This window comes from Pipistrellus hanaki (genome assembly GCF_964339955.1).
Source record: "Pipistrellus hanaki genome assembly, chromosome: 15".
Taxonomy (NCBI): domain Eukaryota; kingdom Metazoa; phylum Chordata; class Mammalia; order Chiroptera; family Vespertilionidae; genus Pipistrellus; species Pipistrellus hanaki.
In genome coordinates, this window is record NC_140517.1 from 45663893 (window position 1) to 45934770 (window position 270878).

Here is a 270878-nt window from a genome sequence, read left to right on the forward strand (position 1 = left end):
AGGAGGACCTGCCGAAGCCGCCTCCGGCAACTCGGTGCCCCTCAACGCGACAAACAACTCCTGGCTCACTGACCAGAGGGTGTCCCGTGTCCACGGGTGAGGGACACCTGGGATCGGCCTAACCTCGCCTCCCTGAGCCGTGGCGGCCGCAGCCGAGGATTTTGGTCTGCCTCCCGAAGGACGTGGCTGCCAGCAGGAAGACATGGCGCGCTCTCACCAAGGAAGAGGGAGGAACGGGCTGCCGAGAACAAAGCCAGGAGGCCCTCGACCATTGTGCCCACTGCTCACTGCACAAGGGCCTCGGCCAAGAAGGCAAGTGGGCCGTGGCGACAGCCCGCCAGCTGCTCTCCAAGCCGGTGTCCTGGGGACCAGCCCACCCAGGGGGCTCTTTTTCTTTTCTTTTTTTTTCCTAGTTAGTCTGCCCTGAGGGAGAACTGTCTTCCAGTTCTCACAAGAGTGACATCCTGGCTGGCAGCTGGTGTGCAGCAAGACCAGGGAGCCTAACGCCCAGGGCGATGACTGTTGAGAACTCCGAGACATGGAGGGGAGTCCATTCATCCTCTCAGTACACGTTTGTGGCGGTGAGCCTAGCAGACAGGGTCCCCCCTCTCCGGGGTGCAATAGCAAAGCCTAGTGGCTTCAATGACGACGGCCATGTTTTATTCCCCACAATCCTGTGGGCCAGCCCGGGGTCCTCGGCGCCGGGCCATGTTGGCCGAGGTCTCGCCCGCGCAGCTGCATTAGGTGGAGTTCGGCGGGAGCTCTTTGAGCTCGGCATGGCCAGTCCTGCAGGGTCGTGTGGTCTTCCTCACCGCACAGCTTTCCGCGTGTTTGCTAGAACGTTCACTGGTGGGGCCCTCGTCATCATCATCATCATCATCCTCATCGTGTGAGAAATCCAGCTGCCGGAAGCCGCCATACTGTGAGGAAGCCCAGTGTCCCTGGGAGGCTGCAGGCAGGTGTTCCGGTTCACATTATCAGCTGTGCCCAACGTCAAGTCAACGCCCCGCAGGCATCAGATATGTCCATGAAGGCGCCTGTCGATGCTTCCACCGTTGTTCCAATCAGCTCATCGCTTTTAGGGACCCAGTCAGGCTCCTGACCGTGTGTTACAGGGATAAGCCATATCTAACCCCTGACTCCCAGATTCTGGGAACATCATATGGCGGTGTTCCGCCAGTAAGTGTTGAGGCCGTCTAACAGGCCGCCGTAGATGATGGGAACAAACAGAACCATCGAGTCTCTGTTTGCAGATCCTTGATGGCTTTGACATGAATGTGGCCAACATGAACTTCCCCCTCTGGCTGCGGATTCATGTGCACGTGTCCTGTGGCAGCGGGGAGGTAGCTACACATGAGAGTGAAAGGAGGCCATTGGCTAGAGCACATGGAGCCGGATGTGGATGGGGACGTGAGCAGGGCCAGGCCCTTTGAGACCTGTGTATGCTGATGAGGACTTTGGGTTTCTTCTAGGACCAGCTGGAAATACCAGAGGGTTTTAATCATGGAAGGGACAAACACGAGTGAATGACCGACCACTAGAATCCAGACCAAATTAAAATGTAGGGAGCCTTTATTAGCCGGCCAGCAACTGCTCTGCCGTTCTCCACACAGGGAGTCCAGAGTGCAGGGAGTCCCTTTGTGCAGGACCACTTTTAAGCCCATTAACCACATGTTGTTCTTGCAGAGCAAGCAACCCAAGACAAAACAGCTTTTCCCAAGCCACGTCAGAGTCGTGCCATTGACGACCATGTTATTCACAAGGTCATCCTGTTCTTGAGAAAGCTGATAGTGTTCTGTGAAAGAAGGCCTGTGTGCTGGGAAGGGCCATGAGACCCTATCTCAAGGCCTGGCCTGGTGTCAGCACCGACAACTCTATCTGGGGCCTAGTCCCCGGCCTCCGGAATGAGGCATGCTCAAAAACCCCACTCCCCAAGGGACACGATCGGACTTCCCTGGGTGTGAACAGACCCGGCCTCTCTGTGGAGAAGAGGCCGTGGGGCGAAGGCAGGAAAAGGCAAAGAGGCCAACGAGAAGGCCGTGGCAGCTCTCCCGGCAAGTGACCGTGGCGGGCCGCGGAGAGAGCGGCGGGACAGAGACAAGCCCCGCTTCAAGGACCCGAGAGAGCTCCTGTGTCTCTGCCAGTTTCTCTTTTCCTGAAAGGGACCGTCGATCGCCTCCGCCGGGGGGTGTCCGAGTCCAGCATCGGCCGTGAGCCCTTCGCGGGCCGTGGGGAAGGCTCGCGGAACACACGTGGCGGCCACGTCTGGCCCCGGGGGAAGGAGCGGGAGGGTGTGAAGGTTGGGAAGATGCTCCCGCTTGGGGATCGGGGCGGGAGCGGGGAGGAGGGGGGGAGCTGCTCACACTGCAGTGGCTGCAGCAGGCCCGGCGGCCACCCCGGCTTCAGAGGACCAGCAAGAGGAACCCGTCCACACGCCCACAGTGTTCGGCCCCAGTGACTACCTCACAGCTCCTCCCGGGGCGCACGGCCTCTGGGAGTTCTCCTGGGGCCTCTTCCTTCCTTTCTACCTGTTCTTCCTTTTTTTTTTTTTTTTTTTAATTGACTACAGAGCCTAACTGGTTTGCCTCAGTGGATAGAGCGTCGGCCTGTGGACTTAAGGGTCCCAGGTTCGATTCCGGTCAAGGGCATGTATCTTGGTTGCGGGCACATCCCCAGTAGGAGGTGTGCAGGAGGCGGCTGATCCATGTTTCTCTCTCATCGATGTTTCTAACCGTCTATCCCTCTCTCTTCCTCTCTGTAAAAACCAGTAAAGTATATATATATTTTTAAGTTGACTAGAGAGAGAGAGGAAGGGAGAGAGAAAAAGAGAGAGAGAGAGAGAAACACTTGTTTGTTGCTCCACTTATTTGTGCCTTCATTGGTCGATTCCTGTCTGTGCCCTGACGGGGGATTGAACCCAAAACCTTGGCGAATCGGGATGATGCTCTAACCAACGGAGCTACCCTGCCAGGCCTGGGACTCCTTTCCTTGGGCTTGGTGCCCACAGAGCGGGTGCCACCTTACTTACTAGGCCAACAGGCTCTGCCTCAATTACTATTTAAGTAATCCTCTTTCACATTTCTGGTCTTATTTTACTTCTATTTTTTATAATATGTTATTTTTTTAAATATATATTTTCATTGATTTCAGAGAGGAAGGGAGAGGAAGAGGGAGATAGAAACATCAATGATGAGAGAGAGAGAAGCATTGATCGGCTGCCTCTGCATGCCCCCCGCTGGGGATGGAGCCTGAAAACCAGGTCTGTGCCCTTGACTGGAATCGAACCCAGGGACTTTTCAGTCTCTAGGCCGACCAACGCTCTATCCACTGAGCCAAACCAGCGAGGGCTTAAAATATGATTTTATTGATTCTGGAGATAAAGAGAGAGAAACATTGATTGCTACCTCTTACACGCCCCCAACTGGGGATCGAGCCTGAAACCCTGCCATGTGCCCTGGCCAGGAATCAGACTGGTGACTTCCTGGTGCAGGGACAGCGCTCAGCCTGCTGAGCCGCACAGGCCGGGTTCTAGTCTCACTTTGTACAGATCGAATGCGTGGTCGTCAGTGGACCAGGTTTTGCCATTAAAGACAATCAATCCAATGTTAACTTATTAGCTTGCATTCTCTCTCTTTTTAACGTATGTTTTTAAATGTGTTCTACATGCTTCTAAACTAAACAGTGTCATGGCTGGGTGTAGTTTCCAGAGACAGCCATGACGACATCTCGCCTGGATTCTAACCCCTCAGACCTTCCCCTGCCCACCCCCATCTCACTGCCCTTTCCCTTCCGCCAGAAACTTGAACTTCCCCGAGATGCCTTCTTGCACATTCCACCCGCCAGCAAGTTGTGTGGGCTCTGCCTGCAGCACACACCCTGACCTCGCTTCCCTGCTCTGCCATCGCTCTTCACCCCGCCTGTCTTCCTCTCTCTCCCTCTCCTCCTCTCTCCCCCTCCTCCTCTCTCTCCCTCTCTCTCCCTCTCTCCCTCTCCTCCTCTCTCCCCCTCCTCCTCTCTTCCCCTCCTCCTCTCTCTCCCTCTCCTCCTCTCTCCCCCTCCTCCTCTCTCTCCCTCTCCTCCTCTCTCCCCCTCCTCCTCTCTCTCCCTCTCTCTCCCTCTCTCTCCCTCTCTCCCTCTCTCTCCCTCTCTCCCTCTCCTCCTCTCTCCCGCTTCTCCTCTCTCCCTCTCTCTCCCTCTCTCCCCCTCCTCCTCTCTCTCCTTCTCTCTCCCTTTCTCCCTCTCCTCCTCTCTCTCCCTCTCCTCCCTCTCCCTCTCCCTCTCCTCCCTCTCAAAATCAACACAAAACCTAAAGGAAGATAAAGAAAATAGTCCTTAAATTCCTAGCCCGGTTAAGCCTGGTCCTGGGGTGGGCCCTAATCCAATATGACTGCGGCTTTATGGGAAAGGGGGGCTTGGGCTCAGAGAGACAAGAAACAGCCAGGGAAGAAGGTGGAGGTCGGGGGACTGCGGGGGGCGGGGGGGGGGGGGGCCCTCTACCTGCCAAGGAACCCAGTGATGGTCCCCAGACCATCAGGAGCTGGAGAGAGCAGGGAGGGGCCTCGGAAGGAACCAGGCCTGCGAGAACCTGGGCCTTGGACCTCTCGCCTGCAGACCTGAGGCACCCATGTCTGCGGTGAAGGCGTGCCGTGTGGGGTGCTTCCTGAGGGGCCCCAGGAAGCTGAGGCCGGGGCTAGGCGAGTGGGGGGTGAGGGCGTTCCTGCCGGCTCTGCAGTTTCTTCCGTCCTCCCAGCTGGCTGCTGCCCCCTGCTGGCTGCTGCCCCTGCTGTCCGTTTCCATGTTCATGGTCATGGGCTGTTTCTTCCAAGTCTTGGCATTCCCCCGGCTTCTATCCGGGCCGTGGTCCTCCCAGGAGGGGCCCATGGTTTCACATGCTGTGTATAAATGGCTCTCACATTTTAAATATATATATTTTTTATTGATTTCATAGCAGAAGGGAGAGGGAGAGAGACAGAAACATCAACGATGAGAGAATCATGGATCAGCTGCCTCCTGCACGCTCCCCTCCCCCACTGGGGAAAGAGCCCGCAACCCAGGTCTGTGCCCTTGACCGGAAGGACCCTTCATTCCGCAGGCCGACCGACCGACACTCTGTCCACCGAGCCACGTTTTCATTCTGGGGGCAGAAGCTGCACTTGGGGGAGAAACATACGTGAGCCAATAGAATGCGCTTTTAAAACTCCCAAAATAGAGAGCGCTGAGCCAGGCAAGCTCTACCAGATGTTAAAAAAAAGTCACGTTCAGTCTCGATAAATAAAACGGCGTGATCCCAGCGGGAGGGGGAACCGAAGAAAGGACCTGCCTGGAACAGGCAGGAGCCGATCTGAGGATGTAGCGTGTTCTGAGGGTGGCCTCTGAGCAAACACTGAGCCATGGGGGTGGGGCAGTCACCTGCCCCTGATTAAATTCATTAAAAGTTGAGTTAATGAATGTGAAAAGACCAGAAGTCGTTTTTGTGGGGTTGTTTTCCACAGGGAGTCCCCCACACGTGGGGCTGGCTTTCCCCAGCAGCGGCTCGTAGGAAGCTGCACAGGAGCCCGTCCTGCCGGCAGGCACACGCGTGCTCCAGCGGGAGGGGCCGGGGCTCGCTGCTGTGCGCCTCGGTAACCATGCCAACGAGCCCTGGCCCCGGCTCCGTTGCTGGAGCATCGTCCTCTCCACCACCAGGCAGGCCGCAGGCCTCCCTGAGGCTGGCTACTGACAGGAGGCAACCGATCATAGTTCTCCCTCGAATGGATGTCTCTCTCTCTGTCTCTCCTTTCTCCGAAATCAATAGATATATCCTTGGGTGAGGATGGAAAAACCTGATCTAATAGCTGAAACGGGTTTGGCTCAGTGGATAGAGCGTCGTCGGTCTGCGGACTGAAAGGTCCCAGGTTCGATTCCAATCAAGGGCATGTACCTTGGTTTCAGGTACATCCCCGGTGGGGGGTGTGCAGGAGGAAGCTGATGGATGTTCCTCTGTCATCAATGTGTCTAATTCTATCTCTCTCCCTTCTTCTCTGTAAAAAACCAAGAAAATATATATATTTTAAAATCCTATCTAATAAAGAGGGAATATGCTAATTGACCATCACTCCCTCACAAAGATGGCGACACCCACAGCTGAGGCCAAGTTCCCATAAGGAGCCTTAATGAGCCATCAGCAGGGACCTGAGGCTGCGCCCTCCCCACCCCCGTGGGGCTTGACAGGGGAACCCAGGCTGTGCCCTCCACCTGGCGGGCTTGATGAAGGACTTCAAGGCATGCCCCCACCCCGGACTGGTCTGGGGGACCTCAGGCCACACCCCTGGGCCTGGCACTGGGCCAGGGGGGCCTCAGGCTACACCCCTGCCTGACAGGGCTTGACAAGGGTGGGCCTGGCTGGGTCTGGATCTAGCCCAAAGAGGGGGGGGATGCGGTCAGCCAGGTCTGGGTCTCATGCGATTTTTGAGGTGCACTCGGGTGGGCAGGGACTTGACTCAGTCCTGTGCTGAGCCCCAGACATTAACAGGAGGAAGGTTTTCACATACATTTTACTAATTTTCTTTCATCTCTGACACCTCTTTTTTTTTTTTTTTTAATATATTTTATTGATTTTGTACAAAGAGGAAGGGAGAGAGATAGAGAGTTAGAAACATCGATGAGAGAGAGTCATCGATCAGCTGCCTCTTGCACACCCCCTACTGGGGATATGCCTGCAACCAAGGTACATGCCCTTGACCGGAATCGAACCCGGGACCTTTCAGTCCCCAAGCTGACGCTCTATCTATTGAGCCAAACCGGTTTCGGCCATCTCTGACACTTCTATTATAGAGAAAGGGCAAATAGCAATAGTAAATTATTTCCTCTAATTAATCCCCTTTTAATGTGCACAAATTTCGTGCACCGGGTCACTAATAATAATAATAATCCTATATAATAACAGGGTAATATGCAAATGGACCAAATGGCAGGACAACCAGAATGCCCGCAGCCCCTTGCCCAGTTGGCCTGGGCCCCCAGTGGGCACCGCCACCCTGATTGGAGGTGGAGCTGGCTGGCAAACTGCCTGGGGCCCCTGACCTGGTCGGCCCCGCCTGCGGTTGCCCCCACCCCACCCCACCCCCAGCCAGCCTGCCCCTGATGGTCCCCATCAGGGTGGGCTGGCTGGACCTTACCAGTGCACGAATTCGTGCACCAGGCCTCTAATAGTCATAATTTTAATTATAATACTGCGGAGAATGTCCTTGTCACTTATGTCTACTGGCTGAAGCGAGGGGGATCTTTACGCATGCTAACATCGCTTTGTGAGGGTCTATTGTTAGAAGTGACGGTGCTGGGTCAGGCAGCATGCATGCATTTAAGCTCAGCACTGCCGTGAGTTTTGTGACAATCCTATGTTCATGCACCCACGTCGGAGCGCTCACTCTCCCACAGCCTGTGACGCTGGCAGCGCGGTGCGGGGGGTGCGAGGGGTGCGGGGAGGGGGTCCCCTGGGGCTGCTCAAGACTCCCCGGCTGACTTCCTCTTCCCTGGTCCCCACTTTGGTTCAGCCCTCAGTTTTCCCAAGACCCCCCTCCCCCACCCACCCAGCCGGGGGCGGCTGAGCTCTCCTCTCCTGGGGGAAGGAGGGAGGGACTGACACGTCTGCAGAAAGGCTGGTGGCAGGCCTGAGTGCTGGATCAAAGCCGTTCCCCTGGCTCTGGGTTCAAACTCCCCCGCCTGTGCCTGCGCCTCCATTCCAATCTGCACCCTCGGCCGCCCACACTCTCCCGGGCGCAGCGGCTCTCAGCGCGCGGGCGCCCCCTGCTGGCCACAGGAGGGAGGGAGCCGGCGGCAGGGCCGGGACTCAGGTGGAGATGGGCAGATGGAGGTGGAGACAGATGCTGCCTTAGGGGCGCCCAAAGGGAAGGAGACACGAGGGGGGGGGGGGGCGCCACGCCCCTCCCTGGTGTCTCCAGGCCTGGCGCACCCCGTGTCCCGCCCGGGTTCAGCCGGACACGCAGGGCCCCGCAGCACCCAGCCGCCACCCCCAGGCGCGCCCTGCGCCCTCAGCGTTGCCTGTTCTGCCTCCGCGGGGTTGGGATGCGTCTTCCAGGCGATCCCTCTGCCAGCTCATCCCGGGCCTTTGGGACCCGGCAAACCCTCCCCCGGACCCTCTGCCCCTCTCCCCGCGGCTCCGGGCCTTTTCCGGGCGTCCCGGCCCCGCGGCCTCGTGTGCAACCCTCATCTCCCCGCGAGGGTGCTCTCTGTGCAGATGTCAGAGCTGCCCCAGAGCAGAGGTTGAGGCTCCTTCTTGTTGTTTTAGCTCTGAGGACTCGAGCTGTGGACTCATGAGTGTGGACTCACTCATTGCAAACCCCACTCCAGCCCCAGCCAGGGAACCAGTGGGAGGTCCCGGTTCGATTCCTGGTCACAGCGCATGCCCGAGGTGCAGGCTCCCTCACCAGCTCGGCGTGCAGGGAGCAGCTGGTCAATGATTCTCTTTCATCATTGATGTTCCTCTCTCTCTCTCCCTCCTCCCTCCCTCCCGTCTGTGAGACACCGGCCAATTCCTCCCCTTCTCTGATCTCCCATGACCTCACTGGGAAAGGGATTCTTCTTCTAAAGACCAAAGGTTGCCTTTGGCCTTAGCCGGTATGGCTCAATGGCTAGAGCGTCAGCCTACTGGATTGAAGGGTCCCGGGGTTCAATTCTGGTCAAGGGCACATGCCTGAGTTGCGGGCTCAATCTCCAGTCAGGGGTGTGCAGGAGGCAGCCCCATCGATGATTCTCTCTCATCATGGATGTTTCTCTCTCTCACTCTTCCTTCCTCTCTGAATTAATAGAAATATAGATATATATTTTAGTATTATTTTATTTTTTAAAGATTGCCTTTGCCCTGACCAGTTTGGCTCAGTGGATAGAAAGGTCCCAGTTTTGATTCAGATCAAGGGCATGTACCTTGGTTGTGGGCACATCCCCAGTAGGGGGTGTGCAGGAGGCAGCTGATGGATGTTTCTCTCTCATGGATGTTTCTCTCACTCTATCCCTCTCCCTTTCTCTCTTTAAAAATCAATAAAATATATTAAATAATAAATAAATAAAAAAGGATTTGTCCACTCCTATCCAGGAAATCCAAGCTCCCTCAGAAGACAGACTCACACATGCGGAGGCCCTAGGAGTGCGGACTGTGAGCTAATAATGGTGATTCCTGTCCGTGGGCACGCCTCCCCTGCCAGGCCCCCTTTGCAGACACTCTCAGCCACACAGGGCCACAGGGACAGGTGAGGAGACCGACAGCGAGACGAGGGGACACCACGGGCTCTCGGGCCCGTCACAGGCATTGTCCTGGTGGCTGGTCTGTTCCCACCCGTGTGGACACTGCTGGCCAGCCCAGGCCCCCAGCCGCTGCGAGCTCTGGGCATGATGACGCCTTTCTGGTCCTCGGTGTGTCTCACATCCGGGGCTTTGCTGACAATGGAGGAGCTGCCCCCACAGGGCTAGCCACCCCCCAGCGGGAACACAGAATGCGCCTGTGCACAGGCCTTTCCCATGCAAACCCGGCAACCCGCAGCCTGGACTCCCACCACCTCCCGGACGCTGTCCTCTCCTGCTTGCCCCAGGGCCGGGCTCCAGACACCTGGGGCCCAGAGCCTGCTGAAATCACTCACACTCGCCATTCTCACCTGCTCACCCTGCCTCATCGGTTTCTTTTTAAAAAATATAGCTTTAGCCCTAACCGGTGTGGCTCAGTGAATAGAGCATCAGCTTGCGGACTCAAGGGTCCCGGGTTTGATTCCGGTCAAGGGCATGTATCTTGGTTGCAGGCACATCCCCAGTAGGAGGTGTGCAGGAGGCAGCTGATTGGTGTTTCTCTCTCATCAATGTTTCTAACTCTCTCTCCCTCTCCCTTCCTCTGAAAAAAAAAAATCAATAAAATATATTTTATTATATATATTTTAGAGAGGAAGGGAGAGGGAGATAGAAACACCGATAGGAGAGAATCATTGATTGGCTGCCTTCTGCATGCCCTCTATTGGGGATCCAGCCCACAACCCAGGCATGTGCCCTTGACTGGAATTGAACCCAGGACACTTCAGTCTGAGCCAAACCAGCTAGGGCTCTGCCTCAGCTGTCCCTTCTTGAGGGAACCACAATAAATGGTTCCTCTCTCTCCCTCGGCCTTCTGCTGACCCTGGGGCTTTCCCATGTGGCCCTACATGGCTTGCAATATTCCCTTCTTTTTCAAAGAAAAACACACATATTTTTATTAATTTCAGAGAGGAAGGGAGAGGGAGAAAGAGCTGGAAACATCAATGACGAGAATCACTAATTGGCTGCCTCCTGCACGCCCCCTACTGGGGATCGAGTCCACAACTCGGGCACATGGCCTTGACCAGAATCGAACCTGGGACTCTTCAGTCCACAGGCCGATGCTCTACACTAGGCTCAGTCCCTAGTGTGGGGCGTGAAGGAGGCAGCTGACCGATGATTCTCTCTCATCATTGATGTTTCTCTCCCCCTCCCGCTCTCTTCCTCTCTGAAATCAATAAAAATTTATTTTTTTAAAAAGAAAATAGTGAAAGTTCTGCTTCTTCCCCTAGATAGCTCACTTCGGGGAGCCGCGAGCTACCTACCAGGTAAGGAGTCTATGCCTCTGTTGGGGAAGCCACCTGGAGAGGGAGAGGGTGGAGACTACGCAGAGAGGGAGAGAAATCCAGGTGCCCACAGCCCAGGCGAGGCCGGCCTAGGAGCCTTCTCTCTGCGAGCAGCATCGTGGGATTTGCAGCCAATTGGGCCCTAGCTGACATCAGATGGTGCTGAAGAACTGCCTTGCTGAGCCCAGTCCACCCACGGAATTGTGAGCCATCATACTTATTATTTTAAGATGCTACTTTTTGGGGTGGTTTGTTATTCGGTGATAAAAACCCAAACTGGGACCTCCCTTTGCCTTAAAGGTCCAGTTCCCTTTTCCTCAAGGTGGGAACGGCCCTGCACCTTTTTTATTATTTATTTATTTATTTATTTATTTATTTATTTTAATATGGCTCTATTGATTTTTTAGAGAGAGAGGAAGGGAGAGAGGTAGAAAAACGGATAAGAGAGTAATATCATCAATCGGCTGCCCCCTGCCTGCACCCCTCCTGGGGATGGAGCCCTCAAACCAGGCATGTGCCCTGACGGGGAATCGAACCCGTGACCTTTTGTTTCCTGGGCTGACACTCAACCGCTGAGCCGCACCAGCGGGGCACGACCCTGCAACCTAATTCATCCTCCGGGTTCGGGCGGAGATCAGGACTTCATCTGACAGCCTCCTCCTGGTGGTCTTCCCCCCCTCACCGCCCTGTTTCCCCCACTCCCTTCCTGTCTCCTGGGAGCCTTTCTTTAATAAATCATGTCGCCTCAGGCTCCGCTCAGAATGTGACCTGGGACACGGAGATGGTTCTGGTTTTCTCATCCCCAGCCAGAAGCCACGGGTCTGGCTCCCGAGTCTCCCTCCCCACTCCTCCCTCCTCCTCTCCGCATCCCAAGAGCACAGAGCACCTTCCAGATGCCCCAGCCACGGTGGCCACGTATTTGGTGGGATGAGAAGAAGACATCGGAGAGGTCTCTGCAGAAAGCAACAAGCAGCTTGTTTGCCCCGGGCAGCAGCCAGCGGGGCTCCAGGCCCCAGCACACAGCCCTTGGCGGAAAAGTCAGGGGGCTGGTGTGTCCGGCAGCAGGTTAGGGCCCAGGCGACAGGAGTGTGGCTTCTGATCCCGGGTCTGTGGTGGGAGGGGACTCTCCCAGTCGTTCCAACCCCTCCCTCAGGGAGCCTGTGTCTCGGTGACTTCACCCCATCCCTGCCAGTTCTCCGTCCCTTGAAACCCTAGCACCCATCACCAGGGACCCTCCAGCAGGTCCCACAGCCGGGGGCCGCCGGAGTCAGAGAAGTCAGCAGAGAAGATGCTGGGGGCTGGGGGGCCACAGCCCAGCGGAGGACCCCCGCTCAGAGCTTCCAGCCAGTCCAAGGAGTCCGTGGGGCCCCTGGGAGAGGCGGGCGGGAAGTTTGTGGGGGACGGGAGCGAGGAAGAGAAGACAGAGCAGAGGCCTTCAGAGTCTGGGGAAGGGGACAGCACGTCGAAGGAGCCAGGGAAGTCCAGGGGGATGGGGGGCAGCAGGTCTGCGGAGGGGGGGGGGGGAGAGAAATGGAGTGTGAGCTTAGGAAGGCGGGGATCCGGCCCCAAGTCCCGCAGGGGTTTCCCGTTTCCAGGAGTCCAGAACCTCAGCTCCCTTCGCCCCCAAAATCTAGGAGTTCGGCTTTTACCATCAGGCTCCTCCTGAACGTCCAGGATGTCATCGATGCCCCGGTTCGGAAGCAACTGCGGACAGGCAGAAGCGGAGTGACCCTGGGACTCTGGCCCGAGTCCCGACCGGAGCCCACTAGCCCGCTGCCTCTCACCTGCGCCCTCCGGATCGCTTCCTGCAGCTCCTGCTCCAGAGTCGGGGCTGCTGCGGCTGGTGCTGCGACTGGTGCTGCGGGAGGGGTCGGTTCTGCAGTCAGAGCCGGAGCTGGAGCCAGAACCGGAGGCGGAGCCGGAGCGGCAGCCGGAGGAGGAACGGGGGTTCCCACGGCAGGAGACGGAGGCGGTGGGGGAGATGCCGGGCTGGGCTTGGACTAAGAATCCAGAGGAGGATGGTCCTTCAAGCCACGCCCACTCACCACAAACCCCGCCCACTCCTAACTCGAGGCTCCACCCCTGGCCCTGGCCCGCCTTTCCCTCTTGACACTGGCCACGCCCCTCGTCTTCTCATTGGCTTCTCTTCCCCCCCATTTCCTCTTAACCACGCCCCGCACTCCCCCGGCAATTCTCTTTTCCACCGCCCGCCCGCCCGCCCGTTCCGCCTCGTTTTCTCATTGGCCCACACGCGCGTAGCCCCGCCCCCGCCGCCCATAGCCCCGCCCTCTACGCTCATAGCCTCGCCCTCACCGCGTATAGCCCCGCCCTCTCCTCATTGGCCCACAAGAGCATAGCCCCGCCCTCACCGAGTGTCGCCGGGCGGCGGCCAGGGCCTTGGGCCTGAGGCGCGGCCAGGACGTGGCCGCCGGACCTTCCTCGCGCCGCGACTTAGGCCGCTCGCGGGACGGGGTGCCTCCGCGCATGCGCTCCAGGAGCGTCGACTTGGTCCCGGACACCGGGAGGCCCCGCAGGCGCAGCTGCTGCCGGAGCTCCGAGACCTGGGGCGGGGCGGGGCGGGGAGAGGCCTCGCTGGGCGGGCTCCAGGGCGCGGAGCGGGCGGGCTGGGCCGAGGACACCGAGAGGAGGGACTGTGGACACGCACACACACCGCTCCTGGGTCTCTCTCTCTCTCTCACACACACACACACACACACACACACAGATCCTGGAACACACACACACACACCTGATCCTGGAACACACACACACCTGATCCTGGATCACACACACACTCACACACACACACACACACACACACACACACATCTGATCCTGGAACACACACACACACACACACACCTGATCCTGGAACACACACACACACACCTGATCCTGGATCACACACACACACACACACACACACCTGATCCTGGAACACACACACACCTGATCCTGGATTACACACACACTCACACACACACACACACACACACACATCTGATCCTGGAACACACACACACACACACACACACACCTGATCCTGGATCACACACACACACTCACACACACCTGATCCTGGATCACACACACACTCACACACACACACACACACACACACATCTTATCCTGGATCACACACACACTCACACACGCGCGCGCACACACACACACACACACCTGATCCTGGATCACACACACACACACACACCTGATCCTGGGTCACACACACACACCCCACTCTTGGGTCTCTGATGGGGCAGAAGCCGCAGGCTGAGCCTCCTGCGTCCCCCCACTGAGGGGGCGGGCAGCCTGGAGCTGCTCCCACACTCACCGTCAGCTCCTCCAGTTTCAGGGTCTGAAGCTCCAACTTGTGTGGCGGAGGCGAGGGGCTGGGGGCCCCGGGGAAGCCCGCGGGGAGGGCGGTGGCCCTCATCCTGGCGGTGGTCAAACGGGTTAGAGGGCGCACAGAGGAAAGGGACCCGTGAAGACGCAGAGGAACCCCGCCTGGTATTCGGGTCTCAGAGGAGCAAACCCAGGAGGCCAGGCCTGGGCTGGGGAAGGAGGGGCAGGGCTCGCTCGGGTGAGGGGGGCTCAGGGGCCTGCAGGGAGAGGGTCTGGGAGCCGGACTCTGGCGTCCTGGGCGAGGTGGGGTCTATGGGTCCACGCCCCTGACCTGGGACTCTGGGTGTGAAGGAGGAGGAGGATGGGACTTGAACTTCCCGAGGACAGAAATGGGGGCCATAGCCGAAACCGGTTTGGCTCAGTGGATAGAGCGTCTGCCTGTGGACTGAAAGGTCCCAGGTTCGATTCCGGTCAAGGGCCTTGGTTGCGGGCACATCCCCAGTAGGGGGTGTGCAGGAGGCAGCTGATCGACGTCTCTCTCTCATCGATGTTTCTAACTCTATGCCTCTCTCTTCCTCTCTGTCAAAAATCAATAAAAATTTTTTTTAATTTTAATTTAAATAAAAGAAACGGGGGCCATACCTAGGAGGTGGCTGCTGGGCGTTTGTCTCTGCCCAGGCAAGTGGCCGATGAGGGGCAGCCCAGGCCGCCCCTCGGGCCCGGGAGTCTGCCCTGGCCCCTTGCCTCGGCTCGGGGGGCAGGTACTGGTGGTAAGTCAAGTTCCCCTGGGACTTGGCCTCTGTCCAGCGCTGGGAGCCCTTGGGAGGCGCCTGGAAAAGCAGGGGTGATTCGTACGCCTCAGCTCTGCTCCTCCTTCCCTGCCGAGCCCCATGCGAAGCAGGGGGTCAGCTTGGAAAGAAAGAGGACCCAGGCTGGACGGTCGGGGGGCCCTCCCCTCACTCTGGGGGAGACTCACATCCTCCTGGGGCCTCCACGGGCAGCGCTGTGGCTCGGGGTGCAGGACCCCAGGACTGGAGAGGAGAGAGGCGGGGCCCGCGGGCGAGGCCGGGAGGGGGGCCAGAGCCGGGCCCGAGGCTGAGATCCACGGGTCTGGGTCGGAGACTGGAGGGGCGGTGAAGGGTCCCGAGAGGCCTTCGGGCAGCAAGCCAGGCAAGGAGGAAAAGGCTGGGTGGGAAGGAGGGTCCCCGAGGCCTCAGACACCCCCACCCCTTCTACCCCCCCACCCCACCCCCACACCCCCGTGTGGGGCAGCGGGACCAGAGAGGGAAACCCAAGTGGAGGGAGCGGGGTGTCCCGACGTCTGGATGGATCTACGGGCAGAAGCGCTCGAAGCCCGGACTCCCAGCTCAGTAAGGCAGGAATCTTGTCCGCAGTCCCCAGGGGGTGCTCAGGGCTGGGGTTTGCTGGAACGGGGTGGGCCCGGTACGCCTGGCCTCGAGGAGCGAGGGGAGCCGAACGCCACATCCTGAGACTCGTGCGTGTGCCAGAGGTGGAGCCTGGGCGTTTTCTTCTGGGTGCACCCATCTCATTGGACTGGGGACACCAGAGCTCCGAGGGGTGGGGTGCAGGGACCTCCGGGGAGGATGGGTCTCAGTGACCCCAGCGCATAGGGACCGAGGCTCTGGAACCAGCCAGGAAATCCGGCAGCTGCACTCCAGGGGCCCCCGGGGAGCGGGGGCTGGGGGTGGGGAGTGGGGGGGACCCCATCCCCTCCGCGCAGGGCCCACACTTACTCGGGTCCTGATACCGTCTGTGGATCCGGAGCTGGAGCACTGTGGAGGGAAGGAGGGGGTGGGCGGAGAGAGGCGGGAGGGAGTGTCCAGGAGCCTGGCCTGGCAGGCGGTTCGAGCTGCTGTTGTTGGCGGGATGTGCGTGCCCAGCCCCCTTACACACACACACACACACACACACACACACGCAGCCCTGCGGGCGGGTGGGCAGGCAGCCCGCTCCCTTTCCTGGGCCTCCCGCCTGCTCCCTGCCAGCAGAGCGCTGAGGGCCAGAGCCGTTCTGGGGCGAGGTGCCAGCCAGCCCAGCGTGCAGTCAGGAGGCAGCCCTGCCCCCAACTCCACCTGCCCCCTTTAGGCGTGTGTGCCCACCCGCCCCTGGCACACCCTCCGTCTCGGCAGCCTGGCCCGTGTGCACCTCGCCGCCCGCCCGCCCTCCTGGATCAGGCACTCCACTTGGCGCGCACCGCGGCCTTCTGAGCTGCCTCCGGGCCTCCCACCGTCGCCGCCTCTGCACACCCACCTTCCAACACACATCCCCCCGGGCCCTAGTTTTGCACACATGCCACCTCTGTGCCCTCGTGTGTACCTTTGACACTCACTCGTCACCCTGGTCCCCTCCCCGAGCCACATCGGCACCCATATTTGCACAGTCAGGATCTGGTCCCCGTGCACATTTCTGCTCTTGTGCGCCTGCACTCGTTGCACGGTCCTTGCCCTTTTTTTGGTGATTGTGTCTTTGCACCCATCCAACCACGGTGCACACTCAGGGGCACACTCAGGGGCCTTTTGCCTGCTCAAAAACGGACCTCTAGTGCCACACACTTGCATACTTTCCACCGACACTGGGACCTAAAACTCAGCGCTGACAGTTGCAAGGCCTCATAGCTCACTGTCCCCCCCACCGGCCGCTCTGAAGACTCCGCTCGGTGCACGTCACTTTGCACGCATGTCAGGGTAAGCCCCGGTTCCTCTGACCCTCTGCACACCCACCTCTCCCCGCCCACTCCCCACCGTTCACAGGAGCATTGGACCAGCCATTTGCACACTCACTGATCCAGCACAGCCTGCTCCCCTTGCTGAGGCCTCCTGTGGGCACGAGTGCTCTTTTGCACAGAAAGACACAGACCTCTTGGGTCCCGCCGCCCCTCTCCCGCCTCACCCCGCCCTGCACACCCCCAGAGTTAGACTGCTCCCCGGGCCCGAGAACCCCTTCCCCTACGTCTCACCGGAGCGGAACTTGGAGCGAATGATTTGGGAGCGCTGGGAGGAAGCCGCCAGGGTCATGGCCAAGGCTGGGATAGGGACCTGGACTGGGGGAAGGCAGGACCCCACAGGAGGCGGGGTCACAATGGAGGTCAGGAGGCTGCCCGGCACGTGAAGGACTCACAGCCAGGAGGGTCTTTGGGCCACAACTTCTGGATCCTGGGAAGGAGGGGCTGAGGACCCCGACCCCTGGGTCTGAGGGAGGAGGGGCTGGGGGCCTGGACTCCTGGGTGTGAGGGAGGAGGGGCTGGGGGGCTGGACTCCTGGGTCTGAGGGAGGAGGGGCTGAGGACCCGGACTCCTGGGTCTGAGGGAGGAGGGGCTGGGGGCCTGGACCCCTGGATCCGAGGGAGGAGGGGCTGGGGGCCTGGACTCCTGGGTCTGAGGGAGGAGGGGCTGGGGGCCTGGACCCCTGGATCCGAGGGAGGAGGAGCTGGGGGCCTGGACCCCTGGGTCTGAGGGAGGAGGGGCTGGGGGCCTGGACCCCTGGGTCTGAGGGAGGAGGGCTGGGGGCCTGGACCCCTGGGTCTGAGGGAGGAGGGGCTGGGGGCCTGGACCCCTGGGTCTGAGGGAGGAGGGGTTGGGGGCCTGGACCCCTGGGTGTCAGGGAGGAGGGGCTGGGGGCCTGGACTCCCGGGTCTGAGGGAGGAGGGGCCGGGGGCCTGGAACCCTGGGTCTGAGGGAGGAGGGGCTGGGGGCCTGGACCCCTGGGTCTGAGGGAGGAGGGGCTGGGGCCTGGGTGTGAGGGAGGAGGGGCTGGGGGCCTGGACCCCCGGGTCCAAGGGAGGGGCTCAGGGCCCTAATTCCTGGACCCTGGGGGAGAAAGGACTTGGGGTCTGGGACTCCTAGGTCCTAAGAAGGCGGACACTGGGGCCCTGGTCCCGAGTCTGTGAAAGGAAGGAGAAAGGGAGAAGGGCTGGAACTCACTACAGGGAGGGGACTGGAAGCCAACATCCTCGACCAGAGGGGAAGGAGACCTGGTAGGCCCGGGGCATGGAAAAGTCTCCTCCCTCTGCATTTGGGAAGGGAGCGGTGGTTGTCAGCCACCACGGTCTGTGGGGGAGGGCCTGGGTCCAGAGAGGGGACGGAAGAGTTAAGACGGGTCTGACCCCCGCACCCCCAGGGGCTTCTCACCGGCTGGCTCAGTGTCGCTGTGCTCTGCAGCAGGTTGAGTCCCGAGGTCCAGGCTGGAGGCTGCGAGCTGCACCCCAGCAGCCTGGGACCCCTCCCCCGCTTTGGGGGCGTGCTGGGAGTCCGTGAAGCGGGGCGGGGAGACGGGAGCCCCGCCTGGGACCGTGAGAAGGGGCGGGAGCGGGGGCTGAGAGGGGGGGCGGGGCGGGCGTCGGGGTTCCCCGGCTCGCTCCTCCTCCGCGTCCCGGGCGGCGGGGCGGGCGGAGCCGCGGCGGGAGGACTGACAGCCGCAGGTGCGGCGAGTGGCGCCGGGTGAGCAGCAGAGGCAGGTGGTCGCGTCCCGACCCCACGGGCAGGTGCCACCTGTCGCTTAGCTTTTCCCTGACGCAGCAGCAGGAGTCGGGTTCAGGGGAGTGAAAAGTTCAACTGGATTCCCGGACTCCCGGGCCCTGAAGGAGGGGGAAAGGGACCTGGATTCCTGGGTTTGAAGGAACGTGGGCGGGGCCTGGGCCCCTGGGTGTGAGGAGTGGGCAGGGAGCCCAGACTTCCGGATGCTGGGAATGGGGACTAGAAGTGTTGGGACTGGGCAGTGTGCCTGACCGACAGAAAGTCCCAGAATGGGCTGGGGACCGACTCCTGGGTCTGCGGGAGGAGGGGGCTCGAGTATGGACTTCGGGGATCAAAACGAGAGCATGAAAAAAACAAAAACAAACAAACAAAAAACCCTGGAGGATGGCTGGTTCCCACTGGCAGGCCCGAGGGCCTGATATTTGGCAGAGCAAGCTTACAAGCTCTGCCCCGAGATTCGTGGGAGGCCCCCGGGCTCCTGGGTTGGGTTACGTGCAAGAGGGCAAGCTGAGGCCGTGGTTATAAATACCTCCTCAGAGTGGGCAGGAGCCCAGTGCCCCAGGCCAGGGCCCTGGTGCTATATTCTGCAGAAAAACATCAAAAAACGCTTCCGGGTCTTAACAAGCGAGACGTTGTCAATACCTTTATACCACAGATACCTTTATTGCCCCTGGCACTCAAATCCCAAACCCATCTACCCACCTTCCCATCCTCTACGACCCAAAAAACTCAAACTCCCAGCATTCCAAGCGGGGAAAAGAACTACAACTCCCAGGAAGTTCTGCGCTCAGGAGGGCTCCAATGAGGAGCAATCCCAGAATTTTTCAAGGCTCGCGCGCTCGTTCGCTATTGGCTTTCAAGGAGGTGTGGCCACAGGGGGTCCGTGGCGGTGATTGGCCGGCAGTTCCTGCTGCTCAAGATCCCAGAGGAGGCGGCGGAGTCTGCGCAGTTCGCGGTGCAAGGCGTCGTCCGTCACCGGCCCGGTGAGGCGCAGGCGCGAGCTGCCCAAGGGCAGGATGAGGGGAGGATGGGAGGAGAAGCTTTCGAAGATGTCCCCTGTGAGACCGGAAACGCAGAGTTAAGTTATGAAAATGGGCGTTAGGCAGAGGACGTGACACAGAGAGAGGCCAGGCAGCGGTGTCACGTCCGAAGGAAGGAAAAACTTAAAACCCCCAGCAACACCTAGGGCGGGGTCCACTCCCAACAGCGACTCTTGGAGTTCCCAAGCATCATGGGAGTTGTAGTCCACACTCTAAAAGGACACCGTTGCCTGGGAAACGAGCGTTGTGGTTGGGTTCTTGGGTCCACGAGGAAGGAAGGGCTGGAACTTAGTTTTATGGATTCCTTCCAGTGGAGGGCCTGGAGCCGGGACTCCTGGATGACGGGGAGGGCAGTTTGTAGGGGAAAGAAGCTGGGGGTCTGAACCCCTAGGGCACATGTGTCAAACACAAGGCCCGCGGGCCAAATCCAGCCCGCCAGGCCTTGCAATGTGGCCCGCACCGCGCTGTCATCACTGCACTCCACTGTCAGTTTATGACATTGTCAGTTTATGACTGTTCAGTAAACCATTCGGCCCGCGATTTAGGCTGGATTTTAGATTTTGGCCCCTTCTCTGATTGAGTTTGACACCCCTACCCTAGGGTAAAAAAGAGGGAGCTGGGGGCTTGAAGTCCTGAATCCTGGGGAGAAGGGGACTGAGGTCCTGGGGGAGGAGAGGACTAGGGGTCCAAATCCTGAGTACGGAGGAGGAAGGGGCTGGGGCTGTGGATTCCTAGGTCCCAAGGGCAGAAGAAAGCTGGCAGCCCAGTGCCTGTCCCCATGTCTCCTCGCCTGTGTCCACCGCGTCCCGGTCTGCAGGGAGAGGGTCCCAAGCAGGTGGGGGCCCGCGGCCAGGGCCCAGCTGGTAGTGGCTGAGCAGGTGGTGGAGCTGAGCAGGGGTCAGCGTGGGGTGGTCAGTGCGTAGACTGCTCCAGGAGGCCTGGCAGGAAGAGGAGGGGAGAAGTCTGGTCATGGTGGAGCAGCTGAGAAATCCTACATAGAGAGCCCGCCGTAAAGGGCTGGAGGTAGCGGGAGGGACTGCTGTCTGCGCCGTGTCTTGGGGGCACTGTGAGGCCTGGTTGTCCCTGAAGTGATGGAAGGGTGTGCTCAGCTTTTTTTTTCTTTTTCCTTTTTTTTTAATTTTATTGATTTTTTAATGAGAGAGATAGAGAGCTAGAAACGTTGATGAATGAGAGAGATATAGATATAAACATCGATGAATGAGAGTGGGCTCCTGCCCACTCCCAGGAGGTATTTAATAAGAGAGAGATAGAGAACTAGAAACGTCGATGAATGAGAAAGAAACATCGACCATCTGCCTCTTGCACACCGCCTACCGGGGATGTGCCCGGAACCAAGGTACAGGCCCTTGACCGAAATTGAACCTGGGACCCTCAGTCCACAGACCGACGCTCTATCCACTGAGCTACACTGGCTTCGGCTGCTCTCGGCTTTTTAAAAAAATGTGATTTCCCCCTCCTTAGACATTTGTCAGTAAATGCACATCCAAACTATGACTCCAATGGCAGCCACTTTTTTTGTTTTGTTTTTTTCTGTTAATCCTTGAAATATAGTGGCAACCATACTTTGGTAAAAACTGCTGTTTGAATTTTAACCCTTCTAGTTTGGCTCTTGCACCTGACTAAATACAGGGGGAGGAAAACTATTTACCTCAGCTTTCAGGTGGAGACCTGGAGGCTAAGGCAATTTTCCCTTGCCTGGGACCAGGAGCTCAGGAGAGTAATTCCCACTGACTCAGTAACCTTCAGAGATAGAAACTGTAGATAACCTCTGAGCTCTGCTTCTGTGTTATTGCTATCGCAAGATAGGGCCACATTCCAAGGTCCAGCAGGATGTGACCCTGCGGGATGACCCCAGTCTTTAGAATGTAGTCTTTAAGATTTAGAATTTAGAACAAAGGAAAATTCCTGTGGTTTGAACCTTTAAAAGGGATTGCCTACCCCTGAAACGGTGCAGTCGTGTGGAGACCACCTGCGTGTGGTGCTCTCATGTCTGTCCTGGCCAGATATTTCAATAAATTCTTGCCGGGACCGGTTTGGCTCAGTGGATAGAGTGTCGGCCTGTGGACTGAAAGGTCCCGGGTTCGATTCCAGGCAAGGGCATTTACCTTGGTTGCGGGCACATCCCCGGTGGAGGGTGTACAACAGGCAGCTGATGGATGATTCTCTCTCATCGATGTTTCTAACTCTCTATCACTCTCTCTTTCTCTCTGTGAAAAATCAATAAAATATATTAAAAAATAAATAAATAAATAAATTCTTGCCTGCATTTTTTAATTAAAAAAATAAAAATGTGATTTTGCCGCTCAGCTGGTGTTGCTCAGAAGTTGAGCATCAACCCATGAACCAGGAGGTCATGGTCAGGGCATATGCCCAGGTTCCGGGTTCAATCCGGATGTGTAGAAAAGGCAACCTATTAATGCGTCTCTCTCACATCGATGTTTCGCTCTCTCGCCCTCTCCCTTCCTCTCTAAAAATTAACAAAAACATTTTTTTAAAGTGATTTGCTGTGGAATAAATGAAGATAGGAGTAGGCAGGGACAGAGAAAACGCGAACTTAACCATTCCTTCGTAGTATTGAAGCTGGTGATGTACCTGAGAATTCATTATTCCACTGTGGCTACTTTTTGTGTCTGTTTGAAAATCTCCACACTTAACCTAGCTGGCATCGGAATCATCGGTATGGTCAAAGCCAGAGACTGGACCCAGATTGCCTGGGGTCAGAAACTCCAGTTTGGTGACTTATCACCTTGTGGCAAGTCACGGGTGCCTTGCTCTCCTCACCTGTAAATTGGGGAGATTAGCAACTACTACGAGGGCTGTTGTAGTAGTTTCAGTATGGCAAGATTCTAAAGTACTTAGAACACTGCCTGGTGCTTATTAAATGCTCCGTACACATTTGACAAATAAAAATAAATAAATGAAGTCAAGTGACCTAGCCTACCTAATTCTCTGTTTCCTAATTCTCTGTTTCCTTGTCTGAGAAAAAAACTGTCCATTAGTAACCCACTTCATGGGGCTTAGCATTCAAACAGAAGTGCCTGGCATGTAGCTTTATGTTCAATGAGTGTTTAGTGTTTTTGTTTTGTTTTTTAATATATTTTATTGATTTTTATGGAGAGGAAGGAAGAAAGATAGAGAGAAACATCAATCGGCTGTCTCCTGCACATCCCTTACTGGGAATCAAGCCTGCAACCAAGGCACATGCCCTTGACTGGAATCGAACCTGGGACCCCTCAGTCTGCGGGCCGATGCTCTATCCACTGAGCCAAGACAGTTAGGGCCAATGAGTGTTTGAACTACCCCATTCCTTGATCTCATACCTGACTTCCTGAGTCAGTATGTCTGAGGGTGGGGGTCCTGGAAACTATTAACCAGTCCCACTGAGATCCAGATGCAGCCCCGTTTGGATACTAGTTGGATATATCCTTTGAGCTGCCAGTGCATCCTCCGTGGTGTCTGAGCTGGGACTGGGAATAACATGGAGACCCAGGGAAGACCCAAGGGCATGCTGAATTCGGAGCATGGCTGAAGAGCCAGGAGCCAGGGGTCAGGACTCACCTTGAGTAGGGAGGTGCGAGGCACACAAAGCAAGTTCACAGCCATGGAGAGTTTCCGGAAGAATTCCGTGGCAATGTCTCCCAGCCCAGCCCCCTGCAGCCAGTCCAGGACAAGGTCCAGGTTGGTCCGGATTTGGACAGCTCGAGACCACTGATAGAAAGGTCGGCCTTGGCCTGTGGGGGAAGGGATGAACAGCAGTGGGTGCATGGACCCCGCCCTTCTGCCTCAGAGCCCCTTCCCGTCCTTCAGCCTGGGGCCTGGAGCCTGCTTTCCAGAGTGCCTAAGAGCCAGGCCTTAGCCTGTGACAGGTCTGACGTGACCTGGATCTCAGGGACTCCTGTCTCTGCCTCCTCGCCCTTCCCCGTCAGACGCTCACCTCGTTCCATCAGCGAGTTGAGAAGGGATGCGTTGGAGAAGAAGAACAAGTAGCCAAAAGTCTGAGACACAAGGTCCGGGTGCAGCTCGCACTGGCTGGTCAGCTCCAGAGCTGCCTGGAACACGCCCAGGGTAGGTCTCAAACCCGGAGGCATGGCCTCCAGCTCCGTGCCAGGGCCCGGAAGCTCTGCCCCCGCAGTGAAAGGGTTACTATCCAGGAGAGCTGGCAGCGTGGAATACAGAGTCTGAGGAGATAACAGAGATGCAACCAAGATCAGACTACAACTCCCAGAAGAGTCAGGGTAGCAGCCTATGAAGATACTGGGGGAGTTCCACCAAAGGTCTCTGGGAATTGTAGTCCATTTTGCCTTCAACATCCTAAAGATCTCCATGAATCAATTCCTACTTTCCAACTGGGTGTCTAGCATGCATCCGGCCTGGGGCACCTCAGGTCTTAAGAAAGGCTTTGCAGAAGTTTCTTGGGCATTTTAAGACCACTTCTGGTGCCTTACTGGACTTGCAGTTTCTCAACAGAGACAACTTAAGGAGGACAAAGGATACTGAGCAAGGAGGCCCCCTTTAGTCAAAGAAGTATTTATCCCGAATTCCTGAAGGAAAGAAAAAGAATGGAGAGCCAGGAAGTGGGAGTGGGGTGGCAGTCAGCCAGTGGAAAGTAAGATCAGGCCAAGGACAGGAAATAAAGTCAGAGCCAGAAAAAAAGGCAAACCACACTTGGCAGGGATGTACAGGAAGTGAAGCCTTCAGGAGGAAAGGGGTTCACCAATCAAGGCTCCTCAAGGAACATAGACTATCTGCCCCGAAAGATTCCTTTTCATTTTACAGAGAGGGAATCAAGTCCGCCACCCGCCAGAAACCCTGAGAATGCCAAGAAGCAATATGAAGGTCAAGGGTGGTGGCGAGAAACTGGGGCAGCAAACAGGTCCTGTAGGATGGGCACTCCAGGGAGAAAAAGGTCTGTAACTCAGAAAAGGGAGTTGATTCAGTTACAGAAAGTGAGGTCAGCAAACGCAGGAAGCAGGAAGTCAGGGCTGGTTAAAGAGGGCCTTTCATTTAAATGCCAGTAGCTAACACTGTTTATCTATATCTATATCCTTATATATCCATCTATCAACTTATGAGTGACTCAAGAATTGACTCAGGAAAAGGGAGCTTGAGAAAGTGATAGAACCAGGTAGGGAGACTAAGCTGTTGAGAGGCGGGGATAGGTGCGTGCAGAGACAGGAAGAGAAGCCAGAAGACAGGAAGTGATGTAAGCCCAGACGGGGAGTGATGTCAGAGAAGCAGGAAACCTTGTGAGGGCAAATCGGAAGTGACGTTAGAGCGATGCGATGTAGCTCACAGGAAGTGAGGTCATGCCAACAGGAAGCAAAGGTGAAGGCCAACCTTGGTGAGGTAGTAGACGGACTGCTGGAAGGTACACATGATGACTTCGTCCAGGAGAGCCATGGCCTCGTCACATAATTCCAAGTCATTGCAGAGCTGTGGGTCTGGGGACAGGCGTGGGGTGAGAGGGAGAACCAGAGGCTGGCAGAGGGGAGCCCGGGCCCCGGGTCCAGGGAATGGCAGTGGGCTGGGGTCTGGGTCCGTGCTCACCCTCCTGGTCAGCCTCCTTCTCCATCTCCAGCACCTTCTCCTGCACAAAGCTCAGCAGCTCGGTGGTGTTTGCCATCCACAGCATGAGGGGCCGCAGCTCCACGGACACAGCCTCGGGCGTCAAGGGCTCCTCGGGGACCCCCTCAGGGTGGCTGGGAAGGAAGACGGGACTGTGATCCTCACCCAACCCCACCCTAATGCCCAAAACCCGAGATCTGCGTCTCATGGTGGACTGAATCTAACCCCCAGCTCACTGCTGGAGTAGCCGAGTAGAAGCAGGAAGAGCAGAAACGGGCTATGACCGTGGTCGGCAAACTGCGGCTCGCGAGCCACATGCGGCTCTTTGGCCCCTTGAGTGTGGCTCTTCCACAAAATACCAATACTTGCGCAAGTCTATGTTGAAGAAGTGGCGTTAGAAGAAGTTTAAGTTTAAAAAATGGGGCTCTCCAAAGAAATTTTAATCATTGTACTCTTGATGTTTAGCTCTGTTGACTGGGTTTGCCGACCACTGGGCTATGACATGCATCCAGTGAACAGAACTGACTCAAATCCTCACCCCCACGTCCCTCTAGTTCAGCGGTTCTCAACCTACAGGTCGCCTAAGGCCATCGGAAAACACAGATATTTGCATTGCGATTCATAACAGTAGCAAAATTACAGTAATGAAGTAGCCAGGAAAATAATTTTATGGTTGGGGGTCACCACAACATGAGGAGCTGCCTTAGGAAGGTTGAGAACCACTGCTCTAGTTGCTCCTCCCAGAATTTCTCTTACTTCTCTGGCTGACGGTCTCCAATTTCCTTAATCTTTTCCTGTGGAACAAGAAGGTTTAGAGTCAGAGTGAGGGGGGATCAGGGAGACAGGCCCAGAGCTAATACCCATGTTTTTCTAGAAGCACCTTTTACACAGAGACTCTTCGAACTTTTCAAATGGACTCAAGCTTCGGAATGGTCTCTCCTCTTAAAACACACCCCTCTCTCCCCCAGGTCCCCTTCTCTAACAGAGTTCCTTCTCACCCCCAAAAGACTTCCGAAACCTTCTGACAGGCCCAAGGTTTTTTGAGGGCAACCCCGCCATTGCTTCTCCCTGGCACACCCAGGTGTGTCCTCCCTCGCCTCTAGGAAAGGTCTCACGCCCTGCTTCAGACCCCATGAGCTTCCAGCCTCACTTCCCATAACAATCTCTCCGATTTTTCCATACAACGGGTTCTCTTCCTCCCTCCCCACATCTCCAGCTCCCAGAATGCTTCTTACATTCATCCCACAGCTGCAAAGGTAGGCAGGTACTGCACAGTGGGTGAATCCTACAACTCCCAGCATCCCCTGGGGCCCCTCGCTGCTTTAAAGCCCCAGCCCCCTCCCGAGGCATCACGGGAGATGTAGTTCCTCCCCGCCCAACCACAAAACTGCGGTGCCAGGTGTGGCCAGCAGGAGGCTGGACACAGGACCTGGGGCGGAAGCGGCGCCCGGCCGCGGTCGGGGTCGCTCACCCAGACGGACTCCTTGATCAGACGGGCCAGGCGGCCCAGCAGGCGCGGCAGGTGGCCCAGCTCCAGCTCCCGGGCCGAGTGCTGCACGCACAGCGCCAGCAGCGTGGCGGGCCCGAGCGGCGGCAGGTCCCCGGCGCCCGCGGCCGCGGCGCGCACGATCTCGCCGAGCAGCGCCTCCTCCTCGCGCGGCCGGAAGCGCAGCACGGGCTCGCGGCCGTCCAGGTAGGCGGCCAGCGCCTCGCCGCGCTCCTGCAGGCCGCGGCCGCACAGGCGGCAGGAGAAGGCCCAGCCCGGGCCCGGGGGCGTGACGCCGGGGCGCGCGGGCAGCCAGGGCGGCCGCGCGGGCCCCGAGCCCCCGGCGCGCGGGTCCTTGTACATGAACAGGAAGTGCTCGCCCAGCCCCAGCAGGTCGCCGGGCTGCAGCTCGGCCTCCCGCAGCAGCGGGCAGCCGTTGTGCGTGACCGGGGCCCCCCGGGCCGGGCGCACCGTGGCCGGGGCCTCGGGGTCGGCGCGCACCGTGCAGTGGCGCGGCAGGATGTCGGGGGCGTTGAGGAAGGTGTCCACGTACGGGGCCGCCGACCCGCCGCCGCGGGCCGAGGAGTTCCCGCCGCGGCCGAACACGTGCTCCACCCGCGTCATCACGTAGACCACGAAGTCCTGCGGGGAAGGGGAAGAGGCGCTAAGGACACAGGCCCCGGATGGATGGATGGGTGCTTCCAGAGAGACCTCTCTACCGTGGACCCTCCCATCAGCTCCCTCCCAGGAACACCTCCAAGGAGGTCTCCCCGGATCCCCAAGACTCACCCCACCCCCCGGGGTGCCCCCTTCAAAGGCACTTCCCATGCTGGACTCCCCCATAGCATCCAGCCTGAAGACCTGATACTTCCAAGTCTTTTTTTTTTAATGTATATTTTATTGTTTTTTTTGTTTGTTTTTTTACAGAGAGTAAGGTAAAGGGATAGAGAGTCAGAAACATCAATGAGAGGGAAACATTGATCAGCTGACTCCTGCACACCCCCCACTGGGGATGTGCCCGCAACCAAGGTACATGCCCTTGACCGGAATCGAACCTGGGACCTTTCAGTCCGCAGGCTGACAGACGCTCTATCCACTGAGCCAAACCGGTTTTGGCCCAAGTATTTTTTGTATTATTTCAGAGAGGAAGGGAGAGGGAGAGAGAGAAAAACATCAATGATGAGAGAGAATCATTAATTGGCTGCCTCCTGCGTGCCTCACACTGATCCAGCACAAAAAACGGGGAATGTGCCCTGACCAAGGAATCTAACCTTGACCTTCCAATTCATAGGTCTACACTCAACCACTGAGCCACACAGGAAACCCCTTCTTGACATGGGCTCTACCATTCATTCCCCTCCCTCAAAAAAAGTGGCTGATTCCCAGATCTTTCTCCAGGAGGTTCTCCCATCGTCTCACCTCCTCTGAATGGACTCTCTCCAACCAATCCCTACAGAGGACTCTCTCTTATCCAGCCCAAGGAATGGGTACTTCCAAGGACAGTGTGCCCCTTACTGAAATGGACGATTCCATTACCCCTACCCCCCCCCCAAGAATGGACCTTTCCAAGGAAACCTTTCTCCAAGGAGCATCCCCATATCCCTGCCCCTCACCCCACTTACCCATCCTCCCACCCCCATGGCGAGGCTTCCAAACACGTTTCCCCTCCTAAGTATAGTTTCTTTCAATATCCCTAAAGCAAGGAATGGATACTTTCCCAGAGACCACGCCCTTTTCCATTATCTCCACCCCATGAATGGACACTTCCAAGGAGACCCCCTTTCTCCAATGGACTCTCCTTTTCCCCCCACCCTTTGATGGACTCGCTTCCGAGGAGACAGAACCGTTCAATGAACTCACCTATTGCCCCCTCTCCCGTGATGGATGTTTCCAAAGGTGCTCTCCCATGGATGGATGCCCTCAATGATCCCATCCCCCAAAAGGGACATCTCCAAGGACATCTCCATGGAGGGCACTTCTAGGAGCCCCACCTCATTAACATGTTTTCAAGGACCTTCTTATGATGGAGGGTCCCATGGCACCCCCAAAGGAAGAGGTGCATTGTGGAAGACTCCTCAAAATGACTCTCCCATGTCCATCCCACAGCAATGGAAGAGCTCCGTCTGAGGCTTCTGCCGTTAGACCCTTCTGCTCTCCATGTACGGCTGAGAGAGCAGTCATTCTGATACTCGTAGATCCTCTTCCTACACTGGGCCCTCCCAGCGGGTGGACTTTCCAAAGAGACCCTTCCCACAACGGATCTGCTCATCTGCCTCTAGAAAAAAATGGACCTCTCCAGTCTGACCTCTTTCTGAAGGTAGACGCTCCCATTTTCCATCCCTGTCAAAGGAATGGAATGACCCAAACCTAGCTGGTTTGGCTCTGTGGACTGAAGGGTCCCAGGTTCAATTCCAGTCAAGGGCCCATGCCTAGGTTGCAGGTTCAATCCCCAGTAGGGGGCATGCAGGAGGGAGCCAATCAATAATTCTCATCATTGAGGTTTCTATCTCCCTCTCTGAAATATATATATATATATATATATATATATATATATATATATATGTATATATATATATCCTTTTCTAAAATGGGCTCTCCTGTTCCCTCAGATTACAGCAATCATGAACAGAGGAGCACAAATAAATTCCTTTTTATAGTAGACTCACCTCTTACTCCTTTTCCAAGGAATGGACACTTCTCATAAAGCCTCTTTCTCACAAAGGAATTCCTCATGGACTTCACCCAAAGAATGGATGTTTCTGATGCCTCCCCCTCTTCCCATAAAGACTGTCCCACACTCCCCAAATAGGTCCTCCCAATTGGACCACATCCCCAAAATAGACCCTTCTTTCTCCAACCTCGTCTGGAGGAATGAGCTGTTGTAATATATGCAAACCCCTTCCTACAATGAACGTGCCCCATCCTGTTGGTCCACAAAGGAATGACTTCTGTTCTGAGCAAGCTCTTCTCTGAAGTCTTAAACTCTCACCCGCATACGCAGCTAAGCTGGGAGCCCGTTGGCTCTCCCTCTGACAGTAAAAACAGGACTGTTCCGTTAGCTCCACACCTATAGCGGGCCTTCTCATTGATCCCAACCGTACCTGTTGAGCTTGGCTGCCCAAAGCAGATGACACTATCAGGATGATTCTCCCAGTCATCACACAGAAATATGAGTATTTTCACTACTCCATTACAGTTCTTGGAATGAAATAACTTCCCACCAACTCCCAGCTGCTAGCCCTTTCTCCCTCTCTGCTCCTTGACACTCAAACAAGTCTACTGCCACTCACATATGTCAAATAGATCAGTACCATCTGCCCCCATCAATAATGGTCAAATCCTTCCGGTGAAGCCCTAACCAGTTTGGCTCAGTGGATAGAGCATTGGCCTGCGGACTGAAAGGTCCCGGGTTCAATTCCAGTTGGGGGCGATGTTTCTAACTCTCCCTCTCCCTTCCTCTCTGTAAAAAAAAAAAAAAAAAAAAAAAAAAAAAAAATCAATAAAATGTATTTTTTTTAAATCATTCCAGTGTAAGCCACCTTTTAAAAAAAGATTCTGCCGAAACCGGTTTGGCTCAGTGGATAGAGTGTCGGCCTGTGGACTGAAAGGTCCCGGGTTCGATTCTGGTCAAGGGCATGTACCTTGATTGCGGGCACATCCCCAGTAAGAGGTGTGCAGGAGGCAGCTGATCAATATTTCTTTCTTATTGATGTTTCTAACTCTCTATCCCTCTCCCTTCCTCTCTGTAAAAAATCAATAAAATATATTTTTAAAAATAAAAATAAGTAAATAAAAAAGGATTTGTCCACTCCTCTCCAGGAAATACAGGCTGCCCCAGAAGACAGGCGCTCCCATTACTGCCCCTCGAGACACTTTCACGGAGCTCTTTCTACCACAGGCTCTTCCATCCTCCAAAAGTGCTCTCCCCCACTTTGAATGAAGGGAATATTCCCTGCTCGTCCGGGTGTCTTTCTCAGCCATCTATCCTCTCCCACTACCCTCTCCTACAGCATCTCCTACCTGGCTGGGTCCACACCGTCCAGCAGACGGTAACCCAGGGGATGCTGGGGGTTGTAGTTCTGTCGCCCCGTAGCCTAAGGGTGGGTGGGGCATAAGGCTCACTGGGCGAGAGGGGCTGAGCATACCTGGGCATCCTGGTAGCCCTGGAGCAGCAGGAAGTAGGGCCGGTTGCTGGGGGCCTGGATGAGGCACTGGGTCAGCTGGTCGAAGTCGCTGGGGTCGGTGGGCACGATCTGGGCGTCGGCCGCACCCGGGGCCATGCTGAGCGCCTGCTGCCTACGCTCCTGCTGCCGCCGCCGCCGGCCCTGCAGGCTGAGCTCGGACACGCTGCGCCGCAGAGAGAGGTTTTCCGAGCGCTCCTTGCCCGGCCCGGCCGGGGCCCCCGACCCGGACCCAGGGCCAGGGCTGGCCAGGGCCGCCCCGCCGGACGCCGCCCGGGAGCGGTTCTTCTGTGGCCTCCACAAGGCGGGGCCTGAGCCTGCGGGGAGAGAGGGGACGAGCAATGAGGCTGGAACTGGAAAAGGACTCAGAAATCGGGCGGTTATCGAGGGACAAAGAGTTGGCTCCGGAGAGATGGGGCTGTCCATGCTGGCCCCTGTGCCTGGAAATATGTATTTTTCCGCCTGACTCCTACCCATCCCCATCTTTAAGTCAGAAATTCATTCATTCAATGTATTTTGAGCCTCTAGTATGTGCTGGGCTCTGTTCTGGCCACGAGGGACTTTGCAGTGAGCAGAGTAGACCCTGCCCCGTAGAAACACAACGCCCTTCCCTGACATGCCAAGCCGAAGCAGAGAATGGCACCCCTGGGCACACCCAGCACGGCCCTGGCATACAGTAGGCGCCTAGCGGATGAGGTGAGGTGAGCCGGTGAACTGATGTGTTTCTCACTGGGCTGTGCAGTCCAGGAGGGTGGGAACGTCACCCGCCAAGGTCCCCATTGTGTTCTCCCAGGGTCCTTAGCGTGTGGCCCAGAGTAGGTGCCCAGTGAATGCTTTTTGAAGAATAATTTAAAAAAAGAAAAAAGACAATGATGGCCCAGCCTGTGTGGCTCAGCGGTTGAGCATCAACTCAGGAACCAAGAAGTCACCGGTTCGATTCCCGGGCAAGGCACATGCCCGGTTTCAGGCTCGATCCCTAGTAGGGGGCATGCAGGAGGCAGCCATGATGTTCCTATCTCTCTATCCCTCTCCTTTCCTCTCGCTCCACACTTGCTACTTCACCAATGGCACCACCTTCAGTTCCAGGCCCCATCTTCCCCGGTCTCCTACCCTCAAGCCATCAGCTCCAAGGCCCGCCCCTCTGAGGCTCCGCCCACTCTCAGGCTTTGATCGGGCCGCCCATTTCTCCTCGCTCCAGGTCCCTCCCCTTCTAGTCTCCATCCGCCAGGGCTGCCTGCCCTCAGCAACTACTGCTCTGAGAGGCCTCCTGTCTCGGGAACCCAGGCCGCTCACCCGCCCGCCCAGCACCTCCAGCTCCAGGCTCCTCTATTCTGCAGGCCCCGCCCCGGCCCAGAAGCCCCGCCCATGGGCTTTGCACTTCTCCCAGGGACTCTGGCCTAGCACCTCTGGCTGACCCGGGTCCGAACCCAACCTTTCCTCCTCTTGACCCAGTGCTCTAGGTCTCGCCCAGTCCCTTTCCAGGGGCTTCGCTTCCAGCCCTGCAGGCCGCCTATCTCTGGCCCCGCCTCCAAGCCCGGCCCATCCCTCCGCCTGGCCCCGCCCCCAAGCTCGGCCCCTCCCTCCTCATGGCCCCGCCCCTGAGTCAGCTCCAGCCCCTTCCCGCAGGCCCCGCCCCCAAGCCCGGCCCATCCCTCCGCCTGGCCCCGCCCCTGAGTCAGCTCCAGCCTGGCCCCGCCCCCAAGGCCCCGCCCTGAATCAGCTCCTGCCCTAGGCCCCGCCCCAGGCCCCGCCCCCAGGCCCCAGGGCCGCCTCACCTTCGCCGTCGGAGGCCCCGTAGGCCTCCTGCTCCAGGCGGCGAGCTTCCTCGCGGCCGCGCAGCTCGAAGCGCCGCGCCCAGCCGGGCCGCGCCCGCCACAGCTCCTGCACCAGCAGCGGCCGCTCCGCGTCGCCCAGGACGCGCAGGTGCTCCGCGCGCCACTCGCCGTTGCCCAGGCCGCCCGCCGCGGGCCGGCCCAGCGCGTCGCACAGCGCGAAGGCGTCCACGCAGCTGCTGTCGCCGGGGCCGCCGCCGGGGCTGCCGGCCAGCCCATAGCGCTCCAGCGCCTCGGCCACCAGCTCGCGGGCCGTGGAGCGCGCCGTGGCCAGCACGCTCTTGTAGTTGGCGCCCGACGCCAGTCCCGCGCCGAAGATCTTGAGGACGCCCGGGGGCGCGGCCGGGCGGGTGGCCAGCGGGGGCTCGGGCGCCACGCCCGCCGCCAGATCCGGCAGCTTCTTCTCGCTGGCCCAGCGCTGCGCGCTGCCCGGGGTCCCGGGACCCCCCGCGACGCCGGACCCCGCGACCCCGGCCCCCGAGCCCCGGAAGAGCTGGGAGATGCGCTTGGCGCGGCTCCCCGAGGCTCCGCCGGCCGCCTTCACCGCGCCCACCCGCCGCAGCTCCACGTGCGGCGGCGGCGGGGGCAGCGGCTCGCTGCTGCGGCTCCCCGTGTCTGAAGAGGAGGACCTGGGAGCCCGCCGGGGAGCGGAGAGGCGGGGGGGAGGGAGGGAGGGAGGCGGACAAAGACCCAGGTTGGGGGGGAGGGGGACAGAGACCCAGAGACGGGGGGGGGGGAGGGGGGGGGGACAGAGACCCATGGAGACGGGACAGGCACGGACAGAAAGGGGAGAAGCGTAGAGCGAATGGAGATGAGAATGCAGAAGCCAGAGAGACAAGGAAAGAGATGAAATAAATCAATAAATAAGAGATTAAATAAATCAATAAGATCCCGAAGGGGGATCTCAAAAGGCGGTCAGGGAAAGAAGGGAATCCAATCCATCTCCTCTGGGTCCCCACCCTGTGTCCACGCCCAGCACTTCCCCCGCCCGGGCCCTGGGGCCCACTGCGTCCTCCCCACCCACCGCAGCCCATTCAGAGGCCCCTGGCACTGCCCAGGGCAGGGCCGGGGTCGTGGACGAGGGTAGGCGGGAGGCCCTCGGGGCAGGGGCAGGAGTCCGGGGGAAGAGGGCACTCACTTGACGGAGGCTGCGCTGGGCCAGCGCCGCCCCAGCTTGGCCAGCTGCTTCCTGGGGTAATTGATCCAGAGGCCCACGGGGAGATGCAGCTTCCCGAAGCGGGGGCTCCCGCCCTCCTTCCGCTCACCAGAAAGCATGGCCCTGCGGGAGGGTGGGCCAGGCCGGGCTCCTGAGGCTTGGAGCCCGCGGGGAACAGGCTGCTGGAGGGGACCTGGACTTGGGTCAGACCTGAAGGGGCTGGGGCCCAGGCTCCTGAGTCTGGGCGGAGGGACGGGAAGGAAGCCTGGCCTCCTGGGTGTGGGACGGGAAGTGGCCGAGGACCGAGCCCTGGATCTGAGGGAGGAGGGATCTGGACTCCTGGGTCCCGGGCTCTTACCCTGCTTCGGGGTCCCGGCAGCACCCCGGAGGGCCCTGGCTCTGTAGGCCTGGGTCTGTTCCCGACCCCACGGCTCCCGTCCAGCCTCTCCTCTGCCCCGGCTCCCAGCACTGGGTGGGGGACAGGAAAAGGCGAGAGGAAACCGGACAGGAAGAGCGGGGAGGGGGCGTCCTGTGAGGGGACCGGGCCTGGAGGAGGAGACCTGGGCAGCCCTGGCTCTGCCCCGCGCCTTCGTCCCGGGGCACGCTGCAGCCCTGGGGCCCTGCCAGGACCCCCCGGCCCGGCTCCAGCCCCCCCTCCCTCAGATAGGAGGCTTGTCCCCAGACCTCTACTCTCTGGGGGGGAAACCAAGAGCTGAGATCGGCATGCACGAGTGCGTCAGACACTTAAAACAATCAAATAAATCTTTTATTGGCTCCTGGATTTCTTGGCCTTTTTCTCTGGGACGTCGGGGCTCGGAGCTGCCTCCCGGGCAGTGCTGAGCCATGTCTTGATGGAGTCGATGAAGTAGCCAGGACTCTTCTCAGACCAATAGCAGAGCATCCTGGGAGACAGCGGGGGTGCAAACAGCCGGACGGGGCTCAGATCCCAGCCTCCTCCGCGCAGGGATCTGATCTTATTCTATAGCAACGACCCGAGCTTCTTCTGCCTCACGGTCTGTTACATGCCCCCGCCCTCCGCCCGCCTTCGCAGCTCAGCTCCAGGGCCCCCCGGCTCCCACACCCCCCCGGCTCCCACACCCCCCGCTGCACTGGCAGTCCCTCCCCCCACTCCGTAACCCTCACTTCCTCGGCGGCTGCTCACAAGATGACGATGCTGGCTATCAGCACCACAAAGCCCCAGATCAGCAGCCCGACCAGGAGGCTCCGCAGCATGCTCTCCACCGTGGGGGCGGGCGCCGCGGAGGGCGGCGGCGGCGGCCGGGGGGTCGTGGACGACCTGTTGGGAGCCCACGTCACCTCGTCCAGGCCCACGTCCAGGTCCTCCGGTTTGGGGGCTTCGGTGGACGGCGTCTCTTCCTCTACCCTTGGGGGCAACACTGATCGAGGAGGAGAAAGGTGGATAAGGACCAGACGCCGTCCCGCTTGGGGCGGGACCGTCCCGATTTTTAAACAATGTGTCCCGCGTCCCACGGCATTTTTAAAAACATATATTTTATTGATATTTCACAGAGAGGAGGAAGGGAGAGGGATAGAGAGCCAGAAACGTCGATGAGAAAGAAACATTGACCAGCTGCCTCTTGCACACACCCCCACCGGGGTTGTGCCCGAAACCAATGTACATGCCCTTGACCGGAATCGAACCTGGGACCTTCCAGTCCGCAGACCGACGCTCTACCACTGAGCCAAACCGGCTTTGGCAGCCGTGGCGTTTTTTTTTTTAAAAAAAGTCCTGATGCGGGACACTGTTAAAAAATCAAGACTTCTGGTCACCTTAAGAAAGGAGTAATCCAGCCAAAACCGGTTTGGCTCAGTGGGTAGGGTGTCGGCCTGCGGACTGAAGGGGTCCCAGGTTCGATTCCAGTCAAGGGCAGGTGCCTTGGTTGTGGGCACATCCCCAGTAGGGGGTGTGCAAGAGGCAGCTGACCGATGATTCTCTCTCATAGATGTTTCTAACTCTCTATCCCCCTCCCTTCCTCTCTATAAAAAAAATCAATAAAATATATTTTATGTTTTTTATTTTTTAAAATATATATATTAGCCGAAACCCGTTTGGCTCAGTGGTATAGCGTCGGTCTGCGGACTGAAGGGTCCCAGGTTCGATTCCGGTCAAGGGCATGTACCTTGGTTGCGAGCACATCCCCTGTAGAAGGTGTGCAAGAGGCAGCTGGTCGATGTTTCTCTCTCATTTGATGTTTCTGGCTCTCTATCCCTCTCCCTTCCTTTCTGTAAAAAATCAATGAAATATATTTTTAAAAATAATAATAATAAATAAAAATTTAATAATAATAAAAAATATATATTATTGACTTTTTACAGAGAGGAAGGGAGAGGGATAGAGAGCTAGAAACATCGATGAGAGAGAAACATCGACCAGCTGCCTCCTGTACACCTCCCACCGGGGATGTGCCCACAACCAAGGCACATGCCCCTGACCAGAACAGAACCCGGGACCCCCCAGTCCGCAGGCTGACGCTCTATCCACTGAGCCAAACCGGTTTTGGCAATAAAATACATTTTTTTAAAAAAGAAAAAAGGAAAGGAGTAATCCTGGGAAGGCACGAAGGAGGTCCCAGCACAGTCAAGGCCAGCCCTCCCTGCCCCCTCGGCCCCGCAGGACCCAGCCCGGCAGGAGGTGATCACCGCGCCTCCCGAAGGAAACCCGCCTACGTGGCCGGCCCACACGCGGGCAGGAAGTGACCTCTCCTGGCCCAAGTCCACAGGGCGGCAGGAAGCCATTCCCCCACACGCAGCCCTGAGGCGGGCCGCTCACAGCCCCAGGCCCCAGGCCCACACGCCCGCGCTGACCTCGGACTTGGTAATGGAGGATGGTGGCCGGGAGGTCATTCACGGTGTTCAGCTGGCAGCGGTAGGCGCCCGCGTCCGAGGCCTTCACGTTGGGCTTGGTCAGGGTGGGCGCCGTCCCCTTGTACACCAAACTCTCCGTTTTGTTCTTCCAGACCTAGACCCAAGCTCAAGGGGTCACAGAGGCCTGGGGAGTCCGGTGGGGAGGGGGGAGTCCGGGGGTGAGAAGGTGACGGGTCTCAGTGGGGGGAGATGGAGTCCTGGGTTACTGGTCAGGGTCTAAGGGTCCCGAAGGACAGGACGGGGTCATTGGCAGCCAAACCTAGCAGGTGGTGGGGTCATGGGGATCGTGAGACGGGGTTCGCACGGGCCTGGTGGCCCTGGAAGTTCAAGGGTGCAGGGTTGGAGGGCCCCACCCTGAAAAAGCTGTAGTCAGTCAGGCCTTCGGAGATGTGATGCCAGTTGAGCTCACAGTCCAGGATCATGTCTTCCATTTCGTGGACCTTGACTTTGCGCTCTGGGGAGAGGGGGTCACGGTGGGGTGCTGCTCCCTTTGTGGCTCTGGGCCTTCCCCCCAACTCCCATCCGCTGGGCCAGCCCCGCCTTTTCTCCTCGGCTGCCTGTGGTCTTGGCCTTCTCTGGACTCAGTCACCGCCTCTGGCTCCGCCCCCTCGGCGCCAACCCCCCCTCTGGGGCCCGGCTCTCGCACCCCCACAGTCCGCTTTCTTCCGACAGGCGTGAAGCTTCTTCTCGCAGGTGGAGCACCAGATCATGGACTGCAACATCATGCCTGAAGGAGCCAGGGTCAAGGTCAAGGCCGTCTGCCCCCACTGAGAGGCGGGGCTCGAAGGAGAGGGCCAGGGCAGGCCACGGGCAGGGCAGGGCAGGGCAGGGCAGGGCAGGGCTGGAGCGCAGCTCGGTAGCAAGCCCAGATCTAAGCAGGCTCTGGAGAAAGTGCTCCCCAGATGGCCTTGGTGCAGAAGGAATGCTGGAGAGCCGGAACCTCGCAGGCAGGCGCGGAGAAGAGACACCGAGAGAGAGACCCAGCAGGGGTGGGAGAAAGGCTGGGCAGTCGCAGTAGGGATGAGGGGAAGAGGGCCAGCTCCCATCGTCCGCACTCACCACATTTGTTGGGACAGAGGACTGCCTCGGAAGAGAGAGAAAGACAATCGTGTTGTTAAGTTAAAGGGGACGAGAGAGGGGGCGGGGGGGGGCTCCCAGGTTTGTGGGTGCCTGAACCCCTGGGTCTGAGGGAGGAGGGTGGGGAGAGCTGAGGGAGCAGACCTGGAGGAGCAGGGGCGGGGGACAAGGACGAGGACTGTGCACGGAGGGGTGGGGCCAGGACCGCCATCTTCCCTCACCATCTTGTTGGAACACAGTGACGTGTCTGGACAAGATCTCCTTTTCGTTTTTCAGCATCCAGAACAGCTCCTTCACGAAGAGCTCGCCTGGGAAGAAGCGGGAAGAAGCAGGCGGTCCCCTCCCCGCCTCTGGGTGTGAGTGAGGTGCAGGCAGTGTGCCTGTGTCTTCTGCAGACAGAGCCGGGTGCTCTGCTTTTCGGCTTCCCCGGGGAAGAACAGTGAAACTGAGTGGCCACTTAACCTACTGGCTAAGCAACAACTGGGACGAGAGAGCACTGGTGTGGGGTCCATTTTAGGGTGACGGAAATGCAAGGCCACACAGCCTGCAAGCGGCAGAGCCAGGAACTGAACCTAGGCAGTCTGGTTCCACAGCCCAGTGCCTAACCTGGCATCGCCATCCATCACTTCCCTGGAGCCCCTCCCCTGTCTCCTCCATGCATTTACCTTTTACGTCACTGTCCATGATGCGTTTCAGTTGCTTCAGAAAACTCATGGTTCCCTTTTCCAGTGTGGGATCATCTGTGTGTGTTGCGGGGTGGAGGGGGCGGGGGGAGGGGGGGGGGGGACACAGAACCTCATATTCCAATGGCGCACCTAGTTTTAGAAACTACAATACCCATGGGGCCACTGGGCAAGGATAGGCCTGGTTAGGGGGATTATCCGTCTGTTGCTTTCTGGGAATTGTAGTTTTGTTGCATAAAATTTCTAGCCCTGGGGAAACCCTCTAAATCTGTCCCCAAGCCCAGAAGACTGTCTCCAGCCCTCTCACCCCAGCGCCCCAGCAACCCGAGTCCCAGATCCCTCCTTTCCCAGGACCCAGGAGTCCCGGCTCTGCCTGGCCCTCACCAATGACCCCCAAAAAGCTCTCATCCTCAAGCTGCAGGTTCTCGAACTCCTTCATGCCATTCGTTAGCTTTTCAATCAAGTCTTTGTGATACCGAGCGTCCAGGTGATCAGGCAGGTAATCCGTCTCCATCTTTTTTAGCTCATCCACGACCCTTTTATCACATATGAGACAACCGAGGGCAGGAAGCAGGCAGCTGCCCAGCGCGGCCACCAGGAGGGGAAACCGCGGCCCCATTGGAGGCCAGAGCTTCCAACCCACGCCGGCCTCCGGGAAAAGTCCTCTCTCTCCCCGAGAGGAGGTGAGCCCTCAACGAGACTAATGGACACACACCGCCCCCCCCCCCCCCCCAATCTGCAGGACGCACACTTCTCGTTAGGAAAAGGAGGAGTCCCGATGCACCCTCATCAGCCACGGCCCGGATCTGGACTCCAGAGTCTTGTGCTCTCAAAACACTAAGGTTCGCTGAAGAGCCGACTCCAGGTTCCGAGGGCTTTGAGAGAGGAGGACCTTCCTTCCACTCTAATATTTTCCCATTGCTACAGCTAAAGAGTTTGTTAGGGGCGAGGGTGAGGTTGGTTGCGTGGCATAGAGAGCATTTGACACGGTTCGCGCCTATCCGCAAGGTACTTCCCCGCCCCCCCCACACCCAGCCTCCGTCTTCTAACTTCCTATTTGGAGCCCCGAACTCCCAAGAGACAACACTCCGGGGGGGCTTCCCTGGCCCCGCCCAGAAGCCACACGCCGAATCTGATTGGACCGCAACAAAGGGAGTCCCCGCCCATCGCGCTTTGACGTCACAGAGGCGGCCGCCTTTGAGACCGGAACTTCCCCAGCATTTATCGAAGAAGGTACCCCTTGGGCTCTGGCGTTCCAGACACGAGGAAAGGAATCCCGGCCTCAGCTCCCTCCCCATCCAGGGCCTCAGGAAAACCCAAGCTCCCGACCAGATGCCCAAGACCCCGGCGTCGACCTGGGAGGACGCGAGAAGCGGCCCTGCCCAGCCCTAGGAATAGAACTCCCAGAAGGCCCCTGGTCTCTCCAGAACGCCACAGCCGACCCCCGTAGCATTATGGGGAATGTAGTTCAGGAATTATACGCCGCGCTCACTTCCTCCTCCACCTTCGCTGCCAGCCTCTGGGGCTTGAATGCCAAGGTCCCCGAGGAAAGTGATGTCTGGGGGCCAGTGTGGAGAGGTGAGAATGGAATTGGGGCTCAGAGACCGCAAGTCTGACAACAAGAGGCTGCCAGATCTGAGCAGGGAGGATACCCTAAGACATGAGCCATGAGAGTCCCTGGAAGGTCAGCACTTTTCCTTCTAACACACACACACACACACACACACACACACACACACACGCGATTCAAAAAAAAAAAAAATGCAGAGTCAGAGTTTGGTGATGTGGACTTTTATTTTTATTTTTTAAAATATATTTTATTGATTTTTTACAGAGAGGAAGGGAGAGAGACAAAGAGCCAGAAACGTGGATGAGAGAGAACCATCGACCAGCCGCCTCCTGCAAACCCCTCACCGGGGATGTGCCCGCAACCAGCGCACATGCCCTTGACTGGAATCGAACCCAGGACCCTGCAGTTTGCAGACCGACACTCCACCACTGAGCCAAACCAGTTTCGGCGGTGATGTGGACTTTTAATTCATACCTCCCTCTCCCACCTATGGCAGCTGAGTAGAGAATAGTCCCCCCCCAAAAAAAAAAAAAATTCCATGAGAAGACTAGAAACCAGTCTGTAATAAAAGTGTCCCCTTCAAAAAGCACCGAGGGGTCCTGAAACCTGAGTCAAGAATCCGGTCCTGCTTGGCCAGGTCCTAGCCAAGGGCACTCCTGCTTGGGTATGAGGCTAGTCCAGGGTCTGCACCCTTGGATCTTTCCATCCCGTGCTTGCCCAAGGTCAGCGTCAGAGAGTTCAGGGGCAGACAGACAGTGGCTGGCAAGGGGGACCACACCAGCGGCTTCCTGCCAGCCCAGAGGGCACGTTTATCCCATCCCATCTCCCCCAGCAGCGCAGCTGCGGAGGAAGGACCTCCCTTAGCCGGGAGACGCACCCCAGCCTGGGAGCCAACGGGGGCAGTGCCCGTCGTTGTCCGTTAAAAGTCCCATTGCGTTTCTGGAAAGCCTTGCAGCCAGAGATGCCCGCATTTCAGCAGCCACCCCCTTCCTCCACCTCCCACCTTTCAGCCTATCCGCCGGGGGGGGGGGGGGGGTGTGCCTGTCTCTGTGGTTTTCCTCACAGGGGCTGAGAGTTGACTCCCGTTTCCTTCGTCTCACAAACTGCCCCAGCTACACACAATCTGTCCGCCATCCGTCTTCCTGGAAGTTGAGCTTCTGATGGTCCCTTTACTCAGCTCTTCACCAAAGTGATCCAGGATTCCAGGACCCCCACCCCTCCCTCTGCAGGGTTCGTTGGGGGCATAGAGCGGGGCCTCTCCAGAGCAAATGGCCCTCCTGGAACCACCCCAGAAACACAAGGGGCGTCGGGGCCGGTGCTTGCCCTGGAGCCCCCGTGAGTTCCTTCAGTCCTGAGGGTGCAGGCGACGAAAAACACCTCTTCTAGAAAAGACCTGTGTCGTTCGTTAGCCCTAGAGAGGGCGGCTCCCGGCGGCTGGGGGCAGCCGTCCACAGTGCGGAGAAGGGCTGGGAACGACGGGCGATCTGGAGCCTCCCGGGCATTGCCAGCCAGGAAAACACTTCCTGCCGCTTCTAGAATATCTCCAGGCAGTTGCTGGGAGGAGCCTCTCTCTTCCTCCAAAAACCCAGCCAACTGGCATCCCTCTCGAAACGCTGCCCACCAGCTGCGGGGCCGCCGCCAGCATCTCCAGAAGCGGCGGGGCCCCTGGAGCCGCCTGGGGCCGGCCCGGGGGGGGGGGGGGGGTCAGGCGAAGCCCCTGAGCGCCCACGGCCGCGGCTGCAGCGGCGACAGGTCGGCGGCGATGCCCACCCACTCGGGCAGGAAGGCGGCCTCGGGCCGGAAGATCTTGAGGAAGGGCGAGTCCGGGAGCGTGAAGTTGGCCAGGTACACGGTGTCCCCGCCGGCCAGGTAGGCGGCCCAGAAGCCGAAGGTGCCCACGGTCATGACGGTGTGGTTGCACTGCGTGAGCAGCGCGAAGTCGCTCTCGGGCGAGGCCTCCACGCCGTCGCCCGCGAACACCACGTCCCCGCGGGAGGCGTCGATGTTCTCCCGGCACCAGGCCATGCCGTTGCTGACCACCACGAAGACCGGGGCTTCGTGCCGCGCCCGGAACCAGTCCATGGCCGCCTGCAGGTAGGCCCGGTCGGCCACCACGCCCTTCCAGCGCTGGGGCATGACCTCCAGGTAGTCCCCCCGGCGCACGTGGACCCCCACGAAGGCGCCGGGGGGCGCCCCGGTGCCCGGCAGGCGCAGCCGCGCCAGGAACCGCTGGGCCCTTTCCCGGACGTGGCCGTGCAGCGCGAACTCCCGGCGGATCTGCTCCCGCAGGTGGTGGTAGAAGGTCCAGGAGCAGGGGAAGCCCGACAGCTTGAGCAGCGGCTGCGGCAGCCGGGCGTACTCCTCCGACATCCAGTCGTGCAGCTCCAGGCCCTGCCAGGCCGTGCGGGCGTCCACCTGAGGCGCCAGCACGGGCAGCGTGATGCGGAACAGCGGGGCCAGGGTGGCGTGCATGGCGGGCAGCACGAAGGCCTGGCGGCCGTTGAGCCGGGCCAGGGCCAGCAGCGTGGCGTACTGCCCCATCTGGTTGCCGAGCCGGCCGTCCGGGACGATGGTCCAGGCTCCCGAGGGGGGCGCGGGGGGCTGGAGGCAGGAGGAGGCGTTGAGGGCCGCCCGGGCACCTGCCGGGCAGAAGACGGCCACCGGGGCCGCCGCCAGGGGGCGGTCTGCGCACAGGAAGGACAGCCCCAGGCCGCCGACTCCAAGGAGGCCCCGGTAGGTGTGCAGGAAGGAGAATCCCGCGAGGACGCACAGGACCAGGAACGTCAGGCAGAGGTGATGCCGGCCCAGGGCCCACATGGCTGCAGGTGGAAGAGGCGGGGGAGCAGGAAGGAGCTCAGAGCCGGGAAGACTGGGGGCGGGAGGCGCGGCCCCAAGGGATGAGGGGCCTGAGGCTCTGCGCCTGGGCTGAGGGCGGAGGAGCTGGAGGCCGGGGGTCTGGGGTGGGAAGGGGATTGCCAAGATCGCAGCCCCTGCCCGTCAGGCCCGCAAGCAAACAAACCCCCCGGTGGGACCGTGTCCCAGCGCCTCTCCCAGGCGAACCCGAGTGTGAGCGGCCAGACCCGTAGGGACGGCAGGAAGAGACTCGCCAAACAGCCGAGGGCTGGAGGCGCAGGATAGAGACCGGATCTGGCCCCCCGCCCCCCGCCCCCCGCCTCCAGCAGCAGGAACTGGGGTGGTGGGTGCAGGAGGCTGCGCAGGTCCAGGGCGGTTAGAGGCGGAGATGGGGGTGCCTGGGCTCGGGGTGTCTGCCCTCCCCACTCACCTGAGCTCCTGGCAGGTGGCCGGCGGATCCGCGGCTGGCTCGGTGTGTCCCCCAGAAGCACCGCAGGCCCCGGGTTCCCTCCCCTGCCGCCGCCTGCTCCCCGCACCGGCCGCGGCGGGCAGCGCCCGGAGCCAGGAGCGCGGGCGGGCGAAGTCCCAGGCTCCCGGCCTCTACCTCTCCCAGCCCGGCCCCGGCTGCCAGGTGGAGCCCCACCCCTCCCCGCCCCCCCTGCACCCCAGCGCGGCTGGAGTCCGCCCGCCCGCCCGCCTGCCCTGCCCTCCGGGCACCCACCGTCCCCACCCGCCACCCACCCCCTCTCCCCGGGCTCGCCGGGAGGAGGGCTCGGACCCTGCAGGACCTGCAAGGAGTGCCATGCTGGGCCAGGGCGATCCGGTCCGTCCCCTCTCCCCCTTCCCCTGGGGTCCTGGGCTCCGGGCGTCTGGATGCGCCTAGCGGGGCCTCGCCCCGGCCGCGCGGGGCGGGGCCCCCTGACTCGGAGCCGGCGGGGAGGGCAGTGCTGGCAGCGGCGGCCCACGGAGAACCAGTTTGCCAGGTGGGACGCGCCTCCAGCTGGCAGGGTGGGTCCCGCCTGAGGTGTCCCTGCTCCTCCCTCTCCAGCCCCACACCCCTCAGGCACGCCCGCAGCCCCCCCTCTGGGGAGATTCTGGGGTCCCCGAGGACTGCAGCTTTCCAGGCTGCCGGGTCCTGAAGGCGCCCCTCCCGAGCGTAGGTGACCAGGTGTCCCGATTTTTAACAAGTTGTCCCGCGGCGTCTTAAAAAAGTCCCGATTTTTTTAAAAAAAAATCGGGACTTTTTTAAAACGCCGCGAGACGCGGGACAAATTGTTTCAAAAAAAATCTTTCCAAGAATCCGGACTTTGCCGAAACCGGTTTGGCTCAGTGGATAGAGCGTCGGCTTGGGGACTGAGAGGTCCCGGGTTCCATTCCGGTCAAGGGCATGTACCTTGGTTGCGGGCACATCCCCAGTAGGGGGTGTGCAAGAGGCAGCTGGTTGATGACTCTCTCTCATCGATGTTTCTAACTCTCTATCTCTCTCCCTTCCTCTCCGTAAAAATCAATAAAATATATATATTTTTTAAAAAGAATCCGGACTTTAAATAATATATATATTATTTTTTACAGAGAGGAATGGAGAGGGATAAAGAGTTAGAAACATCGATGAGAGAGAAACGTCCATCAGCTGCCTCCTGCACACCCCCTACTGGGGATGTGCCCGCAACCACAGTACATGCCCTTGACCGGAATCGAACCTGGGACCCTTCAGTCTGCAGGCTGACGCTCTATCCACTGAGCCACACCGGTTTCGGCAATTGGCACTTTTTTAAAACGCTGTGGGATGAGGGACAGATGAATAAAAATCAAGACTGTCCCGCCATGCCGAGGCTGGTTTGGCTTAGTGGATAGAGTGTCGGTCTGCGGACTGAAAGGTCCCGGGTTCGATTCCGGTGAAGGGCATGTACCTGGGTTGCAGGCACATCCCCGGTAGGGGCTGTGCAGGAGTCAGCTGATCCATGTTTCTCTCTCATCGACGTTTCTAGCTCTCTATCTCTCTCCTTCCTCTCTGTAAAAAATCAATAAAATATATTAAAATTAAAAAATAATAAAAAGACTGTCCTGCCAAAAGCGGGCATCTGGTCACGTTAGTCTAACTTCCTTCTCTGGAGCCCGGCTCGCTTGCCCGCTCTGCCTGAGGGACCGCACCTCCGCCCAGGCCGCGCTGGGGCACCTGGTCAGACGGAGGCGGAGGAGGAGGCTGGGCGTCTGGGTACCAGCTGCTGGGCTGCTGCCGAGGCTGCTGGGAGGCTGGCTCCACGCAGGTGAGAGGCGTCTGGTACAGGACAGCCAGTCTCCCTCCGGGAGGACACTGGTCAGGTGGCTCTGGTTCATTTCCTGATGCCTGGAGGCCCTCAGGGTCTGACTGCCAGAGCGAGATGTCCCGGTGGAATCAGACACAGCTGCAGCCCTCATTGGGGAGGCAGGCAGTTTATAGCCCCAGCCCCTCCCCCCTCACACCCAGGCCCCCAGCCCTCCTCCCTCAGACCCAGGGGTCCAGGCCCCCAGCCCCTCCTCCCTCAGACCCAGGGGTCCAGGCCCCCAGCCCCTCCTCCCTCAGACCCAGGGGTCCAGGCCCCCAGCCCCTCCTCCCTCAGACCCAGGGGTCCAGGCCCCCAGCCCCTCCTCCCTCAGACCCAGGGGTCCAGGCCCCCAGCCCCTCCTCCCTCAGACCCAGAGGTCCAGGCCCCCAGCCCCTCCTCCCTCAGACCCAGGGGTCCAGGCCCCCAGCCCCTCCTCCCTCAGACCCAGGGGTCCAGGCCCCCAGCCCCTCCTCCCTCAGACCAAGGGTCCAGGCCCCAGCCCCTCCTCCCTCAGACCCAGGGGTCCAGGCCCCCAGCCCCTCCTCCCTCAGACCCAGGCCCCAGCCCCTCCTCCCTCAGACCCAGGGGTCCAGGCCCCCAGCCCCTCCTCCCTCAGACCCAGGAGTCCAGGCCCCCAGCCCCTCCTCCCTCAGACCCAGCGGTCCAGGCCCCCAGCCCCTCCTCCCTCAGACCAAGGGTCCAGGCCCCCAGCCCCTCCTCCCTCAGACCAAGGGTCCAGGCCCCCAGCCCCTCCTTCCTCAGACCCAGGGGTCCAGGCCCTCCTTCCTCAGACCCAGGAGTCCAGGCCCCCAGCCCCTCCTCCCTCAGACCCAGGGGTCCAGGCCCCCAGCCCCTCCTCCCTCAGACCAGGGGTCCAGGCCCCCAGCCCCTCCTCCCTCAGACCCAGGCCCCCAGCCTCCTCCCTCAGACCCAGGGGTCCAGGCCCCCAGCCACTCCTCCCTCAGACCAGGGGTTCAGGCCCCAGCCCCTCCTCCCTCAGACCAGGGGTCCAGGCCCCCAACCCCTCCTCCCTCAGACCCAGGCCCCCGGCCCTCCTCCCTCAGACCAGGGTTCCAGGCCCCCAGCCCCTCCTCCTCAGACCCAGGCCCCCAGACCCTCCTACCTCAGACCCAGGAGTCCAGGCCCCCAGCCCCTCCTCCCTCAGACCCAGGGGTCCAGGCCCCCAGCCCCTCCTCCTCCCTCAGACCCAGGCCCCCAGCCCCTCCTCCCTCAGACCAGGGTTCCAGGCCCCCAGCCCCTCCTCCTCAGACCCAGGCCCCCAGACCCTCCTATCTTAGACCCAGGAGTCCAGGCCCCCAGCCCCTCCTCCCTCAGACCAGGGTTCCAGGCCCCCAGCCCCTCCTCCTCAGACCCAGGCCCCCAGCCCCTCCTCCCTCAGACCCAGGTGTCCAGGCCCCCAGCCCCTCCTCCCTCAGACTAGGGGTCCAGGCCCCAGCCCCTCCTCCCTCAGACCAGAGGTCCAGGCCCCCAGCCCCTCCTCCCTCAGACCCAGGGGTCCAGGCCCCCAGCCCCTCCTCCCTCAGACCCAGGCCCCAGCCCCTCCTCCCTCAGACCAGGGGTCCAGGCCCCCAGCCCCTCCTCCCTCAGACCAGGGGTCCAGGCCCCCTGCTGGAAGGACCCCTGCCGATTGCATCACCCGTCCGGGCTGACCTGGCCACGGTGGAATCGGCGCGCCTGCCAAGTGGGTCAAAAATCACGGGTCAGGCATGGAGAAGGTGACTGGGCGGGTCCCTGTGGATATAAACCCGGAGCTTCTGCATCTGTCCCGAGAGGCCTGGCTGTCCCTCGGTCCGGGATCCACGTGCAGAAGGACACAGGCGTTGGGAGTGCCGCACTGCAGAGCCTGGACCGCCGTCCGGACGCCCAGGATCCCCTGCAGAACCCGGACCCTTCGGTGCCTGAGCCTGCGGCTGAGCCCCCGCAGAGGAGGGAGCCATCGATGGGCTGGGTCCCTGTGCTGGCCCTCCTGCTCGGAGCCTGCCGGGCCCTGCCCGTCCCGGACTCCAGCCCCCTGCTCCAGTTCGGGGGCCAGGTGAGGCAGCGGCACCTCTACACAGACGATGCCCAGGAGACGGAGGCCCACCTGGAGATCAGGGCTGATGGCAGCGTGGCCGGCTCTGCCCACAGGAGTCCCGAGAGTGAGCGCGGGGCAGGGCTGGTCTGAGGGAGGAGGGCCGGGGGCCTGGGTCTGAGGGAGGAGGGGCTGGGGGCCTGGACCCCTGGGTGTGAGGGAGGAGGGCCGGGGGCCTGGTCTGAGGGAGGAGGGCCAGGGGCCTGGACCCCTGGGTCTGAAGGAGGAGGGGCTGGGGGCCTGGACTCCTGGGTCTGAGGGAGGAGGAGGGGCTGGGGGCCTGGGTCTGAGGGAGGAGGAGGGGCCGGGAGCCTGGGTCTGAGGGAGGAGGGGCGGGGGACCTGGTCTGAGGGAGGAGGGGCTGGAACAGGCCAGCGGAGTCTCTGACCTCTTTCTCCCTCAGGCCTCCTGGAGCTGAAAGCCCTGAAGCCGGGGGTCATTCAGATCTTGGGAGTCAGGACGTCCAGGTTCCTGTGCCAGCGGCCGGACGGGCGGCTGTACGGCTCGGTGAGTGTCGGGTCCCCCTCCGGGACCCGGTCCTTCCTCCCCCAGTCACCGCTGGGGACCGCCTCTGGCACTGCTGCCGGGGAGGCGGGTCTCTGCTCTCTCATGGCCGGACCTTATGCCCCCCCCGCCCGCCCGCCCGCCCCCCGGAAACCATGAAGCCAGGCTGTTGGTATCCGAGCTTGCAGGAAGGGGAAACTGAGGCTCGGGCAGGGATGGATGCCATGGCCCCACGTCACGAGGCCTGTGAATGCGAGACACGGGGTCCTGTGTCCCTTCGCCCCTGCTGACCCCACGTGTCTGGCTCACGGCCCTCAGTGACCTTGACCTCAGGTGGCAGCCAGGCTCCCTGCTCGGTCCCGGGCAGCCTCCCCCGCCCCCCGGGCTGGAATGTCGGTCCTGGTGACCTGGGGGCCGGAAGTGGGGACCTTGCAGGACCCTGTAGGGGTGTCCTCCAGGCCGGGGTGGGAGGCCGGACCCCGGGAGGCGTGGCCGTGGCTCTGACCTCTGACCTCTGACCTCTGACCTCTTCGCTGTGCCCTCAGCTCCGCTTCGACCCCGAGGCCTGCAGCTTCCGGGAGCTGCTCCTGGAGGACGGCTACAACGTCTACAGGTCGGAGGCCCGCGGCCTGCCGCTCCGCCTGCCCCCCGGCCCCGGGGACCCGCCCCCCCGGGGGCCCGCCCGCTTCCTGCCGCTGCCCGGCCTGCCGCCCGCGCCCCCGGAGCCGCCGGGGGGCCCCGCCGCCGGCCCGCCCCCCGACGTGGGCTCCTCGGACCCCCTGAGCATGCTGTGGCCCTCGCCCGGCCGCAGCCCCAGCTACGCGTCCTGAGGCCGCCCGCCCCTTATTTATTGGCTTATTTATCGTATTTATGTTTTTATTTTTCTTACTTGGGACAATAAAGAGTCTGAACGAAGGACCAGAGTGAGCGTGTGTGTTGGCGGGAGGGAATGGGAGCTGCCTGCCTCCCTGTCTGCAGGGATCCCCCAAACTGAAAGGATGTGACAAGGTCCCAGCATCCCTCTGGGCCTTCTAAGGGGTCCCCTAAGGGGTCCCCAGGGACTCTGGACCATCGCTGCCCTTTGACAGCACAGAACTCACCCCCATTCACTGGACCCCAACCTCCCCTCAGTGTGGTGGAACCCTTCCTCAGAGGTCCCTCCGTAGCAGGGGGTTGTGTTGAATGACACTGCCTGCCCACAGCCTCATGGGAGTTGTAGTTTTCTGGGTCCATTTGGCACTAGAAATGGGAAGGCCTCTTGGTCCTCTCCCTCTAAAAATCAACTAAGAAAAAAGAGATTCTATTGAGTCATTCATTCTAGGATCTCTGAGGGCCCAGAACATACCAGCACCTTCCATCTTCCCGTAGTCTCTTACTAATGGAGCTTGTGAAGTCACACACGCACGCACGCACGCACACGTGTGCACACTCACAGGACATGTGACTGCTGCTGCTGTTGCCATGTTGTCACCGAGCCCTTGACCTTGAGGCCGCTTCTCCTCCAGGGCTGAGGGCTGGTGGGGGGATTCCCGCCCCCACATTCCCTGCCCCCTGTACGGTCCGGGCTTGGCCCCACCCACTTCTATTTCGGGGTTCCTGGGGCCCCACGGCCAGCTGGATTGTGGGAGATGTTCTCGGTGAACTTCCGCTCTCCTGCTTGTTCCCCGGGGGCTTGGGGGTGGGGTTCGGGGAGATTAAGAAACCGCTGCCCCTCCTGAGAATAACGGAGGAAACGCCCGGCGGATTCCATCCGGGGACTTGCTGCCAAACTGCTGGCCTGGACTCAGGAAGGGGCAAGGTCCCCCTGACCGGTGTGGCTCAGGGGATAGAGCTCCGGCCTGCGGACTGAAGGGTCCCGGGTTCGATTCCGGTCAAGGGCACGTACCTTGGTTGTGGGCACATCCCCAGTCGGGGGTGTGCAGGAGGCAGCTGATCGATGTTTCCAACTCTTTCTCCTTCTCCCTTCCTCTCTGTAAAAAATCAATAAAAATATTTTTTTTGTTTTGTTTATTTCATATATTTTATTGATTTTTTTACAGAGAGGAAGGGAGAGGGATAGAGAGCTAGAAACATCGATGAGGGAGAAACATCGACCAGCTGCCTCCTGCACACACCCCCACTGGGGGATGTGGCCGAAACCAAGGTACATGCCCTTGACCGGAATCGAACCTGGGACCCTTCAGTCCGCAGGCTGACGCTCTATCCACTGAGCCAAACAAGTTTCGGCCAATAAAAATATTTTTTTTTTAAAGTGTCAAGGTCAAGAAGGAGAAAGACAGACCTGCTCATGTGAACGGAGACCAGAGAGAAGCCCCTGGATGGCAGTTCCAGGAGGAGGGACTTCCCGCCCTGGGTGGTGTTTGAGTGGCAGATAGTAGGAGTCTGTCCACCTCACACTTTCTGGTTTTGATCGTCGTATTGTGATTCTTGAAAGGAATGCCCTTGTCCTTAGCAAACACACACGGAGGTGTTTAGGGACTAAGGGACATGGTATCACCAGTGTTTTCTCGAATGCTTCTGGAAATGTAAATACATGACAGAGAGAGAGAGAGAGAGAGAGAGAGAGAGAGAGAGAGAGAAAGAGAGAGAGAGAGAGGGGGGGGGGAGAGAGGGAGAACAATGGAGTAAATGGGGGTGGGGGGTGGGAACCTGGGGTTCTCTGCACAAGGCTTGAGACTCGTCTATTAGTTCAAAATTATACCAAGTTCAAGTTCCCCCGCCGATGAAAGCCATGCTGCAGCCCCTGGGAGAGGCATGGATACGCTGATACGAGGACAGAGAGCCGGGCTGGCCAGGTGGCTCCGTGGTGGAGCATCGATTCCCCGTCAAGGAGAAGAGGGTGGCCCTGACTGGCTGAGCTCGGCCTGCGGACTGAAGGGTCCCGGGTTCGATTCCGGCCAAGGGCACATGCCCGGGTTATCGGCTTGATCCCCAGTGGTGGTGGGGAACAGGAGGCAGCCAATCAATGATTCTCTCTCATCATTGATGTTTCTGTCTCCCTCTCTGAAATCAATAAAATAAATATATTAAAAAGAAGAAGAAAAGCCCTCACCAGTGTGGCTCAGTGGATAGAGCGCCGGCCTGCGGACTGCAGGGTCCCGGGTTCGATCCAGTCAAGGGCATGTACCCACCTCAGTTGCAGGCTGGGAGCCCAGTCCTGGTCATATGCAGGAGGCAGCCGGTGGGTGTGCCTCTCTGACATGGATGTTTCTCTGTGTCTCTCTTTCCCTCCCACTCGCTCTAAAAATCCATGTTAAGGATTAACAACAACGTCCCCAAACTGCACTCAGAACACCTCAGCGGGGCCTCCGTTTCTGTTGGGCCCCTGGATGGGGAAGGTGATTCTTGGTTAAAAAAGTAAGTAACCTGCCAAGACCGGTTCGGCTCAGTGGATAGAGCGTAGGTCTGCAGACTGAAAGGTCCTGGGTTCGATTCCTGTCAAGGGCATGTACCTTGGTTGCAGGCACATCCCCATTGGGGGGGGGGGGCGTGCAGGAGGCAGCTGATGGATGTTTCTCTCTCATCGATGTTTCTAGCTCTCTATCCCTCTCCCTTCCTCTCTGTAAAAAGTCAATAAGATATCTATATTTTAAAAAGTATGTAACCTGCAGGCGACCAGTCACGTGGGCTGGGTCTGCAGCCGCCCCGGGTCGGGTGGGGGAAGCGGGGAGGAGCGGTCGGACGGGTGACAGACCCAGCGCTGCCGGCCAAAGCAAAGGTCTCCGGGGACACGCCACTCCGCTCAGCTGTCACAGAGGAAGTCGTGAATGAGCCCAAAGTCCAAAGTGACAGAACTCACCCCGGCTCCAGGCACGTGGCATCTGCCAACAGAAACACGGCGGGCGGCCCCCGGCCCCGCCCGCAGGCCCTGCCGCACCAAGCTGTCATCGCACAGGTCCGTTTGATGCCCTAACCGGCTGGCTCCGTGGGTAGAGCGTCGGCCGAGGGCTGAAGGGTCCCAGGTTCGATTTCGGCCGAGGGCACACGCCTGGGTTTCGGGCACATCCCCAGTGGCGGGGGGTGGGGGGTGGGGGTGGGAAGCAGCTGATCAATGATTCTGTCTCATCATTGATGTGTCTATCTCTCTCTCCTTTTCCCTTCCTCTCTGAAATCAAGAAATATATTTTTAAAAAGAAAAATGACAGTTGATTTGTTTGTGTGTTTACTTATTTTGTTAATCCTCACCCAAGAATATCTTTTCTATGGATTGTTTAGAGAGAGAGTAGGAGGGAGGGAGGGAGAGAGAGAGAAACGTCGATGTGAGAGAGACACATCGATGGGTTACCTCCCATGCTTCCCCCCACGGGAGCTGGGGCTCAAGCCTGCAACCCAGATACGTGCTCTTGACTGGGAATCGAACCTGTGGCCTTGCTTTCCATGCATGGGCTGGCGCTCTAACCACGGAGCCACACTGGCCAGAGCTCAAGATCTTAAAAAAAAAAATTGTGATCAAATACACACAGCATAAAATGTGCCATCTTAGCCGAAACCGGTTTGGCTCAGTGGATAGAGTGTCAGTCTGAGGACTGAAAGGTCCCAGGTTCGATTCCGGACAAGGGCATGAACCTTGGTTGCGGGCACATCCTGGTAGTGGGTGTGCAAGAGGCAGCTAATCGATGATTCTCTCTCATCGATGTTTCTAACTCTCTATCCCTCTCTCTTCCTCTCTGTAAAAAAATCAATAAAAAAAATATATTTTTTAAAAAAATGTGCCATCTTAGCCCTGGCCAGTGTGACGGAGTTGGTTGGAGCATCAGCCGGTACACTGAGAGGTCATGGGTTCAACTCCCAGTCAAGGCGTATATTTTTAAATAAGCAGATTTTTTTAGAAAGGGTGGAAGGGAGGAGGAGGAGAGGCAGAAAGAGAAACACTGATGTGAGAGAGACACACATTGCTGCCTCCTGCACTTGCCCAGACCATGGCCTGGACTGGAGCCTGCAACCGAGGTACGTGCCCGGGGCCTGAATCGAACCCGAGGCCCCTTCCCTCCGCAGGCCGGCGCTCTGCCCCCTGAGCCACACCGGCCAGGGCCCCCTCCTTCTTCTGCGGCTGGGTACCCGGCTTTCCCAGCACCGTGTGTGCGAACGATCCTGATGAAACGTTTGCGTGTGGGAAAAGAGCGTGTGTGTGTGTGTGTGTGTGTGTGTGTGCACACCGCCATTCACAGCTGTTTGTCTTTTTGGTAATGATTAATTCACCTTTAAGCCGTCAACTTTCCTCTAATCGCTCCCCGGCTCACTCCATCTCTAAAAATAGCAAGCCATGCGTTTCATCATCCATTTCCCCAAGCACTCGGCCGCACGGCGGTTGTAGATTCAGTCAATGAGCTTGTGACAGGGCAGCGATTAGGAAGCACAGATTGCCGGTCGTAAAGGCAGTCACGGGAGGGGAGGCTCAGCGCGGGGCACACGGTCACTCCGGCTGTGAGGACCGCGTGTGGCGTCAGAGTGGCCTGCTCCGATCAGGAGATCGCCTCATACGTTATGTAAATGTCTAATCACCGTGGCATTTATCCGAATATAACCTTGCGGGTCAATTGTAATTGGGGGAAAAAAAAAAAAACAACTTGAAAACAAAACCGGTACATGGAGAGAAAATGCCTTGAAGAGAAGAAAACCAGTAATACAATCTTTTTTAAAACTTTTAAATTTATTTTTCATTTTTTTAAATATGTTTTTTAATTGATTTTTTTTTTTTTTACACAGAGGAGGGGAGAGGGAGAGAGAGTTAGAAACATCGATGAGAGAGAAACATCAGTCAGCTGCCTTTTGCACACCCCCTACTGGGGATGTGCCCGCAACCAAGGTACATGCCCCTGACCGGAATCGAACCTGGGACCCTTGAGTCCCCAGGCCGGTGCCCTATCCACTGAGCAAAACTGGCCAGGGCTAATTTTTTTTTTTTTTAATTGATTTCAGAGAGGAAGGAAGAGGGAAGAGAGAATCAGCTGCCTCCTGCAATCCCCCTATTGGGGATGGAGCCCTCTACCCAGACATGTGGCCTTAACAGGAACTGACCCTGGGACCCTTCCCTCCCCAGGCCGATGCTCTATCCACTGAGCCAAACTAGCTAGGGTTAATCTTTTTTTAAAACATATTTTTGTTGATTTCAGAGAGGAAGGGAGAGGGAGGGAGAGATAGAAACATCAAATGATGAGTGAGAATCATGGATCGGCTGCCCCCTGCACGCCCCACACTGGGGATGGAGGCTGCAACCTATAGGAGAATTGAACCGGGACCTCCTGGTTCATAGGTCAACACCCAACCTACTGAGCCACACCGGCCGGAGCCTGTTCTTCCTCTCCCCTGGGGTGTGTCTCCCCGAGGACAGAGGCCTTTTAGGTAAGATTTTCTGAGGAGTGAGGCTTTGCTCACCCACCAGGCCAGGGCAGGTTCACAGTTGGATGGTTGAGGGTTCGGTCCCTGGGTCCCTCCCGAGTGGAGTCTCAGCCGCCACCCAGCGGGAATTCTAGGAGGAGCCCCCTTTTCGTGGTTGTTGTTTTGTAGTTTTTTTCTCTCTCTCTCATCAAACACTCTCATGATCACATGGCTTAGGAAGTTGATTCTGGCGACCCTGAGTTACCTCACATGTTCTCGGCGTCAGATCTTTTTTTTTCAGTGCCATATCTTTATAGCCCGGGGAGCGTGTTCTGCGCGTCATGTTTTTATTGCCTTCGGTTAATGAAACTCCACAGGTTACACTTCAGAGAGGAAGGGAGAGGGAGAGAGACAGTCATTAATGAGAGAGGGCCACGGGTCAGCCGCCTCCTGCACGCCTCTCACCGGGGACCGAGCCCACAGCCCCGGCATGTGCCCTGACCAGATTCAAACTTGGGACCCTTCAGTCCAGAGGCCGACACTCTATCCACTGAGCCACACCGGCCTGGGCTCCCAGCTGCAATTCTTTTCTTCTTTTTTTAATATATTTTATCGATTTTTTACAGAGAGGAAGGGAGAGGGATAGAGAGAAACATCGATCAGCTGCCTCCGGCACACCCCCCCACCAGGGATGTGCCCGCAACCAAGGCGCATGCCCTTGACCGGAATCGAACCCGGGACCCCTGAGTCCGCAGGCCTGTGCTCTATCCACTGAGCGACACCGGCCAGGGCTCCCGGCTGCCATCCTCTCCTCCTTCACCTGCCCAGAGGCCGAGCGCGGGCAGCTGTCCGGCCGGCCTTCTCTGCGGACGTGACGCGCACCCAGTTTGGGTGGGGGGGGCTGCTGCTCTCTCAGCACAAGGCTCACCTTGGCTCTCAGGAGGCCCGGGGGCCGGCGGGGGACAAAGGGACTTCTTCCCCCCCGCCCCCCAGCTGCGCCTGGCCGGCAGCCCCCGCTCCGCCCTGCACCAAGCCCCGGGGAGCCAGCTGCCTGAGCTCTGCCCTGCAGGGCCTGCCCTCCCAGACCCCCCCGGCCACAGGCTCTGAGCTCTGCCCTGCGGAGCCGGCCTCCCAGGCCCCCCGGGCACAGGGTCTGAGCCGGTCTGGTGGCTGCGACCCCCAAGCTCAGGAACCGCCCTCTTCGCCATGGGCGCGCGGCTCCGTTGGTGGGATTCTCACCCAGCACACCAAAAGGTTCCGGGTTCGATTCCCTGTCAGGGCACTTACCTAGGTCCTTGGTCAGGGCACATACAGGAGGAAACCAATCAGTCTCTCTCTCTCTCTCTCTCTCTCTCTCTTTCTCTCTCTCTCTCTCAAAATCAATAAAAACATATGTTCAGCCCTGGCCGGTTTGGCTCAGTGGATAGAGGATCGGCCTGCAAACTGAAAGGTCCCAGGTTCGATTCCGGTCAAGGGCATGTACCTTGGTTGCAGGCACATCCCCAGTGTGGGGTGTGCAGGAGGCAGCTGATCTATGATTCTCTCTCATCGATGTTTCTAACTCTCTGTCCTTCTCTCTTCCTCTCTGTGAAAAATCAACAAAATATATTTAAAAATAAATAAATAAAATAAAATAAAACGAACACACTCAAATGTCTAAGGACATTTCTTTAAAGGATCAGAAATGAGAGAAACCGAGGCGTTATTGAAAGGCCACGCAGGTCTTGAAAAGAACAAAACGGGACTTCTAGCAGGAATGAAGCGCGCATGGAAATGAAACCGCCCCTGAAATGACACCGTCATCCAAAGAGCGAACAGCAGGTGAGAAACGGCCGCAGGGAGAGCTCCCGAACCGGAAGACAGGTCTCAGTGTCTCACCCGGGAGGCCACCCAGAGAGACACGCTGCTGAAACACCGAAGAGGAAATTCAGAGGCAGGAAATTCAGAGGCAGGAAAAAATTCCCACTGACTCAGTAACCTTCAGAAATTCATAGACGTCCAGAAGGAAACAGAGAGCTGCGGGGAGAGCTAAGCTTCAGGAGAATAATGGCTGGGGCTGGCCTGGCCGGTTTGGCTCAGTGGGTAGTGCATCAGCCTACAGACTGAAAGGTCCCGGGTTCGATTCTAGCCAAGGGCACATGCCTGGATTGCGGGCTCAATCACCGGTAGGGGGTGTGTGCAGGAGGCAGCCGATCAATGATTCTCCTCATGGATGTTTCTATCTCTCTCTCCCTCTCCCTTCTTCTCTGAAATCAATAAATATCCTACATAACAAAGGCATAATTGTGGGAACCCCTTTCTCGTCCCGTGTGGTTCAGGGTTTCGGTTCAGGGTTCGGGTTCTGGAGAAGGCCACACACAAGTGAAGGAGACTAGAAAAGTCTTAATTTGGGAATCCTGGGGGCCAGGCCGGAGCCCACCTCCAGGGGGAGGACTAGGGTCTTGCTTCGGCCTCACCACCCCTTTTAGTCAGGTGTGGGGCACACCCTTTGTCCTTGGGCAGGCAATTCCAGGAACAGGCAGATTATCTTATCAATAAGGATTTACATTATGATTTGGTAGGGAAGTTGCCTCAGTTACCATCCTTTTTTTTTTTTTTAATATACTTTATTGATTTTTTTATGAAATACAGTGGCAACCATACTTTGGTAAAAAGTGCTGTTTGAATTTTAACCATTCTAGTTTGGCTCTCGCACCTGATTAAACACAGGGGAGAAAAGAAAAAAAAAGCTATTTACCTTAGCTTTCAGGTGAGACTTGGAGGCTAAGGCAATTTTCCCTTGCCTGGGACCAGGAGCACAGGAGAGTAATTCCCACTGACTCAGTAACCTTCAGAGATAGAAACTGAGCTCTGCTTCTGTGTTATTGGCTATCGCAAGATAGGGCCACCAGCAGGATGTGACTAGCTGACCCCAGTCTTTAGAATGTAGCCTTTAAGATTTAGAATTTAGAACAAAGGAAAATTCCTGTGGTTTGAACCTTTAAAAGGGGCTGCCTACCCCTGAAACGGTGCAGTCGTGTGGAGACCACCTGAGTGTGGTGCTCTCGCGGCTGTCCTGGCCAGATATTTCAATAAATTCTTGCCTGCTTTTTTAATTAATCATCAGCCTCCGGTGGTCTTATTCTGAACCCAGGGTTCGACTCCACAACATTTTACAGAGAGGGAGGGAGAGGGAGCTAGAAACATCGATTAGCTGCCTCCTGCACACCCCACACCGGGGATGCGCCCGCAATCCAACCTGGGACCTGTGAGTCCCCAGGCCAACGCTCCATCCGCCGAGCCAAACCGGTTTCGGAAGTTACCATTATTCTTAATTAGCTAGGGAGGGGTTGGCTCTGACCTTTCAGAGCTTCAACCGTTGACTAGCCTTCCAAGTTCCTTGTCCATATCTTTCTGTTAGCGAGACAAGGATCGACTTCCGGCATCCAGATCACCACGCCAGGACACCCACTGGCACCAGGCCAGCCAGGGTGGTTCGATGCCTGGCCATCACCCCATGATCACCCCACAGAGGGAGGCCCAGGTCAGCAACTGGGGGGGCCATCAATAGGGGAGCTCCCTGGACCCTTCCTGCAAGGATTGCTGGGAGAGACTTCTGACTGGAAAATGGTAGTTGGCACACTAACCGGTGTGGCTCAGGGGATAGAGCATCGGCCTGCAGACTGAAAGGTCCCAGGTTCGATTCCGGTCAAGGGCACGTACCTTGGTTGCGGGCACATCCCCAGTGGGGGGTGTGCAGGAGGCAGCTGATGGATGTCTCTCTCTCATTGATGTTTCTAACTCTCTCTCTCCCTTCCTCTCTAAAAAATCAATAAAAATACTTAAAAAGAAGAAAGAAAAAGAAAACGGGGGTTGGGGGAAAAAACCACCACCATTTTCTTGCTCCCTTCCACTCACAAAACACCCCGAAATACGAAAAAGAACGCCTCTGCGCCCTGATGTTCCTCACCGGGGCTGTCACTTGGAGCCCTTTCCCAAGAACTCCCGAGGCCGGCACTGTTTCCCGGCGCACAGTGTCCCCTGGCCCGCGGCGCTGTCCTGGTCAAGCCTGTTCCTCTCAGCCCAGAGCTTCCCAAACTTCTGACAGACGTGTGCCCCTTCTACAATTCCCGTAACGCTGAGTGCCCCTCGTACTCATGAGGACGTAGAATCAGGCGCAGCTAAGCACGGTGCAGTGCATATCCCCACCAAACTCCGGTGCAACGCGTACCCCCACCCAACTCTTCCCGTGCCCCTGGGGGTAACATTTTGTGTATATATGTATATATATATATATGTGTGTGTGTGTGTGTGTGTGTGTGTATGTATATATATATATATATATATATATATATATATATATTATTGATTTTTCTTACAGAGAGGAAGGGAGAGAGATAGAGAGCTAGAAACGTCGATGAGAGAGAAACATCGACCAGCTGCCTCTTGCACACCCCCTACTGGGGATGTGCCCGCAACCAATGTACATGCCCTTGACCAGAATCGAACCTGGGACCTTTCAGTCTGCAGACTGACGCTCTGTTGCTGAGCCAAACCGGTTTCGGCATGTACTACACTTTGGGAAACACTGTAATTTTAGTCTCTTCCCGCATCAGAGAAGGCTGCGATGCCTAAGCTGCAGCTGCTTTATCCGGCGGGCACCGGTGTCACAGCACTTGTGAGCACTCTGGGCGGCAGTCTGGCAGCATCTGTAACACTGGGAATGTGCCCTTTGGCCCAGCCATCCTAATTTGTAGGACTTAGTGTATATATGCACACATCTATATATTAGGTCTACACACACACACATTAGGTATATGTACCTTTATATATTTCCATATCTATTTATGTATATGTTTTTTTAATATATTTTATTGATTTTTTTTTATATTTTATTGATTTTATACAGAGAGGAAGGGAGAGAGATAGAAAGCTAGAAACATCGATGAGAGAGAGTCATCGATCAGCTGCCTCTTGCACACCCCCTACTGGGGATATGCCCGCAACCAAGGTACATGCCCTTGACCGGAATCGAACCCGGGTCCTTCAGTCCCCAAGCCGACGCTCTATCCATTGAGCCAAACCGGTCTCGGCTATTTTATTGATTTTTTACAGAGTAGAAGAGAGAGGGATAGAGAGTTAGAAATATTGATGAGAGAATCATCGATCAGCTGCCTCCTGCACACCCCCCACTGGGGATGTGCCGTAACCAAGGTATATGCCTTTGACCGGAATCGAACCTGGGACCTTTCAGTCCACAGGCCAATGCTCTATATGCACTGAGTTAAACTGGTTTCGGCTATGTATATGTTTTTATGTATTGATTTGAGAGAGAGAGAGAGAGAGAGAGAGAGAGAGAGAGAGAGAGAGAGGGAGACATCAGTTTGTTGTTCCACTTATTTTAAAAAATATATATTTTATTGACTTTTTTTTTTTAGAGTGAGGAAGGGACAGGGATAGAGAGTTAGAAATATTGATGAGAGAGAAACATTGATCAGCTGCCTCCTGCACACATCCCACTGGGAATGTGCCCACAACCAAGGTAGATGCCCTTGACCGGAATTGAACCTGGGAACCTTCAGTCTGTGCAGGCCGACGCTCTATCCACTGAGCCAAACCAGTTAGGGTTTGGCTCAGTGGATAGAGCCAATTAGCTGTTGTTCCACTTATTGATGAGTTCATTGATCTTTTCCTGTATGTGCCCTGACTGGGGATCGAACCTCCAACCTTGATGTATTGGGATGACGCTCTAAACAACTGAGCTACCGAGCCAGGGCAAAGTATATCCTTGGGAGTCTGACCTGGAGTTTGGTCCCTCACTATGACATGTGCTGACCACCAGGGGGCAGTGCAGAACGAACGAAGGCCCTGATCGTCCCTGGTCACAGGCCAGGCCTCGGGACCCTACCCGTGCATGGATTTCGTGCACCAGGCCTCTAGTTTGTGTCTATTGAAAACTGTGAATTTGGCCGAAACTGGTTTGGCTCAGCGGTAGAGCTTCAGTCTGCGGACTGAAAGGTCCCGGGTTCGATTCTGGTCAGGGGCATGTATGTTGGTTGCTGGCACATACCTGGTAGGGGGTGTGCAAGAGGCAGCTGGTCGATGTTTCTCTCTCATCGACGTTTCTAGCTCTCTCTCTCTCTTTCCCTTCCTCTCTGTAAAAAATCAATAAAATATATTTTAAAAAAAAAAAGAAAAAAGAAAGAAAACTGTGAGTTTGTAATGCTGTACCCAATTCAAGTCCAACACCTCTAACTTGCTCCCTTTCCATACTTATACCCCCTTCTCCAGACGTCCATTTCCCCTAAATTGCTTCTTTGATTCATTCCCTGTGTGTTCCCCATCCTCTCCTCCGCCCTGTCCCAAACCCTCCTCCCCCAGCTTTGGCTTCCACTCCCCTCTCCCACCGGGTGCTTCGCTCTGTGCTCAGCTGCCCTGTGAGTGGGTGCCCTCCGCACCCTCTGCGGCCCTGACCCCCGTTCTGCTCCCACCCCACCCCCAGCGGGCCTGGCCTCCTCCGCCCGGGGCCTTTGGACTATCTTGTTCAGGAAGGAAAGGAAAGGGAAGGAAAGAGAGGAGAAAGAACGTGTGATCCTATTTGTGCATTTAAACGTTTCAGTGTTTCTGTGTGTTTTTCTCTGTCTTTCTTTTTTATTTTTTTTTTTTAATATCTTATTGATTTTTTACAGAGAGGAAGAGAGAGGGATAGAAAGTTAGAAACATCGATGAGGGAGAAACATCCATCAGCTGCCTCCTGCACACCCCCCTCTGGGGATGTGCCCGCAACCAAGGTGCGTGCCCCTGACCGGGATCGAACCCGGGACCCTCCAGTCTGCAGGCCGACGCTCTATCCACTGAGCCAAACCGGTTTCGGCTCTCTGTTTTGTTTGTTTGTTTGTTTGTGTGTGTGTGTGTGTGTGTGTGTGTGTTAATGGCTTTTTGATTCTGAATTCAAAAGCTTCTCTCCACACCCAGGTTGTAAAGGAACTTTCTAGTGTTTCCTTCTCCTTCTTTTATGGTGTCACCTGCTCCAGGGAAATCTTTTTTATTTCCCTCTGAAATCTTTGATCCGTGTGGAGTTCAAAGAGCGTATTATTCCCCTCCCCCCCTGCCTTCCTTCTATTGAGCTGATGGGGTTGTTTCCCTTTATCGGTATTTATTCTTTTTATCAGCGTTACCTACACACCCAGTCCAGTCACAAAGTGCTACCTGCTCAGTTCAACCGTCTACATCCTGGCCCTCGGGCCACGGGTCCCGGTACGAGATAACACCGAGGTGACCTGAAACACCCACAGCGCCCCTACGGACGCTCATCAGAAACTTCCTGTGCAGTCCCCGCGGCGGAGGGGCCGAGGGCAGGAGCCCAGGCTGACGGGAGCTGTGTTGCCTTCACACACGACTCCCAAATTCAGCCAGACTCCAAGGTGAACCCTAACAATCCCCACCTCCTAATAGCCACTTGCTGCGCCGGCCTCTGTCCTCTCCCAGAGTGCACTCAGGCTGGCAGGTGTGGCCCGTGGCATAGAAGAGGGGATGGGTGTCACCTCTCGGTAAGTTATAAAGACTGCTGGAGGCCCCGTGCACGAATTCCTGCAGGGGTTGGGTCCTGCTGGCCAGACCTGATTGGGAACCATCAGGCCCCCGGGCTGGGGGGAGGGGCCGCAGATGGTTGGTGGGCTGGCCCCGCCCCCAATCAGAGTAGGGAGGGCGGAGGGGGTGGGGCCGGCTGGGAGGAGGGGCTGCAGGCAGTTGGCCGGCCAGCCCCGCCCCCTGGTGGAACTCGTGTTTGAACTCCGGGTGGAGGGGACAATTTGCATATTACATTTTATTATATAGGCTGGCTGGTCCTAGCTGCTTCGGCTCAAAGGATAGAGACTGAGGAGTCCCAGGTTCGATTCCAGTCGCGGGCACATGCCCGGGTTGTGGGTGTGATTCACAGCAGGGGGCGTGCAGGAAGCAGCCAATCAATGATTCTCTCTCATCATTGGTGCTTCTGTCTCTGTCTTCTCCCTTCCTCTCTCTGAAATCAATAAAAATATATTTTTAAGAGACTATGACTGCTCTTCTCTCTCTCTCTCTCTCTCTCTCTCTGAGAGAGACTGGCTGGTGTGCCATGATGATGCCCAAACCGCCCATGGAGAGGCCACCTGGCAGCAAGGAACTGAGGCCTCCAGCCAGCAGCCAGCTGAGTGAGCCTGGAAAGGAACTGTTTAGCCCAGTGGTCGGCAAACCGTGGCTCTCAAGCCACATGTGGCTCTTTGGCCCCTTGAATGTGGCTCAGCGTTAAGAACCACTTCTTCAAAATAGACTCGCCCAGGCCGAAAACTGACTTCTGCGCATGGGCCATGACGTTTCAATCGCACTGTACATGTGCGCCCGCATGTGGTGTTTTGTGGGAGAGCCACACTCAAGGGGCCAGAGAGCCACGTGTGGCTCTCGAGCCGCGGTTTGCCGACCACTGGTTTAGCCCGTTGAGCCTCCCGGTGGTTGGGGTTCTGGTCACACAGCTCGGCCCGAGCCCCATGAGACAGCCGGAGGCAGAACCCCCTGGTGACCCCGCTCTGCACTCAGGCCCTCAGAAGCCCTGGGACACAGGCAGGACGTGCGTGTTAGGTTCAGCTGTGAGGGTTTGGGGGTGACTTGTTACGCGGCAGCAGTCCATAACCAATGCACTGGCAGCGCGTCCCATCAGCAGGGGGAGAAGGGAGAAGGAGACGGAAGGTCGGGGTGGTGGCTGGCCCCCCCGTGTGGGTTCAGGCCAGTTCCTCTGCTCCCCGCCTCAGGCGCACACATCCAGGGCCCGGGGTGTTGGCAGCCCCGGTGGTCCGGTGCAGTGGTCGGCAAACTGTGGCTTGTGAGTCACACGCGGCTCTTTGGCCCACACAATACCACGACCCGGGCGAGTCTATTTTGAAGAAGTGGCGTTAGAAGAGGTTTAAAATATTTGGTTCTCCAAAGAACTGAAATTTCAATCGTTGTGTTGATATTTGTCTGTGTTGACAAATGAGTTTGCTGACCTGTGGCCCAGAGCCTCCTGGGGCCAGCTGTCCCGGACAGCGCTCCAGGCATGGCCGTCCGGTTTAATCCTCCCAACGGGCCCTGTGGGAGGTGCTGTTCACACCTCCGTCTTACAGATAACAGAGGAGATGATCCTTATCAGATATTTGATTTGCAAATTTTTTTTTCTTCTTTAAGAAGTCCGTGGAGTAGTTCTTGTCATACTGGTTTGGGGGTGATGAATCCCTTCAGCTTTCTCCTTTTCTGGAAGCCTCAATGCAATCGTGCTTTCCTTTTTTAAATATATTTGATTGATTTGAGAGGAAGGGAGAGGAATAGTTAGAAACACTGATGAGAAACATTCACCAGCTGCCTCTTGCATGCCCCCTACTGGGGATCAAGCCTACAATCAAAGCCTACATGCCTTTGACCAGAATAGAACCCAGGACCCTTCAGACCGCCAGCTGACGCTCTACCCACTGAGCAAAACCAGCTAGGGCTTGATTTAATCTTACTGTTCATTGTTTTTTCTTATAACAAGGAGGATATGTACATAAGTGAGTACTTTTCATCACCACTATTTTTATATAATAAAATACTAGGTGTTCCTGGATAGAACAGAATTTATTTTATTAATATTCTTGACTTAGTCATTCATTGACTTAGAATTGGTACATATCATTCACAAATTAGACTAATCTCATTTTTGGGGAGTCATTATGGATAAGTTTTTGTTGTTGTTGTTTTTTGTTAGAAACCAATAAAAATGTTCACATAGTTGAAACTGGCTTGGCTCAGTGGATAGAGCGTCAGCCTGCGGACTGAAAGGTCCCAGGTTCGATTCCGATCATGGGCATGTACCTTGGTTGTGGGCATATCCCTGGTGGGGGGTGTGCAGGAGGCAGCTGATCGATGTTTCTCTCTCATCAATGTTTCTAACTCTCTATCCCTCTCCCTTCCTCTTTGTAAAAAAAATCAATAATATATTGTATATATATTTTTTATTATTATTTTTTTTAATGAGAAAACGGAGGCTCAGGGAGGTGAACTCACTTTCCCGTCAGTTACTGGGGATTCTTTCTATAAGAGTTTATCTCTAGGCAGTGTAAGAGGGTTATCTGAAATGAGTATGGACACCCCCAAATTCTCTTCTTCACCCTAAGTGTGGCCCAGTGACCACCATGGGGGTGGGGGTGGGGGGAGAAGCTAAGTTCAGTTTGTGATGAAGGAACTTTCCCACGTCAGAGGAGCCGCCAGGGCATGGGGGCGCGGATGGAAAACGAATCCTGGTTAAGAGACCCCGGAGGCCTGAGTGGTGGTAACACTGAAGATGACAGCCCGAGTCTTGTATTTGGCATTTTTATTTCAAAACTCCAGCAAGAAGAAGAAATCAACGGCAGCACTAGGGAGGTCCGGCCTGAGAACGGAGGAGAGGTGCAGAGTCGGGCCAAGGAGTATCCCTGACCCTCGGCCCAGAGCAGCGGGAACCGAGTCCCCAGGCCTGAGAGGCAGAGGCGGAGCTGGGCCCAGGCGGCTGGGCCCGGCCCTTATGGCTTTGGGAGTGTAGCGGCCACGAGGGGGCGCCCGAGACACAGGCGTCCGGGCCCCCGGCCTTGCCTTTCATATTGCACTTGAGGTGGAGTCATTGGTAGGGAGGTGAGCATCCGGCTGCGGCTGGAGGCTCCGCGCCGGCGGGTCCGCGCGGCGGACGGGCAGCCTGCGGCGTCACACCTGCAGCGCCCACTCGTGGGCCTTGGCTCCGTACTGCGGGCGACAGAGGCCGAGCGTGAGGGGAGGGAGCCGGGCCGGGGCGTCCCCGGTGGCTCCTAGGAAACGCCTCCAAGTACGGGGAGGGGGAAGGGCCAATCGCTGCAAAGGTGGCGCAGAGGCTCACGGGAGATGTAGTTCTGCAGAGGAGTTACTGTCAGGCCCTGAGGGCTGGCGGGGTGGCGGGGAAATAACGGGGAGAAGTGCAGCTCCATGCTAAGTGACCAGACGTCCCGATTTTTAACACTTTGTCCCGCGGCGTTTAAAAACAGTCCCGATTTTTTTGGGGGAAATCGGGACTTATTTTTAAAACACCGCGGGGGCCGAAACCGGTGGATAGAGCATAGGCCTGTGGGCCGAAAGGTCCCGGGTTCGATTCCCGTCAAGGGCATGTACCCTGGTTGCGGACACATCCCCAGTAGGGAGTGTGCAGGAGGCAGCTGATCAATGATTCTCTCCCATCGATGTTTCTAGCTCTCTATCCCTCTCCCTTCCTCTCTGTAAAAAAATCAATAAAATATATTTAAAAAATAAATAAAACGCCGCAGGACTCGGAACGAATTGTTGAAAATCGGGGCTGTCCCGCCAAAAGCGGGACGCCTGGTCCCCTCACTCTATGCAGCCCATGCACCGGCCACAGCTCGCGGGCCAGGCAGCTCCGGGAGGTTCGCAGGAAGATGCCGTGTGGCCCCGCGAAGGGACACGCTTCCAGGGGTTATGGCCCCGCGCCTGGGGGAGAGACTCCTCCGGCCACAGGGACAGCCCGGGCTCCAGGGCATCCGTGGGGGGTGGCCTCCCGTGGCTCCAGGTCCCAGAGGCTCATGGGAAGGACGCCCGGGGCCGCAGAGGCTCAGGGAGAGGGTCACCGAGCCCCAGGAGGAGTCCTGGGCCACAGGCTGCAGGGCCCAGGCCAGTGGGGGGGGGGGGCCAGGTCACCCCCTGGGATTACTGGGGTGAAGGTGGGGGGTGGGGTGGGGGATGGGCTCCTGGGCGGGACACTGGGGGAACCGGCCATCGGCCTCACCTGGATGGCCTTCAGCTCCTTCTGGAAGCGGAGGATGAGGTCGGGCCCGTGGTCCATGGTGGGGATGTGGAGGTCCTGGGAAGAGGCGCCGTGAGGACCGCCCCCCCCCCCCCCCCGCCGGCTCCCGCCCCCGGGCCGCCGCTCACCTGGCCCTGGTACAGCACCCGGTGCACCGGGCACACCTGGCAGGCGGTGCCCGAGCCGAAGACTTCCCGCACGCGGCCCTCCTGCAGGGCTCGCTGGAGCTCCTTCATGGTGATGTTCCGCTCCTCCACGCGGAACTCGCCCTGCGGCCGAGCGCACGTGAGGACAGGGAGGGCGGGGGGGGGGGGGGGGGGGGGGGGGGGGACAGAGACCCGAGGGCGAGACGGACAGCGGAGGCCCAGAGGAGGGGGACAGCGACCAACCAGTGTGCCCCCCACCCCCGGCCCCCGCCTCACCCAGGAGCGGGCCAGGTCCAGCAGGCTCTGTCTCACCACTCCGGGCAGGATGACCCCCTCCAGCGGCGGGGTCACCAGTTCCAGCGCTGGGTCAGGGCGAGGAAGGGGGGTCACCTCACACCCTCACACCCCTCCGTCCTCTCAGGAGCCAGCCCCCCACCCCCCGGGATCCGCCCTCTGCCGGGACTGCACCACCGCTTCCAGCAGGGCCCTGGGGGGTGGGGGTGGGGGGTGGGGGGTGGGGCTGGGGGGTGGCGGGGGGGCTCACCCCCGTCCTCGTGGGTCCAGTAGATGAAGATGTTCATGGTGCCCGCCTCGGTGAGCTGGTGGTCGGGCCCGTACAGCCAGAGCACCTGCTCGCAGCCCTTCTTCTTCGCCTCCCGCTGCACAAACACCGTGGGCCCGTAGTTCCTGGCGGGGACAGCGTGATCGCGGGGGCGGGGGACCCAGCGTGGCCCTCGGGGGCCTTCCCACTCAGGGCCCACCCTGCTCCGCCCCAACGCTCAGCCCCCCCGTCCCCCCACTCCCCCCCCGCCCCCCCCCCTCCTAGGCCCCGGGACGGCTGCTGGGGCCCAGGCTCTCCGTAGTCCGTCCTCCCATCTCCAGGTCACGTCTTCCTTTCATTTTTTCGCTTTTTAAAAAAACACTTTTTTCTTGACTTCGGAGAGGATTGTGGGTTTGGTCCCCAGTGGGGGGCAGCGGATCAATGTGGATGTTTCTCTCTCTCCCTCTCCCTCCTCTGAAATCAGTAAAGACATATTTTGAGAAAGAAGAAGGAAAGAAGACCACAGCCCTCAGTGGGTGGCGAGGCCGGCCTGCTCTGACCGGGACTGCTTCCTGCCGGACAGCTCCGGTGGCCGCCCTCCGCCCGCCGGTCCCCGCTGGGCGGGGGGTCCCCGCCGTCTGCACCCGGGACGCCTCCTCCCACCGCGGGCTCCCCGAGACCGCCCCCCCTCTGTGAGGACCGACAGCGCCCCTCGCACCCCAGAGCCCATGCCCCCGGACAGGGGGCTCCCCGAGGCCGCCCCCTCTCTGTGAGGACCGACAGCGCCCCTCGCACCCCAGAGCCCACGCCCCCGGACAGGGGGCTCCCTGAGGCCGCCCCCTCTCTGTGAGGACCGACAGCGCCCCTCGCACCCCCAGAGCCCGGACAGGGGGCTCCCCGAGGCCGCTCCTCGCACCCCAAAGCCCGCGCCCCCGGACAGGGGGCTCCCACAGCGGCCGAGCCCCGGCTCCACTCCAGTCCGCCTCAGAGGGCGGGTTTGGGAGGACTGAGCGAACCCCGGCTCTGGCCACACTCGCTGTCCCTACACCCTGGCACCCCTCCTCTGCCTCCACCGTCCCCCGGAGGCCCTCCCTGCGGCCCCCGGCAGAGGTCCGGGTGACGGTGGGACCAGGAGTCCCGCGCAGGTGAGGGGCGCTGCGGGCCGGGGCCGGGGAGCTGGGTGGGGAGGGGGCGGGCCTGGGGGCCGGGGAGGTAACGGGTGACACCAATGGACTGAGTGCAAACTTGATTACTGGGGCATCCCAAGGCCACCCTGGTCTCCTCTCTGACCCCCCAACCCCCACCCCGCCCTCACCGCCAGGTGCCAATGACGTCACACCCCGTGTGTGGGCACAGCTGCCCCAGCCATGTGCAGCGGGACGGGGAGGGCCATGGCCACCAGGGACACCCCAAAGCATGGCCGCCACATCCACTTCCAGGGGACCAGGGGTGCAGGAGGGGGCGGGGAGGGAGGGGGGGAGCAGAGGGGAGAAGGGGGGGCCACTCACCCGCCCAGCTTGCAGTCGCCGACGCCGCCCACCCAGGCGCGGATGTAGGCGGGGTCGGCCAGGAGGGACACGGGGCTCAGGGCGCCGCCGGGGAAGTAGGAGCCCACGGGGCACAGGATGACGAACAGGAGCGCGCGGCTGGCGCTGGTCACCCCCAGGGAGGGCTGCGGGGGGGAGGGGGGGGTCAGGACCCGGAGGGGGAGCCAGCCGGCAGCCGCCCCGCCGGGCCCTCCCCGCCCCGCCCGCAGCGGGAGGCCCGGCCCACCTCGTTGCCCATCAGCAACGGCCGGATGTACAGGCTGCCGCCCGCGCTGTCGGGGACCCAGTCCTTGTCCACGGCCACCAGCCGGCGGATGCACTCCAGCAGCTCGGCCTTGTCGAAGCTCTGCAGGGACCCCGCGATCAGGGCCCGGAGCCCCCGCACCGCCGCCCCCACCTCCCCCTGCCTGGCCTCGGCCTCACCGGCAGGCAGAGGCGCAGCGCCGAGCGCAGCATGCGGTCCATGTTGAGCCAGGGCCGGAAGAGCCGCACCTGCCGGTCGCTGCCCTTGAACGCCTTCATGCCCTCAAAGAGCTGCGGGGACAGGGGGCGCCCAGAGATCAGGGGCGGCACACACACACACACACACACACACACACACCACACACACACACACACACCACACACACCACACACACACACATATATACACCACAGATACATACACACACCACACACACATATACACCACACACACATACATACACACCACACACACACACATACACCACACACACACACACACACACACACCACACACACACACACATATACACCACACACACACACACACACACACACACACACACTCGCGCACACACGAATGCACCAGCAAACAGGGCCAGAGGCAGAGCTGGGGTGAGACCGGCCGCTGAGCACACAGAGGAGGCGGGGGAGAGCCGGAGACACTGGAGAAAGCCAGAGAGAGCAGATTCAGGGGTGCAGGGCCCAGGGCAGGGGTGCAGGGCCCAGGGCGGGGGGTGCAGGGCCCAGGGCGGGGGGTGCAGGGGCCCAGGGCGGGGGGTGCAGGGGCCCAGAGTGAGGGGTGCAGGGGCCCAGGGCGGGGGGTGCAGGGACCCAGGGCGGGGGGTGCAGGGGCCCAGAGTGAGGGGTGCAGGGGCCCAGGGCGGGGGGTGCAGGGGCCCAGGGCGGGGATGCAGGGGCCCAGGGCGGGGGGTGCAGGGGCCCAGGGCGGGGGTGCAGGGGCCCAGGGCGGGGGGTGCAGGGCCCAGGGCGGGGGGTGCAGGGGCCCAGGGCGGGGGTGCAGGGGCCCAGGGCGGGGGGTGCAGGGCCCAGGGCGGGGGGTGCAGGGGCCCAGGGCGGGGGGTGCAGGGGCCCAGGGCGGGGGTGCAGGGCCCAGGCGGGGGTGCAGGGCCCAGAGTGAGGGGAGCAGCGGAGCTGCCGGGCTGCTGGCAGAGCTGACGATCGGGTGGGAGTCACGTTTCCAGAGCCCTTACGCGGCCTGGCCGCCAGGTAGCGCAGCTGGTTAGAGCACCGTCCCCACCTGCCAAGGTTGCAGGTTCAGTCCCCGATGGAGGCACATACAAGAACCAGCCAAAGAGGGCAGAAATAAGCAGAATAAGCAGGGCGTGCTGGGTCCCAGCCGGAAGGCAGAGAGATAAATAAATGCTAGTTTCCAGAAAGCACCTCCTTGTGGTCAAAATCCCCACTGTCCACCCTGAGCCCCTAACTGCCACCCCGGCCGTCTCCCTGCACAGAGTTGGCTGGTTCTAGTCAAACGTCCAGAGGGGAGGGGGTGGGGGTGGGGGGAAGCCCTCAAAATTCCTAAGAGAAAAGCCTGCCTCAGGCCACAGAACCAGCTCCAAAGGAACAAAAACTACTCAAACCGCAAACCAGCTACTAGAGCTGGGACAGGTTCATGCAAGTCCCGTCCCAACTAAAGTCTCTGCAGGGAGACCGAGCTCAGCCAGAGCTTTAAGCCGCAAGCTCTCTGGCTCTCTCCCCACAGGCCCCCAGGGCCTCCCAGTCCCTATATGCTCACAATCCACCGGCCTCCTGGTCACCCAGCCAAGCCTCTGGGCACCATCCACGCCCTCCCCTCCCCTCCTGCAGCCTGCCGACCCCTCAGGCCCCCTCCCCTCCTGCAGCCTGCCGACCCCTCAGGCCCCCTCCCCTCCTGCAGCCTGCCGACCCCTCAGGCCCCCTCCCCTCCTGCAGCCTGCCGACCCCTCAGGCCCCCTTCCCTCCTGCAGCCTGCCGACCCCTCAGGCCCCCTCCCTCCTGCAGCCTGCCGACCCCTCAGGCCCCCTTCCCTCCTGCAGCCTGCCGACCCCTCAGGCCCCCTTCCCTCCTGCAGCCTGCCGACCCCTCAGGCCCCCTTCCCTCCTGCAGCCTGCCGACCCCTCAGGCCCCCCTTCCCTCCTGCAGCCTGCCGACCCCTCAGGCCCCCTTCCCTCCTGCAGCCTGCCGACCCCACCCCTCAGGCCCCTCTCCCCTCCTGCAGCCTGCCGACCCCTCAGGCCCCCTTCCCTCCTGCAGCCTGCCGACCCCTCAGGCCCCCCTTCCCTCCTGCAGCCTGCCGACCCCTCAGGCCCCCCTTCCCTCCTGCAGCCTGCCGACCCCTCAGGCCCCTCTCCCTCCTGCAGCCTGCCGACCCCTCAGGCCCCCTCCCCTCCTGCAGCCTGCCGACCCCTCAGGCCCCCTTCCCTCCTGCAGCCTGCCGACCCCTCAGGCCCCCTTCCCTCCTGCAGCCTGCCGACCCCTCAGGCCCCCCTTCCCTCCTGCAGCCTGCCGACCCCTCAGGCCCCCTTCCCTCCTGCAGCCTGCCGACCCCTCAGGCCCCCCTTCCCTCCTGCAGCCTGCCGACCCCTCAGGCCCCCTTCCCTCCTGCAGCCTGCCGACCCCACCCCTCAGGCCCCCTTCCCTCCTGCAGCCTGCCGACCCCTCAGGCCCCCTTCCCTCCTGCAGCCTGCCGACCCCACCCCTCAGGCCCCCTTCCCTCCTGCAGCCTGCCGACCCCACCCCTCAGGCCCCTCTCCCTCCTGCAGCCTGCCAACCCCTCAGGCCCCTCTCCCCTCCTGCAGCCTGCCGACCCCTCAGGCCCCCTCCCCTCCTGCAGCCTGCCGACCCCTCGGCCCCTCTCCCCTCCTGCAGCCTGCCAACCCCTCAGGCCCCCTCCCCTCCTGCAGCCTGCCAACCCCTCGGGCCCCCCTCCCCTCCTGCAGCCTGCCGACCCCTCGGGCCCCGATGCCTTCGCCCCGTCGCTTCCTGTCCAGCTCCCAGCGCCGGCCCCAGCGCGGCCTCCCCACCTGCCTGTTTACTCCCACCCGGGCCTCCGCCCCAGCCCGGCCCCGGGCCTCCGTCTCCCGCTCCACCTGGCCCTCCACAGGCCCCGAGAGGGTCCTCCGGTGCCCAGCGCCGGCCCTGCTCCGCGCCTGCCTGCTCGGAGCCTCCGTGGCTCCCGAGGCCGGCGAGGTCCAGCCACTCAGTCTCCCGTGGCCCTGATGGCACCCTCGGCCTCTGCCCCCGCGCTCCGTCCACAGTTCCCCCAGGTGAGCCGGCTCTGCTCTGTGCCATGCCTCTGCGCTGGCTGTCCCCCCTCCCTCTACCACCCTCCCTTCTCCTCTTTGCCCAGGCGGACCCCGCTTCCTTTCAAGTTCGAGGTCAAATTGGGTCCCTCCTCTGGCTTCCCACAGTGCCCTGGCCGCCTCCGTCAGGGCTCAGGTCACACTAGCTGGTAACCAAATTACGGGCTTTCTTTTTTTTTTTTCTTTCGTTCTTTCTTTTCTTCTTCTTCTTCTTTTTTTTTTTAGTCCTCACTCGAGGATAATTTTCCATTGTTTTTTTTTTTTTAGCAAGAGTGGAAGGGAGGGCCAAGACCGATTTGGCTCAGTGGATAGAGCGTCGGCTTGGGGACTGAAAGGTCCCAGGTTCGATTTCGGTCAAGGGCATGTACTTTGGTTTCGGGCACATCCCCAGTGGGGGGGAGGGGGAGGCAGAAGGCAGCTGGTCAATGTTTCTAACTCTCTATCCCTCCCCCTTCCTCTCTGTAAAAAAATCAATAAAATATATATATTTTTAAAAGAGTGGAAGGGAGAGACAGAGAGAGAGACATCAGTGTGAGAGAGACACATTGGTTGGTTGCTTCCCACATGCACCCCGACTGGGGCTGAGGGTCGAGCCTGCAACCGAGGTCCATGCCCTTGACCGGAATCATACCCACCGATGCCCTATCCACGGAGCCAAACTGGCCAGGCAGGTGGTGGGGTTTTCAAGTGAAGGAACTGGATCTCTCCTCTTGGGGACCTCGGCGTCAGCCAGCCCAGGGCCGGGGACACGGGGAGCCTCAGGGAACAGATGAGGAAGACGCGGAAGGAGGATAGCGGAAGCAGACCCAGCGAGGTGGCCCCAGCAACAGACACAGCAGGAGGGAAGATATGGGGGGACGAGGGACGGAGCTCGGCCGCCATGCCACCTGCAGCGAGTAGTGGAGGGCGGAGCAGGCCGGGTGCAGCGAGAGGTTCTGGAAGGGCTGGATTCTGGGCTGGCTCCAGCCCGTCTGCTCGGCCCACTCCACCATCAGCATGTGGTCGGTGAACGTCTTCCCGAACACCAGGTTCTCGTTGGGGCCAGGCTTCTGGCGAGGCTTCTGTGTCATCTCCAGCTGCAGGTCTGCAGCCTGAGAAAAGAGAGGGGACCCGGGGACCCTGAAATCTGCCACAACCGCCAGACTGGGGGGGGGACTACAACTCCCATGAATCCCTGCGTCTAAGACCCAGCCAGAAGAGGGTCCTGTGGCTCCAGAGGCTTCTGGGACGTGCAGTTTCAACTCTTTCCCACAGCCTGGTGGCAGGCAATCAGGCTAGCCCCGTGGTGGGCAAACTGGGGCTCGAGAGCCACAGGCGGCTCTATGGCCCCTTGAGTGTGGCTCTTCCACAAGATACCACGGCCTGGGCGAGTCTATGTTGAAGAAGTGGAGTTAGAAGTTTACGTTTAAAAAATGTGGCTCTCGCCGGGACCGGTTTGGCTCAGTGAATAGAGTGTCAGCCTGCGGACTGAAGGGTCCCGGGTTCGATTCCGGTCAAGGGCATGTGCCTTGGTTGTGGGCACATCCCCGGTGGGGGGTGTGCAGGAGGCAGCTGGTCGATGTTTCTCTCTCATCGACGATACTAACTCCCTGTCCCTCTCAATTCCTCTCTGTGTAAAATCAATAAAATATATTAAAAAAATAAATAAAAAATAAAAAATAAAAAATAAAAAATGTGGCTCTCCAAAGAAATTTCAATCGTCGTGCTGTTGATATTCGGCTCTGTTGACGGATGAGTTTGCCGACCACTGGTGCTGCCCACCTTGACCTTTGAACCCTGGGTCTTTTGGAGATTCCCAAATGCCACCTTCAGCCCCCTCCTCCCTCAGACCCCCAGCCCAGGCCCCAGCCCGTCTCCCTTGGGGTCCTTCCTTCTACCTTGAAGCTGGATGAGGCATATCTTCTGGGGCCACACAGAAGCCAGGGCACAGGGAGAAGTTTCCGGGCCCAGATCTGGGGGTGGGGACAGAGGAAAGGTGGTGAGGCAGGGAGGGGGGGGTCCTCGGCTGCCTCCTTCACGTGGGAGGCCCCCCCCCCCATCTTTCTTTCCAGGCCCGGGGCCGCTGAGGGGCCATGGGGCGTGGCCAGGTCTCCCCCTGCCCCGACCAGAGGTGGCAGGAGGGGCTCCCGAGGGGGCCGCGTCCCTCCCTGGCCCCGCGAGGGCCACCCCGGAAAGCGCTGAGTCAGCCCCCGCCCGCCTCCATGCCGGGCAAAGTCAGACGCAGGCGCCTCCCACCAGGGGACTTTGGCCCCAGCCCCGGCCCCGGCCCAGCTCAGACGGACGACAGCAGGGAAAGTGCTCGGTAAGTGAGGGCCTCGCGGGGGACTCAAACCCCGATAAGAGTGGGGGACCTAAGGGCAGGCTCCCCCAGAACCCAGGATCTATACCCCCTCCTCCCTCCGCCCTCAGACCCAGGAGTCCCGGCCCCTGGACCCCTCTTCCTTCAGACCCAGGGTCAGACCCCGAGCCCTAGGCCTCACACCCTCCTCCCTCAGACCCAGGGGTCCAGGCCCCCAGCCCCTCCTCCCTCAGACCCAGGGGTCCAGGCCCCCAGCCCCTCCTCCCTCAGACCTGGGACTCTTCAGTCAGCAGGCTGACACTGAGCCAAGCCCTCACACCCTCCTCCCTCAGACCCAGGACCAGACCCCCAGCCCCAGGCACTCAACACCATCCTCCCTCAGACTCAGTAGCCCAGGCCCCCAGACCCTCCTCCCTCTGACCCAGGAGTCTAGGCCCTCCTCCCTCAGACCCAGGAGCCCAGGCCCCCAGCCCCTCCTCCCTCAGACCCAGGAGTCCAGGCCCCCAGCCCCTCCTCCCTCAGACCCAGGAGTCCAGGCCCCCAGCCCCTCCTCCCTCTGACCCAGCAGTCTAGGCCCTCCTCCCTCAGACCCAGAAGTCCTGGTCCATATTCGTTCAGGGTATTAGATCCACTGAAGTCAGATGACTTGAAGCCCCCAGCCCCATGCTTGCTTTGGTCCCCAGGGATCCAGCTCCCTTCCGGTCCCAGCGCTGAGGGGTAGCCGTGCGGACCTGGCGGCCGGCCACTCCAGCCGGCCGTGGACACTGCCAGATGGACACCGCCCAGGTCTGGCTGTGCACAGCAGGGCGGCCTCTGCCCGCGAGCTTGGGCCTCACAGCGCCTCTCTCCAGCCCAGGGGGAAGGCGGCTGGGCCTGCGCCCGCTCCTGGGAGCTGGGGGAGCTGACACCACGCGGGGAGAACGGATGTGAACGGCAGCCGCGGCTGGTCCGCAGGTGAGTCATGGGCAGAGGGGCCCCGGGGCTTCCATGACCGTTAGTCTGGGCCATGAAGCCTGAGGAGCAGCCCTGAGAGCGTGGGCACCGGCTTCGGGCCGGCTCAGGGTGTGCTCCCACGCATGGCCTCTAGGTGGCGGTGTGCGGCCTCCGTCCAGGAGGGAACAGGACACCCACAGCCTGGAGTCTGCACGCAGGGCAGAGGCAGCTCAGAGGGAGCAGAGATGGGAAAGAATGAAGGAGAGCAAGAGAGGGAAGCTCAAGGAGAGAAAGAGACAGAGGGGAACCAAAATGGAAAAGAATAAGAGAGTAAGAGGAGCCAACACCGGTTTGGCTCAGTGGATAGAGTGTCGGCCTGCGGACTAAAAGGTCCCAGGTTCGATTCCAGTCAAGGGCATGTACCTTGATTGCGGGCACATCGCCAGTAGGGGGTGTACAGGAGGCAGCTGATCAATGTTTCTCTCTCATTGATGTTTCTAACTCTCTTTCCCTCTTCCTTCCTCTCCGTAAAAAATCAATACAATATATATTTTAAAGATATATTTTATTGATTTTTTACAGAGAGGAAGGGAGAGTTAGAGAAACAGAGAGTTAGAAACACCAATCAGCTGCCTCCTGCACCCCCCCCCCACCGGATGTGCCCGCAACCAAGGTACATGCCCTTGACTGGAATCGAACCTGGGACTCTTCAGTCAGCAGGCTGACACTGAGACAAACCGTTTTCGGCAAAAAAAAAAATTAATTAATTAAATATATATATATATATATATATATATATATATATATATATATCAAGAATGAGAATAAGAGACAGTGAAATAGAAAACACTCACTTGAAAGAACAGAAAACAAGGCCAAGAGATGCCAAAACAGACTGGGGAGAGAGAGGATGAGACAAGAGACAAGAGGGAGAGAAACTCAGGGAGAGCAGAGCCTGAGAAACCTGGAAGCATTCGGAGTGGGATACAGAGAGGTCCGGAGAGCGAGGACGAGGAAAAGGATCCAGGAAGCCCGCACTTCAGCCTCAGCGGAAGGGAGACCACAGAGACGAGGAAGGAGGAAGGGCTGCGAGGGACGGGATGATGCCAGGGGGAGGGACGCGTCTCCATGATGCTCAGAGACAGGCATGGAGGAGAGAGAGATGCCTGGGGCAGAAAGACACACCGCAGGGCCGGGCAGGCGCGGGGCGCGGCTCCAGAGCCCCGGGCACCCTGGGGAAGCTGCCGTCACCCTCCCAGGACATCCCTCGGGGCTGAGAGAAGGGGCCCCCCCATCGGACACCCCAAGCTGTAGGGGTTGGCCCAAAGGAGGCTCTCGGGTGGTGGGTGGGCATCTGGGACCAAAAGTGTGAAAGCATGGGGCTACTTAAGAAGCGAGGAAGGCCCTATCCAGTTTGGCTCAGTGGATGGAGCATCGGCCTTCAGACTGAAGGGTCCCGGGTTCGATTCCGGTCAGGGGCATGTGCCTTGGTTGTGGGCACATCCCCGGTGGGGGGTGTGCAGGAGGCAGCTGGTCGATGTTGCTCTCTCATTGATGCTTCTAGCTGTCTATCCCTCTCTTTTCCTCTCTGTAAAAAAATCAATAAAAATATGTTTATTTTTTAAAATATATTTTATTGATTTTTTTTTTTTTTACAAAGAAGAAAGGGGAGAGATACTAGTAAGAAACTAGTATCAATGAGAGAGTAACATCGATGAGAGAGTAACACCCATCAGCTGCCTCCTGCACACCTCCTACTGGGGATGTGCCCGCAACCAAGGTACATGCCCTTGACCGGAATCGAACCCGGGACCCTTCAGTCCACAGGCCGATGCTCTATCCACTGAGCAACACCGGCCAGGGCTTATATATATATATATATATATATATAAAAGAAAAAGAAGTGAGGAAGGTCGGGGGCAGCACGCACAGGGCAGGCTCTGTAACATCATATGCAGCCTTCACCGTGTCTCAGTACGGCCGGGACTGGCCCCACTGGGTCCGGGGCTGCCTCCTCACATGGCCCAGGTGTGTCACCATCACCACGGCTGTCTCTGTCCTGGTCCAGCCCTGTCTTCCACACGCAGGCCTGCCCCCCGCCCCCCACATCACACACACACACACACACACGCACACACACAGAAGGGGGTCCCCACACTAGAGCACAGGACTCCCATCCCGGACCAGAACGGTCCCCACAGCCTGAGAGCCCGGGCGGTCCCTGCCCGTCCCACCAGGATCCCCGGGCGCCCCGGCCCCAGCCCGGCCCGTCCCCATCAGCCCCGAGGCGCCACGGGAGGACACGCCGCCCGGCCCGCCGCCCATCGGCTGGGCTCGGGGGCCGGGGCCGGGCCAGGCGAGCAGCACACACTCCTCCCAAGGTTATTAGCTGCGGCGGCGGGTGGCAATGACCTCCCCTCCCTCCTAGACTGGTAACTGTTTCCTTTCCCCCTGAGAAGCCCCGATCTCCCAAACCCGCAGGCTTTTCGGAAACGCTGCTGGCTAGCCCCGCGGCCAGAGGGGACTGACTGTCTCAGCCTGGCCCCGAGCAGCCCGGTCACCGACCCGCTGCCTCGGTGTCCACGCCGGATGCGGGGCTCAGATGAGGGGTTCGGGGGACACCCCTGCCCACATCTCCCTCCACCTTCAGTGCCAACAGGAGAGGGGCTTGACCCCGATCCCCAGGCCAGACCCGAGGGTGCATTCCGCGCCTTCATCCTCCCCGCTTCCCCTATAGACGCCGGAGCCCCGCTCCCGCTCCCCGCGCCCGCCGGCGGGTCCCTTCCCAGGCCCCCCGGCCCCGGCCTCAACCGTTACGGTCCCCTCCTCCCTCCCGGACCCGGGCCCGGTCTCCAGCCCCCCAATCAGGTCCCCGCTCCGCATCGCCCCTAAAGCCCCGCATCCTTCCCGATCATCCCCCAGCCCCCCGGCCCCCCACTCCTCCTCCTCCTCCTCCTCCTCCTCCTCAGCGGCCCAGGAGCCGGCGGGCGGGCTCGCAGGCGGGAGGTCCCCGGGGAAGCGCGCCCCCCGCACCCACCTGGCCCAGCGCGGCCGCCGCCATGGTCGTTGCGGCGGGTGGCAGCGCCCGCCCCGCGGAGGACGTCGCGGCCCCGCCCGGGGCACGCCCCCTCCCCGGCTCCCGCCCCCCGGGTTCCTCCCCCCGGGTTCCTCCCGCCCCTCCCCTCCCGCCCGCTACCCGCCGCCCGCGCCCGCGCCCGCGCCCGCGCCGGCCCGCCCAGTGCGCCTGCGCCGGGCCGGGCCCCCCGGGGGGGAAGGAAGGGGGGGTCGGTCCTCCCCGCCCCCACCCGGCTCGGTTCCACCCGCATCCAGGCTGCTCGCGGGCAAAACGGCATTTCGGTCGGCTTCGGCCTCCGGGCGCGAGCGGGAAAAGCTGCCCGAAGTGAGGCGGGGAGGCCGGGCCCCGCGGGTCTCCAGCCCCCGCTCAGACCCGGCGGCGGCGCCCCGGGAACGGGAAGGGAAAGGCCCCCCGAGAGGGCGGCGGGGAGGCCGGAGGGGCTGCAGTCCCGGCCCCGTGCACACAGATTTTCTCTCCAGCGAGAACGTGTGTATCTTTTCTGTAACTTTTTTTTTTAACAACCGATGGGTCCTTTATTCACAAATAGAAGCCTCGGGAGGTGCGATCTGCACGCTTGTTTTTGTAACTTTTCTGAGAGGTAAAAGCGCACGCGGCTCCTTCAGCATCAGGGGGGCCGGGAAGTTTCCGATCCCCGACTGATCCCTGAGCCGCTCAGGTGGACGGGCCCCGGGCAGCACTTCCTGGTCACGCCCCTTCCCGAGCCGCCCCGAGTTCGGGGTCTGGAGGCGGAGGCGGCCCGTTGGTGGCTCTGGCGTCACGGCGCCGCCCCAGCCTCCCGGGTCAGAGCGCCCCAACTCGCGCGCCAGGTGACCGTGACCTCCGGCTCCGCCCTGAGCCGCTCTGCCCCCGTGGTTCTGCTCGGGGTCATCATCTGCCCTCATCTGCCCCCCCAAATCCTGGGCCCCAACAGCCACGGACCCGCGCCCATTCCGAGCTGCCTCCGCCTCGCCTCCCGCCCGGGGCCGCGGGGGTGTGGCGCCCGCCGGGCTGCGCGGCCGCCCCAGCCAATCAGAGCCCGCCGCTCCCCCCACACCCCCCGCGGCGGCCAATCCGCGGCGGCCCTGCGGCCCCACCCCCACCCACGGGGTGCCACCCCCGCCCGGGCCCGCGCCCCACCGGGCCAGTCCGGGGTCAGCCCTCCTAGGCGGAGGGGGCCGCGGCCCCCCAGTTTCCTACCCGCCCGTTTTCTCTCCTCCCAAATCAGGCATCCCCCTGCCCTCATTTCTCTCAGCGCCCGCCACCCTCCTGCTCCGCGGGCGGCGTGGCCCAAACCCCTTTCCCCTGCTGGCCTTTGGCTCGCCTCCCGCATTATCTCCTAATTAGGCCTTAATTTCCTCCCCCTGCGGACCTGTCACTGGGGCTCTGGTGAAACCGACCTGCAACATCTCCCTGGAGCCCCCGGCCAGAGGCTCCCGCTGCAAGGCCTGCTGGGAGCTGCAGTCCCTTGGGTCCAGACTGCTCAGGGCTGGGTAGGGGGACGGCGAGGGGCATGCGGGGGTGGGGGGTGGGACGGGCGGCAGTGTGGCCAGACTCACAAAGGACTGAAAATAAATGGAACGATGCCCTCCTCCTTCTGGCTGCCAATTGCTTTTTTTTTTTTTTTTTAAATATATATTTTATTGATTTTTTTACAGAGAGGAAGAGAGAGGGATAGAGAGTTAGAAACATCGATGAGAGAGAAACATCGATCAGCTGCCTCTTGCATAACCCCCTAGTGGGGATGTGCCCGCAACCAAGGTACATGCCCTTGACCGGAATCGAACCTGCGACCTTTCAGTCCGCAGGCCGACGCTCTAGCCACTGAGCCACACCGGTTTCAGCTGCCAGTTACTTTTGTGGGAGCCTGTGGGGTGGGTTGGCTCGCTGGTAAGTGGGCACAGCGTCTGGGGTTGGGAGACCGAGTTTGGAGAGGGAGAGACCTAGTCAGGGAAGCCCACGCGGAAATGAGGCAAAGCAGGGAGGGATGGAGGGGCCTCCACGGGGCCTCGCACCCGCACCCCAGCGCTGCACCCGGTCACCAGGTCCTGCGCAGAAGCGGCCTTCCCAGCAGGCCAGGGACCCCGCAGCAGCCTCCGCCCTGGCCGCCAGGGGCTGGGAGAGATGGGGGGAAAGGAGGGCAGGGGGAGCCCTCCCCTGGTGCCCGCACACCTGGCCCTGTGCCCTCTCCGGCTGTGGCCTCCGGGCAGGCCTGGAGGCGGCCAGCTCCTCCCGCAGTGGGTCCAGATGTTCCCGGAGACATTGGGGAAGGGAGGGCAGAATCGGTGGGTCTGCTGCAGACACTGCTGCTGGGGCTCACTGCGTCTTCTCAGCCTCCTCACACACACACACACACACCCACTCTCAGTCCATGGAGCTGCTCATCCGTTGACTCCGATGCCACATGGACACCCACCTTGGTCACGCTATCAGGGCCCCGGAAGAAGGCAGGGCCCCGGGAAGCTCAGTCCGGACACATGAGCTCCTCCCCCCCCCCCTCCCAGCCACGGGGGTCCAGCAGGGGCGTCAGAGGGGGAAGTCCCGCCCTCCCTGAAGTTGGCAAGCACCAGGCTCTGTTTCTTGGCTAGCAACACGTCCCAGGTTTTTCTTTGTGTGTGTTTTGAAGATGTTTTCATTGATTTTTAGAGAAAGGAGGAGGGAGAGGGAGAGAGAGAGAGACATCAATATGTGAGTGAAACATGGATCGGCTGCCTCCTGCACACACACACACACACACACACCCACCGGGGATCCAGCCAGAAACCCAGGCATTTGTCCTGACCGGGAATCAAATCGGCAACCTTCTCTCCCTCTCCCTCCTTCTCCCTCTCTCCCTCTCCCCTCCCCCTCTCCCTCTCCCTCCTCCTCCCTCTCTCCCTCTCCCCTCCCCCTCTCCCTCTCCCTCCTCCTCTCCCTACCTTTCTCTTTCATCAGCCATGACCTTGAAGAAACTCAACTTCTGTTCTACCCTGTTTGCTTTGGGCAGTGGAACAGAGAGGAAGAGAGAGGGATAGAGAGTTAGAAACATCGATGAGAGAGAAACATCGATCAGCTGCCTCTTGCATCATCCCCTAGTGGGGATGTGCCCGCAACCAAGGTACATGCCCAGTGGAACTGGCCAGGCAAGCCTGTTCCTGCCCCCCCCCCAGGGGTTCTCCAGGCGGGGATCCCCACTGTCTCCCTCGCGGGGTCCCCCCCCTAACTCTTTCAGACCTCCTTCACTCATCAGAAACTTGCCCACCGCGTTCCCAGGGCCGTGTCCTCACCGGGGTCCGGAGCGACCCACCCCAGGGCCTTTGCACCTGCTGCCCCCTCTGCCAGGAATGCTTCTCCTCGGAGAGCCACGCCACTCCCTCCCGGGGGACAGCCATGCCCGTGTGGCCGGGCCAGAGGGATTCTGGGGGACCTGGGACCCTCAGCCCACAGTGGGGGACCGTCCTGGGCAAACCTGCTCCCCCAGCAACACCAAGTCCTGGTCCAATGCCACCTTCTCCGTGGGGCCGTCCGTCCCGGGCCTGGCCATCCCACTTACGCACAGGGCAGCCTGCCTGCCCCGGGTCCCCGTCCGCTTCCCGGCTCCCGTCCTCCAGGGCACGCACGCCCGCCTGGCGCTCCGTCTGTATTTTACTTTCCTGTTTGCTCCGCTGAGGTTCTTCTCTCGTTTCCTCCCCCAGTTCTAAGGGGTCTGGCACGCAGTCGGCGCTCCATTCATTCGGTTTGACTATGTGAGTGAATTCATTGAGGGTCTACTGTGTGCCCGGCCCTGGTTTCGGCAGTGTATGCAGGTCAGGAACGGAAGAAGGGTGAGAGATACACAGAGGGCCACGTGACACCCCGCAGACCCGGTCTTTGTAGCTCAGCAGCCAGAAACCAAAGCCGTAACCAAATAGTAAGAATTTCTGACAACTCGCCCTGGCCGGTGTGGCTCAGTGGATAGAGCGTCGGCCTGCGGACTGAAGGGTCCTGGGTTTGATTCCGGTCAAGGGCACGTGCCTTGGTTGCGGGCACATCCCCAGTGGAGAGTGTGCAGGAGGCAGCTGATGGATGTTTCTCTCTCATCGATGTTTCTAACTCTGTATCCCTCTTCCTCTCTGTAAAAAAAAATTAATAAAAGAGCTGAAGCTGGTTTGGCTCAGTGGATCGGGCATCAGCCTGCAGCCTGCAGGGTCCCGGGTTCGATTCTGATCAAGGGCATGTACCTTGGTTGTGGGCACATCCCCGGGGGGGGGGGGGTGGAGGCAGCTGATAGATGTTTTTCTCTCATCAATGTTTCTGTCTCTATATCCCTCTCTCTTCCTCTCTGTAAAAATCAAAATATATTTAAAAAATAATAATTTCTGACAACTCTAAGATAAGAACCATAGGATGCAGCATGCATATGTGGGCCTTGGGGTGGGTGGAATTCTAATCCTCCAGCCCCTTCCCCAGGGCCCCCTCCCCGCCCACACACACACACACACACATTCATCTCCCCCCCCCTCACTCATTGGCCTTGAAGCCCTCCCTCCCTCAGGCCGGGGCTCGCCCAGCCCCCACCCCTGGCCCTGCTCGAGCCCTATTTCTCTCCTCCATCCAGCTACCAAGCCCCGCCTTCTACTCCCCCTACCCCGCCCCCCTCGAACCTGAGGCGGAGGAGGGCTGAGACACGGTCCGTTTGCCGCCCTCGCCCCAGCCCTGGGAACACAGCTGCCACCAAACACGGTTGGCCTCACATTCCCTTCCCAGACCTCTCACATTCCTCGGCCACGTCCCTGCCCGCTCCCCCAAGGTCACTGGTAACTATGTGACCCATTGGCCTGACCACCCCCTCTCCCGTCAACAACCATTGGGGCGCTGGCTTTCCTGGATGCCCTGTAGCCTCGTCTGGCCTGACTCTTCTAATGTTGGGGGGCCCTAGATCCTTCTCCCTCTCCCCACTCTGCCTGGGGAGCCCCGACACTGTGTTCTCATCAGCGTCTCCGGGATCTCCCTCAGAGCCCCCCACCCTTGGGCCTCTCCATCTCTGTGCCTCCAGTGCAGGGATCACCCCATTTTCCCTTAAAACGTGCCTCTCTTCTTGGTCCCCAGCCTGGGGCATGGGGTCCACTGCCACCTGCTTCTCAAGCCGCAGACGGAGCCCCGGGTCTCCCTGAGCCTCCCTCTCCCTCGGTTCCTCCTCTGAGCTGTCACTTTATTTTTTTAAATATTATTTTATTTTATTTTTTTACAGAGAGGAAGGGAGAGGGATAGAGAGCCAGAAACATCGACCAGCTGCCTCCTGCACACCCCCTACTGGGGATGTGCCCGCAACCAAGGTACATGCCCTTGACCGGAATCGAACCTGGGACCCTTCAGTCCGCAGACCGACACTCTATCCACTGAGCCAAACCAGTTAGGGCTGAGCCATCACTTTTTCTTTTTTTTAAAATATATTTTATTGATTTTTTTTTTTACAGAGAGGAAGGGAGAGAGATATAGAGCTAGAAACGTCGATGAGAGAGAAACATCAACCAGCTGCCTCTTGCACACCCCCTACCAGGGATGTGCCCGCAACCAATGTACATGCCCTTGACCGGAATCGAACCTGGGACCTTTCAGTCCGCAGACCTACGCTCTACCGCTGAGCCACACCGGCCTCGGCTGAGCCATCACTTCTTGCTCACATCCCTTCCATGGCTCCCTATTGCTCTTGAGATAAAGACCAGACGCCTGCATGGCCCTCAAGTCCCCATGTGACCTGCCCCTCAACCCCTTCCTCCCTCCGCTCAGCCCCTCAACAGCACCGAACCCTCTCGCAGGGGCAGGCCTCTGCACAGGTGCTGGGGCCAGATCTCTCTTTTCCGAGTCCAGCACAGAAAGAGAGATGAATGAACCGGTTCTAAGTCGAGGCGGCCAGGGATTGAGAAAATAAAAGAAAAAAATATATAGAAAGAAGACGCAGAAGTAGATTTATAAAGCTGGGAGCCGCGTGGGACGCTGCCACTCTGATGGAGGGACTGGACCCTGAGCCCACGCAGCGCATTTATTTTATGCCCCAAATAAATGCACCAGGAGGTGTCCCCAAAACTTAGGATCAAAGGAGCTGATTTGCATTCTTGAGTGGGCCCTAGCATTCCTGGTGCTTGACTGGATTTACATATCTAGACCCGCCCCTGCGGACTGGATTTACATATCTAGACCCGCCCCTGCGGACTGGATTTACATATCTAGACCCGCCCCTGCGGACACCTGGACAAAGGTAAAGGCCAGTATGTGTATCAAGGCTTGACTCTGCCAGTCACCTTGGACTCCGCTGACAACAATTGAAAGAATGTCCATATGTTTAATAAAAATAAATAAATAAATAAATAAAAAGAATGTCCATATGTTTAATTTTAAAAAAATAGGTCTTTGGGGAGCCGGCCGCCAGCCAGAGAACCCAGCTCAGCAAGTCCGCGCCGAGGCCGCTCCGAGGACCGGGACCGCTCTCCCTCTGGGCTGCAGAAACTCCGCTGATCACAACTTGCCGCCAAAATGCTCCTCCTGCCACTGGGTATTTTTGTCCTGCACGCCGCAGTGCTTGTGCTGCTGTTCGTCTCCACAGTCGTCAGTCGATGGATCGAGGGCCACGGACACACGATGGACCTCTGGCAGAGCTGCAGCACGCCCTCCGCGGGCAGCGCCCCCCCCACTGTTCGCTATCCTCAGCAGATGAGTGGCTGCAGTCTGTCCAGGCCACCATGATCCTGTCCGTCATCTTCAGTGTGCTGTCCCTCTTCCTGTTCTTCTACCAGCTCTGCACCATCACCAGCGGGGGCAGGTTTTACCTCACTGGGATCCTCCAGATTCTTGCTGGTCTGTGTGTGATGAGTGCAGCATCCATCTACACAGTGAGACACACCGAATGGCACGCCAACAGCACTGGCTACACCTACGGGTTCGCCTACACCCTGGCCTGGGCGGCCTTCCCCCTGGCTCTGCTCAGCGGGTTCCTCTATGTGATCCTACGGAAACGCTACTGAGGTGCCCAGTTCATCAGGCTCTGGGCAGACACAGGGGAGGGAGGGAGGAAACCTAAAAGAAGAAAAGGAAAAAGAAAATAAAACGAACAGAAAAACCCGAAAAGCTAGCCAAAAACCCAAACTCAAGCCATACCGAGTGCAGTTGGGGAGTGGGGTTAGTGTTGATTGAAGATGTATACAATATCTACGGTTTATATGCCGAAACCGGTCTGGCTCAGTGGTAGAGCGTCGGCCTGCGGGCTGAAAGGTCCCGGGTTCGATTCCGGTCAAGGGCATGTACCTTGGTTGCGGGCACATCCCCAGTGGGCGGTGTGCAAAAGGCAGCTGATCGATGATTCTCTCTCATCGATGTTTCTAACTCTCTATCCCTCTCTCTTCCTCTCTGTAAAAAATCAATAAAATATATTAAAAAAATATCTACGGTTTATAAAACCTATTTATAACACTTTTTACATATATGTACATAGTATTGTTTGTTTGCTTTATATGTTGACCATCAGCCTTGTGTTGAAACCTTTACATCCTAACCGTATAATCAAGTTCAGTATTATTGTTTTGTTTTTTTGTTTTGTTGTTTTGTTTTACCCAGAAATAAAATAACTCCATCTCGCCCCTTCCCTTTCATTTGAAAGACGATACCTCCCTCCCACTCCACCTCACTTAGAAAACCAAAGTGTGGGTAGAGCCCAAACCGGTTTGGCTCAGTGGATAGAGCGTCGGTCTGCGGACTGAAGGGTCCCGGGTTCGATTCCGGTCAAGGGCAATGTACCTTGGTTGCGGTCACATCCACAGTAGGGAGTGTGCAGCTGTTTCTCTCTCATCGATGTTTCTAGCTCTCTATCTCTCTCCCTTCCTCTCTGTAAAAAATCAATAAAATATATTTTTTAAAAAACCAAAGTGTGGGTAGAAAGCCCCGATGGCCAGAAGCCCTCTCACACTGGTGACCTGTGTTCTCACAGAGGCACACACTGCCCACGCCCACACCCGGCCTTACGCATGTGGACGAAACCCTCAAACTGGAGCCCTTTGCCAAATCACGGCCGTGGCTTCGGAATGCTTGCCCCTGAGGTGGGTGTCCTGGTCACATGTCTAGATGAGAAATCAGTGACAAAAAAACACCTGTGAAATGGTGCTGTGTAATTACCGTTCCTTATTATCACTAATCTTCAGCTACTCACTGGAAATTCAATGAACAATTCTACACTATAAAGTAGAATGGAGACTGAATAATTCTGTGTAATATAAATGGTTTATAACTGCCTTTGTACCTGGCTGGGCTGCTATCATTACTCTGATAATAAGTCATAAACACAGCTTTATCACGCCCTGCGGTCAGAGGGTCAGGACCAGTCTCTAGAGTCTAGACACTTGCCTCCATGGGTCTAGGCTGTTCTCTGTCTCCAAGGACTGTCTGGCAATGACTTGTATTGGCCACCAACTGTAGATGTATATATGGTGCCCTTCTGATGCTAAGACTCCAGACCTCTTTGTTTTGGCTTCGCTTTTTCTGATCTTATATCAATTGTGTGGACTGAGATGCATTAAAATAAACATCAGAGTAACTTAAACAAACAAACAAACAAACAAATAACAACAACAACAACAAAAAGAATGTCCACATGCCTTCCCAGGGGCCCTCGGCACACAGGCTGTGCCCTCTGCCCGGAACACTCGCACCTGCACCTCCGTGCTGCGACACCCAGGACCCGCTGCACTGGTGGCCTGACTCTCCCTCCCCGCCCCTCCCTGTGGACCCCGGCTCTGGAGCATCCCCTTCACCGCCCCTCTGGCTAATGCTGCTTCCTCCAGGAAGCCCACCCTGGCCTCCAGAACGGGCCGGCCTCCCTGTCACACATCTCCCAGAGCCACACCTGTCGAGCACAAAACACACCCCCTAAGCTCCCGTCTGCGTTGATTTAATGACCTTGGCTGCCCCGCGGCTCTGAATGCCACAAGGGCAAAGGCCACATGGTGGACCCCGGGCACCTAGGATACTGCCTGATGCCCGCCCAGGTCTATTTATCTATCTATATCCATATAAAAGAGCCTACGTGACCGGCTGAGCAGCCAACCGGACGGCAGCTAGGATGCACAGTGACCACTGGGGAGCAGACGCTCAGCACAAAGCCATGGGAACATGGAACAGACTGATACACCTCAGAGGGAAGGGGGAGGAGGAGACTGGGAAGAAATTAACCCAAATATCTCATATGCATTCTGGTCCCTCACCCTGACCTGCGGGGGATCAGGCCAAACCGGCTCTCAGACATCCCCCCACGGGGTCCTGGATTGCGAGAGGGCGCAGGCCAGGCTGAGGGACCCCACCCGTGCACGAATCCATGCACCGGGCCTCTAGTTGATAAACAGATGAAGGAATGGACAGTTCTCTAAGAACTAACCCAGCTCTGAGAGTCTACAGGGGACACTCCTTTCTTCAAACACCTCCTGCACCCCCCCCCCCACTGGGGATGTGCCCACAACCAAGGAACACGCCCTGGACCAGAATCGAACCCGGGACCTTTCAGTCCGCAGGCTGATGCTCTATCCACTGAGCCAAACCGGTTTCGGTTTATTTATGAAATTCTTACTGATGAAATTATATGATGCGTGGGTAGAAGGTTATAAGAGGCAATGGGTAGCACACGTTTAACCTAATGCCCTAATCGCTAAGCTGGAGATGGAGGCAGGGTTCTCTGGTTCCTAGAAGGCACTTGGGCGTTGCTGCCCCAGGGCCTTTGCACATCCTCCTCTCAGTCAGTGGAACGCTCTGTGCCCTATTTCTCCACGCCCTCTCCTCCCACTGCAGGTCCAGCTCCAATCTCGCCTTTCCCCTTTTCCTTTTCCCAGGCTTCATTTGCCCAATATGCTAGGGCCTCAGAGATCTCAAACGGAGGCCCACGCCAGTTCTGCTCAGTGGTTACAGCGTCAGCCCACGAACTGAAGGGTCTCAGGTTCAATTCCAGTTAAGGGCACGTACCTCAGCTGCAGGCTCAATCCCCAGCCTCAGGTCAGCGGGGCAGGTGAGAGAGGCAACCCATCGATGCGTGTCTCTCACATCGATGTTTCTCTCTCTCTCTGTCTCACCCAATCCCTTTGACTCTCTCCAAAACAAAAAAAAATCAATGGGGAAAATATTCTCTAGTGAAGGTTAACAAAACGACTGAGGGAGGTAGATTAGCCACAGAGGCAGAATGGGGCAAGGTTCAGGATAAGCAGCAATAACTTGCAGGCAGCATGCTCTGTGCCAGGCACGTTCTGCAGGCTCAGCGGGTGTTTCATTGAATCTCTCAGTTCCCAGAAGAGCCTGGGAGTGAGGTCCCGGCATCAGCCCTGCTTTACAGGTAACAGAGGTGAAGCCTGAGAGCTGAACGTGCCCACAGCTGCCAGAGGGACATGGCAGAGAACGCAGGAGGGCGGCCCCTGATCTAGACCCTCACAGGGATCAGTCAGGCAGCCAATCAGGGAGCAGGGACTGGGTCACCAGAGCCAGGCCACACTAAGCACAATGTCACCTGTCCCCGTGGTCCAGTTTATCAGCTTTTCACGAGAAACCAGAGATCCAAGTGTTATCTAAAATCTAAAATCACTCTCCTTTTAAATATTTGGCTAAGTGGATAGAGTGTCAGCCAGTGGACTGAAGTCCCAGGTTTGATTCCGGTCAAGGCCACAAGCCCAGGTTGCAGTCTCAATCCCCATTGGGGGGTGGGGTGTGTGTGTGCAGGAGGCAGCCTATCAATGATTCTCTCTCATCATTGATGTTTCTATCTCTCTCCCTTTCCTTTCCTCTCTGAAAGCAATGAAAACATCTATTTATTTATTTATTTTTATTGATTTTCTTACAGAGAGAAAGGGAGAGAGATAGAGAGCTAGAAACATCGATGACAGAGAAACATGGACCAGCTGCCTCCTGCACACCCCCTACCGGGGATGTGCCCGCAACCAAGGTACATGCCCTTGGCCGGAATCGAACCTGGGACCTTTCAGTCCGCAGACCGACACTCTATCCACTGAGCCAAACCAGTTTCGGCTGAAAACATCTATTTAAAAAATATATATATTTTTTAGCCGAAACTGGTTTGGCTCAGTGGATGGAGTGTCAGCCTGCGGACTGAAAGGTCCCGGGTTCGATTCCGGTCAAGGGCATGTACCTTGGTTGCGGGCACATCCGCAGAAGGGGGTGTGCAGGAGGCAGCTGATGGATGTTTCTCTCTCATCGTGTTTCTCACTCTCTATCCCTCTCCCTTCCTCTCTGTAAAAAATCAATAAAATATTTTTTAAAAATTTTAAATAAATTGATGGTGTTTGGAGGTGAGAGCTCTGGAAGGTGATTTGGCCGTGAGGGTGGAGCCTTCGTGGGGGGACACAGCCAGCAGCTGGCCCTCCGCACGCAGGGGATCTGCCCGCTCCTTGGTCTGGGACTTGCCAGCTTCCAGAACTCTGAGAGAGAAATGCTTGCCCCGTGAGTCACCCAGACTGTGGTATTTCCGTTTTAGCGGCCAGAACAGGCTAAGACGACGCCTATACACGTAAGCATGTGTGTATGTACACATATTGAGATACATGGATATCTAACATAGATCGTTATCTTTTTTTAATGTGTTTATTCTTTTATTTTTATTTTTCAAATATATTTTATTGATTTTTTTTACAGAGAGGATGGGAGAGAGAGAGCTAGAAACGTCGATGAGAGAGAAACATCGACCAGCTGCCTCCTGCACACCCCCAACAGGGGATGTGCCCCAACCAACGTACATGCCCCTGACTGGAATCCAACCTGGGACCTTTCAGTCCGCAGACCGACGCTCTACCACTGAGCCAAACCGGTTTCGGCATCTTTTTTTTTTTTTTTTTTTTTTTTTAATGATTTTTTACAGAGAGGAAGGGAGAGATAGAAACATCGATGAGAGAGAATCATCGATCAGCTGCCTCTTGCACACCCCCTACTGGGGATGTGCCCACAACCAAGGTACATACCCTTGATCGGAATCGAACCTGGACCCTTCAGTCCACTGAGCCAAACCGGTTTCTGCTAGATTGTTATCTTAAATCCTAGAACCAACTCCTACTGGTAAACTCTTATTTGGTTGATTTTGCAAATAAATAAATTGCCTGAAGCTGCCCTCCCACCCACCCTCGGGCGCCCGCCTGGAGACTCCAACCCCCTTCCAGGGCCCCGGAGCCTGAGGCTGTCCTCCGGGCACCGCTCTGCCGGGACCTGAAACCGGGGCAGAGCGTCCTCTTGTGCAACCTCCGCCGGGAGCACGCGCTACAGACGGCTCCAGGCCTGCCGCTCTGCGCATGTCCGCGGAATGAACAGCACCGTGTGCGCCGCTGACTCTGGGCTTTGGCTCAGCGGATAGAGCTTGGGCCTGCGGACTGAAGGGTCCTGGGTTCGATTCCGGTCAAGGGCATGTACCTTGGTTGCGGGCACATCCCCAGGAGGAGGTGTGCAGGAGGCAACTGGTGGATGTTTCTCTCTCATCGATGTTTCTAACTCTATCCCTCTCCCTTCCTCACTGTAAAAACCAGAGATGGGGCCTGGGGCTGAGGGAGGAGGGGCTGAGGCCTGACTCCACGGTGAGAGGGAGGAGGGGCTGGGGCTGAGGCCGGAGAGAGACCCTCGCTCCCTGTCTGTGTCGCACGTGGGCCCCGCTTTCCCCTGAGGGCGGGAAGAGAAAGGTTACCCCAGCGCAGACCTCGGTGAGGCCTCTGCTGCCCCCTTGTGGCCACCTGTAATGGCCTATCACCCAACTCGGTTCCCCTGGTGACGGGTCTCACGGTGACCCCCAGGACAAAAGGCAGAGGCCTTGCTACTCCAAGTCCCTGCTGGGGTTCCTGAGGCCGCCACCCCCGCCCCCACCCCCGTCTCTGGCTTCCGGGGGAAACCCTAAATCTGCCATAGACATGTCCCCCAGACCACCCGTTTTGCTCCAATAACCGAGACCCAGAGAAAGGGAGTGAGGGTTTGGGGCCCGCCCCTCCCACGCATTCATCTCTTGGCTTTGCAAATGGGATTCTATAAGAAAAGAATCAGGACTCCTTCTTCCCACCTGGTCGCTCCTCTCCCAGAGGAACCCCCCCCCCCCCCCAAGGCTAGCGCGACCCGGGCTCCAATGCCGCCCCCCCCCCCCCAGCCAGGACCACCTTCCGGGCAGAGCGCCATCCCGTGGGCATCCCGCGGCGCTCAGTCTGTCTGTCTCTCTCGGTTACACGCTGAGCCTCTCCCCACCTCCAGAGTCCGGGCTGGCTGTGGGCTGGATGCTGGAAGTTCGGCCCCAGCCCCATGGACCCCCAAACCCCGTCATCCAGACCCCCAAACCCCATCACCCAGACCCTCAAACCCCGTCATCCAGTCCCCCAAAACCCGTCATCCAGACCCTCAAACCCCGCCACCCAGACCCCCAAACCCCATCATCCAGACCCCCAAACCCCGTCATCCAGATCCCCAAACCCCGTCATCCAGACCCTCAAACCCCGCCACCCAGACCCCCAAACCCCGTCATCCAGACCCTCAAACCCCGCCACCCAGACCCCCAAACCCCGTCATCCAGATCCCCAAACCCCGTCATCCAGACCCTCAAACCCCGCCACCCAGACCTCCAAACCCCGTCATCCAGACCCTCAAACCCCGCCACCCAGACCCCCAAACCCCGTCATCCAGATCCCCAAACCCCGTCACCCAGACCCCCAAACCCCGTCATCCAGACCCCCAAACCCCGTCATCCAGTCCCCCAAACCCCGTCACCCAGACCCTCAAACCCCATCATCCAGTCCCCCAAACTCCATCATCCAGACCTCCAAACCCCGTCATCCAGACCCTCAAACCCCGTCACCCAGACCTTCAAACCCCGCCATCCAGACCCCCAAACCCCATCACCCAGACCCTAAAACCCCGTCATCCAGTCCCCCAAACTCCATCATCCAGACCCTCAAACCCCGCCACCCAGACCCCCAAACCCCGTCATCCAGATCCCCAAACCCCGTCACCCAGACCCTCAAACCCCGCCACCCAGACCCCCAAACCCCGTCATCCAGATCCCCAAACCCCGTCACCCAGACCCCCAAACCCCATCATCCAGACCCCCAAACCTCATCATCCAGACCCCCAAACCCCATCATCCAGACCCTCAAACCCCATCACCCAGACCCTAAACCCCACCATCCAGACCCCCAACCCCGTCACCCAGACCCTCAAACCCCGTCACCCAGACCCCCAAACCCCGCCATCCAGACCCCAAACCCCGCCATCCAGATCCCCGTTCCCTCCTCGCGTAGCCCTGCCAGTCCCAGGTCTCTGCCCCTTGCTCCCCGGGGACCCAGGATTCCCGGCCCTTCAGAGTCCCCCGGAGGGTCACAACCCCAAACAGACAGACAGACAGACAGACAGACAGAGAGAAAGCTATTCGCCAACAGTTCCAAACGTTTTAATCCGGATTCGGACCAGTGCCGGGAAAACCCCCAGCCCCCGCCCTGCAGGCCCCCCGGGAGGACCAGACCACGCCCGGGAGCCCGGGGTGGCTCCAGGAGGGGGCGTGGCCGGTACAGACCACGCCCCCCTCTTGCTCCTATTGGCTGCCGCCCTGGGTCAGAAGCTGGACTGCAGCAGAGGCCACGCCCTCCTCGTGCTCCCATTGGTTCAGAAGCTGGACTGCAGCAGAGTGACGCGCAGGGGCCACGCCCCCTCGTCCGGGGCCAGGGCGGGCGGCACCGCCCCCGGGTCCCACGTGGGCCCCGCCCAGGAGGCGGGGCCGGCGCCGCGCCCGCCGCCCCCGCGGGAGAGCCCGGGGGAGCGGGGACCGGCCGCCGGGGGCGAGCGAGGGGGCGAGGCCATCGCGGGCTTGGGGCTGGACGGCGGCGGCGGCACCGGGGGAGGAGGTTCTCCTCCCGAGTCCAAACTCCCGCCTGGAGAGGACGGGGAAGGGCTGAGAATGGCAAAAAGGGCGCCCCCCCGCCCCCCGACTCCAGACCCCCCACTTCTCTTGTCTCAGACCCAGGAGTCCAACCCCCTGCGGCCTGGGGGCTGGAACTCCCGAACCCTGTCCAGCTGTTCTTCATTGGAACGAAGGATTTCCAGGAATTCCCGGACCCCTCCCCTCCAGCCCTCAGGCGGCCTCTTCCCTAAAACCCTACACCCGGGGCCCCAGGTCCCCGGCCCCTCCCACCTGTCATCATTCGGTGCCACTGCGCGGCCTCAGCGGCCAGAGCTTGGGAGAGGCTGAGGACTCGCTCCCGATGGCCTTCGGACATGGGAATGTAAGGGGTGGTGTTCCTCGAACTAGAAAAAAGATTTTTTTTGGGGGGGGGGGGGAAGAGGGAAGGGGGAGGGACTTGCAGTTAGCCAGCCCAGGGGGTGCCCCCACGGGTCCTTCTGGGAGTTGTAGTCCTTAGCACGTGTCTTCCAGGACTCTAAACCTGGCCAGGCCCGCGTCAAAACTCTGTGCACTACGGAATTTCCCCTCGGGTCACCGGTAACTGTCACCCCATTTCCAGATGGTGGGGCGGGGGAGGTATATCCACCCAGGGCTGCAGTCTGAGGGACTGCTGTTCTCTCTGGGGATCTAGGGCTTTCTGATGCCCCACGAACTCTAGAAGGTTCTGCAACCATCCTGGTCGGGTGGTTCAGTGGGTTGGAGAGTTATCCCGCAGACCGACTGGTGACGGGTTCAATTCTAGGTCAGGGCACAGGCCCAGGTTGCAGGCTCGATCCTCAGTCAGGGCATATGCAGTGACCAACAGATGTTTCTCTCTCCCTCATTAATGAAAAAAAAAATTAAAACAGCAATAGCCCTGGCTGGTTTGGCTCAGGGGACGGAGTGTTGGCCTGCGAACTGAAGGGCCCCGGGTTTGATTCCGGTCAAGAGGGGCATGTACCTTGGTTGCGGGCACACTCCCAGTGGGCGGTGTGCAGGGGGCAGCTGATCGATGTTTCTAACTCTCTATCCCTCTCCCTTCCTCTCTGTGGAAAAACAATAAAATTTTTTTTAAAAAGTAATAAAAGGCTGCAATCTGCACTTCAGAACTCAGGAGACATAAATAACAATGCTGCCCTGGCTGGTCTGGCTCAGTGGATAGAGCATCAGCCTGTGGACTGAAAGGTCCTGGGTTCGATTCTGGCCAAGGACACGTGCCTGGGTTGCAGGCTCGATCCCCAGTAGGGGGCGTGCAGGAGGCAGCTGATCAGTGATTCTCTCATCATTGATGTTTCCAATTCTCTCTCCCTCTCCCTTCCTCTCTGAAATCAATAAAGGAGATATATTTTTAAAATATAACAATGCTATCGCCGCCCCTCGGGGCTGGGTTTGCCTCGCGGGCACCCAGCGGCTTACCTGCTACAGGACCCGGAGCTCCGGAGCCATTTCTGGGCCCCTGCGTGTCCCAGGCCAGGCTGCAGAGGAAGCGGACACAGTCTCCTCACCGGGAGCCCCCATCGGGAGGGTGAGATGGAGGAGGCTCAGAGAGGGGAGGAGACGGTCTCAGGACAGGGGCAAGGACGACCTTCACCAGAGAGCCTGCCGCGCCCTGGACCTCACTCAGGGAGACCGGAGGCCGCACCTCGATTACCGGCCACAGAGCCAGACGGCCCAGCTTCCCTCTGCACCGGCACCCGCCGCTGGACTGCCCGTCCCCCAACACTGGCTACACAGAGGCACACATCTGGGTTCGTCAGACTGAGACGCCCCCTGACTGACAAAAGCAATCCTGCCCGTAAAATCACTCCCCCTACGACCTGTCTAATTCCTCCCTCAAACAATAAAGTGGTGGGCCGCTCCATCAGGTCTGCAGCTCCTCACTGCAATGGAATACATAAAATAGACTTATTTCCTCCTTCCTTCCTTCCTTCCTTCCTCTCTCTCTCTCTCTCTCTCTCTCTCTCTCTCTCTCTCTCTTCTTTTCCTCCTTCCTTTCCTCCCTCCTTCCCTCCCTTCTTCCTTCCTTCCTTCCTTCCTTCCTTCCTTTCTCTCTCTCTCTCTCTTTCTCTCTCTCTCTCTCCTTTTTCTCCTTCCTTTCCTCCTTCCTTCCCTCCCTTCTTCCTTCCTTCTTTCTTCCTTCCTTCCCCCCTTTCTTCCTTCCTTCCTTCCTTTCTCCCTTCCTTCCTTCCTTCCTCCCTCCCTGGGAGCTGGGGATGTTGTACCTGCTCCACCTCTGGCCCCCACGGAGACGGGCCAGTCGCTACCTTGGGCACAGGTAGGGGTTGAACTGGGTTGACCTGGGAAGCCCGTTCTGGGAGGAAGGTGGGGAGCACCCCATTGTCCGGAGGGGGAGAGGGAGAGGGAGGCTCCCGCTGGGGCAGAGGACCCCACCCCGCCGCCCTCCGCCCTCCTGCCCCTCACCCTTTGCCCCGGGCCAGGCTGGCCGCGGGCCGGGGACAGGGCCCGCCCCAGGGTGAGGAGCCGCGGGACGCGGGGCGGGGGAGGGGCCGGCCGCGCTCCTGGTTCCTGCGGATCCGCTCCAGCTGCTCCTGGGCGCTCATCCGGGGCCGGGCCTGGGCCTGGGCGGGCTGGGGGACCAGACAGGCCTCAGCACCCCAGCCCGGGCTTCCGTTTCCTCTCAGCCCCCTGCCCTGCCCTTCCCAGCGAGCTCCCCCAGAGCAGAGGCCCCTTCTGCCGGAGCTGAGCTGTCCCTCCGCTGCCCACTCCCCCCAGGGTGCCCAAGCTCAGCCCGATCCCCACCGCCTCTCTGCCTCCACACACACCACACACACACATACATACCACACACACACACACCACACACACACACCACACACACACACACACACCACACACACACCACACACACACCACACACACACACCACATACCACACACACTCACACACACACAAACACACACACACACTCACACACATATACCACACACACACACACCACACACACCACACACACTCACACACACAAACACACACACACACACACATATACCACACACACACCACACACACACCACACACACCATACATATACACCACATGCACTCACACACACACTCACATACACATACACCACACATATACCACACACATACACAGACACACATACACACACACACACACTCAAACAAAAGCCTCTGAAAGGGCCTAGAAAACAGCAGGAGGCCTGGGCTGGCTCACTGAATGGTCAGGAGGATCCGCTCAGTCAGCCTGAGAGGACCGATGGCTCTGTCCGCCCTCAGAACCAGGGGGATGCCCTGTGCCAGGTGGGATTGGGTGGCCACAGGCCGAGGGACCGGCTCGGAGCCGATCCCTCCTCAGAGGGTTTGGGCCCTGCGGACACCTTGATGGTGAACGCCAGCCTTCAGGACGTAAAATGCAAGAGCACAGCGACAAAACGCCAAAGAAATTGTTCAGCGAGGGCTGGTGTGGCTCAGTGGATAGAGCGCCGGCCTGCGGACTGAGGGGTCCCAGGTTCGATTCCGGCCAAGGGCACATGCCTGGGTTGTGGGCTGGATCCCCAGTGGGTGGTGTGCTGGAGGCAGCCGATCAATGACTCTCTCATCATTGATGTTTCGCTCTCTCTCCCTCTCCCTTCCTCTCTGAAATCAATAAAGAAATATATTTATAATAAAATAAAAGAAAAGAAAGAAATCGTTCATCGAAAGGAAACGGGAGCTTGAAGGCTGGGGCGATTCTCAGCCCAGTCAGGTTGCAAAAGGAGAAGGCGTGTTCCGGACAGCACGCCCAGGGCGTGGCCCTTAGCAGAGCGATCAGGCATGTGACGGGCGGGTCCAGCACACGATCACGGGGGACACGGGGCCAGCTGGAACGGAAGGGACGGGGATGGGACCGGAGAAGGGCGGGATGTGCGGGTGGAGAGCATGTGATCCCGCAGGAGAGGGGCAGTTTGGACACAGACAGGCACGGGGGGCGGGGGGGGGGGGGGGAGCCACGTGACCTCGCAATTCTGCGGCCACAGCGAAGGGGGGGACCCGGGGCGATCCTTCCCCAGGCCAGAGCACGGCCCTGAGGGCACCCTGCCTCCGGCCTCGAGCCTGCGGAACGCCGAGTCCATGAATGTGTCGGTTAAAGGGAAAAGCACACTAAACAAAACAAGAAACAAGGGGAAGAGAACCCCTCGCTGCAGCTGCAACGAGAAAATTCTAAACACTAGAGACAGCTCTGACGGGTTTGGATCAGCCTGCGGACTGAAGGGTCCCGGGTTCGATTCCGGTCAAAGGGGATGTACCTTGGTTGCAGGCACATCCCCAGTGGGGGGTGTGCAAGAGGCAGCTGATGGATGATTCTCTCTCATCGATGTTTCTAGCTCTCTACCCTTCTCCCTTTCTCTCTGTATAAAAATCAATAAAATATATTTAAAATAAAATAAATAAAAATAGAGACGGCGCCTGGATCCATCTGTGGCTCACGGTGGGGCCAGCCCGTTTTACTCTGATTCGGCCAATCCTGACCGCACACCCGCCTGCTGCACACAGTGCCCCCGCATATGGCCCTGTGCCGTCTGTTTCTCCACAGCGGCCAGGCCACGGCCCCGGGGCCTGCCAGGCCCGAGCCCACACTTTGACACACTCACCTGTTTCAAACATAGCAGCCCACACAGTCAGGTATTTTTAGCCAGTTAAAGCCTGCCTGCTGTGACTACTCCACGCAGCTGTGCCCAGCATCGGCCGGCCAGAGGCAAGGGGAACCTGCAGCTATAAAGGACCAAGCGGCCCGGCCAGTGTGGCTCAGTTGGTTGGGCGCCAGCCCGTGCACCAAAGGGTTGCCAGTTCTATTCCTGGTCAGGGCACCTGCCCGGATTCCCTTGGGCCTTGAGGCCTGGTAGGGGGAGTGCAGAAGGCAGCCAATCGATGTTGTGCTCTCACATCGATGCTTCTCTCTCTCTCTCTCTCTCTCTCTCTCTCTCTCTCTCCCTTCCTTGCTCTCTAATATATTTTTTTCACTTTTAATTGGATTATATTATATTTTTATTTTTTAACATGTTGATATTTATTTTTAGACAGAAAGGGAGAGAGAGATAGAAACATCCATGATGAGAATCATCGATCGGCCGCCTCCTGCACACATCCCACTGGGGGTCGAGCCTACAACCTGGGCATGGGCCCTGACTGGGTTCTGAACTGTGACCTCCTGGTTCATAGGTTGATGCTCAACCACTGAGCCATGCCAGCTGGGCTATATATACACTGAGTGACCAGATTATGGTGATCTCTGAACGCATAATAATCTGGCCACTCAGTGTCTATCCTATAGAATAAAAGGCTAATATGCAAATTGTCCCCTCGACCAGGAGCTCAACCAGCAGGCAGACGGGCCAACTGCCCATGTCCCTTCCCTCTGGCCAGGCTGGCCGGACCCCACCTATGCACGAATTCATGCACCAGGCCTTTAATATATATATACTAGAGGCCCGTTGCACAATATTCAAGCAAGAATATTGGCTTCCCTCCCAGCCGCCCAGGAGCCAGCAAGTCCCCGCTTCTGTCTGAAGCACCACTCCTGTAGCTCCCTCCACCGCCCTGCTTCCCCTCCCAGCCCTCCCATATGCAAACCAACCTCCATCTTTGCTGGGTTAATTTGCATACTCATTCTGATTGGTTGTGGGTATAGCAGAGTGATGGTTAGTTTGCATGTTTCTATTTTATTAGGTAAGATATACTGAGTGACCAGATTATTATGCATTCAGAGATCATAATAATCTGGCCATTTGGTGTATATTATAAGAAAGAGAGCTGAAACCGGTTTGGCTCAGTGGTAGAGCATCGGACTGTGGACTGAAAGGTCCCAGGTTTGATTCCGGTCAAGGGCATGTACATTGGTTGCGGGCACATCCCTGGTAGGGGGTGTGCAAGAGGCAGCTGGTCAATGTTTCTCTCTCATCAATGTTTCTAGCTCTCTTTCTCTCTCCCTTCCTTTCTGTAAAAAATCAATAAAATATATTTTTAAAAAAAGAAGAAGAAGAAAGAGAGAGGAAGGAAGGAAGGAAGGAAGGAAGGAAGGAAGGAAGGAAGGAAGGAAGGAAGGAAGAAAGGAAGGAAGGAAGGAAGGAAGGAGAGAGAGAAAGTATACCCCAAGTGGCTGCCACCTAAGGCGTCTCCCAGAGACACCCGCTGTGCGCAGAGTGCTGTCTCCCTACCCTGAACCCCCTTCTCAGACCTCCCCGCCCCTCCCCTTGGGCATGGCTCCCACAATAACCTCGGGGTCTCAGTCCTGGCTTCTCCCGGGGCAAACCTGTCCAAAGGGTCAATAAAGCTCAGTGCGCGCTACCGCCCCCTCGTGGCCATCTTGCTCCTTGCTCAGCTCTGGAATGCCTCCCCAGCGGGGCAGGCGCGGAACTGCATGGCTGAGAGGGAAAGAGCAATTCCTGCCCCTTCTGCACACCACGCCCTTCCTAGGAAAGACAGTGGTTTTGTATCCATGACAACAGGAAGCACCAGAAGCGCCCTCCAATCCGCTGGATCAGGTCATCATCCCCAGCCAGCCAGCCAATCAGTGCCGGCCCCGCGTCTCTGAAAACCAGCCAATCAGCAGCAGACACAAAGCTTCCCCCGCTTAAGGGCGGCCAGTCCCCGGACCCTCCAGGTCTACCTTGTTTAAGCAAAGTAACAGCTTCAGCATGGTTTCTGCATCTCCATCCCCTCCACGCTGTTCCCTCTGTTGGACTTTCCCACATGGCCACGCCTTTTCTCATGCACCCGGACTCAGTTTACCTATCCGTTAAAAGGCTTCCTAGCCCTGACTGGTGTGGCTCAGGGGATAGAGCGTCAGCCTGCGGACTGAAAGGTCCCAAGTTCAATTCAGGTTGCAGGCTCACTCCCCAGTAGGAGGCTCTCTCATCATCGATGTTTTTATCTCTCTCTCTCCCTCTTCCTTGCTCTCTGAAATCAATAAAAAAAATATGTATATATTACAAAGAAGACTTCCTGCCCTAACCGGTTTGGCTCAGTGGATAGAGACTGAAGGGTCCCAGGTTTGATTCTGGTCAAGGGCATGTACCTTGGTTACGGGCACATCCCCAGTGGGAGGTGTGCAGGAGGCAGCTGATCAATGTTTCTCTCTCATCAATGTTTCTAATTCTCTATCTCTCTCCCTTCCTCTCTGTAAAAAAATCAATAAAATATATATTTTTAAAAATCAATAAAATATATTTTTAAATAAATAAATAAATTTAAACAGCCACAAGTGGTTACTGGCTACCTTATCCGACAGTGAAGAGGATATTGAATCAATATTTGTCGAGTCAACAGATGAATGAATGAATGAATGAGTGAGTGAGTGAGTGAAGTACTTACTATATCCAGGCACTATTTCCAACCCTCCCTGGGCATTCATCTCGTCTGAATCCCCACATCAGCTCTAGGTGGCAGGCACTCATTTTGCAGACGAGAAAATGGAGGCAGAGAGAGGCTTAGTAACTGGCCCGAAGTCACACAGCTTAGCGGTGGCAGGGACAGAATTTAACCCCGATGTTCTCACATCACGTTCTCTGTGGTCTGGGCTGTCGCCTTAGAGCCCCTCCCCCAGATGTTCCCCCGAGAGTGGGTGATGGGTGCTGATCAGAGGAAGGGTTACGAGAGGGCCCGAGGGGGCCAGGCAGACTGCATACCTTGGTGCCTGGCTGCGGGGAGGGAGGGCAGTGACCCTCGGGGCTCGAAGCCTGGGGGGTCCTGGGAGACCCCACACCTGGAAGGGCAGGAGGGGATGTGGTGAGGGTGGGGGGTGCCATGCAGGTGACCCCCCGCCCCGCCCCCGGCCAAGGTTCTCACCTGAGCGAGGGCTGGCAAGGCCTTGGTCCCCCCCGGGAGGCCGCCCCCAGTCGGCCTCTGGGGACCGGGGTGCGCTCAGTTCCAAGGATTCAGGCAGACTCTGGAGGGGTTGGGGAAGAGGAATCATGATTATCATCATCGTTATTATGACCACTGATTAAGCCCCTAGCAACTGGGACGCAGCACCATAGGACTGAGCTGGAAAACCAGCAGCCAGGCCCTAACCGGTGTGGCTCAGTGGATAGAGCGTCGGCCTGGGGACTGAAAGGTCCCAGGTTCCATTCCGATCAAAGGCATGTACCTTAGTTGTGGGCGCATCCCCAGTAGGGGGTGTACAGGAGGCAGCTGATTGATGTTTCTAATTCTCTATCCCTCTCCCTTCCTCTCTGTAAAAAAATCAATAAAATATAGAAGAAGAAGAAGAAGAAGAAGAAGAAGAAGAAGAAGAAGGAGGAGGAGGAGGAGGAGGAGGAGGAGGAGGAGGAGGAGGAGGAGGAGGAGGAGGAGGAGAGGAAGAAGAAGAAGAAGAAGAAGAAGAAGAAGAAGAAGAAGAGGAAGAAAGAAGAAGAAGAAGAAGAAGAAGAAGAAGAAGAAGAAGAAGAAGAAGAAGAAGAAGAAGGAGAGGAGGAGGAGGAGGAGGAGGAGGAGGAGGAGGAGGAGGAGGAAGAAGAGGAAGAAGAAGAGGAAGAAGAAGAAGAAGAAGAAGAGGAGGAGGAGGAGGAGGAGGAGGAGGAGGAGGAGGAGGAGGAAGTCTGATAAGTGTTTAAGCAATGACTCTGGGGGGAACAGCCCTGGTTTGTGTGGTTGCCAGTTGCCGTGGTGTAAATATCCCACTCCCGTCCATTTCCTCAGGACTCACTGACTGTGGAGTTGGGAAGTGATGCCCGCAGTTGGCCCCTGGGGGGTGGGGCTGAGCTAGGTCCAGCACCCCGCTGGCTTACGCTCACATGTAACAAGGGAACTACGGCTTCCACGGCTTAGGATGCTCGTCTGAGGCTGGTTAGTCGGTCGAAGGAGCGGGAGAGAGGTGAGTGGGCGAGAGTTCGGCCAGGGGCAGAGGGGACAGGAAGCTGGGAACGGGAAGAGGCGTGTGTAAGCCCCACCTCTCTCTCCGAAGACTCCTCGCCTTGGAGAGCAGGAGATGGGGAGTCAGGCTCCGTGCCTTGGGGCGGTTTCTGGGGGCCCCCCAGACCTGCCAGGGTGTCTTCCATCATCCACAGCTGCTGCTGAGCAGACGCTCTGTCCTGGGGGAAAGGGGCAGGGAGGAAAGGAATGAGGTGGGACAATGTAGGAGGGTTAAAGCTGATGGGCCCCAGGCAGGATCTGAAACCAGCGGGGCTGTGTTTGTGGAGTCATAAATGGACTATGGCCCGAGCTGGTTTGGCTCAGTGGGTAGAGCATTGGCCTGCAGACTGAAGGGTCCTGGGTTCAATTCCGGTCAAGGGCACATACCTAGGTTGGGGGCTATGTTCCCTCCTGCATGCAGGAGGCAGCCAATAAATGAGTCTCTTAACATTGATGTTTCTCTCTCTCTCCCTCTCCCTTCCTCTCTGAAATTAATAAAATATATATGAGAGAATTATATATATATATATATATATATATATATATATATATATATAATAAATAAATGGACTACGTGCACATATCACGGCTGTATTTGTGGCTACCCACTTCCATATGGATATCCTGTCAGCTCACCCCCTCTTATCAGAAACACTGTCTTTTTAAAAAAATATATATATATTTTATTGATTTTTTTTTACAGAGAGGAAGAGAGAGGAATAGAATCAGAAACATCGATGAGAGAGAATCATCGATTAGCTGCCTCCTGCACACCCCCCACTGGGGATGTGCCCACAACCAAGGTACATGCCCCTGGTCGGAATCGAACTGGGGACCTTTCCGTCCACAGGCCGACGCTCTATCCACTGAGCCACACTGGTATTGGCTACACTGTTTTTTGCACAGTTCTGCAGCGTTACCTCTGGCATAAATAAGGGGCCATATACACGTACGTGAGTCTGCTTCTGAGTGCCCTATTCAGTTTCTTTGTTTGTCTAACCTGTGTCAACATTACCCTGTGTTATTAACAGTAGCTTTCCAAATGCAACTAGGGTCAGTGTGTCAATCTCCATGCAAAAACCTTCTGGATCTGCATTGGGGAAATTCACTTGGGGAGACTACATCTTTGCATTAGTGTATCTTTCCTATCCGTGAGCTTGGTATGTCTCCCCATTTATGTAGGTCTCTACCTTCTCTGTGGTTTTTCTTTATTTTTTAAATATATTCTATTTATTTTTTACAGAGAGAGAGAGGGATAGAGAGCTAAAAACATCGAGACAGAAACATCGACCAGCTGCCTCCTGCACACCCCCTATGGGGATGTGCCCGCAACCAAGGTACATGCCCTTGACCGGAATCGAACCTGGGACCCTTCAGTCCCCAAGCCGACGCTCTATCCATTGAGCCAAACCGGTTTTGGCAAGTAATAAACAACTTTTATCAGATGAAGGAACTTCCATTTCTGCTTTGCTGAGAGCTTTTATCAGGAATGGGTGTGGGATCTTGTCTTTCTCCGCCCTGCATGTACTGAGACGGCCATGTGGTTTTCCTCTATTATGTTGTCAAACGTGGTGAAATGCATGGACTGATTTTCAAGTGTTAAAACTAACCTTGCATTCCCATAGCAAACCCAATTTGGTTGTAATGCATTTCTATTCTCTTCCTCTATTGCTGGTTGTAAGTAATATTTAACACCACTAGGGGACGCTAGTGTTAAATGGTGGATTTTAAGTTTAGTATGAAGTCAGGGCTTAAATCTGTAAGTACACATGTAATACTAGAAGTCAATGTTTTTAACTAAAAATATGTAATTTTGGCCCCAGCCAGCGTGGCTCAGTGGTTGAGCATCGATCTATGAACCAGGAGGTCACGGTTTGACTCCAGGTCTGGGCACAGGCCCGCCATATCTATCCCCAATGTGGGGCTTGTGGGAGGCAGCTGATGAATGATTCTCTCTTTCTAATCATTGATGTTTCTATCTCTCTTTCCCTCTCCCTTCCTCTTTGAAACCAATAAAAAATAAATAAAATAAAATAAAATAAAAAAGATACATGATTTTGGCCCTGGACAATGTGGCTCAGTTGGTTGGAGCATCATCCTCTATACCTAACTGCCCTGGGTTCGATTTCTGAACAAGGTACATACCTAGGCTGGGGGTTCGATCCCTGGTTGGGGCACATAAGAGAAATAACTGATCAATGTTTCTCTCTCACATTGATGTTTCTCTCTCTCTCTCCTTTCCTCTCTAAAATCAATAGATAAATCCTCTGGTGAGGATTGGAAAAACGAAGAAAAGGAAGAAAATAAAGGAAGGGGAGGAGCTTGTGAGAAGGACTTCAAACCTGTGGGAGGGGCCTCAGTGCCCACAGGGTTTCCAGATGCGGACGGTGGGGCTTGGGGCTGGGGACAGGGATGTACCTGCGGGGACCCGAGGTGCAGCAGGCACTCCAGGGTCTCTCTCACGGTGCCCAGCTCCTGCTCCAGGCCGCTGTACGCATCCCAAACCCGCTCACGCTCCTCAGGTCCAGAAAGGGGAGACACGGGGTTAGCATGCCCACCCCCTAGATCTTCCCCTAGAGCTTCCTACTCCCAGTGTTTCCAGAGGAGGAGGAGGAAGGCCAGCCTGGGCCCTGGTGTCCTGAGGGAGTAGGTGGACTACAACTCCCAGAGGCCTCTTTACGTGGACTACAATTCCCAGAGGCCAGCAAAGAGGCCTCTGGGAATTGTAGTCCACATAAAGAGGCCTCTGGGAATTGTAGTCCACATACTCCCTTGGGAACCGCAGTGTCTGTAAGGAACCTGGCATTCCAAAGAGCTCCTAGTGCAGAGAAATGACAGCTCTCTCTGAGCCCTCGCCTCTGAGCTGCCCTGGGGCACATCTGGTGAGTTCTCCGGCTAGTCAGGACCACACCCTTCTGCCCTCCTGGACAGCAGAAACCCCCTCACCAATAGTAATAATGATAGCCGCTAGTATTTATTAGGCACTTCATGTGTGTCAGGCACTGTTCTTAGCACTCATTTAAGTCTGTGCTATAGGTTCTATGGATGTTTCCATTTCACAGATAATAATACCCATAGCTAACACAAATACTGCCGATCAAATGCCAGGTACCTACGTGTTAACTAGTCATTTATTCAGTGGCTAGGACAGTGGTAGGCAAGCTGCGGTTCTGTTCACTCATGAGTTTGCTGCCCGCTGTGTAAGGCATTATTACCCTTACCCAGAAGTTTTGACGTCAGGTTAAAGACATCAGTACATTATTCAAATGTTTTCTTAAGAGTTTTTTCCCTAAGGCAGTGGTCGGCAAACTCATGCGTCGACAGAGCGGCAATCGGCAGCTTGCGAGCCGCGGTTTGCGGGTCACTGTGCTCGTACATATATGTATGAGATCTTCACAATGAGCCCGTGACGTAAATACTGTATTTTCCATCTCGTGATAACAGAAGATGCGTCTTATGGGAGCTAAGGCCCAGAGGGGTTGGGTAACTTTTCTAAGCTCACACAGCCACCGGGAGTGCGAGCTGAGACTCAAAGCCAGGAATCCACATCCAACCACCCCTTCAATCGCGACATGAAGTTCTGCGCTTCCTGGCTGCTCACCCTCTGGGACAGACAAGAGCATGGGACTAAAATTTGGGGAGAGGGCAATTCTCAAAAACTACCTTCCCATGAGCTCCTGCGGTGAGGTCCCCTTCAGGAACAGCCTGCTGAGTCCTGGCGCGCCCCCCCTCCCCACCCCCCGGAGGGTATGTCCCTTCCCAGATGCTCACCTGAGTCAAGTGACAAAGAGTGGCCCTCACACTGACCAGCCGGTCCTGCAGGAGGCGCTGGCGCCCCCAGGCCCTCGGGGGAGCCGCAGCCTCCCTGGCTGCCTGGCCCAGCTGCTGCCTGGTCAACTCCAGGGCTGCTTCCAGCTGCTCCTGCGCCGAGAGGGGAATGGTGACCTTCGCCCGGCAGCATGGCTCAGTGGTTGAGCATCAGCCCATGAACCAGGAGGTCACAGGGACGGGGCGCATGCCCCGGTTGTGTGCTCCATCCCCAGTAGGGGGCGCGCAGGAGGCAGCCGATCCGTGGTTCTCTCATCATTGATGTTTCTATCTCTCCCTCTCCTTCCCTCTCTCTCAATTCAATTTTAAAAAATTAAAAAAGCCAAACCCAGTTTGGCTCAGTGGATAGAGCGTCCGCCTGCGGACTGAAGGGTCCCAGGTTCGATTCCGGTCAAGGGCATGTACCTCGGTTGTGGGCACATCCCCGGTGGGGGGTATGCAGGAGGCAGCTGATCAATGATTCTCTCTCATCGATGTTTCTCTATTCCCTCTCTCTTCCTCTGTAAAAAAATCAATAAAATATATTTTCTAAAAAAAAAATTTAAAGAAAAGATTAACTTTCTGAAGTCACACCCAGCCCCAGGGAGAGAGAACAGTGTCCTCCCTCCCACATCCACTTCAGCCCGAATGCTGAGGATCGGGTCGGCTAAGGGCGGGGGAGGGACCAGGTGTCTCTGCCCATCCCACCTTCTCCTCCTGCCTCTGGTCTATCTCCTCCTGCAGCCTCTTCAGCAGCCGGTCCTGCCCGCACAGCTTGGTCAACAGGGTCTGAAAAAGGAGGACGGGCCAGATCTGGCTCTTACCCCAGCCCCCCCCCCCGGCCCCCCACACTCACGCACCTAGAACATTCTCTCCCCAACCCTGGAACTCGGCAGAGGTTGGATCCGGGAGGACTTACATCTGTCTCCAAGCTCTGGTGGAAGGAGGAGTCCAGGGGAGGGCCTGGCTGAGGAGGAGAGAAGCCGGGTCACCTGGGCAGCCAGGGCCCAGCGCTGAGCCTCCCTCCGTCTGTACTGACACACCCCCCGCACCCCCAATCTGCTCTGTGAACTACCAGCCGTAACAAATGTTATCATTCATGGGGGAATCCAGACATGTCCTTCACTGCGAGAATAAACCAGGGATGGCCACTACCTCTGTTACCGTGTAACACCGTGTTAGAGATCCTAACCGATGCTGTGAGACAAAGAAAACAGCCCAGCCGGGTGGCTCAGTGGTTGAGCATCAACCTATGAAGCAGGAGGTCATGATTCGATTCCCGGTCAGGGCACATGTCCGGGTTGCGGGCTTGATCCCCAGTGTGGGGCGTACAGGAGGCAGCCGATCAATGATTTTCTCTTATCTTTGATGTTTCTATCTCTCTCTCCCTTCCTCTCTGAAATATGTGTGTGTGTGTGTGTGTGTGTGTGTGTGCAAATATACACTGAGTGGCCAGATTACTGTGATCTCTGGACGCTTAATAATCTGGCCACTCAGTTGTATTCGTATCTCAAACAGGTACCAAAAGTATCCTAGACTTTGGCTGGAGATCAACCACCTATTTGCCCTGAGCTTTCTATCAGCCAGTGCAAAGGGGGGAACTGATCAGGTGCATGACTTATACTATCTTTGATATCAAATAAATGAGGTGCTCAAAAGTACACTGAGTGGCCAGATTACTATGCGTTCAGAGATTATAATAGATATCCTTCTTATATAATAAAAGCCTAATATGCTGGGTCCGACCAGTAGCTATGATGCGAACTGACCACCAGGGGCAGATGCTCCCACCGGTAGGTTAGCTTGCTGCTGGGGTCCAGCTGATAGGGACTGGGTGAGTCCGGGGGCAGACACGCCCTGGAGCCCTCCCACGTGCACCGGTGGGCCCCTCAGCCCGGCCTGCGGGGGTCAGCGGAAACCGGCTCCTCTACATCCCCCTGTGGTCCTGGGTGCAGAGGGCGCAGGCCAGTAGCGCACCAGGCCTCCAGTATATATAACTAGGTTGCCAGTTTGATTCTTGGTCAGGGCACACACAAGAATCAACCAATGAATGGAATGAGTGAGTGGAACAACAAATTAATCTCCCTCTCAAAAAAAAAAAAAAGCAAAAACAAACAAATGTTTTAAAAATAGCATATCTCTACACCATCAATAACTAGAAAACATAATTTAAAAGATGGTGCCAGCCCTAACCGGTGTGGCTCAGTGGATAGAGCACCCGCCTGTGGACGAAGGGTCTCAGGTTCAATTCCGGTCAAGGGCGTGTACCTTGATTGCAGGCACATCCCCAGTAGGAGATGTGCAGGAGGCAGCTGATGGATGTTTCTCTCTCATCGATGTTTCTAACTCTCTATCCCTCTCCCTTCCTCTCTCTAAAAAAAAAAAAATCAATTAAAATATATTTTAGCCAAAACCGGTTTGGCTCAGTGGATAGAGCGTCGGTCTGCGGACTGAAAGGTCCCAGATTCGATTTCAGTCAAGGGCATGTACCTTGGTTGCGGGCACATCCCCGGTGGGGGGGGGGTGTGTGTGCAGAAGGCAGCTGGTTGATGATTTTTCTCTCATCGATGTTTCTGGCTAACGATCTCTTTCCCTTCCTCTCTGTGAAAAATCAATAACATATATATATATATATATATATATATATATATATATATATATGATGATGCCATTCAAATAGCTATAAAAACTGACAGGTATTTAGGAGTTATCTTAACTAAGAACACCTAAGATCTCTATGGAAAAGCTTTAAAACTCAAGTAAAAGATTAGAAGATGACATGACCGAATGGAGAGAGTCTATATATATGCTGCCCAGTTCGCGGCAGCCTGAGGAACGTAACTGGAGCCCCTGCCTAAGGACCTTGTAACAGCCCACCTGGTCCAGGCGCTAGTCCGGATGAGGTCAGCGTAGCCAGGAAAACAGGGGAGCGAGGGGAGGAGTGGGGCTACGGCAGTTTCCAGGGGCCCCAGGATATTTACCAGTAAAACCAGGGAAGCCCGGGTCCCAGGAGATCTTGGGGGAAGCTGGATGTAAGTGGAGGAGCCAGAAGGGGCCTGGGGGGAATGTTGAAAAAGAGACGTTTAGAAACGGGTGTGCCTTAGCAACAAATATTGAAGTGGGTGTGCCCAGCCCTAGCTGGTCTGGCTCAGTGGATAGAGCGTCAGCCTGCATACTGAAGGGTCCCAGGTTCGATTCCGGCCAAGGGCACATGACAAGGTTGCTGGCTCCATTCCCAGTAGGGGGCGTGCAGGAGGCAGCCGGTCAATGATTCTCTCTTATCATTGGTGTTTCTATCTCTCCCTCTCCCTTCCTCTCTGAAATCAATTAAAAAATATATATATTTTTTTAAAAGTGCGTGTGCCCAAAACTGAAGTGCTATAGGAGGCTCTTTGAGATTCAAAACTGGGCCCCCAGCCAAAACCGGTTTGGCTCAGTGGATAGAGCGTCGGCCTGCAGACTGAAAGGCCCCGGGTTCGATTCCGGTCAAGGGCATGTACCTTGGTTGCGGGCACATTCCCAGTAGGGGGTGTGCAAGAGGCAACCAATCAATGATTCTCTCTAATCAATGTTTCTAACTTTCTATCCCTCTCTTTTCCTCTCTATAAAAAGTCAATAAAATATATATTAAAAAACAAACAAACAAAAACTGGGCCCCCAAACTGCCTCCACTACCTGCTCTCCGGCAGGGGCAGGCCCTGTGTCACTGGAGGGACAGGTAGGAAGGCAATAAAGAGACCGGCCTGGCCACACAGCCCCGGGCGGTGGGAGGTGCCCCCTGCCCTCCCTCTCACCCCTGTGGTCAGCTGCGGATATTCTGGGCTACCCTCCCATGATGCTCAGAGAAAATCACAGGCGACCGACTTGGAAAGACGAACTGCAGGAGACACGAGGCAGCTGCAACCCCCACCCCTTCCCGTGTCCTAGTCTCATGCGGACGGTGCCCGGGCCCGAGGCCAGCCTGAAGCTACACCCCCACCCTCCTCCTCACCTGGGTCCTGGCCTCCAGGGTCCAGTGCTGGGGGCTCCTGGGCGGCCTCCCTCCCCCGGCCTCGGAGGAGGGCGCTCGGCGGGGAGTGGGGGGCCGGGACAGGGCCTGGCGCTGGGGGCCCCATTCCGAGGGGGGGCGCACGTCGATGCGGCTCAGCGGGGTGTGGGGCCTGGCGGGGAGCGCGGGGTCCCCGGAGGAGGAGGAGGAGGAGGGCGGGAGCCTGCGTGCGGGCGCAGACCGGGGCCGCGGGAGGCTCAGCGGGGAGGGCGGGCGGGAGAGGGGCGTGAACAGGCTGCGGGGGAGAGAACCGGGGAACCGGCTCAACAGAGCCCCTCGCCCGCCACCCACCAGGTCAGCCCCCAGACGGTCTCCCTCTGCTGTGCCTCACTGACCCGCTAAGAGCAGAGCCTCCTCTTGGCCAGATCCTGAACGATTTCTCCCTTTTTGGCCGCTCCTCGAGGCTTTTCCCCACCGGCTCTGACCCCACAGAACCCCAGCAAGTCCTAGTCCAGACAGCAAGCGCCAAGCCACGCCCCCAACCAGCCACAGTCCCGCCCTTCTCTCAGGCCACGCCCCAGGTAGCCGCAGTCCCGCCCTTTTCTTAGGCCACGCCCCAACTAGTCGCAGCCCCGCCTTTCATTTGGCCACGCCCCCAATCAGCCACAGTCCCCGCCCTTCTCTTAGGCCATGCCTCAAACAGCCGCAGTCCCGTCCTTAGGCCACGCCCCAACCAATCCCAGTCCCCGTCCTCCTCTTAGGCCACGCCCCAACCAGCCGCGGTCCCCGCCCTCCTCTTAGGCCACGCCCCCAACCCAGTTTTCCTCCCTGAAGCTCCATAGAACTTTCTCCTCCCAGACTCCCGGGTCCTACTCACTCGGGGCTCCTGGTCCTCCGAATCCCGGATCCAGACTGGAGGTCGGCTGTGGAGGCGGGAGTGAGCGGCCCGGGGCGGCCACGCTCTCTGGACAGCCGAGCCACTTGCGGCGATTCTAAGCTGGGCCCCTCGTCCCCCTGGCTCACCTCCGGAGGACCGCCGGGGCCGCCGGGGCCCTCCCCAGGCTGGGGACGTGCGGGGGACCTGGGCCGCCCACTAGCGAGTGAGCACAGAAAAAGACAACACTCCTTTGCACCTCATAACAGCCCTATTCTCAATGCCCAGACAAAGGCACAGGGGCCTACACAGGAGAAAGGCGGGGAGGTGGTGCCCTATAAATCGTTGTCTCCATATTGCAGATGGGGAAACGAAGGCCCTAGTGTGGGAGACTTGTAGAGGGCCACACAGTCCATTCAAGTCACTGAGCCCAATGCCCCAGACTGAGTCTACAGCCTGAAGATTCAGCCAGATCCAGAGAGAGACAGTCTGAAGCCTTTAATACAACAACAACAACAACTGAACCCTGATCGGTGTGGCTCAATGAATAGAGCGTTGGCCTGCGGACTGAAAGGTCCCAGGTTGGATTCTGTTCAAGGGCATGTACATTGGTTGTGGGCACATTCCCAATAGGAGGTTTGCAGGAGGCAGCTGATCGATGTTTCTCTCTCATTGATGTTTCTAACTCCCTATCCTTTTCCCTTCCTCTCTGTAAAGTCAGTAATATATATATATTTTAAAAATCTCACATTGCAGAGAAAGACAAGTATCACATGATCTCACTCATGTGGAATCTAATTGACAAAATAAACTGATGAATGGATTGAATGTAGAGACATGGAAGCATGGAACAAAGTGCAGAATCTCAGAGGGAAGCAGGTGGGAGGTTACCAACCAAAGACCCTGTAAGCATATATGCATGGCACGTGGACACAGACAGTAGGGTGCTGAAGACCAATGGGGGTGGGTGGGTGGGGGCAGGGGCGGGGCAGATTGGAGGGAGTCAGTGAGGGGGGAAAGCAGACATATGTAATACTTTCAACAGTAAAGATTTTATTTTATTTTTTTAAAATATATTTTATTGATTTTTTACAGAGAGGAGGAGAGAGGGATCTCCTAGAAACGTCGAGCTAGAAACGTCGATGAGAGAGAAACATCGACCAGCTGCCTCTTGCACACCCCCCACAGGGGATGTGCCCGCAACCAATGTACATGCCCTTGACCGGAATAGAACCTGGGACCTCTCAGTCCGCAGACCGAAGCTCTACCACTGAGCCAAACCGGTTTCGGCAACAGTAAAGATTTTAAAATAAATAAATAATTAATTAATTAAAAATCTGACATTGTGGCCCGGCCAGGGTGGCTCAGTGGTTGAGCGCTGACCTATGACCCGGGAGGTTGAGGTTCCATTCTGGTCAAGGCACATGCCCGGGCTGTGGGATCAATCCCCAGTAGAGGGCGTGCAGGAGGCAGCTGACGAATGATTCTCTCTCATCATTGATGTTTCTCTCTCTCTTCCCCTTTCCCTTCCTCTCTCTGAAATCAATATATTTTAATCAAAATATTGTGGGGGTTTTTTTTGTTTTTTTTTAAAAAACTGACATGTGTAGGGGGCAAGGGCTGGGTATAGACTTCTGAGAGAGCCAATCAGAGTGCGGAATATTGATAAGGGGCCTGGATAGAGTGGTGGGCGGAGCTTAGAGGAAAAGACTTCACTTCTTCCAAGGCTGGGGCCTGAAGGGCGGAGTCTCTCTCTCTCTTTTTTAATTAGTTTCTTTATTGATTAGGGTATCACATATTTGTCCTGGAGTCTCTTTAGCCAGAGGACGTTGATGGAGTGTTGAGGGCCTCAGGGGGGGAGTTGGGGAGGAGTAGACAGCCCGGGTTTGAGCAGCGGGGTCCGGTGCGGGGCCGGTAACTCACCCATCATCTCCCTCCGCGCGGGACGCCCTGCCGAGCGCACGCACCCAGCCCCGCAGGTCCTCCAGCGTGTCCGCCGCCAGCACGTAGGTCCGCATGCCCGGGTGCTCCGCCTGCGGGAGACAAAGCTGGCCGCCAGGGCCCTCCGCAAGGGAGGGTGGCACCCATCCTAGCCAGGATCTTCCATCCACATACAATAAAGGGGGCCGATGCCTCCCGCACCGCCTAGGGCAGTGGTTGGCAAACTCATTAGTCAACAGAGCCAAACAGCAACAGTACCACGATGGAAATTTCTTCTGAGAGCCAAAAAAATTTTTTTATATATATTTTTATTGAATTTAGAGAGGAAGGAAAAGGAATAGAGAGAGAGAAACATCAATGATGAGAATCATGGATCAGCTGCCTCCTGCTCGCCCCCTGCTGGGGATGGAGCCTGAACCCAGGCATGTTCCTTTGGCTGGAATCGAACCTGGGACCCTTCAGTCCCCAGGCCGATGCTCTATCCACTGAGCCAAACCAGCCAGGAGGAGCCAAATTTTTTAAACTTAAACTTCTTTTTTTTTTTTTTTTAATATATTTTTATTGATTTTTCACAGAGAGGAAAGGAGAGGGATAGACAGAAACATCCATGAGAGAGAGACATCGATCAGCTGCCTCCTGCACACCCCCACTGGGGATGTGCCCGCAACCAAGGTACATGCCCTTGACCGGAATCAAACCTGGGACCCTTCAGTCCGCAGGCCGACGTTCTATCCACTGAGCCAAACTGGCTTTGGCATAAACTTAAACTTCTTTTAACGCCACTTCTTCAACATAGACTGGCCCAGGCCGTGGTATTTTGTGGCTCGCGAGCCGCAGTTTGCCCACCACGGGCCCTGGTGCGTAGTGCACAGAGGAATGGGGGGATGGAGGGACTCACGGTGAAGGTGAAGCGCCGCCCGCGGGGGGCTCCTGGCCCGTCTGGCCGGACACTGTAGCTGGGGAGCAGAACGCTGCCCAGGACGCTCTCCTCGCGGCTGTCTGCAAAAGGAGGGTCCGGGTCCGAGGTCAGGGGTCACAGAGAGATCGGAGGGCCCAGAGGCTGGAGGAAAGGGGCGTGGGAGGGGCGCCCCGTCACCCCGGGCGGGCTGCAGCACTGACCCTTGTAGTAGAAGAGGCAGTGGCCAGAGAGGACGAACCAGCGGCGCTTCCAGAGCCGGAGCCCCGAGCTGTCCTGGGGAGAGAGGGGAGGAGAGGGTGAGTACAGGGGAGGGGGAGAGGAGATGGGGACAGGGACCCTTGGGGACAGAGACTCAGAGAGATGGGAGGACAGAAGCACGCTTGATGCAATAGATCCGGGTGGAAGGCCGGAGGCGGAGAGGAGGTAAGACTCTGGACAGTCAGACCTGAGTTCGACTCCCAGCCCCCCCACTTTCAGACTACGCCCTCACACACTCCTTTTCCCACGCGGACCCTCAGGTGTTCTCATCCGTCCACTGGGGGTTGAGAAGTTATGGGAGCCATAGCCGGTGTGGCTCAGTGGACAGAGCATGAGCCCACAGACTGAAGGGTCTCCAGTTCGATTCTGGTCAAGGGCATGGACCTGGGTTGCAGGCTCAATCCCCAGCCTCAGGTCAGGGAGGCAAGCAATTGATGGGTCTCGCTCACATCTATGTTTCTCTCTCTCTCTCTCTCTCTCTCTCCTTCTCCCTCACTCCCTTCCACTATTTCTAGAAATCAATGGAAATATCCTCCAGTGTGAATTAACAAAAAATAGCCAAAACCAGTTTGGCTCAGTGGATAGAGCGTCAGGCTGCGGACTGAAAGGTCCTGGGTTCGATTCCGGTCAAGAGCATGTACCTTGGTTGCGGGCATATCCCCAGTAGGGGGTGTGCAAGAGGCAGCTGAATGATGACATCGATGTTTCTAACTCTCTAGCCCTCTCTCTTCCTCTTGTAAAAAAATCAATAAAATATATTTCTTTTAAAAAAAGAGAATTAACAAAAATAGAGAAGTTGGAACACATACATGCCACTGGTGGGCAGGGGTTGAATATCACTCTTTTAAAAATTTTTAAATATTTTATTGATTTTTTACAGAGAGGAAAGGAGAGGGATAGAGAGTTAGAAACATCAATGAGAGAGAAACATCGATCAGCTGCCTCCTGCACACCCCCTACTGGGGATGTGCCCGCAACCAAGGTACATGCCCTTGACCGGAATCGAACCTGGGACCTTTCAGTCCGCAGGCCGACGCTCTATCCACTGAGCCAAACCGGTTTCGGCTGGATATATCTCTTTTTTCTGGAGCCTGAGACACAGAGAAGCTGTCAGTCAGACATCCTTAGGACTGCCATGAGCCAGGCTTCTGGCTGAGAGGCGCTCCCCCTGTGGGAGTGCACTGACCACCAAGGGGCAGCTCCCACATTGAGCATCTGCCCCCTGCAGCTCAGTGTGCATCATAGCGACCAGTCATTCTGCTGTTTGGTTGATTTGCATATTAGCCTTTTATTACATAGGGTTATATATTATTTCACTCCTTCCATTTATTTGTGTACTAATTTGTTACCCACCCCTACCCCACCCCACCTTGAATGGACTACGGATGCTAGACCTATTTGCTTGGTATGTGATCCTGGGCTTGGCACACTGTCACGTCAAAGAAGTGGTCATTGAACGAAGGAATGGATGGAGGAAACCCTGACAGAGTAAGGGGAGAAGACGTGAGAGCAAAAGCAAAACAAATGCGGAGACGTGGAAGGAGAGGAAGAGCAGGCAGCCGCGGACACAGCCTCTGGCGTCACTCGGAGCGGCCCGCCCCCTCCCCCACCCCCCCCCCACCTGCTTATGCAGCCAGCCTCTGATGTGCACCGGGAGGTTGGGGTCCCTTCTGAGCGCATTGCCTCTCTTCCCGAAGGCGTGCACCTTGCTCACGGCCCGCGGGGGCTTCTGAGGAGAGAGGAGACAAGTGAACAGGGCTTTGGGGGGGGGGGGGTGTTGAGGGGGGCAACCCCCTCATCTGGTGCCATGGAAACCAGGTCCAGGAGGGAGCTGAGTTCGAGGTCAGAATGGGTGTGCACAGGGCAGAGCTGAGAGAGAGGTGCTCAGAGGCAGGGAAGACGCTGGCCCGCGGGGAAGGAGTCTCGGAGGGAAGGGTCCGCTGCCAAGGAGAGGATGGCTTTGGCCACCAGAGCCAGGGACATTGCCTGGGCAGCCCCATAGTCAGGAGGCCTCCATGCCAAGACCCTGGCGATGGGTCAGAATCCAAGGCCATCAGTGCCAGGGAGGGACATCCCTTAGCGACCACGTCTGGGGGTGGAGGGCTCCTCGGAATCCCTCCATCCCAACGGGCAGAGAGAGCCCCTCGCCCCCGCACGCGGGGTCTCAGGCATCCACCGCCACATCCCCACAGATGCCCGCAGGGACGGTGCCGAGCAAGGTCAGGGGCCAGTCTCTGGACTCCCAACTTGTGGAAGTGGGAACGAGGGAGGGGAATAGCCGGGAGGACAAGGAAGCCAGTGTCCCTGAACGCAGGGCTGGGCGACCAGGTGGGATGCAGGTATCGTGGGCCCCATGGGGCCTCCTTGTCAGAGAAAGGTCTGTCCTCGTCGGATTCCAGACCTGGGGGCATTGCATGGCTAGAGATGCGGCAGGGAGTCCAGGAGACACTGAGCAGCCGCTGCATCTGAGCGCCTAGGGGGCGTGGCCCAGGCAGGGGCGTGGCTCGCGATGGGGGCGTGGTCAACGGGCGCGGCTCGTTGAAGGGCGTGGCCCGGGGCGGGGGCGTGGCCTATCTCAGCAGCCAGACCCGTTGGGGTTGTGCCTCTGGCCCTGAATCAGGGAACTGCACGGGGTGGGGACGGCTGGGAGCGCCTTGGAATTCCTAGCTGCAGCTCGGGGTCAGCTGGGGCCCTAACGAGGTCTGGCAGACCCCGTGGCTGAGGCTCTTTCCTCTTAACCGCCGGAGTCCCTGGGGTGGCCTCCACCCCGGGCTCGGAGCCGGGAGGACCGGGCAGCCTCAGCCCCGCCCTTCTCCCCCCCCCCTCCCCCCCCCCCCGCTCCCGGCGGCCCCGCCGGGAAGCTCGCTCCCACCTTGGCGCCCAGGCTGCTGAGCGAGGAGATGGTGGAGGCGCTGCTGGCCAGGCTGAGGCTGCTCCGGGGCCGGCCCTCCTCCATGGACGGCGGCCGGAGGCGAGGAAGAAAGGGGGCTGTGTGCGCTGCCCCTGCAGCTGACCCGGCTGGGGACAGAGCCGCCGAGGTCAGCGGCTCGCAGGTCGGAGGAGGAGGCTGCGGAGAAAGAGCCCGTTGTTCGGGGGCCTGGGGGGCTGGGCGAGGCCGGCCTGGGCCCGCATACCACGGGCGATGCCAAGAGAGGTGGGCGGCACTGGCAGCTGCGGGGAGGGGGCAGCTGCCGTGGTCCAGGGCAGAGAATAGGGGCCCCTTTTATTCTTGCCTCTCCCCCACCCCAGCCCCCCACAATGGCCAGGAATTTGACCCTCTCTGTGCTTAGGGACCCCACATTCCCTGTCTCTTTCCCGCTTCCTGCAGTTACTGTCTCCTGCACCCCCCTCACCCCTTCCGCATGCACCCCAAACCATCCTGCCAAGCCCTGGGGCACCGGGCATGGCACCCCTCTCAGCCCAACCAGGGAACTTACCAGCTCCGGGCCCTGCCCGTCAGGTGCTGCCTCCACAGGCCTGTGTCCCTGCTCTGCTCTCTCCCCGGCTCTGCGTCTCTTAGGGTCTCTCTTCCTCTTGATCTCCCTGCCTTTCAGACCGTCTCTGTCTCCTCCGGCCTCACCTTCTGTCTCTCTCCCTCTCTAATCTCTGTCCCTTCCCGTCTCTTACTCATGCCTGCCTCCCTCCCTCACCCACTCACACACCCATATCACTTTCTCTCCCAATCTTTGTTTCTGTTTCTGTCTAAATCCTTTCCTCTCGGACTCCCAGAGTCTCTTCCTTACGTCTCTGTCTCGTTCTTTCCCCCTCTCCCTCTCTGTCTAGCCGAGTCTCCTCTCTCTCTCTCTCCCCACACACACTCACATTCAATCTCTCCCTCTTCCTCCCTCTTTCTCTCTCTAGCCCTCCACTTCTGCTGTTTCCTTCTCTCCCTGCTTCTCCTTTCCACTTTCTCTTCTTCCCTAACTCCCAGTTTCTTTCCCTCTGCTGGTGTCTCCCTCCCTCCAGCCGCCCACGCTGCTGTCTCCCCTCCCAGTCGCCGCTGACCCCGCCCCTCCTGGCCTCCCCACCGCAGCCTGACCCCTGGCTCAGCTGCCCCCACAGCTGAGGGGAGGAGCTGGGTCCCCCCCGCCCCCCCTCCTGGGTTCCTGCTGAGCTGGAGCCTGGAGAGCCGGGATCCCCTAAGGGCTGAGGCTGGTAGCCCTCCATGTTTGGGGACTAGGAGCTGAGCTCAGTGCCCGGCTCCCCATGGGCTGGTTGGGTCAGGAGATCTGAGATGCTGGTGCCCAGGATGGAGATGGCTTGGCTCTGGGGAGGAAGGGCTGGTGTGTCAGTGCCCTGGGTGTCTGGGAAGGTGTGCACCAGGACTCGGGACTCCTGTGTTGTGAGTGGAGCCGGGGCCAGGCAGTGTGGCTCTGTGGGTGGTCCAGGTCCTCCTGGGAGGAGGGAGTGGCCTTGAAGTCCTGGATTCTGGCTACAGCGGGGTCAAGTTGACAGGCCAGATATCCACCTCAGATCAATATGAGAATTCTGTCCGAAACCGGTTTGGCTCTGATAGAGTGGTCCCAGATTTGATTCCGGTCAAGGGCATGAACCTTGGTTGCGTTGCGGGCACGTCCCCAGTAGGGGGCGTGCAAGAGGCAGCTGATTGATGTTTTTCTCTCATTGATGTTTCTAACGCTGTATCCCTCTCCCTCTCTGTGAAAAATCAATAAAAATGTATATATATATATTTAAAAAGATGAGGATTCTGCTCCAGGCTAAGACGGACCATGCCCCTCAGGAGGGAGACATGGTTCAGGGCATATTTTGAGGAGCAAAATGATGGGCCCGGTAGGGGTGCTCCCGGGAAGGGGTCCTGGCTCTGAGAGGGTCTGCCCAGGGCCGGCAGTCGTGCGTGCGTGGGTTTTTGACTTCCTGCAGGAAAAAGTTCACACCAGGAATCCAGGTGAGCTGAGAGGATGTTTATTGAAGCTGGGGACAGAGGAACACAGCTGGGGAAGTGAGCTGGGCTGGGCTGCTCGGGCTCACTAACAAGTCAGAGAAAGGGGTTCGGGGGACAGGGTCAGCGGGTTTGCCCGGGATGAGCCGCCACTGCCCACTGCTGCTCCGGTTGTAAGCCTCACGGGGTCCCTTAGCGTTTAGGAGGTGCAGGCCTGAGGGGGGAGAACCTTATGTTGTGGACACCAGGACAGATACCACAAATCCCTTCATTATCATGCTAATTGTTCCTGCACCCACCTAAGCATGTGTCCCTCATTTTACTTTTTATCCAACCCCAGGGGTTCTCCTGCACCCCCCACCCCCACTTTGCTTTATCCCACCTCCTTAATCTATCAACTATGAATTTCATGTAACCCACCTCTGTCCCTCCTTGGATTGCAAAGTGGATTATAAAATGGATTGTAATTGCAAAATGGATTATAAAAATACAAATGTAACCCACCTTTCTCCGGAGCATTCTCTCAATTCGTTAAGGTTCTGCTTCCCACCATCTGTGGACAGTTTGGCTCAAATAAACTCATAACAATTCTTTACAGGTTTCAGTGTTTGTTTGTTTTTACATTAACAAAGATTTGGGGTATTCCTCCTAACCAGAAGACACCTCCTGCCGCTGTTCAGACCGGGGGGGGGGGGGGGGGGGGGCGGGGGAAGCCTGCACAGGATACATGTATGCTCTGGCACTCAGCCTGCTGCCAGTGGCAATTCCCCTGAACTCCGGAAACGGTGCCTGACCTTTAACGTAAGTTCTGCTTTGGGTCGTGAGAGATAGAGCGAAGGAAACGCAGTTTGCAGGTGGGGTTAAACGTTCTAACTGGAACAGATGTGCCAGTGAAATGTTTACACCACGGATGGAGCGGACTGCCGGGTGCACAAGCTGAGCTGGGGAAAACAGGGTCGGTCAGAATCACATGCAGCTCTCCACGCTGACTTTTCAGCCACGTGTTGGCTCTGGCAGAATCGGGACCTTTGTTCCAAGGAGGTTTTTGTTTGTTTGTTTGTTTTTAATTAATTTTTTATTTTTAAAAATATATATTTTATTGATTTTGTACAGAGAGGAAGGGAGAGAGATAGAGAGTTAGAAACATTGATGAGAGAGAATCATCGATCAGCTGCCTCTTGCATGCCCCCTACTGGGGATGTGCCCACAAATAAGGTACATGCCCTCGACCAGAATCGAACCCAGGACCTTTCAGTCCTCAAGCTGACGCTCTATCCACTGAGCAGAACCGGCTTCAGCTGTTCCGAGGAGTTTTAAAGGCTGGGTGTTTAGAGGAGGACTAAGGGGAGGATTTCAATAGAATAGTCATCAGCTTTATGCTGATGTACCAAAATGAGATTTGTTATATTTTAAAATATATTTTATTGATTTTTAGAGAGGAAGGGAGAGGGAGAGAGAGAGATAGAAACATCAATGATGAGGGAGAATCACCCACCAGCTGCCTCCTTTACGCCCCCACAGGGGATCGGGCCCACACCCAGGCATGTGCCCCTGGCCAGAATCGAACCGGGACCTTTCAGTCTGCAGGCCGAGGCTCCATTCTTTGAGCCAAACCTGCCAGGGGGAGGTTTGTTATCTTAATTTCATCTGTCCTTGGGTGTGATTGACAAATGGCACTGATTGGATTTCTGCCTGTCCCATTTACTCTTTTTTATTTGTTTGTTTGTGTTTTTTTAATAATATATTTCATTGATTTTGTACAGAGAGGAAGGGAATGGATGTTTCTGACTATCCCTCTCTCTTCCTCTCTGTAAAAAATATATTTAAAAATAAAATATAGCCGAAACCGGTTTGGCTCAGTGGATAGAGCATCGGTCTGCAGACTGAAAGGTCCCAGGTTCGATTCTGGTTGAGGGCATGTACCTCGGTTGCGGGCACATCCCCAGTAGGGGGTGTGCAAGAGGCAGCTGATTGATGACTCTCTCTCATCGGTGTTTCTAACTCTCTATCCCTCTCTCTTCCTCTCTGTGAAAAATCAATAAAATATATTTAAAAATAAAAATAAAATATAGCCGAAACCGGTTTGGCTCAGTGGATAGAGCATCGGTCTGCGGACTGAAAGGTCCCAGGTTCGATTCCGGTCAAGGGCATGTACCTTGGTTGCGGGCACATCCCCGGTAGGGGGTGTGCAAGAGGCAGCTGGTCGATGTTTCTCTCTCATCGACATTTCTAACTCTCTATCCTTCTCAATTCCTCTCTGTGTAAAATCAATAAAATATATTAAAAAATAATAATAAAATAAAATATATTAAGAAAGAAGAAAGAGAGAAAGAGGAATGAAAGAAAGAAAGAAAGAAAGAAAGAAAGAAAGAAAGAAAGAAAGAAAGAAAGAAAGAAAGAAAGAAAGAAAGAAAGAAAGAAAGAAAGAAAGAAAGAAAGAAAGAAAGAAAGAAAGAAAGAAAGAAAGAAAGAAAGAAAGAAGGTGTTTGCCCTAGGGCCTAGAGCCTATGACGCATTTGATTGACAGCTGGCTTGTTCCGGGGCGGGATCACGCCTAAAAATGCCGCGGTGACGTTACGAAGCCTGGAATCTCCGCGAGAATTCCCACCTTATTTCCCTTCCTGCTTTCCGTTTCGAAGCTCCGCCCCTTCTCAAACGTCAGCACGTCCGGCCGCGTAAGGCTATAAAAACGCCGCGGGCGGTGCGCACGGCACGCCATTTGGATCCTGCCCAGCTGAGTTGTTGTTTCCGTTGCCGCCGCCGGACCCCGCCGCTCCTCCGGACCCTGCCGCTCCTCCAGGCCCTGCCGCTCCTCCAGGCCCTGCCGCTCCTCCAGACCCTGCCGCTCCTCCAGGCCCTGCCGCTCCTCCAGACCCCGCGCCCGTTCGTCGCTGCCGCGTTTGCAGCCACCGGAGGTGGTGTGAGCCCCGACCCCGACGCAGCAGGGCGACATGAGAGCGCCGGCCTCCCGAACCGTCCGGATCCGCGAGTGCTCCTGGCCGCCCCAGCCGGCGCTGCTGCCCCCGAGGTGACGCGCTGCCCGCCGCCGGTGAGTGCGGGCGGGGCCGCGAGGGGCTCGGGGTGCCGGGGCGAGGGATGGGACATTTGGTCGCTAATGAGGAGGGAGCTTGGGCCTCTGGGTAAAGAGACAGGCATGTCCGGGGCCGGGGCTCCTGGGGCCGGAGGAGGGGGCCTGGGAGCCGGAATTCCTGTCTGGGGGCCGGCGGGGCGGGGACGGCTCCAGGGCTCCGACGGGAGCAGAGGGATTGGGAGCGCGGAGTGCTGAGCCTGGCCGAGGAGGGTCTGGGAGCCAGACTCGGGTCCCCAGAGAGGAACCGAGGGGGTTGAGGAGGCTGGATTTTTTAAAAATTTTTATTTTTTCTTAAATTTATTCTCTCACCGTTCTGGAGGCTAGAAGTCTGCAGTAAAGATGGCAGCAGCGTCACGCTCCCTCTGAAGGCCCTAATTCAGAAATTTTCCTTGCTTCTTATTTTCCGGTGTTTGTTGTCAATTCTTGGAATTCCTTGGCCTCTAGGGTCACCGCCATAAGCTCTGCCTCCCGTTGTCACATGGCCATCTTCCCTCTGTGTGTGCCTCTGTGCCTCCAGTGGCCTTTTATTATTTTTAAATGTGTATATGGTTAAGAGTATTACAGATGGCAGGGGTGGGGGGGGTGGGGGGGGTGAATGAGGACCCCAACTCCTGAAAGGAAAAAGGCAGGAACCTACGGACAGAGATGGGAGTGGCTGGTCACGGGAAAGGAATGTTGGCAGGGACTGTCGCGTTGCTATCTGTGTTAGTAATGTTTCCTTGGTGACTCAAGGTCATCCCCCATGCTGTCTCCTAAATGGCTTCTCACTCCCTTCTCCCCAGCCCAGACAGATGGCTCCCGGCCAGGTGCCCCAGCCGCCCCCCTGGAGGGATGCCCACCCCTTCGACCTCCTGTCCCCGCTGGTGGGCCTCCTCAGCAGGGCCTGGAGCCGGCTGAGGGGCCCGGGACCGCTGAAGCCCTGGCTGGAGGAAGCAGTGACCGGCGCAGACCAGGGAGAAGCCTGCCTGGAGGAAGCGACCAAGGCTGCTCTGGCCACTCACTATGCCCCGTGGGGTGGGCGCCCTCAGTGGGAGCCCGGAGACCGTGGAAGAGCCGCGGAGGACGCCAGGTTATTCTGGGGGGCCTGCCCCGCCCTGAAGGCCAACAGTTCTCTTCTTGAAGCCTGGGAACTTTCAGATGATGATGATGAAGAAGAATATGGTGAGGAAGAAGCAACCAGCATCCCTAAAGAGCAAGGAAGTGACTCTGTAAGTGGCCAGCCAGCTCCCAGGTCCCTGAGCCTTCTGAGGACCCTGCTGGACCCTCGTGTGGAAGGGGAAACTGAGGAAGGAGTCACGGCCGAGGATAAAGTGATCACGCTCTCTCCCCCTCCATCACACGGGGAGGGCTGTCCAGGGATGGAGGAGGAAGAAGAAGAAGCTGTAAATAAAGTTCCCAGAACACCTACCTCATCTCCAGGTTCCAAGCCCCGTGCTTGGGCGTGTGCTGCAGGGGAAGAGGCTGCAGCTGAGGAGGAAGGAAGGACCGAGAAGAAAGAAACCAGGAAGACCTCCATGAGCTCCTCATCTGCAGACCCCCGCCCCAGCGCCTGGGAGTGTCCTTCAGGAGAGGAATCTGAGGAAGAAGCTGACCCAGAGCCGCACTCCTCACTTCTAAGCCCCAGGCCCCTGCTCAGGCCCTGCCACCATCAACCCAAAGAGGAGGAGGAGGAGGAGGACAGTGCTTCAGGGGAAACCGAGGGCCTGTCTGCCAACCCCACCACGAGTGCTTTCACGGAGGCCTGGGTGTGTTGGCCAGGAGAGGACACAGAGGAAGAGGAAGAAGACAGTGATTCAGAAGCAGCTGAGGAGGAGGGAGAAGCTGAGAGTCCCTCTTCTATTCCCCCTACAAGTACCTTCTTGAGGGCCTGGGTGTACCAACCAGGAGAGGACACAGAGGAGGAAGACAGTGATTGGGGAGAAGCAGAGGAAGAGGGAGAAGCTGAGGGTCCCTCTTCCATCTCACTCACAAGTACCTTCTTGAGGGCCTGGGTGTACCAACCAGGGGAAGACACAGAGGAGGAAGATGAAGACAGTGATTCAGGAGCAGCTGAGGAGGAGGGAGAAGCTGAGGGTCCCCCATCCACTCCCTCAGCAAGTGCCTTGTTGAGGGCCTGGGTGTACCAACCAGGAGAGGACTCAGAGGAGGAGGAGGAAGACAGTGATTCAGGAGCAGCTGAGGAGGAAGGAGAAGCTGAGGGTCCCCCAGCAAGTGCCTTGTTGAGGGCCTGGGTGTACCAACCAGGAGAGGACTCAGAGGAGGAAGAGGAAGACAGTGATTCAGGAGCAGCTGAGGAGGAGGGAGAAGCTGAGGGTCCCCCATCCACTCCCCCAGCAAGTGCCTTGTTGAGGGCCTGGGTGTACCGACCAGGAGAGGACACAGAGGAGGAGGAGGAGGATGAGGAAGATGATTCAGAAACAGCTGGCTCGGGCCCAGGTCCTTCCCTTCAGGCCCAGAGCGCCCTCCTCAGGGACTGGACATACCCACCTGGGACGGAGACAGAGGGAATGGAAGCCGCTGAGGAGGCTGAGCCCTTCCGAGTGGCCATCTATCTCCCGGGAGGGAAGCCACCGCCCCCCTGGCCGCTTCCTCGGCTGCCCCTCCGACTGCGCAGGCGGCTCAGGTCTGCAGGAGCCCCCACCCAGCATCCGGACCCCGAGACTCCCCAGGCCAGAAAGGTTGGTGCTGAGGGCTCAGTGCCCTTATTTTTTTTAAGCCGGGGACAGTAAAGGGCTCAGGATAGAAGAAGGCTGCTTGGCTCACTGGAAAGTGAGAAAGGGGGGCTTTAGAGACAGGCGCAGGGGCCCAGCCCCAGACGGCTGAAAGGCGGGGGTCTGCCCGGGAGGGAGAGCACGGGATGCCTGAGTGTGAGGGCGGAGGGAGCTGGGACTGTCCCCTGTGTTACAGCGGGTTGCATGTGAACCCCCCTGGGAGGGCTGTGCTCATTGTCATGCAATCCTCTGCAAGAGGCTGGGCCCGGCAGCAGCTGGGGGACTTGCCAGCCCAGAGAACACTGCTGCCCTCAGTGACAGTGAGTGGAGAATGTGGGGGCAGGCAGGTGATGAGTCAGATAGTAAGCATTTTGTGTAATTTTTGTCTGGTTCTCTCTTCCCTCTCCCACTGTGACCGTGTGTATCCTGTGTCTATGTCTCCAGGTGCACTTCTCTGAGAAGGTCTCCGTCCATTTCCTGGTTGTCTGGGCTGGACCCGCCCAGGCTGCCCGAAGGGGCCCCTGGGAGCAGTTTGCCCGGGATCGAAGCCGCTTTGCCCGCCGCGTTGCCCAGGCTCAGGAGAAGCTGAGCCCCTGCCTCACCCCGGAAGCCCGGGCCCGGGCCTGGGCGCGCCTCGGGAGCGCCCCCTCTCCTCTGGCTGCCACACCTGCCACGACCCAGCCGGCGCCCGCGCCCACCTCCTCGGTGCAGGCCACGCCTCTTCACGTGTCCCTGTCCCCCGCCTTAGACCTCAGTGGGAGGCGTGGCTAGGATCCTGTGGTGTTTGTGTTATTCACTATTTATTTTTTTACCAGTTGGTTTAATAAATAAAGTCTGTGTATCTGAACTGACAGTACCTTCCTCTCCTGGTCCTGGAAGTAGTTGAGGGGGATAGGAAAGAGGCAGTGCCTTAATAGAGGATAAACTACATGTCCCATCATCCCTCAAATCTGCCTCTCCTCCTGAGGCTGCTTTTGAACAAAAGGCTGATGGGTCTTGTAGTTTTTCTTTGGCTTCCACCTAAATTTTATTAGACTTGGGACAGTTATCTCCCCAAAGGGGGCTGGGAGCTAGACTCAGAGCTCTAACCAAGGGTTAAGCTCCAGTTTTCTGAGTCTCCCTGGAATATACAAACCACCTACTGGTCTGTACATGGTGAATTCCTCGGTCTTTCCACTGCCCGGATTTAAACATTTACAAGCCCTGTGTCATTGCCTCAGTTTCCTTTTCTGTAAAACGTGGCTAACAACTGCATATTCCTTATGGGATTACAAAGGCCCCGAAGGAGTTCATGTTTAAAGTAATGCTTGTGGCCAGCCAGATCAGTGGTTGTGTCGTCCTATAAACCAGGAGGTCACTGTTCGATTCCCCATCAGGGCACATGCCCAGGTTGCAGGCTTGATCCCCAGCGGAGGGCATGTAGGAGGCAGCCTATCAATGATTGATGTATCTCTCCCTCTCCGTTCCTCTTCTGAAATCAAAGGTATTTTAAAGAAATAATAAAATAATGTTTGTCAGTTAAATGTGTTAGCAGGTATTGTGGTTATTCTCCCTCACCCATGCACGTCTTCAATTACCCATCCAAGTTCATGTCTCCAGCTTTTCTAGAACATTCCCTGACCTGGTAAGATCTGTCCAGCCTCACACCTTCCCCCTCCTCCATTGGTTCCCAGGCTCCTACCACACCAGCCTTCATTTTCCCACAACCCAGTCCCTTTCCACCTTGTGATCTTTGCATGAACTCTGCCTACTGTCTCATGTTCCCATTCCTAGCCCTGGTGAATCAGCTAGTTCCTTGTGCTTCTTCAGGTGTAGTATGAAAACATTTTAGAGCTCCCTTGCCTTGACCCAGCTGACTTTGTGCCTCCATGTGCTTTTCTCCTTAGCGGATGAGCCCTTTGATTTTTTGTTATTTAAAAGAGCCATCTCCCGCTGAAGCTGGTTTGGCTCAATGGATAGAGCGTTGGTCTGCAGATTGAAAGGTTCCAGGTTCAGTTCGGGTCAAGGGCATGGACCTTGGATGCGGGCACAACCCCATTGGAGGTTGTGCAGGAGGCAGCTGGTGGATGTTTCTCACTGATGTTTTAGCTCTCTATCCCTCTCCCCTCTCTGTAAAAAATTTATATATATATAAATACCCATCTCCCATGATGCACTGAGTGCCACCAGAGCAGGTGCCATTCAGCAGCCCACTCCCCCGAACACGTCTAATAAGTGTGTAAGTAAGGCGGTGCAGAGGCATGCTGGAGCCCTTCTCCAAATGTGCAGGCTCGGAGCTGTGGACAGGGTTGTATTTTATTGGGTTACTCACACGCCAGTTTTCCATCGAAACTGGACAAGCAGATAGCAAAGGCTTGAAGTGGGCAAAGCGGGAAGCAGAAGTCCATGGTGAACAGGTCTGGGGCCACGCGGCCGAACTGAAGCACCAAGTAGTGGGCTGAGGAGGAGGAAGTTAGAAACCCAGTCACTTTCCCTGCCCAGACCCCTAAGAGCTCAGAAGACTAGGGCTGTGCGGCCTCGCCCTTACTTTGCCAGGAAGCCCTAGGAGTGCCGTATAAACTACAATTCCCAAGAGGCTTTGCAGCAGCGAGGAGTAGGCCTCGCTGAGAGAAAACCTTGAGTGTTGATGGGAGGAGGAGTTCTTGTCCGTTGGTGTCCCCGTTCCCTCCGCCCCCGGGCCCCAGCCCAGTTCCTAGGAGCTCACGGTCATTGGGATACACAATCTGGAAGTTCTTGACGGAGGCCTGAGTGACTCGGCCGTGAAAATTGAGCACGTAGGCGCCAGCGTTGTAGCTCCACGATGGGACTTTGTTTTGCAGGAGGATCAGCCCCTCGTTGGCCCCCCGTTGGATCCGATTCATAATGCAGTCCCGTTCCTAGAGGGCAGAGTAGGGGCGTGGAGAACCTACCACAAACTAGTAGGGTTTTCTTTTCTTTTTTCTTTTTTTTTAAAATATATTTCATTGATTTTTCACAGAGAGGAAGAGAGAGAGATAGAGAGAAACATCAATGAGAGAGAATCATGGATCAGCTGCCTCCTGCACACCCCCCACTGGGGATGTGCCCGCACCCAAGGTACATGCCCTTGCCCGGAATCGAACCCGGGACCTTTCAGTCCGCAGGCCGACGCTCTATCCCCTGAGCCAAACCGGTCCAGGCGGGTTTTCTTTTTCTCTCCGGACACACAATTTTGAGTCCCTAGCCTCCCCTCCCTGTGACACATAAATCTGATAAAATCCTCCGGGCTGCCCATGTGACCTGCAACCATGGTCCCCCTCCCCCTCCCCGCTTAGGACTTAGGACCCGTAACCTAGCCCTCTCCCCCCTATGCACCCAGAGATTCTCAACCTCAGCCAACTCACACTTTGTGGCTGGAATCTGATTCTGTTGTTCTGGTCATCGATTCCTGGGATGATCACAGACATTCTCCGGGGCCCTTGGAATCCAAAGACGTTGGTCTCCTAGGGGTATGAGGCTCTAGTTGGCCTGGCTCCGTCTCCCTCCCCACCATTCTGCGCCACCCAGTCTCTAGTCCCCAGGATACTTACGTAACACACAACGCCCAGCTCCTCCCTGATCCGATCATTGTCCGGGATGAAATACCTTTTTTCAGGATTCATGCCACCGTCGAAAATGGTAAATTTGGTGCCCAAGACATTTGATCTACTCCGAGAAGGCCGTGGCCAGAATAAAAATAACCACCGTTACCGTTGTGCTGTACGTTAACTGCTTTCCCACGCCATCTTATCTGTTCTTCCCACCCAATCCTCTACCCAAGACTCATTTCCGTGTGTGAGTCCCAGCCCTGTGATTCATGATTTTTCATCTTTAGGAACGCTTGTCCCTCTAATACCTGTTGGTTATTATTAGAGGGAACTCCTACTCAGGAACGTAGGAGTCCCAGCCCCTTGCCTTTCAAGAGGTCAAATGTCTTAAATGTCATCCTATGCTCCAAAACCTTCCATTCTATTCCTAACCACCCTGGGGTTACAACCTGAAGAACGTCAGAGCCCACCAGTCCCTGAGAGAAACCATCCTACAGCCGGTAGGACTTGCGCCCTATGGCCTGTTGGGAAATGTAGTTCAGTTCTCCCCTTCATTTCCCCCCCCCCCCCCCCCAGGTGCCCTATCACCTGCCATCTGTTTCTCACCCACACCAGGGCTGTGCCTACCTGACTTTGCCCACAAAGCTGCTCCCTTCCCGAGACAGGTCTGTGGGGTCCAGGGAAATGAGATAGTTAGAGGTTGTGCTCATTTTTCTCTTGCGCCCAGCCAGAAGGAAGTGCTGTGGATGTGAGAACAGCCCATCAGATTCCATTTCGGGTACAGGATAGGGCTAGGGGTCCAAAGACAAGGAAACGTTATGTCCGTGGGGGGGACAGAGGAAAGGGTAACGGGGCGATAAGCGTCCCATGGCTTGCTGGGAGATGTAGTTCTCACTGCAGGAAGTCATCAGCTGGGTCCTGAAGGAGAACTAACTACGTGTCTCCCCTTCAGGCAGAGCCCAGGCAGGCCTGACTCCGGACAACAGGAAAGAGCCTCCCTTTGAACATTACAACAGGCCTTCAGTAGGTGTTCCATCTTGGAAAAGTGGATCTGGCTCTGAGTCGGAAAAAGCCCCTTTCTGGGAGAGAGAGTGCCTTAAGAGGCAGCCACAAAGAGAGGGGAATGGCCCTGACCGGTTTGGCTCAGGGGATAGAGTGTCGGCCTGTGGAGTGAAGGGTCCCAGGTTCCATTCCGGTCAAGGGCATGTATCTTGGTTGCAGGCACATCCCCAGTGGGGAGTGTGCAGGAGGCAGCTGATCCATGTTTCTAACTCTCTATCCCTCTCCCTTTCTCTCTGTAAAAAAATCAATAAAATATACTTTAAAAAGGGGGTGGGGGGGATGGCTAGGCTGAGAGGGGCGTGGTTGACTCTGGATAGGCAATCCACCAAGGGCAGGGCTTGGTTCCTGAGGGGGCAGGGTTTATCCCAGGATTGGATGGGGCCTTATAGCAGAGAAGGCTCTTTTTGGACCTACAAAGATGGGTTGTGGAGGTGTGTAAGGGTGAGGGTTTGGATCCCGACAGGGCGTGGCCTGAGTTTGAGAAAGCCGTGCCCATCTGCTCAGTGGGCGGGCCTTGGCTGTGGGATGGGGCAGGGCCTTGGCCGCTGGGCTCTAAGGAGCTCAGTTCTGGGAAGCTTTGGAGCTGGAGTTGACAGGTGATGGGCAAGGCCTTGGATTCGCGAAAGTCAAGCCCCTGAGAGGTGGGGGCTTGCCCCCGCAGCCAGACAGCACCTTCCGGATGTGGCCATTGATCGACTCCAAGTAGAGGTAGTAGAAGGGGAACAAGCCCTTGTTTACGCCGCGCTTGTCGCGGCTGATGCAACACTGCAACTTGCAGCCGCGCGGCGCCGGCCGCAGCACAAATTCTTCCATGTCCTCGCCGAGCCCAGGGCCTGGGACGAGGAGAGACGAGGGGGACGAGCTCCCCGCCTTGCAGAAGCCCCCGCCGCCCTCGCTGTCCAGGGCCGCGGACATCTCGTCAGCCATCCCTGGGACAGTCCTCACTGCAGACTCCGATTCCGCCTTCTTCTCTTCCAGGTCTTCTCCCTGGCCCACATGCCAAATTCAAGTTGGGGTGCAGCCCAGCCCAGGCCACGCCCCCTGCCTCCGCTAGTAAAACACAGGCCAGCCCAGGCCAGGCCACGCCCCCTGTTCCCGTTAGTAAAACCCTGATTGGCCAGACCAGGCCACGCCCCTTGCCCCATCCCAGCTCAGGGTTACACCCACTCTCGACCATGTATCCTGCCTATTGGTCAAACTCGTTGGCCACTTGCTGATTGGTCAAGGATTCCACCCAGCCAAGCCCCACTGGCTTCCCTCCTTCCCTCTGCCGCCCAGCTCACTCCAAATTCCTTTGCACGGCCCATTCAGCTAAAACAAGTGCTGAGATTCAATCTAGATAACTTAATATGGCCCGGATCTATCCAACTGAAACTATTTTGTTGTTGTTCTTACTCCTCAGCGGAGGATATATATATATATATATATATATATATATATATATATATATATATATTTCTCAATATATGTTTTTCCCCCCGTTGATCTTTTTATAAAAAAAAGGGAGAGAGAGAGAAGGGGAGAGAAGAAGAACCATCTATGGGAGAGAGACACATCTACTTGTTGCTTCCTGCACGCATCCTGGCAGGACAGGGGATCAAACTTGCAACCCACGATGCTCTGACCACTCAACACACTGGCCAGAGCCCAGCTGAAACTATGCATCTCACGTTCATCAATACCAACTGGCCCTTCCCTATGGCTGGGTCACCCTCCCCCCAAGTTCCCAGCCTTTGGGTTTTGATGTGCTCACATCTCTTCAAATCCTCTCGACCAGTGGTCGGCAAACTCATTAGTCAACAGAGCCAAATATCAACGATTGAAATTTCTTTGGAGAGCCAATTTTAAAAAAGTTAATCTATATAGGTAGGAACATTGTTATTAATTTAATTAGGGTACTCCTAAGCTGGCCTTTGCTAAGAACTCAAGGGGCCAAAGAGCCGCGTGTGGCTCGCGAGTCCCAGTCCGCCGACCACTGCTCTAGATGGTAAATGGGGCACTCACAGAGCCTCTGGGAGCTCAGTCAGCACAGGCTCTACCCACCAGGAAAGGGGGCCTCTGATTGGCTGCAGGATTTTAGCACCACCCTCCTCTGCCTCCATCTGGATGGGCTGTGCCACCTCTCACCCTGTTGGAGCCAGAGTCTCCACTTCCCCCATCACCATCCCTTCCAGGAGACTCGACTTCATCTCCACCATCCTGGGATTCGTTCTCGTCCTCTGCACTGGACCCTAAGGGATGGAAGAGCCGGAAGAAGACTGAGCTGGGGACACGTGGGTCCCAGGAGCCTGGGGCGCTCACCTCCCCCATATGCAGGGGGTCTACTCAGGCCCAGAGCCTCTGCCTGCCCTGGGCCTAAGGACAGCGTGGGATTTGAGCTCCCCCTTCCCTTTGTGCCAGAGAGAGCAGAGGAGAGACTAGGGATCTAGGATGGGGGTGGAGGAAGAGTGGAGTTTTGGGGTGATCATTATGATTCCTGTTTTGGAAGCGTGAAATAGTCATGTCATGAGAATAAAATGTCATTGCAATGAAATATTAAAGAACAAAAGGGAAGCTCTAGCTGGGTTGGCTCAGCGGATAGAGCGTCGGCCTGTGGACTGAAGGGTCCCAAGTTCAATTCTGGTCAAGGGCACAAGCCCAGGTTACCGGCTCCACCTCCAGTAGGGGGCGTTCAGGAGGCAACCAATCAAGGATTCTCTCTCATTGGTGTTTCTATCTCCCTCTCCTTTCTTCTCTGAATATATATATATATATATATATATATATATATATATGTAAAATAAAAGGGAGGCCAAACTCCATTTGGCTCAGAGGATAGAGCGTCAGTCTGCGGACTGAAAGGTCGCGGGTTCGATTCCAGTCAAGGGCATGTACTTGGTTGCGGGCACATCCCCAATAGAGGGTGTGCAAGAGGCAGCTGATTGATGATTCTCTCTCATTGGTGTTTCTAGCTCTCTATCTCCCTTCCTCTGTGTAAAAAAGAATAAAAGGGAATGAAGTACTGATAATACCACAACATAGATGAACCTTAAAAACATGCAAACATGAGAAGCCTGTCATGACAAATCATGTTCTGTTCATCTGAAACATTGAGAATAGGCAAATCAGAGGAGCCAGAAAGCAGGTTGGTGGTTGCCTAGGGCAGGGAGAGGGGGGGAGGGCGGTGACTGGTAAGAGGTACAGTTTTCCTCTGGGGGTGGTGAAAAAGCAGGGAAATTGATTGTGGCGACAGGTGCGCATCTCTGTAAACATACTAAAGACCGTGGAATTGTACACGTCAAATGAGTGAATTGTATGGCATGCGCACCATACCTCAAAAAGGCTGTTACCGTGGGGGGAGGGGGGGTTTGCCACTGGGAGCAGAGGGCCTGAAGATGCCCCCCAAATTACCATGTCGTCGTTGGGGTATCCAACCCCCCATGCGTCTTATCCTTGGGGGCTCTCTGAAGGGAGGGCGGAAGGCGGGCACATCTTCCACGAAGACCTCCTCCAGCTCCGGGTACAAGTCGTCTGTCAGGCAGGAGAGAGAAGGCACCTGGAGACCGGGTCCTCGGGGAGGGGAGCGCTGGAGACTCAGATGACTGGGTGTTGAAGGAGAAGGTTCGAGACCCGGACTTGGTGTGGGTTCCAGGGTCCCTGGGCGGGTGTGTGTGTGTGTGTGCAGACCCTGGGAAGGGGGTGGGGGGAGTGAGGAGGGGAAGGGTCGGCACTCCAGGCTCATTTGCAGATCAAGGACCGAGGTTCCAGACGCCTGGGTTCTAGCGGGAGCGGAGTTCTAGAACACAGGCGGCCCAAGGGCTTGCGAGTACCTGCTTCCGTCGGGGACGCCAAGGGGCTGGGCTCGGGGCGGCCATCGCCGTCACAGCTCATGACGCCCTGGGCGCTGTGGGTACCCGCGTGCAGATGTGCTTCCGGCACGTTCTCGCGGAGGAAAGGGTTCCGGAGGCCTGGGAGACAGGGCAGAGGCCTCTAAACTGCGAAGACCTGCCTCCTCGCTGGGCTCCCAGACACAGCCCCTGACGGGATGGCCCCCCCACACCGCCGCCGAGGCCCATTCAGAACGCAACCTTCACTCCAAGGCTCAGGCGGGGACAGCCCGACCCCTCAATTGGTTGTTTGTTTGATTTTTTCCCCGATCCCTCAATTGTCGTAAACCTGGTACCCCAGCCGGGTTCTCGGTCGGTAGAACCTGGTTTCTAAGTTACCCAGGTGCCCGCTTGGCTTTGCCAGTTCCAGCTCTGGTCCTGCTTTTCCAGGCCGCGCCCCCAAACTCTGCCAGGCCCCGCCCCAGCCCTCCACAGACCCCGCCCCACGCTTTTGGTTGGTCCCGGACTCGCAGGCCCCGCCCCATGACTCTAACAAGCCCCGCCCCTCGTGGCCTTAAGGGGCCCGCCCCCGCACTCTCCCCGGGGTCCCCCCAGGCTGCTGTGACTCGGCTTTTGCGGGCTCTGCTCGGGTGCTCCTGGCCTCCGAGGGGGGTCCCCTCACCGCTGTTCCCCGCGAGGCGCTCGGACCTCAGGCGCGGCCGGCAGGACCGCAGGGAGGCATCAGGATTGGCCTTAACCATGAGGAAATCTTGGCGTTTCCGCCGTTGCTTCTTCTCAAAGAGCCGCCGCTGCGGGAGCGGGAAAGGGGTGTGTGGGGGCCGGGAGTCCTGCGGAAGACTCGGGTGAAAATGGGCCTGAGGAAGGGGAGCCCCGGGGAAGGGGAGCCCCGGGGGAGGGGAGCCCTGGGGGAGGGGAGCCCTGGGGGAGGGGAGCCCCGGGGGAGGGGAGCCCCGGGGGAGGAGGGCCCCGGGGGAGGGGAGCCCTGGGGGAGGGGAGCCCTGGGGGGAGGAGGGCCCCGGGGGAGGGCAGCCCGGAGGAAGGGGAGCCCCGGGGGAGGGGAGCCCTGGGGGAGGGGAGCCCCGGGGGAGAGGAGCCCTGGGGGAGGGGAGCCCTGGGGGAGGGGAGCCCCGGGGGAGGGGAGCCCCGGGGGAGGAGGGCCCCGGGGGAGGGGAGCCCTGGGGGAGGGGAGCCCTGGGGGGAGGAGGGCCCCGGGGGAGGGGAGCCGGAGCCCCGGGGGAGGGCAGCCCGGAGGAAGGGGAGCCCCTGGGGAGGGGGGCCCCGAGGGAGGGGAGCCCTGGGGGAGGGGAGCCCCGGGGGAGGGGAGCTCCGGGGGAGGGGAGCCCCGGGGGAGGGGAGCCCTGGGGGAGGGGAGCCCTGGGGGAGGGGAGCCCCGGGGGAGGGGAGCTCCGGGGGAGGGGAGCCCCGGGGGAGGGGAGCTCTGGGGGAGGGGAGCCCTGGGGGAGGGGAGCCCCGGGGGAGGGGAGCCCCGGGGGAGGGGAGTCCCGGGGGAGGGGAGCCCTGGGGGAGGGGACCCCCGGGGGAGGGGAGCCCTGGGGGAGGGGAGCCCTGGGGAAGGGGAGCCCCGGGGGAAGGAGAGCCCCCGGGGAGGGGAACCCAGGGGAAGGGGAGCCCTGGGGGAGGGGAGCCCTGGGGGAGGGGAGCTCTGGGGGAGGGGAGCCCTGGGGGAGGGGAGCCCCGGGGGAGGGGAGCCCCGGGAAAGGGGAGCCCTGGGGGAGGGGAACCCTGGGGAAGGGGAGCCCTGAGGTGGGGAGGGGGGGAGCGGCCTGCATCCGTGGGAGGATTTTTGGAATCCAAGCCCTCAGTCCCTCCTTTCCTCCTTCCTCAGCATCTGGTCCCCTCCGCCCCCAGGACCTGGGCCTCCTGCCCCCAGAGCCCTTGATCCTTAGAAGTTTTGGGGTCTCGTCCCCAAGGTCTGCTTCTCTAGGACCCTGAATTCCTATTGTCTCATCTCCCAATCGCAGAACCTGAAGCTCCGGAGGGCCCGCCCCGCCCAGGGCAGTCCCTGGGGATGGGCTCCCGGGGAGCTGTGAGGGGCCCCGGGGTGTGTGTGTGTGTGTGAGGGTTCTCAGCACAGTACCTGCTGTTCCAGCTTCTGCAGCCTTATGGCAGCGAGCTCGTCCCACAGGACCCTGAGACAGAGGCAGGCTTGAGGCAAGAGTAAGCAAGCAAGGCAGCCTGGTTGCCCCAGAGGGCAGCCCAAGTCAGGATTCTGAGCACTTGTGAGGTCACAGAGGAGATAGACTCTGAGCCTGTCCCTCAGTTCTAAAGCTCTTCCCAGCACCGGTCGGCTAGAATCCAGGAGTCCGAGACCCCAGGGCCCTCGGGTCTCAGAACCCAGGAGTCCAAGCCCGACCCCTCTTGACCCATTGGTCTTCATCCTAGGATGCTCCCTTTAGGCAGGACTCAGAAGTCCAGGCTCCCAGCCCCTCCCAGCAAGGCTGATGGTGCTGAGCCTGCGAAGGCGGGGATGAGGCCAGAGCTGAAAGTGTGGGGGCATAAATCAAACTCTCGGTTCCCCGGGCACCCCTTTGTCCACTCCTGCCCATCCTGCTGCCTTACTCACTCTTTTTTCCACGGGTCATTCTCCTGAGACATTCTGGAGAAACAAGGAGGAGAAGTCAGGACTCAGGCCCCACATCCCAATGGGCTCTGTCCCCCCCCCCCCCCCAACATCTGATCTTTTTTTTTTTTTTTTAATATATTTTATTGATTTTGTACAGAGAGGAAGGGAGAGAGATAGAGTTAGAAACATCGATGAGAGAGAGTCATCGATCAGTTGCCTCTTGCACACCCCCTACTGGGGATATGCCTGCAACCAAGGTACATGCCCTTGACCGGAATCGAACCTGGGACCCCTCAGTCCCCAAGCCGATGCTCTATCCACTGAGCCAAACCGGTCCCGGCCCAACATCTGATCTTAAGCTCTACATTTTATCCAGGAATCAGGAAGCCTGGATGCCAGCACCTGTTACTGTTCAGGGAAATAGTTTTTGGCCCAGGAGTCCAATTCTCTCTCCCCCAAATACCTCTCTCCTACACCCAGGCCTGGGAATTCAGAAATCTGGGCCCCAAACACCAGACCACCAGCACCCATGTATCCCCATCTATCCCTCCCCCAACCCTCCCCGCCCGCCCCGTGCTCTGCCTCTCTGGCCAATTTCTGTAAACATACATGACTAATTTGGGGGGGAGCTGGGGACCTACTCTCTGGGTCTCCGCGAAAATAAAGCAGGGGAATAAAGAGGGCTCCGAGCGAGGAGCGATCCCCTTCTCGGATCTCCCGGAATCCCCTCCCTCCGATTCCCTCGCGCTCAGCTTCCAACAAAGCAATGACCCCCGGCTTCGGCCGCAGCCAGGCTACCCTGCTCAGGGGGTTCTAAATTGGAAGGGGGTGCGAGTGTTCCTTAAAGAGACCGCGGAGAGGTCGCCGCGCAGGCTCGCTCCATCCCTCTCACTTATACAAGGAACTTATCAGGCGACCCGGACCATTGCTATGGACCGGTAACTTGCCGCCAATTCTTAGGGAGAAAAAACACACATGGGAAAACTACAACTCCCATGAGGCAAAGGGACCAAGATGGTGCGGAAGTTGCGTCATTGCACCCCGGGGCCTGCAGGGGGTTGTAGTTCGCTGTGAAAGTCTACGTACGCCGCTTTCGCCTAAGGCGCAGGAAATAATGTCAAGAACTTGAGCTTCCGAGAAAGGAGGCGGGCGAGTCTTTCGAGAAAAGGCGAGCGGCTTCGACAGAAAGGGGCGGGGCCTCTAGGCAAGAACCGCCGAGCGTGAGCCAATCAGATAGCCGGAGGCGGGTCTTTGGCGGGAAAGTGGGCGTGGCCTGGGGGGAAATCGCAGCGGAGGTCCCAGCCCGGGAAAACGCCCTCTGCGGGAAGGAGAGGTGAGGGGCTGCGATCTCTAGGCTCCTGGGTCCCGGGAAGGAGGGGAGATGGAGGGCTAGAGGGCTGGGGGCTGGGTTCCGGAGGAAGACGAGCTGGGCACCAGCTTTCCTAGATCCTAGGATTAAAAAAGGGGGGGTAGGGGGGGGCTGGGGCACCCAGACCTGAAACCCTGGACTCCTGAGTCAGGGAGCCCAGAGGCTGCAGGGAGCCCGCACTCTGGGGTTTGAGGAAGGACAGGCCGGAGGCTCGGGATGTCGGGTCCCGGAAAACGAGCCGCTTTGATGCTTGACTCTTGGAGGGGAGGAGAGCATGCGGTGCTGGGAGGAGGGAGCGGGGGGTGACTTGTGGGTCCAGGGAAGGAGGAGGCTTGGGACAGACGTCCTCCACGCTCCGCCCGCACAGGTCAGGCCGCCATGCCTCCCTCCGCGCCCCGCGCCGCCCTGCTCCTGCTGCCGCCGCTGCTGCTGCTGCTCCGCGCCGCCCTGGCCGTGCCCCTGGAGCGGGGGGCGCCCCAGGAGCAGAGCCCCGCCACCGAGAGCCCCGTGAGTGCCCGTCCTGCCCCCCAGCCCGGTGTCTGCAGCGGTGCGGCGTCCGGCGGACCCGTGGCCCCGGATGGACACTCCCCCCTTCCCCTTCCCCCCTTCCCCCACCCCACACACGGCGTGGAGTTTGCCGGCCATGCTCTGTAGTCGCCGGGCTTTGACGTGGGGAAACTGGGGCGGGGGGGGGGGGGGTGGCAGAGAGAGGAGCTGATGTCCAAGTCCCTGACTCTGAATGTGGGAAATCAGACCAGATATTGAGTGAAAAGTCGCCATCACCTTCCCCTCTCCCCTGCCTCACACACACACCTAAACCTCTCTGTTTGGGGGGGAGTGTTGGTTTTTTGGGGTTTTTTAGAATCCCCTCTCCTCAAGCAGGAATTTGAACAAAAGAACTACATTTCCCAGTAGCACCTTGAACAGGTGTTGTGTTGTCAGCTCGCCGGGCAGCACTCACTTCCTGGAGCTCCTGGCAGTTGTAGTCCCAGTGACAAAGGGGCTTAGGAACGGCTCGGTTGAGTAATCCAATAGGTTTGTATCCATCGCTGGGAAACCTTTGCCCTTAGGGCGTTTGGTACTTGGAACTTGAACGATTTCCTCAAAGCCAGGGCCCTGATTTATGACCGGAATCCTCCCTCTAGGAACCGGCCTATCACTATCTCTGGGACAGACTGTGCCAGGCTCCTGTGTGGCCGGTCCCCACCCAGTGACTGAGGCCTCTGCCCAGGGAAATCTTGGCAGAGAGAAGGGCACCAGTGCCGGGCCAGCACAGCCAAGGGTTCCGGGAGCCTACGGGAGGGCAGCCAAGGATGTAGAAAAGACAGACAAAGAGAATAAGCTGGGTCTGGCTGAGGCCACAGAGAGAAGATCCAGACAATAGGCTGAGTCTTTATTTTACTTTATTTTTAAAATGTTTAAAATATATTGATTTCAGAGAGAGGAAGGGAGAGAGAGAGAGAGATAGAAACATCAATGATGAGAGAATCATGGATCAGCTGCCTCCTGCACACCCCCCACTGGGATTGAGCCTGACGGAAAATCGAATCCGGGACCCTTCAGTCCACAGGTCTATGCTCTGTCCACTCAGCCAAACCAGCCAGGCTGAGCCTTTATTTTATAGCCAGAGGTAAACAAGGTAGGGGTCACCATAGTTACTATGTTCCTGTAAGTTTCACTTGTTTTGGCAGCACTTGCTGCACCTCCCTCAGCCCTTTAGCTGCCCAGGAAGGATCTAGGGAGAGCCATACGGACAAGCTTAATTAGCTAAGCGGGCTGTGCCCTCTAAGCTGGGACTTGTCTATGGCTTTGCCAGCAGCTCAGTCCGAAGCTTAACCCCATAGCCGCTCCCTACAGGCACCTTTTCCTCATTCACTCCACACATTTCTTGAGCATCTCCTACGAGCCAAGCTCAGGGCTAATACAAGCCCAGTCCCGTCCCAGGCCAGCCTAGCTCACTGGGCTCCTGCGAACAGACAGGAGGAGTGATGGCCGTTGAGGGGAGATCCGAAGTTCAGGGAGGGACCTCGGATTCCGGGCGGAGGGAGTAGGCTGGGCAAAGGCTGTGAGGGGGAAAGGCCAGTGTGGCTGGCGCTGAGGGAGCCGGAGAGGGGCCCAGGCAGGTCACGTGGGGCCTGTGGCCATGGTACAGAAGGTCTTTGCACTGAGACTTGTGGAAAGCACAGGATGTTATAGACATCACCAGGTGGGTGGGGAAACTGAGGCACCGAGGAACTGAGTTACTTGTTCGAGGACTAAGGTTGCCAGTCTCAGCAAGTAAACACAGGACGCTGAGGCAACCTGGCAGTCCTGACAAGACTTCAGCCCACTGTGTTTGGCTGAAAAATGGTCCCCAGAGATGTCCCCCCCTCATCCCTTGAGCCTGCGAATATATTACCTCCGTGGAGAGAGCGTGTTTGGGGTGTGACTGAGTTGGCATCTTTTCTCTGCCCCCCCCCCCCAAATATATTTTATTGACTTTTTACAGAAAGGAAGGCAGAGGGCTAGAGAGTTAGAAACATCGATGAGAGAGAAACAGCAATCAGCTGCCTCCTGCACACTCCACCTGGGGATATGCCTGCAACCAAGGTACATGCCCTTGACCGGAATCGAATCTGGAACCTTTCAGTCCGCAGGCCGACGTTCTATCCACTGAGCCACACCGGTTAGGGGTGGAAAAAAAAATTTTTTTTTTATTGATTTCAGAGAGGAAGGGGGAGAGAGAGAGAGAGAGAAATATCAATGATGAGAAAGAATCCCACTGGGGATTAAGCCCACACCTGGGGCATGTGCCCTTGACCAGAATCGAAGCCGGGACCCCTCAGTTCTCAGGCTGATGATGCTCCATCCAATGAGCCAAACCAGCCAGGGCGAGTTGGCATCTTTAAGTGGCATCGTGAGGGTGAGCCCAGTGGAATCACAAGGGTCCCTCTAAGAGGAAGGCAGGAAGGCCCGGGTCAGAGGTGGGTCAGAGGCAATGTGATGATGTGAGATGTCGGCGTGAGGCAGGGCCACGAGCCAAGGAGTGCGGGCGGCCCAGGGGAGCCGGAAAAGACAGGGCGAGCGCCCCCTGGAGCCGGGGGCATGAGCCCCGCCATCCCATGCTGCACTTCTGCCTCCAGAACCCTGAGAGAATCAACGTGCGCTGCTCTAAGCCACTTACACTGTGACACTCGGTTTTAGCAACAATAGGAAAGGCTGCACCCACAGTGGCATAGCTGGGTGATTCGCTTACCTTGTAGCAAGCACCTACTGTGTGCTCCTCAGCTGATGCAGTGAGAGCTTACCTTGTAGTAAGCACCTACTGTGTGCTCCTCAGCTGATGTAGTGAGAGCTTACCTTGTAGCAAGCACCTACTGTGTGCTCCTCAGCTGATGCAGTGAGAGCTTACCTTGCAGCAAGCACCTACTGTGTGCTCCTCAGCTGATGCAGTGAGAGATTACCTTGTAGTAAGCACCTACTGTGTGCTCCTCAGCTGATGTAGTGAGAGCTTACCTTGTAGTAAGCACCTACTGTGTGCTCCTCAGCTGATGTAGTGAGAGCTTACCTTGTAGTAAGCACCTACTGTGTGCTCCTCAGCTGATGTAGTAAGAGCTAGCGGAGACGGAGTGTCTAGTGCAGGGGTCCTCAAACTTTTTAAAGTGGGGGCCAGATCACGGTCCCTCAGAGAGCTGGAGGGCCGGACTATATGAACTACTAATTCCTACTGTAACACCTCGGCTGCGCTCACTGCCCAAAAAACCTGGCGGGCCGGATCAGACTCCCCTGGGGGCTGCATGTGGCCCGCGGGCCGTAGTTTGAAGACCCCTGGTGCATCCTTATCCTCATGCCAGGCTGGCATCGCATTGTCTGTTCGGCGCAGTTCTGAGAAGTGGGGCCAGGAGCCCAGACCTTCCTGTCTTTTTTGTCTTTTTTTTTTTTTTACATATTGTATTGATTTTTTTCAGAGAGGAAGGGAGAGAGATAGAGAGTGAGAAACATCGATGAGAGAGAAATATTGATCAGCTGCCTCCTGCACACCCCTTACTGGGGATGTGTCCGCAACCAAGGTACATACCCTTGGCCGGAATCGAACCTGGGACCTTTCAATCTGCAGGTCGAGGCTCTATTCACTGAGCCAAACCGGTTTCGGCACTTCATGTCTGTCTGGTTCACTTGCCGTATCCCCTGTAGCAGCACCTGCCACGTAGCAGGGGCTCAGGGGATGCTGAATGAATGAATGAATGAATGAACGCGTGCATGTTCTCTGCTCGCCAGTAAGTACCCGTGTGTCTGCTCGGGAAGCCCCACGCGGTGAGCGGTGACACACGTTTTGTCTCCACTGCAGACCTGGGCCGAGGTGGGAGCCGGGCCCGGGGGTCAGCAGGTCCCCGGGGTCACAGAGCGGCTGCTGGCTGCAGATGCAGAGGCTTTATCGGGGGCCGGCCTCCTGCTCCCAGTGGGGGCGCTGTGGAGCAGGGTGCAGGGACTGAGCCCCTCGGCCCCCTCCCCTCCAGGACACGGGCCTGTACTACCACCGCTACCTGCAGGAGGTGATCAACGTGCTGGAGACGGACGGGCACTTCCGCGAGAAGCTGCAGGCCGCCAACGCCGAGGACATCAAGGTGGGCCCGGGGCAGGGTGTCGGGGGGCCCGGGCTTCTTAAAGGGCCCCGGGGCTCCGGCCCTCACACACCGGGAAGGGACTTGGGTGAGATGACCAGACATCCCGCTTTTGGCGGGACAGTCCCAATTCCTAACAATTTGTCCCGTGTCCCGCGGCGTTTTTAAAAAGTCCCGATTTGCCCTAGCCGGTTTGGTTCAACGGATAGAGCATCGGCCTGCGGACTAAGGGGTCCAGGGTTCGATTCCGGTCAAGGGCATGTACCTTGGTTGCGGGCACATCCCCAGTAAAGGGTGTGCAGGAGGCAGCTGATCGATGTTTCTCTCTCATCAATGTTTCTAGCTCTCTATCTCTCTCCCTTCCTCTCTGTAAAAAAAAAAAAAAAAAAATCAATAAAATATATTTTAAATAGATAAATTAATTAATTAAAAATAAATTAAAAAGTCCCAATTTTTTTGTCCCGCGGCGATTTTTAAAACGCCGCGGGACAAATTGTTAGAGATCGGGACTGTCCCGCCAAAATCGGTCGCCTGGTCACCTTGACTTGGGGAACAGAGTGTGGGCGGAGGTCCCGGGCTCCCAGCCTCAGCTCCGCCACCTACCAGCTCTGTGACCTCCCCTTGCGGTGCCTCAGTTTCCCCGCTGTGAATCGGGTCCGGGTTTGGTGAGTCGCAGGCCAGACTCGCACAGGGTTTCGGCAGCCGCGGTCGGCGTCCTGGGTGAGTGGCTGAGGCTCAGCACTGAGCACAGAGCTTTCCGCACGGAGGGTCCGCCTGGTCATTCCCGGCCCAGAGGAGGGTCCCGGCGGGACAGGAGGGGGGCCGGGCCTGGGAGGCCGGGTGGGAGGCGCCCCGCAGAGGCCCCGCTGTGAGAGGCCGGGGTGGCCCTGCCCGCAGGGACAGTCGCTGGAGCCGGTGGTGGATGAGTGGCGGGAGGCGGGGGACAGGGACGGGCAGGCCCGAACGCCGGGCTGAGGGCCGGGGCCGTGTCTGGGGCCCTCGGGGGCACGAGGGAGCTGGTGGGAGGTTCCAGGAGGCCGGAGCCCGTGCCTGCCCCGCTCCGCCTGCCCCTGCCCATCTCCCCCTCCCCTGACCGGGCCCCCCCCCTCCCCCTCCCCCTCTCTCCCCCCTCCCCTGACCGGGCCCCCCCCCTCCCCCTCCCCCTCTCTCCCCCCTCCCCTGACCGGGCCCCCCCCCTCCCCCTCCCCCTCTCTCCCCCCTCCCCTGACCGGGCCCCCCCCCCCTCCCCCTCTCTCCCCCCTCCCCTGACCGGGCCCCCCTCTCCCCCCTCCCCCTCCCCTGACCGGGCCCCCCCCTCCCCCTCTCTCCCCCCTCCCCTGACCGGGCCCCCCTCCCCCTCTCTCCCCCCTCCCCTGACCGGGCCCCCCTCTCCCCCCTCCCCCTCCCCTGACCGGGCCCCCTTCTCCCCCCTCCCCTGACCGGGCCCCTCTCTCCCCTCCCCTGACCGGGCCCCTCTCTCCCTCTCCCCCCTCCCCTGACCGGGCCCCTCTCCCCCCTCCCCTGACCGGGCCCCTCTCTCCCCTCCCCTGACCGGGCCCCTCTCCCCTCCCCTGACCGGGCCCCTCTCTCCCCCCTCCCCTGACCGTGCCCCTCTCTCCCTCTCCCCCCTCCCCTGACCGGGCCCCTCTCTCCAGAGCGGGAAGCTGAGCCGGGAGCTGGACTTTGTCAGCCATCACGTCCGCACCAAGCTGGACGAGCTCAAGCGGCAGGAGGTGTCCCGGCTTCGGATGCTGCTCAAGGCCAAGATGGACGCGGAGCAGGAGCCCAGTGAGCAGGGGTGGGGCTGGGGGGCAGGCCCAGGGAGCAGGGGTGGGGCTGGGGGGCAGGCCCAGGGAGCAGGGGTGGGGCTGGGGGGCAGGAGCCCAGTGAGCAGGGGTGGGGCTGGGGGGCAGGAGCTCAGTGAGCAGGGGTGGGGCTGGGGGGCAGGCCCAGTGAGCAGGGGTGGGGCTGGGGGCAGGCCCAAGGAGCAGGGGTGGGGCTGGGGGGCAGGAGCCCAGTGAGCAGGGGTGGGGCTGGGGGGCAGGCCCAGTGAGCAGGGGTGGGGCTGGGGGGCAGGCCCAGGGAGCAGGGGTGGGGCTGGGGGCAGGCCCAGGGAGCAGGGGTGGGGCTGGGGGGCAGGCCCAGGGAGCAGGGGTGGGGCTGGGGGGCAGGAGCTCAGTGAGCAGGGGTGGGGCTGGGGGGCAGGAGCCCAGGGAGCAGGGGTGGGGCTGGGGGCAGGCCCAGGGAGCAGGGGTGGGGCTGGGGGGCAGGAGCCCAGTGAGGAAGGGGAGGGCTGGGGGGCAGGCCCAGGGAGCAGGGGTGGGGCTGGGGGGCAGGCCCAGGGAGCAGGGGTGGGGCTGGGGGCGGGGCCAGCAAACAGAGTGGGGGTCCAGCCCCTCCACCCTCAGACCCAGGTCCCCAGCCCTCCTCCCTCAGACGTTTCTAGCTCTCTATCTCTCTCCCTTCCTCTCTGTAAAATATCAATAAAATATATTTTTGAAAAAAAAAAAAAGAAAGAAACATCGATGAGAGAAAAACATTGATCAGCTGCCTCCTGCACACCCCCCACTGGGGATGTGCCCGCAACCAAGGTACATGCCCTTGACCGGAATCGAACCCGGGACCCTTGAGTCCGCAGGCCGACGCTCTATCCGCTGAGCCACACCGGCCAGGGCCAGGGCAGGGATTTTGAAGGAACATCCTGTGAGCTGAGTCTCCCCTCCTTCCCCTCCTCCAGACGCACAGCTGGATCACCTGGGCCTCCTGAAGCAGTTCGAGCACCTGGATCCTCAGAACCAGCACACGTTCGAGGCCCGGGACCTGGAGCTGCTGATCCAGACGGTAGCGTGAGGGGGGCACAGGCGGAGGACGGGAGCTCTGTGGGGGGGGGTGAGGGGGGACAGGCGGAGGACGGGAGCTCTGTGGAGGGGGTGAGGGGGACACAGAGCCTGGGACGCAGGCCGCTCACCTCTGCCTGGCATCCCCGAGGCCGGCGCTGGAGAGGGCCTGGGGCAGGGGTCTTCAAACTACGGCCCGCGGGCCACATGCGGCCCCCAGGGGAGTCTGATCCGGCCCGCCAGGTTTTTTGGGCAGTGAGCGCAGCCGAGGTGTTACAGTAGGGATTAGTAGTTCATATAGTCCGGCCCTCCAGCTCTCTGAGGGACCGTGATCTGGCCCGCACTTTAAAAAGTTTGAGGACCCCTGGGGCCCTGGGGCAATCTACCCTGTTTCCCCGAAAATGAGACAGTGTCTCATATTCATTTTTGCTCCCAAAGATGCGCTAGGTCTTATTTTCAGGGGATGTCTTATTTTCGGGGAAACACGGTAAAACCCCTTCCCAGAGTGAAGGCAGCAGCAGGGCTCGGTTCCACCAGACCTGGTCTCACATCCCTCCTGGGCTCTGGCTTTCCCGCGTGGCTGGGGGGGCTGTGCCCGGTGGGAGGCAGAGTAATGGCCCTCACCAGACACCTGCCAGCCGGCCTGGCCGGTGTGGCTCAGCTGGCTGGCGCCGTCCTGCACCCCGAAGGGCTGCCAGTTTGATTCCTGGTCAGGGCCCATGCCCGCTTCCAGTTTTGATCCCTGGTGGGGGACAGGCAGACGAAAGATGTTTCTCTCTCTCTCTCTCTCTCTGTCTCTCTCCCTCTCCCTTCCTCTCTCTTCAAAAAAATCAATGCAAAAATCTTTAAAGACCGGCCGAGGTGGCTCAGTGGTTGAGCTTTGACCTATGAACCAGGAGGGGTCCCCGGTTCAGTTCCTGGTCCGGGCACATGCGCCGGTTGCAGGCTCGATCCCAGTGTGGGCCTGCAAGAGGCAGCTGATCAGTGAGTCTCTCTCCTCATCGATGTTTCTCTCTCTCCTTCTCCCTTCTCTCTGAAATCATTTTATATATCTATATCTATATCTATCTATCTATCTATAGATGGATATAGATATATAGATATATAAAATCTTAAAAAAAAAAAAAGCCCAGCTAGTGTGGCTCGGTGACACCTATGAACTGGGAGTTCATGGTTCAATTTCCAGTCAAGGGCACAGGCCCGGGTTGTGGGTTCAATCCCCAGGGGGGGGCTGCAAGAGGTAGTCGATTAATGATTCTCTCTCATAATTGATGTTTCTATCTCTCTCTTCCTCTCCCTTTCTCTCTGAAATCAATAATATATATATATTTATATTTTCTTTATTAAAAAATATATTTTATTGATTTTTTTACAGAGAGGAAGAGAGAGGGATAGAGAGTTAGAAACATCAGATGAGAGAGAAACACCGGTCAGCCGCCTCCTGCACGCCCCCCACTGGGGAGGTGCCTGCAACCAAGGTACATGCCCTTGACCGGAATCAACCCGGGACCCTTCAGTCCGCAGGCTGACACTCTATCCACTGAGCCAAATCGGTTAGGGCAAAAAAATATATATTTTTCAATCTTAAAAAAAAGGCAGGGATTGCCGAAGCCAGTGTTGCTCAGTGGATAGAGCGTCGATCTGCGGACTGAAAGGTCCCAGGTTGGATTCCGGTCAAGGGCATGTACCTTGGTTTCGGGCACATCCCCAGTGGGGGGCGTGCAGGAGGCAGCTGATCGATGTTTCTAACTCTCTATCCCTCTCCCTTCCTCAGTAATAAATCAATAAAATTAAATTTAAAAAAAGGAGTCCCACCCTCTTCCACGGAGCGTGTGGGCAGGGACCTTTCAGGGAAAGGGGATTTGCAGCCATGACTGTGCTGAGGGTCCTGAGCCGGTGGCTGGTCCTGGTCACCCAGCGGCCCCCGATCTCATCACTAAGGGCTTGAAAGAGGGCGCTGTGAGGACAGGTGTCGGCCCCTGAGGCCAGACGCTCCCGGAATCCGCTCTAGAAGCTGGAAAGGCCGAGGAGCAGATTCTCCTCCCGGAGGGCGCACAGCCCGCCAGCACCTTCGGTCAGCGGAGCTCACTCCAGGCCGCCGGCCTCCGCCTGCGGGTGACAAAGGCGTCCTAAGCCACCCAGCCGATGGCACTGTCACAGCCGCCCCGGGGCACATCCCTGCTGCCCTGAGGATGGTCTGCAGCCCTCCCGCCGCAAAGGCCACGGGTGGGAGCGGCGCCCCTGCCGCTGCCTGCGCGCTGCCCGTCTGGGGACAGAGTCCACCCCTCCGCCTGGCCGCCTGGAGCTCCATCTAGTGGCCGCGAAGATAATAGCAGCGGCTAGTGGAGTCCCGCCCAGCCCTGGGCTGTTTCTGCCACTTGTTTCCAGAGCATTCGAGAACTGTCCGCTTTGCTCCAGCCCTTCCCCGGGTCTCAGTTCCCGTCAGCTGCTTCCTCACTGGGCACCTTGCTTCTGCCTTCCACGCTCGCCAGCAGGGTTTCCCAACTCGGCCCTCTTGACATTTGGGGCTGGATGATCCTTTTAAAAAAATATTTTATTGATTTTTCACAGAGAGGAAGGGAGAGGGATTATCGGAGTCTCTTTCACGGCCCGCGTAGAAAGAGTTCCAATTCAGGGTTCAGGTCCTGGAGAAGGGCCGCACGCAAATGAAACGAGACTTGAAGAAATTTAATTTGGCGATTTGGGGGGCCAGGCGGTATAGTCCAACTCTAGTGGGAGAACTACGACTGCTCTGGCCCTGCCATCCCCTTTTATTGAGGCTTAACAGCTGCTTCAACTTAACATAATCTCAACTAAAGGTTAAAGCAATTGAGGTTGTTGACCAGCCTTCCTGGCTTCCTGGCAACATCTCTTTCCCAGCTGAAACTGATTTGGTTTCCAGCATCTCCTCCGTTTTCTTTCCCTAAAAAATTTTACATATGCAGACTAGAAATAAACAAACAAAAAATGAAATAAGCAACAATGGCTATGCTGAGAGTCAAATGAAATCAGTCTGCAGTACATTTCTTTCTGGGCCAACAGTTTTTGAATCCCAGATTCAGTGTCACACAGTTTGAGTCCAAATTTTAATGTCCAGCAGTTCTGAGTCCATGTCAGCAATGGTATCTGGATGGTGGAAAAATGGTGTCAGTGCAGGTCCGACCTCTGGTTTGGTCCTGGACAACCTGCGGCGACGCACATCTGCTGACTGCCAGTATGGCAAGGCGTCGTCAGCATCTTCCACCTCTGGTCTGTTTTTCCTCCTGTCTTTATGGCTGGAGTATTCCTGTCAATTCTTCTCTGTTGCAGGAATCCACATGGTCTTGGAGTTGTTTTCTGAAAATATACAAACATATCTCGACCAAAATTAATAAAGGAATCTTTTCTATAAATTTTACTTGGGATACTTTTAATTTTTTGCCCAAACAATTTTTCTTTGACTTATTTTGGTACTATGTGTGTTTTTCATGGCTGTCTTACTGTTATCATTACAAATGAAAACTGGTTTTCAAAAGAAGGAAAATTTTTCTAAATGTAATTTACTTACAGGACTTTTTTTTTTTTTTTTTTTTTTTTTTTTACATGGTATTTTCCACTATCCCCCTTTTTTCTATTTAATTATTAGGAGGCTTTTGGAAAAATTTTATAATGCTGTTTTGATAACTTTTAACTTTTAATTTTTTGTACAAAAACTATGACTGCTTTAGGGTTTATTGTATGTTAAACAATTTTACCATGAAATGGACTACCAATAGAAATTTTGGTTAATACTTTAGGAACAGTCTGTTGTACAATTAAATTTTCTTGAATATTAACTCATTTCATTTAGCCAATTTAAATTAATTTGAAAACTTGACTATTTTACTGTCAAATTTAATACTTTAACAACATTTTTAGTTTACTCTGTAAATATTAATGGAAAAGATTATATGCATCCTTGAGAAAGCCCTGAGCACTCCTAGATTTAGGCTGGATTTAGATGTAGGACAGTCGCCATCAGCCACTTCTCTGTTGCCTGGGTCTCAATAAGAGCCGTGCCAAGTCTCTTGTTTGTAGCTGGGTCTCAATCTGAGCTGGACCAAATCTGTTTGTTGCCTGGGTCGGTCCCAATCTGAGCTGGGCATGGGAAGCGTGAAGCAGCCATGGGGCAGGAGACATCCCTCAAAAGGGCGAGTGTTCAAGCCTCTGCAGCGTTGGGGGGGTGAGGATCTGTGCCCCACCTCTGTTGGCCCCCAGGTCCTCTCCTGATGGCCCTCTGCGGCTGTGCCTGTCTTAGGTTGTCCCTCCCTTGAGGAATCTTACCCGTCATTGGCTAACCAGCCATCCTCTGGGGCCAAGCAGGGTGATGTGAGGTTCAGTTCTGTCTCCTTGGTAGCCTATGCCCCTATGGCCTCCATGCCCAGTACCTGCCTTGGGATCCCCTCGCCTGCTGGCGGGGCCCCGGCATTGATCACAGATCTTAGGGAACCCAGGTTTCTTCTCCAGGGAGGATCCAGCTCACCCCATTGTGTGAGAGACGGATCCATGGTACCAGCCACCATGAGGTTTTAACCTCAGCATGAACTGAAAACTCAAGCAACAGCTGTGGGCAATTATTGTGACGAGAGGGTCCCTCTTCTCAAATAAGGCAAGAAAGGCCAATATAGAATGCTCAAGTGCCTTCCCAGTGAGGCTTTCCACAAGGTGGAAGGGATTAAATCCTTTCGTGTCCTTTTAAATTGCTGCCAAACATTCGAAAATTAGATTTTTAATTTTGTTTGGAATAATTGTACAATATGCTGTTGTAAAATATCAAAAATTATAAATGACATTGTAGAATAATACCATGCAAGGATATTCTTTGTTCTAAGCCAATGGCAATTCAAATTTAAACTGGCTGTCAATTTCTTTTTGTATAGACAAGGTCTTAGTTACATTCTCTGCACCTCTCCCAGGAGCAAGTAGTGATATTCCTCTACTTTGGTGCAAGCCAGAAACCTCTCTTTAATTTTATACACAAAGAAGCATTGGTTTGATTTTGTGTCATACAAAAAGGGAAGCTGGGTGGCAACACCTGTGTAATTATACTTCCTTGCCCCACCCATTTTCCTCCTGGATGACCAAGGTGCTTAGTATTATTGGTGACTACATTAGCAAGGGATCAGCCCACATAAGGGCTTTTACCCATGAACGGTCAGGAACATAAGTCCTAAACACTTCCACATTTGTCCCAGGTAATATTACCGTACAGATGATTACTGCTAACATGGCAAGAAAGATTCTCAGGTGTCAGGCGTCTATTCTGTCTTCTTCACCATGCGCCAAATAAGTTAACTGTTTTCCTTTGCCATTAACAATACATGCCTATAAACCTTCTAAAATATTTATACTTATTAATTTTTATTTGATAAGGCTTTCCATGCAATTTCAAGTTTATTAAATCTGTTTTAAATCATTTAGGAAGAGAATAAATTTCTTGTATGTCTCCGGGCCCTTGGAGCTTTCCAAGAATCATCTCTGTTAAGGCCTTGAAATTTTAACATGGAAAAACCATCAAACAAATATCTATATCCATATGTGATTTAAATATTATAATATCTTTTATTATCTTAAGATATCAATTAAATTTAGATTAGTTTTTGCATAGAAAATATTTGGTTGAGATCACAGAATTAATCCTCTTTTTTAATTAGACCAATAATAAGCAACTTATTTTGAATTCCTAATTATTAGAGAAAACATACTTTTTATTTTCTCAAAAACAAGTTATACTTTAGGTATTTTAATTACAACTATATAATTTCTCCCAATTTAATTTGCACTTTGAACTTTTAAAGCTGGCAAGTCAAATATATTTTGCTTTATATTTCTGAGAAAAATACAAGACAATCAATTAAAAGCTTCAATTCTGTCCTCTAGATTTTTTATGAGGCAAATTTAAACTTTTACTTTTTTATTTTTATAATTAAGCAAACTTCCACAAAAATTTTTGCCAAAGGAGTTTGGAGGAAGTTTGTAGCCATTCAAATGCAAGTTACCACATTCCTTAGCTTACTGGGAGAGTGGTCTTCCTTATAGGATTGCCTGGTCTCTCCCTTCCCCCACATCAAGCTTACTTTGGGAGAAGTTTCAACAGATCTGGCCACACATTTTTTCATGCTTAAAAGATAAAGACAGATCTCAAAAATTTTTTTCTTTCTCTTTTGCTTTCTGAAGTAATAACTATCACCCAATTTGGCCAAGATAACACCCAACTTGCAAGTTCTTTTATAACTTTTAAACAAAGCATTAAGTAATCTCATTTTCAGAGAGCAGATGGTTCTGCCCTCTCCTGCCACCTTTGAATTTCTCCTCACCAGAGGAGGTTTCAACAGTGGAGTCTCATTTCTTATTACAGATTTTAAATTCCAAATACAAACTAAGATTTTAATTTGAACAAGAAACCACATTCTTTAAGCTTACAAACCAAAATTCTATAATAAAATTTACTTTATATTTATAACCTAATTCTTCCCCATTAGCCTGGCTGAAAAGAGACGTTCCCACCCTGCTTACAGTTCGCGACTCTGTAGCTGGCCGTGGGCTTTGAGTGCGGTGAATTTCCCTCACCTTTTTTCTGGTGAATCTTCCCTCACCTTTTTCTGGTGAATTTTCCACACCTTTTCTCGGTGTATTTTTCCTCCTTCGCTCTAGGCGAAAAATACCTTCTCCTCCAGGAGCCCCACGTTGGGCTCCAGATATCGGAGTCTCTTTCACGGCCCGCGTAGAAAGAGTTCCAATTCAGGGTTCAGGTCCTGGAGAAGGGCCGCACGCAAATGAAATGAGACTTGAAGAAATTTAATTTGGCGATTTGGGGGGCCAGGCGGTAGTCCAACTCTAGTGGGAGAACTACTACTGCTCTGGCCCTGCCATCCCCTTTTATTGAGGCTTAACAGCTGCTTCAACTTAACATAATCTCAACTAAAGGTTAAAGTAATTGAGGTTGTTGACCAGCCTTCCTGGCTTCCTGTCAACATCTCTTTCCCAGCTGAAACTGATTTGGTTTCCAGCAAGGGATAGAGAGTTAGAAACATCGACCAGCTGCCTCCTGCACACCCCCAACCGGGGATGTGCCCACAAACAAGGTACATGCCCTTGACCGGTTGGTTTCTCTCTCATCGATGTTTCTGGCTCTCTATCCCTCTCCCTTCCTCTCTGTGAAAAATCAATAAAATATATTTTAAAAAAAAAGACTTATTGATTGATTTCAGAGAGGAAGGGAGAATGAGAGAGAGAGAGAGAGAGAAACACCAAGGATGAGAGAGAATCATTGATCGGCTGCTTCCTGTACGACCCCTACTTGGGATGAATCTCACAACCCTGGCACGTACCCTTGACCGGAATCTAACCTGAGACCCTTCAGTCCGCAGGCCGATGCTCTATCCACTGAGTCAAACCAGCTTGGGCTGGACATGAACTTTTGTGTGTAGGGGGGAGACACTATTCATCTCTGTGTAGTATTACCCTCTCCATGTTCACAGAGGTAGACATGGAGGCACAGAGCGGCTGAGTTAACTGCCCAGGAGCACACAGGTAGTGGGATTTGTTCACACAGCACAGCCTGGCTTTGAATTCTGAGCAAAATAATTAGAGACCTCATCTTCTTTACCCCCAAGCTGTGCTGCTCTTCATACTAAATACACCGTGTGTGGGTGTGTTTTTTTAAATTACTTATTCCAGCTGAAACCGGTTTGGCTCAGTGGATAGAGCGTTGGTCTGCGGACTCAAGGGTTTCAGGTTCGATTCCGGTCAAGGGCATGTACCTTGGTTGCGGGCACATCCCCGGTGGGGGGGTGTGCAGGAGGCAGCTGTTCAATGTTTCTTTACATTGATGATTCTAGCTCTCTATCCCTCTCCCTTCCTCTCTGTAAAGAATCAATAAAATATTTTTTAAAAAATAAAATAAATAAATTATTTATTCCTCCAAGATCTTGACATTGTGGGGGGACTTGAAAGAGGTGAGTTAAAGGCACCCTCCTAATCTCTTTTGAACAAAGGCGCTGTGTTATGGGGCAAGAGTGAGCCAGAGACCAAGTGTCGTGAGATCAGGACAGGCGACCCAGGACAAGGGCGGAGGTTGGGCCAGGTTCTGAGTCAACAGCCTGGCATTTGAAGGTGGGACATTTGACCCGGACGTAGAGGTGAGACGAGAGTGACTGTCTGCCTTTCCCCAGGCCACCCGTGACCTCGCCCAGTACGATGCGGCCCATCATGAAGAGTTCAAACGCTACGAGATGCTCAAGGAACACGAGAGGCGCCGTTACCTGGAGTCGCTGGGGGAGGAGCAGCGGAAGGAGGCAGAGAGGAAGCTGGAAGAGCAACAGCGCCGGCACCGAGAGCACCCCAAAGTCAACGTGCCTGTGAGGAACATCATTCGCACCCACCTTCTCCGTCCCCGCCCCCCCCAACCCCACGTCTAATTCCTTAAGTTCCACAAAGCAAGGATGTAGCTGAAAAACTACAACTCCCAGCAGACCCTGTGGCAAGAGTCCCTTTTAATGTGCCTACTTCTAGGCCCAGGGGCTTCTGGGAGTTGTAGTTTTCTTGATTGAGGGGCAATGACTTTGAGAGATGGGGGCATCTAGGGTTCTCTAGCTTCATCCCTTCTTACTCATGAGCCCCTCGCTCTTACCTCCACAGGGCAGCCAAGCCCAGTTGAAGGAGGTGTGGGAGGAGCTGGATGGATTGGACCCCAACAGGTTTAACCCCAAGACCTTCTTCATACTGCATGGTAAGGTGGGGAGGGTGTCCTGAGACCCAGGCTGGATTCTGAGGCTCTGGCCTCTGGAAGTGAGGACCACAGGGTTAAGAGCCCAGAATGGCCATTTTTGGTAGCCTGGTCAGGAAAGGTGTTCTGGACCAGCATTGTCCAGGACAGTGGTCGGCAAACTCATTAGTCATCAGAGCAGCACACCGCGGCCCAAGAGCCTCATGTGGCTCTCGAGAGCCACGGTCTGCCGACCGCTGGTCCAGTAGACCCTTCCACGCCGATGGAAATGCTCTGTGTTCCAATGGCCTTTGTACAGCAGCCACCACCCCCACGTGACCATGCAGCACTTGAAATGTGGCTCTTCCCGCTAAGAAATTGGAAACCCCAGGATCCTGAGCAGAGGGGTTGATCCCTAACTCCTTCGGGATCCAGTCATCCTGCATGACAGCGGTCCCAAGAACGGTCCCACCTTCCCCTCCTCCATTCCTGGGACCCTGGTTAGAAGGGAATGGACTGTCCTAGCAGGAGGCCTGGGGGGGGGACACACACACTGAAGCTGGAGGCCACCGTTCTACCATCGGAGACTTGTTACCTGTCCTCTACAACAGATCCCGTCTCAGCCCAGATTCCTGCTCCAGCTGGTCCCTCAGGGGCCTGACCCGCCCCGTCCTCAGCCCCCCAAGATCTGTGTGGTCTTCCCTCAGATATCAACAGTGACGGTGTCCTGGATGAGCAGGAGCTGGAGGCTCTCTTCACCAAGGAGGTGAGTGTCGGGGGAGCCCTGGCCGCAGGGGATGCCCACATCACCCACGTGGTCCTTCCTTAGCGCCCCCTGGAGGTGAGTTCAGGAAAAACTACAACTCCCAGCAGCCCCAGGGGCGAAGAGTGAAAAAAAAGGCTCACCTAGAATGTCAGGGTGCCCCAAGGACTCATGGACATCAGCGTGGGTAGGGAGGTGGCGTAGCTTGGGAAAGAGGTTGCCCTGGACCCTTCCACATGTCCTCTCTCCCGCTGGACTCTGCAGCTGGAGAAGGTGTACGACCCCAAGAATGAGGAGGACGACATGCGGGAGATGGAGGAGGAGCGGCTGCGCATGCGGGAGCACGTGATGAAGAACGTGAGGGTGGAGCCGGGTCTGGCGGGAGGCGGGTGGGGACGGGGGGAGGGGGGGCAGCTCCGTGGCTCACCCTCCGCTGGCTCCCCAGGTGGACACGAACCAGGACCGCCTGGTGACCCTGGAGGAGTTCCTCGCGTCCACCCAGAGGAAGGACTTCGGGGACAACGGGGAGGGCTGGGAGGTAAGGACGTGTCTCTCCCAGCCAAGGCCGCTGCTCTTAGGCACTGGACCCCACCCCCTGCCCCTCCCGCCCCCCCAGTTCCACACACAGCCCCTCTGTCCTCCGCTCTCCCTGGTCTCCATGCCCCTCCCGGTCCCACTTGTCCCTGCCGGCCCCCAGGGCGGGCCTCCAGCTCCCAGCCCTCCAGGCAGAGCCCTCCACAGGGGCGGCCGGCGCTGGGGTCCCTGCTAACAGCCCCTCCCCTCACCCCGTCCCAGACGGTGGAGATGCACCCTGCCTACACGGAGGAGGAGCTGAGGCGCTTCGAGGAGGAGCTGGCGGCCCGGGAGGCCGAGCTGAACGCCCAGGCCCAGCGCCTCAGCCAGGAGACGGAGGCCCTGGGCCGCTCCCAGGGCCGCCTGGAGGCCCAGAAGAGGGAGCTGCAGCAGGTGACGCCCTGGGGCCCTGGGCCCTGTGTCCAGATGCTGTGGTCACTGTTTAATCACTGCTCGGTCTTCCCATCCAAGTCCCGCCCTGACAGCTCCACAGCTGCCATCCTATCTAATAACAGAGCAATATGCAAATTGACCGTACCTCCGCTATACCCACAAGCCAATCAGGAGCAAATATGCAAATAAACCCAATGAATATGGCTGCAGCCATAGAGAGCATGAGGGAGGCTTGGGTTTCCCCGGCCCAGGCCTCCACTCTAGGCTACAAAGTTCCAATTATAGAAGGTAAACAAATCCAAACAGAAATGGCGGCCGCCATGGAACCGGAAGAGCAGGAGGCTAGGGTTGCCGCCAGCGATGGAGGAAGCCAAGTTTCTGCAGCTCTGGCTGGTCTAGGCCTCCAATCCAGACTAGAAAGTTTCAATTATGGAAGATAAATAAGTTTCAACAGCAGCCACGGAGCAAGCAAAAGGCTGGGCTCCACTCTAGGCTGCAAAGCTTCAATTGTAGAAGTTACATAAATCCCACATACCACGGTCTTCACATGGGTCACCAGGGGGCGTGGCCAGCCTCTAAACCACCACAGGCCCCTCACCCAGGCCACTCCACACCCCAAGGGAACACCTACCCTGATCCGGGGCACCCTTCAGGGCACACCTGGCCTCCACCCATGCACCAGGCCTCTATCCTATCTAATAAAAGAGTAATATGCAAATTGACCATCACTCCAACACACAAGATGGTCAAAGATCCTGCCCCTATGTGGACAAAAGATGGTCAGCAGAGGAGGGCAGTTGGGAGGGACCAGGCCTGCAAGAGAGGGCAGTTGGGGGCAATCAAGCCTGCAGGGGTGAGCAGTTAGGGACCAGGCTGGCAGAGGAGAGAAGTTGGGGGTAACCAGGCCTGCAGGGAAAGGCAGTTGGGTGGGACCCGGGCCTGCAGGGGGAGAGCAGTTGGGGGCAATCAAGCCTGCAGGGGAGGGCAGTTGGGCAGGACGCAGGCCTGCAGGGTTGGGCAGTTAGAGGCAAACAGGCTGGCAGGGGAGTGGTTAGACATCAATCAGGCTGTCAGGGGAGTGGTTAGGGGCGATCAGAAAGGCAGGCAGGTGAGCAGTTGGGCCAGCAGTTCTAGATTGTGAGAGGGATGTCCGACTGCCCGTTTAGGCCTGATCCTACTGGGACATGCCTCGAGGGGTCCCAGATTAGAAAGGGTGCAGGCCGGCCTGAGGGACATGAATTCCCTACACCAGGCCTCTAGTGTTGGATAACAGCAGGGGTTGTAAGACGGAGAAAGTGGGAAAAGCAGGGACAAAGATAGATTCCAGTAGGAGTTCAAGGAGGGCTTTTCTGCCCAAAGTGCAACCTGGGCCATGACAAGGGAGGTTGAACGGGGTCTTATGATGATGATGATGATGATGATGATGATAATTTATTATTGATTTTTCACAGAGAGGAAGGGAGAGGGATAGAGTTAGAAACATCGACCAGCTGCCTCCTGCACACCTCCCAGGGGATGTGCCCTCAACCAATGTACATGCCCTTGACTGGAATCGAACCTGGGACCCTTCAGTCCGCAGGTCGACACTACCCATTGAGCCAAACCGGCCATGGCTTGAACGGGGTCTTTATTTTTAAACCCGACTGCCAATGAGGAAGAACTGAGCCCCACAGAGAAAGGACCAGGAGCCCTTGGCAGGATGGGGGACTCACCCTCTTGCTGTGTGACCCTCACCCCCCACAGGCGGTTCTGCAAATGGAGCAGAGGAAGCAGCAGCAGCAGCAGCAAGACCACAATGCCCCAGCCCCCGGCCCCGAGGGACAGCTCAAGTTCCAGCCCCACCACACAGGTGCCGGCCTGCCCCCAGGCGGGGAGGAGCTGGGGGCTGGACCCCTGGTCTGAGGGAGGAGGGGCTGGGGGCCTGGACTCCTGGGTCTGAGGGAGGAGGGGCTGGGGGCCTGGGTCTGAGGGAGGAGGGGCTGGGGGCCTGGACCCCTGGGTCTGAGGGAGGAGGGGCTGGGGGCCCGGACCCCTGGGTCTGAGGGAGGAGGGGCTGGGGGCCTGGACCCCTGGGTCTGAGGGAGGAGGGGCTGGGGGCCTGGGTCTGAGGGAGGAGGGGCTGGGAGCCTGGACCCCTGGGTCTGAGGGAGGAGGGGCTGGGGGCCTGGGCCCCTGGGTCTGAGGGAGGAGGGGCTGGGGGCCTGGGTCTGAGGGAGGAGGGGCTGGGGCCTGGACTCCTGGGTCTGAGGGAGGAGGGTGGGATGTCTAGTGCCACCGTTTCCTCCCTTCATCTCCAGATGACGCTCCTGTGCCAGCTCCCGCCAGTGACCAGAAGGACGCAGTTGCTTCGGAGAAGAAGGTTCTGGAACAGCCCCCGGAGCTGCCCCCGCTGGACCCCCAGCACCTGTGATCTCGGGGAGCGCGGCCTCTGGGCGGACGGAGCCGGGACTGTCACCGGGAAGCGGATGAGGCGGCTCCTCCCGTCACCACCGGCCCCACCTGCTGCTCGGCCTCCGGCTCCACCCCCTCGGGGCCCGCTCCTGTGCTCAGCCTCGCCGCTCCGGGTCCGGCCACTCCAGGATCCTGCCCCCCGCGGCTGCCGCTGTGGCCCGTGTCTGCTGCTTTCGGAGGCCTGGGGGTCCCCGAGACGGTCCTCCGCCTTGTGTGGGACCAGCGAGGCCCGGAGGACAGCGGGTGGCCCCGCGGGGCCCGGGCGGCGGAGTCCTCAGCGGATCCGCCGTCACCTGGAGGGCCGACCCCCTGCCCCGGCTTTCGGCCTCCTCGGCCTCGGCCCCTCCCTGGTGGCCGGCCCCCGCCCCCCGCCCGCGCAGCCACAGGAGGGTCCCAGAGCTGAACCCCCGCCCCCAGGATCAGGCCCCCCTGAGCCTCGGAGGGAGGCCCAGGCCCTCCCGGCCTCACCTCACTGCTGTGTGTCCTGCTGTGTGTCCAGCGCCATCAAATACACCTCCCGGACCGGACCAGCCTCTGTGTTTGCAGCTGCCGTTCCCTCTGAGAACCCAAGTCCTGCTCGTTCTTTTAGGTTCAGCCCAAGCTTTTCCGAGAGGCTGCCTCCGGGCATCTTTCTGTTTTCTCCCGATGAGCCCATTGCACACGTGAGCGTGTGCACACACACAGACACACACATGCACACACACGCGCACACATGTGCACATACACACTTCAGTGGGATCCTTTCAGCCACAGGACAGGAAATCCAAACCTAGACTTCACAGGGAGGAAAAGTTAAGGGAGAGGGAGAGAAGCCACACCCCAAACAAGAAGGCCGATGGTGGGGTGGCCCCAGAGCCTCAGGGACGGGGTCTCCCCTCGGGCTCCGCCCTGGTCGGCGGGGTGCTGCGCTCCTCTCATCCCAAAGTGGCTGCAGCTGCTCCGGATGTCACACCCGCCTCCCCGGCGGCTGACAGAGGAAATGGACAGAGGCTCCCTGCGAGCCCCGCCCATCCCCACACCCCCCTCTGAGGCTGGCGTGCCAGCACAGCGCCAGGCCTGGGGGCGGGGGGGGGGGGAAGATAAAGGAGCCTAGACATTCCCTGGGAGGCCCATGGCCATGGAATGACTGGTTCTGGGAAGTCACAGGTGCCACCCCACCCTCCTCAGCTGAACTCGAATGACTGCCTGCTTCTCTTGGGAAAATGGGAGCTGGACTATTGCAGTTGGGGAGACAGGCCCCCAGGGGTAGCGGGTCCCAGCTCTTTAAAGGACGGGATGTGGCTCCCTCCGGAAATCGGAGGTCTCCTGGCTCCCATCCCTGAGGAGACCCGTCCGGCCCCCGCCATCTGCGATTCTTTGTTGGCAAGTGTCTCCCCCAAAGGGCGCCCAGGGAACAGGTAAGGGCGGCTCGGGGTCACCCGGGGCGCCCTGCAGGCACAGCGAGAAGGGAGCGCTGCCTGGAGCGGCTCCCGCCCGGCCTTTCGTTCCAGGCTTAAAGGGGTCATACCTGACGGGCCCCTTCTTCCTCTGAAAAGGATTCCCTTTTGATCTGTGTGCAAAGGGTTTACCCTGGTGGCTCTCTCCCCCTGGCCGGTGTGGCTCATCACGTGCACAAAAGGGTTGCGGGTTCCATCCTCGAACTCTGGACCCTTCAGTCTGCAGGCTGATGCTCTGTCCACTGAGCCAAAGCGGTCAGGGCGAGAGCCAAATTTTTTTAACTCAAACTTCTAACGCCACTTCTTCCAAATAGACTGGCCCAGGCCGTGGTATTTTGTGGAAGAGCCACACTCAAGGGGCCAAAGAGCCGCATGTGGCTCTCGAAACCCGAGGGCTTTCCCGCCTCTGAGCCCTCGCTCCTGCTGTTCCCTCCGCCGCTGTTCCACACGCCACCTCCACTGGCCTGACGCCGGCGGCCTGAGGGCGGACACGGAAAGCCTGGTGTCCCAGGCCCCGCACGGGAAATATGTGTGTCCATTGGCTCTTTCTGGAATTCCTGGCCGATCAGGGTCTGGGGCAGGGCCTTCGCCTCTCACCGTGATTCCTCCTCCCCTCCCTTCCTCCCCCCGACCCCACCCCCCAGGCCTCTGGAGGGGATTGCCAGCGAGTCCTGCAATGTGCTGCACCCGCTCACGCGAGACTGTGTCCAAGCTCAGACGGGGCACCTCCTGGCATCAACCTTTTGCTTTTTTTTTTTTTTTTTTTTTTTTTTTTTTTTTTTAATATTTTAGGATTCCATTTCAATATTTCCGGTGTATTTATTTTTTTATATTTTTATTGATTTTTTTACAGAGAGGGTTAGAGAGTTAGAAACACCAATGAGAGAGAAACATCAATCAGCTGCCTCTTGCACACCCCCTACTGGGGATGTGCCCACAACCAACGTACATGCCCTTGACCGGAATCGAACCTGGGACCTTTCAGTCCGAAGGCTGACGCTCTATCCACTGAGCCATGCCGGTGGTTTCAGCCCTTCTGCTTGTTTCGGAAAGAGAGCAAGGGGCTCAGAGCAGCCATCTTCCTTGGACTCTAGCCCACAGCGCGGCTGGCTGAGGCCAGCAGTCCCCCGGGAGGTGTTCTCGGACCCTCTGCCTCTGAGGCCCGAGGCCTGTGCCCTCTGTCAGTCCCGGCCTCTCACCCTGGGTCCCAGACACGCTGTCCCTCGAGTAATCCCGTGGTCTGCCTCCCAGGGAGAGGAGGCGCTGAGCAAGGGATTCCGGCCTCGGGTCAGTGGTTTCCGTACTTAATTACAAAGTAAACCAGACAGGGCGGGCGCGGCTCCGTGTGTGGGCGCTGGGCCTCACGGGCTGGGTTTCAATCCGGACCCTCCCGTTTGTTTATGTGTGACATTGGGCAATTCCTTTTTAAAAATATATCTTTTTTAGCCAAAACTAGTTTGGCTCAGTGGATAGAGCATCGGTCTGTGGACTGAAAGATCCCAGGTTCAATTCCGGTTAAGGGCATGTACCTTGGTTGCGGGTACATCCCTAGTAGGGGGTGTGCAGGAGGCAGCTGGTCGATGTTTCTCTCTCATCGATGTTTCTAGCTCTCTCTCTCCTCTCCCTTCCTCTCTGTAAAAAATCAACAAAATAGCCGAAACCGGTTTGGCTCAGTGGATAGAGTGTCTGCCTGCGGACTGAAGGGTCCCTGGTTCGATTCCAGTCAAGGGCATGTACCTTGGTTGTGGGCACATCCCCAGTGGGGAGTGTGCAAGAGGCAGCTGATCGATGATTCTCTCATGGATGTTTCTAACTCTCTATCTCTCTCTCTTCCTCTGTAAAAAATCAATAATATATATATATATATATATATATATATATATATATATTAATTTATTTCAGAGAGGAAGGGAGAGGAAGAGAGAGATAGAAATATCAATGATGACAGGGAATCATTGATCGGCTGCCTCCTGCACAGCCCACACCGGGGATCCAGCCAGCAACCTGGGCATGAGCCCTTGACTGGAATCTTAACCGGGACCCTTCAAGGGTTGGGCAAGATTCTTGACCAGCCTGTGCCTCAGTTTCTTCCTCTGAGAAATGAGCCTAAGCACAGGACGGAGGGCGGCAGTGAAGATGGACTGGAAGCCTTTAGCACTGAGGGGGCTGAGACGACCTGGCTGGGAGCCTGCGGAACAACAGATCCACAGACGTGAGAGTGTCCGGACCAGCACAGAGAGGCAGCCAATCGATGCTGTGCCTGTGCCTGTCTCTATCGCTCTATCCCAGTGGCCGTCAAACTGCGGCTTGTGAGCCACAGGCGGCTCTTTGGCCCCTTGAGTGCGGCTCTTCCACAAAACACCAGGTGCGGGCGCGCACTTAGAGTGTGATTGAAACTTCGCGGCCCATGTGCAGAAGTCGGTTTTCGGCTCTCCGAAGGAATTTCAATCGTTGTCCTGTTGATATTTGGCTCTGTTGACTCATGAGTTTGGCGACCCCTGCTCTATCCCCCTCCCTTCCTCTCTCTCTCAATGTGGTCGCGGCTACAGTGTGTGGACAGGTCCAAGCCTCGGACTGAGGAGAGGGCACAGGCCTCATGGCCACGTGCGAGTCCCAGCGTGGAGGGCAGGGCCCTCAGCACAATGACAGCCAGCAGCTGGACCGCCAGCGTGAGCCTCTGGTCCGAACACGTGGCCCCCTCGCGCTGCAGTGACGTGGGCTTGGCAGAGGTCAGGGGCACGTGGCTGAGGAGGATGGAAACCACGAGAACGCGGTGAACATGGTGGCCACGCCCTTCTTTGCTGCGTGGCACCTGCTGTGAAACACAGACACAGCGTGTGGGCGCTGGCGCCGTCTCTCAGGAAGCAGTGGCCTACGGAGACCCAGCTTTCACTCCCTCGTCCGTCTTTCCTAAGCCTTCCGGCCCCCCTCTCAGAGCCTGGCTGAGCTGGTGCGCACATAAGGTGCCCCGGGGCTGAGCCTGCCACGGCCACATCTAAAAGTCAATTTAAAATATTTAAAATTCTGCCAAAACCGGTTTGGCTCAGTGGATAGAGCCTCAGCCTGCGGACTGAAAGGTCCCAGGTTCGATTCTAGTCAAGGGCATGTACCTTGGTTGTGGGCACATCCCCAGTAGGGGGGGTACAAGAGGCAGCTGATCCATGATTCTCTCAACGATGTTTCTAACTCTCTGTCCCTCTCTCTTCCTCTCTGTAAAAAAATCAATAAAATATATATATATATATATATATATATATATATATATATATATATATTTAAAATTATTTTTTCCTCTTCCCTTTCTCAATCCCCCAGGATTGATATTGTGTACTCAGTGCAACCCATTCATATTTTTAAATTATGTTTTATTGATTTTTTTTTTTGATTTTTTTTTTTACAGAGAGGAAGGGAGAGGGAGAGAGAGTTAGAAACATCGATGAGAGAGAAACATCGATCAGCTGCCACCTGCACACCCCCCACTGGGGATGTGCCTGCAACCAACGTCCATGCCCTTGACCGGAATCAAATGTGACCCTTGAGTCCACAGGCCGACGCTCTGTCCACTGAGCCAAGCCAGCCAGGCCCCATTCCTATTTTTATTCAGCGGTTTGTGTGAGCTTGGAACCTGTGAGTCCCCGTGGGAGACTCAGGTCTTAATTAAACTTCTACAAGGGAAGGGGAAGGGATTAATTCTCTGGGGGTGACGTTGGCCAGCTTAGAGGATAATCATTTGTTATAGTTCGCCTGCTGGACTCCAGAGCTGTTAATCCTCTTAGCTCTCTATGGTGACCTCTGTTTTTCAAAATAGGAAAGCGAGACTCAGTCCCAACTGTGGAGGCTCAGTGGATGGAGCACCGTCCCATGGAGGTCCCGGGTTCGATTCCCAGTCAGGCACATGCCCGAGTTCTGGGCTCGATCCCCAGTAGGTGGCGTGCAGGAGGCAGCCGATCCATGATTCTCTCTCATCGTTGATGTTTCTCTCTTTCCCTCTCCCTTCCTCTCTGAAATCAATACAAATATAATTTTGTAAAAAGGGAAAGGAAAGAGAGAGCCAGAAAGGGAAACCCCTCTGCACAGCAGCAGAGCCAGGAAGTGGCGAGGAGGGTTGGGGCATGCCCGCCTGGCTCGGGTTCAGAGGCACTGCAGCCCGGCTTCTGAAACCGTGGTCTGGGGAGGCAGCCAGTTTGCAGGTCTTCGTATCTCAGAGGAGGCACTCTGAGTCTGCTCCTCTCTGTAAATGGGGGGCGACAGAAGCCAGTGCGCAGGTCCGTGGTAAAAAATTAGGGACGAGGAAAGTAAACAGGGGCCCTGGACTACAGCATGGGCTCTATAAATATTAGTAATTATTATTATCTTTGCTATTACCGTCCTCTCTGTGTGTTTTTAAAAAATATATTTTATTGCCGAAACCGGTTTGGCTCAGTGCGGACTGAAAGGTCCCAGGTTCGATTCCGGTCAAGGGCACGTATATTGGTTGCGGGCACATCCCCGGTAGGGGGTATGCAAGAGGCAGCTGGTCGATGTTTCTCTCTCATTGGCATTTCTAGCTCTCTATCTCTCTCCCTTTCTCTCTGTAAAAAAGAAATAAAATATATTTTAAAAAATATATATATATATTATTGATTTTAGAGAGGAAGGGAGAAGAAGAGAGGAATAGAAACATCAATGATGAGAGAGAACCGTTGATTAGCTGCCTTCTGCACGCCCGCTACCGGGGATCGAGCCCACAGCCCCAGCAGGTGCCCTCGCCTGGAATCAAACCTGGGCCCCTCAGGCCAATGCTCTATCTATTGAGCCAAACCAACCAGGGCTCTGTGGGTGTTTTGTAAAGAATCTTTTTTCATTTCATTTCATTTATTTCATTTCATTTCGTTTCATTTATTTATTTATCTTCACTTAAGGATATTTCTTTTACTGATTTTTAGAGAGAGTGGGAGGTAGACGGGGGAGAGAGAGACATCAATGTGAGAGAGAGACATGGATTGGTTGCCTCCTGCACGCGCCTGACCGGGGTCAGGATGGAGCCTGCACCCGAGGTACCTGCCCTTGACCCGAATGGAACCCGGGACCCTTCAGACTGCAGGCTGAGGTTCTATCCACTGAGCCACACCGGCTAGAGCTATCCTCTCTCTCTCTGGACAATGCCTAAGGGTGCGCGACTTTCTCAGCAAAAGAGGGGGAGGGTGGGGAGCAGGAAAGGATCAGGCCCCAAGGATAAGGTGAGCAGACGTCCTGTCCCGCTTTGGGCGGGACAGTCCCGCTTTCGAACAATTTGTCCCGCGTCCCGCGGCGTTTTAAAAAAGTCCCGATTTTTTGGAGAGAATCTTTTTTGAAAAGAATCGGGACTTTTTTAAAACCCCGCGGGACGCGGGACAAATTTTAAAAAGCGGGACGTCTGGTCACCTTCCCCAAGGACCAAACTGACGAGAAAAGCCCTCTGCACTTGTCCTGCGGTTACAAGTCCAGAGGCGGCCGCGAGCTGTCTCTGGTCCCACCCCCAAGGCGGAGCCAAAGGTACGCTCTCCCAATGGGGACGCTAAGATTAAACGCCCTTTGGGCATTGGGCGGGACGCGCAGGCTGGATGGCCAATCAGAAGCGGCGTAGGGCCAATGGGGGCGGAGAAAGGGGTCACGCCCCCGGTGGGCGCGGCGTCGGGGCCTAATTCATTCCGGCGGGGGGAGCAGCGGGCCTGGGGACCGCGGACTCGGCGGCGATGGCGCTTCGCTGGGGCATCGTGTCCGCCGGCCTGATCTCCAGCGACTTCACGGCGGTGCTGCGGACGCTGCCTCGCTCCGAGCACCAGGTGCGGCGCCCCCCGCCCCCCTCCGGGGTCCTGGGTTCGGGCCTCCTGGGTCCGAGGGACTTAGGGTTCGGACTTCCGAGTCCTCAAGGCGGTGAAACAACTGATTCCCTCCCCTCTCCTCCCCGCTGCTGTTATAAACGCGGCTCTGGCCCCAGGCGGCTTGGCTTAGTGGATAGAGCGTCGGCCTGCGGACGGAAGGGTCCCGGGTTCGATTCCGGGTTGTGGGCTCCATCCCCAGTGGGGGGCGTGCAGGAGGCAGCTGATCAATAATTCTCTTTGATCATTGATGTTTTCTATCTCTCCTTCCTTCCTCTCTGAAATCAATCAATCAATATATACATTTTAAAAAATACACTCGAGCTCCGGGAGGCTTGGGGGGGGGGGTCCAATGAAGAGAAGGCATTTTGGGGGCTTGACCATCGCTTGCCCCATCGCTCTCCCAGGACCCCAGTGTCCAGCCTCCGGTCACCGCCCCCCCCCCGGACCAAACCCCCCTCCCCGTCTTGGGGGTGTAGTTCCCGCCTCCCTTGGGGCCCCTCCATCACCTCCCCCCTCCATCACCTCCCTCCTCCATCACCTCCCGCCCATGTCTCAGGTGGTGGCCGTGGCGGCCCGCGACCTGAGCCGCGCCAAGGAGTTTGCACGGAAGCACGACATCCCCAAGGCCTACGGGTCCTACGAGGAGCTGGCCAAGGACCCAGACGTGGGTGAGTGACCTGCGCCCGGGTGGGGTGGGGTGGTGGTGGGGCGGAGGGGGGGTGCTGGAGCTCCGCAGCCGCTGCAAGGCCCGCGGGATGGGCCGGGCCTTTGGATTTGGGAAGGGACCTGGCTGGGAGGCGGGGTTTGGTCTGGGGTGAGCCGTCTCGGATGAATTGTGTGTAGGAACCAGGCCTCCGCCGCGAAAGCGGGTCTTGAATTTCTTTTCTTTTAAAAAAATATATTGTATTGATATTTTACAGAGGTTGGGGGAGGGATAGAGAGTTAGAAACATCGATGAGAGAGAAACATCGATCAGCTGCCTTCTGCACACCTCCCACTGGGGATGTGCCCTCAACCAAGGTCCATGCCCTTGACCGGAATTGAACCCCGGACCTTTCAGTCCGCAGGCCGGCGCTCTATCCCCTGAGCCACACCGGTGAGGGCGGGTCTTGAATGTCTTAAGGGAGCCAGTTCAGGCTCCAACCATGTCCCGTGGCCGCTGCTCTGTTCCCGCAGGGCCTGGATCGGGAGGAGGGACAGCCTGTGTGGCCTGGCCCTGGCGCCAGCCTGCCTGGTTTTCCTCCTCTGCTTGCCCCTCTCAGTTTCCTTATTTTTATTTTATTATTTTTAAATATATATATTTTTTATCGATTTCAGAGAGAAAGGGAGAGGAAGAGAGAGGAGCATCAATGATGACAGAGAGTCACTGACTGGCTGCCTCCTGCACGCTCCCTGCTGGGAATGGAGCCCGCACCGGCCTGTGCCCTTGGCTGGGAACGGAGCGTGACTTCCTGGTTCACATGTGGCCCCCCACCACTGAGCCACACCATGGGCTCCGTGTCCTCATTTTTAAACAGACAAATGGCCTGGCCGGTGTGGCTCAATGGTTGAGCATCGACCTAACGAACTAGGACGTCAGGGTCAGGTGGGCTCAGATAGCCAGTAGGGCGTGCAGGAGGCAGCGGGTCAGTGATTGTCTCATCATTGCTATTTCTAGCTCTCTCTCTCTCCCCCTCCCTTCCCCTCTGAAATTATTAAAAATATATGTAAAGCCCTGACTGGTTTGGCTCAGTGGATAGAGCGTCAGTCTGCGGACTGAAGGGTCCCAGGTTCCATTCCGGTCAAGGGCATGTGTGTTGGTTGCGGGCACATCCCCAGGAGGAGATGTGCAGGAGGCAGCTGATCGATGTTTCTCTCTCACTGATGATTCTAACTCTCTCTCCCTCTCCCTTTCTCTCTGTAAAAGATCAATAAAATATTTTTTTTTGAAAAATATATATACATATTTTTTAAAAAAACAGCAACTCCAACGGGCAGAATAATAGTATTTCCCGGTTGGTGTTGGCGGATAAGTGACGTCACGTCACCGCAGAGGCCTGCACTGACCTGAGAGGAGGGGTGGCAGCCAGGGGCTACCCCCTTCCTCCAGGGAGACTAGGGTTTGGCCGAGGCGGCGGGACCTGGTCCCAGGTTGGGGGGGACCCCGATTCCTTGGATGCTGGAGGCGAGCCTTGGGGGCTGGTGGGGCGTCCGGTCTCTGACCCCCTCCCTCTCGCCCAGAGGTGGCCTACGTGGGCACCCAGCACCCGCAGCACAAGGCGGCCGTGCTGCTGTGCCTGCGGGCGGGCAAAGCCGTGCTGTGCGAGAAGCCGCTGGGCGTCACCGCGGCCGAAGTGCGGGAGATGGCGGCGGAGGCCCGCTCCCGGGGCCTCTTCCTCATGGAGGTGAGCGGAGGGGCCCTCACGTCCCCACGCGTCCGCCTCCCCGGCCGCGGGCCCCTGGGCACTGGGAGGGACACCCGGGGGGGTCATCACGAGTGAAGATGGCCTGGCCCGTGTGGCTCAGTGGTGAGCGTGGACCTGTGACCCAGGAGGCCCCGGTTTGATTCCTGGTTCAGGGCACATGACGGGGCTGCAGGCTTGATCCCTGGTATGGGGTGTGCAGGAGGCAGCTGATCCATGATTCCCTCTCATCATTGATGTTTCTCTCTCTCCCACTCCTCCCTTCCTCTCTGAAGTCAATAAAAATATATTTCAGGCCACGCCGTTCCCGGGCGGGAGAGTGGCTGTGGGCCCTGAGCCGCCCCGGCTGCCTGAGGGGCCTCTGTCAGACGCTCTGGAAGTGATGCCAGCAGTGAAGGGCACAGAGTGGCCGAGGGCTCCGTTGGGGTGGGTTTCCGGGGATGGGAGGGACCGAAGAGCAGACAGCCCTCAGCCACAGGCACTCTGTGTGTGTGTGTGTGTGTGTTTAATAATTTTATTGACTTTTTACAGAGAGGAAGGGAGAGGGATAGAGAGTCAGAAACATCAATGAGAGAGAAACTTCCATCAGCTGCTTCCTGCACACCCCCCACTGGGGACGTGCCTGCAACCAAGTTACGTGCCCTTGACTTGAATCGAACCTGGGACCTTTTAGTCCCCAGGCTGACGCTCTATCCACTGAGCCACACCGATTTCGGCTGTGTGTGTGTGTGTGTGTGTGTGTGTGTTTGTTTTAATATATCTTTATTGATTTCAGAAAAGGAGAGGGAGAGATAGAAACATCACTGATGAGAATCATTGATCAGCTGTCTCCTGCACACCCCTTACTGGGGATCAAGCCCGCAACCCAGGTAGGTGCCCTTGACCAGAATTGAACCCGGGACCCTTCAGTCCGCAGGCCGACGCTCTATCCACGGAGCTGAACCAGCTAGGGTGGCATTCTTTGTGCTTGCCCTTATCAGACTTGGACATGCGCAGGGGACTTTGACATCTTGCAGATTGCTAGTAATCCAAGTGGCTGCCAGGGGCAGTGAGAACCGGCGGAGTTAACATGGCCACCACCTGGTCCCTGGAAGCTATTTTAGTGTTAAGGAATATTATGGAGTTTTTTATTTTTTTATTTTTTTAATATATTTTATTGATTTTTTACCGAGAGGAAAGGAGAGGGACAGAGAGTTAGAAACGTTGATGAGAGAGAATCATCCATTAGCCGCCTCCCGCACACCCCCCACCGGGGATGTGCCCGCAATCTAGGCACATGCCCCTGACCGGAATCGAACCCGGAACCCTTCAGTCTGCAGACGGACACTCTATCCACTGAGCCAAACCGGTTTCGGCTATGGAGTTTTTTTGTTTTTTTTTAATTTATTATGTTTTAAAATATATTTTTTATTGATTTCAGAGAGGGAGGGAGAGGGCAAGAGAGATAGAAACATCAACAATGAGAGAATCCTTGATCAGTTGCTTCCTGCACGCCCCACACTGAGGATGGAGCCGGTGACACAGGCCTGTGCCCTGACCAGGAATCGAACTGTGACCTTCTGGAAGGTTCATAGGTTGACACTCAACCACTGAGCCACACCGGCCAGGCTGTTATGGCTTTCAGACCTTGAAGGTTCTGGCAGTAGTAGCAACAGCTGCCTCTTACTTCCTCGTGTCCCACGCAGCTGTCATACGCCTGCTGTTACGGAGCCTCCAGCCTGTAAAACCCCATATGCCCTACGAGTAGTGGAGATTTATCACTTTATGACTCGGTGCCTCTGGTTCTCCCTGTGCCTGCCAGCGCCAACGTCCTGTGAGTTTATTGCTTCCGCATTTTTTTATTGGCCCCTAACGTGTGCCACCTCCAACCCCTGGGCACTCAGAATGTGTAAGACGAAGGCTCGGTTTTCAAGTTCAAGGTCACGGAAATGGGCACCCCCAGTGCTCAGCTGCGTGGACTTTGGTGGACCTCATACTGGGTGCGCAGTCCACAGAGCCCCGCCTGGGGCTTGGTCAAGGAGGTTTCCTGCCGGTAGGGACTGAACTGAGCCTTAAAGAAACAGTAAGCTGAAACCGGTTTGGCTCAGTGGATAGAGCGTCGGTCTGCGGACTGAAAGGTCCCAGGTTCGATTCCGGTCAAGGGCATGTACATAGGTTGCGGGCACCCCCAATAGGGGGTGTGCAAGAGGCAGCTGGTCGATGTTTCTCATCGATGTTTCTAACTCTCTATCCCCCTGCCTTCCTCTCTGTAAAATTAATAAAATATATTTTAAAAAATAATAATCAAAATAAAAGGAACAGTAAATTGCATAGGTGCATAGGCCAGACGGGGAAAGCGGAAGCAAGATTTAAAGAGAACCAGCACGGGCAGAGTTCATGTATTTAGTGTGAACTCGATCCTGGATTAGTCACGATTGCTGGCTTTCGAGTGAGAGGATCCTAGGCTCCAGTCTCCCAGCTCCTAGCTCTGTGACCTTGGGGAGTGATACGACTCAGTCAGCTTCAGCTTTCTCACGTGTGGGACGGACAGGAGGACAGCCACCTGGCGGGCGTGTGGGGAGGATGTAAAAGCTGTGCACAGACACACACACTCACACACACAGCCAACAAATGGAGCTGATGTTAGTGATGGGGAACCACGGGAGGGGGCAGGGAGGGGTGAGGCTGGATCGGCTCCAGGAGAAGCTCAGACCCCTCTGGGGCCACGTGGGACCGGACTGGAGGGGAGCGGCGGAGTAAAGCTCGCCAGAGCTGCCGTAACGAGTGCCAGACCGGGCGGCTTACACAGCAGAGAGATATCCTCTCGCACATCTGGAGGCTGGAGGTTTGAGATAAAGGTGTCAGCAGGGCTGGTTTCTCCTGAGGCCTCTCTCCTCAGCTTGGAGATGGCCATCTTCTCCCTTTGTCTTTACACAGTCTGCCTCTGTGCATGTGTGCGTCCTCATCTCTCTTTTTTTAAAATATATTTTTATTGATTTCAGAGAGGAAGGGAGAGAGAGAGAGAGAGAGAGAGAGAGAGAGAGAGAGAAACATCAATGAGGAGAGACAATCATTGATCAGCTGCCTTCTGCACGCCCCCTATTGGGGATTGAGCCCACAAGGGCATGTGCCCTTGACCAGAATCGAACCTGGGACCTTCAGTCCCCAGGCCGAAGCTCCATCCACTGAGCCAAACTGGCGAGGGCTTCATCTCTTCTTAATAAGGACACAAGTCCTACTGGATTTGGGCCAACCCTAAAGAACTCATTGTAACTTCATTGATGCTTTATAATTACCTCTTTAAAACCCTGTCACCGAATACACTCATATTGGGAGGTACTGAATTTGGTGGGGACAGAATTCAGCCCGTAACATTGGGAGACTGGGGTAATGATATGGAAAAGAAAGGACAAGGCTGGAGTTGGGGACATGGGTGTCAAGAGCAGGGGAGAAGGTAGAGTCGGGCAGGACATACTTGGGGACTGATGGGCTATGGAGGGAAGGGGGAGTGTATAGTTTAGAGACTGAATCCCATGGGGGGGAAAGGAGGTATATGTAATACTTTAAACAATAAAGAATCTACACTAATAAAAGATTAATATGCAAATTGACCATACCTTCCCAATTCCCACCAGCCAATCAGGAGTGAGCATGCAAATTAAACAATGAAGATAGTGGGTTGATTTGCATACGCAGACCCTGACATATATGTGGTGATGACACAGGCCTTCCACACTGCTCCAGCTGCTGGGGGCTCTGGGCAGCATGGGAAGGCGGAAAGGCAGTCCAGACAGGGGAAGGAGAGCCCGTTCTTGCACAAATCTTCGTGCATTGGGCCTCTATTTATTTTTATTTTTTTATTTTTTTATTTTTTAAATATATTTTATTGATTTTTTACAGAGAGGAAGGGAGAGAGATAGAGAGCCAGAAATGTCAATGAAAGAGAAACATCGGCCGGGACCGGTTTGGCTCAATGGATAGAGCGTCGGCTTGGGGACTGAAGGGTCCCGGGTTCGATTCCGGTCAAGGGCATGTACCTTGGTTGCGGGCATATCCCCAGTAGGGGGTGTGCAAGAGGCAGCTGATCGATGACTCTCTCTCATCGATGTTTCTAGCTCTCTATCTCTCTCCCTTCCTCTGTACAAAATCAATAAAATATATTAAAAAAAAAAAAAAAAAAAAGAAAGAGAAACATCGACCAGCTGCCTCCTGCACATCCCCCACCGGGGATGTGCCCACAGCCAACGTACATGCTCTTGACCGGAATCGAACCCGGGACCTTTCAGTCCGCAGACCAACGCTCTACCACTGAGCCAAACTGGTTTCAGCTGGGCCTCTAGTTTAAATAATAATAATAATAATAAAGATTGAACCGCAGAAGGGAGAACTGCTTGGTTAACTTCTGACACCTTTCCTTCCCTCTCCCGTCCTGCTTTCTCCCCTCCGGGGGCTTCAGGCCATCTGGACCCGCTTCTTTCCTGCCGTAGAGGCCCTGAGGGCTGCTCTGGCCCAGGGAGCGCTGGGGGACCTTCGCGTGGCTCGGGCAGAATTCGGGATAAACCTCACTCACGTACCACGGGCCACAGACTGGGCCCAGGCTGGCGGTGGGCTGCTGGACATCGGTATCTACTGCGTCCAGTTCATCTCCATGGTCTTCGGTGGGCAGAAGCCGGAGAAGATTTCCGCCATGGGAAGGCGCTATGAAACAGGTACGGTCTATTCCGAGCTGCATGATGGTGATAAGAGTGATCCTCTCTTACTGGGTGCACTGACCTGGGAATAAGTCTCCTGGCCCATGAAAATCAGGTGAGCCTGCTGAAGAAATTTCTTGTAAGGAGTCAAAGAGGATCAAGTATGGTCAGGCTCTGTATTAGCATTTTGCTATGTGATCTTAGTCAAGGCACTCAGTCTCTCTGAGTCTTAATAGTTACTGAACCTGAGGGGGCCAGTGCAGAGTTAAAGAAAACGGACAAGAGAATCTAGCTGGGGCCAGGCAGATCACTGCGCCTGGATGAGGAAACAGTGACACAGCCTGTAAGCGGAGTCTTTATTTTATAGACAGAGCAAAACAAGGGAGTGGTCAAGATGTTTACGATGTTCTTGAGTTTCAATCTCCTTAGTTACAAGCACCTGAGAACTCTATCAAGTTTTGTTTTGACAGCACTTGCTGCACCTCCCACAGCCCACATCCCTCAGCCACCTAGGATCACAGAGTCGGACCATAAGGCCAAGCTTACAGCCTTAGCCTTTGGCTATATTTGTGCCGGGAGGGCTTTGCCCTCCAAGCTGGGACTTGTATGTGGCTTTGCCACAGGAGGACCGTGCCCTCTCATCATTCCCAGACTTGAACCTATCCAAAGGCTGTAGCCACTCTCCACAACTTACTGGTAAAATGTCAATAATAGGGTTGTGATGAAAAGTTAATAAAGTAACTGTGGAGGCAAATTAAGCAGTTCATGAATACAAAGGATTATTACTTTTAAAGTTGTCTCAGTTAGCCTTTGCTGCAAAACAAACTACCCCAAAATGTGGTGCCTCAGATAACAATCACTTATTCACTTGTGATTCTTGTGGGTTGGCCGCTTGGGCTGGGCTCAGCTGGAGTGGTTCTTCTGCTGGTCTTACGCAGGGCCAATCCGCCAGCTGTGCCACTGGAGCTGGAGGGTCTGGGTGGCTTCTCTGCAAGTATTTATGAGGAAGAAACTAAAGTTCACAGAGGCAAAGCCTTTTTTTTTTTTTAGCATTTATTTGTTTATGTATTTTGGTAACAGCCTACTGAAATCATCCACATACCATACAGTTTATTCATTTAAAGTGTATCATTCCAGCCCAGCTGGTGTGGCTCAGTGGTTGAGCATCAACCTAAAAACGTGGTCGGCAAACTGCGGCTCACGAGCCACATGCTGCTCTTTGGCTCCTTGAGCGTGGCTCTTCCACAAAACACCACGGCCTGGGCGAGTCTATGTTGAAGAAGTGGCGTTAGAAGAAGTTTAAGTTTAAAAAATGCGGCTCTCCAAAGAAATTTCAGTTGTTGTTCTGTGGGTATTTGGCTCTGCTGACTAATGAGTTTGCCGACCACTGGACTCGAAGGTCACGGTTCCATTCCTGGTCAAGGCACATTCTATCTCTTTCCCCCTCTCCCTTCCTCTTTGAAATCGTGTGGGTGTGTGTGTGTGTGTGTGTGTGTGTAATTCCATGGCTTTAGTGTATTCACCAAGTTATATACTTACCATTATAACCAATTTTAGAATATTTTTATTACTAAAATACAAAAAAAACCCACAAAAACACAAATTACCCAATTCTCCCAAACCGCTGAGCCCTAAGCAACCATTTAATCTACTTTCTGGCTCCGTGGGGTTTGCCAAATGTTGGACATTTCACACCAATGGAGTCCTACCACATGTGGGCTTGCGGGTGTGGCCTCAGTCCTGGGTCACACATGCTCCATCCCCTTTCGCCGCTGCTGCGTGAGAGACGGGGCCTCCCGCCCGAGGCTGCACGGGCAGGTTTGCGCCAGACTCGCCCCTGTGCTGTCCTCTCCCCAGGTGTGGACGACACGGTGTCCGTGCTGCTGCAGTACCCAGGCGGGGCCCACGGCAGCTTCACCTGCAGCATCACGGCCCAGCTCCCCAACGCGGCCTACGTGAGCGGCACCGGGGGCTCCGCCCAGGTGAGGCGCTGCGGCCGCGCGGGGCGGGCCCTTCGCCCGGGACCGGCCCCCCGCGGCTGCTGGACCAGCCTATCCCCATCATGGCTAAGAAATCCACCCCGCACCCCCAGGCCGGGTGATGGGCTCTGGGCCTCGGGCTCCTTCCGGAGCCGGACCTGTGGGCCTGTTAGGAACCCTCGGTCCTGATAAGAAACCAGCTCTTATCATCGGCCCCGCTCAGAGGGCAGTGGTGACCTTTGGAACTGACCCAGGGGTCACCGCAGAGCGGCTTCATGGGCTGCCTCGGCCAAGTTGCTGGAAAGAAACCCTGTTCTTAGCAGAAGAGTTTGACCTCATCCCAGCTGCATCTCTGCGTGCCCATGTTGGCCTAGTGCTGGGTACGGGCATGAGCTAGGCCCCAGGGCTCTGGAGTTATAAACCGTCTCCTGGGGGATGCGAAGGTGCTGGATGGGGTCAAAGTGGAGATGGGCCGATGAGCATCTCCCCGAGGCTCCAGCATCCCTTCAGATCGGGAACTGCCCCTGGGGACAGGGACCTACAAACTCCCAGCAACCGGGTTTGGGGGCTCCAGCCTCCCTAAGGATGGATAAGGGGCCGCCAGCCCTTCACCAGCAGGTGAGGGAGAGAGGCCCTGAGCATCACCAGGCGGGGGCCCCAGCAGCCCCTTGGTGAGGGCAGAGGCCACCTGTTTTCTCCCCCCCCAGATCTCCGCCCCCTGCTGGTGTCCCACGGAACTGGTGGTGAAGGGGGAGCGTAGGGAGTTCCCGCTGCCTCCCTCCCCCGGCCAGGAGTTCAATTTTACCAACGGAGCGGGCATGATCTACGAGGCCCGGCATGTCCGGGAGTGCCTGCGCCAGGGTAAGGCTGTGGAGGGCAGTGGGGTGGAGGGGTACGGGGTGGGAGGGCAAGCCTGGTGAGGGAGGAGGGACCCTCCCCACACCTAGGTACTCAAGCAGATGTTTAGAACTACGTCTCCCAGGTTCCCATGGGACATCATTTGCCTGAACCATGCATTAAGGTGGTGCCTCGTGGGATTCTGGGAATTGTAGTTCTTTTGGGTCTTTGGAGCGTGGGAAGGGGTTTTCTAACTGCGCTCTCCCCCAGGCCTGAAGGAAAGTCCGGTGATGCCCCTGGCGGAAAGCGAGCTCCTGGCGGACATCCTGGAGGAGGTGAGGAAGGCTATCGGAGTCACCTTCCCCCAGGACAAGCCCTGACGTCAGCCCCCAGTAAATAAAGACATGGTTTCCACAGAGACGCTGGTGGTGATGGTTTGGTGGGCGCAGGGAGGGCATTATGTTAAGCAAAATAAGCCAGGCAATGAAAGAAAAATACCACAGGAGCCGAAACCGTTTTGACTCCGTGGATAGAGTGTGGGCCTGCGGACTGAAGGGTCCCAGGTTCGATTCCTGTGGGGCTGTGTGTGTGCAGGAGGCAGCTGATCAATGTTTCTCTCATTGATGTTTCCAACTCTCTATCCCTCTCCCTTCCTCTCTGTAAAAAAATCAATAAAATATATTTTAATAAAATAAAATGTTTTTTATTGATTTTGGAGACAGAGGAAGGGATAGAGGGAGAGATAGAGTGAGAGAGAATCATGGGTGTGAGAAGGAAACGTCAATCCATTGCCTCCCAAATGCATCCCGACCAGGAATCAAACCTGCAACCTGAGCATGTACCTTGACCGGGAATCGAACATGCTACCCTTTGGTGCTTAGGACGGTGCTTCAACCAACAGAGCCACAGTGGCCAGGGCTTAGTTTCCATCTTGTAATTGTGTGGCAGAGACGCTGGGTGCCCCTGAGTAGCCAATGCCCTCTGACAGGAAGGTACAGCGGACACGTGGCGGCACAGCTCACGCCTGCATCTCCCTGGCTCCCTCACAACCAGTTACTCGCCATGTGACCGACCAGCTTCTGGCCTTAAAAGCAAGGAGCGTGGCCTCCCTCTTACCCTCTCCCTGCCTCCGGCCGCAGTGGGGTGGGGAGCTGGCATTGGCTTGACCCTCTTACCCTGTGCGATGGAAGCCTGTGCTGTGGATGGTGGAGCCAAAAGCTCGAAGGACAGAAGAAAGCCATCCCTGTGGAGGTGGCCCTGCCCCAGGAGCTGCTGCTGAACTGGCAACTGGAGATCCAGGAGAGCTGTTTAGCTCAAGTCCAAGTCCGAAGGCCAGAATACCATATCAGGAGAGCTGGCAGTATAGTTCTTTATCTTTCCTTCCTTCCTTCCTTCCTTCCTTCCTTCCTTCCTTCCTTCAGTACTACTTCTTCTTCTTCTTCTTCTTCTTCTTCTTCTTCTTCTTCTCTCTCTCTCTCTCTCTCTATCTCTATCTCTATCTCTATCTCTATCTCTATCTCTATCTCTATCTCCTTTTTCATTGATGTAAGAGAGGAAAGGAGAGAGAGAGATAGAAACATCAACCATGAGCCCTAACCAGTTTGACTCAGTGGATAGAGCGTCGGCGTGCAGACTGAAAGGTCCCAGGTTCAATTCTGATCAAGGGCATGTACCTTGGTTGCAGGCACATCCCCAGTGGGGGGCGTGCAGGAGGCAGCTGATCAATGATTCTCATCATTGATGTTTCTTTTTTTTTTTTTTTTTTTTCATCATTGATGTTTCTAACTCTCTATCCTACTCCCTTCCTCTCTGTAAAAAAAAAAAATCAATAAAGTATATATATATATATTTTAAAATAGAACTGAGTGTTTCTTTGTACCCGGCACCCAGCTTCCCCCAAGTGACATGTGAGGTCACTGTGGTACTTCCTGGAGGCCGGGGATGGATATTCCTGCTATGTAACCAGTTTCAGACCTGAGTCAGAGGTCCTCAGCACCAGAGCTCTAAGAAATGTTATTGAATGTGAGGATTTGAGTATTCCCCACCACGACCTGCACATAGGCTAGTTTATCCTGGGTGTATTAGTTCTCTATTGCTGTGTAACAAATTGCCCCCAAACTTAGGAGCTTAAAACAGTAAGTGCTTATTATCTCACACCATCTCTGAGAGTCAGAAATCCATGAGTGGCTTAGCTGGGTGGCTCTGGTTTAAGATCTCATGAGCTGGCAGTCAGGGTGTTGGTGTGGGCAGGTGTCATCTGAAGGCTGGACTGGGGCCGTAGCATGTGCTTCCAAAGTGGCTCACTCACACAGCTGGGGACTTGGTTCTGAGACACATGCTTCTCCAGAGGATGACGGCTAACGTGTCTTCACAACATGGAGCTGTCTCCTCTGATGCTAATGATTTAAGAGAGAGCAAGGCCGAGCTGCAGTGACTTTTATCATCTAATCTTGGAAGTTATCCTCTGACATTTTCTTTTTTCTTTTTTTTTCTTTTTTTAAATATACTTTATTGATTTTTTTTACAGAGAGGAAGAGAGAGAGATAGAGAGCTAGAAACATTGATGAGAGAGAAACATCAACCAGTTGCCTCTTGCATACCCCCTACCGGGGATGTGCCCGCAACCAAGGTACATGCCCTTGACCGGAATCGAACCCGGGACCTTTCAGTCCGCAGACCGACGCTCTACCACTGAGCCAAACCGGTTTCGGCTCCTCTGTCATTTTCACAGCGCCCTCTCAGTCAGTCTTATGGGTGTGGAAGGGGTATGAAAACCTGGAAGTGAGACTCCCTGTGTTGGAGATGGAGTAAACGGTTTCAATATAGCATCTTAGGTGTTATAAACCATTTTGACTTCAGAATTATCTAAAAAGTCTTCCCCCCTCCACTCACCAGCTGCGCTGTTTAGAGGTCCGTGGCTGCAATGGAACCCTCTCTTCCCTTTCTGTGACTGAGGTAGAGGGAGAACTGAGTTCAAATAACAGTCCCAGAAAATCCCAGCTTAAAAGTTAATAGGAAACATCATTTCTTCCAAAGACATCTTTTCTTAACTCACAGAGAAACTTTCTCTAAAATCATCCAGGGTCTGGCCAGTGTGGCTCCGTGGTTGAACATCAACCCAGGAACCAAGAGGTCAGGGTTCAATTCCTGGGCTCGATCCCCAGTACGGGCCTGCAGGAGGCAGCCGATCAATGATGTCGCTCTCTCATTGATGTTTCCATCTCTTTATTCCTCCCCCTTCCTCTCTCTCTAAAAATCAATGAAAACATAAAAACAAAATAAAATCACGAAGTGTTGGAAATTCCATCAGTAAACATGGAACATCCCATTCTCGCCTGTTGGATCTAAGCCATTTGACACAGCGTAGCAGCCTTGATTTTTTCAACCCAGGTGCAGAGCTGCCAAGGGATTCTGGACCCAGCCACCCTGTCGTTTCCAAGGATACTGGACCCTGGAGGGATGCAGGACCCTGGTCCTTCACAGTCCACACCTGATGCTGCCCCGACTTTGCTTGGAGCCCATCACGGAGTTGTCACCTAAATCCCACCCTTCCTGCAAACTCTGTAACTCTGCCTTCTGCTTGTTCGTCAACACGCTCCATGGCCTCTGCTGCACGGCTCCATTGCTGCAATGGTTCCAATAACCTTGACTTTGTCAGGCGATGTTCCTGGTGATGTTAGGCTGATGGACTGGAACACCGATAACCGCCTATTGCCGTGGCTCCCAGCCTCCTTCCAGACATAGATTCCTTCTCTTTTTTGCCCAAACCCTTCATCATCTGACCCCAGCCTATTTTTCAAATCTGAGTTCTTTCTTCTTATTATTTCTTTGTAAAGAAGATGTAATAACTTCCATATGGTAAAGTACATGTTTTATGTGTACGGTCCAGTGAATGTTTATTTTACCGTATTTCTTTTTTAAAAATATATCTTTTTATTGATTTCAGAGAGGAAGAGAGAGAGAAACATCAATGATGAGAATGGATGCCTCATGCACGCCCCCTAATGGGGATCAGGCCTACAGCTTGGACACGTGCCCTTGACCATAATCGAACCCAGGACTCTTCAGTCAGCAGGCTGACACTCTATCCACTGAGCCAAGCCAGCTAGGGCGTGAATTTTTTAAAAAATATGTGTATAGCAAGCAATCACCACCCAGATCCACACATGGCACATTTTGGGCACCTCGGGAGTCTGTTACCCATCCAATCTTCACCAGAGATCAGTGTTGCCACTTTAGAAGTTAAGATTTCTTTTATTTTCACATAAACATTCATTGGCTTTAGTCATCCGAGACGTCCTACCTCCAATGAATGTTATTTCTGGCCTCTGCTGTTCCTCGCTGTTGTGCACTTTGCACTTGACGTTTCTTCTGCCCTGGAGGGTTCAAGCCACGCCCCGAACTCCTGAAAATATTGCAGTCATGAATGAACGAATGAATGAACGAATGAATGAATGGCAGATACACTGTGATTGAAGGGGCGGCGGGTGCCAGGGCGCCAGGACAAGTTCCTAAGGGCAGGGCCGATGGCACAGTCACGTGACGAGCGAGGCAGGTGCGGCGGCGGGGGCGCCGGCCCTGCGGGGCAGAGGACCATGGCGGCCGCCATTTTGCGGGGCGGTCACGTGGACCGACGCACGCCCCGCGGCCGTCACGTGACCGGGGGCGTGCTGCAGCCGCCGGGGCAGACCCGGCGAGAGGCGGCGGCGAGAGCGGCGGTGATGGACGGGTCCGGGGAGCAGCCCAGAGACGGGGGTGAGGCGGGAGGCGGGCGGGCGGGCGGAGGGCGAGCCCCGCGCCGGCCGGGCCCCCGGTCCCGCCTGCGGGTCCCGGGTGTGCGATCTCCAGGCGCCCCGGGTCCCATATTCCCGGATCGGGTGCTGCCAGCCTCCAGCCCCCTCCCTCCTCCCTCCCCAGGCTCCTGGCTCTCTGGCCTCCGCGCCCCGATCCCTTCCCGCCCGGCGCCCCGGGACCCCCGATACGCTAGGGACCCCAGAATTCAAGCCCCCGGACAAGCCCGGGCTTGTCGCCGGCACCACTTCCTGGTGGGAGGGGCGGGTCTCCCCTGGGTCCCCTCAGGCCGGGATGCTTTCAGGGTTCCCCGAGTCTCCGCTCCCGGAAGAATGTGGGATCCAGGCCCGGGCTCCCCGCCTGGACTTTCCCCATCAGGGGCGCAGTTGTCTGGGCCACCATCACTTCATCTACCAGGGACCCCGAGGTCCAGGGCCCCCCTCGCCTTGGCCCCCCTCAGGGTCCATGAAGCACCCCAGTTCCCCCAGGACCCAGGAGTCCAGGCACCTCTTCCCTCCTCTCTCCTCTAGGGCCCACCAGCTCTGAGCAGATCATGAAGACAGGGGCCCTTTTGCTAAAGGGGTGAGTGTGAGGCCTGATTATGGTGGAGCGGATGTGAAGGGTGACCCCACCCCATGCTGATGGTGCACCCTCCTCCATTCCCACTCCAGTTTCATCCAGGATCAAGCGGAGCACATGGGGGGAGAGACCTCGCGGCTGCCCCTGGGGCCCAGGGTGCCCCAGGACGCATCCACCAAGAAGCTCAGCGAGTGTCTCAAGCGCATAGGGGACGAGCTGGACAGTAACATGGAGCTGCAGAGGTGAGGCCCCGGACCCCAGAGTCCCTGCCCCCAGCCCCCCTTCCCTGAGGGGCACTGAGTCCAGGTCCGCAGCCCCCATTTCCCGCCAACCCGGGATCCAGGGCCCCACCACTCAGCTCAGCTCGCTGGCTCCCGGCCCTCCCCTCCCGAAGGGTCTTTTTTTTTTTTTTTTTTTTTTTAAAGATTCTTATTGGTTTCCGAGAGGAAGGAAGAGGGAGAGAGACATAGCAGTGATGAGCAGAATCATTGATGGGCTGCCCCCTGCATGTGCCTGGACGGGGAACGGAACCGTGACCTCCAGGTTCAGATGCCAACGCTCAACCCCTGAGCTATGCCAGCTGGGCCCATAGGATGGAGATATATATTTATTTATTTTATTTATTTATTTATTTTTTAATATGTTTTATTGATTTTATACAGAGAGGAAGGGAGAGAGATAGAAAGTTAGAAACATCGATGAGAGAGTCATCGATCAGCTGCCTCTTACACACCCCCTACCGGGGATATGCCCGCAACCAAGGTACATGCCCTTGACCGGAATTGAACCCGGGACCCTTCAGTCCCCAAGCCGACACTCTATCCATTGAGCCAAACCGGTCCCGGCTTGAGCCAAACCGGTCCCGGCAATATATATATATTTAATATATTTTATTGATTATTTTACAGAGAGGAAGGGAGAGGGATAAAGAATTAGAAACATCAAAAAAAAAAAAAAAAGAATTAGAAACATCAATGAGAGAGAAACATCCATCAGCTGCCTCCTGCTCACCTCCTCCTGGGGATGTGCCCGCAAGCAAGGTACATGCCGTTGACCAGAATCGAACCTGGGACCTTCCAGTCTGAAGGCCGATGCTCTATCCACTGAGCCACACCGGTGCGGGCTGGGCCCAGCGGATCTTGAAACCCTCTTTGAGGAGGCATTGTCCCCACTTTCCTAAATGCCCATCGGGTCCCTGTCCCCTGCGTTGGCATCTTGCTTTTCATTTCGGTGGGGCTCGGGCCTCTGTTTTCTTGGTGTGGGCCTCTGTGTCTCTGGTGTGGGGTGGACACCACCGTTCCCATGCCCTGCCTGACCCCCCCTCCGTCCCCGGCGCCCCTCCTTCCTGCAGGATGATCGCGGCTGTGGACACAGACTCCCCCCGAGAGGTCTTTTTCCGAGTGGCGGCCGAGATGTTCTCTGACGGCAACTTCAACTGGGGCCGGGTGGTGGCCCTCTTCTACTTTGCCAGCAAACTGGTGCTCAAGGTGGGTGGCTCAGGGTCAGGAGCCGGGAGGGCTCCCCTCACACCTGGGGGGGGGGGCCCTGGGAGGGGTGGCGTCCACCCCCGGGGCAGCCCAGAGGGACCGCAAGGAGTGGGCTGGGAGCCAGTCCTCTGCTCCTTCCTTCGTGCGTTCATCCAGCAGGTGTTTATCGGGCCTACTGTGCGCCATGCCGGGCTCTGCATCCAGGATGCAGCCCCAAACAAAGCGGGCTGGGTCCCTGCTCTCCAGGATCGAGCTTCGAGCCACGCGTGCTGGGAGGAGTAAGCTGGGGGGGTGTGGTTTTGGGCAAATGGATCGGGAAAGACTTCTCCAAGGAGGTGACAGGAAAGCCAGCGTTGGAAGGACGAGAAAGACGCAGGGATGTGTAAGGATCGGGGGAAAGGCATCTGGAGCGGGCACAGCACGTGCAAAGGCCCTGGGGTAAGGGCAGACCTTGTGGGTTGAGGAGGCCCTTGTGGTTAGAACAGAGTGAGGAGGGCGAAAGGGGAGGAGATGAAGGCCGATTTCCTTTCTTTATAAATGTCCACACTCCATACACATTTACCATGGAGTCTTGTTTTTGTTTTTTTAATTTATCGATTTTTTAAAAAATATATATATTTTATTGATTTTTCACAGAGAGTAAGGGAGAGAGATAGAGAGCTAGAAATGTCGATGAGAGAGAAACATCGACCAGCTGCCTCCTGCACACCCTCTACCGGGGATGTGCCCGCAACCAATGTACATGCCCTTGACTGGAATCGAACCTGGGACCCTTCAGTCTGCAGACCGACGCTCTACCACTGAGCCAAACCAGCTTCAGCTAATTTATCGATTTTTTTTTTTGAGAGGAAGGGAGAGGGATAGAGAGCTAGAAACATCTATGAGAGAGAAACATCGACCAGCCGCCTCCTGCACAGCCCCCACTGGGAATATGCCCACAACCAATGTACATGCCCTTGACAGGAATCGAACCCGAACCTTCCAGTCCGCAGGCCGATGCTCTATCCACTGAGCCAAACCGGTTTCGGCGGAAGGCTGGTTTTTGAAGGGTCTTATGGGGTACTCTGAAGACTTCAACTTCACTCAGAGTGAGATAGAGCGATTAGCTGGTTTTGTTTTATTATTGTTGTTTTAAATATGTTTTCATTGATTTTAGAGAAAAAAGAAAGGAGAGAGAGTGAGAGAGAAACATCGATTGGCTGCCTCCTGCACGCACCCGAGGGCGGAGAGCCCGCAACCTGGGCATGTGCCCTGACGGGGGATGGAACCCGCGACCTTTCAGTGCACAGAGGACGCTCACACAACCGAGGCACCCCGCCAGGGCGACTGGCTGATTGTAAACAGGACAGTGAGGTGACCTGATTCATACACTTAAGATATTATTCTAGCAAGTGCAGCAAAATGTTCATTGTAGAACCTAGGTTGCAGGTGTATGGTTGTTGACTGTGAAATTCCTTTAACTTTTCTCTGAAGATTCTCATGATAAAATATTGGGGGAGGCCTTGGCTGGTGTGGTTCAGTGGATAGAGCATTAGCCTGTGGACTGATGGGTCCTGGGTTCGATTCCGGGTTGCAGGCTCGATCCCGTGTTGGGCATGTGCAGGGGGCTGCTGATCAATGATTCTCTCATCTTTGATGTTTCTATCTCAATCTCCTTCTCCCTTCCCCTCTGAAATCAATTTAAAAAAAGAAAATATATACACATATACATATACATATATACATATACATATATATGTATATATATGTATATATGTATATGTATATGTATATAGAGGGGGAAGGGAAGCCCAACAAATTGTTCTGGCCTTTGTGAGTAGAAAAAGGGATTATGGGACAGAAGGGCAAAAGCTGAGGAGCTGGGGAGGGGGCACGTATAATAATTAGTCCCTGCAGCCGAAACCGGTTTGGCTCAGTGGTAGAGCGTCGGTCTGCGGACTGAAAAGTCCCGGGTTCGATTCTGGTCAAGGGCATGTACCTTGGTTGCGGGCACATCCCCAGTAGGGGGTGTGCAAGAGGCAGCTGGTCGATGTTTCTTTCTCATCGACGTTTCTAGCTCTCTATCTCTTTCCCTTCCTCTCTGTAAAAAATCAATAAAATATATTTTAAAAAATAAAATAATAATTAGTCCCTGCAAACAATGATTGACTTGGACTCAGGTAATAGTATTGGAGGTGTGGAATATATATATATATATATATATATATATATATATATATATATATATATATATATTTTTTATTGATTTCAGAAAGGGAGAGGGAGAGATAGAAACATGAATGATGAGAGAATCATTGATCGGCTGCCTCCCGCACACCCCCTACTGGGGATTGAGCAACCCAGGCATGTGCCCTAGATTGGGATCAAACCTGGGACCTTCAGTCTGCAGGCCGACACTCTCCATTGAGCCAAACTGGCCAGAGCTGGAAATAGATGTTTTAAAAAAAAATAATTTTATTGATTTTAGAGAAGAAGGGAGAGGGACAGAGAGAGAGAAACATCAATAATGAGAGAGAATCGCTGATTGGCTGCCTCCTGCACGCCCCACCCTGGGGATGGAGCCTGCAACCCGGGCCTGTGCCCTGACCGGGAATCGAACCGTGACCTCCCGGTTCATAGGTTGATGCTCACCCACTGAGCCGGGCGAAATAGACTTGTGTTTGTGTTTGGGATGGTGGGCTAATGGGGTTGCGTGTTGGGGTGAGGGGGACAGCAGTGATGGTGACGGTGGGGCGGGGGCCCGGGGCGGGGGGCGGGGGGAGAAGCAGCGGACAGAGGGAAGGTCACGTGTGGAGTCACCTGGTCTGAAGGTCAGAGGCGCCCAGAGGTGGCCTCAGACCTGAGCTTTGCGGGATGCGTGGACGTTGGTTTGGTGGAGGCCCGTTTAGGCCCAGTGCCGGCATGTGCGAGGGTCCTCCGGGCAGGAAGCTCTGGTGGGAGTGAGGACGGGAGGGCACTGGGTGCAGAAGAGGAGCCACAGGTCGGATTGCTGTTCCGTCAGAGCCTTCGCACAGGGCCCCGTGGGCGAGCTGTGCCTTCCGCTCCCTCCCACGGGCACGGGAGCCACGGGAGCCACGGGGGTGCGGCAGGGCTGCTGTGGAGCACGGTCCAGGCGGCAGTGTCTGAGGCCCACTGGGACCCAGGGGAAGGAGGCTGGGGCTGCAGGAGGAGGCAGAGCCGGGAAGGGCTGGAGGCCACTCCGGAGGCGCCGGGGACAAGCCCGCTCCTGAGGCCCGTCCCCCCCCAGGCCCTGTTCACCAAAGTGCCCGAGCTGATCAAGACCATCGTGGGCTGGACCATGGACTTCCTTCGAGAGCGGCTGCTGGGCTGGATCCAGGACCAGGGCGGCTGGGTGAGGCCCCGAACCCCCTTCGCCCTGGACCCCCGTCCCCCTGCCCACCACGGTGGTGCCCCCGCCCCCTGCATGTTCACCTCATCAGATGTGGTCTGTGGTGCATTTTGTCACGTATCTGATCAACCCTGGGTTCCTTGGGGACCTGCTGGCCCTTTGATCCGATGACCTGTGACCTCCCGGTGACCCCTGGCCTGACTCCTACTTTCTGCCCTCCCTGGTGCCTCCCCTTCTGGAATCCTCAAGTTCTGTGATAACCCTTTGGCCCCAGCTCTTTTTTTTTTTTTTTTTTTTTTTTTTTAATATATTTTATTGATTTTGTACAGAGAGGGAGAGAGTTAGAGAGCCAGAAACATCGATGAGAGAGAGTCATTGATCAGCCGCCTCCTGCACACCCCCTACTGGGGATATGCCCGCAACCAAGGTACATGCCCTTGACCGGAATCGAACCCGGGACCCTTCAGTCCCCAAGCCGACGTTCTATCCATTGAGCCAAACCGGTCTTGGCTGGCCCCAGCTCTTAAGACCTGTCAGTCTTAGGCCCTTGCCCACCTCCTGCCCTCTGACCTCGTCCTGCCCGAGGCTGCCTCAGACGTGACCGTGCCCCTGTCCCCAGGATGGCCTCCTCTCCTACTTCGGGACCCCCACGTGGCAGACGGTGACCATCTTCGTGGCCGGCGTGCTCACCGCCTCCCTCACCATCTGGAAGACGATGGGCTGAGGCCGGCCGCCCTGGACTGTGACTTTTCCGAATAAATTATGGCATTTTTCTGGGGGAGGGTGGGGAGTGGGGTCGGGGGCCTTTTTCTTACTTTTGTAATTATTGGGGGTTGGGCGGGGGGAGTGGTTTCGGGGGGGCAATAAACCTCTTTCGGGCCACACTCCTGCCTCTGAGTCACTGGGCCCCTCCCTGGCTGTCGCCGGAGGCCCGGCTCCCCGCGGCTGACACGGGGACCGGGGACCGGGGACCGACACACTTTCTGAGGGAGCCAGTGCCCCCTGGGGGGCAGTGGAGCCACAGGCCCTGGCCCCGCCCTCCAGGAACCTGCAGTCTTGAGGGGCATGGAGGCGGCTTAATGATCACTGTGCCACGGCTTAGGGTGTCGCCCCAGACAGGAGCCCAGGGCCGAAGTGGGGTGCGGTGGGGTGGAGGGTACAAAGCCGGCCCCCACTCTATGGCAAGTTCCACACTGACTGAGGTGGAGCCTGGGGGAGGGAAGGGGGGGTGCTGATCGGAACTTGGGGAGCAGGGGAAGCTCCTGGAGGTAGGAGAGCCGATGGGGGGTTAGGATAGGAGGGCACAGGGGGCAGACCAGGCCCAGACCGGGGGGCCACACCTGGAGCGCGCTCTGGAGTGCGGCCTGGTAACGGGGGGCCTCCCGAGGGGACCAGGCCCCAGGGAAGGCCTAGCCCACTGGTCGGCAAACAATCCACAGAGCCAGATATCAACAGCACGGCGATGGAGATTTCTTTGGAGAGCTGCATTTTTTTACAAACTTCTTGGAGAGCTGCATTTTTTTACACGTAAACTTCCAACGCCACTTCTTCAACATAGTCTCGCCCAGGCCGTGGTGTTTTGTGGAAGAGCCACACTCAAGGGGCCAAAGAGCCGCATGTGGCTCTCCAGCCGCAGTTTGCCGACCAGGGGCCTAGTCCATGTAGACACCAAGAGAACGGGATCAGAGAGAGAGAGGGAGGTCACTCAGGCACAGGGTCTTGTCTGTCCCTTCTTGCTCTCTGCCGGTCTCTGTCCCCCGCTCTGTAGCTCTGTCTTCCTCCCTATTCCAGGATCTCCACACCCCCAGATGTCTGTCTGTCCGTCCTCCGATCCTCCGGTCTCACCCCTTCCTCTGCTCCCTGTGAGCACCCGGAGGCTAAAGGTCTGTGGGCCGCGCCTGCAGCCTGGTGAATGTGTAACCCAGGCCGCGCCAGGGTGGCGGCAGCAGGCAGCGTGCCTGGCGCTACTCCCCTCCCCTCCGGGCTGTTCCCGGAGCTTCCCAGTCCGGGGAGATCTGCCTGGCAGATAAGATAGCGGGAGGGGAGACTGAGGCACTGCACAGAGCGGGGCCCTGTGGCCACCGCAGCAGCACGAAGGGAGGGGACGAAAAAGGCACTGGAGTAAGACAAAGCGCCCTGCAGGCTGCATTCTGGGGGAGGGGGCCAGGCTTGGGTCCGAGCCAGCCGGCCTCGTTCCCAAGGTCCCCGCGGCCGGGCCGCCCGCTGGGAGATGAGGTCAGCGGGCCCCCGCCCTCCCCTCCCGCGCCCCTTCCTGCGCTGAGCTCAGCGTGACTCAGCACCGCCGCTCCGGCCGCGGCGGCACCCCGGCGGAACCCCGGGCTCCGGCCGGCACCCCCGCGGGACCCCGGGCTCCGGCCGGCACCCCCGCGGGACCCCAGCTCCGGCCGGCACCCCCGCGGGACCCCGGGCTCCGGCCGGCACCCCGGCGGGACCCCAGCTCCGGCCGGCACCCCGGCGGGACCCCAGCTCCGGCCGGCACCCCCGCGGGACCCCGGGCTCCGACCGGCACCCCAGCTCCGGCGGACCCTCCCCGGCCAGGGGCGCCCTGCCCGGGCTGCTCCGTGCGGCCGGTGCCGCTGCAAACGGCCCCGACGTGGGGGTAGCGGGCGTGGCCGCCGCCCCAGGGCACGGGCTCGGGGTCCAGGCCTGCCCTTTCCCCCACAACAGGGCTCTCCCTGGAGGCCCGTCCCGGTGTGCGGCCGCCCGCCTCCCAGACCCCCGCCTGGCCCGGCACCGTGTAAGCAGGCACTCTGGTCGGAGACGGACACCCCATCCGCAGGCCCCCGGATCCGGGCTCCCCTTTGGGACTGGGGAGGAGCACGTGGCAGGCGAGGCAGGGGCGCCCTCAGAGACGGCGTCAGGGCCAGAGGGCACCCCGGCGGGCCCTCCTCCGGGGCACCCCGCCCCATCTCAGCTCCCCAAAACAGTGGACCTCTGACAGAGGCCCGAGGCTCCAGGGGTCCCTGGCTCACTCCCAAGGGCTCTCCAAGACCCCTTCAAAACAAAACAAAAAAACAACCCTACGCACTAGGCTCCCACAAGCACCCCTCTCCCCCAACCCACGAGGCACACCAAGGCTCTAGAACCCCTGCTCTTTGAAGTTTGCAGCTCGCCTCAAGGGCCTAACGACCCCAGGACGTTTCCAGAAAAATAGGTCTTCCATTGTGAACATTAAGGCAAAAAATTAACCCCACCTTCGAGCGAACCCCAGGGCTTCCCTCCAACCCATCTTCCAGAGAGATCCCCGAGGTTCCAGAAACACCATCTCACCGCCTTCCAAACGTCCCAGCGATCTGGGGAACCCTCAGCTCCCAAAGCAAGACCCCAAGTCATTCGGGGGCCTCTGCACCCCCAGGCTTCCAGAAAACCCCAGAATTCAACCTACTTTCCTGGGGCACCCCCAGGACCACAGGACCATGCTTCAGGGTTCCCAGGTTCCCCGAATCTCCTGAGACCCCAGAACCCATACCAGAGACCCCAGAATCCCGTGACTACCCCGAATCAGCCCCAGACGCTGCATCCCCCTTCCCAGCCCCACCCCTCCCAGTGCCCATTTCACAACAGCCTCGAGCAACAGGCGCGTGACTGACCGCCCCAGGCGGCGTCTGGGACTCCTCTCTGCTCCGGATTGGCCACTCGGGGGCTCCAGGCCCCGCCCCCCGCTACCGCGGATTGGCCCATAGCTCGCCCCTGGAAGCCCCCCTCCGGGGCCCCCGGGCCTATAAAAGGAGCTGCGCGGCGGCCGAGCCTCTCGCAGCAGCGCTCGGAGGTCCCGGATCTGTCTCTTGCTTCAACAGTGTTTGGACGGAACAGACCCAGGGACGCCGTTCTTCCAGCCTCCGGCCACTCTCCTGCGTCTCATCCAGTCACCACCGCCAGCGCCACCTCCGGGACCAGCCGACACACCGGTTTTTTTGTTTTTTTTTCTACCTGAAAGCCTCATTACTGAACAACCATGAGCTCCCAAATTCGTCAGAATTATTCCGCCGACGTGGAGGCTTCGGTCAACCGCCTCATCAACCTGTACCTGAAGGCCTCCTACAACTACCTCGGGCTGGTACGGGTCCCGGGGCACGCCTGGCCCAGGTTCCCCCCCCAAACTGCGCACTCCTGGCGCTCCGCCCGCCCGCGGGGGCCTCTTTGTTCTGCTGGGCGGAGGGCGGAGTCAGCAGCGGTGCCCGGCCTCGCTCCCGCTAACCAACCACCGTTCCCGCCATCTCTCCCCGCAGGGCTACTATTTCGACCGCGACGATGTGGCCCTGGAGGGCGTGGGCCACTTCTTCCGCGAGTTGGCGGAGAAGAAGCGGGAGGGCGCGGAGCGTTTGCTCAAGTTGCAGAACCAGCGAGGCGGCCGCGTTCTCTACCAGGACGTGCAGGTAAAACAGTGTGCGGGCCTGTGGACTACATCTCCCAGCAGTCCTTGCGCGTGGCGTGCCTTCGCCCCCCACCGTTAGGGGCTGTGTGGGCTCCTGGGATGTGTAGTTGTAGGTGGGGGTGGGGGCTAGACGTCTCTTAGGCTAGGCCCTTTACCACCGTTGTCTCCCCCGCCAAATGTTGAGGGATATAACTTTTAGTCCTTTGCGGAGTTATGGGGCAATTTCTGAGCCTCTGAGCCTTTTGTCTTGTGTAGAAACCGCCCCAGGATGACTGGTCCAAAACTCTGGACGCCATGGAATCCGCCCTGGCCTTGGAGAAGAGCCTGAACCAGGCCCTTCTGGAGCTTCACGCTCTGGCTTCTTCCCGCGCGGACCCTCACGTAAGCACCCCTTTATCCGGATCTGCCCTTCCGCAGGCCTTCCCTGCAGTGAAGCTTCTCTCCCAAGCCTCGGCCTCCTCTCCTTGGGCAAATTTCCCTGTGACTTGTTTTCCGACCCTCCACTGTTTTATCAACAAGTGGCAACATTGTCTCTCCTCCTCCTACCACTTAGGTCTGCGACTTCCTGGAGAACCACTTCCTGGACGAGGAGGTGAAACTGATCAAGAAGATGGGCGACCACCTGACCAACATCCGCAGGCTGGCCGGCCCCCAGGCCGGGCTGGGCGAGTACCTCTTCGAAAGGCTCACCCTCAAGCACGACGACTAGGAGCCTTTGGCGCCCAGAAGCCTTTCAGCGGTCCCCCGCCCCCCCAGTCTCTGGCTTTTGCCTGAGCCTCTTCCCGAAACTACTAGTCATTCCTTTATCCACCCTGGAACCTTCTCCCCCGCACCGGACCAAATGGAACAATAAAGCTTTTTGCAGCAGTTGGTGGTGGTGGTGTGTGCGTGCTGTGGGGAAGGAGGCGGGTCTGTTTTCGCCCAGCTAACGGTGCTGGGCCGGCGGCGGAGGGAGGACCGGTTCTCACCTGCCACCTGCAGGTGTTGCTGTAGCGGTTCTGTTCTGTCAGACTCACCGCCCCACCTCCAGGGTGGAGCCCAGACTGCAGGGAGGGGCTGGTGGTGGGAACGGACACTCAGGAATGTCAGAAACCGTCGCCTTTGAGTAGCCAAGTGCTGGCTCTATGGGGGGGGGGGAGGTCTAGAATTGCCAGCCCCTTTATACGGGTGAATGGAGGATATTAGTGTGTAACTAGCCCATGGCAACCGGGAGGCACACCCAGACCTGACCTGCTGGAGGCTGCTGGTGGTGGGAGACAGGTGAGTCAGGGCTGGGGCACATGATAAGCACGAGCTGCTGGCTCAGGAATGGGGGTCAGGGGCGTCGGCACAGAAACTGAGAAGTGAGACGGGCCCAAGTCATCCGAACAGGAACTGAAGAAGCTGAGTCCCAGTTGCACAGTGACCCCTGCCCTTCCCTGTTTTGGGTTAGAAGGAACCTAAGAGGAAGTGGCTGCTGGACACCTGCTTTTTTGTCCACTCAGCACCCCGTTCCTGCTTTGTCACCCCACTTCGACCATGACTGGCGATCCTGGTGGAGAAGGAGGGAGGAAAGGAGGGAGGGAGGGGCTTGTGTGTGTGTCAGACACTGCGGCTAACCGAAGGATGAGCACACATCCAAACCCAAACATCGTAGCTACTGACTCCCCTGGAGAGCAGCGGGTGCCAGGTGTACTGTGACCCGGGGAAGACTGCCGCCGAAAGAACAAATATTTTTCCTGAAAATAGAACTCTGTGGGGCACAGCCCGGTCCAAGGCCAAAGGCCACAGCACCCTGGCCACGTGCCCTCAGCAAGCACTGTCCGGCCGTCGTGAAGAGAAATCCTAAAGCTGCACCCACCGCCCAACAGGGTCGCCCCACGAGCCACACGTGGCCACCTGTGGCTGCGGAGCCCTTACTGCTGGTGCAGAGGGATTTCAAGAGCCACACACGGCTCCTGGCTTCCACGTGGACCCATTTCCAGTGACAAAGCCCCTTTCTGTCAGAGAGCTTGACCCAGCTGAAACCGGTTTGGCTCAGTGGATAGGGCATCGGCCTGCGGACTGAAAGGTCCCGGGTTCGATTCCGATCAAGGGCATGTATCTCGGTTGCGGGCACATCCTCAGTAGGGGGTGTGCAAGAGGCAGCTGGTTGATGTTTCTAACTCTCTATCCCTCTCTCTTCCTCTCTGCAAAAAATCAATAAAAATATTAAGAAACAAACAAACAAACAAAAAAAAACCAGAGAGAGCGAGCTTGACCCCAGGTTTTTGCTACTGGCAAGTTAGGTCCCAACTGAACAAGACAGAGAGTGCCTTCTCTTGAAAGAACACTGGAACCCACAACAGCAATCCAAGTCTCTGCCAGAGCAGAATGACAAGGAATTGGGGACCTGGGTTTGAGCGGGGGGAGAAGGGAGGATAGAGGAGGGAGGGAAGAGAGAGAGGGTAGAGGCCAGGGGACAGACCCACCAAATCCTGTGTCGGACCAGACCTGGGGTTCTTAAATATAGTTGTATTTTTCTTTTTTTCATCGCCACACACACTCAGTCATTCCCCTCTGCCCCCACTCCCGAGGGCAAGCAGGTGCATCGGGCACAGCGCAGCACAGGCGAGGGGCACCCCCCTCACCGAAGCTGGGGGCCGGGCACAGCCTGGGGACAGCAGAGCCTTGAGGTAAACAAAAACAAAAAAAGGGAAGTTCTAGAACCGCAGTGAGCTCGGTTCCAGGCCGGGCGCAGCACAGTGGTGAGGGTCTAGGCTCAGCCGGGACCTAGAACCCAGTGGTTTCATGTGGGCCTGGCGGTGGGGGGTTGTAAGACAGCCAGTTCTGCCCTCAGCTGGGGGGAGGGGGGGCCTCCCTGGCGGGCCCAGAGTATTGAAATACTCGGGGGAGGGGGTGGCAGAGAGAACCCAGACTCAGACACGGAGCAGGGTCTGGTCTAGAAAAGGCCAGCAAGGCAGCCAGACCAACACTGCACGCGCTCGAGTGGCAGAGAAGCCAAGTGGTTCTGCCTCCCCCCCCCCACCCCCCTTTGCTCGGCTGGGGAGGGGTTCCTCCAGGCAGAACCCCGCCCCACAGGGAGGGCCAGAGCCCAGGAGACGCGTGGTGTCCTGTCTGGAGCCCGCGCTCTGGAGCTGAAACGGAAGACCTTCTGCGTTGGGAGAACTCGGTCCTTGGAAGCGCTCCGCCTCGGCGGCCGGTCCCTGTGGCGGGGCGCTGCGGGCTCTGCTGGGCCGCAGGGTTTGCGGGCCACGGAGTGTGCTGGGAGCCGCGGCCCGGAGGCGAGAGGCCAGGTTCCCTAAAAGCCCTGGCGCCGCGCCGGGCATCGGAGGTTCCTGGAACCCTGTGGCCCAGGCCGGACCGCGAGCGGCGAGGGCACAGATTTCACATTGCGGAACCGGGAAAGGCACGGCGTTGTAGATTCTGGAGTGTGGGGAGGGGGTCCAGGGCAGGCTGGGGGGGCTGGAGTGTGGGGAGGGGGTCCGGGGCAGGCTGGGGGGGCTGGAGTGGGGAAGGGGGGGTCCAGGGTAGGCTGGGAGGCTGGAGTGTGGGGAGGGGGTCCAGGGTAGGCTGGGAGGCTGGAGTGTGGGGAGGGGGTCCAGGGCAGGCTGGGGGGGCTGGAGTGGGGAAGGGGGGGTCCAGGGTAGGCTGGGAGGCTGGAGTGTGGGGAGGGGGTCCAGGGCAGGCTGAGGGGGCTGGAGTGTGGGGAGGGGGGTCCAGGGCAGAGCTGGGGGGCTGGAGAGGACGGTGGAGGGGGGCAGGGGGCTGTGGGCCCCCCGGCAGGTCCGGGTCTGGAGTGGGTTTGGGAGCAGCGCCCTGGGGACGGGGAGGGGCGCGCAGGCGGGCATGGGGCTCAGCTGCGCTCCTCGCCCAGGGAGCTGGCCGGGCTGAGCGGCTCGCTGGGGCTGCTGGCCGAGCTGGACGGCGCCGTGTCCACCGAGTTGCGCTTGTTGCCGCCGCCGCCGCCCGAGGCGCAGTTGGCGCGGCGCGGCCACTCGGGCGCGCGGATGTTGCGCCGGTCCTTGGCGGCCTCCTTCTCCTCGTCGTAGCGCTCGCAGTCGCCGTCCTCGTTGGGCAGCTGGTCCTGCGGGTCCTCCTCGTCCTCGCTCAGGTGCGGGCTCGAGTGCCGGGACAGCGAGGGGGACGGCGGCACGGAGGCGGGCCGCGGGTAGCGGTAGCCCTGGGTCTGCGCGCGGGGGTGAGCCAAAGGGCAGGTGAGGGGGGCGCCTGTGCAGCCGGGCCCCCAATCCCCAACCCCCAGCCCCCAACCCCCAGGCCTTGGGTCCAGGAGAGAGCTCTCCGCCCCCAGCTCCGGGGGGACCCCGGCCCACTAGAGGGGCCCCGCCAACTCACCGTGTCCGCCTCGTGGGGCTCGTAGGTGAAGTGCTCCGGGAAGGCCTTGGCCAGCGCCATGTGGCGCGCAGACATGTAGTACTTCCGGGAAAGAAGGAGGGGGCATCAGGGGGCGGAAGCCCCGGGCAGGTGTGGGAGAGGGTGACCCCCCCCCCCCGCCCCACCTTTTATGCAGGTGAGCGCACTGCAGCCTCCACTGGACCGCTAAGCCAGCCACTTGTAACAGGTGTGCAGTTTTTAAAACATGCAATGCCGGCCCTGGCCGGTTTGGCTCAGTGGATAGAGCATCGGCCTGCAGACTGAGGGGTCCCAGGTTCGATTCCCGTCAAGGGCATGTACCTTGGTTGTGGGTACATTCCCAGTGCGGGGGAGTGCAGGAGGCAACTGATTGATGTTTCTCTCTCCTCGATGTTTCTAACTCTCTATCCCTCTCCCTTCTTCTCTGAAGAAAATCAATAAAATATATTTAAATATATATATCTTTAAAACAAACATGCAATTCCAGACTGTAAAAGAGATTGGCCAGGGGCATTGACCTCTTTGATTGTCAAATTAAAAAAAAAAAAAAAATGACAGCACAAACACAATAGCCATCAGGTGTGAATGAATCTAAATTATATCTGTGTTTGTCAGATCAGCAAGAATATGTATATTTTTTGATGGGCCGCAGAATTTGCTAATTAGTTTATGTGTGCCATGAGCGGAGACAGGTTGAAAATACAATAGTTGGCCTGAGCCAATTATTATCCATTTTTCAGGCTCCGCCCCTCATGTAGATAGCAGAGCTGTGATTGGACAGCCTGGCCGCAGTTATGCAAATAACAGAACTTTGGGCCCATGTGGTCCCCCCCCCAGGAGTGGACTAATTTCTTAAAGGGGCAGCAACCTTTACAAGGAGGAGGAGCCATCTGCCCCGTTGAGACTGAAGAGCCGGAGACCCAGAGCGGGGAGCCCAGGGGGGCAGGAGAGGGAGTCAGGCCATACCCGGCCCAAGTATTTCCAGTCCAGCAGGTCGGAGAGGCGCTCGGTGCGGTTCCGCTGGATGATGCGCTGCCGCCGGCTCTGCTGGCAGAAGCTGTAGAGGAAGGAGGTGAGCTGCGAGCAGGAGTCGTCCAGGCTGCGGAACCGCCGGTCCAGAATGTAGATGCCTGGGTGGGAGGGGGGTACAGAATGGGGGACTCAGAAAACAGGCCGACACCAGGACCCCTCCTCCCCGGGGCCCCGGGGCCCCGGTCCTCAGCCTGGGCGCTGACCGTACGCCGAGGGGTCCGCGATGTGCTCCTCCATGAAGCAGCCGAAGCCGGAGAGGTTGGTGGAGATGCTGGGGATGCCCATCACCGTGCACTCGGCTGCGGAAGGCGGGGAGAAAAGGTCCACTTAGCTTTCCCCTCGGAACCGGCTGAAATCTCCATAAAAGCCTCAACAGCGCCCTCTACTGGCGCCTGGACCACAGGCCGGGCACTGAACTGAGCAAGTCAGGAGCCGGAAAATGCAAGCTGAGCGTGACTTAATATTATTACATCAGTTTATTATGTTCATGAGATTCCACGTATAAGTAAGATCACGTGATATTTGTCTTTCTCTGACTGGCTTATTTCACGGGGCACAACCCTCTCAGCATATAATACTTACTGTCCCTATTTCTTTTTTTAAAATATTGTTTTTATTGATTTCAGAGAGGAAGGGAGAGAGAGACAGAAACATCAATGATGTGAGAGAATCATGGATCGGCTGCCTCCTGCATGCCCTCCGCTGGGGATCGAGCTTGCAACCCGGGCATGTGCCCTTGATTAGAATCGAGACCTGGACCCTTCAGTCCGCAGGCCGACACTCTATCCACTGAGCCAAACCAGCCAGGGCTGTCCCTATTTCTTAGAGGGGAGGCTGAGAGGCTCAGAGAAAGGAATTCAGAATAAGGAAAAGTCTAGAGCAGTGTTTCCCAAACTTCTCTCACAATGAGAATCACCTGGTGGAGTTGTTAAAACACAGATTCCTGAATCCCAACTAAGAAGTGCTAAACTAGAATTTTTGAGAACATATAGGTAAAATTGCATACCTAACTTAGTGCTCTGTATATAAAATCTGTCTTAGAGCACTAGTTAAGTATACAATTTTACCTATATGTTCCCAAAAATTCTAGTTTAGCACTTCTTAGTTGGGATTCAGGAATCTGTGTTTTAACAACTCCACCAGGTGATTCTCATCATGAGAGAAGGTTGGGAAACACTGGTCTAGAGGTGGGCCGAAAGGATGCTAATTTATTGAGTTCTGGGCCAAACGTCCGCCATTCTCCCCAATCCTCACCACCAGGAAGGAACTTTCTTACGCCAGCCCACACTGTTTCCGTCATCACTGCGTCATGGTCTGTTTACACAGGAGATAAGACAAGGTCTCTCCTTATCACTATGGCTGTGTATTAGGCTTTGTTTACCACCTTAAAGAGCGCTGAGAGGCGGATCGAGGAGTTTACTAATTCTTTTTGTTTTAATATATATTTTTATTGATTTTTCACAGAGAGGAAGGGAGAGGGATAGAGAGCTAGAAACATCGATGAGAGAGATACATCCATCAGCTGCCTCCTGCACGCCCCCCACTGGGGATGTGCCGGCAACCAATGTACATGCCCTTGACCGGAATCGAACCTGGGACCTTTCAGTCGACGCTCTACCCACTGAGCCAAACCGGTTTCGGCAGTTTATTAATTCTTATGTAATGTCTCTAAAAGCTTTTGTAAGCTGCAGAAAGCAGACACTACATATAACAGGACTTATAGAGGAAACGGGGTAGGGGCTGACCACACAAAACCTATGCACTGTTTTCACCATGGATGAAAAAAACAAACAAAAAAAAAGGGCAAAATTCCTCATTCTCATGCAAGCACAGTTCAAAAGACCTACGGCATTCCTCACAAATCGCCCCAGCCTGTGTTGCTCAGTGGGTTGGAGCATCTTCCCTTACACCAAAAGGTGGCAGGTTCGATTCCCAGTCAGGACACATACTCAGGTTGTGGGTCCGATCCTCAATTGGGATTCATATGAGAGGCAACCATCGATGTTTCTCTCAGTCTTCCTCTCTTTCTCCCACATCAATAAAAACATATCCTCGAGTAGGATATAAAACATGTTTTTAATTACTCAAAATGAAGAAGGACTACAGCAAACGTGGTATTTATTTAGCCTTAAAAACATATGAAAGTAGTTGGGTTGCAAAGGGTGTGGGGAGGGTTGAACTTGGGGAGATCACAGCAGAATAGCCCAAAATGAAAGAGAATTGCAAAGAAGCTGTTCCAACTTGGAGCCCGTATTTTTAAAAGGAGCTGGTTTGGCTCAATGGATAGAGCTATCCGCCTGTGGACTGAAAGGTTCCATGTTTGATTCTGGCCAAGGGCACATGCCTGGGTTGCGGGCTCGATCCCCAGTAAGGGTCATGCAAGAGGCAGCCAATCAAGGATTCTCTCTCATCATTGATGTTTCTGTCTCTCTCTCTCCCTCTCCCTTCCTCTCTAAAATCAATAAAATATACTTTTTTAAAAGGAGCCAACAGGAGGAAGGTGGAGGGGACGGGTGCTGGGGACCGTACCACATACAGCTGTGTTAGTGGACTGTGCATTAAGCAGCTGTTATTAGGGGACTGGGCGGGGGCTAATGTCAGCAAACTGGGGGAGTCACGTGTGCCCTGTGGACATCAGTCCTCCAGTTCCCCATCACATGAGCCCCAGTGTCCCAGACACATGCTGTAGCAGAACAGGCTGTTCCCATTGCCCTGGTTTTGCAAAGGAGGAACTTGGGGCTCAGGGAGGGCGTGTGCCCTGTCCCAGGACCACGCCAGACCCCCAACGCCATGCTGACTCACCCGGCGTGTAGCCCCAAGGCTCGTAGTAGGAGGGGAAGACGCCGAGGTGGCAGCCACGGACAAACTCCTCGTAGTCCACGGGCAGCAGGGGGCTCGTGGAGGACAGGAACTCCGGGTGGAAGATAACCTGGCAGCGAGAAAATGAGCAGGACTCAGCCGAGGCCCCCGCTTGGTCGGGGGTTCCAGCGTGGCCCACAGGGAGTGAACGTTTGGTCCGGGGTCCCCTACGTCAGGGGCAGGACAAAGATCTGAATCCCAGTCTGCCTGCTCCAAAGCTAAGATTCTTTCTAGACACAGAAGTCCTTTGGTAGGTTTGCATATTTTCAGAAAAACAACTGCAGGACCATGTGGATTCCTGCAGCAGAGGAACTGACAGGACTGCTCCAACCATGAGCACAGAAGAGAATCAGTCCAGAGATGGAAGACGCTATGCTAGCAGTCAGCAGTTGTGCATCGCTGCAGGTTGCCAAAGACCAAACCAGAAAGGGTCGGACCTGCATTACCACCATTTGTCCACCATCCAGAACTGAAATATCATGGCTGACATGTACGCATAAGGAACCGTTTGACATAGACATTGGGACTCGAAACTCACTACAGACAGATTCATTTGCCTCTCAGCCTAACCATTATTGCCTGTCTCATTTTCAGTTCTTTTTTTTTTTTTTTTTTTTTTTTAAATCAATCTTTATTGTTCATATTATTACAAAGGTTCCTCATTTCTTCCCCCCTCCACCAGGTTCCCACCCCACCCTCTGCCCCCTCCCCATCCCCCATTGCCCTCATCCATAGGTGCACAGTTTATGTTCAGTCTCTTCCTCCCTCCCTTTCCCTGATAGTAAATCCCTTTTCAGATAGTAAATCTGTTACTTAGCATTTTCTCATATCAATAATACCTCCACATGCCCAATGATACACTTCACACAAAAGACATTTTCAAATAGGTCAACCAGCCTCATCCAGGCCCCACCCAAGGCACTCACAGATCAACACCCCAGCGCTATACTAACTCAACACATCCAGATCTAAGCCTTCATCACTTGATTCAGCAGACCCTCAAGTTCCCACAAAAGTTTCCAGCCACGTCTGAGAGGCAGCCGTGGGCAGCTACAGGCGAGGAGCGAGCTGTTTCGGGCCTGGCTGCTCCGGACCTGGCCTCTGTTGCTCTGGTTCGTTCCACAACCAGCTGCTCCGGGTCTGGTCACTGCCGCTCCCGACCTAGTTGCTCTGGACTTGGCTGTTGCTGCTACAGGCCTGGCCGCACCCGACCCGGCTGCTCTGGGCCCGGTTGCTCCGGTCCCGGCCGCTCCGGGCCTGGCCGCTCCCAGCCTGTCAGCCGCTGCTCCGGGCCTGGCCGCACCAGACCCGGCTGCTCCGGGCCTGGCCGCTCCCAGCCTGGCAGCCGCTTCTCCGGGCCTGGCCGCTCCCAGCCTGGCAGCCGCTGCTCCTGGCCTGGCCGCACAGTTCTTTTTTTTTTTAAAATATATTTTATTGATTTTTTACAGAGAGGAAGGGAGAGAGATAGAGAGCTAGAAACGTCGATGAGAGAGAAACATCGACCAGCTGCCTCTTGCACACCCCCTACCGGGGATGTGCCCGCAACCAATGTACATGCCCTTGACCGGAATCGAACCCGGGACCTTTCAGTCCGCAGACCGACGCTCCACCACTGAGCCAAACCGGCTTCGGCTCATATTCAGTTCTTATAAGTGTATTTATTGTATCACATGAGCTCACTCATCCATAGGAAATGATGAACAATATAAACTGATGAACAAAAACAAACCCGGAGACAGGGAAGCATCAATCAAACTGTCAAATGTCAGAGGGAACAGGGTGGGGGGGCAAGGGGGAGAGATCAATCAAAGGGCTTGTGTGCATGCATATGAGCCTAACCAGTGGTCACGACAACAGGGGGGTGGGGGCATGCGTGGGGAGGGGTTTGGGATGGGCATGGGGGTGGGGGGATGAGGACAAATATGTGATACCTTAATCAATAAAGAAATTTTTAAAAAATAATAAGTTTGATAAATTAGGTGAGATGGGGAATGTGAGGCCCCCACTCCCCCCACCCTCCTGCCATACCCAACCCACCCTGACCCGTGACCTCACCTTGACCCTGTGACCTCACCTTGACCCTGTCCGCGCTGCTGTTGAAGAGGCCAATCCGGCGAATGGTGGTCAGGATGGGGTCTGAGGAGTCGTCCAGCATATTGTGGGTGCACACAGGGGGGAAAGATTGCCGCTGTAGGGGGTCACACGTGGGGTGGGGGTCAGGGAAGGGACATGCTGAACTTGGGAATCCAAAGAGACTACAACTCCCATCAGGCTGTGGGGCAACAAGCCCAAGAGATCACCAGGAGTTATACAGACTTCCTACTTGGCTCCATCTGTAAAGGTTCTTTTTTCCTTTTAACCATCATAAGCTAAAAATAAACTACATTTCCCAGCTGTCCTGGAGGCAGAGCCAGCGTTAACAAGCCCCAGGGGCCACAGGGAGTTTAGCGATCTGTTCTGTATCCTTGGCTCTATCGTCAAAAGAATTCAAAGAAAGCAATGCCCCCCAGTGGACTCTGGGAGGGGGGCAGACTGCCAAGCTCCGGGGCTGCTGGAAGTAGCAGTTTTCTTATGAAAATCCTAGATTTCTTTCCCTCCAAGTCCCTTTACCCTCCATCCTGTAATTCCCTCCACTTCCACCCCCCACAGAAGTCCAAAGAAACCACAATTCACGCCCTAGCTGGTGTGGCTCAGTGGATAGAGCATTGGCCTGCGGACTAAAGAGTCCCGGGTTCGAGTCCAGTCACGGGCACATGCCTAGGCTGGGGCTCTCGATCCACAGTGGGGGGCGTGCAGGAGGCAGCCGATCAATGATTGCTTCTCATCATTGATGTTTCTCTCTCTCTCCCCCTCTCCCTCCCTTCCTGAAATCAATTAAAAAGAAAAAAAGGAAGAAAGAAACCACAATTCCCAAGAGAGGTATTCCCCCTGAATTCTTCAGTTCCCCACTGGAGGAGGACATATAGAGCCAGGGTGACCAAGGTGCTGCTGGGATAGTCCGTTTTTTGCAAATATTCCATCATTCCTCTCATTAAGTGTTCTACACACCTTCAGTCTACGGACGCCAGCAAACCAAGAAACTACAACTCCCAGCAGCCCCCAGGAAGAAACAGGCTCACCGAGGCAGACCGGCCGACCGCCTTAGGGACTATTGCAGATTAGTTTGGCCAAAAACAATTCTTTCCTTGTTTGTGTTGCTTGACTGCTTAGGTTTCCATTCCCCAGGAAAGGATGCGCCAACCCCGACCACAAGCGCCAGAGACCCCTGACGCCAGAGAATATTATAAGAACTCTGACACGCAGAAGTCTCCGGGGCCAGGGAAGCATCTATGTGGCAGAACGACCCACGGGCTGCTGGGAATCGTAGTTTTCACTTGGCGTCTGGCAGTTTCGGTAGTCTTCAGAGAACTGTAGGTGCTTTCGCTGGCCTCCTGACCATCCCTCAAGAGGCCAACAAAGCTACTGCTCCTAGCGGTCTCTGGGGACAGAGGTGGAGCTGCCAGCAGCAAGGCTTTAGGACATGTGGGAGTGGGGGTCCCCCTTTTGTACAATAGCTCTCTTGGCTTAAATTCCCGCCTTCACCTCCTGTCCATTGACCATGGGGATGCAAAGGAACTACAACTCCCAACAGCCTCCCGTGGCAGAATACATTAGGGCCGTGGTCGGCAAACTCATTAATCAACAGTACAACGATTGAGATTTCTTTTGAGAGCCACATTTTTTTTTTAACGGTATTCACATTTTTTAAAATATATATTGTATTGATTTTTCACAGAGAGGAAGAGAGAGGGATAGACAGTCAGAAACATGGATGAAAGAGAATCATCAATCAGCTGCCTCTTGCACACTCCCTATTGGGGATGTGCCCGCAACCAAGGCACATGGCCTTGACCGGAATCGAACCTGGAACCTTTCAGTCTGCAGGCCATCGCTCTATCCACTGAGCCGAACTGGTTTCGGCCAGAGAGCCAAATTTTTTTAAACTTAAAACTATATAGGTAGGTCCATTGCTATTAACGTAATTAGGGTACTCCTAATTTTGTGGAAGAGCCACACTCAAGGGGCCAAAGAGCCGCATGGGGCTCAGGAGCTGCAGTTTGCCGACCACTGCTGTCAGGGGAAAGCAGGCTGCCTTAAGGGCTTCTGGGAAATGAAGTTCTGCCAGTCGGCTCACACCCATTTCCGAACCTCAGAACTCTCAGCCTTCTCTGGGGTCAGAACTAACGTGGCCGGCGAGCTGCCTCAGGGGCTGACGGGGCCTGCCATGCCTCTGCTCGGGGGTCCCGGTACCTGCGTGGCGAAGATGGCTCTCTTCATCATGGTGAAGTCCTCCTTGTCCAGCATCTTGTTCATGTCCGGGAGGCTCCCCCTGCAGGGCGAACGGGGATGTGCATCTGAGGAGGGCTGCCGAGAGGGGCGAGGACCCAGGGCCTTGCAGGGCTGAGGGGTGGGGGGCACTCACACCAGCAGGGATTCGTAAAGCTTCCTGCCGAATTTCTCCTTCACCGTGTTGGCCGTATCCCTGGAAAGAGCAGAACAAGATCACGTGTACGCCGAAACCGGTGTGGCTCAGTGGATAGAGCGTCAGCTTGCGGATTGAAAGGTCCTGGGTTCGATTCTGGTCAAGGGCATGTACCTGGGTTGCAGGCACATCCCCAATACAGGGTGTGCAAGAGGCAGCTGATAGATGATTCTCTCTCATCGATGTTTCTAACTCTCTATCTCTCTCCTTTCCTCTCTGTAAAAAGTCAATAAAATATATTTAAGCCGAATCCGGTGTGGCTCAGTGGATAGAGTGTCGGCCTGCGGACTGAAAGGTTCCAGGTTCGATTCCGGACAAGGGCATGTACCTTGGTTGCTGGCACATCCCCAGTGGGGGGTGTGCAAGAGGCAGCTGATTGGTGTTTCTCTCTCATCGATGTTTCTGACTCTCTATCCCTCTCCTTTCCTCTCTGTAAAAAATCAATGATATATTTTTTTAAATGTTTAAAAATCAATTATATATATATATATATATATATATATATATATATTTCTTTTTTTAATTAAAAAAAAAGATCACGTGCACACCAGCCATTGATCGCGAGGTTTCTGGGGCAGCCATGAAACTGAGGCCTGAGCAGAGCTGCCCCGGGGACTCGGGCTGGAGGGCAGGGACCCAGCGCACAGGTCCCCGGAGGCTCGGATCCCTGGCGCCTGCCATCAGCTGTGTGTCCAGGGATGGGGGGCCTTCCCTCTCTGGCTCCCGTGGCTCGTCTGGTCCGGGGGAGATAAAAATAGAGCCAACCTTAGAGGTTTGCAGGGAGGCCTCGATGAGGTCACGGCTAAAAGTACACAGTGCCCAGCACACGGTGCGCCCGCCAGAAATGTCAGCTATTCTTAGCGCCTGCCCTGGCCCCGGGGTAGCCGGGCCGAGCCCCGTTTTATAAAAAGGGAAGGTTATGGGGGCCGGATAAAATGTGTGTACACAAACAAGGCTGGCATCGAGGGCCGCCTCCAGCCCTCGGACCCCCCAAGGCTCCTGGTCTTCCCCTGGCTCTGGCCTCATGGCTGTGCTCTGGGCCTCGGCGCTCTGCCCCAGCCCCAGGCCCGCTGGCCTCCTCGCTGCTTCTCCACGGACCCCAGGGCCTTTGCACTGGCTGTTCCCGTTGCTGGTCCCCAGACACACACAGGGCTTCCTCCCTCATCTCCCCTCTGGGTCTCCACCCCATGGCTCTCTCGCCGAGTGGCCTGTCCTGACAGCCCTGTCTCATATTCCTGTGCTGCTTCTCACTCCCGCCCCTCCCCCCAAGAGTGCTTTCTATAGAATTTTCTAGAAAGAGAGCTCAGGGAGAGCAGGGATTTTATCTTTTCTGTCCACAGCCGTGTCCCCAGGACCTGGAACAGTGCTCACTGAACAGGCTCATGCGTGGGTTTTGCAAATGAGGAAACTGTCCTGGACGGTGTGGCTCAGTGGATAGAGCCTCGGCCTGCAGACGGAAGGGTCCCAGGTTCGATTCCGGCCAAGGGCACATGCCCGGGTTGAGGGCTCGATCCCCAGTGGGGGGCGTGCAGAAGGCAGCCTATCAATGATCCCCTCTCATCGTTGATGTTTCTACCTCTCTATCCCTCTCCCTTCCTCTCTGAAATCAAGAAAGAAATGTTTAGCCAGCACCGGTTTGGCTCGGTGGTGGAGCATCGGTCTGCGGACTGAGGGGTCCCGGGTTCGATTCTGGTCAGGGGCATGTGCGTTGGTTGCGGGCGCGTCCCCAGTGGGGGGTGTGCAGGAGGCGGCTGGTCGATGATTCTCTCTCATCGACGTTTCTAACTCTGTCCCTCTCTCTTCCTCTCTGTGAAAAATTAATAAAAATATATTTTAAAAAAAAGAAAAAGAAAAAGAAAGAAATGTTTAAAAAAAAAAATTGAGGAAACTGAGGCTCAGAGAGGGGTCGTGGTTTTTGCCTGAAGCCAGCAAGCGGCGTCTGCTAGACCTCCCAGGTTTGATATCGGACCCTGGCCCCTCTGCCACGCTTGTCCCGCCTGTGACTTCCCACCGGCCCCGAGCGGAGCGTCTGAAGCAGGCGGCCCCGCTGGGGAAGCCGGTGGGGCGGGTGGGACCGTGTGATGGGGACAAGAGCGAGGTGCCAGGAGGAACCCCGGGCCCCAAGCTCCCAGCCGGGGGCCGGGCGGGGGCTGCTGACCAGAGCTGCTTCCGCACGGCCTGGCCCTTGAGGGTCTCCACGTTGAAGTTGTTGGTCCGCGCCGGCATGATGAAGAAGGCGACCACCGTCTGCTCGCTGTTGTTGACCTGCGGCCCAGGAAGGGGGGAGGGAAGGGGATCAATGGGAGGAGGCTGAGGCCACGCCCCCTTTCCCACCCACTGAGACGGCTCGGACCCTGCCATGCCCCTGCCTGTGGAGAAGATGTACAGGACAGCCTGGCCGGTGTGGCTCAATGGTTAGGCACTGACCTAGGAACCAGGAGGCCACGGTTCGATTCCCGCTCAGGGCACATGCCCAGGTTGCGGGCTCCATCCCCAGCGGGAGGCAGCCAATCGATGATTCTCTCTCATCATGGATGTCTCTCTCTCTCTCCCCCTCTCCCTTCCTCTCTGAAATCAATAAAAAGTATTTAAAAAGAAAAGAAGTATAGGACGAGCCCTGGCTGCTGTGGCTCAGTGGATAGAGTGTAGGCCTGAGGACTGGAGGGCCCCAGGTTCGATTCCAGCCCAGAGCACATGCCCAGTGGCAAGCTTGATCCCTAGTAGGGGGGGTGCAAGAGGCAGCCGATCAATGATTCTCTCTCATCATGGATGTTTCTATCTCTTTCTCCTCTCCCTTCCTCTCTGAAATCAATAAAAAAAAATTTTTAATTTATTGATTTTTTTACAGAGAGGAAGAGAGAGGGATAGAGAATTAGAAACATCAATCAGCTGCCTCTTGCACACCTCCTGCTGGGGATGTGCCCGTAACCAAGGCACATGCCCTTGACCGGAATCGAACCTGGGACCCTTGAGTCCGCAGGCCGACGCTCTATCCACTGAGCCAAACCGGCTTTGGCTCAATAAATTTATATTTTAAAAAAAGTATCGGAAGAGTCACCACGCCCCCTGCGACCCCACCCTCTCTCTGGGTTTCTATGCTTCCCCCAGAGGGTCCCCCCCCAACCCCCCGGGTCTCTGTTCCTGGCGGGATGTCCTGGCTCTCTGTCCTCCCTCTGCCCCTCGCCGCCCAGGCCTCACCCTGAGCAGGTAGTTGAGCCGGGCCAAGGCCTCCAGGAAGATGTCGGCCCCCTTGTTGGAGAACTCGTAGCGGCCGGCGATGAAGAAGTACAGCGTCTTGTCCAAGTTGAAGTCCAGGTGCCTGAAAAGCCAGAAGGCGGGGTGACGCCGAGACCCCCGCCCCCTCCCTCTCGTCCTGCCCTCGGACGACAAGCCCAGCAGGAGGCAGGGCAAGGAGCATCCTAGGCGGCGCGGAGGCACCCTGGGGCTCCCGGGATCCGTGGTCTTTCCTCCTGGAGGGGATCTAAGACCCTCGGATGCTCGGCCCCGTCCTCTGCGCTCAGGCACGCCAGCGGCCGAGCTCCCGGCCCCCCCTCGCCCCGGACCGGGCGTCTGGCCCGCGCACCCGTAGAAGTGGCCCCGCACGAACTCCTGGATGCGCGCCTTGCTCTGCGCGTGCAGGTTCTGGAACTCGTGCATGGCGGAGAACTTCTTCACGTTGAGCCCGTTGGGCGTCACGATATCTGGGGGGGAGGGGGAGAAGGGCCCAAATTTCATTTCTTCCTTCAGACCCACGTGGCCGAATGAACGACCGAAGGAAAGACCCCTTCCTTCTGTGCTGTCTTCCTGTCAATAGTTCCTCCTCGGTGACCCCGCTGCCCTGCCCCTCGGATGCCTTCTTGCCCAGTAACTACAACTCCCATCAGCCTCTGCGAACGGCTAGTCAGGCAGGGAACCAGTCTGCATTGGGGTCCCTGGGCGTTGCGGTTCCTTTGTTTGCCCTCTACTACCCTGAGCTGGAAGTGATCTCACATCTCCAACCTGCTTCTCCCACAATTTACCTTCCTCTTTTAGGGTCCCAGCCTCTTTTTTAAAAAAAAATATATATTTTATTTATTTTTCACAGAGAGGAAGGGAGAGGGATAGAGAGTTAGAAACATCGATGAGAGAGAATCATCAATCAGCTGCCTTCTGGCACACCCCCCTCTGGGGGATGTGCCCGCAACCAAGGTACATGCCCTTGACAGAAATCGAACCTGGGACCTTTCAGTCCGCAGGCTGACGCTCTATCCGCTGAGCCACACCGGTCTCGGCCCAAGCCTCTTTTAAGGTCCCAACCATTTTCTATTCTCACAAAAATTAAAGCACATCATTGAAAAACCACAACCCCCATCAGCTCCCTCGAAGAAATTCTAGGAACATAAGGAGCTGAGCAGCCACAGACCTTCTGGACACTGTGGTTCTCACCTCACATCCACTGAGAACTGATGCTATAGATGGGAGAAAGAAGTGGTTCTAACCCAGCTTTTCTCAAAAACAAACCCCAAAGAGCCTCCCTCCCCTTCCAGAAGACCAAGGCCTATGTCGGCCGCTAGAAGAATGTTAACGATTTCTGAAATTAGCATCAAAGGAACTACACTTTCCGTTAGCCTCCGGAGTATACAGGCCACCTCCTAGGGCCTTCTGGGAGTTGTAGTTCTCTGCTCTTTACAGTAAACAAACAAAAATGGGTGCGGGCCGAAACTGGGTTGGCTCAGTGGATAGAGCGTTGGTCTGAGGACTGAAAGGTCCCGGGTTCGATTCTGGCCAAGGGCATATACGTTGGTTGTGGGCACATCCCCGGTAAGGGGGCGTGCAAGAGGCAGCTGATCGATGATTCTCTTGCATCGATGTTTCTAACTCTCTATCCCTCTCTCTTCCTCTCTGTAAAAAAGCAATAAAATATACTTTAAAAAATAAACAAATAAATAAATAAAATGGGTGTGGGCCTTGGCCTAGGTCACCGACTGCCTCATTCACGGTAGGGACCGCAGCCCATCACCCACCCGGTTTCCTCTTGAGGAGGTGCTGGGCCTCGATGGCGGTGATCTGGGACACGGTGGCGAAGACGTGGGCGCAGTGGGCGGCCGCCCGCTCCATGCAGTAGCGGTGATAGATCTGCCTGTCACCTGCTTCCTTGTCCACGTTGAACTGGGCGGGAAGAGAGGGCACTCCGGTTAGGAGAATTGGGTGGAAGACTCTGGAGGCCTCGGGGGAGACTGGAGGCTGGGCGCCTGGGTCTCCGGGGATGCGGGAGGAGGGAGCCCACTGCCCGGGGCTCTGCAGGCAGCGCCGGGCTGGCTGTCCCGCCGCGCGGGCCGCCCCCGCGCACACTCCGAGCTCACGTTCTCCAGGTTGTTGTAGAAGTCCACGGCCCCCGCACACAGGTAGCGGCCCAGCAGCGTGGCGTGCGTGGTGAAGATGGTCGCCACGGGCAGCCGCCGGGCCCGGCACAGGCAGAGCCCCACGCCGGCCAGCCACTCGTGGAAGTGGGCGACCACGTGCGGCTTCTCCTCACTCTGCGCCAGGAACTGCGGGGTTAACGGGGACAGGGACGCTGTGTCTCCACGTGTCCTGGAGACAATCAGCAATCCACGAGGTGGAGGAGGCAGAGGGAATGGCCGCCCACTGCAATCCCCAGAAGACCAGAAACTACACATTTTTGAGGCTGATGGGAGCTGGGGTGACTTGGGCCAGCCTTCTAAGCCCCAGCAAGGCTGGATTGGAAAGACTCAAGTCTTAGTGTCCCCCCAGTGCTGGACACAATTCCTAGAACACCCTTGATCTCCATCAGGAATAGACCCTGCCTTCCCTAGCGGCGAAAGGACTACAACTCCCAGAATGCCCCGGAAGCAGCCCGTTCATAAATAGTTCCCGGCAGGGCATGGGATATGAAGTTTCTTGAGCCCTTTTAAAACCTAAAAGGGGGGTCAGAACCAAGGTCCCTGGTTCAGACATAGGCTGGCATTTCCCCAAACATCCAGGGCCCCATCATCTGAGAGCCAAGTCCAACCTCTATCAGACTAGAGAACTACAACTCCCAGAATTCCCTGGGCGAGCCCTCCAGCCAGGCCACTCTCTCCAAGAACAAATGGCTCAGAATTCCCAGACGTGGGAGGTCAGAGTGAATAAGGCTGAGGTTGGGAGTTTGGGTTCTGGAGGGAAGAGAGTCTGAGTCCTTGGACATCCATGTGTCCAAAGATCCTTTGGCTGGAGGACCCACAATTCTTTATAATTTTTAAAAAATATATTGTGTTGATTTCTTACAGAGGGGAAGGGAGAGGGATAGAGAGCTAGAAGCGTCGATGAGAGAAAAACATCAACCAGCTGCCTCTTGCACACCCCCTACGGGGATGTGCCCGCAACCGACGTACATGCCCTTGACCGGAATCGAACCTGGGACCTTTCAGTTCGCAGACCGACGCTCTATCCACTGAGCCAAACCGGTTTCGGCAGGACCCACAGCTCTTAGAATGCCCTGGAAGAAACCAGTTCCCTTCTGTCCCCACCCAGACCCTTCTGTCCGGGGGCTGATGGTCACAGTAGTTCCGGGCTGGGGCCCAAAGGAGTGCCATGGGGACCGGCGGAGGGACCTACCTCACCCAGGAACCAGGTGGTGAGGAAGCCGAAGAGCACGGCGTCGTTGGCCTCCCGGTCGTACCAGGGCACCCCGATGTTGCAGGTGTCCCAGAGCTCCCCCTTCCAGCGCTCCAGGGCCCAGGCCGAGGCGCCCACGTCCAGGAGTACCACCAGGGGGCCCCCTTCGATCAGCCAGCGCCCGAAATACACCTGGCGAGACCCACAGGGAGGGTTAGGAGCCTGGACCACAGTCTCTGGGCACAGCATCGGCGCCTCTCCCACCAGCAGGCGGGGTGTCTGGGCTTCCTGCCTCAGTTTCCCCACCCTGTGTCTGCATCTGCTGCTAACTTCTCATCTGCTGCCTTCCTTCTCTATTCGCTGCCTGTTATTCCCACCACAATCTTTTTTTTTTTAAAGAATGTTTTAAATTGATTTCAGAGAGGAAGGGGGAGGGGCAGAGAGACAGAAGCGTCAATGATGAGGGGGAATCATGGATAGGTTGCCCCCTCACGCCCCACACTGGGGATCGAGCCCACAACTGGGACGGAGCCCCAGCCAGGAATCAAACCATGGTTCACAGGTGACGCTCAAACCGTTGAGCCACACCAGCTCATTTTAGAGAGGGAGAAGGGGCGAGAGAGAGCACGAGCAAAACATCGAGGTGAGAGTTACATTGATAGGTTGCCTCCCCTACGTGTACCGACCAGGTTGAACCCACAACCTAACCATGTGCCCTGACCTGGAATCGAACCAGTGAACTTTCAGTACGGGGGCTGATGCTCCAACCGACTGAGCCAAACCAGCCAGGCCCACCACAATCTTTTCTTTAAAATATATTTTTATTGATTTTGTACAGAGAAGAAGGGAGAGAGCTAGAGAGCTAGAAACATCGATGAGAGAGAGTCATCGATTAGCTGCCTCTTGCACACCCCCTACTGGGGATGTGCCCGCAACCAAGGTACATGCCCTTGACCGGAATCGAACCCGGGACCCTTCAGTCCCCAAGCCGACGCTCTATCCATTGAGCCAAACCGATCTCGGCAACACAATCTTTTCTTTATATATATATATATATATATATATATATATATATATATATATATATTTTTTTTTTTTTTTTACTGATTTCAGAGAGAGAAACATCAGTGAGGAGAGAATCATTGATCAGCCACCTTCTGCACGCCCCACACTGGGGATGGGAACCTAGGACCCTCTAGTCCGCAGGCAGATGCTCTATCCACTGAGCCAAATCAGCCAGGGCTATTTCTTTTTTTTAAAATATATTTTACAGAGAGCAAGAGAGAGGGATAGAGAGTTAGAAACATCGATGAGAGAGAATCATTGATCAGCTGCCTCCTGCACACCCCCGCAACCAACGTACATGCCCCTGACTGGAATCGAACCTGGGACCTTTCAGTCCGCAGGCCGACGCTCTATCCACTGAGCCACACCGGTTTCGGCAGGGCTTTCTATTTCTAATTCGCAGTCCAGTCCCTGAGCCCGCTGCCCGTTTTCCCACCTGCTAACCATCCCTCGGACCTGCGGGCGGGCTTGTTTGCGGCCACATCTCTCTCCTCGGCCACCATGACGCCAGCACCTTCTCTTCCTGCTGCGAGCGCCTCCCTGGGGATGCTTCTTCTGCTGTTCTCGCTGCCACACTTCTCCGGCCTGCCGCCTTGTTTCTGACTGTCACCCTGTCTGCCACCTGCTGCCTCTTTCCTCTGCTCTTAGACTCCAGCCACCTTTCTACCCTCGCCAGCTCTTCCCCCGTCACCGGGCTGCGTTTTTCTACCCACCGCCACGTTTCTAAGCCTCCCCGTCTCGTTTCTGCCCCTGCCACCTGCTCCTTGTCCGGTCCTTCCCCTCCCGGGACCGCGGCCTGGTCCCCGGCCCCTGCCCCAGCGCCATCCAGCTGACCCTCCGCACCCCGGCCTTTCCCAGCCCGGGAGCCTGACCACGCCCCTCCCCCTCCCAGCTGCTGTCTGCCCTTTGGCTGGGGGGCTATTCTTAGGCCCCGGCACCGGGGAGCAGCTGCCGCAGGGGGAGGGCTGGGTGGCTCTGGGGTTCCTTAGGCACACCTCTGGCCTGAATGGGCTCCAGAAACCCACCCCAACCCAGAAGCTGTGAATGAATGAAGAAACCACTGGACTTCTCCCTCCCCATCTGTCCGTCCTTCCGCCCTTGGCCTCACAGCCCTCCCCGTGGGCGGTGGCCACCTCTCTGTGCTCATCCTCCAGCTCTTACTGGAGCCCTGGGTCTCCCCTCCTCTCTCTTAAAAAAAAAAAAAAAAATATATATATATATATATATATATATATATATATATATATATATACACGCACATATATATGGTATGTATACACACACATATATATGTGTGTGTGTGTGTATACATACCATATATATATATATATGTATATATGTGTGTGTGTGTGTGTGTGTGTATACATTGATGTGAGCCGAAACCAATTTGGCTCAGTGGATAGAGCATCAGCCTGGGGACTGAAGGGTCCCAGGTTCGATTCCAGTCAAGGGCATGTATCCTGGTTGCGGGCACATCCCCAGTGGGAGGTGTGCAGGAGGCAGCTGGTGGATGTTTCTCTCTCAACGATGTTTCTATACCTCTCTAGTCCTCTCCCTTCTTCTCTGTAAAAAAAAAAAAATCAATAAAATATATATTTTTAAAAATAAAAAAGTAAATTGATTGATTTCAGAGAGGATTTGAAAGGGAGAGAGAGATGGAAACATCAATGATGATAGAGAATCGTGGATCGGCTGCCTCCTGCACAGCCCCTACTGGCGATCAAGCCCATAATGCCAGGCGTGTGCCAAGACAGAGAACTGAACCGGGACCTCCTGGTTCATAGGTCGACATTCAACCAGTGAGCCACGTCGGCCGGGGTCCCCTCTTCTCTTTAACCCCTGGCTCTGCTCACCAAAACTCCTCCCTTCATCAGTCTTCCGTTTTCCTCTCTCCTTCTGGGTCTCTAGGGGTGTCGAACTCAATCAGAGAAGGGGCCAAAATCTAAAATCCAGCCTAAATCGTGGGCCGAATGGTTTACTGAACAGTCATAAACTGACAGCGGAGTGTCTCCTCCCCTCTTGGTCTGGTCCCGGGAGGGCTGGGGGGCAGGCGGGGAGCCACCATCACCTTTTGGGGACACTCAGTCTCTCCATCCATCTCTCTCTCCCCCTGGCCTGCCTGTCCGCCCCCCTCTGCGAGCCCGGCTGTTTATAGAGATAATGATGACGATGATAATAATAACCACACGATAATAGCTCACCCACGGAGCTGACTGCACGCCAGGAACGGGCTGAGGGATCCATTCACCCTGTCACCCGCCCACAGCCCCGTCAGGCCGAGGCCGTGGGCCAAGGTCACACGGACAGGAAGTGGAGGAGCCAAATGTGAACGTCAGGCTGCCTGCTGCCCAGCACCTAACTCCGGCCACCTGCCTCCTCCGAGCCCGCCTCTCTGCCTGTCCTCTGCGCCCAGCTCTTCCCCTCTCTCTCTCTGGGCCTGAGGAACCAAAACCTAACATTGTCACTGGAGATAAAATGTAAAAAGAGCTAGCCGACCTTGATGGCTCTGAAGGGTCAGATCCACTAACTCAGGGATCCTCAAACTTTTTAAAGTGGGGGCCAGATCACGGTCCCTCAGAGAGCTGGAGGGCCGGACTATATGAACTACTAATTCCTACTGTAACACCTCGGCTGTGCTCACTGCCCAAAAAACCTGGCGGGCCGGATCAGACTCCTCTGGGGGCTGCATGTGGCCCGCGGGCCGTAGTTTGAAGACCCCTGCAACTCATTGTCTAGTTGAGATAGTGGTGCCTGAGGCAACCTTAATTTGTTAATCATATGTAAATGTAAGTTGATTTTCTGCTGTTGGAACTTCCTCCTTAAGAGATGTCTTTGTTTCAGAATCTCAATAAAAGGAATGGTAAAAGGCCAAAGGGCGGTTAGTCTCCCCACTAGAGGTAGACTTCCCGCCTGGCCCCCATTTTCCCAAATTAACTCTTTTCCAGTCTCTCTCTTCATTTTAGTGTGCGGCCTTCTCCAGAAACCGGACCCTGAGTGGGCCCTGAACCACGCGGGTCGTGTTAAGGGTTCCCACAGATAGAGAGCCAGAAACATCGATGAGAGAGAAACATCCATCAGCTGCCTCCTGCACAGCCCCCTCCGGGGATGTGCCCACAACCAAGGTGCATGCCCTTGACCGGCATCGAACCCGGGACCTTTCAGTCCGCAGGCCGACGCTCTATCCACTGAGCCAAACTGGTCCCGGCCTTCCGTCTGTCCTGTACCTGCTGTCTGTCTGCCCATTTACCAACGTCTCGGAGCATGGGGTTCACCCACCCACTTCCTGCATCTAAGTGTCCATCACTCCACCCCTGGGAGTGCCTGGGGGAGTCCCGGGCCATCCGCGCTTCTGTCCCAGCCTCTCTCTCTGCCTGAGGCGGTGCCCCCGCCCCACCCCCTTCCCGTCCGCCTGCTCCCCCCCCCCCCACGGCAGGCACCCGCCTACCTGCCCCGGCGGCGCCCCTTCCCACCTTGCAGCCCTTGCTGTTCATGGAGTCCAGCGTCCGCTTCAGAGCCGGCGTCGGGGGCTCCAGCAGCTCCACCTGGGTCCTCACGCCCTGCTCCGTGTACGGCCCCACCAGGTAGTAGTTGTCGCCCCACTCGTCTCCCGTCACCTTCGCCTTCGTCTGCAGCACCGTGTAGATGCCGCCCACTGGGGGCCCGGCCCCGTGAGCACAGGCCCGGCTGAGCCCACCGGTCTGAGCCCCGGGCCAGCGTCGGGCGTGGGGGGGGGGGGGGGTCATGGGAGGCGCTGGGGCCCCGCCTTCTGGCTTAGAGGGAAGAGGGGACCGGGAACCCACACATCAGAGGCAGAGAGGAGGATATGGGAGCTGGAGGACAAGCCCTCCTGGGTGGAAGGGAGGAAGGGGGTGGGGGGGGGAGCTCTGAGGGAGGAGGGGGCTCAGCCTGGGCTTCTGAGTCTGGGCGGAGGGGGCTGGGGGTCTGAGCTCCTGGGTCTGGAGGAATTAGGGGCTGGGGTCCCGAGGCTCAGCGGGACGGGGCTCCCCAGTTCTCAGAGTCCGGGAGCTGGGTTTAAATTCTCCGTCAGCCTCGGCACCGCAGGGCCCCAGTCAGCTCCCTTCCAATTGCCCAAGAAAAGCTGGGATTGTCATGTCTTAGCCCCAGAGACGCGGCTGACCTCTCCCCCAGTCCCCTGTGCCCAGCGGAGGGCGCGGGCAGAGGGGACCCTGCCCCTCCCCGGACTCCAGTCCGGACCCAGGAGCCTGGGCCCCCGGCCTCCTCACCTCCGGACACACGGCTCTGTGTTCACAGGCCCCTCCCATGGAGTGAGACCCAGTCCCTTTCTCTCAGCTAAGCAAAAAAAAACCCCAAAACCCACTGCCCTCTCTTCTGAGATTGCCCAGCTCCTGGGTTTACAGCCCCACCGGGCTCTCCACAGGCAGGATCTCAGACCCTCTGAAGCCCGGGACACAGAAACCCAGGGCCCCAGCCACTCCCACCCCAGGGCCCAGCCCCTGACCAACTTAGGACTTGCCAGCCTTCCCTCATTCCAATCTCCAAGAATCTGCGGCCACAGGCCCCTCTGCGCCCAGGGACCCAGAGCTCAGGCCTTCAGCTCATTCGCAGCCCAGGCGTCAGGGTGCCCAACCCTCCCCCACGCTGGGATTAAGGATCAGGGCCTCCGGTCCTTTCCTGGGTTGACCCTCGAGTGACCAGTTCACCTATTCCCCCACCACGACGCAGGCCTTCTCTTTCCCAGTCAGCTCTCTCTCCAATCCAGAGGGGCCACAGGTCTGAGACTCAGCCATTTCCCAGGTTTGCGCTAAGAATGTCCCACCCCCGCATCTCTTTCCCTGTTCAGGACCCCAAGCCTCTCAGAAACCTCCCTCTGGGGGGACCTAGGAAGCGTTCCGGTTAGCCCCTCTGCCCTAGGACCCAGGACCGGACTTCCGTCTATCTCCACAGTCAGGAGACCCATCCCCATCCCTCCAGGGCGCAGGAGACACACCCCAGACCCTCCCCAAGGACACAGGAGTCACAGGCTCCTTGCCCAGAGCCCAAAAGCCATGCTATGGAGTCCCCGTCCCCCTCTCACTCAGCAGCCCCCGGCCCCATCCCCATCCCCATCCCTGGCTGCTCTTCTCGCCGGGGCCCCGCCGCCCGGTACGCGCTCACCTTTGTTGGCCACCTCCCAGGCCACTTCGAAGAGCACCGTGTTCTCCAGGTCGAATTCATCCTCCCACTCCTCCAGCCCCGGCAGCGAGGACATGGACAAAGTGCGGCTGAGCGGCATGGCGGGCGCGGGCAGGGAGCTCTAAGGGGCCACAGGTGGAGGATCCGGGGGTGTCTGTGGAATGCACCCGACGGGACGTGGAGCCAGGTAGCTGGCGCCCGGAGGGAAGCTTGCAACGCCCTCGGCTTCCTATTGCACGACCGCACCCCCCCGGACCTGAGCGGGAGGCGACCGCGGCAGCACTGAGCCCTGCGGGGCCCCTGCAGTAAAAGCTCGCGGCCGCCAGGAGGCGGGGCCCGCCCCCCGGCCAGCGCCATTGGCCAGCGCCTGGGGGGCGGGGTTCCCACGTCTCTCATTGGCGGAGAGCGCAGGGCTCGCTCCGCCCCTTGGCGATGACTGCGCTCGGTGATTGGTGGGGAGCGCTGTCAATCCGAAGCTTGGCGCGGGGGAGGCAGGGGGCGGGGCGGGGAGGCAGGGAGCGTGGGGGACGTGTGGCTGCTCACAGAAGTGGCAGGAATTTTGCAATCGGCCTCCCCGGCGGCGAGGAGGCTTCGGTGAAAGGAGGAGGAGCCAGAGGGAGCTGGGAGCCGGCCCAGGAGCTTCGGCCTAAAAAGGGAACGGCTCGCCCTACAAGGAGCGTTTGCATATTTATGAGGAACCACCGAGATCTCTGGAGGATCTGGCAGTCTAGAGGGGCCACAGCGCTCGTTCTCAGCACCGTTTCCGTTTCCGTTAGGGCAGTAGCGGTTGGTGAGCATCATGGCAACCGTGGTGAGTGGCGGCATGCGGAGGGCTGAGGAGGGAACCTGCTGTCCTGGGTCCGAGGGAGGAGGGAACTGGGGGGCCTGGACCCCTGGGTCTGAGGGAGGAGGGAACTGGGGGGCCTGGACCCCTGGGTCTGAGGGAGGAGGGCTGGGGGCCTGGTTCTGAGGGAGGAGGGGCTGGGGCCTGGGTCTGAGGGAGGAGGGGCTGGGGGCCTGGACTCCCGGGTCTGAGGGAGGAGGGGCTGGGGGCCTGGGTCTGAGGGAGGAGGGCTGGGGGCCTGGGTCTGAGGGAGGAGGGCTTGGGCCTGGACCCCTGGTCTTAGGGAGGAGGGCTGGGGGCCTGGACTCCCGGGTCTGAGGGAGGAGGGCTGGGGGCCTGGGTCTGAGGGAGGAGGGTTGGGCTCCCGGGTCTGAGGGAGGAGGGCTGGGGGCCTGGACTCCTGGATCTGAGGGAGGAGGGCTGGGGGCCTGGGTCTGAGGGAGGAGGGCTGGGGCCTGGACTCCTGGATCTGAGGGAGGAGGGCTGGGGGCCTGGGTCTGAGGGAGGAGGGCTGGGGCCTGGACTCCCGGGTCCGAGGGAGGAGGAAAGAAAAGGTTGGATCCCGGAATGGTGGGTTCCGGTGGATTTTAGGGTCTCGGTGGTCAGCTCTGATAGCAGCTCAAACTCCCAGCTCTCGGGGCACAGCAGTGGCCGGTTCTGCCGTCCTTTGCCCTAAAGCCTGCTGAGGGTTTGAGTGTCTCGGCCCCGAGCCATCCAGGAACCTGTTAGCTCGGCGGGGGTGGCAGCCGATCCCAGGAGAAGCGCAGGTGGGACCCGGCCTGTGTGCGTGGGAGCCTGCGGTCGGTCGCTCAGTGAATCTTGAGCCAAACAAGGGAGAGTGTGGGGAACTCAGAGGCTGTCCGAGGAGAAGGGACAGGGCCCCGGGCCCCCACATATTTCCAACACCCGGTGAGGGGCATGCTCAGTGGGGGTGCGTAATGAATTACCACTTGAATCTTGAATGAATGAGTGAATGTGAACTCCATAAAAGACAGACCCAGTACACTGGGGCTGGCACCAAGTACTTGCTCAGTAAACATGTGAGTGGCCCTGGCCGGTTTGGCTCAGTGGATAGAGCGTCAGCCTGGGGACTGAAGGGTCCCGGGTTCGATTCCGGTCAAAGGCATGTACCTTGGTTGCAGGCACATCCCCAGTAGGGAGTGTGCAGGAGGCAGCTGATCGATGTTTCTAACTCTCTATCCCTCTCTCTTCCTCTCTGTAAAAATCGATAAAATATATATATTTTTAAAAACAGACTTATTGAGATATAACTCACAGCCCATACAGTTTACCCCGTAACGTACGTAGTTTATTCGCAGAGCTGCGCATTCTGTTGTTCAATTTTAGAGCATTTTCCTCACCCCCGAAAGAAACCCCATTCCTCTTCCCCAGGGCCCTTCAGTCCTCCCATCCCCCCAGCCCCAGGCACCACTAATCGCCCTTTTTTAAAATTATTGTTTTATTAAATATATTTTATGATTTTTTACAGAGAGGAAGGGAGAGGGATAGAGAGCTAGAAACATCGATGAGAAAGAACATTAATCAGCTGCCTCCTGTACACCCCCTACCGGGCATGTGCCCGCAACCAACGTACATGCCCTTGACCGGAACCGAACCTGGGACCCCTCGGTCTGCAGGCTGACGCTGTATCCACTGAGCCACACCGGTTCCGGCAGTACCTGCCTTTTGAATGAGCTCAGCACCTTAGTGCATCATTCATTCAAACTCAAGCATTGGCCCTGAGGTGAACAGTGAGGGTGGGCTGGGCCCCTCACTGGTCACACATCCCTTGGAGCCAAGAACGTTGATTTTCTCGTCTGCCTCGTGACTGTGAGGCTTCGTGGAGATCGGGTTCCCTGGGAGGCCCCTCCTTCTGTCTGGACTCCCGGGGACCCCAGAACGAGCCTGGCAGGGCGGGGGTCAGGGGTCAGGGAGGGCTTCAGTGAGGGGGCAGGGCGATGGGCTGGACTTGGGACTCGCATGAGCAAAAGCTGTGACAGCTGGGGCAGCGCAGCGCAGCGCAAGGGCGGCTGGGACATCGGGGCCACCCCATGCCCGCTGGATGCCCGCTCTGCGTTCCTGCCTGTCCTTACGGGTACAGGTGACGGGAGGACTTCCTCCCACCAGCCATGTGCTGGGCCGTCGGGGAGGGGCTGGGGGTGAGGCACACCCAGTCTGCATCCTCCTGGGGCTCGGGAGGGGTGGCAGGAGGGACCGAGGAGGAGGAGGAGGAGTTGGTGGAAAGTGGGATGACAAGGGCTCTGACGCGCCTTCTCCCCCCCAGACGGCCACAACCAAAGTGCCAGAGGTCCGAGATGTGACGAGAATTGAGCGTATTGGTGAGCGAACCCGGATCCGGGGCAGGACCAGGCCCCGCCTGCCCTGGGCGCCCCCGGAGAGCCGGCCGCCAGGGCCCCGGGAAGCATGCAGCCTGCGCCCCATCCCCCTAGCTGATGGGGGGGGGGCTGGGTTCCAGAGAGCGGTCAGATGGCACAGGGGGCACCGGGCAGACCCGACCCCAGGCTGCAGGCTCTGCTCCCCCGCGGGCTCCTGGGTGCCCCGCCATCCTGCTGGGAGTCACAGGAGTGGTGTTGGCTTATGTTTGGCTGTGTGCTGACTGCCCCACCCCCGGCACACCTGGCACCAGCCCCTTCGGGCCAGGACCAGGCCTGGCTCGTTCCCAGCCGCGTCCCCAGCACAGGCCGCGGCAGAGCAGATGCCAGCAGGTGGCCATCGAATGCACGCGTTCGATCCCGCTGAACCCCTGCCGGTGCCCGCGAGGGGCACATGGTGTCTGTCCTTCTAGCTGAGGCTCAGACTGGCGCCCCTGCTGCCAGCTCACAGCGCGGGAGCCGTGCGGTCCCGCTGGGATGTCTTAAGCAGAGCCTCTCGCTTACGGAGCATTAGCGTCCCGCCCTCCTTCCAGGGGGTGGGAGACAGGCCCTGTTTGGACAAGGAGGGAAGCAGGGCCCAGGGGAGCCCCTCACTCAGCCACGAGCTGGCCTGTAACCCCCCTGGTCCTCTCGCCCACAGGCGCCCACTCCCACATCCGGGGGCTGGGGCTGGACGACGCCTTGGAGCCGCGGCAGGTAGAGCGACGGGCGGGCGGGAGGCTGGTCCCGGGAGGATGGAGACTCCTTCTCCCAGACCTTTACCTCATGTTTATAAAATCAGCCCGTGCACACTTATCTTAGAAAAACTGGGTGGAAAGGCTTTTCCCCACGCCCCAGCCAGCACCACTTCCATCTCCCGGGGCCGGAGCGGGAGGGACGCGGGGGGCCGGTGGGAGTCACCCTGCGCTCTCCCTGCCCGCAGGCCTCCCAGGGCATGGTGGGCCAGCTGGCGGCGCGGCGGGCGGCGGGCGTGGTGCTGGAGATGATCCGGGAAGGGAAGATCGCCGGCCGGGCGGTGCTCATCGCCGGGCAGCCGGGCACCGGGAAGACGGCCATCGCCATGGGTAAGGCCCCGGGCACAGAGCCCTCTGGTCTCTGCCAGACACCCCTCCCGCGGCGTCAGCATCCGATCAGGCGCCGTTAACGGAAGCCACACTGGCTGTGGCCGGGCGGACCCACGCAGCGCGCACTGTCAGGGAGAAGAAATGAATGGATGGAGGCGTTGCGGCAGCTCCGTGAAGCCTCCGCGTTCCCGCCTCGCCCGTCTCTGCCCTGTTCCCCGAGGGGTCACCCCAGGGTTTGCCTGAGCGCCAGCCTCCCCCCAACTCCGTGTGGCAGGCAGGAGAGGAGCTGCCGTGAGGTTCTGCTCCCTGTGGCACTGTCTTGGGGGTTCCACACACTTTTGCTCATATTTTATGGACTAGAATTTTTTATAACATTTTTATTGATTTCAGAGAGGAAGGGAGCGGGAGAAAGAGAGATGAAGCATCAATGATGAGAGTGAATCATTGATCGGCTGCCTCCTGCACGCCCCACCCTGGAGATTGAGCCCCACAACTGGGCCTGTGCCCTGACCGGGAATCACCCGTGACCTCCTGGCTCATAGGTAGGTGCTCAACCCCTGAGTGCGGCTGGCTGGCTGGGCATATTTTTTAAAAAATATATATATTTTATTGATTTTTTACAGAGAGGAAGGGAGAGGGATAGAGAGTTAGAAACATCGATGAGAGTCATCGATCAGCTGCCTCTTGCACGCCCCCTACTGCGGATGTGCCTGCAACCAAGGCACATGTCCTTGACTGGAATCGAACCCTGGATCAGTCCGCAGGCCGATGCTCTATCCACTGAGCCAAACCGGTTTTGGCCGGCTGGGCATATTGACTGTAATTTAATCATATGGTGACTTTGCTGCAAGGGAGAGTGAGACATTAGAATAAATTTCCTGTTTTAATTTGGAGCGTTGCTACCTTAATGAAAGGGGTTCTGGAACTAAGGTGAAGATGGGCATTGGTTAGACAGCCAGCACTCCCTTTTGCAATTCAAATTTATACTCATAACTGCCCCTTATCTCCTTGTTATATAAACTCTCCATCCTTCCAAACCCGCTGAGCAGTCTTGCTCGTTGAAGCCTTCCTCGGCCTCCTGTCTTCCCACTCCCCCTTGGTGCTCAGGCGAGGCCAGGCCGGGAGGATCGGTGACAGCCAGGCTTGCGGTTAAGATGGAGCAGCACTTGTCCTGCCGATGGGCTCGGCTGGGTGTCGCCCTCTGCACCAAAGGGCTGCAGGTTCGATTCCCGGTCAGGGCACATGCTTGAGTTGCAGGCTTAACCCCCAATAGGGGACGTGCAGGAGGCAGCTGATTAATCTCTCACATCGATGTTTTTCTTTCCCTCTTTCTCTAAAAGAAAAGATACACACACACACACACACACACACTGGTGCACAGCATTCATCATTCACGCACTGGGGGAGGGGAGTCCCTCAGCCTGGCCTGTATCTGGACCCCTTGGGGGATGTCCGCCTGCGGGCTTAGGCCCGGGCCGGACTAAGCGGGCCTGAGCCAGCAGGCGGACAGCCCCCAGGGTCCTCAGTGCTGCCGGAGGCGGGAGAAGCTCCTGCCACCACCATTGTGCTTGCTCGCTCACAGCGAGCCCACCCTCTGTGGGAGCACACTGGCCACCAGGGGGCAGCTCCTGCATTAAGCGTCTTCCCCCTGGAAGTGCGCATCAGAGCAATCAGTCATTCCACCTTTCAGTCGCTTTGCATATTAGCCTTTTATTATATAGGATTATTACATAGGAAATGAAGCAGCACTCATCCAAGGAGCCCGCTGTGCCGAGCCCTGGCCCTGACCCTGGGAACACGAGATGAGGAAGACCCGAGCCCGGACTGGAAGGAGCCTCCTGCCAGGGAGGAGGCTGTGGACACGGTGCCCAGCGTGACGTGTGCCATGATGGACAGGGGGCTCCTGGCCTGCCGGGCCGGGACATAGCGGGGTCGTCAGAAGAGGCTTCCGGAGTCTGAGGGTGTGGGAGTGTCCGGACGGACAGCAGGGAGCACTCTCCGGGGCAGAGTGGGACGAGGGAGAGTTCCCACCCACACTGGACAGGAGGAGAGTGACTGAGATGTGGCTCGGAGCTGGCAGGGCCCTCGGGGGGGCTGCTGGGAGGGGGGCTCAGTGCTTGCCGTCCCTGGAGCGACAGCCCTGCTGTCACCTGCCGAGCCCAGGCCTCACGCCGTGGAGAAGCCTGGCCGGTGTTGTAAGATGTTCGGGTTTGACTATAGTTTGTCCTCAGACGGTGTGGTTTCTAACCAGGGGCCCGTGCAGGCCTCAGCCCGGCTTTTTCTGCCCGCAGCACCGGGAGCTGGTGTTGCCACAGAGTGAATTTGGGGGGACATGGTGTCAGGGCCGCCCCACCCACCCAGACCCCCTCTCCCCAGGCATGGCGCAGGCCCTGGGCCCGGACACCCCGTTCACCGCCATAGCGGGCAGCGAGATCTTCTCCCTGGAGATGAGCAAGACGGAGGCGCTGACGCAGGCCTTCCGCAGGTCCATCGGCGTCCGCATCAAGTGAGCACGGGCCCGGGGACCACCCCCGTCCCAGCCGTCGCGGCCTGTGCCCAAGGGCTGGTGGGAGTTAGCGGTTCCCGGGGGCTGATGGGAGTTAGCGGTTCCGGGGGCTGATGGGAGTTAGCGGTTCCCCGGGGGCTGATGGGAGTTGGCGGTTCCCGGGGGCTGATGGGAGTTGGCGGTGCCCCGGGGCCGGTGTCAGGCTCTCCGCTCAGCTCTGCTCTCTGGTCAGGGAGGAGACGGAGATCATCGAAGGGGAGGTGGTGGAGATCCAGATCGACCGGCCGGCCACGGGGACGGTGAGTCTGCCCGAGGCCAGCCTCCTCCGGGCGGGAGGGTTGCCCTGAGGTGGGAGCCCACGGAACGTTCCAGCCGTCGATGGGAGCACCTGCGCCTGCAGGAGGGTTATTTGCATTGACAGCAGCTCGTTGATTGGTGAGGGGCCCGAGAGCCGTTAAAACCAAGTGGTGGGATGAGAGGAGTTCTGGAAGTTTCTTTGGGGAATTCCTAACCGGCAGGTTAACGCCCGCTCCCTGGGGTTTACACAGCTCAGCTTCTCTCCCTTTTTGTCACCTAAGACTTTTTTTTTTTTTTTACCTTTGTTATAAGTAAAAGACACAAGGAAACATCTTAAAGAAGCATGTAGTCTAATAAGTGGTTATAAAGCAAATGCCTTTATAACCACCCCCAAGAGCAAAACGAGAACTTTGCCAACCCCCAGCCCCCCCTCCTTCCTCTTTACACCCCACGTCTCCCCGCAGGAGTGGCCACGTCTGCCTTTCCGTGGTTTGTTTCCCCTTTATCTCCTGTTTACCTAATGATTTATCTGTCGGTCTCTCTTTTATTTTTTTAACTCATTGATTTAGAGAGAGAGAAACATTGATCTGTTGTTCCACTTATGTATGCATTCATCGGTTGATTCTGGCATGTGCCCTGACCAGGGATCGAACCTGCCACCTTGGTGCATTAGGACTACTCTCTGAGTACCTGGCCAGGGTGACACCCTCTTTTTTTAATTTGCCACCCCAGTAAGAATTTTAAAAATAAAACTACAGTAGAATATTTAAATATAAGGAAAGCTATTCCCAAGCTAATTCTCCTGTACACCTACACTGGGGACCCAGCCCTCAACCCGGGCGTGTGCCCAGACCGGGAATCAAACTGTGACCTACTTCATAGGTTGATGCCCAACCACTGAGCCATGCTGGCCGGGCCAGCTTACCTTTGTGTTTTGTTTATATAATTGATTTCAGAGAGGAAGGGTGAGGGAGAGAGAGAAACATCAATGATGAGAGATAATCATTGACTCACTGCCTCCTGTATCCCCCCACTGAGGATCAAGCCTGTAATCCAAGCACGTGCTCTTGATCGGAATCGAACCCTGGACCTTTCAGTCCGCAGGCAGATGCTCTATCCATTGAGCCAAACCAGCCGGGGCTTTTTTTTTTTTAATCTTTTAGCATTTCGTTTGTTTGCTGGTTTTTTTATAATAACTTTGTTGAGGAGCAAATGCACTAAGCGGCCCACATTGACAGTTTCCGGGTGTTAAGTTTTGACATACGTGTGCACACATGAAGCCACCCCAGTCATGGCAGCAGCCACGCCCACACCCCAAGCTTCCCCGCGGGAGCCTGTCTCCACGTGCTGGGAGCCGTTGGGTCTCTGAGCCTGGCCGGCCTGTCCCCCTCAGGGCTCCAAGGTGGGCAAGCTGACCCTCAAGACCACCGAGATGGAGACCATCTACGACCTGGGCACCAAGATGATCGAGTCCCTGACCAAGGACAAGGTCCAGGCCGGGTGAGCAGCGGCGGCCGCCCCCCATCGGGAGGGGGCGGGGGGTCCCGGGCACCTTCCGTCCTCACTCCGCCGCCTCCTGCAGGGACGTGATCACCATCGACAAGGCCACCGGCAAGATCTCCAAGCTGGGCCGCTCCTTCACGCGCGCCCGCGACTACGACGCCATGGGCTCCCAGGTGCTCCGGGCACGTCCATGTTCCCCCGGGCCCCGTCACCGCCCCGTCCCTGGTCCCCGGTCCTCCCGGCGCCCCTAGGCGGGCCCTGTGCTCTGGGCTCCCGCGTCCCGGAGACCCTGTGCCCCAGGCTCGGGCTGCTCCTGGGCCCGGGGTTTCCAGGGACCCCGATCTCCCCCACACAGAGCCCCTGTGGCCCCTTCACGCTCCTCTCTGCCTTGTCGTCCCTCCCCCGACCCCACCCCGTCCTGCCCGCAGACCAAGTTCGTGCAGTGCCCGGACGGGGAGCTGCAGAAGCGCAAGGAGGTGGTGCACACCGTGTCCCTGCACGAGATCGACGTCATCAACTCCCGCACCCAGGGCTTCCTGGCCCTCTTCTCAGGTGCCCCGCCCGACCATCCCCCATCCCCCCTGCACCCGCTCCCCCCTCCCCCCGCCACTCCCCTCCCGCACCCAGGGCTTCCTGGCCCTCTTCTCAGGTGCCCCGCCCGACCACCCATCCATCCCCCCCTGCACCCTAAACCCCCCCCCGCCCTGCACCCTAAACCCCCTCCCTCCACCACTCCCCTCCCGCACCCAGGGCTTCCTGGCCCTCTTCTCAGGTGCGGCCCAACCATCCACCCATCCTGCCCCGCCCACTCACCCTTCACACCCGCTTCCCCCCATAGGGCCCGCCCCTGCCCGGCTGTCCTCCGTCCCTTGCTGTCTTCTGTTCTCCCTCTGTGTGCGGTCCGTCCCTCTCCCTCTGTGTGCGGTCTGTCCCTCTCCCTCTGTGTGCGGTCCGTCCCTCTGTGTGCGGTCCGTCCCTCTGTGTGCGGTCCGTCCCTTTCCCTCTGTGTGCGGTCTGTCCCTCTGTGTGCTGTCTGTCCCTCTCCCTCTGTGCGCGGTCTGTCCCTCTGTGTGCGGTCCGTCCCTCTCCCTCTGTGTGCGGTCTGTCCCTCTCCCTCTGTGTGTGGTCTGTCCCTCTGTGTGCGGTCTGTCCCTCTCCCTCTGTGCCAAGCCCCTCTCGGTGGTTTGATGGGGCACGGCCTCCTGTTCTCCCCCGGAGTTCTCTCCTGCTCTCCTGTCGCTCGTCCCCGCCAGGCTGGGTCTCCCTTCCCTCTGCCCCCGCCCTGTCCTCCTCCGCCTTCGCCCACGTCCGCCCCAGACCCTGTCTCCTCTGACCGCCCGTCACCCCGGCCTCCACAGGGGACACAGGCGAGATCAAGTCAGAGGTCCGCGAGCAGATCAACGCCAAGGTGGCCGAGTGGCGCGAGGAGGGCAAGGCGGAGATCATCCCCGGGGTGGGTACCGGCACGGCGCTGGGGGGGCAGGGGGGGCAAAGGGACCGGAGGCCCCGTGCGGAGCCTGACGCCCGGCGGCTCCCAGGAGATCATCCCCGGGGTGGGTGCCGGCGCGGGGGGTGGGGGGGCAGGGGGACCAGAGGCCCCGGGGTGTGTGCCGCGTGTGGCTGGGGGGGAAAGGGGGGGGCAGAGGGACCGGAGGCCCCGTGCGGAGTCTGACGCCCGCGGCTCCAGGTGCTGTTCATCGATGAGGTCCACATGCTGGACATCGAGAGCTTCTCCTTCCTCAACCGGGCGCTGGAGAGCGACATGGCGCCCGTGCTCATCATGGCCACCAACCGCGGCATCACCCGGTGAGCGGCCCGGGGCGGGGGAGGGGAGGGGCTCCTGGGGGAGGGGAGGGGAGGGGAGAGGCGCTCCGGGCGGGAAGGAGAGGGGAGGGGAGAGGCACTCCGGGCAGGCGGGTGGCACAGCGGGGGCCGGGAGGGCTGAGCTGCTGTGACGGTTCCCCGCCCGCCGGCAAGGGGGCCCAGGCCAGAGGGTGGGCCTTTCCCTTAAACAAGGTGCGGGTGGCCTGGCCGGTGTGGCTCAGGGGTTGAGCATCAACCTATGAACCAGGAGGTGAGGGTTCGATTCCTGGTCAGGGCACAGGCCCAGGTTGCGGGCTCGATCCACAGTGTGGGGTGTGCAGGAGGCAGCTAATCAGTGGTTCTTTCTCCCTCTCCCTTCCTCTCTGAAATGAATAAAAACATTTAAATTAAAGAACAAACGAGTGGGCAGGTGGGCTGGCGGCTCCGCTCCACAGGGAAGCCCGGGTCCGGGTTTTCTGTTGCTCCTTATCCCTAAGGCTATCGTTTCTCAGTCTGTGTGCCGGGGCACCCCGGGCTCTGCATCAGACACAGGATCCTGTGGGGCAGCTTCACTCCTGAGGATGCGCAGTAGCGGGTGCTGGACACTGCGGGGCGCTGCAGGAGCTCAGCCAGACCCAGTGCTCAGTCAGTGAAGCGTGTCTGTCGGCCTGGGAGCTGGGGAGATGTCACGGAGCCGGGGTGAAGCTTGGGAGCCTCCGTCCCAGGGGGCCAGCGCCCCGGGCCCTCTCGTCCTCCGGGCCGGCTCCCTCCACCCCTCGTCTGTGGTTTGGCCAGAGGAGGAGAAGGAAGTGGGGGCAGTCAGCCCCCCGGGGCTGGAGCCCGGAGGCTGCACGCTCAGGGCGGCTGTGCCTGGTGCCCGGGCGGCGGGCAGTGCCAGCTCTGCCCGAGGGCTGGGTGTCACAGGGAGGGAGGGGCAGGGCTCCGGGCAGCGCGGACTCTCCCCTGGCTCCGCTGGCTGCCCAGGGCGGCGGGAGGCTGAGGCCAGCAGCGGGCCAGACCGGGTGTGGCGGGTGCAGCTCGGAACGGCTCCCGGCCCCTCCGGGGAGGCGGGTCCGGTCGCTCCTCGCTGTGGGCAGATTTGGGGTTTGCGAATCTGCTGCTACAATGTAACCCCAACTCGGCATACCTGCTGCTTACTTGGTCTCGATCTATTTAGTGCCGCCTTTGTCACATCAGTGCTTGTAGGTGGTGCTTTTTCTTTGTTTTTAAAAAAATATATTTTATTGATTTTTTTTTTTTTTTACAGAGAGGAAGGGAGAGGGATAGAGTTAGAAACATTGATGAGAGAGAAACATCGATCACCTGCCTCCTGCACACCCCCTATTGGGGATGTGCCCGCAACCACGGTACATGCCCTTGACAGGAATCGAACCTGGGACCCTTCAGTCCGCAGGCCGACGCTCTATCCACTGAGCCATGTTGGGGGTGGTTTTGCTGCTGCAGAGGCTGGGGGCTCAGTCCCAGAGGAGACGCACGTCACGTGAAGGGATTACGGCCCGAGTGACGGTGCGGCCACACGAGTTCAGTACACAGTACGCTGTCTTCAAACAGCACAGGAAGCCAGGCGATGCGTTGGCTGGTGGGCAAATGGCCACCAGAGGCTCACAGGAGCCTGGCCGGTGTCTCCCCAGGAGCCGGGTTCAGTGTGGTGGCTGAGTGTTGGCCCCGTTGCACAGAGCGTAGCTCTCACCACGGTGAACCTCCCGTCCTCCCTGCCCGCATGCCGCCGGCTGGGCCGGTGCACGGGGACCGGACCCGCGGCCTCCCCGGCACAGGGAGGGGCCCTCGGTCAGGGACCCGGCAGAGCCGTCCGCTGAGACAGTCCAGCGGGAGTGGCGCCGTCGTGTGTGGCCCAGAGGGTGGGCTGTGCGGGGGGAGGGGAGTCCGAGTGGAAGGAATGGAGAGCCAGGCTCGGGGGGGCATCACCCTGACAGCCTCCTCCCCCTCAGGATCCGGGGCACCAGCTACCAGAGCCCCCACGGCATCCCCATCGACCTGCTGGACCGGCTGCTCATCGTCTCCACCTCCCCCTACAGCGAGAAGGACACGAAGCAGATCCTCCGCATCCGGTGGGGGGCCACTGACACCGGGGACCCTGAGATGGGGGTGGGCACTGACACCGGGGACCCTGAGATGGGGGTGGGCCTGACACCGGGGACCCTGAGATCCGGGGGGGGGCCTGACACCGGGGACCCTGAGATCGGGGGGTGGGGGGCCACTGACACCGGGGACCCTGAGATGGGGGGGGGGGGCCTGACACCGGGGACCCTGAGATCCGGGGGGGGGCCTGACACCGGGGACCCTGAGATGGGGGGGGGGCCTGACACCGGGGACCCTGAGATCCGGGGGGGGGCCTGACACCGGGGACCCTGAGATCGGGGGGTGGGGGGCCACTGACACCGGGGACCCTGAGATGGGGGGGGGGCCTGACACCGGGGACCCTGAGATCCGGGGGGGGGGGGCCTGACACCGGGGACCCTGAGATCGGGGGGGGGCCTGACACCGGGGACCCTGAGATCGGGGGGGGGGGGGCCTGACACCGGGGACCCTGAGATCGGGGGGGGGGGGGCCTGACACCGGGGACCCTGAGATCGGGGGGGGGGGGGCCTGACACCGGGGACCCTGAGATCGGGGGGGGGGGGGGGCCTGACACCGGGGACCCTGAGATGGGGGGGGGGGGCCTGACACCGAGGACCCTGAGATGGGGGGGGGGGGCCTGACACCGGGGACCCTGAGATCTGGGGGGGGGGCCTGACACCGGGGACCCTGAGATGGGGGGGGGGGGGGCCTGACACCGGGGACCCTGAGATCGGGGGGGGGGGGCCTGACACCGGGGACCCTGAGATGGGGGGGGGGGGCCTGACACCGGGGACCCTGAGATGGGGGGGGGGGGGCCTGACACCGGGGACCCTGAGATGGGGGGGGGGCCTCCGCTGCAGGTGGGGGCCCTGTGGGGGGGGGTAACTGACGGGAGGAAAGAGCCTGTAACGGGGGGGGGGGGGGGGGGGCCCAGCCTGTGCCTCAGTGGCCCTTGCCCGGCGCTCTGCGGTTCTGAAGGTGCAGAGTCCACATTTTCTCAGGGAGGTATGGGGGGCTGGGGGGCTGCCGTCCCAGGTCTGACCGTGTCCGCCCCCCCCCCCGCAGGTGTGAGGAGGAGGATGTGGAGATGAGCGAGGACGCCTACACGGTGCTGACGCGCATCGGGCTGGAGACCTCCCTGCGCTACGCCATCCAGCTCATCACGGCCGCCAGCCTGGTGTGCCGCAAGCGCAAAGGTCAGCGCGGGCCGGGGCCAGCGAGACCCGCCCTCCAAGGTCCTAGAACATAGTCCTCAGAGGCAGGGAGCTCTGTCCGGGCTTGTTTCTGTGCCCCCGGGCCGGACACACAGTGGGCACTCAAGAAACACCTTTAGACTGCGAGCTGACCCTGTGAAGCCCGTCTCACGGATGAAGGAATGGAGATGGGGCTCAGCCAGGAGCTGGCCCAGGCGGTGTTTGAACCCAGGCGATGTGGCCTGAGCCCCACCTGGGAGGCCCCTGAGCTCTCCCTGCCCCCCTCAGGGCACAGCCCCACCTGGGAGGCCCCTGAGCTCTCCCTGCCCCCCTCAGGGCACAGCCCCACCTGGGAGGCCCCTGAGCTCTCCCTGCCCCCCTCAGGGCACGGAGGTGCAGGTGGACGACATCAAGCGGGTCTACTCGCTCTTCCTGGACGAGTCGCGCTCCACGCAGTACATGAAGGAGTACCAGGACGCCTTCCTCTTCAATGAGCTCAGTGCGTGGCTTCCCCTCTCCCTCCCCCCTGTCCCAGCCCGCACCCCCCCCAGGCCCGCCCGGAGAGCTGGGGGGAGCCGGCCTGGCTCTGGGCCGCACTGACCACGTGACCTTCTCCTCCTACAGAAGGCGAGACGATGGACACCTCCTGAGCTGACGTTCCCCGGCCGTGTCCGTCTCCCCCTCCCCCCCCCCCCCCCCCCCCCGTTTTCTAGCAGGTTCTGACACTGTGACTTTGTATAAAATGCTCTGAAACTGGACCTGTGTGTGTGCTGTGTGCGCTCCCGTGCATTGCCCCGGACCCCCGAGAAAGGCAGCCCAGGGCGGTGTGGGAGCCTTTATTGGGGAGCAGCGCCGGCTCCGGGGGTGGGGGGGGGGTTCTGGGGGCATCCTCAGAGGAAGAGGAGGTCTGGGAAGGTGGGCCGGTCACAGCCCAAGGGCTGGGCCCTGGGCCCCCGCAGTCGGAGCTGCTGAGGCGGCAGGGCCCACAGCGGCAGCTGAGGGCCACGGGGAAGGAGACCACCGGGTCCACGCCAGGCGGGCAGCCGGGGAGCCGGACGGAGGCGAAGCTCAGCTCGCGGTAGGTGCACACCGGCTGGGGCACCGGCGGCAGCGGGGCCGGCAGCACCCGCACCTGGAGGCAGTGCGGACGGGGTGGCCTGGCGTCTGCCCAGGGCCAAGCCCTCCCCTGGTCTCCCCTCTGCCCCCCACAAACCCAGGGCACCCTCTGCGCTACCCCTCCCACACGCCCGGCCCTGACCCCAGCTCCCCAGCCCCCACCAGCCGCAACCCCTCCCCCCCGCCCCCCCCCCCACCCGCCCCGCCACCTGCCTCCGGGGCCAGGCTGAGCCGGCCCTGCTCACCATGCTGGGGCAGTAGCCGGCGCAGATGCTGGTGGTGAAGGCGATGCAGACCGGACAGGCCTCCTTCTCGGCAGCCAGCGTGGCATTGACGGGCCGGCACAGTGGCCGCAGCGGCCCCCTGGATGCCCGCACCCCCCCCACGCTCAGCAGCAGCCACAGCAGCAGCCCCTGGGATCAGGCCATTTCCTCAGGGCCAGCCCGAGACCCCTGCCCGGGCCCCTGCCCTCCGTTCCCCGCGTGCACACGATCAGGGCCAGCCCCTCCGTCCTGACCCCCACCCCATACCCAGGGACCCCCGGGCCCACCTCAGACCCCGCCCCACTGCTGCCAGCAGGAAGCCCTGGCTGTCCACACCCTTCTGGAAAGAGGCTGCCTTCACCCAGTCCCAGGCCTCCCAGCCTTACCTGGAGCATCTCCATCCTGGGTGCCTCCCTACCGTGTTTACCTGGTCTTATACCCGCAGGCTGTGGGGGCGGCAAGGCCATGGCGGCGGCATGGCTGGGTAACCTGGACACTAATCTCCTCGGGGGCGAGAGGCAGATAAGGTCAGGGATGTGCGGGAGTGGCTGAGTGAGCACCCCTCCCCCTTCCCTGCGTGGCTTGGCACCAAGAAGCAGGAGACACTCAAGATGACTTGCCGAAACCAGTTTGGCTCAATGGATAGAGCGTCGGCTTGGGGACTGAAGGGACCTGGGTTCGATTCCGGTCAAGGGCATGTACCTTGGTTGCGGGCATATCCCCAGTAGGGGGTGTGCAAGAGGCAGCTGATTGATGACTCTCATCGAGGTTTCTAGCTCTCTATCCTCTCCCTTTCTCTCTGTACAAAAATCAATAAAATATATTAAAAAAAAAAAAAAGATGACGGCAGACTTTACAGACTCCATCCTTAGGTGCTAGAGGCGTGCTGGGGCAGGGAGGAGGGGTAGGGAGCCCGTGGTTGTGCAGCCCTGTCTGCCCATTATAGCGGAGTGGGAGGAGGGGTCTGGAGCTCGCCCCTCCAGCGCCCCTGCAATGGTGATGGCAGGGGCCTCAGCCCTGCTCCCCCTGCCATGGACTGAAAGCCAGAACCCAAACTTAGGAGGGGCTTGGCTCCGTGTTGCCTTCTGTGCTCAGGAAGCGGGTCCGCCTGCTCCCCGATACCCGCCCCCAGGATTCAGGGGGAGCGCCTTCCCCCCACACACCGGCCCCCAGAAATCAGGATGCAGAGCCCAACCCAACAAAGAGCGAGGTGTAGACTATTTCACCGTCATTGATTCAGAGGAGCTCACAGCCCCAAGTTCATGCTCCAGGCCCGCCCCCGCCCCCACGGTCCAGCGGGTGAAGGTGGGCTTCGCCCAGCCCACGGCCAGACTCGGTCCTGCCCCCAAGTGGTGAGCGGGTTCCCGAGCTCAGCCCCGCCCACAGGGCGCCCGGGGGCGGGGTTCCAGCGGTCCCGCCCACGGGGCGTGTCCTGTCGGGGCGGGGGGCTCTCCTGGGTGGGGCGCTCAGACCAGCGCGGGCCGCGCGCTGCCGTAGCGGGCGTTCTCCGTGCTGTAGGCCAGCGGCACGCTGTGGATGCGGGCACGGGGCTCCGGTGCGGGGCACGGCAGGCCAGCCCCGGCGGGAGGAAGGGGTCCAGCCGGCGCAGCGGGTGCAGCGGGAGGCCGTAGGACTCCCGCGCCAGGGACAGCGCCCCGCGGTGCGGCACCGCCGGCGCCACCGGGAGCGCGCGCGGCACGCGGGTCTGCGGCGGCGGCGGCGGCCGCCAGGAGCGCGGGCAGCACTGCTTCTGGGGGTCACGGCCAAGGGTGGCAGCTCCTTCCTGTCGGGGGGAGCAGGGTGGGGACGAGGCTCAGGGCTCAGAGCCGCCTCAGGTTTTGGGGAGAGGAAATGGGGTCGGGGACTCCTAGCCTGGATTCCTGGGTCCTCCGGGTACTTTGGCGCCTGCAGTCCGGGGTTTTCCCGCCCTGGGGCAGTATCTGGGGACTCAACTGTCAAGTGACCCGCCCGGGTCCTCAGGGCCTGGCTCTCCCTCCGCAGGCTGCGTGTTCCTGAGCGCCAGGGCCGCGGCTGAGGTCTGAGCGCCCGGGTCTAAGTCAGGGAGGAGGGCCATACCCGGGGTCCGGGCGGCCCAGCAGCCGGGATGGGAGGGCGCTGGGTCTAAGTCGGGGGGGGGGCATACCCGGGTCCGGGCGGCCCAGCTGCCGGGATGGGGGCGGGTGCAGGGGCGGCGCCAGGGCGGATCGCTCACCTGGAGAAGGCGCGGAAGTCGGCGGCGGCGGTGGGCAGGTAGAGCTGGAAGTGGTCCACGATGCCCTGGTTGGAGACCGCCAGCGGCCGGCCGGCCAGCTCCGGGCTCTGCCTCCAGGGAATGAGGGTCTGAGGAGGCACAGGCGGGAGGAGTGGCCAAGGGAGCGGCTTGACGTCCCTCCTGAAGCCTCGGGTCCCAGACTGAGCACTCCTCTTCCTCCGGACTCAGCAGCTTCTCTTCTCCGGCCCCGGCCCCACACCCGCCCCCAGAGTCAGAGCCCTCCCTTCCTGGCCCGTCGCACGCCAGCGCTCCTTAGCTCCGCTCCCCAAACCAGAAACTGCAAGACCCAACCGCTCTTTGCTCACCGGCCAACAGGAAGGCGGGTCCCAGCCTCAAACCTCCCTGTCCCGCCGCTGGAGTTAAGCCGGAGCTCAGCCAGCAATTCCTCCCAACCTCGGCCCCCGCGGACAGCCTAGCCCCGGCCCCCGGTCTCCGGCTCCGGCTCCGGCTCCGGCTCCGGCTCCAGCTCCGGCTCCGGCTCCCACCTATTCAGACCCGCCCCCTAGCACAGACCTCTTCCTGGCTCTTTTCTAAGCCTCAAAACCACCTCCTACCCCAACGGCGTGGCTCAGGGGTGGAGCATCCACCTGTGAACCGGGAGGCCACGGTTCGATTCCCGGGTCAGGCCTGGTTGAGGGCTCCATCCCCCGTGGGGGCGGGGGGTGTGCAGGAGGCAGCCAGTCAATGATTCTCATCATTGATGTTTCTACTCTCTCTCCCTTCCTCTCTGAAATCAATCAAAACAGCCGAAACCGGTGTGGCTCAGTGGATAGAGCGTCGGTCTCTGAACTGAAAGGCCCCAGGTTCAATTCCAGACAAGGGCATGTACATTGGTTGCGGGCACATCCCTGGTGGAGGGTGTGCAGGAGGTCGATGTATCTCTTGCATCAATGTTTCTACTATTTCTAGCTCTTTATCTCCCTCCCTTCCTCTCTGTGAAAAATAAATAAAATATATATATATATATTTTTTTAAATAATAAAACCATATTTTTAAAAAACCCTCCTAACCCACTTCAACATTCATTCCTTGCGCCCCAGAGCTTATTACCCCCAGAGAGCTGGGATTGCGGGTCTCCAGTCCCCTCCTCCTCCTGGCCCCACCTCAAAATGGCCAAGCCCCGCCAAAACCGGTTTGGCTCAGTGGATAGAGCATCAGCCTGTGGACTGAAAGGTCGCAGGTTCGATTCCGGTCAAGGGCATGTACCTTGGTTGCGGGCACATCCCCAGTAGGGGGTGTGCAGGAGGCAGCTGATGGATGTTTCTAACTCTCTATCCCTCTCCTTTCCTCTCTGTAAAAAGTCAATAAACTATATATTTTTTTTAAAAAGTCCAAGCCCCTTCCCTAGTCTTTGTACTCTTCTCAGGCCTCCCTTTTAGCCACGCCCCCTGATTAAAAAATCCCTGCTGGCCCCGCCCAGGGCCCCATCCGCTACCTGGGAGACGCCCGCGAGGTGGTGGTCGGCGAAGCGCAGGGGCCGCGCGCGCAGGCGCAGGTCGGGCCACGCGAAGTGCGCCTGGGCCTCGCTGCGCTGGTGCCGGGTGGTCAGCGGGAGGCACCAGCCCTGGCGGCTGAGCTGCGGGAAGACGATCGGGGGCCCAGCCTGAGGGTGGGCGGGACGGCACTGCAGCCCTCGACCCCGCGGACCTCGGCACCCTGCAACCTTACCTTTTCCCCCAGATCCTTCATCCCCACGCTCCGCTCCAGGGCCTTGGGCTTCGGCACCTTGGGCTGCGAGTAGGGCCCGCCGTGGGTCTTGAGCACCCCGTGGGCCGAGCCGGAGGTGGTCTCCCAGCGGCTGATGACCTCGTCGAAATCCCAGATGTGCAAGTCCGGCTTCGCGAGCGGGGCCAGGGGATCCGCCGCCGTGGACTGGGTGCAAGGCGCGGGGCGTCAGCTTGAAAAACACTCAGGAGTCCGGCCCGGGCGGTCCCCCGCCCTTCCCGCCCTCCGGTTCCAGGCACCCGGGCTCCCTGGCCCTTCATCGGCCAGACCCAGGCCTCCGAGACCCTCCTCCTTCAGTCAGGAGGAGTCCAGGCCTCCATTCATTCCCCTTCGCTTCCTGCAGGTGTCTGGGTCCCCGCAGGGAGTGGGGGCTGGACGTCCAGGCCCCTCACCTGCCGCGTGGGCGGGCGGAAGGGCACGGACGGGATGATGTGGTGGGCGATCCCGCTGCTGGTGAGATGCCAGTCGGGCCAGGACCCTGGGTCCTCGGTCCCAGAGATGGGGGGCCAGAGCGGGCCATAGCGCAGAGCTAGGAGCTGACCGGCCATGGTCCCTCCCTCCTCCCGCGCCCCGCGTCCGGGCCGGAGGCTTGTTGTGGCTGTTGCCATAGGGACAGAACCCTCCCTCGCTGAATCCAGCCAATGGGGGGCCTGCGGGCTGGGGATGGGGAGCGGGAAGAAGGGGTCTGGGCACTGAGGGGCGTGGACTTGGACAGAGCGGGGCAGAGACCCCAAGAGGGGCACAGAGCCTCAGACAGGAGGGCAGAAGGGAAGGTAGAAGTTCAGTGTCAGAGTTTTACAGACTGAGACCCCCTGGGCAGGGGGAGACAAACTCACAGAGGGGACAGCAGCGAGGGGGGCAGAAACCTGGGGGCAGGGGTCAGAGTTTCCGGAAAGGGGTGACAGAGACTCTGTAGGGGAGGAGGATAGACTACCCAGCCCATCAGGAAATCCATGGGGAACACCCCCATTCCTATAGGGATCCGGCCCTGCAGACTGCCTGCTCCCTCAGCCGGGCCTGGTGGGGGGAGGGGAAGGGAATTGATGCCGGCTGTCCCCCCTTCCCTGTGTGTGTGAAGTCAGCCTCTGTCCCCTGCCTTTGGGGGGGCAGAGGGAGGGACCCGCAGAGAAACGCACAGGAAAAGACTCCCCCAAAAAGGGGGTTGGCAGTGGTGCAGGAAGGGCTTTGATGAATGAGAAAGACGCGAAAGAATGAGTGAGAGACGGTGACTAAGAAACAGAGGCAGAGCCGAATCTGGTTTGGCTCAGTGGATAGAGCGTCAGCCTGTGGACTGAAAGGTCCCAGGTTCGATTCCGGTCAAGGGCATGTACCTTGGTGGCGGGCACATCGGGGATGTGCAGGAGGCAACTGATCAATGTTTCTCTCTCATCGATGTTTCTGACTCTCTATACCCTCTCTCTTCCTCTCTGTAAAAAATCAATAACATATATTTTTTTAAAAAAGAAAAAGAAAAAAGAAGCAGAGACAGAAAGGGAGCTACTGATGCAGAGAAAGACCGGAGTTAGAAGAAGAGACAGGGAGGTGGCAAAAAAGAGAAGTACAGACAGAGAAGAGATGTAGCCACCGAGTCAGCCAGACCCTACCCTGCCCTGCCACCCACACTTCCCGGGGCCCCAGCCTGTGATGGTGGGGGGTGAGGGTTTCTATGTCCTTCGACAAAAGCTGGCCCTAAAACGTGGTTAAAGGGTTTGGCGCTGAAACCGGTGTGGCTCACTGGATAGACTGTAGACTCAAGGGTCCCGGGTTAAGGGCATGAACCTTGGTTGCGGGCACATCCCCAGTGGGGGGTGTGCAGGAGGCAGCTGGTTGGTGTTTCTCTCTCATCGATGTTTCTAGCTCTCTATCCCTCTCCCTTCCTCTCTGTAAAAAATCAATAAAAATTAAAAAAAATGGAGAGGGAAGGTAGGGGAAGGTGGGGGCAAAGGGGAGAGATCAACCAAAGGACTTGTGTGCATGCATGTAAGCCTAACCAGAGGTCATGGACAACAGGGGGTGGGCATCCATGGGGAGGGGTGTGGAGTGGGAATGGGGGATGAAGACAATTATGTGACACCATAATCAATAAATAAAATTAAAAATAAATAGATAGATAAAGAAAGAAATGGTTTGGGCTGTAGCTAAAAGGGAGGCCTGAGGAGAGGACAGACTGGGGAAGGGGCTTAGACATTTTGAGGTGGGGCCAGGAGGAGGAGGGGACTGAAGAGCAGCAATCCCAGCTCTCGGAGTTGGTAACAGGAGTGGAGTGCTAATTCGTGAAGGATGTGGGGTCTGCCCCTGACTTCCTTGTCACCACCTCACTTTAATTCTCAGTGGAGGATATATATATTTTTTCCCATTGATTTTCAGAGAGGAAAAGACAGAGAGAAACACGTGGATGGATTGCCTCCTGCAAAAGCCCTGACCAGGGCCCGGGGCCGGGGAGGAGCCTGCAACCGAGGTCCGTGCCCTTGGCTGGAATGGAACCCAGGACCCTTCGTTCGCAGGCCGATGCTCTATCCACTGAGCTACATTGGCTAGGGCATCACTGCCTCACTTTAAAGCTCTATCAATGTCCATGCCGAAACCAATTTGGCTCAGTGGTAGAGCATCGGCCTGCGGACTGAAAGGTCCCAGGTTCGATTCCGGTTAAGGGCATGTACATTGGTTGCAGGCACATCCCCGGTGGGCGGTGTGCAAGAGGCAGCTGGTCGATGTTTCTCTCTCATTGATGCTCTAGCTCTCTATCTCTCTCCCTTCCGCTCAGTAAAAAATCAATAAAATATATTTTTTTAAATAATTAAAAAAAAATAAATAAAGGTCTATCAGTGTCCAAATGACCCCTGACCCCCCACAGCGGTCAGGCCAACAGTCAGAACCCCATGCTTTACTCAAACTGGACAGTCTTAGAGTTTATTCCTTTCTCAGCGGGAGTAAAAGCTGAGAGGGAGAAAGGTGGTAGAAACCTGATGCCAAGTCCCCCCCAGGGCTGAATTCTCTCGCATCCTGACCTCCTATCACTCATCCTTGCTTGTGTTCTGACTGTGATGGGTAGGTCAAAACGGGACATTCTTGCCCTAGCCAGCTTAGCTCAGTGGCTAGAGCATTGGCCCATGGACTGAAGGGTCCCGGGTTCGATTCTGGAACAATTAGTGACACCATAATTCTAGGACAATTAGTGAACTGTGTCACTAATCCCCATGCGGGAGGTGACCAATATATGTGTCTCTCTCAGATGTTTTCTCTGTGTCTCTCCCTCTCCACTTGCTCTGAAAACGAATGGGGAAAATGTCCTCGAGTGAGGATTAACAAAAAACAAACAAAACACAGAGCCTTCTTGCCCCATCTGACCTAGCAAACGGTCCATTCGAGTCCTCGCTCCCAGCTAGTTGCTTACATGTTCCAGTTTTCATGCTCTGCCACCCACTTTTTTTTTTTTTAAGTATTTTTTTAAAATATATTTTATTGATTTTTTTACAGAGAGGAGGAGAGAGGAGTAGAGAGCTAGAAACGTTGATGAGAGAGAAACATCGACCAGCTGCCTCTTGCACACCCCCATCGGGGATGTGCCTGCAACCAATGTACATGCCCTTGTCTGGAATTGAACCTGGGACCTTTCAGTCCACAGACCGATGCTCTACCACTGAGCCAAACCGATTTTGGCGCTGCCACCCGAAATCTTGATATATTTCCCCCTTTTCACTCTCCCCATAAAGAGCAAGGTAATGTCCTCTGAGAGCATACAGCAGCAACTTAGAGTTGATCTGACAAGTTGTGTATTAGAGCTCTTAAACAGTAGACACTCAGAAAATATAGGCTATCATCATCATCATCATCCGCCGCCGTGGCGTTCACGGGAGAACTCCTATTCATCCTTCAAAACCCCACCCATTTTCCCCACCTGTCTTGTACCGATTGAGCTGACTTTGTGACGACTTCACAAATTCCCACAACGGAGGCCCAGAGCAGCCAGGTCCCCCCTGAGGTCCCTCTCGGCCTCCAGCTCTTCTCTCCTCTGCTTGCCCAGGTCCTTCCCACGCAGAGCAGGCCTCAGGCCCGGCCGGTCCGGCTGAGGAGCGTGCAGACGCAGGCAGTGTCGATGCGAATCCAGCGCCAGCCCACGCGGCCCTGGGCGTCCGTGGTCAGCGCCCGCACGTAGGACTGCTTGGCCTTGCACTCGGACACCCAGTGCCTCCGGTCCACGCCCCGGCAGCCCCCGCCGCCTGCGCCCGGGCCCTCTTCCCCGGCGCTGTCGGCCTTGCAGCGGGTCTCAAAGAAGTACTGGCGCAGGGGGCTGCCGCCGGCCGCCGGCACCTCGCCCAGCACCTCCACCTCCCGCCCGCGCAGGTCCACGGCCGTCCGCCGGTCCGTCACCCAGCTGCTGACCGCGTCGCACACGGCCAGCTCCCCGCGGCGGCTGGCCGGCGCCGTCTCGCTCACGCCTCGCCGGCTGCGGTTAGCCGGGCCGCCCGCCGGCTCCCCGAAGGCCCCGGTCTCCAGCAGGAAGAGCAGCGGGGGGCCCGCGGGGGCGCCCCGGGACAGCACCACGCGCGGGGACAGGAGGTCCCACTCGGGGCCTGGAAACGGGGGCAGCGGAGAGGGCGGGGGGTGGGGTCCCACGGGGACGCTGGGGAGGAGGCAGAGGAGGAGGAGGATGGGGAGGCACCGTGCAGGGTGGGGCAGCATCTCGCAGAGCACCTGAGGAGGGAGGAGGAGAGCTGGGGTTAGAGAAGAGGGGAGTCCTGTAGGGGGGACCTGCAAGCCTCAGGACCATAGGGAGGCCCTTGTTCTAGATTCTAGAACCTTGGGGAACCCATATTCTAGGATTGAATAATGCCCAACTTCCAGATTATCCGACTATTATCTATCTATCTATATAAAGGTAAGCATCCCTTCCATCATTCAACCAGTAGATATGATGTGCACTGACCACCAGGGGGCAGACAGTCAACACACAGGCATGGAAACATGGGACAGACTGATGAATCTCAGAGGGAAGGGGGAAGGGGAGGACAGGGAGAGATTGACCAAGCTGTGGTCTGAAAAGCCCCAGGTTCGATTCCGGTTAAGGGCATGTACCTTGGTTGCAGGCACATCCCCAGTAGGGGGTGTGCAAGAGGCAGCTGGTTGATGATTCTCTTATTGCTGTTTCTAACTCTCTATCGCTCTGTGAAAAATCAATAAAATATATATATTTTTTTTTAAAAGAAGGAAGAGATTAACCAAAGATCTTATATGCATGCTAGAGGCCGGGTGCATGAATTCGTGCACTGGTGGGGTCCCTCAACCTGGCCTGCGGGGACCAGGCTGTAACTGGCTCTCCCACATCCCCAAGGGGTCCTGGGTTGCAAGAGGGCGCAGGCTAAGCCGAGGGACCCCCCCCCCCCCCGATGCACGAATCCGTGCATGGGGCCTCTAGTGACTAATAACGGCCAACAATTGGGGAGATACCGGCTCAGAGAGGTTAGTAACTTGGACCAGGTCACACAGCCAGCAAATGCCAGAGTTGGAACGGGAACCCTGTCTGAGCACCCCCTACTCAGCCATACTGCCTCTGCAACCCCCAGGAACCCTAATTCCTACAGCCTGGAGGAGGTTTGAGGTCCCAAACTTTGAGAAAGGCCAGCTCTGGAATCCTGGGGGGATCCAACTTCAGCTCGAAGCTCCACGAAGAAGGCAAGAAAGTCACTTGGGCCTCAGTTTCCCTGCCTGCGACCCTGATCTGGGGCTGGGAGCGGCCGGCGAAGCTGTGGCCTCCGCCTTTCCTGCACATCATCCTGGAGACCTGTGATTGGGGGAGGGAGGGGAAGGTGGGGAGGACCAGGGTGGTACCGGACCTGTCAGCACCTCCTCCGCCTCCGAGCTCCCGGGCTGGGGGCCCCCAGGCTCCAGGGGGCCCCTGTGGGGGACGCAGGGCGCCCCCTCCTTCCTGACATCTCAGGAGCGGGAAGGGGGCAACCACCTAGAGGAAGAGGGGAACAGGCATGTCAGACAGGCAGGGGGGGAGGGCGGCTGAACCCCTGGGCCCTCCCCTTGCCCGGGTCCCTCTGAAAGGGCAGGGTTTGGGGTGGGGGTGGGGGATTGGAATGGGGGGGTAAGGACAAATCTGTGATACCTTAATTAATAAAGATTTTTTTTTTTTTAAAGTGTAGGGTGCCGAAACCGGTTTGGCTCAGTGGATAGAGCGTCGGCCTGCGAACTGAGAAGTCCCGGGTTCGATTCCGGTCAAGGGCATGCACCTTGGTTGCAGGCACATCCCCAGTAGGGGGTGTGCAGGAGGCATCTGATCGATGATTCTCTCTCATCGATGTTTCTAACTTTCTCTCCCTCTCCCTTCCTCTCTGTACAAAACCAATAAAACATATTTTTTTAAAAAGTGTAGGGTACCCCACAGCCAAGCCACGCCCCCCGTGCCAGAGGCCCCTGGCCTGCCCAGGTGACGGCTCCCGGCGGGGATGGGAAGCAGATGGGGGGCGGGGGCGGGGGAGCGGGCACCGCAGAGGCTGGAAAAGATTACATCCTCCTCGGCCCATCCATCTCCCGGACAGACAGGCAGGCTGGGGGCGGGGCCGGGCCGGACCCCGGGGCACCGGGGCGCTCGCTCAGAGCCCGGGTCCCCCAGGCCGCCGCCTGGAATGTTCCCCGCGCGCACGGGACAGGCCGGGGCCCGCCCGCGCCTCCGCCGCGCATACCTGGGCGGCTGCCGCCCGGCTGCGGGGAGCCGGGGGGGGCGGAGCTGGGGGGACCCGGGGGGAGAGGGGCGCATGCTGACCGGCCGGGACCCGCCGTCCAGGCCCCCCAGTCCCTCCTCCCCCGGGACCCAGGGGTCCAGGCCCCCAGCCCCTCCTCCCCGGACCCTGAAGTTCTGGGGTTCGAGCCCCGCCCCCCAGGTTCTCCGCAGAAGCTGCAGGCTGGGGGTCCGGGCTCCGGAGACCCCCCTGGGGGCGCCCCCACGGGGAGGGGGTCACCGGTTGCTCATGGGGACTCTGCTCCTGCCTCAGTTTCCTCCGCCGGCCCCGCCCCCGGCCCCGCCCCGCCCCTCCCTCCCCGGGGGCAGGGCGCCGGGCGCGGGATCGGAGGAGGCGCGGAGCTCTTACCTGGGCGCCCTGGCTCCGGCTGCGGGCGCGGCTCCCCCTCCGCCGCCGCCGGCTCCGCGCCGCGCACCGAGGCTCCGAGGGCCCGGGTCGGGGCGGGGGCGGGGCGGCGCCGACGGCGGAGGAGGGGCCGGGGGAGCCCGCCTTCCGCGCGGGCCGGGACCTCGGAGCCCAGCCTGGCGGGCTCAGCCCTCCGCCCGCCTGGGTCTCAGGAGGCCAGGCGCCAGCCCCCGCCTCCTCCCGCAGACCCAGGGGTCCAGGCCCCCAGCCCCTCCTCCCTCAGACCCAGGGGTCCAGGCCCCCAGCCCCTCCTCCCTCAGACCCAGGGGTCCAGGCCCCCAGCCCCTCCTCCCTCAGACCCAGGAGTGGGGACCCCAGCCCCTCCTCCCTCAGACCCAGGAGTGGGGACCCCAGCCCCTCCTCCCTCAGACCCAGGGGTGGGGACCCCAGCCCCTCCTCCCGCAGACCCAGGGGTGGGGGACCCCAGCCCTCCTCCCTCAGACCCAGGAGTGGGGACCCCAGCCCCTCCTCCCGCAGACCCAGGGGTCCAGGCCCCCAGCCCCTCCTCCCTCAGACCCAGGGGTGGCGGACCCCAGCCCCTCCTCCCTCAGACCCAGGAATGGGGGACCCCCAGCCCTACTCCCGCAGACCCAGGGGTGGGGGACCCCCAGCCCCTCCTCCCTCAGACCCAGGAGTGGGGACCCCAGCCCCTCCTCCCGCAGACCCAGGAGTGGGGGACCCCAGCCCTCCTCCCTCAGACCCAGGAATGGGGACCCCAGCCCCTCCTCCCTCTGACCCAGGGGTCCAGGCCCCCAGCCCCTACTCCCGCAGACCCAGGGGTGGGGGACCCCAGCCCCTCCTCCCTCAGACCCAGGAGTGGGGACCCCCAGCCCCTCCTCCCGCAGACCCAGGAATGGGGACCCCAGCCCCTCCTCCCGCAGGCCAGGAGTCTGGGCCCGAGATTCCTTCGCATTCTTCAGCCAGCCAAGTGTCAATCCCCGGGCAGATTCCCACCCTCTGCTCCCATCCCCAGGCTCCCCGGAGCTCCCGGCCAGACATTAACCAGCTGGGCCCGGGCAGCGATAAGGCCCCGGGCCAGGGGGGGACAGTGGATGTGGGGGGCTCTCCCACAGAGTCCTCCTCTCCCCTGGAATTTCCTGGCTGGGGACTGGGGAGCGGTCTTGTCCTGAGCTCAGAGGAGAGAAGTTCAAGGTGCTACAGGCCTGGGAGAGAGGTTTGGTTTGGGGGCACAATGACCTTAGAGAAAGGAGGAAAGTGAAGGGAGACTGCGGGGGAGGGGGGGAGGCATGGAAAAGGGGACAGAGACCCAGAGAAAGAGGGGGGACAGAGGCCCAGAGAGGGAGAGAGCCCCTGAGCGGGGGAAGACGGGCGTTGGAGTCCAGGACAGCCCCGCGGCCGGGCCCTCACCCCTCCGCAGGGTTGTTTTCAGGGGAAAGCTGACACTTGTCTGGGGGGGGGGGGGTATCCCATACCCCTCCCTCGGCCTAAATATAGCATGGCAAGGTGGCAGGAGGGTGTCCCCGCACTGGGGTGTTCCCCTGCCTCTGCCCCATCGCTCAGAGCCAGGGGCATGGCAGGCGGCGGAGGCACAGTTGTTTATGGGGTGGGGGAGGGGCGCTCCCAGGCTCTGAGTGTCCCCTGGAGTCACCTCCCGGACTCACCGCACCCTTCCCCAGCCCCGCACCCAGCACGGGCCAGGCCTGTCAGAGGGCCCCTCGGAACCCCGGGCCTCGGGTTGGGTAGCTCAGGAGAGCAACTGAGGAACTAGCAGAGGAGGAACTGGCAAACGTCTCTGTCCGTGTCTCAGTTGCCCCCTCTCTCTGGCTCCTGTCCCCCTCTCTCTGGGTCTCTGTCCTCCCCCTGGCCTCGCACCCCCCCACCACCCAGGCCACTGCCTTCCTCTCCCCAGCGGCCGCTCCCCGTGGGGGCCACTCTCAGCCTCCGTCCCCCTCTGCAGGTCTCGGTTCCTCTGAGCCTGTGCCTCCTCCTCCTCTTCGGGTCTCTGTGCTAACTCTGCGCCTGCCCCCGCGATGCCGTCCGTGTCTGCCACCGCGAGGGGGCCTGTTTTTTCTGTCTCCAGGAGTGCCTCTCTCTCCATCGCAGAGAGAAGTGACAGCCTAAGGGTTATGTCATTTCCGACCTTTATCAAACTCTTCCCACCCTCTGTACCCGCTTCCATCTCTCTGTATAAGGAGGTAGGTGGGTCGCCCTGGCTGGTTTGGCTCAGTGGATAGAGCCTTGGCCCCCTGGCCTGTGGTCTGAAGGGTCTCGGCTTCGAGTCTGATCAAGCACATACCTCGGTTGCAGGCTTGATCCCTGGCCCTGGTCGGAACTTGTACGGGGGGGCAAGCAATGGATGTGTCTCTCTCACATCGATGTTTCTTTCTCTCTCTGTCTCTCTCCCTTCCTTCCACTCTCTCTGAAATTCAATGGGGTAAAAAAATAAAAAATGAACAAAAAATAAATAAAAACCAAGGGAAAAATATGGTGATGATTAACAACAAAAAGGTAGTGGGGTTCAGTCAGGGGTTCCAAACGGAGTCTCTCAGCTGCATTCTGAGCTGTCAAAGGGGCTTCATAAGAGCTGTGTTGCTTGCCCTGGCTGGTGTGGCTCAGTAGATGGAGGGCAGGCCTGCGGACTGAGGGGTCCCAGGTTCGAGTCCGGTCAGGGCACATGCCCGGGTTTCAGGCTCCATCCCCAGTGGAGGGCGTGCAGGAGGCAGCCGGTCAATGATGGTTCTCTCTCATCATTTATGTTTCTATCTCTCTCTTTCTCCCTTCCTCTCTGAAATCAATAAAACTTTAATTTAAGAAAAAGAAAAAAGAGGTGCAACGAAACTGGTTTGGCTCGGTGGATAGAGCATCAGTCTGAGGACTGAAGGGTCCCAGGTTTGACTCCGGTCAAGGGCATGTACCTTGGTTGCGGGCACATCCCCAGTAGGTGTGCAAGAGGCAGCTGTTCGATGTGTCTCTCTGATCGATGTTTCTAACTCTCTAACCCTCTCCCTTCCTCTCTGTAAAAAACCAATAATATATATATATATATTTTTTTTTTTTTTTTAATATATTTTATTGATTTTGTACAGAGAGGAAGGGAGAGAGATACAGAGTTAGAAACATCAATGAGAGAGAGTCATCGATCAGCTGCCTCCTGCACACCCCCTACTGGGGATATGCCCGCAACCAAGGTACATGCCCTTGACTGGAATCGAACCCGTGACCCTTCAGTCCCCAAGCCGACGCTCTATCCATTGAGCCAAACCGGTTTCGGCAAAAAATATATATTTTTTTTAAAAAGAGGTGTGTTCCCCTCAAACCAGTTCCCTTCTGATGCATCACTCTGCTGCCTCTAAGGTTTCATTTGACAAAAAAAAAAAGGGGGGGGTGTTATAGTTAAAAATAACAATAACAACAACCACACTCTGCAAACCACTGGATGGGTTTTAATAAGTTAATATGGGTTAAGTGCTTTGAATGACACCTGGTGCATAGGAAGCCCTGTATGTGTTAGTGATTCAACCCTCCTCCTCCCCTCCTCTTCTCCTCCTCCTCCTTCTCCCCCTCCTCCTCCCCCTCCTCTCCTCCTCCTCCTCCCCCTCCTCCTCCCCTTCCCGCTCCTCCTCCTCCTCCATCTCAAAGTGCCCTTTAAGACGGGAAGACCTCTAAACGCGTATGGCCTTGTGACCTTGAGTGACACCCTCCGCTCTGAGCCTCAGTTTCCCTGTCTGTGAGGCTGCCCGGGCTCGGAGGTCCGGGGCGCCCCGGCGGGCTGACAGGACACGTGGGGTCAGGCAGCTGCCAGGGCGCTGGCCCCGGGCGGGGACGGTGCCTGACCTTGGGGCGCTCTCAGGCCCTGAGCCGCTGGCCGCTCCCTGCTTTGCCTGCCGGCCTTCCTGGGCCGCGGGGAGATGGGATGGGCGCCCCACGTGGGATTCTCTCTCCTTCAGCTCAGGGGCCCTGCCTTGGCCCTCTTTGGTCTCTCTCTGGGGTACTCTGGTCTGTCCCTCTCTCTCTCTCTGGGTGCCTGACACCCCGCCGTGGTTCTCCACCCCCCACTCTTGGCCTCTGTCTCCCTCTCCTGTGGATCCTGTCCTCCCTCCCCCTTCCCTGGGTCCCGGTCTCTGAATGTCTGCTCCTCTCTCTCTGTGTCTTCATCTCCTCTTCTCTGGTTTCTCTTTCTATCCTTCCCCAGGTCTCTGTGCCCCCTGCCCCCGGTTTCTGTCCCCACCGTGTAGGGACAGAGTATAGTGACCCCCCGCCCCTCGCTCCTTTCCTTGGTGGTTCTGATGTCCATGTCCGGAAGCAGCTCTGCGGGCGAGGACAGACAGAAAGGGGCTTTCGGTGAAGTCGGTGTGGGGTGGACGGAGGGAGTGTCAGGCCGGCTCAGTGTGTCTCCCTGAGTCCACAGCGCATGTTCGCTCCCTGAGGCAGGGTCCCTCCTCGGTGCCGGGGTCCTCCGTGTCACCACGGAACCCTGACCCACCCCACAGGGCCCCGCGGAGTCCACCCACACGGCCCAGCTCAGCCCACAGTCCTGCCGCACCCACAGCGACAGTCAGTGTGACGCAGCTCGGCGTGTGCTGAGACTTGGTCCCGGAGGCTCCTGTGACCACAGGCTCCATGTGGCCCAGCTCCCGTGGAGCCCCGGCCGCTCCGGCCACACACACACCCCCCTCCACACGGTCCGACCCAACAGAACCCGGAAGGCTCCCACCGTCCCCGTCCCAGCCCGGCGTCACCTCGCATGACCTAGAAAGCTCACATTCCATCACTTGACTCTTCTCCATGACTCACAAGTTCGCAGGCCCTAAAATAACATCCACCCAGCAGGACCACAAAGCCGGCCCGCGTCCGACGCGTCTCAGCGCCGCCCCGCCGCTCGGGGACACGCCGCCGGTCCCGAGCCTGCCACGGGGGACAACATGGCCCTGGGGGGGGGGGGCTCCTGAAACCACAGGGTCCCCCACAATGCCGTTGGGCAAGACTCACCCGAACTCACCGCCCAACCCAACCCAACCCAGAACCAAGGCACTCACACAGCGATGTGGCCGGATCTATCTCAGCACCAGCCCAAGGGGCTGGCTCCACGGCCTGGTGGGAACCAGTGCAGGTCAAACCGATGCACCCCGCGCCCCAGCTCAGCTCAGGGTCACCCCTTCCCACGCACTGCCGCCTAAGGAGGCACCTACAGGAGTACCGGCCCACAGCGCGAGAGCCAAGAAGGCTCAGTGTCCTTCAACTCCTTACCACTCAGCCTAGTTCTTCCCAGACCCAACCCTCCCTCCCTCCTCCTCCCTCCTCCTCTCCCTCCCCCCTCCCTCCCTCCCTCCCTCCCTCGGAGGAGATGTGAGGTCCTTCCTGCGGGCGCCCACGGTCCCTCACACTTCGGTGACCATGTGCTTTCCCGGGGGCGGCCAGAGGGGCGGCGACAGCTCGGGCACCTCCCCGTCCACCAAGCCCCCGTTGGCCTTGCCCTCCAGTGGGCCGCAGGGCTGCGTGTCCACGTGGCTGTACATGCCCGCCTCCTCGCCCTCCGTCTCCCGGTGGTAAAAGTAGCTGAAGTTGGAGACGATGACGGGCACGGGCAGGGAGATGGTGAGCACGCCGGCGATGGCGCAGAGCGAGCCCACGATCTTGCCGCCCACGGTGACGGGCGCCATGTCGCCATAGCCCACGGTGGTCATGGTGACCACGGCCCACCAGAAGGACTCGGGGATGCTGGTGAAGTAGGAGTCCTCCCGGTCGACCTCGGCGAAGTAGACGGCGCTGGAGAAGAGGACCACGCCGATGAAGAGGAAGAAGATGAGCAGGCCCAGCTCGCGCATGGAGGCCCGCAGCGTCTGGCCCAGGATCTGCAGGCCCTTGGAGTGGCGGGACAGCTTGAAGATGCGGAAGACGCGTACCAGCCGGATGACGCGCAGGATGGCCAGCGACATGGCGGGCTGGCCCACGCCCCGCTGCTGGGCCAGCTCGGTGCCCAGCGCCACGAAGTAGGGCACGATGGCCACGAAATCAATGAGGTTCATCACGTTCTTGAAGAAGGCGGGCTTGCTGGGGCAGGCCAGCAGGCGCACCAGCAGCTCGAAGGAGAACCAGCAGATGCACAGCGTTTCCACCACGAAGAACGGATCGTCGAAGGGCGAGCGGGGCGGGGGGCCGGGCGCCGGGCTGGAGCCGTTCAGCCGGGAGGCAAACTGCAAGGGGGAAGGGGTTCAGGGGTGCTTCTGGTTCTTCCTCGGAGCCTCTGTCCTTCCCCAGGCTCTGCCCCCCCGCCCCCTCCTCTGGGTCTCTGCCCGCCCCCTCCTCTGGGTTTCTGTCTTCACCCCCCGCCCCCCCAATGTAGGGACAGAGTGACTCCCTCTCGCTCCTTTCCCTGGTGGTTCTGATGTCCATGTCTGGAAGCAAAACTTCCTGTCCAGACAAAAGCGGTTTGGCTAAGCGGAGAGAGCATCGGCCTGCGGACTGAAAGGTCCCAGGTTCGATTCCGGTCAAGGGCATGTACCTTGGTTGCGGGCACATCCCCAGTGGGAGGTGTGCAAGAGGCAGCTGGTCGATGATTCTCTCTCATTGATGTTTCTAACTCTCTATCCCTCTCCCTTCCTCTCTGTAAAAAATCAATAAAAAATAAAATAAAATAAAAAAATTTTCCTGTCTGGGGCCAGGACACACCGGAATGGCTGTATTCGCTGTGTAAGTAGCCAAGGACGTGTCTATACATCGGTCAACAGCCGTGGCTCCGAGGCCAGCAGTGACTTGCTGTCATAGGCCCTCCCAGGCCCCCGGGTTCATCCCTGCTTGGCTGGCTCTCTGGTTCCTCATCCACTACTGGTCTCTCCTGACATGGCGCGGGGCGGGGGCTCCAATCCTGCCCCCAGCGTGAATTCTCCAGCCGGGGAGGGTCCCTAAGCTGCCCCCGCGCCTGCCCTCCTACAGCCAGCCCAGACTACAATGCTATGATGGTCAAAGACCTTTCTGTCTGCCAGACCCTGGCCCCTACTCTTACAGCTCCCGGCTTTGTTTGTGATGGATTCCTCCTACCCTAGCCCTCAGGAGCCACCACTCTGTCTCCAGCCACCTCAGCGTCTCTCTGTCTCTGTCTCTCTCTCTCTCCTTCCTTCCTTCCTTCCTTCCTTCCTTCCTTCCTTCCTTCCTTCCTTCCTTCCATTTTGGTTTGTTAATCCTCACCAGAGGTTTGTGCCCTTGACTGGGAATCGGGAAACGAACCCATGACCCTTCAGTCCGCAGGCCACGCTCTAACCACTGAGCAGACGGGCCAGGGCCCCAGCTGCTTTCTTCAGGTCCGACTGTCATCACCTCCACCCCATCCTTCCCTTTGCTTACCATGAGCCGCACAGGCCCCGGATTTTTCCATGCTCTCTCCTACCCCCAGCTTTGATTTCTTTTTTTCTTTTTTTAAAAATATATTTTATTGATTTTTTCCAGCTTTGATTTCTTAAGGTGCCTGTACTCAGGTCTTCCTGCCCTCCTCCTCAAGCCAGGTTTCTCGCCTACCTGAACCCTGCCTTCAACAGGACGGGTCCCTCTACTCCGATCCTCAGGCCCCGCTCCTCTTCAGCACCCCTGCGCCCCTAGCTTTTGATGGGGGAGTCCCCTGACAGGCCGGTCCCTAGATTGCTCATCCCCTTAAAGCCCCTTGCCCCACCTGAAGTTGGCCAGGTCGTCCTCCCAGAACCCCGCGCCCCGCCCACCTTCCCGAGAGGCTCCGCCTCCCACGGCCCTGAACCCGCTTTCTGATAGGCCAGGGGGCCCGCGGGGCACGCCCACCTACAGCCAGAACCCACCTTCCCGAGAGGCCCCCCTCCCATGGCCCTGAACCCGCTTTCTGATAGGCCAGAGACCCCGCACCACGCCCACCTACAGCCAGAGCCCACCTTCCCGAGAGGCCCCGCCTCCCACGGCCCTGAACCCGCTTTCTGATAGGCCAGGGGACCTGCGGGGCCCGCCCACCTCCCCGTAAACCACGCCCCTCCCCCGCCCAGCCCCCGCCCCCTCTCACCGGTCCCGCCGCGGCCACCGCCGCCAGCCCCGGCCGGTCGCGGTCGTCGCGGAACTCGGGCAGCGTCTCGAGGCAGAAGACGACGATGGAGACGAGGATGACGAGCACGGAGACGACGGCGAGCACGCGCGCGGCCTGCGAGCTCTCGGGGAACTCGAAGAGCAGCCAGAGCTGGCGCGCGAAGGCGCGGCGGGGCAGCGGGCGCTCGGGCGGCAGCGGGCAGCCCTCGTCCTCGCGCAGGCGCGCCATGGCCGCGGCGCCCAGCCCGTAGAAGGCCACCTCCTCCAGGAAGACGTCGAGCGGCACGTGCGCCGGCCGCCGCAGCCGCCCGCCCGACTGGTAGTAGTAGAGCACGGCGTCGAAGCTCGGCCGGTGCCGGTCGAAGAAGTACTCGCGGCGCGCGCCGTCGTAGAAGCGGCCGCGGCGCGCCGGGTCCCCGAGCAGCGTGTCCGGGAAGCGGCCCAGCGTGCGCGCCCGCGTCTCGAACCGCAGCCCCGCCACGTTGAGCACCAGCCGCTCGCAGCAGCCGCACGGCGGCGAGCACCGCGGCTCCATGGCGTGCGCGCAGCCCCGCTGGTGACCCGCGGCGGGCGGACGTGTGGCCCCGACGCCCGACCCGGCCCGGCCCCACCTCGGCCTCTGCCGCCGCCGCCGCCGCCGCCCCAGCCTGGTGTCCGGTGTCCACGCGTAAAAATAGCCCGGCCCTCCGGCCAGGGCGCGGGGGAGGGGGCGCCGTGACCCCGGCGGGGCAGAGGGGACCCGCGCGCCCTCTGCCGGGGCGCCCGCCCTTGCCCCCGCCCCAGCCACCTCCCAGCTGCGCCGTCTCCGCGCCCGCCCCGCTCCCCGACCCCCTTTCCATGGCCCAGGGCCTCTGTCTTCTGACCTGCATCTTCCCAGGGGTGCCCTTCGTGTCTGTCTGTCTGTCTGGCTGTCTCTCAAGTGAGTACCCGAGTCCCTCTGTCGGAGACACAGATGCCCACCCCTTTTCCTCCTTCTCTGGTGTGTCTGCGTCTGGCCAGGCCTAGGACTTGGGTCTGTCTGTCGGGATGTGTGTCTGTGTGTCTTTATGGGGCCATTCTCTCTGAGTTTTGCCGCCCTGTGGGATTCTGTGTCTTGGTTTCTCTGATCTATGTCTTTGACTCTTTTTCTCTCTCTAGAGAGAGTCTGTCTCTGTTTATCTGTTGTCTCCCCTGGCCTCTGTTTCTCCCCTCTGTCCAGGCCTCTCTGCTTCTCTTGCTGGGTCTCCTCTCTCAGTATCTCTCAGCCCGCCGTGTCTCTGTCCGTGGGTTTCTCTGGGGCGAACCCAAACTTTGTTCTTTCTTTCCCTGAAGTATACTGCAAGCCTCTGTCTCAGCCAGGGCCTCTGGAGGACTCCGTCTCCGTCTCCGGAGCATCAGCTGCCTCCTGCACACCCCCCACTGGGGATGTGCCCGCAAGCAAGGTGCATGCCCTTGGCCAGAATCGAACCTGGGATCCTTGAGTCTGTAGGTCAACCCTCTATCCACTGAGCCAAACCAGTTAGGGCTCTGGAGTCACCTCTCGGAGTCTCTCTCTGACCATCACTCTTGGGTCCGCCACTGTCCCTGGGGCCGCCCGGCCCTGGGGCGCTCCAGCAGGTGCGCCCCTCAGCCGGTCCCCTCGCAGGTCTCTCCACTGGGGTTCCCGCCAGGTACGCTGAGGCCCAGCCAGACCCGAGCTGCAGCAGCCCTCCAGGGCCGGAGAGGCAGGGCCTGCTCGGCGCGGGTGGGGGTGGGCTGGGGAGATGCCGCAGGGTCACTCCGAGGGACCGAAGGACAGACGGACGGTGGCCTTCCAGCCGCGGGTGTCCTATGACATCGCATAAAAATAGCCCCGTCCAGCTGGGCTTTCAGGGACAGGGAGTGGTGGGTCGGTCACCTGGACACCTGCGGGCGCGGTCTCCGGCGCCCTCTGCTGGGCGAGAGGAGAGGCTGAAGGTTTTACTCCCTGCGAATTCCCGCCTTCTTCCCGTCTACAGTGTTCCTGTCACCACCTTCCCTCTGGATGTGTGTCCTGCTCTTTGGGTCTCTCTGTATTGGTCTCTCTCTCTTTCATGATCTTAAAAAAAAATTATATATATATATGATTTTTTACAGGGAGGGAGAGAGATAGAGAGTCAGAAACATCGATGAGAGAGAAACATCAATCAGCTGCTGCCTGCACACCCCCTACTGGGGATGTGCCCGCAACCAGGGTACATGCCCTTGACCGGAATCGAACCCGGGACCTTTCAGTCCACAGGCTGATGCTCTATCCACTGAGCCAAACCGGTTTTGGCTCTTTCATGATCTTTGATACTCATTGTCTCTGGGTTTCTGCCCCCCATCCCTCTGGTCTTTTCTCTTCTCTCTGGTCTCTGTCTCCTCATCTCTTGTCTCCTGTGCCTCACCCGCACGGCCAAGGGTGAGCCTGAGCGGGGGTGGTGAAGGATGGAGAAAAGACAGACAAGAGAATGAAAGCGGGGTCTGGGTGGGACGCAGTCCCCTCTGAGGGAGAGCTAGCGGCAGCACCACGGACTACAAGCCGTGTCTATTTTACAGGCGATTCCATGAGGCAAGGGAAGGGTGTGGTCAAGATGTTTACAACATTCTCGTGGGTTTCCATCCTACTCAATCGCATGCACCTGAACTCTATCAGGCCCACATCTCTCAGGCATGTAGGACCACATGCTCGGACCATAGGTTCAAGTGCACAACTATAGCATCTGTTGGCTGTCACTGTGCTGGAGGCTCTGCCCTCCGAGCTGGAACTTACACGTGGCCATGAGAGGACTGTGCCCTCTCGTCAGTCTGAGGCTTGAAACTGTCCAAACACTGTGGCCGCTCTGCACAGTCTCCCCTTGCCTGTCATTCCCCAGGACCCCAAAGAGACCCCTCTTGGTGGGTCTCAACTCTCTGTGGACCTGACCCCCACCTTCCCTCTCAGCCCTGTCTCTTACACCCGCACCAACACTGAGCCTGGCGGCGGGTGCTCCTCCTTGCCCCTTCCAGACGATTCTCCCTCCCTCCCTCCCTCTGAAGCTCAGGCCGTCCATGGACACCTCTGCCCACACCTCCCTGATGACTCCCCTCTCCCTCTGGCCCCTCCCGCTGCCATGGAAGATTCCAGACGTCATCACGCTTAGAAATGTCAGTGTCCTCCTAGCTGATCCTCCTGGAAGCTGGCCCGTACCGGATCGTCTTTTCCCCAAAAGGATCGTATTTCTTGTTCTACCAAGAAGTCCTGAGCCTTGCCACACCCTCACGAGAGGAGTCCATGCCCCTGGCTTCTGGTCATTCCCTCAACCCACAGGCTGTCTCGTGGGAAGCCGTGTGGTTTCCCAGGTTGGGATATAAAAGGCAACTTTCTGCTGAAGCTGGTTTGGCCCAGTGCATAGAGCGTCGGTCTGCAGACTGAAGGGTCCCGGGTTTGATTCCGATCAGGGGCATGCACCTTGGTTGCGGGCACATCCCCAGTGGGGGGTGTGCAGGAGGCAGCTGATCGATGTTTCCCTCTCATCGATGTTTCTAACTCTATCCCTCTCCCTTCCTCTCTGTAAAAAATCAATAAAATATATATTTTTTAAAAAGGCAACTTTCCATCTCACTGTTTCCTTGGGACACTTCTTCATCTTCTCTCTCTCTCTCTCTCTCTCTCTCTCTCTTTTGTTGTTGTTGATCTTCACCTGAGGATATTTTCCCATTGATTTTTAGAGAGAGTGGAAGGGAGGGGGGAGGGAGAAAGAGAGAGAGGTGTGAGAGAGACACATCAATTGGTTGCCTCCCACACCTGCCCCAACTGGGGCCAGGGATCGGACATGCAACTCAGGTACGTAGCTGTGAGCAGGAATCGAACCCGAGAGCCTTTAATGCAGGCTGATGTTCTAACCACTGAGCTTCACAGACCGGGCCTCCTTGGGACACTCCTGCAGGCCAGATGGCCAGGCCCCTGTGAAGAGGACTTGAGGCTGCTGGCCCTTGGCCCTGGCTAACCTCGGCTGGTGACCAGTACCAACCTGTTGCCATTTAAGCAAGTCACCCTGCTGGAAGCACCTCCTCTTGCCCTAGCCAGGCTCCCCCCCGCCCCCCCAATGCTTCTGGAGCCAGACAAGCCCCTCCCCAGCTCTGCCCAGCTAGAAGATTTGTGAGGTTATAGAGTTCTTTTTGGGGGAAAGGTGAGAAACCTCAGAGACAGACGTCCCTCCTCATTAGGCCCGGTGCACGATATTTGTGAACAGACTGGGTTCCTGGGCCTGGCTGGCGATCAGAGCCCACCAGGCTCCCCGCCTGCCGCCTCTTCCTCCCCACACCTCCTCAGCGCCCTGCCGCCAGGCCGCCTTTGGTTGCCTGCCATAGTCTGTGCTGCCCCCTGGTGGTCAGCGCATGTCATAGCTAGTGATTGAACTCCCAAGAGGGCACTTTGTATATTATCCTTATAGATAGATAGATGATAGATAGATAGATATAGATATAGATATAGGGTGCAAGAGGTTGATATGTCTTATCACAGGTGACTTCAGTTTGACGACTTGCTTAGAAACCCAGCTAATGTCTGCTAGGTTTCTCCACTGTAGTTATTATTTTCCACTGTAGTTTCTCCACTGTAGTTATTATAATTCCACTTGGAATTAATGAATGATTGAGAGAGCCATCTTTTTGTGCTCAGTCAAGCTTATGGAGGTTAACTTACATGCAGTAAATCTAACCTTTCTAGCCCACACTTCGTGAGTCTTGGCAAATGAATAGACTCGTGTGACTGTGCCACAATCAAAACAGACAACCATTTTACCACTCCCCAAACTTTCCTCCTTTGCAGCCAATGCCCCCTCCTCCAGCTCTAGGAAACTACTCTGTTTTCTCCCCCTCTGTCCCTGTCCGGTGTGTGTGTGTGTTTCAGAATGTCAAATAAATGAAATCACAAGTATGTAGCCCTTGATTGGGCTTCTTTCCCTGAGGACTCACTCCTGTGGTATGCATCAGTAGCTCTTTCTTAACTCTCATTCCCAGGCATGGCTGTATGCCCATCAATGTACCCATTCACTGTATGAAGGACGTTAAGTTACATTTCATTTGTGGTTGTTATGAATAAAGCTGGTGTAGAAACCTGTTTACATTTTGTTGTTTTTTTTAAAACATATTTTATTGATTTTCCACAAAGAGGAAGGGAGAGGGATAGTCAGAAACATCAATGAGAGAGAAACATCGATCAGCTGTCTCCTGCACCCCCCCCCCCCACACTGGGGATGTGCCCATAACCAAGGTACATGCCCTTGACCGGAATCAAACCTGGGACCCTTCAGTCCGCAGGCCGGCGCTCTATCCACTGAGCCAAACCGGTTTCAGCAATAAAATATACTTTTTTAAAAAGTAAATTAGGTATGTCCCTTGTCTGGTCAAAACATGTTACTTCCTACTTCATTAAAAAAAAATAAATCTTGCCGAAACCGGTTTGGCTCAGTGGTAGAGCGTCGGTCTGCGGACTGAAGGGTCCCAGGTTCGATTCTGGTCAAGGGCATGTACATGGGTTGCGGGCACATCCCTGGTAGGGGGTGTGCAAGAGGCAGCTGGTCGATGTTTCTCTCTCATCGACATTTCTAGCTCTCTATCCTTCTCTGCTCCTCTCTGTAAAAAAAAAAAAAAAAACCTTCCTTCACCGCTTGTAACACCTGATCCAGGCAAGGATCAGCAGTGACTGCTACAATAATAGTTGCGGAACAGAAGGTGTGCAAGGTGGCAAGGTCTCACTTCTGAGATGGCCACGGGGAAAAGGCTCCTTCACAAGGAGGGATCTGCCCTCCGGTCCCTGACCAGGTCACCACGCTCAGCGTCCTCACGGGGGGACCATCTGACATTGTGCACCTCCAGATGCGATTCAATATGAATTTCATGGTATCGTCCCAAATTCTTAACTTCAGCCTCTCCAAACCTCCAGACTCAATGACCAGCCTCTCCAAACCTCCAGACTCAATGACCAGCCTCTCCAAACCTCCAGACTCAATGACCAGCCTCTCCAAACCTCCATTCTCAATGACCAGCCTCTCCAAACCTCCAGACTCAATGACCAGCCTCTCCAAACCTCCAGACTCAATGACCAGCCTCTCCAAACCTCCAGACTCAATGACCAGCCTCTCCAAACCTCCAGACTCAATGACCAGCCTCTCCAAACCTCCAGACTCAATGACCAGCCTCTCCAAACCTCCATTCTCAATGACCAGCCTCTCCAAACCTCCAGACTCAATGACCAGCCTCTCCAAACCTCCAGACTCAATGACCAGCCTCTCCAAACCTCCAGACTCAATGACCAGCCTCTCCAAACCTCCAGACTCAATGACCAGCCTCTCCAAACCTTCAGACTCAATGACCGTTTTACAGACAGCATAGGAGTCATGGAACAAACTCTAACAGAGGAACATCCATCATCTGCCTCCTGCACACCCCCTACTGGGGATGTGCCCACAACCAAGGGACATGCCCTTGACCTGAATCGAACCCGGGACCCTTCAGTCCGCAGGCTGAGCCAAATCGGTTTCGGCGGGTTTGGATATTTTTGCATTGCGGCTATTGTAACAGTTTCCCATGGGTGGTCAAAGACGCGCTTCGAAGTCCAAATCTTCATGGTGCCGGTGGCCCGCGCGGTGTCCCCAAGGCACAGAGGCCAAGAGGCCGCCCAGAACCCCCCCCCCCCCCCCCCCCCGCCTCTCCTCCGGCCGCGCAGCGCGCATGCGCCCTGTGCTCTTAGAGTACGTTTCCTGAAATATGAAATTAGTCATTTAAATTAAAAAAATTTTCAATTCAATCTATCCAATAAAGTGTCAATACATTATTTAAATACAATATTTAACAGGTCTCCAGTGTTCTAAGAGACATGGCTGCCAGCTCTCTGACCTCACGGTCAACAGCGGGATTCCAGGGCCCCCACCCCCTCCCCTAAATCGGGGCCTTTGCACCTGCTGTTAACCCCTCGCAGACCTCCCTTCCCCAGGGCCTTGGCTCAAATGTCACTTCTTCAGAAAACCTCCCATGAACGCCCTTTCTAAAACAGATCCGCTTTCACTGCCAAGCCCCTTACTCTGTTCTATTTCTCTTTATCGCGCATGCCACTATCAGAAATTATGTTTATTCTTTTTAACACTTTTATGGTCCCTCCCTCATACAATGTCAGCTCCAACAGTTTCCTTTAGTCGCGTGCCATATTCCTAGAGGCCAAACAGCGCCTAGCACGCAGGAGGCGCTCAGTGAGCAGTGACTGATTTCATAGACGAGACGCCCCAATGGCCACACTAGTCGCATAGGGACTCTTTGTCAGCAGGCGGAGGGGTACTTTCAAGTACACCGACGACTGCCGCATGCGCGCAAGATCCGGGAAGTGTGTTAGGGAAAGGGGCGGGGCATCGAGAAGAGTCTCGCGGAGAGAAGCGGTTGGAGTCCAAATCTCCAGGCGCCGGAGCGAGGGCTCGGTGCGGCCGCGCGTGCGCACTGCGAGCTCCAGCCGGCCGCGGCGAGGGAGCGTGAGGCGCCCGGAGGCGGGGCCGAGGCCTCGCGCTTGCGCAGACCCGCGGCGGAGCCGGATCCCGACGCGTGTGGGCGGCTCGCGCCTGGAGCGGCGCGTGCGCAGCGCGGCGGCGGAGGGATTCGGGGCCGGCCCCACATCCTGCGCCGCCGCGAGCCGAGGCCGCGCGGGCTCCTCAGCAGCGGTCTGGTGCGCGCGCTTGGCGGGCGACGGAGGCAGCCGGACGCGGACGCCGCTGGGGTCGAAGCCGGAGCCATAGTCCCTATTGCTGAGGGGCCGCCGCAGCCGCCGCGAGCCCCCGGACCGTCGCCGGGTCGAGGAGGGCGCCGCGCGGCGGGTGAGTGTGCCTGAGGGGCCTTCCCCGGGTGCGGGGCTGCTACCCCAAAAGCCCCTGCGGGTGGGGTCTGGGTCCTTTCCCCGCGGCCGGGCCTCCTCCCCCGCCGCCGCCACAGCCACCTTTCTGCACCCCTTACCCAGCGTCCTCTGGGCGCTCAGGCCCTCTCCCCGCAGCCCTCCCGCGGCCCCTTACCCACAGGCCCTTGCGGTGTGTTGCCTTTTTTTTTTTTTCCTTCTCTGTCTCCGCGGTGTCCCGGACCCTTACCCACAATCCCGTTCGCCTGTGGGGGGCTTGGGCCCATTACCCACAAGCCCCGGCTCGAGGGCTTCGCTAAGGACGGACCCTCTCCGGTTACCGGAGGTTTCCCGCGACCCCTGCACGTCCGCTGAGGTACGGGACCCCGGCCGCCCTGCCCAGCCTCCCTCCTCCGGTCCCTGGCTTCCTCCATAGCCTCCAGGAAACCCCACAGCTCCCTACTCGGGGACTCGGAGACTCACTGCTTAGAAAAACCCTTTTTCGGTTTTTGTTTCCCTCCCGGGCTTGCTGTGCCCTCACACAGCCCTCTTCCAAGAACTTGCCTTCTCCTTTCCATTTATTTTCTCTTCTCTGTGGCATAGGGTCGCTCAGTGCCCTGACAGAAGCGATTTTCGTGCCGAGATCTTGCCCCCACTTCCCTCTGTTCTCGGGGGTGAGGCCTGGGAGGGGTTCGCTTCAGCCCCCGGGGCCCACCCTAACCCGGAGGCCGGTCCGCTTTCGCCGGCAGACTTGGCAAGATGACTCAGTTCCTGCCGCCCAACCTCCTGGCCCTCTTTGCCCCCCGGGACCCCATCCCGTACCTGCCGCCCCTGGAGAAGCTGCCACATGAAAAGCACCACAATCAGCCTTACTGTGGCATTGCGCCCTACATCCGAGAATTTGAGGTGAGTTTTGGGTTCTGGGGGTTGGGGTGGGGGGTCTGGGATGTGGGAGCCCAGTCTCTGGCCATTTGCTACCCATGTGGATTTATTCTGATACTCAATTTTTTATTGATTGCGGAGAGGAAGGGAGAGAGAGAGGGACATCAGTGATGAGAGAATCATTGATCGGCTGTCTCCTCATGCCCCCTCCTTAACGACTGAGCCACAGCCTGGGCATGTGCCCTGACCAGGAATTGAATTGCGCCCTCCTGGTTCAAAGGTCAGTGCTCAACCACTGAGCCACACTGGCTGGGCCAACTTCCTTGTCTCAATGGGGTTGGTAATATACCCCTTGGGGTTTTGTGAAAATGCAGTCACTGGCAGTTGGATGTCCAGGCTTTGGAGTCGGTGGTCCTTGGCAGCTGAGTGACATTGGGCAGGTGATGCATCCTCGTAGTGTGTTTTCATTTTCAGCAAAGGGTTATTGTTACTTTTTTTGGAATATTGATGGGCAGTTAACTGCAAAATGTGTGCTACAAGGCTTGGCAGTCAGCAAGTGTCCGTGTTTGTTTTTACCGTTTTTGACAGGCGCGAAGGGTTGGCGCCGTGTGGTGGAGAGCTTAAGACCGTGGGCTTGAAACTTACTGCTCTGCACCTTCAGGATAAACACAAACACAGCCTAGATTCCTGGTCTCTTTCTTTTGTAAAATTGGGGTAATAGCATCCGCTCTTCAGGTGCATCAGAGCACACCTGAGCAATGTGGCAGGAAGCCAGAAGTTGGAGAGGAAGATTCTGGCAGGGAGGGGGAGAGGGCGGCGGGAGGCGGAGAAAGTGGCAGAGCTTGTTAGCGGAGAGAGAACAGAAGATTGGCTCTATCGTGGGGTTTGCCGCCCTCGGTGAACCGGACACGGGGAATGTTATTAGCCAGTTAAGCTACTTTAATGGCTGCAGTCCAGCGGCACCCTCTGGTGATGCGGTTACGCGCCAGTTATATTTAATGAGGGGGTGAGACCTGCTGGCCCCAGGGGTGTGCAGTTGTCTGCTTCTGAGCACTGTACTGGCGGGGCCTTTGGCTTCGGGCCTGGTCCCAGTTTCAGTCTGGATGCTTTTGGTCCATGCAGAAACATTGTTTCTTAGTGTTTCCTAGCATTTTATTTTATTATTTTTATTATTTTTTAAAATATATTTTATTGGTTTTTATAGAGAGGAAGGGAGAGAGATAGAGAGTCAGAAACATCGATGAGAGAGAGTCATCGATCAGCTGCCTCTTGCACACCCCCTACTGGGAATATGCCCGCAACCAAGGTACATGCCCTTGACCGGAATCGAACCCGGGGCCCTTTAATCCCCAAGCCAACGCTCTATCCACTGAGCCAAACCGGTCCCGGCTGTTTCCTAGCATTTCAAAAGAAGGCATATGGCCCTGGCTGGGGAGCTTCGTTGGAGCATCTTCCTGATGTGCCAGGGTTTCGGGTTCCATCCCCTGTCAGGGCACTTACAGAAATCAGCCAATGGATGTGGAATGGGTGGAACAGCAAATCGATGCCCTCCCTCTCCCCCAAAATAAGTAAACAAAATAAAAGACTACGAAATAGAAGAAGAGAATTTTTTATTATTGTATAGGTAAAAAAAAACGCTCCCCTGTCAGATTGCTGTAGACCTGTGAACACTACTTCTGATTTCTGTGCTTCTCTCTCTTTTTAAAAAAAAATATATATATTTTATTGATTTTTCACAGAGAGAAAGAGAGAGGGATAGAGAGTTAGAAACATCAATGAGAATGAGAGAGAATCATCGATCGGCTGCCTCTTGCACATCCCCCACTGGGGATGTGCCCGAAACCAAGGTACATGCCCTTGCCCGGATCGAACCCGGGACCTTTCTGTCCGCAGGCTGACGCTCTATCCACTGAGCCAAACCGGTCCCCGCTGATTTCTGTGCTTCTCTTAACACAGACCGGGAACAGTTTGCCAATGGCAGTGGTGCCACTCCCCTGCCTCCACTGGCCTGCCAACTGTCCCTGTTTGCTTGCTTGTATGTGTGGCCGAGATGCTCTTACTGCTTTGCCATTTCCCGCAGTCCCTCCCACCTGTCACCTCTCTTCTCGTCCCCAGGACCCTCGCGATGCCCCTCCGCCGACACGCGCAGAAACGCGGGAGGAGCGCATGGAGAGGAAGGTATGTAACCGCCTCCTGGCCCTGCCTTTTGTGTCCCTTTCTCCGGGCAGTCCTTGACACGAGGGCACTTTTGTCTGCATTTAATTTCCACCTTTCTCCTGGCAGAGACGAGAAAAGATTGAGCGGCGACAGCAGGAAGTGGAGACAGAGCTAAAAATGTGTAAGCCTCTTTCCTTCTCCCACATCTCCTCTTCAAAGGTCAACCCTGAGAACCTGTTTGGGGAAAGTAGGGCTGTTGGTTCACGTCTTAGCCCCCCGCTGTCAGGCACTATGCTCACTGTGGTCCCTAAGCGGGAGAGGGGAGGAGGGCTGGCAGGAAGGGAGAGCGGGTGCCTCGGCTGCGCATTGGAGGGGCTGCCACAGTCCAGCTGGGTCTCGGGCTGAGGAGTGAGGGCCTGGCTGGTGACATAGTCCTGGCTCCACCTGAGCGCCCTGACCCTTGGGCTGGATGTTCCATCCCTTCCAGGTACTGGAATGGGAGCTTTGGGGGAGAAGAGCCGTTTACCAGATTTCACAACTTGGGATGGCCCTTTGTGACAGCGAGTGCCGCCTCCTAGTGAGGCTTTGGGGGACCACTTCACCCCAGCCTTCTTCCTGGGAGGGTCCTCAGGGAGCTTCTGCACATGTCTGACCTTCAAAGACTTGGGTCTACCTGACTCAGCCCTGACTCCCTGCGGCTGCCTTCTCTCTGCCCAAAGGCATCCTGGGCACAGGGTCCGGGATCCCCCTCTCACCAACCTGGCCGTTTTGGGGTGTTTTCTTTCCTGGGACACGGCCATCCAATTTTGCAGGACAACAGTTGTTGCTGTCCAGTTTTTTGTTTAAAAATATACTTTTATTTCCTGGATCACATGATCTCACACATCTTGAGGAAATAATGAACAACGTAAACTGATGAACAAAAACAGACCCAAAGAAAGAGAAGCAGCGATCAGACTGTCAAACCTCAGAGGGAAGGGAGGGGAGGGTGGGGGTAAGGGGGAGAGATCAGCCAAAGGACTTGTGTGCATGCAGATGGGCCTAGCCAATGGCCATGGACAACAAGGGGGTGGGGGCGTATGTGGGGAGGGGTTTGGGGTGGGAATGGGAGGATGAGGACAATTATGTGATACCAAAATAAAAAAATAAAAAGTATCCTTATAACCCGGCCAGTGTGGCTCAGGGGTTGAGCATCAACCTATGAACCAGGAGGTCACGGTTCTATTCCTGGTCAGGGCACATGCCTGCAGTTCAGGCTCAACCCTTTCTTGCATGGGAGACATGCAAGAGGCAGCTGATCGATGATTCTCTCTCATCATCGATGTTTCTCTCTCTCTCTCCCTTCCTCTCTGAAATGAATAAAAACATAATTAAAATAAAAGTATATATATATACTTTTATTGATTTCAGAGAGGAAGGGAGAGGGAGATAGAAACATCAGTGATGAGAGAGAATCATCGATCTGCTGCCTCCTGCACTCCCCACACTGGGGATCGACCCTGCAACCCAGACATGTGCCCTGACCAGAATCAAACCTCAGAACCTTCAGTCCACAGGCCTATAACCAGCTAGGGTTGGTTATAGTTTTTAAAAGGTCCTTATTAGAAACTAAAGTGGTATATCTGTGGACTTGAACCCCAGTGGAGGGTGTGCAAGAGGCAGCCATCAATGTTTCTCCCTTTCCCTCTCTTTCTAAAAACATCAATAAAAAAAGAAATTTTCTAAAGTCACCTGGAACTTAGTTTGTGTTCCCCTCTCACAGGACACGGATCTTTGACTGTTCTGGCTTCTTGTAACACAAACTGCCTTCCTGAGAAGCCAGTGCCTGGGGTTCAATGGGGGCCTGCTGGTCAGGACATCTGGCTGTGCAATCAGGTTAGGGTGTAGAGTCAGGCGTGGTCTCTGCTGCTCCTGCTCTGACATGCCTCAGGGCTTATCAGCTGTCTAGCACAGTATCCCATATTATGCATTTAGTATGAGTATTCCTTTTCTCATTTTCTCCCAGAATGTGGAAGTCCCGTTAGTAGCACTGTGTGTAGAAGAACCGCTGTCTGTGCAATGGGCAGGGTGCTGTGGGGCCTTGGCAGGAGTCCGTGGCCATTGTGTGTGCCGAGGCTGCCGTACCTGGTGGAAGGACTTCTTCCCAGGCTTGGCCCGTCAGAGTGGCCTGTGCCAGTGGTTGGCAAACTGGCTCGTGAGCCACCGTTTGCCACTCTGTTGACTAATGAGTTTGCCAACCACTGCTAGGAAAAAACACAAAACATTTAAAAGAATATATTTCATTGATTTTTTACAGAGAGGAAGGGAGAGGGATAGAGAGTTAGAAACATTAATGAGAGAGAAACATCGACCAGCCACCTCCTGCAAACTCCCACTGGGGATGTGCCTGCAACCAGTGCACATGCCCTTGATCGGATCGAACCTGGGACCCTTCAATCCGCAGACCAACGCTCTATCCACTGAGCCAAACCGGTTTCGTTTAAAAAACATTTTAATAATGTACTGAAACCGGTTTGGCTCAGTGGATAGAACGTTGGCCTGCGTACTGAAAGGTCCCAGGTTCGATTTCGGTCAAGGGCATGTTTGATGTTTTTTTGATCTCTTTGATGTTTCTAGCTCTCTATTTCTCTCCCTTCCTCTTTGTAAAAAATCAATTATATATATATATATATATATATATATATATATATATATATATGTATTTTAAAAAGCTTTAAAAATAAAACAGTAATGTACTAACGTATTTAACCTGAAGTCAGAACTTCTGGGTAAGGCTAATGCCTTACACAGTGGTCAGCAAATTCATTAGTCAACAGAGCGGCAAACTGGTCTATGCCATTGATTTTGTAATAGTCTGGCTCTTGTCTGTGGAGATAGTTGTTCCTCAGCGGCCTTGCGGTAGTAAGGCAGGGAGAAAGAATCAGATTAACCTCCTGTGAGCTCTGATTGCAGCCCTCGGTTCTTCCCTGGTTCTTCCCCGAGGCTTGCATGTTCCTAAACGCCCACTCTCGGCCAAAGAGGGTTGCTTGATCTCCGGTCTCCCTTCGGGCTGCAGTTTCGGGCTGTGCCAGAGGAGGGCAGTGTGGCCCTATTGGTGAGGGAACACGGCTCCTCCAGGGCTCTCAGGCTGCCTCCTCAGAGATAGATGCCCAATCAAGTTGAGGTACAGCTGAGAGGGACAGGGCCTTAGGGTTTGTAGAAGTGGCAGGCTGGCCCCATCTGTTAGGAGAAGCTTGGAGTCCCTCTTTTCCCTCCCACATCAGCTTACACCAGCCACCTTGTGAAGGCTGCTGTGCCTCCGGGGAACCAGGTCTCCAGGTCACCAGCTGTCTTCCGTAATGGCCTCTGTCCGTCTGTCTGTCTCTGTCTTCCACTGACACCTCATCTTCTCGTGCAGGGGACCCTCACAACGATCCCAATGCTCAGGGTGACGCCTTCAAGACGCTCTTTGTGGCCAGAGTGGTGAGTCTGAGGCCTGGCGCCCAGAGGAGTCTGGAGTCCGGCTGCTGGGAGCTGGGCTGGGACAGAGGCAGAGGCCAGTCCCAGGGATGCTCTAAGGCAGGGGTCTTCAAACTACGGCCCGCGGGCCACATGCAGCCCCCAGGGGAGTCTGATCCGGCCCGCCAGGTTTTTTGGGCAGTGAGCGCAGCCAAGGTGTTACAGTAGGAATTAGTAGTTCATATAGTCCGGCCCTCCAGCTCTCTGAGGGACCGTGATCTGGCCCCCACTTTAAAAAGTTTGAGGACCCCTGCTCTAAGGGCTCAGCTTTGAGATGGCTCACTCCTCCCACTTAACCCTGCACCTCTCTCCCTGTAGAACTATGACACGACGGAATCCAAGCTCCGGAGGGAATTTGAAGTATATGGACCCATCAAAAGAGTGAGTGGACTGGGGCTGGGCATTTAACCCTTTGCACTCCGCTGTCCCCTCTCAGGGGACATTGCAGTTTATTAGTGATTACGGGGAATTGAGTTAATTCAACGCACGTTTCGCAAAGTAGCGTCGAGTAGCTGGTAGCCAATGTCCAGAATGGTTCGGAGTGCAAAGGGTTAAGTGGGGAGTGTGGAGGGAGGGGAAGGCTGGCTCCCAATCCACACACTGACTTTGTAGCGGAAGCACCTTTTAAGAAATGGTGACTCCTTGTTGGTTTCGAGCAGGGGCGGGTGAACTGCCAGCTCACTATCTGTAAATAACGTTTGTTGGTGTCCAGTCAACCCCATTACTGTGGTCGGTCGCTGCTGCTGCTGCTGCTGCTGAAATGCAGAGTTGGGTCATTGTAACACAGACTGTGTGGCCCTCGGGGCCAGAAATACCTGCTGTCTGGCTCTTCATAGAAACATATGCCGACTCCTGTTTCAGAGCAAGACTTTCTGTTTCCCTGAAATTTCCTCATTTAATTTCAACATCACTTAAACATTCTGGGAAGTAGTGAGGGTTTGAGGTCATCCTGCACATAAACTGCTTAGCCCATTACCGTTAGAGGGTCAGACCCTCTGGGATCTTGAAAGACAGACGGTCTGAGGCATCTGTCTTGGGCATCACCCAACCCAGGGCCTGACACGCGGGCTGTGTGGTTGATGGGCTGAGGTTTTCCTTTTCCTGAGATAACCTGCCCGCCCGGCCCTCCAGATACACATGGTGTACAGCAAGCGGTCAGGAAAGCCCCGAGGCTACGCCTTCATCGAGTACGAACATGAGCGAGACATGCACTGTGAGTACCTCCCTCGAGCCCGGCCCTCTGACCCTCTCTCTGCTGCCCCAGCCCCTTCCGGTGTCTGTTCCCCACTCCCATCCTGCCAAACCTGACATTAGCAATGTCCTTTCTCCTCCTCCCTCTGTTCTCTAATATATCTTTTTTTTTATACATGTATGTGTTTAAAAAAGAAATCCCCCACAGTGTGTGTGTATGTGTGTGTGTGTGTGTGTGTGTGTGTGTGTGAGGACCTGGGGAGGTAAGTGTCACACGTTGAACCTCGGGCAAGGAGGGACCTGGGTGGGGGTTGGAGCCAGCTGACGGTGGGTGGAGGGGCCGGATTTCCGGGAAGCCTCTCCCCGTCCCCCCACTGGATGGGGCAGCCGGGTTGGAATGAGGACTGGCCTTTGAACCAGCCTTTCTTCCCTCCAGCAGAGCTGGGGCGAGGCTGCCCGGCCCTCCGCCTCCCCACCCTGGCCCCCACCCTGTTTCTCAGCGGGCAGCGGGCCGGTAGGCATGCTCAGCGCCTGCCCCCACAAGTCCAAAGCCCCCCTGAGGCTACAGCAGCGTCCACAGGGGCAGGGATGGGCGGGTGGGGGCGGGCGTGGCTGCGGCGTGTCCAGGGGCCGCCATATTAATTGACTGTTCTTATTGTCACTGCAGCCACCACGCAGCTGGCTTGCAGCTGATGCTTACGCTCCCCTTACAACACCTCAGTGTATGGTTGGTATAAGGGTTTGTATATGGGTAAGATCACTCAGCACCGCACACCAGCCCAGCGTAGCCAGGCAGCTTAGGAGCAGCGAGGCATCCCTCCTCCCATCCCCAGCCACCCCCTCAGGCTCCCTGCACCCACAACCTTCTCCTTGACGGGTGCCCTTTGGTCCCTCCTGACCCCGATCCACACGCTCTCGATCTTGCTGATCCAGGAGGGGAGGAGGAACCCTGACGGGAAAGGCAGCGGCCTCTCGGTCTGGGTTCCATCCCACCACTGGCTGACCTGCTTCGTGATGTCAGCGGCTAGGCGGCGAGAACAGCGACGAGGGGCTGCTTGGGGACAGGGCTCCGTCGGAACCCTTCCCCCCTCCGCGCCCTGCCCTGTGCCTTCTGCGGGGCCTCCCTGTGGCCCTGCAGAAACTTTTTGGTCGTTAGACTTGGGGTGCTCTGCCCCGTTCCTGTCTGCCTTCTCATGGTGAGGCCTCGAGGGGCTGTGTGCCCCATTGTTCTCCAGAGTGCATGGAATTAGGGACTGGGGTGTGGGAGGGATCGAGTGACAGGCTGCAAACAGCTGATGGTGGTGTAGACTTCACTTCAGACCCTCACTGCCTAGAGACCTAAGAGAGGGAGAGAGAGAAGCCTAGAAGCACACACGTCACACGTTTCCTTGCTGTTATTTGGGGTTGGGCCTCTTCTGGGGTTGGGGACACTGAACTAGAACAGGGTTCCTTTGCTCGACTGTTCCTGGTCCTTAAATCCCTTCCCTGACTACCCTCCTCCCCAGGGGTCACGTTGGCCCTCCTCAGGTCATGGGCAGCGCTCCATCTCCTGGACCCGAGGCTGCCCCTGTGCCAGCCGTCGGGCTGAAGCAGGTTGGGGGAGTGTTGAGTTCCAGATGGGAAATGGCTCCCTGTGCTGCGGGGGAGGGCCGTGTGCCTAGGCTAGTAGCATGGACTACGGGAAGGTGAGGGTGGGCGGGTCTGCCACGCCTCCAGCCTTCTTCGTAAATGTGAGCGAGATACAGGCCCAGGCTCCCAGCTCCCCGACTTGATGTAAATTCTGGTGTCCCTCTTTCGAGGCCTCCCTAAGGTTTTTTGGGGTCCACCACTTCTCTGCCTGTTGCCAGGTGGTGCAGGAGATGTGGTTCTCCCTCTCCGTGGTTCCCCCGAACCCCCATTTCCCCGCCCTGTAGCTTTAGCTGGCCCTGTGGGGGTGGGGTGGGTCGGTGCGCTTGCTCAGGTAAGCTTGGGGGCTCCAGGTAAGCGGTCCCGTGTCCCCCCCCGGGAAGCCCGCCTCCACGCCAGGCCCCCAGGAGTTGCCGGGCCCCCCCCATCCCGCTCGGTTTGGACACCCGCAAGGCCGGCATCGGTAAATGGCACCTTTTTCTCTTCCTCTGGTTGTTATTGGGGGGGAGCGGGCTGGGGCGGGGCAGGGTATTGTGGTTGGTTGAGGTGACCCGGTAGGCCAGGGCTGGGGGTGGAAAGGGACTTTTTTGGCCTTCCCTACAGCCTGTGTGAGACAGGCCGGGGGCCAGGCCTGCCCTTTGCTGTGCCCTGCCCAGGAGCGGGATCAGCCTGCCTGCATCTCCCCCTCCACTCCCATCCTTCCTGAGGCCCAGGCTGGGTTGCCTACAGCGTGTGTGGCCCTGGGTGTGGAGGGAGAGATGGGGGGGCCTGGGGTTGGGGGCAGATCAGTCGTCTCAGGTAAGGCAGGAATGTTCGGCAGCACCGCACGTCTCCCATGCCTCCTCCACTCCCCCCTGCCTGCTGTACGGGGCCCCCCAGGCCCCCAGGCCCCGTGGGAGCACCGTAACCTGCGCTCTGCTCCCTGCCATCTAAAGGTCTCTCCATCCCTCTGGTTCATTTCTGTTCTGATGTCGTTCCCTCCACACTCACCACCCCTCCACACGAAAAATAAAAATAAACAGAAACCGGTGTGAACGGGGGTGCAGAGCGGCCTCTGGGCCTCCTCCCCGGCATGGTGTTAGGGTGCATGCCTGGGGGCGCGGAGGCCTCCGCACGGCCGAGTCCAGCCTGAAGTTAACCTTCGGTTTCTTTGCAGCGACTGTGGCCACCTTGGCGAGAGGGGGCTGCTCTGTCATCGGGAGCAGAAAGGGGTGGAAGCCCGGGGTGGTGGGTGAGGGGGGTCTTGCCCCCCCAATGGTGATTGGGGGGTGATAAGGAAGGTGTGAGATGGAGCAGGCCCCTCCCTGATGGGGGAGAGGGTTGGTCTGGCTGTCAGTTGCCTGGCTGGCTGGTGGGCGTGTGTGAGAGTGTGAGTGCCTTGATGGGACAGATGGGGCTGCTGCCTGGCTGGGCCCTGTCCTGACTAGAGGACCCTCTGGGGTCTCCTCCCCGCCCCCTCCCCACATCTGTTGCAGCCGCTTACAAGCACGCAGACGGCAAGAAGATTGACGGCAGGAGAGTCCTTGTGGATGTGGAGAGGGGCCGGACCGTGAAGGGCTGGCGGCCCCGGAGGCTGGGTGAGCACATTTGCCCGTGCTGGGCTCTGGAGGCTGTGTGCTTGGCAGCTTCGTTCTCTCCTTTTTCTTCTGTCCCCTCTTCTGCTTCCTGTCTTCCCGTCCTCTCCTTGTTCCCCTGAGGCTGCTCACCTCCTCCTCCCTCTCCACGTCATCCTCTTATCACCCTCACATTGCTGGTGTTCTCTTTCTGGGTTACTGAGTAGGAACAGGGGTGCTGGCCCGGAGAGGCTCGTCTGGGACCAAATGCCAGTTTGTACTTCTTAGCTGGTGGCTTTTTCCTCTTCCTGTCTCAATTTTCTCATCCTGGGAAATGCTAATAATCTCAGCGTTCACTGAGCTCAGTCAGTATCACATGCCCAGCTTGACAAGTGGCATGTGGTGGGCCTTGTAAATGTCATCATCTCATCCACTCGCTCTCTGCTCTTGCTCATCCATTCATTGGTTCAGCACATGCTTATTTGATCGCCAGCTGTGTACCAGGCTTCTCTAGTCAAGAGCAAGACATGCATAGACAGCTCCTGCTCTCACAGCTTCCTATATTCGGTCCCCCTCATTGTCTGTTTCTAATTGTCATTCACACTCTCAGCCAAGGTCAGTTTGTTTGCAGTTATCAGTATATTTGAAGGGGCCTGTCAGTATAGAATCCTGAGGATCTTTTGGAGCCCAGAGACATGACGCCAGTGGCCTTGGCAGTCACACCTTAAAACTGGAAAGAACTACCTCTGGCATCTGTGCAGCTGGCTTCCGCCTTGTTCGCTGTCCATGCAGACCTGTCTTTTCTGTGTCTCCCCACACTGGCCCAGTGTGGCATTCCACAGCTCCCTGCTCTACACCCAGTCCTGAATGAATCGATGCACTTGGGGGTACGTGGCTCTGATTGGCTCAGCATTGGGCCTGGCCCTGGGGCTGAGCGTCTGCCATCCAAACATGTCTGTTAAGCGTGTTGATTCCTGCGAGAGTGAGTGACAGCTCTCAGAGGAGATGGCCTTTCCTGGGTAGACGCCCCAAGTGGGTCCAGTACCCTCTGCTCTTTTTAAATATGTATATTATTGATTTTAGAGAGAGAGGGAGAGGGAGACAGGGAAGGAAACAATGATGAGAGAATCATTGGCTGCCTCCTGCACACCCCCCACTGGGGATTGAGCCTGCATCCCGGCATGTGCCCTTGGCCAGAATCGAACCTGAGACCCCTCAGTCCGCAGGCTGACGCTCTATCCATTGAGCCATATCAGCTAGGGCTACCCTCTGCTCTTATTCCTGCCTCCCAGTCTGCTGTCCTCACCCTTGACTTGCCTGTGCTGGGTAGACCACTCATCTGCTGAGACTCTGAACTTGGTAGACTGGACAGGGTCTTACCTGCTCTCTGGTTTCTCTGGGTGCAGTGGATTCTTCAGTCTGATACTTTCTGTTGTGGAATCCCAGAATCTTTTCGTTTGGTTGGCATTCAGACTTTCTGATGGTGATACCTGGTATCTCCTGACCCAGTATACATATGTAAATAGGTATTTACACATGTATAAAACCTGCCCAGCCAGTGAAGCTCAGTGATTGAGTGCTGACTTATGAACCAGGTCATGGTTAGATTCCTGGTCAGAGCACATGCCCACGTTGCAGACTTGATCCCCAGTGTGGAATGTGCAGGTGGCAGCCAATAAACGATTCTCCCTTATCATTGATGTTTCTATCTTTCCCTCTCCGTATCTGAAATAGTAAAAATATATATTTTCAGATATGCATACAACCCAAATATTATGAAGTAATTATCTTTTCCGTATGCAGTGCATACTAATACTTTATACTATAGTCTGTTTTGTGTATGTGTGTATTTATGATTATATGTACTGGTTGTAACCCATCAAATTGATGGTGTGAGCCGAAACCGGTTTGGCTCAGTGGTGGAGCGTCAGTCTGCGGACTGAAAGGTCCCAGGTTCGATTCCGGACAAGGGCGTGTACATTGGTTGTGGGCACATCTCCAGTAGGGGGTGTGCAAGAGGCAGCTGGTCGATGTTTCTCTCTCATCGACGTTTCTAACTCTCCCTCTCCCTCTCTGTAAAAAAATCAATAAAACATATATTTTTTTTAAATTGATGATGTGATCCACTGCTAGGCTGAGACCTGAACATGGAAAACACCAGCATATTCTGCCCAAACTTGTGATGTACCAGGTGCCTGGTCCGTTGCTTGTCTCTATTGGAATGCCTCTGATGGCCAAGCTGCCTCTCTCCTTTTTCACCCTCGCTACTGCGTCATTCTGCATGTGGAGCTCCAGGCTGCTTCACTCCTGCACCGGGCCTGTGAAGCCCTTTAGCTGCCCTTCAGTTCTAAATGAGAGCTTTACTGAGGAGAGTAATCTTGGTTGTAGGTCCTTGCTATTTATCACTTAGAATATTTACTGTTGTGGGTATTACAGATGCCCTACCCTCTTACTGCGCCATTGCCCCTGTACCTGATTCCTGCCCTGCCCCAGGCCTTCACCACCTATTGTCTGTCCTTAAGTAAGTCATATATGCATGAGTGGAGGGAAACAAAAGGGGGAAGACTGGGGGGGGGGGGGGGTCTGTAACAGTGTCAATAAAAAAAGTTTTAAAAGAATAAAATAAAATAAAATCTTTGGCTAATCTTTTTCTGTCCCCCCTCCCCTCTTCCCTCTGAGATTCGTCAGTCTGTTCTATATTTCCATGCTCTGATCTATTTTATTCAACAGTTTGTTTTGTTTTGTTCGTTAGATTTTTTTCATATATCAATATTTTGCCTTTTTTTTTTTTTTTTTTTTTTTTTTTTTTTTTTTTTTTACTTTTATACAGAACAACAAACTAGGCTGCTTTTTTTAAAATCTATTTTGCCTTTTAGATTCAGTTGTTGATCTGTATTTGTTGCAATTTTGTTGTTTATATTTTTTATCTCCCTTTTCGTTTTCTTAAAGAATACCCTTCAGCGTTTCATATAATACTGGTTTTGTGTTGATGAACTCCTTTATTTTTTTCTTGTCTGTGAAGCCCTTTATCTGTCCTTTAATTCTGAATGATAGCTTTGCTGGGTAATCTTGGTTGTAGGTCCTTGCTATTCATCACTTAGAATATTTCTTGCCATTCCCTCTGGCCTGCAAATTTCTATTGAGAAATTAGCTGATAGTTGTATGTGCTCTCCCTTAACTGCTTTTCTCTTAATGCTTTTAAGATTCTCTTTGTCCTTAACCCTTGGCATTTTCATTATGATGTGTCTTGGTGTAGGCCTCTCTGGGTTCCTCTTACTGGGATTCTTCATGCTTGTCAGTCTATTTCTTTCACCAGGGGAAGTCTTATGTTATTATTTTTTAAATACATTTTTATAGATTTCAGAGAGTAAGGGAGGAGGAAGGAAAGGTAGAAACATCAGTGATGAAAGAGAATCATTGATTTGATGTCCCTGCATGCCGCCTACTGGGGATCAAGCCTGCAACTCAGGCATGTGCCCTGACCTGGAGTTGAACCCATGACCTCCTGGTTCATAGGTCATTGCTGTTACTATTTCTTCAAATAGGTTTTCAATATGTTGCTCTCGCTCTTCTGGCTCCTCATAATGTGAATATTGGTACATTTAAAGTTGTCCCAGAGGCTCATTACACTATCTTCATGTTTTTGGATTCTTTTTGCTATTCTAATTGGGTGTGCC

At 57.4% G+C, this 270878-nt stretch overlaps 20 protein-coding genes and 1 pseudogene across 31 annotated transcripts in view; 9 read left to right on the plus strand and 12 right to left on the minus strand.

The window, feature by feature from the left end:
• Positions 1 to 11573: 11573 nt before the first annotated feature.
• Positions 11574 to 18302, minus strand: MAMSTR (MEF2 activating motif and SAP domain containing transcriptional regulator). 3 transcript variants are annotated; one of them, XM_084906053.1, is made up of 10 exons: positions 18112 to 18302; positions 16942 to 17020; positions 15719 to 15757; positions 14941 to 15149; positions 14607 to 14794; positions 13954 to 14056; positions 12989 to 13180; positions 12404 to 12619; positions 12269 to 12323; positions 11574 to 12124 (listed from the first exon to the last, which is right to left on the minus strand). In XM_084906053.1, the coding sequence occupies exons 2-10, from the start codon at positions 16997 to 16999 to the stop codon at positions 11841 to 11843; spliced, it is 1344 nt and encodes a 447-aa protein (XP_084762179.1). In that variant the 5' UTR covers positions 17000 to 17020; positions 18112 to 18302; the 3' UTR covers positions 11574 to 11840. The 3 variants fall into 3 exon arrangements, with proteins under 3 accessions (XP_084762179.1, XP_084762178.1, XP_084762177.1); XM_084906052.1 differs by having other exon boundaries at positions 16942 to 17025; XM_084906051.1 differs by lacking the exon at positions 18112 to 18302 and having other exon boundaries at positions 14941 to 15116; positions 16942 to 17038.
• A 766-nt stretch (positions 18303 to 19068) lies between these two features.
• RASIP1 (Ras interacting protein 1) lies at positions 19069 to 34211 on the minus strand. Its single transcript, XM_084905859.1, has 12 exons — positions 34096 to 34211; positions 33720 to 33860; positions 32525 to 33210; positions 30714 to 31066; positions 26554 to 27210; positions 25839 to 25876; positions 25065 to 25216; positions 24855 to 24958; positions 23452 to 23695; positions 23076 to 23248; positions 20287 to 20434; positions 19069 to 19512 (listed from the first exon to the last, which is right to left on the minus strand). Exons 2-12 carry the CDS (start codon positions 33854 to 33856, stop codon positions 19313 to 19315), a joined length of 2892 nt encoding a protein of 963 aa, XP_084761985.1. The 5' UTR covers positions 33857 to 33860; positions 34096 to 34211; the 3' UTR covers positions 19069 to 19312.
• Positions 34212 to 34379: 168 nt separating this feature from the next.
• On the minus strand, positions 34380 to 40018 carry IZUMO1 (izumo sperm-oocyte fusion 1). 2 transcript variants are annotated; one of them, XM_084906147.1, is made up of 9 exons: positions 38768 to 40018; positions 38366 to 38440; positions 37922 to 38008; positions 37683 to 37703; positions 37270 to 37350; positions 36977 to 37077; positions 36564 to 36717; positions 34900 to 35134; positions 34380 to 34639 (listed from the first exon to the last, which is right to left on the minus strand). In XM_084906147.1, exons 1-9 carry the CDS (start codon positions 39000 to 39002, stop codon positions 34504 to 34506), a joined length of 1125 nt encoding a protein of 374 aa, XP_084762273.1. In that variant the 5' UTR covers positions 39003 to 40018; the 3' UTR covers positions 34380 to 34503. The 2 variants fall into 2 exon arrangements, with proteins under 2 accessions (XP_084762273.1, XP_084762274.1); XM_084906148.1 differs by having other exon boundaries at positions 34486 to 34639; positions 34881 to 35134.
• A 178-nt stretch (positions 40019 to 40196) lies between these two features.
• On the minus strand, positions 40197 to 43088 carry FUT1 (fucosyltransferase 1 (H blood group)). The gene has a single exon (XM_084906159.1). The coding sequence runs from the start codon at positions 42768 to 42770 to the stop codon at positions 41658 to 41660; it is 1113 nt and encodes a 370-aa protein (XP_084762285.1). The 5' UTR covers positions 42771 to 43088; the 3' UTR covers positions 40197 to 41657.
• Positions 43089 to 46922: 3834 nt separating this feature from the next.
• On the plus strand, positions 46923 to 48538 carry FGF21 (fibroblast growth factor 21; the record flags this gene model as incomplete). Its single annotated transcript, XM_084861340.1, has 3 exons — positions 46923 to 47271; positions 47608 to 47711; positions 48254 to 48538. The coding sequence occupies exons 1-3, from the start codon at positions 47073 to 47075 to the stop codon at positions 48536 to 48538; spliced, it is 588 nt and encodes a 195-aa protein (XP_084717466.1). The 5' UTR covers positions 46923 to 47072.
• A 15807-nt stretch (positions 48539 to 64345) lies between these two features.
• On the minus strand, positions 64346 to 77988 carry BCAT2 (branched chain amino acid transaminase 2). Of its 2 annotated transcripts, none has more exons than XM_084906127.1 (11): positions 77863 to 77988; positions 73471 to 73545; positions 72481 to 72684; positions 68469 to 68579; positions 68272 to 68391; positions 68007 to 68170; positions 66502 to 66644; positions 66234 to 66319; positions 65940 to 66080; positions 65794 to 65868; positions 64346 to 64766 (listed from the first exon to the last, which is right to left on the minus strand). In XM_084906127.1, the coding sequence occupies exons 1-11, from the start codon at positions 77884 to 77886 to the stop codon at positions 64728 to 64730; spliced, it is 1182 nt and encodes a 393-aa protein (XP_084762253.1). In that variant the 5' UTR covers positions 77887 to 77988; the 3' UTR covers positions 64346 to 64727. The 2 variants fall into 2 exon arrangements, with proteins under 2 accessions (XP_084762253.1, XP_084762252.1); XM_084906126.1 differs by having other exon boundaries at positions 64346 to 64909.
• Positions 74550 to 86053, plus strand: LOC311633508 (peripheral myelin protein 22-like; annotated as a pseudogene). Its single transcript, XR_014797094.1, has 3 exons — positions 74550 to 74846; positions 84264 to 85557; positions 85803 to 86053. The product of XR_014797094.1 is annotated as a peripheral myelin protein 22-like (transcript).
• Positions 86054 to 92268: 6215 nt separating this feature from the next.
• PLEKHA4 (pleckstrin homology domain containing A4) lies at positions 92269 to 116632 on the minus strand. The gene is given in 20 exon segments (XM_084905970.1): positions 92269 to 92780; positions 93041 to 93153; positions 94205 to 94263; positions 95210 to 95277; positions 95280 to 95376; positions 100438 to 100514; positions 100598 to 100697; positions 101701 to 101841; positions 104081 to 104179; positions 105434 to 105583; positions 106178 to 106258; positions 106389 to 106436; positions 108451 to 108525; positions 109461 to 109752; positions 110335 to 110550; positions 112255 to 112364; positions 113171 to 113271; positions 113392 to 113464; positions 115071 to 115178; positions 116322 to 116632. Coding segments are annotated over 20 exon segments (2358 nt in total). The 5' UTR covers positions 116406 to 116632; the 3' UTR covers positions 92269 to 92514.
• Positions 116633 to 121042: 4410 nt separating this feature from the next.
• PPP1R15A (protein phosphatase 1 regulatory subunit 15A) lies at positions 121043 to 125002 on the plus strand. The gene is made up of 3 exons (XM_084905959.1): positions 121043 to 121398; positions 122223 to 124118; positions 124596 to 125002. Exons 2-3 carry the CDS (start codon positions 122232 to 122234, stop codon positions 124920 to 124922), a joined length of 2214 nt encoding a protein of 737 aa, XP_084762085.1. The 5' UTR covers positions 121043 to 121398; positions 122223 to 122231; the 3' UTR covers positions 124923 to 125002.
• Positions 125003 to 126354: 1352 nt separating this feature from the next.
• TULP2 (TUB like protein 2) lies at positions 126355 to 136246 on the minus strand. 2 transcript variants are annotated; one of them, XM_084906007.1, is made up of 13 exons: positions 135779 to 136246; positions 135170 to 135202; positions 134684 to 134735; positions 133247 to 133412; positions 132568 to 132705; positions 132149 to 132268; positions 130886 to 130989; positions 129431 to 129745; positions 128324 to 128436; positions 127700 to 127814; positions 127514 to 127612; positions 126856 to 127027; positions 126355 to 126588 (listed from the first exon to the last, which is right to left on the minus strand). In XM_084906007.1, the coding sequence occupies exons 2-13, from the start codon at positions 135199 to 135201 to the stop codon at positions 126455 to 126457; spliced, it is 1560 nt and encodes a 519-aa protein (XP_084762133.1). In that variant the 5' UTR covers position 135202; positions 135779 to 136246; the 3' UTR covers positions 126355 to 126454. The 2 variants fall into 2 exon arrangements, with proteins under 2 accessions (XP_084762133.1, XP_084762132.1); XM_084906006.1 differs by lacking the exon at positions 135779 to 136246 and having other exon boundaries at positions 134684 to 135253.
• A 132-nt stretch (positions 136247 to 136378) lies between these two features.
• Positions 136379 to 157408, plus strand: NUCB1 (nucleobindin 1). The gene is made up of 13 exons (XM_084906083.1): positions 136379 to 136502; positions 136906 to 137045; positions 141035 to 141142; positions 142795 to 142927; positions 143877 to 143980; positions 152169 to 152354; positions 152635 to 152725; positions 153409 to 153467; positions 153729 to 153821; positions 153910 to 154002; positions 154260 to 154430; positions 156174 to 156279; positions 156728 to 157408. The coding sequence occupies exons 2-13, from the start codon at positions 136917 to 136919 to the stop codon at positions 156838 to 156840; spliced, it is 1386 nt and encodes a 461-aa protein (XP_084762209.1). The 5' UTR covers positions 136379 to 136502; positions 136906 to 136916; the 3' UTR covers positions 156841 to 157408.
• A 6509-nt stretch (positions 157409 to 163917) lies between these two features.
• DHDH (dihydrodiol dehydrogenase) lies at positions 163918 to 174704 on the plus strand. Its single transcript, XM_084906185.1, has 7 exons — positions 163918 to 164121; positions 164717 to 164828; positions 166381 to 166544; positions 170998 to 171250; positions 173090 to 173214; positions 173919 to 174072; positions 174319 to 174704. Exons 1-7 carry the CDS (start codon positions 164032 to 164034, stop codon positions 174426 to 174428), a joined length of 1008 nt encoding a protein of 335 aa, XP_084762311.1. The 5' UTR covers positions 163918 to 164031; the 3' UTR covers positions 174429 to 174704.
• Positions 174705 to 178679: 3975 nt separating this feature from the next.
• On the plus strand, positions 178680 to 185132 carry BAX (BCL2 associated X, apoptosis regulator). 2 transcript variants are annotated; one of them, XM_084906258.1, is made up of 6 exons: positions 178680 to 178803; positions 179370 to 179421; positions 179511 to 179660; positions 180770 to 180905; positions 184153 to 184257; positions 184874 to 185132. In XM_084906258.1, the coding sequence occupies exons 1-6, from the start codon at positions 178770 to 178772 to the stop codon at positions 184976 to 184978; spliced, it is 582 nt and encodes a 193-aa protein (XP_084762384.1). In that variant the 5' UTR covers positions 178680 to 178769; the 3' UTR covers positions 184979 to 185132. The 2 variants fall into 2 exon arrangements, with proteins under 2 accessions (XP_084762384.1, XP_084762385.1); XM_084906259.1 differs by lacking the exon at positions 179370 to 179421 and having other exon boundaries at positions 178712 to 178803.
• A 2700-nt stretch (positions 185133 to 187832) lies between these two features.
• On the plus strand, positions 187833 to 189520 carry FTL (ferritin light chain). Its single transcript, XM_084906269.1, has 4 exons — positions 187833 to 188332; positions 188505 to 188651; positions 188906 to 189031; positions 189204 to 189520. Exons 1-4 carry the CDS (start codon positions 188231 to 188233, stop codon positions 189357 to 189359), a joined length of 531 nt encoding a protein of 176 aa, XP_084762395.1. The 5' UTR covers positions 187833 to 188230; the 3' UTR covers positions 189360 to 189520.
• A 1603-nt stretch (positions 189521 to 191123) lies between these two features.
• On the minus strand, positions 191124 to 214539 carry GYS1 (glycogen synthase 1). Its single transcript, XM_084905942.1, has 17 exons — positions 214212 to 214539; positions 212546 to 212727; positions 208011 to 208202; positions 206759 to 206944; positions 206420 to 206564; positions 205000 to 205117; positions 204615 to 204735; positions 203575 to 203681; positions 201357 to 201416; positions 201185 to 201263; positions 198969 to 199082; positions 196838 to 196964; positions 194239 to 194334; positions 193970 to 194133; positions 192986 to 193066; positions 192282 to 192818; positions 191124 to 192133 (listed from the first exon to the last, which is right to left on the minus strand). The coding sequence occupies exons 1-16, from the start codon at positions 214327 to 214329 to the stop codon at positions 192486 to 192488; spliced, it is 2223 nt and encodes a 740-aa protein (XP_084762068.1). The 5' UTR covers positions 214330 to 214539; the 3' UTR covers positions 191124 to 192133; positions 192282 to 192485.
• A 192-nt stretch (positions 214540 to 214731) lies between these two features.
• Positions 214732 to 228690, plus strand: RUVBL2 (RuvB like AAA ATPase 2). 4 transcript variants are annotated; one of them, XM_084861415.1, is made up of 15 exons: positions 214732 to 215040; positions 217358 to 217412; positions 218107 to 218162; positions 218389 to 218530; positions 220907 to 221036; positions 221269 to 221335; positions 222727 to 222833; positions 222916 to 223009; positions 223265 to 223388; positions 224195 to 224289; positions 224524 to 224642; positions 226610 to 226729; positions 227805 to 227935; positions 228317 to 228431; positions 228557 to 228690. In XM_084861415.1, exons 1-14 carry the CDS (start codon positions 215029 to 215031, stop codon positions 228424 to 228426), a joined length of 1362 nt encoding a protein of 453 aa, XP_084717541.1. In that variant the 5' UTR covers positions 214732 to 215028; the 3' UTR covers positions 228427 to 228431; positions 228557 to 228690. The 4 variants fall into 4 exon arrangements, with proteins under 4 accessions (XP_084717541.1, XP_084717538.1, XP_084717540.1 ...); XM_084861412.1 differs by having other exon boundaries at positions 214889 to 215040; positions 228269 to 228431; XM_084861414.1 differs by having other exon boundaries at positions 214889 to 215040; positions 227805 to 227932; positions 228315 to 228431; positions 228560 to 228690.
• A 132-nt stretch (positions 228691 to 228822) lies between these two features.
• On the minus strand, positions 228823 to 229712 carry LHB (luteinizing hormone subunit beta; the record flags this gene model as incomplete). Its single annotated transcript, XM_084906892.1, is given in 4 exon segments — positions 228823 to 228878; positions 228881 to 229064; positions 229294 to 229461; positions 229698 to 229712. Coding segments are annotated over 4 exon segments (423 nt in total).
• Positions 229713 to 230777: 1065 nt separating this feature from the next.
• SAXO3 (stabilizer of axonemal microtubules 3) lies at positions 230778 to 233856 on the minus strand (the record flags this gene model as incomplete). The annotated part of the gene is given in 7 exon segments (XM_084906893.1): positions 230778 to 230851; positions 230854 to 231094; positions 231455 to 231473; positions 231524 to 231651; positions 233019 to 233159; positions 233252 to 233455; positions 233701 to 233856. Coding segments are annotated over 7 exon segments (963 nt in total).
• Positions 233857 to 236690: 2834 nt separating this feature from the next.
• On the minus strand, positions 236691 to 245662 carry NTF4 (neurotrophin 4). Of its 2 annotated transcripts, none has more exons than XM_084905010.1 (3): positions 245457 to 245662; positions 239143 to 239267; positions 236691 to 238003 (listed from the first exon to the last, which is right to left on the minus strand). In XM_084905010.1, exon 3 carries the CDS (start codon positions 237989 to 237991, stop codon positions 237356 to 237358), a length of 636 nt encoding a protein of 211 aa, XP_084761136.1. In that variant the 5' UTR covers positions 237992 to 238003; positions 239143 to 239267; positions 245457 to 245662; the 3' UTR covers positions 236691 to 237355. The 2 variants fall into 2 exon arrangements, with proteins under 2 accessions (XP_084761136.1, XP_084761135.1); XM_084905009.1 differs by lacking the exon at positions 245457 to 245662 and adding an exon at positions 240403 to 240471.
• Positions 245663 to 245766: 104 nt separating this feature from the next.
• Positions 245767 to 249053, minus strand: KCNA7 (potassium voltage-gated channel subfamily A member 7). Its single transcript, XM_084905017.1, has 2 exons — positions 248438 to 249053; positions 245767 to 246614 (listed from the first exon to the last, which is right to left on the minus strand). Exons 1-2 carry the CDS (start codon positions 248990 to 248992, stop codon positions 245799 to 245801), a joined length of 1371 nt encoding a protein of 456 aa, XP_084761143.1. The 5' UTR covers positions 248993 to 249053; the 3' UTR covers positions 245767 to 245798.
• Positions 249054 to 256045: 6992 nt separating this feature from the next.
• SNRNP70 (small nuclear ribonucleoprotein U1 subunit 70) overlaps positions 256046 to 270878 on the plus strand; it is a 17465-nt gene continuing 2632 nt past the window's right edge. Inside the window, exons 1-8 of the mRNA XM_084861417.1 lie at positions 256046 to 256280; positions 257044 to 257200; positions 259292 to 259354; positions 259460 to 259514; positions 262731 to 262795; positions 263150 to 263212; positions 263963 to 264044; positions 267124 to 267225. Coding sequence (XP_084717543.1) covers positions 257054 to 257200; positions 259292 to 259354; positions 259460 to 259514; positions 262731 to 262795; positions 263150 to 263212; positions 263963 to 264044; positions 267124 to 267225 — 577 coding nt within the window. The 5' untranslated portion in view covers positions 256046 to 256280; positions 257044 to 257053. The remainder of the gene's footprint in view (positions 256281 to 257043; positions 257201 to 259291; positions 259355 to 259459; positions 259515 to 262730; positions 262796 to 263149; positions 263213 to 263962; positions 264045 to 267123; positions 267226 to 270878) is intronic.

What these genes read in the sequence shown, in the direction of transcription:
- MAMSTR (XM_084906053.1), bottom strand. Translation starts at nt 16,999, where the DNA reads ATGACCCTGGCGGCTTCCTCCCAGCGCTCCCAAATCATTCGCTCCAAG. An exon ending in GCCCAGCAGCCACCTCCTAG is followed by an intron (nt 14,057 to 14,606) that starts GTATGGCCCCCG and finishes GACCACCGCCAG; the next exon opens with GATGAGGGCCACCGCCCTCC. An exon ending in CCGCCGCCCGGCGACACTCG is followed by an intron (nt 12,620 to 12,988) that starts GTGAGGGCGGGG and finishes CTGGATTCTTAG; the next exon opens with TCCAAGCCCAGCCCGGCATC.
- RASIP1 (XM_084905859.1), bottom strand. Translation starts at nt 33,856, where the DNA reads ATGCTTTCTGGTGAGCGGAAGGAGGGCGGGAGCCCCCGCTTCGGGAAG. An exon ending in CGGGGCCTCCGACGGCGAAG is followed by an intron (nt 31,067 to 32,524) that starts GTGAGGCGGCCC and finishes CTCTCCCCGCAG; the next exon opens with GCTCAGGCCCCGCCTTGTGG. An exon ending in TGATCAAGGAGTCCGTCTGG is followed by an intron (nt 25,877 to 26,553) that starts GTGAGCGACCCC and finishes CTTGTTCCACAG; the next exon opens with GAAAAGATTAAGGAAATTGG.
- IZUMO1 (XM_084906147.1), bottom strand. Translation starts at nt 39,002, where the DNA reads ATGGGGCCGCGGTTTCCCCTCCTGGTGGCCGCGCTGGGCAGCTGCCTG. An exon ending in CACTGTGTTCCAACAAGATG is followed by an intron (nt 37,704 to 37,921) that starts GTGAGGGAAGAT and finishes CTTCCGAGGCAG; the next exon opens with TCCTCTGTCCCAACAAATGT. An exon ending in CTGACTACAGCTTTTTCAGG is followed by an intron (nt 36,718 to 36,976) that starts GTGGGGCCCTCC and finishes GCTTGGGTCTAG; the next exon opens with GTCTGGAAGAACAAAACGGA.
- FUT1 (XM_084906159.1), bottom strand. Translation starts at nt 42,770, where the DNA reads ATGTGGGCCCTGGGCCGGCATCACCTCTGCCTGACGTTCCTGGTCCTG.
- BCAT2 (XM_084906126.1), bottom strand. Translation starts at nt 77,886, where the DNA reads ATGGCGGCGGCCGCGCTGGGCCAG. An exon ending in CGGCGGCCGCGCTGGGCCAG is followed by an intron (nt 73,546 to 77,862) that starts GTGGGTGCGGGG and finishes CCCCACCCCCAG; the next exon opens with ATCTGGGCCCGGAAACTTCT. An exon ending in CCCTCCACTACTCGCTGCAG is followed by an intron (nt 68,580 to 72,480) that starts GTGGCATGGCGG and finishes CTGTCCCCGCAG; the next exon opens with CTCTTTGAGGGCATGAAGGC.
- PPP1R15A (XM_084905959.1), top strand. Translation starts at nt 122,232, where the DNA reads ATGGCTCCCGGCCAGGTGCCCCAGCCGCCCCCCTGGAGGGATGCCCAC. An exon ending in AGACTCCCCAGGCCAGAAAG is followed by an intron (nt 124,119 to 124,595) that starts GTTGGTGCTGAG and finishes CTATGTCTCCAG; the next exon opens with GTGCACTTCTCTGAGAAGGT.
- TULP2 (XM_084906006.1), bottom strand. Translation starts at nt 134,983, where the DNA reads ATGAAGACCAATGGGTCAAGAGGGGTCGGGCTTGGACTCCTGGGTTCT. An exon ending in GAGACTCTGGCTCCAACAGG is followed by an intron (nt 129,746 to 130,885) that starts GTGAGAGGTGGC and finishes CATGTGGGCCAG; the next exon opens with GGAGAAGACCTGGAAGAGAA. An exon ending in AGCTTTGTGGGCAAAGTCAG is followed by an intron (nt 127,815 to 128,323) that starts GTAGGCACAGCC and finishes TTCTCGGAGTAG; the next exon opens with ATCAAATGTCTTGGGCACCA.
- NUCB1 (XM_084906083.1), top strand. Translation starts at nt 136,917, where the DNA reads ATGCCTCCCTCCGCGCCCCGCGCCGCCCTGCTCCTGCTGCCGCCGCTG. An exon ending in GGACGCGGAGCAGGAGCCCA is followed by an intron (nt 142,928 to 143,876) that starts GTGAGCAGGGGT and finishes CCCCTCCTCCAG; the next exon opens with ACGCACAGCTGGATCACCTG. An exon ending in ACAACGGGGAGGGCTGGGAG is followed by an intron (nt 154,003 to 154,259) that starts GTAAGGACGTGT and finishes ACCCCGTCCCAG; the next exon opens with ACGGTGGAGATGCACCCTGC.
- DHDH (XM_084906185.1), top strand. Translation starts at nt 164,032, where the DNA reads ATGGCGCTTCGCTGGGGCATCGTGTCCGCCGGCCTGATCTCCAGCGAC. An exon ending in GGGAAGGCGCTATGAAACAG is followed by an intron (nt 171,251 to 173,089) that starts GTACGGTCTATT and finishes TCCTCTCCCCAG; the next exon opens with GTGTGGACGACACGGTGTCC. An exon ending in CCGGGAGTGCCTGCGCCAGG is followed by an intron (nt 174,073 to 174,318) that starts GTAAGGCTGTGG and finishes GCTCTCCCCCAG; the next exon opens with GCCTGAAGGAAAGTCCGGTG.
- BAX (XM_084906258.1), top strand. Translation starts at nt 178,770, where the DNA reads ATGGACGGGTCCGGGGAGCAGCCCAGAGACGGGG. An exon ending in GGAGCAGCCCAGAGACGGGG is followed by an intron (nt 178,804 to 179,369) that starts GTGAGGCGGGAG and finishes TCTCTCCTCTAG; the next exon opens with GGCCCACCAGCTCTGAGCAG. An exon ending in GGGGCCCTTTTGCTAAAGGG is followed by an intron (nt 179,422 to 179,510) that starts GTGAGTGTGAGG and finishes TTCCCACTCCAG; the next exon opens with TTTCATCCAGGATCAAGCGG.
- FTL (XM_084906269.1), top strand. Translation starts at nt 188,231, where the DNA reads ATGAGCTCCCAAATTCGTCAGAATTATTCCGCCGACGTGGAGGCTTCG. An exon ending in TTCTCTACCAGGACGTGCAG is followed by an intron (nt 188,652 to 188,905) that starts GTAAAACAGTGT and finishes TGTCTTGTGTAG; the next exon opens with AAACCGCCCCAGGATGACTG. An exon ending in CTTCCCGCGCGGACCCTCAC is followed by an intron (nt 189,032 to 189,203) that starts GTAAGCACCCCT and finishes CCTACCACTTAG; the next exon opens with GTCTGCGACTTCCTGGAGAA.
- GYS1 (XM_084905942.1), bottom strand. Translation starts at nt 214,329, where the DNA reads ATGCCGCTCAGCCGCACTTTGTCCATGTCCTCGCTGCCGGGGCTGGAG. An exon ending in CTTTACGAATCCCTGCTGGT is followed by an intron (nt 201,264 to 201,356) that starts GTGAGTGCCCCC and finishes TTCGCCCTGCAG; the next exon opens with GGGGAGCCTCCCGGACATGA. An exon ending in AGCCCCACGAGGCGGACACG is followed by an intron (nt 192,819 to 192,985) that starts GTGAGTTGGCGG and finishes CCCCGCGCGCAG; the next exon opens with ACCCAGGGCTACCGCTACCC.
- RUVBL2 (XM_084861412.1), top strand. An exon ending in TCCATCGGCGTCCGCATCAA is followed by an intron (nt 221,037 to 221,268) that starts GTGAGCACGGGC and finishes CTCTCTGGTCAG; the next exon opens with GGAGGAGACGGAGATCATCG. An exon ending in CTTCCTGGCCCTCTTCTCAG is followed by an intron (nt 223,389 to 224,194) that starts GTGCCCCGCCCG and finishes CGGCCTCCACAG; the next exon opens with GGGACACAGGCGAGATCAAG.
- NTF4 (XM_084905010.1), bottom strand. Translation starts at nt 237,991, where the DNA reads ATGCTGCCCCACCCTGCACGGTGCCTCCCCATCCTCCTCCTCCTCTGC.
- KCNA7 (XM_084905017.1), bottom strand. Translation starts at nt 248,992, where the DNA reads ATGGAGCCGCGGTGCTCGCCGCCGTGCGGCTGCTGCGAGCGGCTGGTG. An exon ending in CGGTGGCCGCGGCGGGACCG is followed by an intron (nt 246,615 to 248,437) that starts GTGAGAGGGGGC and finishes TCCCCCTTGCAG; the next exon opens with TTTGCCTCCCGGCTGAACGG.